Source organism: Bubalus kerabau, chromosome 4 (assembly GCF_029407905.1).
Source record: "Bubalus kerabau isolate K-KA32 ecotype Philippines breed swamp buffalo chromosome 4, PCC_UOA_SB_1v2, whole genome shotgun sequence".
Classification (NCBI taxonomy): Eukaryota; Metazoa; Chordata; class Mammalia; order Artiodactyla; family Bovidae; genus Bubalus; species Bubalus kerabau.
Genome location: NC_073627.1, coordinates 28,413,613 through 28,657,405, shown reverse-complemented (window position 1 = coordinate 28,657,405; position 243,793 = coordinate 28,413,613). Strand labels below are relative to the sequence as shown.

General features: G+C 41.1%; 2 protein-coding genes, 1 long non-coding RNA gene, 1 other non-coding gene and 1 pseudogene across 9 annotated transcripts; 4 read left to right on the top strand and 1 right to left on the bottom strand.

The window, feature by feature from the left end:
- The first annotated feature begins 985 nt into the window (after positions 1-985).
- On the top strand, positions 986-152,030 carry SPAG9 (sperm associated antigen 9). 6 transcript variants are annotated; one of them, XM_055576219.1, is made up of 30 exons: positions 986-1,514; positions 31,414-31,534; positions 60,392-60,462; positions 69,319-69,413; positions 75,256-75,406; positions 95,461-95,668; positions 95,991-96,090; positions 107,530-107,651; positions 114,575-114,632; positions 115,531-115,683; positions 116,137-116,188; positions 118,959-119,089; positions 122,729-122,785; positions 123,908-124,081; positions 124,640-124,769; positions 125,440-125,529; positions 125,775-125,942; positions 126,404-126,575; positions 130,025-130,243; positions 130,562-130,709; positions 131,985-132,110; positions 133,342-133,422; positions 134,089-134,156; positions 136,216-136,364; positions 137,562-137,733; positions 139,681-139,794; positions 141,637-141,675; positions 142,570-142,746; positions 145,579-145,728; positions 148,435-152,030. In XM_055576219.1, the coding sequence occupies exons 1-30, from the start codon at positions 1,212-1,214 to the stop codon at positions 148,548-148,550; spliced, it is 3,915 nt and encodes a 1,304-aa protein (XP_055432194.1). In that variant the 5' UTR covers positions 986-1,211; the 3' UTR covers positions 148,551-152,030. The 6 variants fall into 6 exon arrangements, with proteins under 6 accessions (XP_055432194.1, XP_055432193.1, XP_055432190.1 ...); XM_055576218.1 differs by having other exon boundaries at positions 130,559-130,709; XM_055576215.1 differs by having other exon boundaries at positions 130,514-130,709.
- On the top strand, positions 79,678-79,764 carry LOC129651956 (small nucleolar RNA SNORD86). Its single transcript, XR_008714445.1, has one exon. It is a non-coding gene; the product is annotated as a small nucleolar RNA SNORD86 (small nucleolar RNA).
- Positions 152,031-171,098: 19,068 nt separating the features above from the next.
- On the bottom strand, positions 171,099-171,796 carry LOC129650828 (group XIIA secretory phospholipase A2-like; annotated as a pseudogene).
- Positions 171,797-177,757: 5,961 nt separating this feature from the next.
- LOC129649155 (uncharacterized) lies at positions 177,758-219,008 on the top strand. Its single transcript, XR_008712993.1, has 3 exons — positions 177,758-178,285; positions 183,353-183,427; positions 218,648-219,008. It is a non-coding gene; the product is annotated as an uncharacterized LOC129649155 (long non-coding RNA).
- An 18,671-nt stretch (positions 219,009-237,679) lies between these two features.
- Positions 237,680-241,588, top strand: TOB1 (transducer of ERBB2, 1). The gene is made up of 2 exons (XM_055576214.1): positions 237,680-237,989; positions 239,664-241,588. Exon 2 carries the CDS (start codon positions 239,803-239,805, stop codon positions 240,820-240,822), a length of 1,020 nt encoding a protein of 339 aa, XP_055432189.1. The 5' UTR covers positions 237,680-237,989; positions 239,664-239,802; the 3' UTR covers positions 240,823-241,588.
- Positions 241,589-243,793: the final 2,205 nt, after the last annotated feature.

Below are 243,793 nucleotides of genomic sequence, written 5' to 3'. Positions count from 1 at the left end.
GGAGTTGAGGCGACAGTACTCTTCCGTCACCTGCCCCGAGATAAGGGGCTTTGGGGTGTATTTTCTGCCCTATTTGCAGCGGTCAGAACACGAGGAAGTGATCCTTGACTCAGCCCGCCCGAGGTTTGGGTGTTGTCATTCCCCACACGTGATTTTCTACCAGCTGGCGAGAGACCTCACGTACCATCGGACTTACTCATCCCAGTGACTCCACCTCTTTCCTCCTCTACTCTCCACCCCACATTAGCCTGCCCCGCTTAGAGATTAAAGGAAAGGAGGGTGCTTGGAGCCAGGAAATACCACTCTTCCAAGTAGTCCGTGAGGAGAGAAACTAGTGTTTGGGAAAGTGCAAGATTGTGGAGTTTGTTTTACTCTTCTCCAGGATGCTCTGCACGTCCTCTGTTTAAGGCTATCCTTACTGTCTTAACCTCAAATAATTCTTTCCTATTCAAGACCACCTTATTACTGAGGCGGACCTTGTCCCCGTTAACGTTGCTTTCCTTTTCCCTGTTTTCCACTACTCTGAGTCCGGAATTCTCAAATTCTTAGAACTGCTTTGAGTCCCTGATCGGCCTCCTTCCCGTTCTAGCCGCGTGACCTTGAGTGAACCATTAACTTCTCCAGGCCTACTTTCCGCGTCTGTGAAACGAAGGGCAAAACGTCTACCGTACCAAGCCTGTGACGAGGCCCAAATATGAAAACCCTTTGTGCGCTGTAAAAACTAATAAAATGTTAGCTATTCTGGACTGCTAATCACTCTTTCAGAAACCCTCTGTTTCCTTTGGGGCTCGCCCCGCAAATCGCGCCTGGGGTGGATACTTCTCACCATCCTCCTATCGCAGTCTTTCCCATTGGCTTACACGACGGCCGCGCGGCGCCCAGTATTGACGCAACGCCGCCTCCGCTGGCGCAGGATGCTGCATTGGCCCCGCCCCCGACCGCGCCTGGCCTCCTGCGGGGTCCCGCCCTACGGGCCGACACGGGCGGATCCCGCCCCTTCAGTGACGTGTGGCGCGCGCAGCCCGGCCGCCCCGGCAGTTGGTGCAGCGGCGGTTGGGCTGAATACGCTCGCTTCACCCCTCCCCTCCTCCGGCTCGGGCCCCCACCCCGCTGGGCCCAGCCCCAGCTCCAGCCGCAGCGGCCCCGTCCCGTGCGGGCCCGTGTCGCCCCCTCAGCCGGAGACGCCCCCGGCCGGCGGGCAGCCCGCCACCATGGAGCTGGAGGACGGTGTGGTGTATCAGGAGGAGCCCGGCGGCTCCGGGGCTGTGATGTCGGAGCGGGTGTCCGGCCTGGCCGGCTCCATCTACCGCGAGTTCGAGCGGCTCATCGGGCGCTACGACGAGGAGGTGGTCAAGGAGCTGATGCCACTGGTGGTAGCCGTGTTGGAGAACCTGGACTCGGTGTTCGCGCAGGACCAAGAGCACCAGGTGGAGCTGGAGCTGCTCCGGGACGACAACGAGCAGCTCATCACCCAGTACGAGCGAGAGAAGGCGCTGCGCAAGCACGCAGAGGAGGTGAGGCCGGCCAGAGGGGAGGGTGAGGGCCGGGCCCGAGGGCCGGGGGGTCGCGGTCCGTCTCGGAGGGGAGGCGCGCCGGCCTCCTTGGGGCAGGCCTAAGTCCGAGGCTCGTCGGAATGAGCCTGGCGGCCGAGAGGCCCCAGTACCCCCGGCCAGCATTGGACGCCCAGGGAGATGGGTGAGTGTCCTGGAGAAGAGAGTGAGATGGGGGAACCAAGGCCTGGGGAGGAAGCCACAGCCTGGCCTGAGGGTACCTGGGGTTGGCTGAGAGCGGTATTTTAGGGTATCTGCTTGCCTCTTGTAGTTTAGGGAAGTTTCCGACCACCGTGGGGTAGTCAGACGGCGTTTCAAACTTTTACCTTGGGGTGGTGGGTGGAGCGCCTTTAAACAACTGTCCTGGATATGTTACTTCCGCTGGTTCCAGTACCTTTCCTGGGGGTTGCTGCTTTGGGAAGTTAGATATCTTCCTCTTTCGGTCAGTTTCTTGATATTTTAACCCTACTGAGGAAGTTTTATTTTATGTGTTATGTGCCTTGGTTGGTACTTTGTCGACACTTAGATGTTGTATGGGAATACTCTGTAAATATGGAGAGTATACAATTTTATTTTATTGGTATACCACATCAATGCATTCTTCCTTGTCAGGTGGTAACCTTGGACAGTTCCCTTTAAAAACTATTTATAAAAAGGACGGGGAAGTGGTAGGGGGCGGGTTAAGGAGATGTGGGTGACAGTTGGCAACTCTTTTCAGAGACTGTACTTGGCTAGCTGTAAACTTTATAATACCTCAGCTTTTAACTTTAGTGACCTCGGTGCCCCAACCTTGACTTTGAGTCTTTTGGAGCTCTGGAGTGCAAGTGATGGGTCTTTAACTTCTTGAGGTGGTCAACGATTCTAGCTTTCAGGATGTGTTGGCATTGTTTCTGTGGAATTTATCTGATGCAGGTGAAGTGTCCTGTTCATGTTTGTTTCTTGGGCATCTGGCTAAATATATGGTGATAGAAGGAAGCTAAATAACTAATTATTGAAGGAATGACATACTGTCTTTCAGAAATACTTGAAAAGTTTTAACGATGTGCAGCTCATTTCCTGACACTAAATAGTACCACCGTGTAAACTTATTTTACTTAACACCATTGTATGAGGTCAAATAGTTTTTGTTTTCCTTAAGTTTAACTGCATGATGCTTTTTAGTTCTGATTTTGCGATCCATTTGTCTCAAAGGGATGCTCTTGAATTTGCCAAACAAAACTGACTTTATTTCAAAAGTATTTCCAAGTATGGAAGGAAAGGTTGGAAAAGAAAATCTAAGGATGGAATCACAATTTCCACTAGTTTACTAGTACTCTTTATGGAATGGAGCTTATGTACTACTCCTGAGATGACTTGCCATATCTTCATGCTCAGAGAGGCCCTTGCTATTTTATGGACGTACATGGGAAGACTGTGGAATTAACCGAATATACACACAGGTGAGGAACAGGCCCAGCATGATTTTATTATCGCAGATAAAAGAAATTGTTGGACTTCCCTGGTGGGTCAGTGGTTAAGAGTCTGCCTGGAAATGCAGGGGACAGAGGTTTGATCTGTGTTCTGAAAACATTCCACATGGCATGGGGCAACTAAGCCTGTGCACTTCACAACAAATGAAGCCCACACACCCTAGAGCCTGTGCTCTGCAACAAGAGAAGCCGCTGCAGTGAGAAACCTGCACGCCCCAAGGAAGAGTTGTCCCCCTTACCCAGCTCGTTGCAACTAGAGAAAGCCCACACACAGCAGCAAAGACCCAGTATAGCCATAAGTAAATAAATAATTTTAAAAAGCAAGAAATTACTCCCATCAGCCTTAAACTCCTGTCAGTTCATGTAAACATGGGCAAATGCCAGGGTCGCACGTGCCAGGAAAACCATCTGCTGCAGGTTGCAGAATCAGAAAATACAACTGACTAAGCTGCTAGATTCTGGATTATATATTAATTTCTTAAGTAAATGACATGTAAAAAGTGGATATCCAATGACTTCTTTTGTAATTTATGCTTTATCAAATATGCCAGTAAATTCTGTAATGAAACATGACCTGAGACTAAGAACATTGATGGCTGCTGCTGCTGCTGCTGCTGCTGCTAACTTGCTTCAGTCGTGTCCGACTCTGTGCGACCTTATAGACGGCAGCCCACCAGGCTCCCCCGTCCCTGGGATTCTCAAGATGACCACAAATGTAATATCATCTTGTTACCAGTTTTCATATGAGATCATAGATCAAGTTTTACCCAAGTACTCAGAAATGCAGTCTCTCTTAGGTAAATATGCAGAAATGATTCTGTGTTTAATTTTCTCTAAGTTTTGTGGCCTTTAAATAAGAAATTTAATTTTTATTATAATGATGTTACTTAATTTGAATACTTTCTGTATTTTTCTTTGCTTTAATTTGAATTTCTTGTGAGGAGTTAACCTGCTGGTTTTGAGTCTATAAAAATAGTCTGAAGAAGGGCTGATTTTATATAAATTTATAACCAGCTTCAAATGTTAGTCAAGAAATCTCATTTTATAGCTTACCACTCTCCCCTTTGGGCTCCCTGCTCCAGCCATATATATATATAGTCAAAGCTGTGGTTTTTCCTATAGTGATGTATGGATGTGAGAGCTGGACCATAAGGAAGGCTGAGCGCCGAAGAATTGATGCTTTCAAATTGTGGTGCTGGACTTGTGAGAGTCCCTTGGGCAGCAAGATCAAACCAGTCAGTCCTAAAGGAAATCAACCTTGAATATTCATTGGAAGGACTGATGCTGCGGCTCTAATACTTCGGCCACCTGATGCGAGGAACGGACTCGATAGAAAAGACCCTGATGCTGGGGAAGAATTGAGGGCTTGAGGAGAAGTGGGCAACGGAGGATGCGCGGGTAGGATGGCAGCAATGACTCAATCAACTTGAATTTGAGTGAACTCTAGGAGATAATGAAGGGCTGGAAAACCTGACATTTCTGCGGTCCATGGGGTTGCCAAGAATCGAGTATGACTTAGCGACTGAACAACAACAGTATATATTTAAAATATTTATTTATGTGTGTGCCAGATCTTAGTTGTGGCACACAAGATCTTTGACTTTATTGAGGCATGTGGGATCTAGTTCCCTGACCAGGGATGTAACCCTGGTCCCCTGCATCGGGAGCACGAAGCTTTAGCCACTGGACCACCAGGGAAGTCTCCAACCATATGTTTTTTTTTTTCCAGCTAACCAAGTACTGTCTGATGCCTTCGCCCCCTTGGCCTAGAATACTTTTCGCTCAGAGCTTCATCCTGACTAGCTCCTCACTTTTGACTCAGCTTAAATTTCGCATCTTCAGCTCAACATTTCCTGTCTACTCTATCCAGAGTAAACCTGTGAATCTATGATCTGTTAAATCTGTGTTCTGTTACATCAGTGATTAAAAAAACAATTCACAAGTTGTGTGGCACGGACCAAAAAAAAAAAAAAAAAAAATCTAGAGAAAGATGTTATTCTTGGAAAGAATATGTTAGTGTTTTTTATGTTTTTGTTTGTGTAAGTTCTAATTCTTTTAGAATAGACATGATTTGTTTTGAGTAATTAAAAAAAATTTCCGTGAAATAGACAAATGAATTAAAGGAAACTTTTCTTAAGAAATTCGTTTAAAAAATTTTTTATTGAAATATAGTTGATTTGCAGTGCTGTGTTAGTTTCAGATGTTTAGCAAAGTGATCCAGTTATACATAGGGAATTTAGTTTTGAAGTGAGAGTTTAGCATGATTGACTGGAGGGAGATTGCACATAAAAATGAAGATGTACCCTCTTCATCCTCCTTGAGTAGTAGAAGCATATATGAAGACAGAATATCTTTCCTGGGAAAAAGATGTTGTGATTTTTAGGACTACTTTTCTGTGGGTTTTTGTCTAAAATGAAGTGATTAAATGCATAGGTGAGGGATATTGCTGAGAATTTTCTAATTAACTTTTTTCCAATGAATCAGCACTTAAAGCAGTAACAATTGATGTTTTATATGAAGACTTACGGGTTTCCCTGGTAGCTCAGCTGGTAAAAAATCCGCCTGCAACGGAGACCCCAGTTCGATTCCTGGGTCAGGAAGATCCCCTGGAGAAGGGATAGGCTACCCACTCCAGTATTCGTGGGCTTCCCGGGTGGCTCAGACGGTGAAGAATTCACCTGCAATGCGGGAGACCTGGGTTTGATCCCTGGGTTGGGAAGGTCCCCTAGAGGAGGGAATGGCAATCCACTCCAGTATTCTTGCTTGGAGAATCCCCATGGACCGAGGAGCATGGCAGGCTGCAGTCCATGGGGTTGCAAAGAGTCCAACACGACTGAGCCACTAAGCACAGCACAGCATATGAAGACCTGTAATCAGAAAGAAAACCTGTTTTTCAAAAGAAAACCTTTTTTCAAAAGAAAACCTGTTTTCTTTGGAAGTCTGTGCACATGAGAGTGAATGATAAGATTTGTGGGCAGGAAGGCAGGCGTGGATATTGATGTTGTAGTTCTCACTTTTTCATAAAAATATATTATTTTTAAAAATTAAAATGTATTTATTGAGGCTGTGCCTGGTCTTAGTTGCATCATGCAGGATCTGTAATTGCAGCATGTGGGATCACACTCCCTAACGAGGGGTTGAACCAAGGCTCCCTGCATTAGGAGTGCAGAGCCTCAGCCACTGGACCACCAGGGAAGTCCCCATAAAAATATTTTATTCACAAATGCTAAGGAAATTAATTTTTTGTGTGTGAAATAATTACAGTGAAAGTTAACTTCTTCAGTAAACACTTAGAAAGGAATATTTGAAGTCTTTTCAGTTCAAGACAGGAGTGAAGAGTAATTTTGAATACTTTAGCTTATATTTGTTGAGGACTTAGGATCTTAAAAGTAGAAATTCCATATTTGCTTCAACATTAAGTTTATTTAGTTTCTTTGGCAGAGTTGTTATTTGAATTGATATTTATAATGGTTCTTTAGTTTTAATTCTGTTACTCTGGTATCAAAGGAATTTAATTTTGGGAATCCCCTGGTGGTCCAGTGGTTAGAACTCTGAGCTTCCTCTACAGGGGCAGTTTTAATTCTGTTACTCTGGTATCAAAGGAATTTAATTTTGGGAATCCCCTGGTGGTCCAGTGGTTAGAACTCTGAGCTTCCACTACAGGGGCATGGGTTTGATCCCTGGTTGTGGGGGAGGGAGGGACTAAGAGCCCCCATACTGCACAGTGAGGCAAAATAATAATAATTTAAAAGTAGGTTTTATTTCACTACAGTGGAGCAGTAGTGGAATGGTGGTTTATTTATATGCACAGATGATCTGTTAGTACAGAGCAATTTGCTGGTCCATTGAACATTTGACATGAAGTTTTCAAACCACTTGTTCAGTGTTTTTTTATTTTAATCTTATTTATTTATGTTCAGCTGTGCTGGGTGTTTGTTGTTGCATGGACTTAACTCTCATTGTGGTGAGGCGGGGCGGGGGGCGCTATTCTCTAGTTGTGGTGTGCAGGCCTCTCGTTGTCCTGGCTTCTTTTGTCATGGAGCATGGGCTCTAGGACGTGTGGACTTCAGTAGTTTTGGCTCCTGGGCTCTAGAGCACAGGCTCAGTAGTTGGGGCACACAGGCATAGCTGTTCTGTGGCATGTGGGATCTTCCTGCATCAGGGATCGAACCCATATCTCCTTCATCAGCAGGGAGAATCTTTTCCATGGAGCCACCAAGGAAGGTAAGCTAAGGAATCCAAGAAATCCAGTGGTTTTTAAAACCAGTATCTTGTGGTATCGTTAGGGAACTAAAGATTTTTGGTCCAAGGATAATTGAGGTGTTGACTTCATTTCTCACTTGGTTTAGTTACAGCAAGGGTCAACAGCTTTTTGGACTGTTACATCTTAACTTCTTTAAACCTAAATTTTAGAATGCTCAAAATACACTTTAGTGCTTCATTGATGTCTGTATACGCAAATGAATTTATACATAAAACTAGTACATTTTTAAAATACATATTTTCATATTTTGAAAATACCTTTTTTCTTTTGCTGAACTATTGAAATAAGCTTCACACTGCCCCTTGTCAGAGTGGATAGGTCCTTGCCCCTGTCAGTCCCTACTTCCAGGCACTTTCTGAAATGAACAATCTGTTTGTTCTTCAGGGGATGGTGCTTACGTTGATGAGAGGGTGTGTATATCACCTTTTGAAATGGTAATTAGAGATAATTATTGTTTAGCTATTAAGATAGATCTTACCATTTACCTTCAGGATTTCTTAGTGGCTCAGATGGTAAAGAATCTGCCTGCAGCAGGAGACCCAGGTTTGATCCCTGGGTCAGGAAGATCCCATGGAGAAGGGACTTGCAACCCACTCTAGTATTCTTGCCTGGAAAATTCTGTGGACATAGGAGCCTGGCAGGCTAGTCTATGGGGTCGCAAAGAGTCAGACACAACTGAGCAACCAACAGTTTACCATTTACCTTCCAGAGATTTCTGAATTTAAGTATCTATTATGTGTCCCTGGGATAGTGACATTCACATTTTACTTATTTAAAATCACAAAAGAGACTATGAAAATGTCTAAGGTACCAGGATGGATTCGTTGAGTAAAAACTACTTACTAGATTACTGTGGTATATGCCACAGGTTACTGATCCAATTCTGTGCCTGTGTTTGGTGAGTGAGTTTCTTGGATTCCTTAGTTTAACTACACACTACATACTTAAATACTTTTGGTTCCCAGGAGAACTAGTATTAGAATAATGTAGCCAAATACATTTTCTTTTGTTCCCTTGACTAATGGTTGAGTTATTTTAAAAACACCTTTTTTTTTTTTTGCTGTGCTCAGTGCTTACAATGAATGTAGCTATTACCTAAATTTCTAGGTTGAGATAAGAAATATCAACATAGAAGCAGTTTAATAATGTATGTAATGTGTCTATCAAAAAAGCTGATATTTAAAAATATATGTGTGCAAATTCTATACATTTTGAAATTTTGGCCAGTGATGTTTAGTTATTAGCTTCAGTACAAGGCCGTGGAATTCACTTAAGACTTCTGGAGCCTACATACAGACTGAAAGTGAGGGGATAGGAAAAAGTATCCATGCAAATGGAAATAAAAGAAAGCTGGAGTAGCAGTACTCATATCAGACAAAATAGATTTCAAAATAAAGAATGTTACAAGAGACAAAGAAGGATACTATATAATGATCAAAAAATCAATCCAAGAAGAAGATATAACAATTGTATATATGTATATGTGTGCATGCAACATAGGAATACCTCAGTATCTAAGGCAAATACTACCAGTTGTAAAGGAAAAATCAACAGAAACACAATAATTTGGGGGGATTTTAATAACTCACTCTTATCAAGAAACAGATCATGCACACAGAAAATCAGGAAACACAGGCCTTATATGACACATTAGATCAGATGGACTTTACTGATCTTTAAAGAATATTCCATCTGAAAGCTGCTAAATACACTTTCTTCTCAAGTGCACACGAAACATTCTCCAGGACAGATCATATCTTGGGCCACAAATCAAGCTTCAATAACTTTAAGAAAATTGAAATTATATCAAGCATCTTATCTGACCACAATGCTATGGGATTAGAAATCAATTACAGGGGAAGAAACTAAAAAAAACACACAAACACGTGGAGGCTAAACATATGTCACTGAACAGCTAATGGATCACTAAAGAAATCAAAGAGGAAATAAAAAAAAAAGCTAGAGACAAATGACAACAAAAACATGGTGGTCTGACACTTTTGGGATACAGCAAAAGGAGTTCTAAGAGGGACATTTATAGCAATACCATCTTACCTTAGGAAACAAGAAATATCTCAAATAAACAGACTAACCTTACTCCTAAAGCAACTAGAGAAAGAGGAACAAAGCCCAAAGTTAGTAGAAGGAAAAAAATTACACAAAAATCAGAGCAGAAATAAATAAAGATGAAAACAGTAGCAAAGATCAATGAAATTAAAAGCTGATTCTTTAAGAAGATAAGCAAAATTGATAAACCTGTAGCCAGACTCATCAAGAAAAAAGAGGACTCAAATCAATAAAACTAGAAATGAAAAAGGAGAAGTTACAGCTGACAACACAGAAATACAAAGGATCGTAAGACACTACTGCAAACAACTATATGCCAATAAAATGGACCGCCTAGAAGGAATGGACAGATTCTTAGGTACAGCCTTCCAAGACTGGACCAAGAAGAAATAGAAAATGTCAACAGATGATTCACAAGTACTGAAATTGAAACAGTAGTTAAATTTCCAACAAACAAAAGTTAGAAGGCTTCACAGGTGAATTCTATCAGACATTTAGAGAAGAGTTAACACCTATCCTTCTGAAACTGTTATAAAAAAATTGCAGAGGAAGGAATACTGCCATGCTCATTCTATGAGGCTACCATCAGCCTGATTCCAAAAACAAAGATATTACAAGAAAAGATTATAGGCCAATTATACTGATGGAGAAGGGGATGACAGAGGGTGAGATGGTTGGATGGCATCACTGACTCGATGGACACAAGCTTGAGCAGGCTCTGGAAGTTGTTGATAAACAGGGAAGCCTGATGTGCTGGAGGCCATGAGGGTCGCAAAGAGTTGGACACAACTGAGAAACTGAACTGAACTGATACTGATAAATATAGATGCAAAAATCCTTAGCAAAATACTAGCAAACTGAATTCAACAATACATTAAAAGAGTCATTCACCATGATCAAGTGGGATTTATCCCAGAGATGCAAGGATTCTTCAGTATCCACAAATCAGTGTGATACACCACATTAACAAAGTGAGAATAAAAAGAAAGCATATGATCATTTCAGTAGATGCAGAAAAAGCTTTCGATAAAATCCAACATCCATTTATGATAAGAGCTCTCTAGAAAGTGGGAATAGAGGCCATAATAAAGGCCACATATGACAAACCCATTGCTAACATCATTCTCAGTGGTGAAAAGCTGAATTCATTGCTTCTAAGATTGGGAACAAGGCAAGAATGTCCATTGTCACCATTTTTATTCAACATAGTTTTGGAAGTCCTAGCCACGGCAATCAAAGAAGAAAAAGAAGTAAAAATAATATAAATTGGAAAAGAAGTAGTACAATTGTTACAGTTTGAAGTATACATGGTACTATACACAGAACATCCTAAAGATGCTACCAGAAAAACACTAGGGCTCATCAGTGAATTTTGTAAAGTCGTAGGACTCAAAATTAATATGCACATCTCTTGCATTTCTATATACTAACATCAAAAGATCAGAAAGAAAAAGCAAGGAAGCAATCTCATTTACCATCACATCCAAAAGAATGTAATACCTGGAAATAAACCTACTTAAGGAGTCCAAAGACTTGTATTCTGAAAAGTATAAGACACTGATGAAAGTAGTTGGAGATAGCACAAACAGATGGAAGGATATACTGTGTTTTGGGATTGGAAGAATCAATATTGTCAAAATGACTATACTTCCTAAGGTGATCTTTAGATTTAATGCAATTTATATCAAATTATCACTGACACTTTTCACAGAACTAGAACAAAAAATTCTAAAATTTATATGGAAACACAAAAGACCCCAAATAGCCAAAGCAATCCTGAGAAATAAAAGTGAATCTGGAGAAATCAGGGTCCCGACTTCAGACTTGCCAGGTGGCATCAGTGGTAAAGAACCTGCCTGCCAGTGCAGGAGACATAAGAGATGTGTGTTTGATCCCTGAGTCGGGAAGATTCCGGGAGGAGGGCATGGCAGCTCACTCTAATATTGTTGCCTGGAGAATGGCATGGACAGAGGAGCCTGGCAGCTACAGTCCCTGGAGTCGCAGAGAGTCGGACAAGACTGAAGTGACTCAAAACGACTTCAAACTATACTATAACGGTATAGTAATCAAGAGTATGGTACTGGCACAAAAACAAATATAGACCAGTGAAACAAGATAAAATGCCCAGAAATAAACACACACACACCCATGGTCAGTTCAGTTCAGTCACTCAGTCGTGTCTGACCTTTGTGACCCCATGGGGTGCAGCATGCCAGGCTTCCCTGTCCATCACCAACTCCTGGAGCCTGCTCAAGCACATGTCCATCGAGTTGGTGATGCCATCCAACCATCTCATCCTTTGTCTTGCCCTTTTCCTCCTGCCTTCAGTCTTTTCCAGCATCAGGGTCTTTTCCAGTGAGTCAGTTCTTTGCATCAGGTAGCCAAAGTATTGGCGTTTCAGCTTCAGCATCAGTCCTTCCAATGAATATTCAGGACTGATTTCCTTTAGGATGGACTGGTTGGATCTCCTTGCAGTCCAAGGGACTCTCAAGAGTCTTCTCCAACACCACAGTTCAAAAGCATTAATTCTTTGGCTCTCAGCTTTTTTTATAGTCCAACTTTCACATCCATACATGACTACTGGAAAAACCATAGCTTTGACTAGATGGACCTTTGTTGGTAGAGTAATGTGTCTACTTTTTAATATGCTGTCTAGGTTGGTCATAGCTTTTCTTCCAAGGAGCAAGTATCTTTTAATTTCATGGCTACAGTCACCATCTGTAGTGATTTTGGAGCTCAAAAAATAAAGTCTGTCACTTTCCATTGTTTTCCTGTTTATTTGCCATTAAATGATGGAACTGGATGCCATGATCTTAGTTTTTTGAATGGTGAGTTCTAAGCCAACTTTTTCACTCTCCTCTTTCACTTTCATCAAGAGGTTCTTTAGTAGTTCTTCACTTTCTGCCATAAGGGTGGTGTCATCTGCATATCTGAGGTTATGGATATTTCTCCCAGCAATCTTGATTCCAGCTTGTGCTTCATCCAGCCTGGCATTTTGCATGATGTATTCTGCATATAAGTTAAATAAGCATGGTGACAGTATACAGCCGTGACATACTCCTTTCCCTATTTGGAACCAGTCTGTTGTTCCATGTCTGGTTCTAACTGTTGCTTCTTGACCTGCATACGTATTTCTCAGGAAGCAGGTCAGGTGGTCTGGTAGTCCCATCTCTTGAAGAAATTTCCAGTTTATTGTGATCCACACAGTCAAAAGCTTTGGCGTAGTCAATAAAGCAGAAGTAGATGTTTTTCTGGAACTCTTGCTTTTTTCATGATCCAACGGATGTTGGCAATTTGAACTCTTGTTTCTCTGCCTTTTCTAAATCCAGCTTGAACATCTGGAAGTTCACGGTTCACGTACTGTTGAAGCCTGGATTGGAGAAATTTTGAGCATTATTTTGCTGGTGTGTGAGATGAGTACAACTGTACGATAGTTTGAACATTCTTCAGCACTGCCTTTCTTTGGGATTGGAATGAAAACTGACCTTTTCCAGTCCTGTGGCCACTGCTGAGTTTTCCAAATTTGCTGGCACATTGAGTGCTGCACTCTCACAGCATTATCTTTTAGGATTTGAAATAGCTCAACTCGAATTCCATCACTTCCACTAACTTTGTGGAGTGATGCTTCCTAAGGTCCACTTAACTTCAGACTTCAGGATGCCTGGCTCTAGGTGAGTGACCACACAATCATGGTTATCTGAGTCGTGAAGATCTTTTTTGTATAGTTCTGTGTATTCTTGCCACGTCTTCTCAATTATCCTCAGCTTCTGTTAGGTCCATACCATTTCTGTCCTTTATTGTCCCATCTTTTCATGAAATGTTCTCTTGGTATCTCCAGTTTTCTTGAAGAGATCTTTAGTTTTTCCCATTCTATTGTTTCCCTCTATTTCTTTGTATTGATCACCGAAAAAGGCTTTCTTATCTCTCCTTGCTATTCAGTTAGTGGTCACTTAGTCTATAGACAAAGGAGGCGAGGATATACAGTGGAGAAAAGACAGTCTCTTCAACAAATGGTGGGGGGGGGAACTGGACAGTTACATGTAAAATAATGAGATTAGAGCATTCTCTTAACACCATACACAAAAATAAAATGGATCAAATTCTTAAATGTAAGGAAATCAATTGGAAGGACTGATGCTGAAGCTCCAATACTTTGGCCACCTGATGTGAAGAGCCGACTCAGTGGAGAAGCCCCTGATGTTGGGAAAGATCGAAGGCAAAAGGAGAAGAAGGTGGCAGAGGATGAGATTGTTAGATAGGTCACCGATTCAACAGACATGAGTCTGATCAAGCTCCAGGAGATAGGAAGGACAGGGAAGCCTGTCCTTGAGATCACAAAGAGTTGGACACAACTTAGTGACTGAACAGCAACAACAAATTTTATACACACACACACACATACACACAACATGTATACATACACATATTTTTACATTGTGAACCATTTCAAAGTACATTGCAGATGTTATGACACTTGGCCCTTCAGTACTTAAAGTACTTATCCTAAAAATTAAAGGATTCTACCATATAGTCACAATTTTATTTACATAGGAGAACATTTTCTAATATCTAGTATTCCATTTGAGTTTGTGTTTTGCTTTTTTTTTTCTGTACTGCATAGCATATGGGATGTTAGTTTTCCAACCAGGGATTGAACCCACACCCTCTGCACTGGAAGTGCAGAGTCTTAACCACTGGACTACCAGGGAGGTCTGTGAATTCATTTTTTAGAGCAGAGCATATGTCAGTTATAGAGATGAGCAAGTTAATGTTTTTATAGTGAACTAATGGCACTCATCTGGAAAGGAAGAAATTATTGCAGTTTAACTACTTTTCTATAAATAGAAATTTAAACCTGAGTTCTACAAAGCAGTTAAAATTGTCTCAATTTTTTTAAGATTATAGTATAAAAGTATAATGGATCATTTTTCCCCTTTTAAGCTTTGAAATGCAGAAATTGAGAAACTGCTGCTACTGCTTCTAAAACGCTTCAGTCGTGTCCAACTCTGTGCGACCCCATAGACGGCAGCCCACCAGGCTCCCCCGTCCCTGGGATTCTCCAGGCAAGAACACTGGAGTGGGTTGCCATTTCCTTCTCCAATGCATGAAAGTGAAAAGTGAAAGTGAAGTCGCTCAGTCGTGTCCGACTCTTAGCGACCCCACGGACTGCAGCCCACCAGGCTCCTCTGTCCATGGGACTCTCCAGGCAAGAGTACTGGAGTGGGGTGCCATTGCCTTCTCCAAATTGAGAAACTACCCTCCATTTAATGTTATCTCTGGCAACTTTTTTTTAAGTCTTACATATATTTTAGGATACCTTGTTTCTGATTGCTGACCTGCTCCACTAGGATTATAGAGCCTAAGAAGAATTTTTTCCTTGTAATTTGTGCTTCCGCTGATTAGATCCTCTATAGGGGATGGATTTAGGATTTTTGTGTTTCTCAGTTCTGTTACTATGCTTTAAATAAAATGTTTTTTCTTTTAAAATCTTGGTGTTTTTTTTTGTTTTTGTTTTTTTTAATTTATTTTTTGGCCACACCAGGAAGCACGTGGGATCTTAGTTTCTCGGCCAAGATAGAAGCCATGCCCCCTGCATTGGAAGCACAGAGTCATAATCACTGAACTGCCAGGGAAGTCCCTAAAATGTATTTTTACTTGCTTTTTCTGCAGGTATTTTTTTAAGGGCTGAGAGGAATCTCCATAATCTTTTAGTTCTTCTCTATCCCATTCCCATAGGGAGATAAACAGGACACATGAATGATCAGAAAAAAGAAATATTTATTGAGCCAGGCAGTATTCTAGACTCTGGGAATGTGTCCACAAACAGATCAGACAAGAAAAGTAGCCCTTCCTTTCTTACAGTTTATATTGTAATAACAAACCAGTTAATTACAGATTGTGATAGGTGTTACACAGGAAATAAAGGTGAGGTGATACAGAGTAAAGAGGCAGGCATGTTAGATAGAACAAACAAGTTTATAAAAGGTTAAGCAGTCCATCTCGTTATTTAGATAGGTAGAGTCATTATTTAGATATGAAATGTTAGGCATAATAGAATTTCTCCTCCTTATATTCTTGAAAATTCACAAAAGTGATGGGAATTTCCTGGCACTAAGTGGATAGAACTCCATGTTTTCACTGCAGAGGCACAGGTTTGATCCCTAGTAGGAGGACCAAGTTCTGTGTAGCTCAACCAAAAAACAAAAACCAAAAAGAAGAAAAAAATAAGTAAGAAAATTCACAAAAGTGAAAAACACTCTCAGATGTCTTCTGTTTTCTGTCTTACTCCTCATACTTAGCAACATTTGTCTCTTTTGGTCACTCATTCTGTAAGAAACATTATATTTTGGTTCTCTAATTTTGAAATCTCTTGGTTTTCCTCTTGCTTATCTGTGGATTCTTCTTACTCTCGTTAGCATTATTCTTTGGTGCTTTTTCTAAGATCCCCTTAAGTTCTCACTCTGTATGCTGCCTAGCCCATATGATCCATTCTGAGCAGTTCGGTGACCATTTTGCTGACTATTGCAAAATGTGTATCTCATTCATTCATTTAACAGATATTTACTGAAGGCCAGCTGTGTGCCTAGTACTGTGGCTATTGGGATACAGTGGTGAGTAAAACAAAATTCTTTCTTCATGGAGCTGATAGCTTACTAAGAACAGCCTTTTAAGTCCAGATCTCTCTCTCTCTGGGGTTTCAGATACATATTACTGTTGCTTATTGGACATGAATGTCTCCCAACATGTCCAAAACTGAACTTACCTCACAAGCTTGCTTTGCTCATTCTCTTCCTGAGTGGATACCACTGTCTACCTAGCCAGAAGCCAGGTCATCATTCTTAACTGTTCTCTCTCCTTCATCCCTATTGCTGCCTTCTTTTGTTTTCAACTCCTAAATATATCTGGAATCTCTTTACTTTTCAAAACTATTTTTACTACTCTGAAAGTAATGCTTACTACTCTGAAGAGCCGGAGCTTCTTTCATTCTAACTGGATATGAGGTCTGGCACATAAGAAATACCCTTTGAATATTTCTGAATAAATAAATGGGCAACTCAAACGGTCCCATAAATGATCTATTTGTATCCTGTATTGCCGACCTACACACTGTCCATCACACCATGCCTGGATCTCTCCAAAATGGATATCTGATCCGATCGTTTCCACACTTAAAAGCCTTTAGTGGATATGTCTAAAATCTGTTCTTGAATTGACTAAAGTTCCTAACATACATGGCCTTGTAGTCTGGCTGCTTCTGACTTCACTAGTCTAATCTTTTCCTTTTAGAGCCATACTGAACACCCTTGAGTTTGTTATGTAAAAGGTAGTTTCTTCAGGCCTTCTTAAAAGCTGCCTCTTTGCATGGCACTCTATTTCTCTTTTATTGCCTGGCTACCATTATTCATGTTTCAGGTTTCAATTCTGGAATGCCTTTTATGACACTGAAGTATGGGTTGTACCCATTTCATATCTTCTCATAGCATACTCTCCTCCTTTCATAGTACTTTCAGTGTTGTGTTTGACTAACCTATTGCTTTAATTCTCCCACTAAATTACTGGGGTGCAGTAGGTACTAGATATTTTTTGTTTGGTTGGATGGTGGATAGATAAATATACTAGAGGTCAATTGCTGAGGCTAGCTATTTAAAATTCTCTTTTGTGCATTCAAGTTATTGTCCTTATTTACTGCTGGTACCAAGTTATTCTACAACTTCCAGAAAGTTCTTCAGTGAGTCCTTTGACTTAGGCATATACAGAAAAACTGACTTCTCCTAAGTATAGTTATTACGGACACTTTGGCTACATTGTCCTATACATACTAGATATTCTAGAAATATTTAGGCATTTAAAAAATTGAAATATTAAGATCACTGAAACTGTTGTCAGAATATTGTAGACTACTTAAAAATCATGTTAGCACCATGATTCTCTCTCTCTCTGTCTCTCTCTCTCTTTTTTTTTTAACTGTTCCGCACAGCTTGAAGGATCTTAGTTCCCCAGCGAGGAATTGGACCTGTGCCCCCTGAAGTGGGAACATAGAGTCGTAACCACTGGACCGCCAGGGAATTCCTTCTCTGATTGTTTTTGTGGTTGTTATTTTGTTAGGGTTTTTTTCTTTGTCTAAGTTTTTCCTCACAGTAGGAAGTTTAGAAATAGAGGGTGCTGGCATCAAAGTCCAGGCCAAGACTCTGGACTTCTTACAGTATACCTCATGGTTAAAAATTAATATTCAGAAGTCTGGGCATCGAGGCTGCTTTCAAGAGAAAAAGAGAGAAGAGGCGGTGTCAGCCACTTCTGTTCTCTCTTAGTCTGCTCAGGCTGCTATAACAAAAATACCATAGGTTGAGTGGCTTTAACAACAAATATTTATTTCCACTGTTCTAAAACCTGGGAAGTCCAAGGTCATTATGCTGACAGATTCAGAGTCTGATGAGAACCCTTTGCCTGGTTCGTAGATGGCTGTAGTTTTCTCACTGTATCCTCATAGGAAAGAAGGCTCTGATTGCTTTGTAATTAGTTTTAGCCACAAATATCTATTTCTAAGTTACTGATTGAAAATTTCTTCTAGCTGAATAAAATTTCCACACAAATGATGGTTAAGTGCCAACCCTTAATTTTAACTATCGCTTCAGTTCAGTTCAGTTCAGTCACTCAGTCGTGTCCGACTCTTTGCGACCCCATGAATAGCAGCACTCCAGGCCTCCCTGTCCATCACCAACTCCTGGAGTTCACTTAAACTCATGTCCATTAAGTTGGTGATGCCATCCAGCCATCTCAGGCTTAGAATTTTTTGATGGATATTTCTAATTAGGATATAGCAGTAGTACCCTATAGTAACAAATGAACTGTTTAGTAAAAAAAAATTGATGTGTTTTGAAGAAAAGTTTAGAATCCACCTGCAGTGCAGGAGCTGCGGGCTTGATCTTTGGGTTGGGAAGTTCCCCTGGAGAAGGAAATGGCAACCCACTCCAGTATTCTTCCCTGGAAAATCCTCTGAACAGAGGAGCCTGGCAGACTGTGGTCCATGGGGTCCCAAAAGAGTTGAACATGATTTAGCGACTAAGCATACACTTATACTATGAAGAATAGTGAACTTTTATTTCAGGAGATGGCAAGAGTGAACATAGACATTTTAGCAGTTGGTGAACTAAAATGGATGGGAATGGGGGAATTTAATTCATATGACCATTAAATCTACTTCTGTGGGCAAGAATTCCTTAGAATAAATGGAGTAGTCCTCATAGTCAATAAAAGAGTCCAAAATGCAGTACTTGGATGCAGTCTCAAAAACGACAGAATGAGCTGTGTTTGTTTCCAAGGAAACCATTCAGCATCACACTAGTCCAAGACTGTGCCCCAACCACTAAAGCCAATGAAGTTGAACAGTTCTGTGAAGACCTACAAGACCTACTAGTTGTTGTTGTTCACACACTCAATTGTGTCCCAACTCTTTGTGACCCCACAGACTGCAGCAAGCCAGGCTTGCCTGTCCTTCACTATCTCCTGGAGCTTGCTCAAACTCATGTCCATTGAGTCGCTTATGCCATCTAACCATCTCGTCCTCTATCATCCCCTTCTCCTTCTGCCTTCAATCTTTCCCAACATCAGGGTCTTTTCTAATGAGTTGGCTCTTCACACCAGATGGTCAAAGTATTGGAGTTTCGGCTTCAGCATCGGTCCTTCCAGTGAATACTCAGGGTCACTTTCCTTTAGGATTGCCTGGTTTGATGTCCTTGCAGTCCAAGGGACTCTCAAGAGTCTTTTTCAGAACCACAGTTGGAAAGCTTCAATTCTTCGGTGCTCAGCCTTCATTATGGTCCAGCTTTCACATCCATACATGACTGGGAAAACCATAGCTTTGACTATATGGACTTTTGTTGACAAAGTAGATGTCTCTACTTTTTAATACACTGTCTAGTTTTGTCATAGCTTTTCTTCCAAGGACCAAGCGTCTTTTTTAATTTCATGGCTACAGTCACTGTCCACAGTGATTTTGGAGCCCAAGAAAATAAAGTCTGTTACTGCTTCCACTTTTCCCCCACCTGTTTGCCACTAGGTGAGGAGTCCAGATGCCATACTCTTAGTTTTTTGAATGTTGAGTTTTAAGCCAGCATTTTCACTCTCATTTTTCACCCTCATCAAGAGGCTCTTTGGTTACCCTTCATGTTCTGCCATTAGAGTGATATTATCTGCATATCTGAGGTTGTTGATATTTCCTGATTCCAGCTTGTGATTCATCCATCCTGACATTTCAAATGAAGTACTCTGCATATAAGTTAAATAAGCAGGGTGACAGTATACAGCCTTGCTGTACTCCTTTCCCAAATTTGAACCAGTCAGATGTTCCGTGTCCAGTTCTAGCTGTAGCTTCTTGATCTGTATACAGGTTTCTCAGGAGGCAGGTAAGGAGGTCTGGTATTCCCATCTCTTTCAGAGTTTTCCAGTTTGTTGTGATCCACACAATCAAAGGCTTTAGCGTAGTCAGTGAAGCACAAGTAGATGTTTTTCTGGAATTCCCTTGCTCTCTTTATGATCCATTGAATGTTGGGAATTTGATCTCTGGTTCCTCTGCCTTTTCTAAATCCATCTTGTACCTCTGAAAGTTCTCGATTCACATACTGTTTAAGCCTAGGTTGAAGGATTTTGAGCATCACTTGCTAGCATGTGAAATGAGTGCAGTTGTACAGTAGTTTGAACATTCTTTGGCATTGCCCTTCTTAGGGATTGGAATGAAAACTGACCTTTTTCAGTCCTGTGGCTACTGCTAAGTTTTCTAAATTTGCTGGCATATTGAGTGCAGCACTTTACCAGCATCATCTTTTAGGATTTGAAATAGCTCAGCTGGAATTTCATCACATCCACTGACTTTGTTCGTAGTAGTACTTTCTAAGTACTGTACTTAGAAAGTAGTACTTAGAAAGTACTGGACTTCACACTCCAGGATGTCTGGCTCTAAATGAGTGACCACACCATTGTGGTTATCTGGATCTTCAAGACCTATTTTGTATAGTTCTTTTGTGTATTCTTGCCACCTCTTAATCTCTTCTGCTTTTCTTAGGTCCTTACCATTTCTGTCCTTTATCATGCCCATCCTTGCATGAAATGTTCCCTTGATATTTCCAGTTTTCTTGAAGAGATTTGTAGTCTTTTCCATTCTGTTATTTTCCTCTTTTTATTTGCATTGTTCATTTAAGAAGGCATTCTTATCTCATCTACAATACTGTGGAACTCTGCATTCAGTTGGGTATATCTTTCCCTTTCTCCCTTTCCTTTCTCTATGTCTCTTATGCATCTCATTATCTGTAAGTGCTCACCTCCTACCCCACACCCCCACTTTGTTATTTAGGTTTGAAGAAACTGAGTCATTTGTATTAGAAGTTTTTTCTGCATTTTGGATTGGGGAGGGTTTGGGGAATTACATTCCTCAGGCATTGCTTAATAATATGGTTTATACTTTTATTTCTTAAAAGATACTATATTGAAAAACAGTTATATTTAAATGAACTGAGTTTAACAATAATTATTTAAAATAATGGAAATGTTTCTTTCCCCCACTTTGCAGAGTAAATGAATAATGGTAGATTCTGAGCAGTAAGTCAGCCTTTTATTTGGTGGGTTTTTGTTTCTGTTTTTAAGAAAAATACTATATACAAAGTTACTACTTTAAAGGTTGTAGAGGTTTTTTGCTTATTTTTTGTCTGTTAATATCTTTCGCTGGGGCTTCCCTCATAGCTCAGTTGGTAAAGGATCCACCTGCAATGCAGGAGACCCTGCTTCGATTCCTGGGTCGGGAAGATCTGATGGAGAAGGGATAGGCTACCCACTCCAGCATTCTTGGGTTTCCCTTGTGACTCAGCTGGTAAAGAATCCGCCTGCAATGTGGGAGACGTGGGTTCGATCCCTGGGTTGGGATGATGCCCTGGAGAAGGGAAAGGCTACCCACTCCAGTATTCCGGCCGGGAGTATTCCATGGACTGTATAGTCCTTGGGGTCACAAAGAGTCAGACGCGACTGAATGGCTTTCACTTCACTTCACTATCTTTTTCCAATAAGCAACAGTCTCTAGGGACTTTTTTTTTTTAGCTTAAGGACCATGCCTTTTCAAACCTTTGTTTTTCTCCAGAAAATTGTGGCAGAACAGCTCCTATAAGCCATCTGAACTTGAAACCATTTTGCTTCATCACAAAGATTATTCTTTTTGAATCCTGAGATGAATTTGTATTGTATATTGACTTTTTTTTTAAAACTCTCAAACTCTCATTGCTCCCAGGAGAGTTGGTCTGGAGTCACATTTGTTGTTGGCCAATTAGTTATTGAGAGGAGAAAGGAGTATCTAATGAAGATGTATTTGTAACACAAGATGAAAAAGCCCATTCGTGGGCTTTTATCCCAGTCCCCTAACACTTTTTAAAAAAACTGTGTGTGAGAGTAGCTTAGAAAAACGGATGGACAAACAGGTGGGTTATGGAGAGGTGCGTACCCTATACCAACATAGGGATCCGACAGACTCTCCTGTGTTGGGGGAAAGGAACCAGAATTCTCTAGGGATAGTATTGTTTTGTAGTTTGAGAAACTGCCTCTCTCCTGCCTTGATTTTGATATTGCCCTAACCCTACCATTTGCCAAATGTAATGTGTAGGGTGGCCATTTTTATAAAGTTATGCTGCTGGCAAGAAATTGAATCACATTAAATCAATGATGAATGCTTACAGGTTTCTTATGAGCATTCATTTACTTTTGTTTTTTTTTAAACTGTCTCTGGCTAGGGTACAGCCTCCAAAATCCTATTTACTTTGCCTAAAAAAAAAAAACTGTTACTCTTTTTATTTTGGTGACTGTGATGTAAGGTTGTGGCATCTTAGTTCCCTGACTATGGACTGAACCTATGCCCCCGCAGGGAAAGCGTGGAGTGTTAACCACTGGACCATTAGGGAATTCCCTAAAAGTACTGTTTCATGCAAGTTATAGTAATAATAAGCTTTCTGGAATGGATCCACACTTCGATATTCTAATCCTGAAATACATCACTCTTGTATTTTAGCATTCAACTTCAGCAGGTCTAATACACTGTCATGGTGTATATATAACATGTTCAGTAGTTAAGATGTGTCCAGCTCTTTGTGACCCCATGGACTGTAGCATACCAGGCTCCCCTGTCCTTTACTATCTCCGTAAGTGAGTGAGTGAGTGAAAGTTGCTCAGTTGTGTCTGACTCTTTGTGACCCCATAAACTATATAGTCCGTGGAATTCTCCAGGCCAGAATACTGGAGTGGGTAGCTTTTCCCTTCTCCAGGGGGCCAGTTGTATATAATTAAAAATGAATTATCCCTTCACATTGATTTCCCTCTGTTTCAGTATTCCATTTCAGATTTTTTTGATTAACTGCATTTCAAAAAATGCTCTTGGAAACTTCCCTGATTGTCCAGTGGTTAAGGCTCCACATTCCCAATTCAGTGCACATGGGTTCAATCCCTGATCAGGGAACTAAGATCCTGCATGCTGTAATTAAGACCACATGCAGCCACATTAGGAAAAAAAACAAAAATTTTTGGTCAGATAAATGATAATATTAATGAATGCTTGATATATCAAGCTTTTTCTGAGATGAAATGCAAGTGAATCAAGGTTCATCCTTAGCTCTTGAGCCACCTTTAAAGGGGTATAGGCCTACAGTTTGCATTTCCCCCTTTCCTGTATTAATTTTACATGTTTATTGCAAAAACAAAAAACTCAGCATCTTTAGACTTCTTTTTTTGTCGTTGGCTTCACTAACCCTATATGTGATCTTAGTTCCCTGAACAGGGATAGAACCAGAACCTCCTGCATTGGAAGTGGGAAGTCTTAACCACTGGACTGCCAGGGAAGTCTGAAGACTACTTAAGAATAAGACTATTGAGAAAAGATAAAGTCATCCTAAATCCCATTACTGTTAAACAGCCATTTTAATATAGGCCTCCAAAGCTTTGCTTTTGCCCATCTACTTTTCCTCCAGTTTATAATTGTAGGATCACACTATAGATGAGGTAATATATCAAAGCTCTTAAAGTATGGTAAAAGTAACACTTTTTTCATTCATTCTCTGAGGACTTTGATCCACATTGCTAACTTTGATGTTGGTTGTACCAGTTAGATTCCAAATAATGAGACACCTTTACAAATAAATATTCCATATGGTGCACTTGAATACCTCATAGGTAGTTTAGTTTGCCTTGGTATTTAAAATAAATTCTATTATTCTATTCTTGTTAATGTTGTTCTGGTTCAGATCAGTGGCATGGCCTGGAGCTTTCATCTGGAGATCCAAGAGCAACTGGCCACCAAAGGGACACCAGCCCAGCCAGCCCTCCCAGGTGGGACGGGTGGGAGCTTTGGGGCAAAACATTGTAATTGTCTCCTCCTTGGACAAAGAATCAAACAGCCTTACAACCAAGAGATGGTGTGGACCCCCAGAAGCTGTGGTTTGCAGAACATAGGGAAAGCATCCTAAAAAGGAGATGGGGCTCATCCAGCTATGAGGCTGTGAGAAGTGAGGCCATATGGGTGAACCCCAAGGATGTGCACTCTGAGAAAGCACAGTCTACTTTCTGGTGTATAAAGTTCAGTTTTCCTGGTTCAGCTCTTAGATTTCACACCATTTAAACTTAAATGCCCCAAGAGCAGTTAGCAGTGAAGCCCTATCCACCATGTAAACCTCAGTGTGGATGAGTCTGTCATTTCATTTCCTGCAAGAGCTTCCCTGGCTTCTCTGGTGGCTCAGATGGTAAAGAATCTGTCTGTAATGCAGGAGAGCCGGGTTCAATCCCTGGATGAGGAAGATGCCCTGGAGGAGGAAATGGCAACCCACTCCAGTTTTCCTGCCTGGAGAATTCCATGGACAGAGGAACCTGGTGGGCTATAGACCATGGGGTCACAAAGAGTTGGACATGGCTGAGCAATCAGCGCTTCCTGAGAGAGCACATTTTTCAAGGCAGAAGAGGTGAAAGGATGAAGCTTACTGAATACCAGGGGAAAGGAAGGGTTATCTCCTTCTACCCCTCCTCCATCTTTGAGTTCCTCTTCACTTTCTGCCATAAGGGTGGTGTCATCTGCATATCTGAGGTTATTGATATTTCTCCTGGCAATCTTGATTCTAGCTTGTGCTTCTTCCAGCCCAGTGTTTCTCCTGATTTACTCTGCATATAAGTTAAATAAGCAGGGTGACAATATACAGCCTTGATGTACTCCTTTTCCCTCTATAAAAATAGAATTTATTGGCTAATATAACTGAAAAAATAAAGCAATTGGGAAATGCTGGCTCCAGGAAATATTGAATCTAAGACTCAAATAGTATTTCTAATTAGGGTTCCTTGCTGCCCCTGCCGCATGTTCTTTGTTTTCTTTTACGTTGATTTTGTTTTGAGGCATGCTCTTTCCGTCTGCTGAAAAGGATGTCTCTTCAGCTGAGAAGAGGTATAATTCTTTCCAAAAACTAGCACATGTCCCAGAGAGAGCACTCTGATCAGTCTGGTTCAGGTTGTATGCCCAGACCTAGGGAGGTGGAGTCCTCACTAGGCAAATTGCAGGAGCTGAATAGATTTAGCATGAAACTGGGGAAAAGTTCTTCAAAGGAAGATAGTGTGTGCAGAATGTCTACTACAGTGATTAAAAAGTTTCAGGATAGATGAAGTAGGTAATAGCAAATTTCATATTAAAACTAGAGTGTATTTAGTGATATTTATTTCCTAACAGAATCAACCCTGTACATTCATTGGAAGGACTGATGGTGAAGCTGAATTTTGGCCACCTGATGAGAAGAGCCAACTCATTGGAAAAGACCTAATGCTGGGAAAGATTGAAGGAGAAAGGAGAAGAGGGTGGCAGAGGATGAGATGGTTAGATAGCATCAACAACTCAATGGACATGAATCTCAGCAAACTGGGCGATAGTGAAGGACAAGGAAGTCCATGGGGTTGCAGAATTGGACATAGCAACTGAACTACAACAACAAGTTTATTTGTGAACTATACATTTTTATATATGAGTTTTAGTTTTTTTACTCTGAAAAATTTTTCATTTATTCATTTGTTTAACAAATATTTGAGCACCTGTTATGCACCATGGTCATTCTTTGCACTGGAAATAGAACAGCTTCTGCTGCTGCTGCTAAGTCACTTCAGTCGTGTCCGACTCTGTGCAACCCCATAGACGGCAGCCCACCAGGCTCCCCTGTCCCTGGGATTCTCCAGGCAAGAACACTGGAGTGGGTTGCCATTTCCTTCTCCAATGCATGAAAGTGAAAGGTGAAAGTGAAGTTGCTCAGTCGTGTCCGACTCTTAGCGACCGCATGGACTGCAGCCTACCAGGCTCCTCCGTCCATGGGATTTTCCAGGCAAGGGTACTGGAGTGGGGTGCCATTGCCTTCTCTGAAATACAACAGCAAACAAAACAAATCCCTGCCCTCATGAAACCTACATTCTAGCGAGGCAAGGCAAGTAATAAATAAGATAAATTACTGAAATATATAGGAACCAGAGACCCCACAGAGACTGAGCCAGAACTGTGTTTGAGTGTCTTTTGCAGAGGTACGGGTCAGCAGTGACCTGCTGCAGGGGCAGGGGCTCTGGGTGCAGCAGACCTGGGTATGGCATAAGCCCTCTTGGAGGAGGTTGCCATTAACCCCACCATAGAGCCGCCAGAACTTACACAGGAATGGGGAAATGGGCTTTTGGAGGGTACAAACAAAACCTTGTGTGCACCAGAATCCAGGAAAAAGGAGCAGTGACCTCCACAAGACTGACCCAGACTTGCCCGTGAGTGTCCTGGAGTCTCCAGCAGAGGCATGGGCTGTTGGTGGCCTGGTGCAGGGTCGGCACGGAGTGACTCCTTACATTGGAGGTAATGAAGATAAGGGCATGAAGGAGGCCAAACCATAGTTTGGCCTCAGGTCAAACAATAGGGAGGGAACACAGCCCCGCCCATCAACAGAAAATTGGATTGAAGATTTACTGAGCATGTCCCCGCCCATCAGAACAAGACCCAGTTTCCCCACAGTCAGTCTCTACCATCAGGAAGCTTCCATAAACCTCTTATCCTTATCCATCAGATGGCAGACAGGATGAAAACCACAGTCACAGAAAACTAACCAAACTGATCAGATGGACCACAGCCTTGTCTAATTTCATGAAACCATGAGCCATGCCTTGTAGGGCCACCCAAAACAGATGGGTCATGGTAGAGAGTTCTGACAGAACCTGGTCCACTGGAGAAGGGAATGGCAAACTACTTCAGTTTTCTTGCCTTGAGAACCCCATGAACAGTATCAAAAGGCAAAAAGATAGGACACTGAAAGATGAACTCCCTAGGTCTGTAGGTGCCCAATATGCTGCGGGAGATCAGTAAAGAAGTAACTCCAGAAAGAATGAAGAGATAGAGTTAAAGCAAAAATAGCGCCCAGTTGTGGATGTGACTGGTGATTGAAGTAAAGTCTGATGCTGTAAAGAACAATATTGTATAGGAACCTGAAATGTTAGGTCCATGAATCAGGATAAATTGGAGATGGTCAAACAGGAGATGGCAAGAGTGAACATCAACATTTTAGGAATCAGTGAGTGAAAATGGACTGGAATGGGTGAATTTAACTCAGATGACCATTATATCTACTACTGTGGGCAAAAATCTCTTAGAAGAAATGGAGTAGCTCATAGTCAACAGAAGAGTCTGAAATGCAGTACTTGGGTGCAGTCTCAAAAATGACAGAATGATCGCGATTCATTTCTAGGGCAATGCTGAAGAAGCTAAAGTTGGACGGTTCCATGAAGACCTACAAGACCTTCTAGAACTCACGTCCAAAAACGATGTCCTTTTCATTATAGGGGACTGGAATGCAAAAGTAGAAGGTTAAGAGATATCTGGAGTAACAAGCAAATTTGGCCTTGAAGTACAGAACGAAGCAGGACAAAGGCTAACAGAGTTCTGCCAAGAGAATGCACTGGTCATAGCAATCACCCTCTTCCAACAACACAAGAGACGACTCTACACATGCACATCACCAGATGGTCAATACTGAAATCAGATTGATTATATTCTTTGCAGCCAAAGATGGAGAAGCTCTATATAGTCAGCAAAAACAAGACCAGGAGCTGACTGTGGCTCAGATCATGAACTCCTTATTCCCAAATTCAGACTTAAATTGAAGAAAGTAGGGAAAACCACTAGACCTTTCAGGTATGACCTAAACCAAATCCCTTATGATTATACAGTGAAAGTGATAGAAAGGGATTAGATCTGATAGACAGAGTGCCTGAAGAACTATGGACGGAGGTTCGTGACACTGTACAGGAGACAGTGATCAAGACCATCCCCAAGAAAAAGAAATGCAAAAAGGCAAAATGGTTGTCTGAGGAGGGCTTACAAATAGCTGAGGCAAATAACTAAAGGCAAAGGAGAAAAGGAAAGATATATCCATTTGAATGCAGAGTTCCAAAGAATAGGAAGGAGAGATGAGAAAGCTTTACTAGTTAGTGATCAATGCAAAGAAATAGAGGAAAGCAATAGAATGGGAAAAACTAGAGATCTCTTCAAGAAAATTAGAGATACCAAGGGAACACTTCATGCAAAGATGGGCTCAATAAAGGACAGAAATGGTGTGGACCTAACAGAAGCAGAGGCTATTAAGAAGAGGTGGCAAGAATACAGAGAAGAACTATACAAAAAAGATCTTCATGACCCAGATAACCATGATGGTGTGATCACTCACCTAGAGCCAGACATCCTGGAATGTGAAGTCAAGTGGGCCTTAGGAAGCATCACCACGAATAAAGCTAGAGGAGGTGATGGAATTCCAGTTGAGCTATTTCAAATCTAAAAGATGATGCTGTGGAAGTGCTGCACTCAATATGCAAGCAAATTTGGAAAACTGAGCTGTGGCCACAGGACTGGAAAAGGTCAGTTTTCAGTCTAATCCCAAAGAAAGGCAATGCCAAAGAATCCTCAAAGTACTGCACAATTGCACTCATCTCACACGCTAGCAAAGTAATGCTCAAAATCCTCCAAACCAGGCTTCAACAGTATGTGAACTGTGAACTTCCAGATGTTCAAGCTGGATTTAGAAAAGGCAGAGGAACCAAAGATCAAATTGCCAACATCCGTTGGATCATGAAAAAAGCAAGAGAGTTCCAGAAAAACATCTACTTCTGCTTTATTGACTATGCCAAAGCCTTTGACTGTGTGGATCACAACAAACTGTGGAAAATTCTTGAAGAGATGGGAATACCAGACCAACTGACCTACCTCTTGAGAAATCTGTATGCAGGTCAAGAAGCAACAGTTAGAACCAGACATGGAACTACAGACTGGTTCCAAATAGGGAAAGGAGCACGTCAAGGCTGCATATTGTCACCATGCTTATTTAACTTACGTGCAGAATACATCATGCAAAATTCCGGGCTGGATGAAGCACTAGCTGGAATCAAGATTTCCAGGAGTAATATCTATAACCTCAGATACGCAGATGACACCACCCTTATGGTAGAAAGTGAAGAAAAGCTAAAGAACCTCTTGATGAAAGTGAAAGAGGAGAGTGAAAAAGTTGGCGTAAAACTCCACATTCAAAAAACTAAGATCATGGCATCCAGTTCCATCACTTCATGCCAAATAGATGGGGAAACAATGGAAGCAGTGACAGACTATATTTTGAGCTCCAAAATCACTACAGATGATGACTGCAGCCATAAAATTGCTCTTTGGAAGCAAAGCTATGACCAACCTAGACAGCATATTAAAAAGCAGTGTCATTACTTTGCCAACAAAAGTCTGTCTAGTCAAAACTATGGTTTTTCCAGTAGTTATGTATGAATGTGAGAGTTGGACTATAAAGAAAGCTGAGCGCCAAAGAATTGATGCTTTTGAACTGTGGTGTTGGAGAAGACTCTTGAGAGTCTCTTGGACATCAAGAGATCCAACCAGTCCATCCTAAAGGAAATCAGTCCTGAAAATTCATTGGAAGGACTGATGCTGAAGCTGAAACTCCAATACTTTGGCCACCTGATGCGAAGAACTGATTCATTTGAAAAGACCCTGATGCTGGGAAAGATTGAAGGTGGTAGAAAAGGGGGTGACAGAGGATGAGGTGGTTTGATGGCATCAGCAACTCAATGGACATGAGTTTGAGTAAACTCCAGGAGTTGGTGATGGACCGGGAAGCCTGGCGTGCTGCTGCCCATGGGGTTGCAATGTGTCGGATGTGACTTAGTTACTGAACTGAATTGATAGTGCTTTAGATGAGGATAAGTGCAATAGAAGAAGAAACAAGAGAAGTAGTGAGTGGGTGTTGCAGTTTTAAATATGATGGATAAAGAAAGTCTTAGTAAGAAGCTAACATTTGAACAAAGATATTAAGGAGGTGAGGGCAGAATGAGACATTTAAATATCTGAAGGGAGAGTATTAGAGGATGATGTCAGATAAGTAAGAGGATGATTGATTATGTTGGTCCTGTGGAGGCTATGGTTAAGGACTTGGGAAGAATGAAATCAGAGTATTTTCAGCATAGGTACACTGATGTGATTTTTTTAAAAGGGTCACCCTAACTACTGTGTGGAAAATGCATTGTAAAGGGGCACAGGTGGAAGTAGGAGGCCAGTTTGGAAAATACTGCTGCTGCACTTATCCAGGCAATGGACAACAGTGGCACAGAGCAGGATGGTGGTGAAGATGATAAGTGGTCAAATCTGAAGGTAGATTTGCCAGTGGATTGGATTGAAGTAGAATTTTGAGCCTGAGCAATTGACCATGGTAATTTAGTGAGCTAGGTAAGACCAGGAGGAGCAAGCTTTGACATGTTAAGTTTAAGGTTCCTTTTTTTTTTTTTTTTTCTTTAATTATTTATTTATTTTTGGCTGCATTGGGTCTTCGTTGCTACATGCAGGCTTTCTCCAGTTGTGGAGAGAGGGAGCTATCTGTAGCTGCAGTGAATGAGTTTCTCTCATTGCGGTGGCTTCTCTTGTGAAGCACCAGCTCTAAGGAGCCCTCAGTAGTTGTGGTTTGAGGGCGTTAGGACACTGGGCTTAGTTAACTCTGCAGCATATGAGATCTTCCTGGAGCAGGGCTTGAACCCTGGCATTGGCAGTTGGATTCTTATCCACTAGACCACTAGGGAAGCCCTAAGACTCTTATTAGACATTCAGATAAAGTTGTCCAGTGGGCATTTGAAAATTGCAAATCTAGAATTCAGATCTGGGCTAGAGACTGAGTTAGAAATTTGGAGGTTGTTAGCATTCATTTAGCATTTAACATTATGGTCACTAGGTAATAAGAAGAAACAGCGAAGAAAAAGAGTTGTGCAGGGACTGAGCTTACTGGTGTTAAGAAAGTGGGGACAAGAGGAGGAATGAAGACCAAGAAGGAGCAACCAGCAAAGTGGGAGGAAAACAAGGAAAAGATCAAATTGGGGGAAAATTTTTTTAAGGAGAAATGAGTAGTCAGTTGCCAGATGATGCAGATAAAACAATTCGTAAAACAAGATGAAGAGAGTTTTATTGATAACTCCTTACGGAGAGTGATTTTAGTAAATTTGATTAATTGAGATATTTCTAGCACGTGCTAGCATGTGATTCAGGTAATTTAGAAGACTGTTCATTATTCAGAGAATCATTTAATATATATTGATATTTCATTATTCTATACTTTTCTATTTTACATGTTATAGGCTAAGTTAAAAGATTTATATATTTTCTTTGAAATGCATATTATAATGAAGTAGATACATTTTCATAAACATTATTTTGTCATCTTTTCCCGTCTATATTTAGAGATTTTTAAACCTTAATTAAAAAAATTTTGGGGGCCATGCTGTGAGGCATGTAGGATCTGAGTTCCCCTGACCAGGGATCAAGCCCATGCTCCTTAGTAGATGTACAGAATCTCAACCACTGCACTGTCAGGAAAGTCCCCTAGACCTTCACATGAGACTGTTTTGAGTAGTTAATGCCTAATTGTGATTCTTGATACCAAGAAACATGGGAGTTTATAATGTTAATAAGTTTCATTTATCTAATGAAAATAATATATTTTTTCTTCTTTATTAGAAATTTATTGAATTTGAAGACTCTCAAGAACAAGAAAAAAAAGATTTACAGACCAGAGTGGAATCTTTAGAATCTCAAACAAGACAACTTGAACTCAAGGCCAAAAACTATGCTGACCAGAGTAAGTAAAATATGTTAAAAGAGTGGAATGACTCATCCTGATATTTGACTAGGATTCCAAATATATGCTTGGAATTGTCACCCCAGACTCAAGAGAGAGATCTGAGATCTAGTTTTAGTATTTTTTGTTCACATTTTCATGTTGTACCCATGTCTGCAGGAATGACCCAAGTCAGATACCTATAGGACTCTCTTCTTCACTTTACCGCTTGGGTTTTGTTTGTAGTTTACATTGAATAGTAGTTAACATTATACTGTATCCATTATACAGGATTCTGGAGTGTGTACATGTGGATCATTTCTTCAAATTTTAATCAGCAACACAAAGTTCCATTGGTTTCTGTATTGCTTTGAAATTTAAAAATTAAGAGAAACTCTAGCTTTGGAGTATGTATAAAAAATTACTGAATTCTCTTTCATTCCTCTCTAATGGAAAACTGAGGGCATTTAGGGCTACAGAATGTCATTTTTCAAAATCATTTTATTTTTAATATAATTTCATATATTCTTGATTCAAAAATAATGATTGTTTGTAATTCTATAGACAAGTTCCCCCTTTTGGCTAATGAAAGTGGACCTAATTAAGTCAAAATTCAAAAAAGAAACATCATGGCATATTTTCATGTTTAATTCAGGCAGGTTGCTCTCCAGTTTTTTCTCCCAGAATGGTAGACTTGTAGAATTCTAGGGAACAAGAGATGCCCAGCTGTTACTCTTCCCACATCACCCTTTATGGTCACATAGTGACACTGCTGTAAAAGGACTGGCATTTATGAAGAATAACTTTCATCAGGCTTAGAATGTGTGTAATAACTGCTTCTTTTAGGACTCTGGAAGAGTTCAGTAGAGCTAAACTTAGAATCATTGGGATTTTGCGTTTTTAGCATTTTAGAATTCAAGGAGAACTCACATGGCTATTTAGCAGATGTCATAGAAGGGAGCCAATGGATATTTGGTAATGGAAGACAACCAAAATGAGACAGAGTGAGTGATGTGTCATGTTTTTTAGGCTTGTAGATACCTTGAGTGCTGTACTGTTCCTTTGTTAACTAACTTGATTGTGTTTTCATATCAGAGACATATTTTAGAACAAAACACTAAAGCTACAGTTGCGACAGAACAACCCTCTCACTCTTTTACCTGTACATTTTCCTCTTAACTTCTGAGGAGTATCAGGTTTTGTGTAAGAAAATTTTCTTTTGACTTTGAAAGGAACACCCTATCTAGAATCTTTTGATGCATTAAATAAGCTGCTTCTGTGATAGGAAATTATTAAAGGAAGAATTACCTTATACTTGATAACAGTAGCTTTTACACTTGATCTTAGCCAAAAGGCCAAGAAGCAATAACAGTAGCTTTAAAAATTAATATTTTATCCAGTCTAGTAAGTCATACCTACCTTTTTTGGAATTGTCATATTCTTTGGTATCCATTCCCTCATTTCTCTCTCAAAAGTACTGTACTGGTTACCATGGTTACCATGCGATGGACATGAACTTGGGCAATGGACATGAACTTGGGAGATGGTGAGGGACAGGGAGGCCTGTTGTGCTGCAGTCCATGGGGTCACAAAGAGTCAGACACAATTGGGTGACTGAACAACAATTTTTAAAAATACAGTGTCACTTAAAAATAATTGACAATTCTTTATGAAAGGGATGAGTAAATTATTCACCAAATATTGGATGTGGTCTTGAGCTAAATTTGATCGGAAAACTTTATTTTTGTTATTAATATAATATTCTAAGAATTTCTCCCCCTGGATATCTGTCATCCTCCGCTTTTTTCCTGCTCTTCCAATTAGAAATAAATCTTGTCTAAATAACAGTTAAAGAACTTAAAACTGTGGTTAATCAAAATTAACCATTCAAGTGCAAAACTAATAATCTCTTGGTCCATGAGTTAAGGCTATCATGAGCCTCCTTTTATGAATGCTTTGGAACTTGCTCCCTTCTCCTTTGATACTTCGGAATCTTTTCCATCTACTTGTTTTCCTCTCTCTTCTATTTTTCTCTAAGTGAGTATGATATGAAATCTAAGAATATCTAAAATTTTTCTTTTACCACATTTTAAACATCTGAAAAAAATTGTAGGTAGGGAAGCATAGTTTGACCTTTTTCATTTTACTGCTCTAGTTTTTGCTTCCCCAGGTCTCCAATATGAATCAAAGCCCCTTTGTTTTTTAACAAAGTTGGTGGTAAGAGGTAATTTTTAAGTATCTTCAGTGCTTCATCTTACGGGAAAACTGGGACTGGGAAAATGTTTTGTAAAAAGATGGAAACATGTATAAATGGATGATGTCAGAGTATATAAATTCTTTTTTGTATAATAGGATACATAATATCTGGACTTTAATCTTAATTCTATTTTATATTTTAAGACTGGGTAGTGATTTTTATTAGAGTCAGTGTAACCCAACATCTTTTTTTTAAATGTGTTTTTTAGTGTTCTGAACATCTATATTTAAGCATTTAAGGCCAAAGAAATTACTGATGATGATACCTATAGAGAGGAAGGATGGATCAGTTTTTTCTGTACTATTTTTTGAGTCCATATGATAACAATATCATCCAATTTCCATGCTTGTTTTTATAAATATGTTAGAGTCTTTAACTTTAAAAGACTGTCAGTTTTGATTGATGTGTTTGAGGGCACATACCCCTTGTAAAAAGCAGTCTCAGTGAAAGTCCAAGTTCTGCTTTCAGACTACTACTTACATTAAAAGGGGAAATTTTTATGTAGTTACTTGCTATTTGAGAAGCAAGAAAAAGTCAAGAAATAGGAACTGAATTAAAGGACATACTTGACAACTTTTAATACTATGGAATCTATCAGGTTTTTGTGGTGTGATTTTTAAATTTTTGATGATACAAAAATTTTGTTATAATTTTATGGTCATGTTTGATTTTGGAGATTTCTGGTTGCTCTCTTATAAAAAATTTGAACTACCTAAGAAATATTCTGGCTTTTCAAACATGAATAAAGCATTTTTTAAAAGGACGCATATTGTTTTATTTGAGAATAATAGTAACACTTCTTGGTAGTTAACATCTTGTGAGCCTTAAGGAAGAATTTGAAATATATATGGAGTGGTATAAGGAAGTTGTGGATTAAGGCCTTTTTGGTGCTCTTCAGCTATGAAAGGTGTCTACAGTCAACCTTGCCATTGATAGTGGTAGCAATGAATTATTCATCAGAAAATACTTTTTGTATTATTTCTGTTATATACTGATTATTTCTATTTTTATAAACCAAATACTATCTTGATTAAGTCAAGTAAGTACAGACAGTTTAGTAAGTTAAAAAATATTAAACTACTACTGTCTGCCTAGCATGTAGCCCCTAGGTATGTTTTGGCACAGAACAGCATGATATGGTCATTGCAGTAAAGGAAATCATAATTTTGTGGGGAAAAAAGGTTATGTGTATGACCATCTCACCTTTCCATATGTATCATGCTTTTATATCACTACATAGTGTGTACATAATTTTTTATCTTTAACATTATCATAAGTATTTTCCTTATTGTATAATCTTTAGTCATTATTTTTAAAAATTTATTTTAAATGAAACGAATATTTTTAATGGCAAAAGGTAATATTCACAAAGAAGATAGACATCATAAACCATTAGACACCTTAACAAGAAAGATACATAAAGCAGAAATCAGAAAAAATAATTATAGTGAGACATATTAGCATTTGAGAATATTTTATCAAATGCAGAAAAAATAAGAATAGAGCATATTGAATGATGTTAATAATTTAAGTATAATAGATTTATATTTAATTAATACATATCCTACACAAATATATTTAAAATTTTATATCTCATACATTATTAGACATCCATAGGACACTTAGAAAAACTGACAGAAAGGAAGAACTAGTAAATTTCAAAAAGTAGAATTCTTTTGTGTGTTTGTGTGTGATTCAGTTATATATATACACATATGTTATTTTTGAAATTATTTTCCATTATAGGTTATTACAAAATCTTGACTATAATTCCCAGTGCTATATAGTAAACCTTTGTTGCTTGTTTGTATCTATTTTTTTTTAATTAGAAATCTAACATTCTATTCATACTAAGTCAAACAAGTGGAATCAAAATGTCACAAATTTTTTAGTTAGGCAAAAATTTGTAAGTTTTCTAATATATATATGTATTATGCATATTTTTAAAGATATATGTATACAAAAGCTTTTCTACTACACTAGATAAAGGCTTGAGAAAGAAAATAGAAAGATGGAGAAATTGGAAAACAAACTAAATGAAATGGGAACACTGAATATTAAATAGAAAAAGTGAAACAAACTAGATAAAAATAAAAGATCCTCATATAGTCCAGTTGTTTTTAAATATGGCTGCTCTTGGAGAAGGAAATGGCAACCCACTCCAGTGTTCTTGCCTGGAGAATCCCAGGGACGGGGGAGCCTGGTGAGCTGCCGTCTATGGGGTCGCACAGAGTCGGACACGATTGAAGCGACTTAGCAGCAGCAGCAGCTCATTAAAAACACATCTGGAGCTCTGAAAAAAAAAAAAAAAAAGCAATAACTGGGCATTTGTATTTTTCAAAAAGTTCCAAGATAATTCTGATATATATCTGGACTTTAAAAAGTGATTACAGGGAGAAGGAAATGGCAACCCACTCCAGTACTCTTGCCTGGAAAATCCTATGGACAGAGGAGCCTGATAGGCTACAGTCCATAGGGTTGCAAAGAGTCAGGCACAACTGATCGATTTGTCAATGTCAATGTCAAAAGCTAGGAGGGATGGTGAATATACTTTAAAAATAATCTTGAGACCCATAAATTTTGCTCTTGTCTGACTAGAGAAAGGGCCAAATCCGGTAAGACTGAGCTCTCTGCTCATTGTTGTATCAAGAACTCTAGCATAGTTATCTCGTATATAGATGTAACTTGATTGAATTAATGGAATTGAATAAAATCTTCTTTCAATAAAAAAAAAGTGATTACAGGTTTTTCTATTAAATGGCAGTTTGGGGATATAGAATTCTAATTCTGTTGACCAGTCATGATACAGTGGTATTAAGTGAATAATAGTTACATAATCACAATAGTAAAAGATGTTTATCAATTTTCATAATCAATAACCAGACAAAAAAGAAAGATAATTGCAATTGCAAGTCATAATGGGAACATGATTAACCTAACAATAAAAAATAATTACATACAATTTGGGGGGGGTCAAGCAGAGTGATGTGGGAAGTGGAATTGTGTACATGAACATGTTTTCATCTGTTCAGCCAGTCTGTGTCTTTTGATTGGTGCATTTAATCCATTTACATTTAAGGTAATTATTGATATGTATAATCCTATTACCATTTTCTTAATTGTTCTGGGTTTATTTTCTGTAGGTAGGACTTTTTCTTCTCTTGTTTTCTGCCTAGAGAAGTTCCTTTAGCATTTGTTGTAAAGCTGGTTTGGTGGTGCTGAATTCTGTTAACTTTTGCTTGTCTGGAAAGCTTTTGATTTTTCTCCATCAAATCTGAAGGAGAGTCTTGCTGGGTAGAGTATTCTTGGTTGTAGTTTCTTTCCTTTCATCACTTTAAATAAGTCATGCCATTCCCTTCTGGCTTGTAGAGTTTCTGTTGAGAAATCATCTGATAGCCTGATAGGAGTTCCCTTGTAATTTGTCATTTTTCCCTTGTTGCTTTTAATATTTTATCTTTATATTTAATTTTTGTTAGTTTGATTACTGTGTGTCTCAGTGTGTTCCTTCTTGGGTTTATCCTTTCTGGGACTTCCTGAATTTGGTTGATTATTTCTTTTTCCATGTTAGGGAAGTTTTCAGCTATTATCTCTTCAAATGTTTTCTCAGGTCCTTTCTCTCTCTTTTTACCTTTTGGGACCCCTATAATGTGAATGTTCATGCATTTAATGTTTAATAATTATTTTTTAAATGTGTGCTCACACCCCTCATCCCGAAGCTATACCATCTATTGACAATTATTGTTTTCCCTGAGGAACTTGGCTTTCTCCTTTTCTCTGAGAATTATTTAATGGCTACTTTGGCTTTTTACTTTGGCTACTCAGAAATTCAGAATAAACTTTTGAAGTACAACCATAACAACTGGTTTGGGCCATATTACTTGAATGGTGTGTTTAAATTGTTTTTTCCTTGGTCCAAATTTTATACATATATAGTGAATTGTTAAGATACCTAAAATCCTTTCTGGAAAGAAGGAATACATGAATTGTAGGATGAATTAAAAAAAAAGTAAAAAAATTTCTATTGGTTGGCTGGACATTTTTTCCTAGTGTAGCAACTCATATTATAGTGAATATTTTTGTCACACCTGGATTGCCCTCTTTTGGTAATTTTCTTAGGATATAGTTGGGCTTCCCTGGTGGCTCAGAAGTAGGTCAAAGAACATGAGCAAAGTTACAGAAGTGGGTCAGAGAATATGAACATTTAGTGGGTTTTGGTATTTAGTAGTATTTGGCCATTTTTAATGTGTACAGAATTGGAGAAGTAAGAATTAGTAGCAAACTCCATTTAATTTTTTATAACTTATGAATTTGAATCTTTATTTACAACATATTAGCCCCCAGAGTTGTTACAGAACTGTTTATTATTTATTTGATTTTTTCCTTGGGAAAATTTTGTTGCCCTCAAGTTTAAAAGAGATGCTTTTTTCTTGAATTGTGTAGGAAATGGCAAGATTTAGTGATTTTAAGCAACTTTGATTCTTCCCTTTCTTCCTTTGAATGAAAATCCACTTTTTAAAATTAAATGGAAAAATGCTTTTGACACCTGAAAACATTTTACGGTAGAGTTTTATACTCTGACCTTTCTATCCTTCTATCTCCCGTATTTGCTTTTCAAGTTTGGCATTGATTTTAGTCTAATATAATACCTTCAAGTCTTTACCTGAAACAGTTACTGGAAAGAGAGCTCTTCTTATTGATCATAAGAATTAGCACATCATTAGATGGAACATAGTGGGAAGGCAATAAAATCATTAACATATTTTTAATTTTAAAGGAATAAATGGCTTAAAACATACTTCACATTTGAGAATTATTATTTAAAAGTACGGGCTATCTGTTAATGATATGGTTGATAAATTAGAATTTTCACAACACAGAAGAAAAACAATCTTTTTCAGCTAACAGGTATAATTTCACACCAAAGTTAATAGTTGCTATGCTAAGTCACTTCAGTCGTGTCCAACTCTGTGCGACCCCATAGACGGCAGCCCACCAGGGTCCCCCGTCCCTGGGATTCTCCAGGCAAGAACACTGGAGTGGGCTGTCATTGCCTTCTCCAATGCAGGAAAGTAAAAAGTGAAAGTGAAGTCGCTCAGTCGTGTCTGACTCCTAGCGACCCTGTGGACTGCAGCCTACCAGGCTCCTCCGTCCATGGGATTTGCCAGGCAAGGGTACTGGAGTGGGGTGCCATTGCCTTCTCTGAAGTTAATAGTTGAGAGGACCTAAATATTTTCTGTCACTATTTTTTAAGTTATTAAAAAAAAAAAACAAAAATAGCTTCAGGCCAATACAGAGCTTTATCAGCATTTTTACTGTACTTTGTAATTGACATAGAATGTTAATACTTTCAGAATTTCAATAATACTCTAATAAATTACTTTTGTTTTAATTTTATCTTGTCAGTAGGCAGTCCCTTTCTACATTATTTTTAGAATGATGTAAAGAGATATGATGATTTATATTTTTGTTGAAAGCATATTTGTTAAGGTAGCTTTAAAGTTTCAGATTTATATTTCCTGATTTTAAAAAATTACAAAAATAAAATTTACTATATAGAAAGTTTTTTATAGTTAATTTAACTTGAATCTAGTTCTTTGCAATACTAAGAATATCTGTATATTTAATAGGCCTTATATAACGATTTTTTTTAAAGAGTACATGAGAGGGAAGCAATTTGGCACAAGATATGCGAGATAGTATTTATGCAAATACTAACATTTTATTGCTTCTGCTTCATTAGGTAATACCTATGTGGCCTTCAGATCTGTTTTATGTTTTTTTTATCTGTATTTGGAGTGTTTGATTTCTGTAGACGTGTTGTTGATTGAGAAACTTAAGGTTGAAGTTCATAATTAATATCTAGAATAAAGTTTCATGGAAAATTAATTTTATGAGTAAGAGCTAAAGAATTGATGGTGATTTAGCTTAGAGAACAGAATAAGCATGAATGGTTTGGTTCTTCTTTACTAAAGAAATGAGTAAGGAAGATACCAAGTTGTTTTTTATAAATTTGGAAGATTTTTGCTGTTTTTGGTTGATCCTGAGGAAGTAGTTCTTGATCATGAAGATGATACATAGGAATATGTGCTGAGGGAAAACATGGATTCTCCCTACAAAGAGACTTTAGGTGGTATATAATATCTGTTTGAAAAATCTTTTGTTGAAGGTTAGGGACATGGTGAAGGACTTAATTGGCAGAGCAGAGGTTTTAATTGCTGTTTTGATGTGGTTGTGTCTGATTTGTTTCCTCTCAAGTGAGCATTTGATTCTTGCTTACCTGTTGAGACGTTTAATGCTAAATTGTTCAAGGAAAGCTTCTGAAAGACCAGTGTCCGTCTTCTGAGGCCAAGTAACAGTTGGATTATCTGCCTTCCTTGAATAGTAAGAATTAATGATTCCTTTTGAGAAGGCAAATAATGAGTTGGATATGGAGTTCTAGCAGGTCTGTTTCTCTTTCTTCCCCCCATAGGCCTATCAGCAGTCTGATGGGGCAGAAGACAACAGATGGAAAAGGTGTTCCAAACTTGGCAAAGGCCATCAATCTAAGGAGGTAAGCTCTGATTTTGAGCAGGTAGAGCAGGTGGCTCTTCCTGCCTTAATCATATCCTCTTGCTCTTTGGAAAGATGAATGGAAAGAAAGAGCAATTAAAACGAGGCTAAAGTATCTTCATTAGCTATTCTGAGGAAAACATTTTGAATTAGTCTTTTGATTCTTCTCTTATTTTTCCCCCCTTTTTGTTTTTTTATTTTTTTGATGCCTTGATTTATTTTTATCTCCCATTGAATATTAACAGCTTAAAAATTGGCAGATTAGTTATATGTTGTTTTGGGATAGGAAGGATGAACAGAATCTTGTTTATTTCAAGTTAATCTCAGCTTGTGGCTAGATTGAGTAAAATGATATGATTTTAGGATTTTTTCTGAGATTATTTTGAAGTTTGGATTCACATGAGAACTATTAGACAAGAAACAATCTTTTCTTGTTTAAGATTGTTCTTCATATCTTCAGATATGATACAACAGTATAGGTATAGGTTAGCTTTATGATACTTGAGATTTTGGGGGTTGTCTACCATCTTTGCCCAGATGGGCCTTTCTTTCCCACTTTCCCATCCCTTCTACTTTTCTTTTCATTTCCTTACTGATTACTTAATGGCATTCAGGACTGTGAAGATATGGCTCTTCCCAACATTTAAATGTACTTTTCATTTAAATACTATACCATCTCATGTGACTTAGGCCTTGAGAAAACCAAGTCCATTGACTATGCTGTGGTGTTGATCTAAGTAGTATGTTGAGAAAAGAGTGAAAGATTCTTAATTTGTATATGATCTTGGTGGTTAACTCATATATCTAAAAATATAATATTGATTTTCACAATCATAGTACAGATAAAACATGAAATACAGAAAGCCATAGATAGTTTCTGTCAGGATACTTGCTGGAAATGTTAGGTTGGAGAAAATAATGGCCAAAATAATATTCAGAAAATCATCCAGAATAACAAAGATATAAACTATTCTTTAGCACCATGGGGTGACACACCTTTGATAATTTAGAATGCCTTTTAAGAGATTTTTAATGCATGTTTGTGAGCTAATGTATGAATTAAGGCAACTCTAGTTAGTTTCTGTAGCAAATAAGCCACAAAAGACATATATAATGACTCAGATGTTATATGTTATTTTTTGTTCATGTGAAATTTATTTGCTGTGCCATATTACCCAAACCAGGGGTTAAACTCGGGCCATTTTACTGGAAGTGTTGAGTCCTAACTCTTGGACTGCCAAGGAATTCTTTCCCATGTGAAATTTAAATTGATTGTTTCTAATACATGGGGGGCTCCTTTGGAGACACAGACCCTTTCCAATTTTGCTCCAAGTTTGTCATACCTCCATTGAGTTGGAGGAAGAGGGAAAGAGCATGGAGGATTGTATGTGAAAGGTTTTTATTGGACCAGGCCTAGGAGTAGCACACATAGCTTTTGCTTCTACTGGCTGTATAACTCAGTTAGAAGCTCACTTACAGAGGCTGAAATATGTAGTCTAGCCTTGTATCCTATGAAAAAAGAGAAACTGCATTGGGTAATAATATCTGGCTAATCTTTCCTTTAGCCTAAAAGCCTTAGTAGATGGTACACGATTTTGCTCAAGTATTGAGGCAAGGGAGGGGATGTACCTAAAGCTAAGCAACCATCTGCCTGCCTATTCTTTCTACCGTGAGTAAGTAAGCTGAGGAAGAGAAGGTGAGCAAACTTTAATGAAAATAGAGCATTTATGATTTGTACCCTCATCTGATTTTTTAATAACTTCAGGGTTACTTTGATTTAATTTTTATTATCACTTTAAAACTTTGTAGGATATTCATTCATTCAACAAACTAAGTGTTGAGATTTTCTTTTTTGTTCACTAACTTTTCCTTTTTTAAAAAATAAGTTACTATTAAACTGAGATATAATTTTTTGATACCTATGGCAAAGGATAAACTGAATGACACTCCTTGCCCCTTTAAAAAAATGTAATTTATGTAGCATAAAATCCACCGTTTTAGAGTATAGAATTCAGTGGTTTTAGTATAATCATAAATTGTACAACCATCGTCATATCTAATTCCCCAGAATATTTTCATCATTCTGAAAGGAGCACCATACCTGATAGTACTCATTACTTCTGGCTTTCCCCTAGCCTCTAGTAATGTACTGTGGTATGTATGGTACTGTGATCTCTATGAAGTTGCCTGTTCTGTACATTTCATGTAAATGAAATCATATAATATATGGTCTTTTATGAGTTTCTTTCACTTAGCATAAAATTCATCTATGTTGTAGTGTTATTGTTATTTAATTCCTTTTTCAGGGTGAATAATATTCCATATGGATATATTTTATGACTACCCTCCTACCTTTAATTGTCTGTTTATCATGCTAAACAGACAGTTGGGTTCTCACTCTCAGAACTAGAAGCAATCAAAAGTCTTCCTTGGCTGTCTGAAGTTCTACCTAGCTTTGTATAGTTGAAGGAAGATATTCCTTGAGATTCTCATTGGCATCCTGACTTGTTTAGTTACTAGTTCATAAATGGGGAAGTAGATATCTTATTATTTGCACTGTCTTTTGAATCATATTCTTTTGAATATGGTTGTCTAAGGTAGCAGGTAATAAATTAGTGTTCTTGTTTTGATATACATCTGGTTGTAACTACACAAAAGAAAAAACCTATTTAATTTTAATAGGCTAGAGAAACAATTTAAGTGCCTCAAATAAGTAGACTCTTAAGTAGTTGTACTGGAGTGGAGAGGAGGATGATACTTAGTGGTAGAGAAACTGATTACCATTTCATTAATTTTATTTATTTTGAAGTATAATTGACTTAAAATATTACATTAGTTACAACATAATGATTTGATAATTTTTATATATCACAAAAATCTCTTCCCTCTGGCAAGCAGTAGTTTGTTCTCTGAGTCTATATATTTTGTTATATTTCTTTTTTTAATCTCACAAATAAGTGAGATCATCAGATACTTGTCTTTGTCTGTTTCACTTAGGGTAATACTCTCTCAGGTTCATGCATGTTATCTGAAAGGGCAAGATTTCATTTTTTCTATGGCTGAACAATATTCCACTGTGTGTGTGTGTGTGTATATAAAATCACATCTTTTTAAAAAAAAGTTTTATTTATGGCTGTGCTGCATCTTTATTGCTGTGTGGGCTTTGTTCTAATTGTGGGGAGTAAAGGCTATTCTCTAGTTATGGTGCACAGGCTCCTTTCTGTGGTGACTTCTCTTGTTGTGGAGCACGGACCCTAGGGTGTGTGGGCTTCGGTAATTGTAGCACATAGGCTCAGTAGTTATAGCTCCCGAGCACAGGCTCTGGAGCACAGGCTCAGTAGTTGTGGTGCATGGGCTTAGTTGTTCTTCGGTGTGTGATATCTTTCTGGACCAAGAATTGAATCTGTGTCTCTTGCATTGGCAGGCAGATTCTTTACGATTGAGCCCCCAGGGAAGCCTCCATATCTTCTTTATCCATTAATCTGTCAATGGACACTTAGGTTGCTTCTGTATCTTAGCTATTGTATATAAGGTTGCTGTGGTACATATAGATTTTTGAATTAGTGTTTTTATTTTCTTTGGATAAATACCCAGAAGTGAATTCCTGGATCGTATGGTGGTTCTGTTTTTTATTTTTTAAGGAATCTCCATTCTGTTTTCTATAGTGGCTGTAGCAATTTAACATTCCCACCAATAGTGCACAAGTGTTCTCTTTTCTCCACATTCTTTCCAGTACTTGTTATTTCTTGTCTTTTTGATAAGAGTCATTCTCACGGGTATGAGATGATGTCTCATAGTGGTTTTGACTTGCGTTTCTGTGATAATTGGTGATGATGAGCATCTTTTCATAAGCTTGCTGGCCATCAATATGTCTTCTTTGGAAAAATGTTCGCGTCTTCTGCTCATTTTTTAATCAGATTGTTTATTTTTTTTAATAGTTGTGTTATGTTTTGGATATTAACCCCTATCCAACATATCATTTGCAGATATCTTCTTCCATCTAGTAGCTTACCTTTTTGTTTTGTTGATGGCTTTGTTTGCTCTACATAAGTTTTTTAGTTGGATATATCCTTACTCATTTATTCGTGCTTTTATTGCCTTTGCCTGAAGAGATAGATCAAAAAAAAAAAAAAATTACTAAGACCAATGTCAAAGTGCATATTGCCTATGTTTTCTTCTAGGAGTTTTGTGGTTTCAGGTTTTACATTTTAGTCTTTAGTCTGTTTTGAGTTTATTTTTGTATATGAGGTAAGAAAATGGTCCAGTTTCATTCTTTTACATGTAGCTGTCCAGTTTTCCCAGTGTTATTTATTGAAGAGACTGTCTTTCTCCCAGTGTATATTCTTGCCTCCTTTATCATAAGAGTAATTAACCGTGTAAGTATTGATGCATTTCTTATTCTGTTCCATTGATATATGTGTTTGTTTTTGTGTCAGTACCATACTGTTTTCATTACTGTAGCTTTGTTTTATAGTTTGAAATCAGGGACCATTTTACCTTAGTGTTGTTCTTTGTCAAGATTGCTTTGGTTCTTTGAGATTTTCTGTGGTTCCATAAAAACTTTAGGATTATTTGTTCTAGACTGCTCAACAGGTAAAGAATCTGCCTGCAGTACAGGAGATACAGGAAACTTGGGTTCAATTCCTGGGTTGGGAAGATCTCCTGGAGAGTAGAAAATGGCAACTCACATACGTATTCTTGCCTGGAAAATCCCATGGACAGAGGAGCCTGGCAGGCTACAGTCCATGGGGTCACAAAGAGTCGGACATGACTGAGCATGCATGCATGTGAAAAACACTATGGGTATTTTGATAGAGATTGAATTGAATTTGTAGATGCTTTGGATGGTGTGGAATTTTAACCATACTAATTCTTCTAGCCCATGATAGTGTTTAGAGTACCAGTCTTTCACTTCCTTGGTTATATTTGTCCCTAGATATTTTATTCTTTTTGATAGGATTGTTTCCTGAATTTCTCCTTCTAATAGTTCACTGTTAGTGTATAGAAATGCAACAGATTCCTGTATATTAGTTTTGTGTCATGCAGCTTTACTGAATTCATTTATTCTCATAGTTTTGTGGTAGAGTCTTTTTTCTATGTATAGTATTGTGCCATCTGCAAATAGCTATAGTTTTACTTCTTTTCCAGTTTGAATGCCTTTTATTTCTTGTCTGATTTGTGGCCAGGACTTCCAGTACTATGTTGAATAAAAATGGTGAAAGTAGGGACTGACTTCCTGGCAGTCCAGTGTTTAAGACTCTGCTTCCACTGCAAGGGGCACAGGTTTGATCCCTGATCAGGAAACTAGGATCCTGCATGTTGCACAGCACAGCCCCCCCCCCCCCCCCCAAAAAAAAAAAAAAAAAAAAAGGTAAGAATGGATGTTCTTGTCTTGTTCCTGATCTCAGAGGAAAAGCTTTAGGTTTTTACTGTTGAGTATGATGTTAGCAAGGAGATCCAACCAGTCAATTTTAAGGAAATCAGTCCTGAATATTCATTGGAAGGACTGAAGCTGATACTCCAATACTTTGGCCTCCTGATGTGAAGAACTGACTCATTGAAAAAGACCCTGATGCTAAGAAAGATTGAAGGTGGGAGAAGAAGGGGACGAGAGAGGATGAGATGGTTGGATGGCATCACCTTCTGAATGGACATGAGTTTGAGTAAGCTCTGGGCATTGGTGATAGGCAGGGAAGCCTGGTGTGCTGCAGTCCATGGGGTCACAGAGTCGCACATGACTGAGCAACTGAACTGAACTGATGATGTTAGCTGTGACTTTGTCATATGTGGCCATTGTTTAGTTGAGGTACATTTCCTCTGTTCCCATTTTGTTGAGAGGTTTTCTTTTTATCATAACTGGATGAATTTTGTCAAGCTTTTCCTGCATCTTTTGAATTATGTGATCATGTGTTTTTATTCTTGATTTTTGTTAACATGGTCTGTTGAATGATATACTGCATTCACGCGTATTGAACCATCCTTGTATCCCTGGGAAAAATCCTACTTGAGCATTGTGCACGATTCTTTTGTTGTAGAATTTTGTTCGCTAATATTTTGTTGGGGATTTTTGCGTCTATTGTTCATCAGGGATATTGGCCTGTAATTTTAATATTTTGTGTGTGGTGTCTTTGTCTTGTTTTGGTATTAGAGTAACCCTGGCCTCATGGGTTTAGACACATTCCTTTCTCTTTAATTTTTTATAGTAGTTTGAGAAGGATAGGTATTAACTCTTCTTTAAATGTTTGGTAAAATTCCCCCTGGTAGTCTTCTGTTTCTGACCTTTTGTTTGTTGGAAATTTTTTCTTTTTTTATTTATTACTGATTCAATTTCTCTACTAGTAATCTGTTCAGATTTCCTAATTTTTCTGGATTTAGTCTTGGAAGGTTGTATGTTTCTAGGAATGTATCTGTTTCTTGTAAATTGCCTAATTTGTTGGTGTATAATTGTTTGTAGTAGTCACTTTGGACTGTTTGCCTTTCTGTGAAATCTGTTGTAACTTCTCTTTCATTTCTGATTTTATTTGGACCCTCTTTTTTTTCTTGAGTTCGACTAAAGATTTATTAAGTTTATATTTTTTTTCTGTTTTGTTAAAACTCAATTTCACTTATTGCCACTCTAATCTTGATTATTTCCTTCTTTCTGTTAACATTGGGTTTTGTTATTCTTCTCCTAGCTCCTTCAGGTGTAAGGTTAGATGGTTTATCTGAGATTTTTCTTGTTTCTTGAATTTCCCTCTTGGAACTGCTTTTGATGTGTTCCATAGATTTTGGAACATTGTTTCCATTTTCATTTGTTGCAAGGTATTTTTTTACTTCCTCTTTGATTTCTTCCTTTGACCCATTGCTTGCTTAGTAGCATGTTACTTTCTATATGTCTATTTTTTGTAGTTTTTTCATGTGGTTGATTTCAAGTCTTATAGTGTTGTGGTCTGAAAAGGTGCTTTATATGATTTCAGTATTCTTAAATTTATTGAGACTTGTTTTGTGGCCTAGCATGTGATCTCTTTTGGAGGATGTTTGAGGTGCATTTGAAATGGATCATAACCCCTCCCCCAAAGAGGACTGCACAGTGTTTGCAGCTTTTGGATGGAATGTTCTTAAAAAGCATAGTTACAGATGAGAGACAAAATCAGGATACAATAATGAATGTATCAGACTAATTGGCTGATATAAAAATACAGTCAGTTTACATTTTTAGGTGATTATGTTCTACTTTTCCCCTGGATCTTTTTTCTGCCTTAAGAAATAAAATAGTTGTGTTAAATAGTGTAACAGGTAAAATAGATTTGTACAAAAAGCTGAGTGAGAGGTTTGTTTAAGTGTACTTGTGATTTATTTTGTATTGAAAACAGTGAAAATATGAAAATCATCTGTCAGCGTAAAAGTCTGTAATATGCAGCAGTACTAACTGAAAATATCTTTGTATTTTAAGAAAATTAACTTTTGTGCTTAGGTGAGATGATGAGTATTTAAGGCTTATAATTTTAAGATTGTAGACTTATGAAAATAATAGGAATATACTGTGGTGCATCCATACAGTGGAGTATTATTCAGTGCTGAAAAGCAGTGATATATTAAGCCATGAAAACACATGGAGGAACCACTAATCGATATTACAGAGTAAAAAAAGCCAATCTGAAAAGGCTCCATACTTTAAAATGTTTGACAGATGAAATGGATGGTGGGCGGGAGGAAGGCAGAGATGAATAGAGGATTTTTAAGGCAGTGAAACTACTCTGTATGAACCTGTAATAATGCTGGATGTGCATGTGTGCACGCTCGGTTGCTTAGTCGTGTCTGACTCTTTGTGGCCCCATGGACTGCAGCCTGCCAGGTTCCTTTGTCCATGGGAGTTTACAGAGAAGAATACTAAAGTGGGTTGCCGTTTCCTCCTCCAGGGGATCTTCCCAACCCAGGGATCAAACCTGCATCTCTTATGTCTCCTGCATTGGCAGGTGGATTCTTTACCACTGAGCCACCTGGGAAGCCCCATAATGGTGGATACATGTCATTATGTATTTGTCCAAATTTGTAGAATATTCAGTACCAAGACTTAATCCTAAGGTAAACTTTGGGTTTTTGGTAAACTTTGGTTTGGGTAATTATGATGTGTCAGGTAGGTTCATTGACTGTCATATATGTACCACACTGGTGTGGGATGTAGATAGTAGAGGAAGCTCTGGGTGTATGGGGGTAGGGATATGTGGAAAACTGAACTTTTCTTTTGGTTTTGCTGTGAGCCTAAAACTGCTCTAAAAAATAGAATCTACTAAAAAAATAACAGAGTAAGAGACAAGTCCCTGATAGCTCAGTTGGTAAAGAATCTGCCTGAAATGCAGGAGACCCCAGTTCAGTTCCTGGGTCGGGAAGATCTGCTGAAGAAGGGATAGGCTACCCACTCCAATATTCTTGGGTTTCCCTTGTGGCTCAGCTGGAAAAGAATCTGCCTGCAGTGCAGGAGACCTGGGTTCAATCCCTGGGTTGGAAAGATCCCCTGGAGAAGGGAAATGCTACCCATGCCAGTATTTTGGCCTGGAGAATTCCATGGACTGCACAGTCCATGGAGTCCCAAAGAGTTGGACATGACTGAGCGACTTTCACTTCACTTCACTTCAAGAGGCAAGTCACATGTAACTGTGTGTAGTTTGCATATACTAAATGCCTTGTTTTATGTCATATAGGGTTGCTAAAAAATAATACATATATAGACAATTTCTATGAGATTAGTAAATATAATGTGAAAGGGTTGATAAGAGACTGGGTTGATAGTTTCTGAAATTTATTTTTGAGTCAAAAGTAAGAATATGATGCTAAATGAAAATAAGTGAAATGTAAGTTTAATGACTTAAAAAGCCATGAGTGGAAGGTTAAGTAATTATCAATAGAAACAATTCAAAATGCTTTAATGGGACAGAGTGATTAATAGGAATTTAAGAAATTTTTGTAAATAAGCCTCAGCCATTTTGAATAATGATCATGCTCATTTAGCTAAGTATAGGAAATACCTGGTGATTAGTGGTATTTTGGGGCTTTATGTTTCCATTTCTACATTCTTGCTATTAAGTAGTACATTACGACAAAGCAACCCAAACCAGTATCAGTTAGCAAGCTGCTATAAACAGGACTTGTTTCTATAAGCCGCAAGCCCAGCTCTCTGTCCCAGGTCACTTGATAAACATCTTGTATGAAAGCTCCTCTCCATGATTCTCTTAATGATGTTTAGTTCTTGTATTATTAATCTGCTAGGGCTGCCATAGCAAAATCCCACAGACTAGGTGGCTTAAATTGCAGAATTTTTGTACAGTTTAAAAAATTTTTTTTCTTTCTTCCTTTCTTTGTCTTGACTGTGTCAGGTCTTAGTTGTGGCACACAAGATCTTCAGTCTTCACTGTGGCATGTGAGATAGTTAGTTGGGGCATGCAGGATGTTTAGTTGAGGCACAAGAACTCTTAGTTGCGGCATGTGGGATCCAGTTCTCTGACCAGGGATCAAACCTGGGCCCCCTGTGTTGGAAGCGCAAAGTCTTAGCCACTGGACCACTAAGGAAGTCCCCTCTGACAGTTCTAGAGGCTGGAAAGTGCTGACAAGTTTGGTTTCTTCTGAGACCGCTATCTCTTGCTCATAGATGGTCACCATCTCTGTGTGTGACCTTTTCTCTGTGCGTGTGTAGGGAGAAGGAGCTCTGTTACCTCTTCCTCTTCTTAAGAAAGGACATCAGTCCAGTGCAATTAGGACCCCATCTTTATGATTTCATTTAACCTTAATTACCTTTTTATTTTATTTTTATTTGTTTGTCTGCACTGTGTGGCTTACAGGATCTTAGTTCTACCAGGAATTGAACCCAAGCCCCAGCAGTGAAAGTGCTGAGTCCTAGCCACTGAACCACCAGCATATTCTCCTTAATTGCCTTTTTAAGTCCTGTCAACAAGCATAGTTACATTGATTAGGGGTTCAGCATATGAATTTGGGCAGGACACAATCAGTCTCTAACAGTTGGGTCAGGAGACAATAATTCTCCATGGGAGCAAAAAGTGGTGTGGCTTGATACATCTGATGCTGAAGGGTCTTGCGGGCCATAATACAGGCTCCCTCCCTCTTCTTTACTTTCTTTTGTTCTGTCACAGGAAGTTGTTGAAGGGTTTTGAGCAGTCACTATCTGACTCCGGGTTACAAATTTAAGAATGCAGAGGAGCAAAGACTAGAGCAGAGACAATAGTCAGAAGATAGCAGTAATAATCCAGGTGTGAGATGATGTCTTAAATCAAGGTGGGGGTAATAGTAATGGTAAAAAGTTGTCAGATTCACAATTTGTTCTAGAGGCAAAATGGACAGAATTTGCTGATGGAATGTAATGTGGGAAAAGAGAAGAGCAAAAGTATAGCTGCAAGATTTTTGCCTAAGAAAATTATGGGAAAGAGCAGCTTTGGGAGAGAAAAATCAGTATGTTTTGACTTTGTAGACATCATACTATACATAATTTTTTGTTTCAGATATAGTAATAATATTTAACATCCTTCTTTTAAGTTCTAGGCACTATTCCATGTCAGTGCTTATGGATAATGATGCATTCATTTTAACAGTGGCTTCCCAGGTGTTGCTAGTGGTAAAAAATCTGCTTGCCAATGCAGGAAACACAAGAGAAGAGGGTTTGATCTGTGGGTCGAGGGAAGATTCACTGGAGTAGGAAGTGGCAACCCACTCCAATATTCTTTCCTGGAAAATTCCATGAACAGAAGAGCCAGTGCTTATGAATAATACTGCATTCATTTTAACAGTACCTTTAACTGTTGTATTAAAAACACATATGCCAGAATACTGCAGTGATAAGGGAACAATCTGTATGATTTCAGTACCTTTGGACTGTGAAATTTTTGCACCTAGTTTTATGTCCCTGCATATGTTCCAGTGTCTCCTGCTTTATAGTCTTTGGGGACTTGAATAGAATTTGTGTCCTGCTTTTGTTTGAAAATTGTATACATTTTAATTATGTTGAATTGGTCCATAGTGCTTTTCAGGTCTACTATATCCTTCTACTTTTCTGTCTATTCATTCTATTAATTTTTGAGGGGTTGATATTGAAGATCCAATTTAAAATCTTAATTTATTTACTTAAAAAATAATTCTAATATATGATATAACTATTTGTAATTTTGTTCTGTAATTTTTTTTCTTGTTCTGTAATTTTTAAGTCTCCTGTAAATGTGTTATACTTTCATAATTTAAAAAATAGAAAAGAAAGAGAAAAAGCACATGTGCCAGGTTCTGTTCTATGCCCTTTTCAAATATTAGCTCTTCCTTAATCCTGATAACCAACTCTGATATATTATTATTATTCCTCAACTATAAATAAGGAATAGAGGTCCAGGGAGGTTAATATACCTGATATAACATAACTTGGAATGTAGTTCCAATGTAGCTAACTAATGTAGCTTAGTTACTACATTATAGTCTATCATATACTATCATAATTTACTTTGCCATCCAATTAATGACATTTGGGAAGGGAATTCCAAATTAATTAGATAATCTAAGCTTTTTACTTGGAGCTTCAATGTCAAACTCTCAAAAATTAATAGAATGAATAGACAGAAAAGTAGAAGGATATAGTAGACCTGAAAAGCACTATGGACAAAAGCACATAGAGTATTCATTTTCATATCTTTGGGCATCAAGTGTATTTCCATAGGATAAATAAGAGTAGTAACAGTGGGTCAGATTATACACGTTGCTTATTTTAATACCTATCACCAACATGATGTTCAAAAGTGTAATTCCAATTTATTTTCCAATGATGGCAATCATTTTTTATTTCTTTTTATATTTCCCCAATCTGGTAATATTTTTGCTTATCTCCCTATACATGAGGAATCAGCACAGTTTATTTGTTATGGTTCTGAGTAGTCTGTTTAAATCCTGCGCTATATATAGAATTTATAGGAGTTGTTGGAGAACATAAAGCATGAGTATTTAGCCAAGGAAAGTGTGAAGGAGGTACATGTTATGTTTGGAATCAGATGGGATGGAGCTGTATACACAGTAAATTCATTAGATAATAACTCCTCCCCAAAGGGGACTGCACAGTGTTTGCAGCTTTTGGATGGAATATTCTTAAAAAGCATGGTTATAGATGAAGGACACAATCAGGATAAAAGAGTGAATGCATCAGACTAATAGACTTATGTAAAATAGTCAATTTACATTTATCCTAGCTTAAAGCACATGCTTTGCTAGCGTGTGAGATGAGTGCAATTGTGCGGTAGTTTGAGCATTTTTTGGCATTGCCTTTCTTTGGGATTGGAATGTAAACTGACCCTTTCCAGTCCTTTGGCCACAGCTCAGTTTTCCAAATTTGCTTGCATATTGAGTGCAGCACTTGCACAGCATCGTCTTTTAGGATTTGAAATAGCTCAACTGGAATTCTATCACCTCCACTAGCTTTGTTCGTAGTGGTGCTTCCTAAGACCCATTTGACTTCACATTCCAGGATGTCTGGCTCTAGGTGAGTGATCACACCATCGTGACTATCTGGGTCGTGAAGATCTTTTTTGTACAGTTCTTCTGTGTATTCTTGCCACCTCTTCTTAATATCTTCTGCTTCTGTTAGGTCCATACCATTTCTGTCCTTTATTGTGCCCATCTTTGCATGAAAAGTTCCCTTGGTATCTCTGATTTTCTTGAAGAGATCTCTAGTCTTTCCCATTCTATTGTTTTCCTCTGTTTCTTTGCATTGATCACTAGGAAGGCTTTTTTTTTTAAATCTCTCCTTGCTATTCTTTGGAACTCTGCATTCAAATAGATATATCTTTCCTTTTCTCCTTTGCCTTTAGTTTCTCTTCTTTTCTCAGCTATTTATAAGGCCTCCTCAGACAACCATTTTGCCTTTTTGCATTTCTTTGTCTTGGGAATGGTCTTGATCCCTGCCCCCTTGTACAATGTCACGAACATCCATCCATAGTTCTTCAGGCACTCTGTCTATCAGATCTAATTCCTTGAATCTATTTGTCATTTCCTCAGTATTATCATGAGGGATTTGATTTAGGTCATACCTGAATGGTCTAGTGGTTTTCCCTACTTTCTTCAGTTTAAATCTGAATTTGGCAATAAGGAGTTCATGATCTGAGCCACAGTCAGCTCCCAGTCTTGTTTTTGCTGACTTATAGAGCTTCTCCATCTTTGGCTGCAAAGAATATAATCAGTCTGATTTCAGTATTGACCATCTGGTGATGTCCATGTGTAGAGTCATCTCTTGTGTTGTTGGAAGAGGGTGTTTGCTATGACCAGTGTGTTCTCTTGGCAAAACTCTGTTAGCTTATGTCCTGCTTCATTCTGTACTCCAAGGCTAAATTTGCCTGTTACTCCAGATATCTCTTGACTTCCTACTTTTGCATTCCAGTCCCCTATGATGAAAAGAACATCTTTTTTTTTTCTGGTGTTAGTTCTAGAAGGTCGTGTATGTCTTCTTAGAACTGTTCAACTTCAGCTTCTTTAGCATTAGTGGTCAGGGCATAAACTTGGATTACTGTGATATTGAATGATTTGCCTTGGAAACGAACAGAGATCGTTCTATCGTTTTTGAGATTGCATCCAAGTAATGCATTCAGACCCTTTAGTTGACTATGACGGCTACTCCATCAAAATTCTCCAAGCCAGGCTTTAAGAGTATGTGAACTGTGAACTTCCAGATGTTCAAGTTGGATTTAGAAAAGGCAGAGGAACCAGAGATCAAATTGCCAACATCCACTGGATCATTGAAAAAGCAAGAGAGTTCCAGAAAAACATCTACTGCTTTATTGACTATACCAAAAGCTCTGACTGGGTGGATCACAACAAACTGTGGAAAATTCTGAAAGTGATGGGAATACCAGACCACCTAACCTGCCTCCTGAGAAATCTGTTTGCAGGTCAAGAAGCAATAGTTAGAACTGGACCTGGAACAAAAGACTGGTTCCAAATTGGGAAAGTAGTACGTTAAGGCTGTATATTGCCACCTTGTTTATTTAATTTATATGCAGACTACATCATGTGAAATGCCAGGCTGGATGAAGCACAAGCTGGAATCAAGATTGCTGGGAGAAATATCAATAACCTCAGATATGCAGAGGATACCACTTATGGCAGAAAACGAAGAAGAACTAAAGAGCCTCTTGATGAAAGTAAAAGAGGAGAGTGAAACAGTTGGCTTAAAACTCGACTAAGATCATGGTATCCGGTCCCATCACTTCATGGCAAATAGATGGGGAAACAGTGGAAACAGTGCCAGACTTTATTTTCTGGGGGCTCCAAAATTCACTGCAGATGGTGACTGCAGCCATGAAATTAAAAGATGCTTGCTCCTTGGAAGAAAAGTTATGACCAACCTAGACAGCATAGTAAAAAGCAGAGACCTTTGCCAACAAAAGTCTGTCTAGAGAAAGCTTTGGTTTTTCCAGTAGTTATGTGTAGATGTGAGAGTTGAACTACAAAGAAAGCTGAGCGCCAAAGAATTGATGCTTTTGAACTGTGGTGTTGGAGAAGACTCTTGAGAGTCCCTTAGACTGCAAGGACATCCATCCAGTCCATCCTAAAGGAAATCAGTCCTGAATATTCATTGGAAGGACTGATGCTGGAACTGAAACTCCAATACTTTGGCCACCTGACGTGAAGAACTGATTCATTGCAAATGACCCTGATGCTGGGAAAAATTGAAGGCGGGAGGAGAAGGGGATAACAGAGGATGAGATGGTTGGATGGCATCACCAACTCAATGGGCATGAGTTTGAGCAAACTCTGGGAGTTGGCGATGGACAGGGAGGCCTGGCGTGCTGTAGTCCATGGGGTCACAAAGAGTCGGACACGACTGAATGACTAAACTGAACTGAATTAACACATTAAATTAGTTTTGGATTCGTTTATATGTTCATTTGAAGTCTGTATTCTTTTGCTTCTCTTTGTTTTCCTCAGTATCCTGTTTGTGAGATTCCTCCATGATGTGCACAGCAATAATTCCTTCATTCTCATTATTGTATAGTATTCTAGTGCATGAATATTTATACATTTTGCAGTTGATGGATATTTGGGTTGATTCCATGTTGGAACGCAAATAGTGCTGCCCTGAACATTGTTTTAAAATGCCTTTTGGTGGACACATAGACAAATATCGTAATAAGGAGCTTGTTTTGTCATAGGAGTGGCAAATCAACTTCATTAAATCTTGCCAAACAGTTTTCAAATTGGGTGTATCAGTTTATACTCCCACCATCAGTGTATGAAAGTTGTATTTTTTTTTAATAAAGTCTTTATTGAATTCATTGGATTATTGCTCCTGCTTTCTGATTTTGGGTTTTGGCCAGGAGGCATTTGGGATCTTAGCTCCCCAACTGGGGTTTGAAACCCTGCCACGTGCACCCCCCCAACCCGCCCCTCTGGAAGGCGAACTCCCAACCACCGGACCACCAGGGAAGTCCATGTATGAAAGTTCCTTACCAGAAAGTTCCTTACCAACACTTTTTATTTTAGCTCTTCTGACAGGTATATAGTGGTTTTTTGCATTTTAATTTTCTTTATTTATTTTTGGCTGTGCTGCCCGGCTTGTGGGATCTTTGTTCCCTGACCAGGGTTCAAACTCAGGTGCTTGACAGTGAGAGAGCAGAGTCCTAACCACTGGACTACCAGGGCATTACTGCATTTTGGTTTTGATACATATATATCATCATGATTTATTAAGTTGGTTACATATTTTACATGGCAGTTTGATACTTTTGAATTGTAGTACCTGTGATTAGGTTCTTTCCAGAAGAGAGGGTTTTTTTGTTTCAAGTAATAAAGGAGCACTCTCTATACTTTTTTCCCCCAAAGTGAAAATTTAAAGTAGATTCCAATATATAAAAGAAATTAAAAGAAGTACTTCTTGAGAGGCAGAATGCCATGATAAATAAAAGAAGATTCTGGGCCTAGTGTCATCCATTAGGAGTTGTAATCCTGCGTTTACTAGTTTCGTGAATTTGGGCAAGTTACGTAACCCCTATTTACTTCAGTTTTCTTATTCCTAATATGAAATGTAATGAAGTTTCATCATAAAGTTAATGTCAGGGTCAAGTTAGGTGTTTAATACAAAGTACCTAGGACAGTGCATGGTACATGACAAGTACTGTGTAATTCTGGCTGTTAGTGGTAGACATTGATATAAATTTATTTATGAACTTATACAAAATCGATGAGAATGAAGCTCTGCTGTTGTGCACAAATTTGAAATGAGGGTTATGGATGATCATCAGTTCAGTTGCTCAGTCGTGTCCGACTCTTTGCGATCCCATGGACTGTAGCACGCCAGGCTTCCCTGGCTATCACAAACTCCCAGAGCCTACTCAAACTCATGTCCATCGCATCAGTGATGCCATTCAACCATCTCATCCTCTGTCATCCCCTTCTCCTGTCTTCAATCTTTCCCAGCATCAGGGTCTTTTCCAAGGAATCACTTCTTTTCATCAGGTGGCCAAAGTATTGGGAGTTTCAGTTTCAGCATCAGTCCTTGCAATGAATATTCAGGACTGATTTCCTTTAGGATGGACTGGTTGAATCTCCTCGATGTCCAAGGGACTCTCAAGAGTCTTCTCCAACACCACAGTTCAAAAGCATCAATTCTTTGGCGCTCAGCTTTCTTTGTAGTCCAACTCTCACATCCATACATAACTATTGGAAAAACCATAGCTTTGACTAAATGGACCTTTGTTGGTAAAGTAATGTCTCTGCTTTTTAATATGCTGTCTAGATATGTCATAGTTTTTCTTCCAAGGAGCAAGCATCTTTTAATTTCATGGCTGCAGTCACCATCTGCGGTGATTTTGGAGCCCAAAAATTTAAAGTCTGTCACCGTTTCCACTGTTTCCCCATCTATTTGCCATGAAGTGATGGGACTGGATGCCATAATATTAGTTTTCTGAATGTTGGGTTTTAAGCCAAATTTTTCACTCTGCTCTTTCACTTTCATCAAGAGGCTCTTTAGTTTTTCTTTGCTTTATGCCATAAGGGTGGTGTCATCTGCATATCTGAGGTTGTTGATAATTCTCCTGGCAATCTTGGACTTCCCTGGTGGCTCAGATGGTAATGTGTCTGCCTACAATGTGGGAGACCTGGGTTCGATCCCTAGATCGGGAAGATCCCCTGGTGAAGGAAATGGCAACCTACTCTAGTACTCTTGCCTGGAAAATCCCATGGACAGAGAAGCCTGGTAGGTTACAGTCCAAAGATTTGGACACAACTGAGCGACTTCACTTTGTTTCTTTTCTTTTCCGGCAATCTTGATTCCAGCTTGTGCTTCATCCGGCCTGGCATTTTGCATGATGTTCTCTGCATATAAGTTAAATAAGCAGGGTGACAATATGCAGCCTTGGCATACTCTTTTCCCGATTTGGAACCAGTCTGTTGTTCCATGTCCAGTTCTAACTGTTGCTTCTTGACCTGCATACAGATATCTCCGGAGGCAGGTCAGGTGGTCTGGTATTCCCATCTCTTCAAGAATTTTCTGGTTTGTTGTGATCCACACAGACAAAGGCTTTGGTGTAGTCAATAAAGCAAAAGTAAATGTTTTTCTGGAACTCTCTTGCTTTTTCAATGATCCAGCAGGTGCTGGCAATTTGATCTCTGCTTCATCTGCCTTTTCTAAATCCAGCTTGAACATCTGAAAGTTCACAGTTTACATACTGTTGAAGCCTGGCTTGGAGAATTTTGAGCATTACTTTGCCATCGTGTGAGATGAGTGCCATTGTGCGGTAGTTTTAACATTCTTTGGCATGCCTTTCTTTGAGATTGGAAAGAGAACTGACCTTTTCCAGGCCTGTGGCCACTGGTGAGTTTTCCAAATTTGCTTGCATATTGAATGCAGCAGTTTCACAGCATCATCTTTTAGGATTTGAAATAGCTCAACTGGAATTACATCACCTCCACTAGCTTTGTTGTGGTGATGCTTCCTAATGCCCACTTGACTTCGCCTTCTAGAATTTCTGGCTCTAGGTGAGTGATCACAGGATTGTGGTTATCTGGGTCATGAAGATCTTTTTTGTTTCTCTCAGGTCTATACCATTTCTGTCCTTTATTGTGCTCATCTTTGCATGAAATGTTCGCTTGGTATCTCTGGTTTTCTTAAAGAGATCTCTAGTCTTTCCCATTCTGTTGTTTTCTTCTATTTCTTTGCATTGATCGCTGAGGAAGGCTTTCTTATCTATCCTTGCTATTCCTTGCAATTTTATTTTAGCCTCAGTCTCCAGTTTTTTGTTTTGGTTGCACAATTTGAGGAAAATTTTGATTCATATAGATGAGCAATTAAAAACTTAAGGTTCACCCAGTAATTTTAGGATTATGCTTTTAGAACAATTTAATTGACAAAAAATAGTAGAAAATGTTTATATTGAAATTGTTACTAAATATAATATCTACATTTGGTTGGATTTCTTGTTTTTAAATAAAAATCACAGAAGCTGCACTAAAACTTACTATGGCTTCAGTATCTGTTTTGTTATCACGGAACAGCTGTCGTACAGATTTGCTTTTTATTGCTTTCAGGCACAAGATGAGATGAGCAGCCCATGTCCTCAGGCCTTCCCTGGCCTGATAAGTGTGACTCTATGGCTACTATAGTGTGTGTACTTATTGCTGCAAATTTAATGAGCCAACACATAGGCTTCATGAAAAACAAACTGAAAGTCAGAGCTACACTTTTCCTAATTCATGGCATATTTTCAAGGTACTCAAATAAAGGTGAACAGTAGAGCTACACAAATAAAAAACATGAGTTTACCAGTCAGCACAAGTTATGTGTTACGTGGTGTCTGGCATGTTAGTATTAGGCATATAAAAACATTCATGTATGTGCTGTTATAGTTCATAGTAGTTAACTCTTAGAACCAGCTGACGCAGTCACCAGCTGTCTCTTATAAACAATCTTGCATGTTTGTATCTGTCTGACCCTTATACCAAGAGAACCTTTCCAACTATGCTCATGCTTTCAAACAGACTAACGTGAGTATCTTGACAAACTCCTTTAGCACCAGCTTTACTTCTCACCAGTGGACTGTGTCCCACTGCTCCTTAATCAGCATGAGCTCCTCTAGACTGGCTGGTCTCTCCTCTGCCTCTCCAGCTCCATGGTTTTGTGTTCCCTTCTCTGTAGTAGCAGTTCCTGCCTGCTACAGCCCCATTACTATCTATCTTGAGTACTGTTATTCTTCCTGTTCCTGCTTGGATTCCATTTTCTCTCAGAATCATTCCTATCTGATACCATTCTTTTCTCTGAAATCCTGTCCTGACACTGTGTATCTCAGGATCTAAAATTTATTTTTAAAATATTGAAGTTGTGCTCTATCCCAACTTAGTGCCACTCACAAACTCCATCAGCAGAGGGAGCTAAATACAAGAAGATGAGTCCCTGGAATTAAAACCTGAAGTTAATGAAGGTGCTTATAAAAATTGTAACATGTTCACATACTGCTCAGTAATGAAAAAGAGGTGGAATACTATTAGAAATCAGTGGTTTGGGGTTCAGTTCAGTCGCTCAGTTGTGTCTGACTCTTTGCGACCCCATGGACTGCAGCACGCCAGGCCTCCCTGTCCATCACAAACTCCCGGAGTTTGCCCAAACTCATGTCCATCGAGTCGGTGACGGCATCCAGTCATCTCATCCTCTGTTGTCGCCTTCTCCTCCTGCCCCCAATCCCTCCCAGCATCAGGGTCTTTTCCAGTGAGTCAACTCTTGGGGTTAGGCTCAGGTTAAGACTTCTGTGAGATTTGTATAATCGTTTTCAAAGAGGTAATTCTGTATCATGTTAAAAACCTATTTAGATAAGGATGTTTATTACATAAGCATATTGGGAGAAGCAGTAAGATGTTTTTAGTCTTTTTAAAAATATTCTGTTTATTCTCTCTGCAAAAATTTTATTAAGGACATGAAGCAAGGTCACTAGCCTTGTGAAGGATTTCATATGGAGTAACGAGGCTTGAAGTTACCAAGGATTATGGATAAACCAGTTAAGTTTTAAAGATAGAATTTTCAAGTAAATTTTTAATTTGGTTTTGATTAAGTGTACGTATCTTAATTTCAGTTAGCAGACTTGAAGAAAGAGAAGCGGAACTGAAGAAAGAATATAATGCCTTGCATCAGAGACACACTGAGGTGGGTTTCTAGGTTGTTCCTTACCACACTAACATTAAGATAAAGAAATTAACCCTAGAAAATATGTTTTAATTTTTCTTTGAAAATCAGCCAGTATTATCCTTGGGGGTTATTATTTGTGAAGGCTTTAAATGTCATGTAGCATTTACTTAGTTACCAAATGCTGACTTTAATGTCTTTTATCTGGAGTTAACTTTTCATGTTATGAATAATGTAATTATTAAGGCATTTCCAATAGTTATGTTTTTGACTGGTTGAGTAAAAACCTAACTTGTACATATTAAAAAGTAGACGTGATACTAATATGAGAGAATTGATATAACTTATTTTGATACCTGTTGGGAAATGGTGGATTGCTAAATTGTTGGTCAGAGTCTCTACATTTTTAATACAGTATAAAGTACTTAATTTGCATTAAGCTCATAACAAATGGCAAACAAATTATAATGTCTTAAAATGACTCTAAAACAGGTTTTCTGCATGAAGTTTCAGTGTTTCAGATTAACAACTCTTGCACATAATCTCTTCAAAGCAAGTTAGAAAATGTATTTGAGGGTTTTTTAAATTCCTTTTTATGACTCTGTCAGCCTTTCCTGTGTTGCCTTTGTTTCTTTCTGTCTCCTTCAGGTGAAAATTGTGAACTGGGGTTCACATACTTAAATAGAATTTTCATAGACACATGCACTGTTACATGAAAAAAATAATTGCTCTTTCTCTTTCTAGTCCAAACTTTCCCGTGATACAGATGGTTACAGTCTTTAGCTTCCATTTTCCTTTCAGTATTGGGGGTGATCTCTTATCCTGCCTCCGGTAGGGACCTATATTTTTGCTTTTAAGTAGTATAAAACCCCACTCACTGCAGTCAGTTTCATTTGTTTTTGAGAGTAATGTGCTTTTAACACCTTCCACACCTTGTTGGAATTTCTTCCTGGCATGTGAGGTGTATTACTGTTTTAGCTAACATAGCCATGTACCAAGCATGAAGTGTCACGGAATTGAGTGGTAAAGGAAAAAGATTGGCCACAGAGGGCTGGAACCATAGAGCTCTGGGAAAACAGAACAGCTTACATATGAAAAAATAACCACATTTGAATAAGATGGTATTTGGTACATATTAAGACTATTAAAAAACAATTGGTTGTTAAAGGTTTATTGTTTGTTCTTTTCACACCATTCATTTCATGCCCCAACAGTGCGCTGTACTGGTAGTTCTTATCAATGCTGATCATTACAAACATGTTTGTGGGAATAGGTTTATGTGCCATAAATAATTGATAATGATGAATAATGAATTATGGTTTTTTATTGAAGATTTTAATTAACCTTTGTAATAATTGAGGATTTTTCAATTGAAATATGTCTAAAATATATGCTGTCTTAAAGTCATTGTAAAGTGAAATTACATATTTTCTCTCATATATGTACATAGTTTTTATATTTCTATTCCTTCAGAGAAAGAAAGAAAGTGAAAGTGAAGTCGCTCAGTTGTGTCCCACTGTTTGTGACCCCATGGACTGCAGCCTACCAGGCTCCTCCCTCCATGGGATTCTCCAGGCAAGAGTACTGGAGTGGGTTGCCATTTCCTTCTCCAGGGGATCTTGCCAACCCAGGGGGTCAAACCTGGGTCTCCCTCATTCCAGGCAGACGCTTTAACCTCTGAGCCACCAGGGAAGGATGGAATTCCTTCAGAGAAGAACAGTCTAACAGAAAAAAAGAAGGATCTCAGGAAAATCTTAAATACCAAGGCAGAGAGTTGGGCCTGTCTAATAACTGTGAAAGGTCTTACATGTAGCATTTTCACAAGATCCCCTCCTTTAGTCATAAGTAGCTTCTGTCCTCTGATAGGCTCTCTGTATTTTGCTCTGCCTCAAGCAATGTTTATAAGACACAGATATGGCTTCTTTAAAATGTGTTTGTGTGTTTATACACCTGTACTAGAAATACCATTCAATTAGCAATTATAAATTGCTATCCATGCTAAAGAACTAGGTCCTTTAAAGGTAAATTTTGAAAACCTTCAGGGAAAGGAAGTCTGAAGGGTTTAATCTTTCCACTGTTACTTTTAACTCAGTAACCTTTTTTATAGGTACACAAAAAAGTTGTTTAGACAGCACTTTTATCAAACACATTGTTTGCTGCTTAAGGGAAATCTCGGGCTCATTTCCTAATATGAATAACTGCTCTCTAATCAAATTCAAAATTTTATACACATTATTGAATTTGCGTAAAAGGACAGTGGAGGAAATATACATACTCATTAATCACCAAAAACTTGAACCCTTGTCTTACTCCAGGGAGTGTTTAAATGCATTCTCATCTTATCCTCTGAGCAAACTGTTTATCACCCACCCCCATTTTACAAACTGAAGCTTAAAAGAGAATATGGAGTGATTTGTCCCAAATGCTATGCTAGTATGTGACTGGATTTGAATCTAGGTCTCTCTGATTCCCTTTTCCTGAATTTTCAGTGCTTTTAAGTTATGAAACACATGTTAAATGCACCAGAAGATTTTCTGTCTCTTTGTTTCATGGTGTCTCAACCATTTTAAGAATTGTGGCCTGTGGATATACTTATTGAGCTGCATATGGAAAGATTAAAGGCCAACAGAATTAAAAGGATTCATGCTATTTGTCTCCTAAATCTCTTTTTTGCCTTGTTTTTCTAATTACTGTTGTCTTGCATTTCAGTTTTAGCCAAAGCTAAATCAACCTTTGCTGTGAAAATTTCTCTAGGTGGGAGGGGATTTGGGATGTTCCAAATAATGTGCTTGGGATCCTTCTCCATGACTCCAGCTACTTGTTGCTGAATTGACTCTTGAATATGTGTGAATTAATATGCATACCTGAGAAAATTGAGAGTTGCAGTTCTGAGATCAGGAGGGATGGGTCTGGTGGACCCAAAATAGATTATCTAAAATATATTCTATTTTACTTTCATACCTCTCTTCTACCTTGCAGCATTCATTGTCCAATACTCAGTTGGTTTTGTTTTAATAAAAAACCAGAGCTACTCTGTGAAGCCCTAAATTTAAATTTTTATGTATAATTTATTTTATCTACTTTTTTGTGCTTATATAGAATATACTTCAGACATCAAGAAATGTCTTAGAATGTGGGGTTTTCTCGTGAGTGTGATGAAAAAAGGACAGTGAGCTTATTGCCTGCCTCCAGAATTGACTGAAACGGTACCTGGATACACCACAAGTCTCATAATGCTTAACTGCTCTGATGACTGAGTCAGATGGATCTGAATTCTGGCTGCAAAGCCAGCTAGCTACTGACAGAACGCAGTTAATCATTAACTAGCTGGTCAAACTGGACAAGTTATTTTAACCTCCTTAAAATGGATAGAAAATCATATTATTGTTCTGAGGATTAATTGAAACAGTAGCTCTACATGCATTAGCTGATATGTAGATGGTGATCAATAAATATTAGCAGCCATTTTGTTGTTGTTCTTTTGTCCTACTAAATGCTAGTTTAATTGGGTTAAAACCAGTTTCATTGTGTAGACCATTTTGGAATGTTAGAATACTGTATCTCCAGTTACTTGGGATCACTTTTTTGATTGGGAATTGGTTTGGAATTCAACATCTAAATTAAAAAAATTTTAATTTATTTAAGACAGTAGTCAATCTGTAGAACGGACTGTTTCGGGTAGAACCAATTCTGTATCTTTGCATTTTATTTAATCTTTTAATTTTTTTATATTGAATAAATAGATTATTATAGACTCAATTTAGGAGAGATTTCTATTCATTTCAATCCTTAAAGGAACTTAGTCTTCATTTGAATGAATCAAATTCATATGATTACTTTCCATTATAAAAGAATTCAACTTAGATTTTCTAAAATCTTTTGAAATTTTAAATTGATATATTTGGTCTGACCATCACTTTGTTATGCTAGTCTCATTTAAATTTCTTCCTCACTTGAAGTTTTTCCTGATACTAGAAGGAAGCAACTCAGCATTTCTGCCTCACTGACACAAACACGAAAATTGTATTTCTGCAGAACTGTTGGAAAAGAGAAAACATTTAAACTTAAAATTATGTAAATTTAAAAGCTTTTGAAAATGCTTTCATATACATATCTGTGTGATTATATATTCATCTTTTTTTGCCTGATACACTTCTTATTTGTACTAATTTTAACTTGGGGAACAGCCTGGTTGATTCTTTTATATTTGATTTGGTGGAATTACCCATCTTAATCCACGCATCAGACTTCTTGTTTATCTGAAGTAAATAACACTTTCAAATTGATTTATATATGTCCTAATTTTTGTATATGCTTCCATGCCAAGTATAAATTTCACAACATACTTATTATTTATTTGGCTACACTGTGCAGCTTGTGGGATCTCACTTAGTTCCTCAACCAGGGATTGAATCTGGGCCACAGCAGTGAAAACATGGAATCCTAACCACTAGACCACCAGGGAACTCCTGACAAAAGCATACTTCTTAAAAACAAATTTTTAAAACTTGTTTAAATTTTCTTTCAGTAGCTATCCTTTTAATATTGCTACAATGCATATTTTAAGTTATTTGAGGTTGAAATCTATCTTCATGCTGCTCAAGTTGAGCAACTTACAAAGCTATTCCATGCTGTAATTTTAAGAATTCTAGGAATATTCTCCTTTTCTTGCCTACTCTTGATATTTACATTTCTTTAAATTGTGGGAATGTAAGTTGGTGTAGCCACTGTGGAAAACAGTATGGAGGTGCCTCGAAAACTAAAAATAGAATTATCATATGATCCATCAATCCCACTTCTGGGAATATATTCAGACAAAGCTGTAATTCAAAAAGATACATGCATTCCTGTGTTTATAGCAGCACTAGTCACAATAGCCACAGTATGAACATATGAAAAGGCAAAAAGATAGGACACTGGAAGATGTACTCCCCAGGTTGGTAGGTGCTTACTATGCTACTGAAGAAGAGTGGAGAAATAGCTCCAGAAATATTGAAGAGTCTGAGCCAAAGTAAAAACAAAATCCAGTTGTGGATATGACTGGTGATGGAAGTAAAATCCGATGCTGTAAAGAACAATATTGCATAGGAACCTGGAATGTTAGGTCCATGAATCAAGGTAAATTGGAAGTGGTCACACAGGAGATGGCAAGAGTGAACATCGACATTTAGGAATCAGTGAACTAAAATGGGCTGGAATGGGCAAATTTCATTCAGATGACCATTATATCTACTACTGTGAGCAAGAATCCCTTAGAAGAAATGGAGTAGCTCTCACAGTCAACAAAAGAGTCCAAAATACAGTACTTGGGTGCAGTCTCAAAAATGACAGAATATTCTGTTTGTTTCCAAGGCAAACCATTCAATATCACAGTAATCCAAGTCTTTGCCCCAGCCACTAATGCCAAAGAAGCTGAACGGTTCTATGAAGACCTACAAGACCTTCTAGAACTAACACCATAAAAAGGTGTCCTTTTCATCACTGGGGACTAGAATGCAAAAGTAGGAAGTCTAGAGATACCTGGAGTAACAGGCAAGTTTGGCCTTGGAGTACAAAATGAAGCAGGGCAAAAGCTAACACAGAGTTTTGCCAAGAGAATGCACTGGTCATAGCAAATACCCTCTTGCAACAATACAAAAGATGACTCTACACATAGACATTACCAGATGGTCAATACCAAAATCAGATTGATTATATTATTTGCAGCCAAAGATAGGGAAGCTCTTTACAGTCAGCAAAAACAAGACCAGGAGCTGACTATGGCTCAGATCATGAACTCATTATTGTAAAATTCAGACCTAAATTGAAGAAAGTAGGGAAAAACCACTAGACCTTTCAGGTATGACCTAAATCAAATCGCTTATGATTATACAGTGGAAGTGACAAATAGATTCAAGGGATTAGATTTGACACAGTGCCTGAAGAACTATGGATGTAACATTGTACAGGAAGCAGTGATCAAGACCATCCCCAAGAAAAAGGCAAAATGGATGTCTGAGGAGGCCTTACAAATAGCTGAGAAAAGAAGAGAAACTAAAGGCAAAGGAGAAAAGGAAAGATATACTCATTTGAATGCAGAGAATAGAAAGGAGAGGTAAGAAAGCTTTCCTAAATGATCAATGCAAAGAAATAGGGGAAAACAATAGAATGGGAAAGACTAGAGATCTTTTCAAGAAAATTAGAAATACTAAGGGAACATTTCATGCAAAAAGATGGGCCCAGTTAAGGACAGAAATGATATGGACCTAACAGAAGCAGAAGATATTAAGATGATGTGGAAAGAGTACACAAGAAATATACAAAAAAGAATACACAAGAACTATACAAAGAATATCTTCATGACCCAGATAACCACAATGGTGTGATTATTCACCTAGAGCCAGATATCCTGGAGTGTGAAGTCAAGTAGACCTTAGGAAGCATCACTGCGAACAAAGCTAGTGGAGGTGATGGAATTCCAGTTGAGCTATTTCAAATCCTACAAAATGATGCTGTAAAAGTACTGCGCTCAGTATGCCAGCAAATTTGGAAAACTCAGCAGTGGCCAGTACTAGTAAAGGTCAGTTTTCATTCCATTCCCAAAGAAAGGCAATGTTCAACATAAATGTTCAAAATGTTCAAGCTACCACCCAATTGCACTCATCTCACATGCTAGCAAAGTACTGCTCAAAATTCTCCAAGCTAAGCTTCAACACTGTGTGATCCCAGAACTTCCAAATGTTTAAGCTGTATTTAGAAAAGGCAGAGGAACCAGATATCAAATTGCCAGGATCCACTGGATCATAGAAACAGCAAGAGAATTCCAGAAAAGGATCTACTTCTGCTTCATTGACTACGCTAAAGCCTTTGACTGTGTTGATCACAACAAACTATGGAAAATGTTTCAAGAGATGGGAATACCAGACCACCTTATCTGCCTCCTGAGAAAACCGTATGCAGATCAAGAAGTAGCAGTTAGAACCGGACATGAAACAACGGACTGGTTCCAAATTTAGAAAGGAGTTCGTCAAGGCTGTGTATTGTCACCCTGCTTATTTGACTTATATGCAGAGTACATCATGAGAAATGCCGGACTGGATGAAGCACAGGTTGGAATCAAGATTTCTGGGAGAAATATCAACAACCTCAGTTAAGCAGATGACACCACCCTTATGGCAGAAAGTGAAGAGGAACTGATGAAAGTGAAAGAGGAGAATGACTGAAAATGCTGCCTTAAAACCAACATTCTAAAAACTAAGATCATGTCATCTGGATCCATCATGTCATGGCAAATAGAGAAACAATGGAAACAGTGGCAGACTTTCTTTTCTTGGTATCCAAAATCATTGTGGATATCAACTGCAGCCATGAAAATAAAAGACGCTTGGTCCTTGGGAAAAAAGCTGTGACAAACCTAGACAGCATATGAAAAAGCAGAGACATTACTTTTCTGACAAAGGTCCGTCCAGTCAAAGCTATGTTTTTTCCAGTGGTCATGTATGGATGTTGGACCATAGAGAAAGCTGAACGCTGAAGAATTGATGCTTTTGAACTCTGGTGTTGGAGAAGACTCTTGAGAGTCCCTTGAACAGCAAGGAGATGAAACCAGTCAATCCTAAAGGAAATCAGTCCTGAATATTCATTGGAAAGACTGCTACTGAAGCTGAAGCTCCAATACTTTGTCCACGTGATGCAAAGAACTGACTCATTTGAAAAGACCCTGCCACTGGGAAAGATTGAAGGCAGGAGGAGAAGGGGACGCCAGAGGATGAGATGGCTGGATGGCATCACCAACTCAATGAACATGAGTTTGAGCAAGCTCTGGGAGTTGCTGATGGACAGGGAAGCCTGGCGTGTTTCAGTCCATGGGGTCGCAGAGTCAGACAGGACTGAGCAACTGAACTGAACTGAAATTGCTAACATAACTTTTCGTATTCATTTTTTTCTTATTCAGATCACATCAATATCTAGCAAAGCCTTTTTGATTTTATGATGGAAATTGTTGCATTTTACATATTTTAATACCAGGTTTGGGTCTCTTATAAGTGGAACTATATCAAGAATCAAATCAGGGACTTCCCTGTTGGTCTAGTGACTAAGACTCCATGCTCCCAATGCAGCGGGCCTGAATTTGATCTCTGGTCAAGGAACTAGACCCCACATGCTAAAACTAAGACCCAGTGCAGCCAAAAAAAAAAAAAAAAAGAATCAAATCAGACTGTAGAATTTCTTGACAGAATTTCTTGATATTCTTGAATGGTTCATTGCCGTATTCAGCTTGTGTCTTATGGTTCCTTATTAAAGAGTTAATGTGCTCTGATTTTTCATTTGTTTCAGTTTGCTGCCATTTTTATATGATTATATTAAGTAATGATTCCAGTAAGTTAGCAGGCTAACATAGGAGAGACTATTTTAGCATTCTTTGAACTAAATCTGTAGCAAAAATAAATAAATATCTTGGTATTAAATTGAAAATTATCTTTACTGAAGTTTCAAGTTAATTTCTTTGTTGTTTCCCACTTTAGCAATGGATTTCTCAAGTGTCATCTGTCCCCGTTAATCAGTAATCTCTTGTCAGTTCCTTCCCAATGTCTATATCTAATTTGTGTTATTTATGTCAGACTTATTTAATAGCATTACATATTGTAAAAGAATTTTTTTGCTATGTTAAGCAAAATGTTGGCTACTTTTCCAGACTCTAGCATCCTTAAATGTAAGCATTTGCATATCCCTTTGAGAATAAAATAAAATTTCATCCTTAATATTCTTTTATATAGAATATGGGTAGTCCGATAAATAAGAAATTTATATTAAAAGGTTTCCCTTGTTAAAATGTTATACTTTTTTTCCAGGTATTAGTCTTAAAATTTTGTGTATTCTTTTGTTTCTTCAAAATAGATGATCCATAATTATATGGAACACTTAGAAAGAACAAAACTTCATCAGATCTCAGGGAGTGATCAACTAGAATCCACAGCTCATAGTAGAATTAGGTAAGCTTTTTTATATACACTTTTGCCTTGGGAAAAAGGAAAATAAAATAATCTGTTTCTGTTTCTGTTCTTTAATCCTCAAACAATAGTTAGCTCTCTCCCTGCTGTAATTGGAATGCTATAGGAGGGGGTAGCATAGAAAAACAAAACAACTTTCACTAATGAAAAGGTAAATTGATAGCCATTGTTTTCTGATACTTAACAAAGACTGTATAGGTTTAAAATTTTTGTCAGAATGCTGTAAATTTTTCATTTCTCCTGTATAATTGGTTTAAAAGTCATTTTTGCTACAGAGAGGCATGTTTGAAAGGGTTAGCTAGACTTCTGTTTGATGTAGGAGTGTGAATAAATTATGTAGATCTCCAAGCATTGTAGCCAATGAGCTAAGCCAGGCCTCTTAGTGGGGAGGAAAATAGTTAATAGGCTGGCCTCTGCTCTGGATTGCTGCATAAATGCTAGGAGCAGCAGCTCTATGGTTATGAGGCGGTGAGAGCAGGATGACGTCAGCGCTTCGGAGCTGCAGCAGGATGGAGTGGAAAGCTGCTGCTGATGGCATTGTTTTTGTGGCAGCAGCTGAATGACAGATCCTCACTACAAAGATACCCCTCTGGCCCCCGTGTAGGCCTCCTGGTTCGGGTGTTTCACCATGCCAGCACAGCGCCATGAGTCCTGGATGCATGCTGCTGTTTGTGTTTGGCTTTGTTGGCGGGGCGGTGGTCATTAATTCTGCTATCTTAGTATCTCTCTCCGTTTTGCTGCTTGTGCACTTCTCTATTTCTACCGGAGTGCCAGCTTTGACGCAGAACCTACCAAGGATACTCAGGTACTTCAGTGTCTCTTAGAAGTCCTTTTTTAGTTGGTTTTTCTTTTATTTTTAGCTTTATGGGTCTTCTTTGTAATCATTCATGTTGCAGATTGAAACAATGGAAAATGGCCTGAAGCTAAGACTTCTATTCTTATATATAGTAATTTATAGGCTATCGCTTAGGGATATGCTTTGTGTTTGGAAACCACCCACTTAAGGATTTTCAGATTGTACTTATACACAAATACAAGGTCAGAGTGGTCTTGTTTTAAGCAGAGGGTTCAACCAGTAAAGGGAAAATAGGAGTAGAGCATTGGGTCCAAATTTACACAACCTCTTCACGAGAGCATCTGAGCATTTAGAAGCAAATATCGTTATGGTGGGACTTGTAGTTGATTAGACAGAGGCCATAGGTGTTTATTTTGTTCCAGTGATCCTTTGACTGTTGGAGGTTCAGGCATCCTTTTTACAGTTTTTGATAGCAGTTCATGGGAACTGACAATTTAAATATTTTCCTCCTACAGCAAAATATATTTGAAGTAAAAGGATTTAAACCTTTTAGGGCAAGGAATTCATTTTTTCTCCCAATTATTTGTGCATCAAAGTTGGAAAGCTTTACAAAGCCTATTCACTATTGTTTTGTCAGATGTTGCCTTTTCTTTGTAGACTTGGGTAACAGATATCCATGCCTGCTTGTGGGGATATCATTCATCTCTGTAGCGTTTCTTCTGGTCACTGTACTTGAGTGCTCTAAGAACCATTTTCTATATTTTAGAGGTTTAATGTTGTGGTTTCTTTTGTTTTCTAACTCACCAAGATAAAAATTTGATTTGTTGAGATTTCTGCTTCGTGTGTGGTTTTTAAATGAAGGTTCATAATGTATAGCTTTTATTATGTAAATGTTTACTTAAAACTCAATTCCTAATTGTGGACTTAAAGAGAAATTAAAGTAGTAAATTCCCTCATCCTCATGTTCAACATTAAAGTCCAGAAATTAAATTTCATCTGTGGTCTTAAAACTTGGTCATTTATTTATTTTTTTCCTGATTTTATAAAAACTGGGAGCAATCTTTTTGCTTTGTGTACATTTTAGTACATAAAGGATTTGTGTGTATGTATATATAGGCTTAGGAAATTGAAACTCAAGAACATTAAAGTAAGATTCATTTTAAAGGGCTGTCTAGGTTTCAGTTCCATTTATGAAGCCAGTACTATGCTGTGGATAAGAGGTTCCGAGTTGGACTACCAGGCTGCAAATGCTCTGCCACACATGAGCTATGGGACTTTTGGCAAATTACTTAATCTCTGTACCCGAGTTTCCTCCTTTGAACTTCTTACCCCATTGAGTCATTTTAAAAATTCGTGAGATGATTATTTGTATTTAATCAGTTAAAGATATATTGTTAATTAAACAAGTAAATAATTTTCATAATCATTTATATTTACTCCATTTTTAGTAAAACTATATCAGCTCTAGCTATTTTATTAATAAAATAACATGATTAAATTCAAAGAGTTTCTTGACATAAAAGTTGCTGTTGATCTGACTGAAGGAAGATACCAAAGTCTTGAATATTAAGATTGGCTTCCCAGTGGTGCTAGTGGTAAAGCGCCCACCTGCCGGTGCAGGAGACCTAAAGAGATGGGTTCCATCCCTGGGTCGGAAGTACCCCTGGAGGAGGGTGTGGCAGTCCAGATCTCCAGTGTTTTGGCTGGGGAATCCCATGGACGGAGGACACTGATAGGCTACAGTCCGTAGGGTTGCAAAGACTCAAACATGACTGAAGCGCAGTTGGCAAGAAGCAGTAGTTCTAGGAAATGTGCATGGGTCTTGGAGTCAAAACAGGCCTGACTTCGAATCCCATTTCTTCCAATTACTAGTGCCCAAAGTCTCTAAGCATCACTTTTCCTAATCCGAAAACAGGGAAAATAATTCTTATTTCCTTGTGAGGATTAAATGAGAATATGTAAATAAATCATCCATTTCAGTGCTTGCCACATTGGTGGGTGTTTAACAAATGTAATCTTTTTACTGCACTTTATACATATGTATAGTAGATTTTATTAATGATTATTTGTTTTAAGTGGAAGTAAAAATATTTAAAGACATATTTGCAAAGTTATTTATGCACATAGGTAACATTTAAATAACCAATTTAAAAATGGATGTATGGCAGTTAAAAAAATAGATGTAATAAGGACTCTGATGGCTGATTCTGATAGCTTCGTTTCTTGACAGTAGTATCATTATTGAAACACCTGGTGTTTAAATCTGCCACTTGATATTTTCCCACATGTATTTTCATTCTTTGATTTCTTCTGTGAGTTTTACTGAAACATTTAATATATAGTTAAATATATAGTTAATTTATATTTATATATAAATATATAATATATATTTAATATGTAGAGTATCAAATATACACACCAATATACATAGAGGACCTAATGTTGTCTTTTCAGGGTTGCCTTTTGAAAATAGGACTCTAACTAACACGCATTATTATATGTCCTCCCTCCCTCCAAGTCAGTGAAAAAAAGAGGGAAGAATGGTGTGTACTAATACTATTTTTCCAGAGTTGAAACAGTATGACCTAGAGCATCATTGACCCTCTTGACAGCTATCAGTCTGAAGAAAAGTTCCCCCTCTGTAGAGCAGTTTCTCGAGGAAAATAAAAGCAATGTAAAGGTTTGAATTCTACTCGTATTTTGAACTGTAGATTTTGTAGTTAACAGAAATGGGAAAGTAAAGCTTGGACTCCTAGCTGACTCCTTCCCCCAGTAGTTTTACACTTTTCCAATATTTGAAATGTGTGAAAATGATTGTGTTCTCATTCATAAAGAAATATAACTCTCACGACTGGCCTGTGTTTTTATTTCTGTTGGCAGTGTGATAAATTCGAATGAAGTTTGTATTACTTTTCTATGCATTTGGGGTCAGAGAGCGTTCCATTAAATTCCATCTGATTAAATTCTTGGTCACTTTTTTGCTTAAGTCATCAAGATGTGTTAAAAAGAATAAGTAATCCAGTATGTCTAAGATCCTTAGATTTTCAGTTCCCAAAATATGTTGCCTGTCCCAAATTTCCGGTCATCGTCACCATCGTTTGATGAAATAAAGGGCGTTTTAAAATCAAGCAGAAAAGATAGGGGAAAGGGGTGAGTCATTCTCAAGAAAGAACAGGTTCTACAATAAGTGGAAACATGTATGTGTATAATGTGTTCTGTATTATCCAGTAAGGATATAATAAATAATGCCTCTTTTTGCTGTGGACTTATGAAAGCTTTTTTGCTGAACCAGCAGTTGGGAAAATCTTGTATAAACAGAATAGCTGACTGCTTTGTTATTTGGTGGTTCTGGCAGGTCATAAAGACAAGCTTAGATTTGGTTTTAAAATCTAACCTTTTATTGTGCTGCCTGTGTGTGTTTGAATTTTTCTCCCAAATCAAATAGGAAAAGTATCCCAAGTGTGAAGAAGTGATGAGTAGTTAACTCTGGTAGAGAAAAGTCCTGTTCTGTTTCTCTGTGCATACAACATTGATAGAATACAGTCTCTCAACCCTTTTGCTTCACCTAATCTTTAAGGTGTTTGACAGTTGTATAATTCTTCCTGATTGTTATTAGAAATGAAAGCAATGTATCCTTTGTGTTCAATGAGGGCACATTTCAAAAGTGGCTTAAAGTTTCTTGGTATAAAAATAAGCTTACAGAATATAGATTTATTTAGCAAAACTGAATATTTTCCAACTTTTACATATAACCTCAGTGTTCCTGTTCTTACAGTTTTACCAGAGGCTCCAAACCTTTAGTGTCTGGTTTCTAGCGAATTTCCATTTGAGTTAATGACCTTCAGAACCAGGCTTGCTTCTACTCTTTAAAAACCCTTTGTATTAACAAAGGATGTGTTTCTCGTGCAAGTTCTGTTATTAAAATTGAAACGCTTATTCACTGAAATTTCCCACAAAACACCGGAAACTCTACAGTTTTTGAAAGAATCTTTGGGCATCCTTGTTTGGAAAAACTGACAGTTGAATTGTCATACATACTGTGATGAAAAGGAACTCATACAGAAAAATATGAGTTCCTGTAGAAAAATATAGTTTTCCTACTTTAGGGGATAAAACTCTGGGGGAAAAAAAAGCCCAACCTAAAAGTTGAGATTTATGCTTTACTCAGGGACGTTTTTAAGGATCATAGTCCGTCAGGGCAGCCTCTCAGATAGCTCTGAGGAACTATTCCAAACAAGCAAGGGAGGAACTCGGATACTCAGGAGTTTTTGCTAATTACAAAAGACAAACAAAAGACAAACATCTCAAGTTAATGATTTTAGTGCTTTTCTATGGTTGGGAAGATGGAGGAGTCTGGGCTCACTGATATTATTTCTTTGATATGTATCTTAACTATCCAGGGCCAGTATCCCGTCTTTCTCCATCCTGAATTCCTCTCAGGGCTCTCCATCCAGACTGGCTACAGTGGCTAATGGCTGAATGGCAGACAACATTCTATTCTTTCTTGATTGGAATGGCAGGCAACATTTTTTTGTACATGTTCTTTTGACTATTTAATCAGTAGGCCTGATAAACCATGTATTCATTTTCCTCAAGGCAGAAAAAACACACCGTAAGAGACTTGGGTAAGTATTTAGGGATTAATATGAGAAATTGGAAAGCCTAGAGGAGCAGGAGTGGGGGTTGTTTGCAGTTGCCTAGGGCTGACCTAAACATGGTGAAACTGTAGCAGCTCCCCTTGCTGTGAAACTGCGCCACAGACTGCTTCCTGAGCAAGGAACTCATCAGTAACTTAAGATTTTCTAAACTATTTGTTTACTACCTTTCTTAATTGATTTCTTGGGGCTTAATGTAAGTTCTGAGACTTCGTCCTTTCTCTTAGGTAAGTCTGCTTGTTCATATAGGCACACGATATTATGTAAGAGTGATGACTCTAAAGCAGTGACAGCCCAGGCTTATTACTTACAGTCACGATGGATAAAACTTAAAAATGAATTAATGCTTAGTTCTTCTGCCCTCTCCAAATAGAAAAGAACGTCCTATATCATTAGGGATTTTCCCTTTACCTTCTGGAGACGGATTGCTTACACCTGACGCTCAGAAAGGTGGCGAGACCCCTGGATCAGAACAATGGAAATTTCAGGAATTAAGTCAACCACGTTCTCATACCAGTCTGAAGGTAAGCTTTATCCTATGAAAATCTTCAGTTTGTTTTATAAGCTTTCTTATCCAAATTGAAGTCCTAGACAACCAGAAGAGAAAAAATGAAATAGTATGTGTACATTTTTTTGGTAAAACAAATGCTTTTTTTAAGTTGGAAATAAGTTCTTCCCAGAGTTTGTTTTGTATTACTCATTTTTCAAGTTTTATAGGAAAACGGAGTCAAGCATTGTTACATCTTGATTGTCATACTAATGACCAACATTTCGATTTCATTTAGGCTGTTTCTATTTGATTTACATTATATGAATTTAGGATGGGGTGATCAGTGAACCTATGTTTTTAAGAATTGAAAATCATTGCCACCTAAAATCCTTGGTTCACTGCTGGGAAGCTTCACAATTTAATAGGGCTTTGCTTTAAAAAAAAAAAAGAACAAAAGGAAGTGGCAACCCACTCCAGTATTCTTGCCTGGAAAATTCCATGGATAAAGGAGCCTGGCAGGCTGCAGCCCACGGGGTCGGTAGCAAAGAGTTGGACACGGCTGAGTGACAGCAAAACAACTTCTTCAGCACCTTCATAAAGCAATATCCAAAAGTGAAGTGTGTTTAGCTAAAAAGGCCTGGTGTTATTATATTCTTAACCAAGAACTTGTTACAAAATAAGTTGAAAATATAAATAATAATATATTCTAAGAGTGGAGATATACTAATAAAAAATATTTGAAGTTATAGTCTATATCTTATAAAGTGGAATATTTATAAAGGGAACTGATTATAAAGGAACCTTGTTACATTAGTATATCTACTCTGTCATGAAACAAACAGACCACGTAAATGAATACAGTTGAGTTACTTACATCTCTCTCTCTCTTTTCTGGTCTCTTTCTCCAAATTACTTCTCATGGCTTTAAATACTCAGATAACTCTTTTTTTTTTTTTAATTTGTTTTTAATTTATTTGGCTGCACTGAGTCTTAGTTGTGACACACAGGATATTTAGTTGTGGCATGTGGGTCTAGTTCGCTAAGAATAAACCCAGGCCCCCTGCACTGGAAGCTCAGATTCTTAGCCACTGGAGCATCAGGGAAGTCCCCTTACATAGCTCTTATGATGCCTCTAAAATATGAAGTCATTTACTTATTTATTTTGTTTCTCTCCACTAAGAATGTAAGACCCATGTGGTTTATTTACTGCCGTGTCCCTAGCTCTTAGAAAAGGTGCCTAGCACGTAGTGGTCTCTCAGAACATGTTTGTCAAATGGATTATTTGTTTTAGATGTTAGAAAGATTCTTTTGACATAATGTAAATGGTCTGTTTCTCAGCTCTAGTAGGTAGAGGCATTTAGAATCATTTCATTGATCTTTGAAACGTGCTCAAAACAGTAAGAAGTAAATAAATATTTCATAGCTTTGCTCCCACTGCAAACTATTTTTAACAGTAGGCCTAACTTCACGTTTTTTCCATTCTCTGACTAGTTATAAAGTGATTAACAGATGGATTTGAACAGGGGAGTTGGGTCCTCCCTAGGGATACTAAGGTAGGTATTCCCAAGAGAGGTTTTTAAAATAAAATCCAGTCTGTTTCTACTGTAGACATGAAGCCAGTAAATGAGATAAAGGCTTAACAGGACTTCCCCTGGTGGTCCAGTGGTTAAGAATCCAGCAGCCAATGCAGGGGAAATGGATTAGACTCCTGGTTTGGGGAGATTCCACATGCTATGGGCCAGCTAAGTCTGTGTACCACAACTACTGGAGGTCATGCGCCGCAACTCCTGAAGCCTGTGCGCCCTGGAGTCCATGCTCTGCAACAAGAGAAGCCACCACCATGAGAAACCTGCACACTGCAATTAGGGAGTAGCCCCTGCTTGCTGCACTAGAGAAAGCCCGTGTGTAGCAGCAGACCCAATGCAGCGTCTGCCCCACCCCAAAAGGGATAAGTTTGTGAAATATGTCTCATAATCAGGACATATTTTACTATTTACTTAAGTCTATGTTATTAGTCAGATGTCTTTTTCTAACTTTGCAAAAGCCTGGGAGTCAGGTTTAGAGTTCACATGTAGATTGCATTGAACAAACACACTAGTCTTGGTTTCCATGTCTGACAGAAGTGGGACTAGACCATCTCTATTGTAATGTGTTTTTCAACTTTCATTTTTCTAAGAACTTTCAGGATGACCTAGCTCTATTAAGAGTATGTTCATAATATTAATTTTACTGGCACTTTTTTTGTGTGAAATAAGGTTAAGGTGAAAATGTTGTGTGAGAAAACCAGGGAAACTATGGCAGAAGAATGGCAGTAAAGGAGATTTGGCCATGATTATAGATTTATGGACCTTTTTTGTTGCTTTATTGCAGATTTCTCCCTGTGAGAGAGTTGTAGTCAACGAGGTTATATCTTCAGGTATACTATACCATTTAATGTAAGGAACTTGAGCATCTGTAGATTTTGGTAAACACAGGGAGTTCTGGAACAATCCCCTGCAGATAACAAGGGATAACTGTAATGGAATATCTGCTAAGACTGGTGCACCTAGAAAATATACATGTTGTTCTTAAAAAACTTAAAAAGAAGTATTTGTACATATTTATTCCTTGTTTGTTGTATTTTTGTTGGGAAAATCAACAAAGAAACAAATATGTGGAAGCATGAAGTTTCAAGTAGTGTTAACGTACTGTTTTTATAAAACAAAGTAAGGGGCTAGAGAATAGTAGTAAGAAGGGGTAACTGAGGAATTTCTCTTGAAAGTGGTGACTTGTGCCCTGAAAAGAAGATGTACAGGCATGGAAAGGTCCAGAGGAATATGTGTTTCAGGATGGTCAAATAGCATCTGTAAAGACCTCAAGGTGGGGACAGACTTTAGCATGGTTGAAGAATGTGGTTTTTTTTTTCTGTTCATCCTATTCCTCTGAGACTTTAATTCTACTTACTGCACCAGTGTGCCTTTTTTTACAATTATCCAAAATACCGGTCTTTCTAAACATGAAAAATTCCCATTCCCTTGCTACATTGTAGCAGCATTTGATACATTTGAATACTCTCTGCTTCTTGAAATGCTTTTTTTCACTTTGCTCCCAGGATACTTCTCCCCACCCCCTCCCCACGCCCCCCAACCCCCCAGTCTCTGGTATTCTTCACAGGTCCTTTTCCTTTGCTGATTTTGGACTTGTAAATGTTGGAGTTCTCTAGGGCTTAAAGCTCAGCCCTCTGCTCTACTTAATCTAGGTAACTCAAGTTTCATGTCTGTAAGTACCATCCACCCATCAGCTTTCAGAAATTTTAATCTCTGACCTTTCTCGAACTCCACACGTTTGCATCCAGTTGCTTTTCTTTATAGTTTTCCCACATACGCATTTGTGTCCTGCTTAGGTTAACGGCCAGTAGAAGTACTCTGTCAAGGCCAATCTAAATGCCACAGCTTACATTGAAGCTCCACCTGACACCTTTTTGATGGTCCTTAAATCTAGTTTAGAGATCAGTTTAAAGCTGAAAGCAGGAGAGATCTGAACAGAAATTTTTGACTGGGGGGCTTCTGGTGAAATTGGTAAAAGAAACTTCTTATGTTAAATGACATTTTCTGTTGAAAATGTATTATAAAGATGCTAAGGCTGGGGGCTTCCCTGGTGGCTCAGTGGTTCAGGCCTAATTGGAGATGTGGATGGAGGAGCAGATATACTAGGTATGATAGTTTATCTGAAGTAGTATAATACTGTTTTAAAAATTGATTTTTAAAATGACTTAACCGAACATTTCTTTAAAATGTTCCTGACTGGGACTTCCCTGGTGGCTCAGTGGTAAAGAATCTGCCTGCCAATGCAGGTGACACGGGTCTGATCCCTGATCTGGGGAGACCCCACATGCTGCAGAGCATCGAAGCCTGTGTGCTACAACTGCTGAGAGCCCAGGAACCATAACTGCCGAGCCCACGTGCCACAGCTGCTGATGCCCTTGCTCCCTAGAGTCCGTGCTCTACCACAAGAGATGCCACCACAGTGAGAATCCTGCGCACTGAAACTAGAGGGGAGCCCTTGCTTGCTGCAGCAGGAGCAAAGCCCGGATAGCTCAAGACTCAGCAAAGCCCCCAAATAATAAGTAAATAAATAAAAGTTAAAAAGCTAAGGCTGGAAATGATCAAAAATGTTAAGGTAAGGTTGTTCCTCCAACTGAATTATATTCATGAAAAAAGGAAATAGTATGTAGGTTACTCAAGAAGTAAGTAACTGTGGTTAGAGGAAAGTAAAAGGATATCTTGAGTTGCCAGGGTAAAGGGAAAAGTACTCTTAGAATGGGACATTCATGGTGATGGCTGATCAGGGCTCTCTCACTTAAACAGGCCTCTTGCTGTAGGGTTGATGGCCAGTCCTAGTGTCTGAGTGATTTCCTGGGTCCAGCAAAGGGATCAGATTTCCAGACTCATTTTCCACTCTACCTTCACTGACCAAACAGCTGCCAAGAACAGAGGCCACCTCTCCTAATACCTGGCAAAATAAAGGCAGTATTGCCTCACAATTTGATTGCTTCTCTGAGGTACCCATCAGTGTATTTGGGGAGAAGCTTCGAGAACAAGTTGAGGAGGGACTGTCCATCTGTGTATTAGACTGGAGAGGTTCCACAAAAGAAATCTGCATGTCATGAAGGAGGCAATGATTCAGGCAGATGAAGTAGCTGCAGAGATTACTAGGAAGCTGGAGAAACAGAAGAAACACTTGAATAAGGAAAAGAAAAGGCTGGCTGTGATTGCCCTGGCATCTTCAGAAAACAGTAGTGCCCCGGAGGAATGAGGAGACAAGTAAAAGACCCCAAAAGAAGAAAAAGTAAAAGCCTGAGGAGGCTCCCTGGGAGAATGGAATGGAAGATCCATCTTATTACCTCCAAACCCAAGAAAAAGAAATCTTTTTCCAAGGAGGAGCTAGTTAGTAGCAATATTGAAGAGACAGCTGGCTGTAGAAGTCTTTCCAAGTTTTCCCAAAGAGGAATCAGTTAATGACCCTGAAGAGTCAGGAAACAAGAGGGTCCCCCCAAAAAAAGAGGAAATTCTCTTCCAAGGCGGACCCACTCAGCAGTAGACTTTTAAGAGGCTTCTGCTAGCAATAACAGAAAGTGAAAGTCACTCAGTCCTGTCCGACTCTTTGCAACCCCATGGACTATACAGTCCATCGAATTCTCCAGGCCAGAATACTGGACTGGATAGCCTTTCCCTTCTCTAGGGGATCTTACCAACCCTGGGACTGAACCCAGGTCTCCCGGATTGCAGGCAGATACTTTACTGGCTGAGCCACAAGGGAAGCCCAAGAATACTGGAGTGGGTGGCCTATCCCTTTTCCAGCAGATCTTCCTGACCCAGGAATTGAACCAGGGTCTCCTGCCTTGCAGGTGGATTCTTTACCAACTGAGCTATCAGGGAAGCCCCTTTACAAACTGAGCTATCAGGGAAGCAAGAATGGTGGCTCCAAGAAAAAGGAAAAGCTCCAAAAACTATCCCAGAAAAGTTAGAATGGACATTTTCCTAGTGAGGCATAACTTGCAGAGATATTTCCCTACGCATCCTCCAGAGCCCTATAAAATTAAAAACAAGCCAACAACAACAAAAATGGGACAGACTGGGTTGTTTGTGTGCTTAGAAGGAGAGTCCAATGTAAAAAGAAATTGAAAACAAGGGAATGAAGCAAGATGAATAATACATCAGAATTGCAGAGGAAGGGCCAGGGGAAAGGGATCGCATATACCAACTGCCATTAAAATCTACTTTACTGATAGGATACCTCACTTTGTCCTAAACTCTTGCCATTACAAGCAATGCTGAGTTGAATAAACCTTGTACATAATTTTGTGCTGGTATTTATAGTTCCCATAAGTGGGATTGCTGAATCAAAGCCCATATTTCAGATTTTGCTAGATATCACCAAATTGCCTGCCAAAGGGATGGTAGCCATTTGTTTTCTCACCAGCTGTGTTGTGTAAGTTCTTCATTGCTTTACAAGTTTAGAGTTCAAATATCTCTCCCTTGTGCCCATATATAGAAAGAGAACAAAATGTTTTAAATATTGAAAATATGCTATACATAAAATTGTCACAGTTTTTAGACCTTGGTTGGTATCACTTTGGCACTGATTTCATAGATTCCGTCTGGTTTCACGTGTACGCATATGTATGTGTATATATGCAGCTGGTGCATGGATATGCACCTGCACACGCCTACAGACATGCGAATGTGCAAATATGTATATATATTCCAAGAAGGTTATTCATTTTTCATTTTAAGAGTCTCCTAGGTTGTTGGTTATTCATAGAATGTGACTTTTAAAACGGAGAAAAAACAATTTTAGCTAAAAGCAATTGAGTTGGTACCTACTTACGAAAGTTTTAGAGTTCTTTTAAAACTGCATGACTTGAACTACTTGAGTGGAGCTGCTGTGAGAAGGTCTTGTTAGCAGGGTTTGGTGTATAAAGCCAGCGGTCAATGCATGCTGCATTCTTCAGAGGATGTGCTTAGCATGCAAAACGAAAAATGCCTGAACAGAGCCAGCATTCTTGTTTAGAAGAATTTTCCATCCTCCTCCATTTATGTTTAGTCGTTCCTATTTCTTGAGTTTTCCCAAGCTTGAATCTTTGTAGTAGTTAAACCTTACTCTTGTGTCTTCTGTGATTAAAAATCCTGTCGTAAAATGCATGTATGATTTTACATTTCAAAACAGTTAATGCTCTTGGTTGTTTTTTGTTTTTTTAATATTTCGTTTTTAGACATTTTAGACTTAGAGAAAAGTTGCAAGAACAGTACAGAGGGAACGATACCCATCACCTGCCATCCACCAATATTAACTAACCACGATAAGATGATTAAAACTAAAAAATTAACATTGGTACAATACTATTAGCTGAACTACAGACTTTTATTCAGATTTTGCCAATTTTCCCACCAGTGTTCTTTTTTGGTTCCAGGATCCAGTCCAGGATCCCACATTGCATTGAGTTACGTTGCCTCAGTCCCTTCTAATATGTGAGCTTCTCAGTCTTTGCTTGTCTTTCATGACCTTCAAGCTGAAAGAATACTGGTTGGTTATTTTGTAGACTGTCTCTAAATTTGGGCTTCTCTGATGGTTTCTCATGGTTAGATTGAGGCTATATATTTTTAATAAGGTTGCTACAGAAGCAGCATGCTGTAATGGTGATGTTAACCTTCATTGCTTGGTTCATCTAGTGTATGTTGGATTTCTCCACTGTAAAGTTATTGTTTTTCTCTTTATAATTTGATTAATAAATATCTTGGTGGATGTATTTTGAGACTGTGCTGATATCCTGTTTCTCAAACTTTCATTTACTGATTTTAGTACCCATCAGTGAATCTTAGCTACAATAATCACTATTGTGGTGTTCTAATGCTTATTTTCTGTTTTCTTCATTCTGCATTTATTAGGGAGAGCTACTCATTCCCTCCCTCCTTTCTTTCCTTGTTTGAACTAATAGATATTATTTTATTCTGTAGGTTATCCAACACTGTTATAGTAAGTCCTATACATACGAACAAGTTCCATTTTCAAAGCACGTTCCTAAATCCAATTTGTAAGTCTGACAAAGTTAGCCTAGTTACCCAACTAACACAACCAGTCAAATGGTACTGTGCTGTAACAGGTTTATAATACTTTTCACACAAATAAAAACAAACAGAAAATAAAGAAAACTTTTTAATCTTACAGTACAGTACCCTTAAAAGTACAACAGGCAAGAAGAGTTGCTGACTAGAGGAGGGAGAGAAGATGGGAGATGGTGGAGCTGAAAGATCGTCAGCAGTAGGAGACTCCCAGTTTCACTCATACCTGACATTGATGGAATGCACGTTCTCATTTTTGCAAGTTCGAAACTTGCAGTTTTGTGTGTAGGGTACTTACTATATTTATTTTGTTGCTCAAATGGTTTCAGCTTAGGACATCAGGAGCTCTTTCAGGAGTCATCCTAATACCCTTTATGCCCATACTCTTCTGAGTCCTTCCTTCCTGACACCACCAGATGCTCCAGGCTCTTGTATTTTCCCTGTACCTGCTGTGCAATTGACTGCTTCTCAAAGAAACCCTAGTTCTGTTTATTGGAGAAAATATTTAGGAACCAAGATCTAGGCACTAAATGTGCTTATGGATTGTAACATAAGGATCCTCCTTTGATCCTTATGTTGGGTTTTTCCATTGGTTTATATTATACATTATTTCCTTTGGATTTTTATATTAGTATTTACAGTAGAGTAAAATAAAAATAGAGTTTTAAGAAAAAAGGATTATTTGTTATAATATTTTATGTTTTGCTTGAGATTATTAATCGTAAATAATACTCAAATTAAGACTTATTTATTAATGATTGAGGCTTATTTAATATGTTATTATTTCTTATTAAAACTTATTTAATAAGTCTCTTAATCTGGCAAAGAAACCAGGCAGCCAAGTCCAGAAAGCAGTGAGTCCCAAACAAGATGTCCCAAAGAGACCCACACCAAGCCACAGTTAAAATGTCAGAAGATCCCACATGCCTCATGGCCAAAATCCAGAGTATAAACAACAGAAGCGGGCTTCCTGGTGGCTCAATGGTAAAGGATCTGCCTTCCAATGCAAGAGACACAGTTCGATCCCTGGGCTGAGAAGATCCCACATGCTCTGGAGCAACTAGGCCCACAACCACTGGGCTTGTGCTCTAGAGCCCGGGAGCTGCAACCACTGAAGCCCGTGTGCCCTGAAACCCGTGCGCCCTGAAACCCGTGCCCCACAACAAGGGAGGCCTCTGCAGCGAGAGGTCTGCGCACAGCAACTAGAGGGTGGCCTCCACACGCCGCAACTGGAGACAGCCCATACTGCACTGAAGACCCAGCAGAGCCCCCCAGAAAGAATTGTGATAGAGGGTTATCTTTTTTGCTTTTAGGGTGCTGACAAGATTCTGACTCCTGTTCTAAGCGCAGCTTACTCAGATGTATTCAGTTTGTGAAAACTGAGCTGTACACTTGTGTTATGTGAACTTACTTGTACGTGTATTATGCTTCAGTTTTTTACCAAAAAAATCTCTCCTTTAGTGTCTTTCCCCTCCCTCAAGGCAACTTCTGTAACCAGTTTCTTGTGTCCTTCCTGAGTTATTTTGAGCATATAAAAGCTTACATCTTTTTTTTTCCCTACAAGTACTGTATGAATCACACTTCACTTTACTTTTTTTCTCCCTTTCACTTTATATGTCTTGTGAATTGCTCAATTTCTGCCTTTTTTTTTTTAATTGATCTGGGAGCATCCTCCTAGCTCTGAATTACAAAATTGGAGGTCTAAAAGAGAAGCAGTTCTCAAAGACATCATGCTGAATGATGGAAGTCTTAGATAAAAGAATACATGTTCTGTGGTACCAACTATATGAAGTTTTATATAATGGAAAATGAATGTGTGGTCGGGACAAAATTAGAACAGTAGTTGTCTCTGATGGGATGTGAGTGGGATCGACTAAGAAAGGGCCTGAGGGAAATATCTAGGATGATGGTAATGTACTATATCTTGATAGGGGGTTGGGTTAGACAGATGGGTGCGTTTGTCAACACTCAGCAAAATACAATTTGTGCATTTTATGTAAGTTTAACTCAACAATATGTAAAACAGATACTGAGCTCTAGTTGATGACATGTGCTGAAATGTTTAGGGCTGAAGTGTATTGATGATGACAGTGTCTTTGAAATGCATCTTGGCCTGGTGGAAAGATGGGTAGTTATGTGATAATAGTAAAGAATAGTAAAATGCTAATGGGTAGAAACGAGGTCATGAGTATGTGGGTGTTCACTGAAAAATTCTAAAAGTAAAATGTTGGGAGGAAAGAGAAAGCAAGCAAGCTGGGTATTGCCTGGACAAAACATGACGAACCATGTTAAAGTGTACAGTCAGGTGGCGTTCAGTGCATTCGCAGTGTTGTATAACCACCGCCTCTCTCATTTCAAAGCTGCATCACCATTGAGACTTTGACTAGAGGTTACATTTATTCCTAAGTATTTTATTCTTTTTATGCTATTGTAAATGGAATTATTTTCTTAATTATCTTCTTGGATTGTTCGTTGCAACTGATTTTTGTGTGTTGATTTTGTATCTTGGAACTTTGCTGAATTCATTGATTAGCTTTAATTTTGTGTGTGTAATCTTTAGGGTTTTCTCGATATAAGATCATGTTGTCAGTGAATAGAGATAATTTTACTTCTTTTCTAATTTGAAGGCCTATTTCTTCTTCTTGTCTATTTGCTCTGCCTACAACCTCTAATATAATATTTATTAGAAGTGGCAAAAGTGGACATTGTTCCTAATTCTAAGGGAAAAACTTAGTCTTTTACCACTGAGTATGTTTTTAGCCATGGGTTTTTCATATATGGCTTTAATTATAGTGAGTTTCTTTCTGTTTCTCGTTCATTAAGTGTTTTTATTGTGAAAAGATGTGGAATTTTGTCATTCTATTATTGCATCAGTTGAGATGATTTGGGGTTTTTATCCTTCATTCTATTAAGGTGACATATCACATGGATTAATTTTTGTCTGTTGACCCATTCTAAAATTCCAGGAATAAATCCCATTTGATCATAGTGTATAAACCTTTTAATGTACTGCTTTGGTTTGCTTGTGTTTTGTTCAGTACTTCTATGTCAGTAGTTGTAAAGGATATTTGTAATTTTCTTGTAGTGTCTTTGCCTGTCTTTGGTATCAGTGTAAAAGTTTTCAAAATATATGCTGGGATGCAAAAAAAAAAGGATTATATGTTGTAATTTTTTATGGTTTCCTTGGGACAGAGCATAAGGAATATTATTTAATATTAATATTAAATACTTGTTATTTAATAATTCTCAAATTAAGACTTATTTAATAATTGAGACTTATTTATAAATCTCAAAATACATCCACCAATAATTGAATAATATTAAATAACAATACAAATGTATTACTTGAGCTGCACCGGTCTTGGTTGCTGCGCTGGCTTTCTCGCCATGTGGCGAGCGTGGTAGCGCACAGGCTTCTCATTGCCGTGGCTTCTCCAGTTGCGGATCAGCGGCTGTAGAGCATGGAGGCTCCGTAGTTGCAACACAGGCTCTAGAGTGTGGGCTCAGTGGTTGTGGTACATGGACTTAGTTTCCCCATGGCATGTGGAATCGTCCCAGAGTAGGGATCAAACCCATGGCCCCTGCAGTGGCAGGCAGATTCTTAACTGCTGCACCACCAGGAAAGTCCTATAACTTCAGTTGTTATTTATTAACTTTCCCACCCAGGTATATCCTTATTTGATAACTTCAGGAATCATCCACAGCTGACAATGGGGGTTTAAAGGGAAAACTGAGTTAAGACTTACTCTTCTTAATATTTTGGTACTTTTCCATTCATTCATTCATTCATTTTTATTGAGGTATAACTGATAACATTATAAGATTCATACTTAAAAGGGCCTTCCCTTTTAAACTCTTGCTTAGAAAAGATGCAGTAGATTAGTTCTTTTTTAATGGGTGTTAATGTTAATAAATAAGATTTTCTCCCCCCCTCTTTTTGGCATATTTATTATGTTGTGTGTTGACCCAGATGCTTGTGTATATTGAGAATGGAAACTGGTAAAACTTGGTTGGTGAAAAATAACACTGTTAAAAATTATGGTATTTAAACCTTATATTTCTAATGTGACTTCTTTTGAAGTAATTGGCACATGCATATTTATTACTATTGATATTTAATGTTTAAACAAACTCTTAGGAAAAATAGCTTTAAGTATTTTCTGTTGAAGAAAAATTACTTTGCTTTTTACATTAAAAAACTTTGATACCTACTGGGTCACAAACAATACCAGATGCTAGAAATGTAAAGTTGATCTGAGATCCCATATTTTATAAAGCAGGCTTAATAATTCTTTTAAAAGGTTATATTAATAAGGTTTCACAATCAAATATATAAATATATTGAATCTAGAGTAAAAAATGTAAATTCCATTCCTTCCCCTCAGTTATTGGTGTATCCTCAGTTGGTATATTCTTCATGCTCCTTTCTTCACATCTGCACATGAAAAGTGAAAGTAAAAGTTGCTCAGTCGTGTCCGACTCTTTTTGACCCCATGGATTATACTGGAGTGGGTAGCCTTTCCCTTCTCCAGGGGATCTTCCCAACCCAGGGATCAAACCCAGGTCTCCCACATTGCAATCAGATTCTTTACCAACTGAGCCACAAGGGAAGCCCAAGAATATGGGCGTGAGGAGCCTATCCCTTCTCCAGGGGATCTTCCCAACCCAGGAATTGAACTGGGGTCTCCTGCATTGCAGGTGGATTCTATCAGGGAAGTCTATATTGCACATAGATAATACATACTCATATATGTCTTTGTAAGATAAATGAGTTTATGCTCTTTTAAGTATTTCCTGCAGCTTTTTGTTTTCCATTTTGAAATACATATTCACAATCTTTTCATTTTTATTTAGAGAGTTATTTACCTAGCTTTTGATGAAATGTTATTTGAGAAGAGTTAAAGATGAGAATCCAAAATCAAAGCTCGTGTAAACAGATATTAAAGGAGATGCAGTCTGGTTTGTACAGAGTGAATCATGTGGTGGTATATTAAATGGAATATCATCCAACCTTATTAAAAAATCTTGCCAGTTTTGATAACATGGTTGGACCTAGAGGGTATGTGCCAAGTGAAAAAAAATCAGTCAGTGAAAGACAAATACCATGTGATTTCTCTCATATGTGGAACCTAAAAACACAAAGCAAAATGAACAAACATAAAACAGAAGCGGACTCATAGGTACAGAGGACAAATTGAAGTTGCCGGAAGGGAGTGGGGTGTGAGGAGATGAGTGAAATAGGTGAGGGAGGTACAAAGCTACATTCATAGAATAAAGAAGTCAAAGAGATATAATGTACAGCATAGGGAATACAGTCAATAATATTGCAATAACTTTGTATGGCAACAGTTGTTACTTAGACTTGGTGATCATTTTCTAATGTCTAAAAATACCAAACCACTGCATTATACACATGAAACGAATATAATGTTGTAAGTCAATTATGTTTCATTTAGGAAAAAAGTGAATCTTTTCTTGTTCATCTGTACTTTTTTGGGTGGGAACTAAGAGAGTGCAGCACAGCTATATTTTAGACTTTCAAAAAGACTGATGGATTTCCAGACTAAGAATATTTAAAACTTGAAGTTGTTTTCTGTTTAAGAGAAACACTGTTGTCTCAAAGAGGGCAAATGTACAAGTAGAGAATATGAGTAATAAATGTTTTTTGAGAAAGGATTTGAATCTTGGTCACCCTTTAATTATTAGTGTTCTCTATCAGTTTCAGAAATGATAGGGGGTGAGGCAGGGGGAAGAAGAGTGTGTTTAGCATTTCCAAGTATGCTGCTGCTGCTACTGCTGCTGCTAAGTTGCTTCAGTCGTGTCCAACTCTGTGCGACCCCATAGATGGCAGCCCACCAGGCTCCGCCGTCCCTGGGATTCTCCAGGCAAGAACACTGGAGTGGGTTGCCATTTCCTTCTCCAATGCATGAAAGTGAAAAGTGAAAGTGAAGTCATTTAGTCATATCCAACTCTTCACGACCCCATGGACTGCAGCCTGCCTGGCTCCTCCATCCATGGGATTTTCCAGGCAAGAGTACTGGAGTGGGGTGCCATTGCCTTCTCCGCCAAGTATGCTAAATTGGAATATTTACTATGTTAATTACTCAAGATGATTAGGATAAATTTCAGGAAGATTTCTCTTTTGAGGGGATTCCCTGGTAGCTCAGCTGGTAAAGAATCCACCTGAAGTGCAGGAGACCCTGGTTCGATTCCTGGGTTGGGATGATCTGCTGGAGAAGAGATAGGCTACCCACTCCAGTATTCTTGGGCTTCCCTGGTGGCTCAGATGGTAAAGAATCCGCCTGCAGTGCAGGAGACCTGGGTTCTATCCCTGAGTTGGGAAGATCCCGTGGAGAAGGGAACTTATACCCACTCCACTATTATGGCCGGAAGAATTCCATGGACTGTGTAGTCCATGGGGTCACAAAGAGTCCAACACAACTGAGTGACTTTTGCTTCAGTTCATTTGGGTCTTCGTTGCTGTTTGGGCTTTTCTTTAGTTGCAGCAAGCAGGGGCTAGTTATGTTGTGTGGGCTTCTCGTTGCAATGGCTTCTTTTGTTGCAGAGCATGGACTCTAGAGCAGAGGTTCAATAGTTGTGGCTTGGGCTTAGTTGCTCTGTGGCATGTGGGATCTTTCCGATCAGTCTCTCCTGCATTGGCAGGCGGATTCTTTACCACTGAGCCACCAGGGAAGCCTTTATGAATATAAAAAACGGTTAAGTGATAAACTGCTTATTGACAAAGTATAGGGTAAGATAGGACCCAAGTGGTGGCTTTTGAGTCATGATATGGCTTAAAATAGAGACTTAAAGGAGGTGATTTTAAGTCAAAACAAAACCCCCAAACCCTCATTTGAACAAAGTAGAAAATAGAGATGGACCTTGTTACCCTGAGAGGTAGCACAAGCCAAAGATACTTAGACATATGCTGACACCTAGTAAATATATGAATTTTTTTCTGTTTTATAATATTTCCCTATTCCCAGGTCAGAAGTAGCCCTGAACCTCTGAAGGCTATAGAACAGGAGGTGAGAATGGGCTTTCAAAACATTTTGCAAAAAGTAGATGAAAGTGATTAACTTTTGGTTACTTCCTCAACTGCCACTCTCAAGATATCAAGTGCTCAGTTTGGAAGACTACTGATGTTATTCACTGAGTGAGTGAAAGTCTCTCAGTCATGTCTGATTCTTTGTGACCCCTTGGACTACACAGTCTATGGAATTCTTCAGGTCAGAGTACTGGACTGGGTAGCCTTTCCCTTTTCCAGGGGATCTTCCCAACCCAGGGATCAAACCCAGGTCTCCCACATTGCAGGCGGATTTTTTTTTACCAGCTGAGCCACCAGGGAAGCCCACTGAAATGAAAGAAAATTATTTCTTCTACAGTGGTTGCTAGGGCTTTACTGTAATCTATAGAGGAGAGAATAGAATAAGTAAATCCTATGGAAGTTCAGCTGATTTCTCTTTATACAGCTCTGGGTAAGAAGACTTCTGTGTTTGCACAAATACCGTCCTCGGGGCGGAATGTACACAACTTGAAAGTATCCTGGAGACAGCCTAGTAAGTCATTTCACCATGGGCTGCCTCTCTAGTTAAACGGATTTGTTTAGCGCCTGTCGAGGCACCATTCAGCAAACATCATTTGAGAGCCTACTTCATGTCAGGCTTGATATGCTAGGCACTGGGGATATAAGGACAAAATAAGACTGTATCCTACCCATTAGATCAGGGTTAACCAGGGTAAGGCCATCACCTGGTTCATAACAGTGGAACCAGTATCATTTTCAGAAATATCTTCAGAAGTAGGTCATCTATGCCTCTGTTTCAATAAGCTAAATTTTTTTGAACCTATAGTATAACTTAGAGCTAGACTTATTTCATCTTAGTGGTTCTCAGTGTTTCTTTGGGTCACGGATTCCTCTAGGAATCAGATTAAAGTTATGAAGCTCTCTAGAAAATACATGTATACACAGAATTTTGTGATCTGTTTGTCTTTTACTTAGATTAGGCTTAAAATCTTTGACACTAAAGACAGGTTTATATAGCAGAGTTACTTGCCCTCTGTTTTAGCTTATTTCAGAGGAAATCAGGCAAGCTACTTAAGAAAACACTATATTAGAACATTTCTAAATTGTCCTTAATTGACTAATTTATTTTTATAGTTGTGAACTTACTTTATAGTCTCTCTGAATATAACTAGCAATGGGGCAATGGCAAATAATACGTGACATGTATATTCTATATACAGTACTGGTTATGTGAGGCATTGATGAATGGAACAGTAGAAAGTATTTTGTAAAGGTGTATAGACTTCTAGCCTGATATCTAAAACCAGTAGAAAAATAGCACAAAGACCAGATTGTTTTCACCATGGTATCTCAAGTGAAGCTAAAATTAATGCCACCTATTCTCTCTTTTTTCCCCTCATTCTCTTTTTTGTATTGTGATTTAAGAAAAAAAAGTAAAGTTTACTGTTGTAACCATTTTAACTATACACTTCAGTAGTGTTAAGAATATTCATATTATTGTGAAACAGATTGCTAGAGCTTTTTTATCTTGCACATCTGAAGCTGTATACTCATTAAACTCCTCTTTCAGTCCCTCCCCTCAGCACTGTCAACTACCACTCTACTTAGTGTTTCTATGAATGTGACCACTTTAGATACCTCATGTAAGTGAAATCATGTTGTATTTGTTTTTTTGTGATTAGCTTATTTCATTTAGCATAGTATCCTCAAGATTGATCCATATTGTATCAAGGAAATCACAGGATTTCCTCCCATTTTAAAGCTGAATAATATTCCATTGTGTGTATACATATATATACATACATATATATATATATATATATTTATACACCATATTTTGTTTATACATTTCATCCCTTGTTGGACATTTGGGTCGCTTCCACTTGTTGATTACTATGAATAGTTCTGCGTGAATGTGAGTGTGTAAATATCTCTTTGAATCCCTGTCTCCAAATCTTTTGGTTTTATAAGCAGAAGGGGTAGTGCTGGATCATACAGTGGTTCTATTTTTAATTTTATAAGGAAATGTTATACTGTTTTCCATAGCAGTTGCACCATCATATCACCCCACCAGCAGTACACAGGGGTCCTAATTTCTTCACTCTCATCAGGACTTGTTATCTTGCACAGCACTTGCAGTCACAGCACTGGAACCCCAAGTCAGGTTCCTTAGTTTTGTGGGCATTGTTTAGTGACTTGAAAGCCTGTAATAGAGTTTCTTAAAGATTGAAAGACTTTGAGTGGCGTTACAAAACAAGTACATTTGTTAGAGACTTGACCGCCCAGTAAGTCTCCACTTGGGGCTCCTACACGTGTCATTGAAGAGGACATCTTAATGACGTCAGGTGATTCAAATTGTTAGGCTGGTGGTCTTCAGATAAATAAAGCAGCATTTGTAGTTAAAATTGACATAGAGCAACATAAAATAGGAATTAGAGGTCTCTTGATGTCACAGATTGAATATAAAATAATAGCGTGCAACTCCCCTACACCTTCACATTAAATAATTCATATCAATGCTTCCAGCTTCCATTTGCTGCTTCTGCTGCTGCTGCCGCTAAGTCGCTTCAGTCATGTTTGACTCTGTGCGACCCCACAGACAACAGCCCATCAGGCTCCCCCATCCCTGGGATTCTCTAGGCAAGAATACTGGAATGGGTTGCCATTTCCTTCTCCAATGCATGAAAGTGAAAAGTGAAAGTGAAGTCACTCAGTCATGTCCGACTCTTAGCCACCCCATGGACTGCAGCCTACCAGGCTCCTCCGTCCATGGGATTTTCCAGGCAAGAGTACCAGAGTCGGGTGCCATTGCCTTCTCCAAGCTTCCATTTAGGTCCTAGTAAAAATTTTTCCTTATTTTGTACCTGGAGTCTTAAGGACTTACTGTTGATCAGTGATACATTTTATATTTAACAACAGGCTAATATTTAGGATTGTCTTTCTTCCTTCTATCTTTAGTTGGATGCATTGTTAGTGACAAAATTTCATAATTTCTTCCATAGGAGAAAAAAATATTGTGCCCTCAGTCAAACACTGTGGCAGAGACTTTTCATTCCATTTGTTTATTATTCAGTCCTCAGTCACGCCTGACACTTTGGGACCTCATGGACTGCAGCATGCCACACTTCCCTGTCCTCCCCTATCTCTAGGAGTTTGCTCATGTCTATGCAGTCAGTGATGGCATCCAGCCATCTCATACTCGGATGCCCCTTTCTCTTCCTGCCCTCAATCTTTCCCAGCATCAGGATCTTTTCCAGTGAGTCAGTTCTTTGCATCACATGGCCAAAATATTGGCACTTCAGCTTCTGCATCTTTCCTTCCACTGAATATTCAGTGTTGATTTCCTTTAGGATTGACTGGTTTGATTTCCTTGCAGTCCAAGGGACTCTCAAAAATCTTTTCCAGCACTGCAGTTTGAAAGCGTCAGTTCTTTGGCATCACCCTTCTTTATGGTTCAACTCTCATATCCATACTTGACTGCTGGAAAAACCATAGCTTTGACCATACAGACCTTTGTTGGCAAAGTGATGACTGCGTTTTAATATGCTGTCTAGGTTTGTCATAACTTTTCTTCCAAGGAGCAAGCATCTTTTAATTTCATGGCTGCAGTCTCCATCCCACAGTGATTTTTTGAGCCCAAGAAAATAAAGTCTGTCACTGTTTCCATTTTTTTCCCCATCTATTTGTCATGAAGTGATGGGACCGGATGCCATGAGCTTAGTTTTCTGAATGTTGGGTTGGGTTTTAAGCCAGCTTTTTCACTCTGGTCTTTCACCTTCATTAAGAGGCTCTTTTATTGCTCTTTGTTTCCTGCCATTAGGGTGGTGTCATCTGCATAACTACCACACAACTGGGCTCGTTTCACATACTAGCAAAGTTATGCGCAAAATCTTTAAAGCTAGGCTTCAGTGGTACTTGAACCAAGAACTTCCAAATGTACAAACTGTATTTCCAAGAGGGAGAAGTACCAGAGATCAAATTGCTAATATTTGTTGGATCATGGAGAAAGCAAGGGAGTTCCAGAAAAACATCTACTTCTGCTTCACTGACTATGCTAAAGCTTTTGACTGTGTGGATCACAGCTGTGGAAAATTCTTCTACTGATAGGAGTACCAGACTATATTACCTGCCTCCTGAGAAACCACTATGTGGGTCAAGAAGAAACAGTTAGAACCAGATATGAAACAAGTGACTGGTTCAAAATTGGCAACAATTGACTGTTCAAATATTGTCATTCTGCTTATTTACTTACATGCAGAGTACATCATGTGAAATGCTGGGCAGGAGGAAACAGAAGCTAGAATCAAGAAATATAAACAACTTCAGATATGCAGATAATACCACTCTAATGGCAGAAAGTGAAAAGGAACTAAAGAGCCTCTTGATGAGGATGAAAGAGGAGAGTGAAAAGCTGGATTAAAACTCAACATTCAAAAATCTAAGATCATGGCATCTGGTCCCATCACTTTATGACAAATAGAAGAGGAAGAAGTGGAAGCAGTCACAGATGTTATTTTCTTGGGCTTCAGAATCAGTGTGGACAGTGACTGCAGCCATGAAATTAAAAGACAGTTGCGCTACAAACCTAGACAGTGTATTGAATAGCAGAGACATCACTTTGTGAACAAAGGTCTGAATAGTCAAAGCTATGGTTTTTCTAGTAGTCATGTACGGATGTGACCTTAAAGTTGGACCATAAAGAAGGCTGAACATGAATATGAATTGATGCTTTCCAATTGTGGTTCTAGAGAAGACTCTTCAGAGTCCCTTGGACTGCAAGGAGATCAAACCAGGCAATCTGAAGGAAATGAGCCCTGAATATTCATTGGAAGGACTGATGCTGAAGCTGGAGCTTCAATATGTTAGCCTCCTCATTCTAAGAGCTGACTCATTGGATAAGACCCTGATGCTGGGAAAGATTGAGGGCAGGAGGAGAAGAGGGTGACAGGATGAGATGGTTAGATAGCATCACCAAGTTAATGGACATGAATTTGAGCAAACTCTGGGAGATGGTGAAGGACAGGGAAGCCTGGAGTGCTGCAGTCCATGGGGTCACAAAGAGCTGGACATGACTGAGCTACTGAACAGTAACAACCACCACACAGTACGTCTTCAAGTGTTTGAGACAAGTCTTCATTATCAAATGATTGTGCAAATTAGAACTGCCATTATAAACTCTGATGATGACATTAGTGTGTGCTTTTATTGATAATACTGCCAGCCCTCCTTTATCTATACTTTTTCTATTTAGAAGAATCTCAACGTATGTCTGGAAAAATATTATTATTTAACTATTACTCAGTTACTTGAAAACAAGCTACAGAGATTATTTGTTGATTACCTTTGGTAATAAGTGACTTACTAGTTTTTAACAGAATTTTCTCTCAAGTTTCTTAACCTATTTAAAAGGCCATTTAAATAAATTACTCATCAAAATGTTTTCCCTAATTATATTCGTAGGATGAACTTTCTGATGTTAGCCAGGGAGGATCTAAAGCTACCACTCCAGCATCAACAGCTGCTTCAGATGTGGCAGCAACACCTAGTGATACTCCCTTACATGAGGAGAACGAAGGAATTGTGAAGGTTGCAGATACACCTGATAAGTCAGAGATAAGCAAGCATATCGAAGTACAAGTAGGCCAGGAAACTAGAAACATATCAACAGGTAAGTAACCTTAGTTTTTTCTATACTGGCAAAGTGTTCAGTAAATCCAAATGATGCAAATGTGAGAAGGTACTGAGTTCTGGCCTGGTGTACAGTGCTTTGTGCCCAAAGTAACACAAATGAAAACTTTCGTTGTTTTTTTTTAAATTTCCATATTGACTGTTAATTGAATATATGACCTGTTGTCTGTCTAACCTTGTGCTTCTCAGCTCTCTAAAAATTTTTATGATCAAATGATGTATTTACAACCATAGAAACAATTTTCATATCAGGGGCTGTATGTGTTATATGCGTTATTTTTGTTATGTTGTCCTTTTCTAAGGTTCTGCTGAAAATGAAGAGAAGTCAGAAGTTCAGGCAATCATTGAATCCACTCCTGAGTTGGATATGGACAAAGATCTCAGTGGATATAAAGGCTCAAGGTATTGTTCAAGTCTAATTGGGATATCTTACTTCTTTCCTTTTCCCATCTCCCCTAAGCACATTGCTGTTCCCCGGTCTCTGACCAGATAAAGTGCATTCAGATGTTTTGCTGAAGAAATGTTGATGTTATATTTAAGTTTTCTCTTTTTGAAGCCAGACCTTGTACATAATTTACATGTTCTGTGAACTGTTACCTTTGTAGCATCAGGGACTAGAAGCATGAAGAAGGATGGGGAAAAAAGACAGTGAAGGAGTATTCCATAAAGGAATAGTCCATGGTTTGTGGAACTTGGGAAAACATAAAAGCAAAAGTGGGGAAAGTATAATTTGAAAAAACCTACTCCTTCCTCCAAATCAGGAAGAAGAGAATGTATTGCCTTCAAAACTGTAATGGTTTCATGACTGCAAGAAATTAGTCTTATTTTAGTATCATTTTACATGGGGAGGCTGTTTAGTGATTAGAGGAGAATGGTTGTGTATCATCTTAATGAAGGTCGTCTGAATTGGAGTTCTCCAGGCCAGAATACTGGAGTGGGTAGCTGTTCCCTTCTCCAGGGGCTCTTCCCAACCCAGGGATCACACCCAGGTCTCCCTCATTGCAGGCGGGTTTTTTTTACCATCTGAGCTATCAGGGAAACCCTAGGATAAGACTATATGCATTCTAATCCTGACCTGGATTTGAATCTGAGGTAAGTTTCTACATCCATGAAAGAAAATTATGATAATACCTTACATGATTGTAAGGAGTAAATGAATCAATATATGTTAAATCATTGGCAGAGTGCCCAGTTCAATAAAGGTTAGCTAACATTTATATATGTTACCATCTGAGCAACCAGGGAAGTATTTTGTTATTACCATTTAACCTTAATACCATTTAACCTTAAAAACCATTTAAATTAATACTTAACTTAATGTACCATATATGTTACATTATATATGTTACCATCATATAATTTTATCTTAATTATAACCTTACGAGACGGATGTCCTTCCCTTCACATATAAAGAAGCTCAGAGTTGTATACTATTTTGTCCAGACTAACAAGAGGTGGAACTAGCATTCAATCTAAGACTTTGATTTCAAAGGCTGTGCCCTATTAAAATATTTTTTTATTGTTTATTTATTTAAGAAATTAAACAATGCAGTGTATAAAAAGTGAAATTTGCTTTTCCATCCTCTCCTAAACCTACTTATTAACACTTGTGCCCACTTATCATTTTGAACCTCTTTTTAAAAATCAAAAACATATTTTTATTAGAGTAAAGCATGTATATAGTATTAAGGTTAAATGGTAATAACAAAATACTTCCTTGGTTGCTTAGATGGTAAATAATCTTTCTGCAGCGCAGGAGACCTGGGTTCAGACCCTGAGTTGGGAAGATCCCCCGGAGAAGGGAATGGCTACCCATTCCAGTATTCTTGCCTGGAGAATTCCATGGACAGCGTAGCCTGACAGGCTATAGTCCATTGGATTTCAAAGAATTGAACACTACTAAGCAACTAATACATTTTTTTTTCAATGTATGTATGCATTGAATGGTAATACAAATGGTCAAATGGTAATACAAAATATGAAGAGCCGTAGTAGCCCCTTGCCTCTACTGACTCTTCATTCCCATTCTCAAGAGAATATCTCTTATCACCTCTCATGTCACTTTGCGTATTTATCTTCAGGTATCTAAATCACATCTTCATGTGCTATTCTTTGGTCTCTCTCTTTTTCAATTGGGATTCTGTGAGAAAATCAAGTCCTAATGCCCTACAGCACCCCATTTGTATAGTGAATTAACTATACTCCATGTGTCTAACTAGCTATGTACTTTCTTTGAAAAAATAGAGCAAGTAGTCACTCATCATTTTCTGAATTCTGTGGATCACATTAGGACCACGGGTTTAAAAAATGCTGTATTATTAGCTGTTGACTTTATAGTGAAAGATGACAAGGACATAGCTATTTAAACCATCATCTTTCCTTTCATATTTCAGTTAATTATATTTCAGTTTCATTTAAATTAAGATTCACTGTTTGTATCATTATGATTATATAAATACTAACAACAGCCTACTCACAGATTATGCTATGATTACATTTCCTTTCTTTTACAACTTTGATTTTCTTTAATTTTTAGTAAAGCCTCAGGTTTTTTTTGTTTTTATTTTGTTTCTTTTGCTTAGGTTTCTATACACCTATCACTAATTCGCTGACAGATACCCAACAAATCATAAATGTAAACATTCTCAAATGGCCAAATATAAAACCAGTTTCTTGGCAGCATTATTTCCATTCTCCAAAGGTAGACTTTACTGTGTTTGCTCTGGTCCTGGAATTTGCTCTCATTTTCTTGCTGGGAGTTCTTTTCCTGTCTCTCCTCTGTCCTGTTTCCTGGGCACCACGTCATCTTGTTGCTGCTGCTGTTGTTCAGTTGCTTAGTCATGTCTGACACTCTGCAACCCCATGGACCTGTCCTTCACCATCTCCTGGAACTTGCTTAAACTCGTGCATTGAGTCAGTACGGTCATCCAACCATCTCATCCTTTGTCACCCCCTTCTCCTGCTTTCTGTCTTTCCCAGCATCAGGGTCTTTTTCAATAAATTGGCTCTGTGCATCAGATGGCCAAAGTATTGGAGCTTCAGCTTTCAGCATCAGTCCTTCCAGTGAATATTCAGGGTTGATTTCCTTTAGGATTGACTGATTTGATCTTGCAGTTCACAGGACTCTCAAGAGTCTTCTTTAGCACTACAGTTCGAAAGCATCAGTTCTGTGCTGAGCCTTCTTTATGGTTCAACTCTCACATCCATATATGATTACTGGAAAAACCATAGCTTTGACTAGATGGACCTTTGTCCACAAAGTAATGTCTCTGCTTTTTAATACACTCTCTAGGTTTGTCATGGCTTTTCTTCCAAGGAGCAAACACCTGGCTGCAGTCACCATCCCACATTGATTTTGGGCCCAAGAAAATAAAGTCTTTTTTTTTTTTTTGAAAATAAAGTCTTTTACTGTTTCCATTGTTTCCCTGTCTCTATTTGCCATGAAGTGATGGGACCAGATGCCATGATCTTAGTTTTCTGAATGTTGAGTTTTAAGCCAGCTTTTTCACTCTCTTTCACTTTGATCAAGAGGCTCTTTAGTCCTCTTTGCTTTCTGCCGTAAGGGCGTTGTCATCAGCATATCTGAGATTATTGATATTTCTCCCAGCAGTCTTGATTCTAGTTCATGCTTCATCCAGCCTGGCATTTTGCATGATGTACTCTGCATATAAGTTAAATAAGCAGGGTGACAATATACAGCCTTAACATACTCCTTTCCCAATTTGGAACCAGTCTGTTGTTCATGTCTGGTTCTAACTGTTGCTTCTTGACCTGCATACAGGTTTCTCAGGAGGCAAATAAGGTGGTCTGGTATTCCCATCTCTTGAAGAATTTTCCATAGTTTGTTGTGATTCACACAGTCAAAGGCTTTAGCCTAGTCAGTGAAGCAGAAGTAGATGTTTTTCTGGAATTCTCTTGCTTTTTTGATGATCCAGTAGATGTTGGCAATTTGATCTCTGGTTTCTCTCTAGAAACTCTGTTGCAAACAGCCTTTTCCAGGAAGGCTACTAGGAATATGTTTGGCCAAAACAAAGGCATAAATCCAGCTTTTCTAAATCCAGCTTGTACATCTGGAAGTTCTTGGTTCACATACTGTTCAAGCCTAGCTTGAAGGATTTGGAGCATGACCTTGCTAGCATGTGAAATGAGTGCAATTGTGTGGTAGCTTGAGCATTCTTTGGCATTGCCCTTCTTTGGGATTGGAATGAAAACTGAACTTTTCCAGTCCTGTGGCCATTGCTGAGTTTCCAAATTTGCTGGCATATTGAGTGCAGCACTTTAACAGCATCATCTTGTAGGATTTGAAACAGCTCAACTGAAATTCCTCAACTCCACTAGCCTTGTTTTTAGTGATGCCTCCTAAGGCCCACTTGATTTTGCACTCCAGGATGTCTGGCCCTAGGTGAGTGATCACACCATTGCAGTTATCCAGGACATTAAGATCTTTTTTTGTATGTGTATTTTTTATATGTGTATGTATTTACTTTTTGTGTGTTTATCTTTATTGTATGTGTATCTTCTGTGTGCCAGCTCTTCTGCTTCATGTCCTCTTGCTTCTTGACTTATGCCTTTGTTTTGGCCCAACATATTCCTACTAGCCTTCTGGAGAAGGCTGTTTGCAACTAAGATTTTTGAGAACTTGAATGTGATATATGTCATTTAAAGGGATGATTCATAGTTTGATTGACTACAGAATTCTATATTGGAAAATCTTTGTAAGTTTTCCTTCAGAATTGTGAAGACATTAATTCATTATCATGGTCAGTTTGGAGTGTTGCTATGTGGACTCTTGCTTTTTTATATATATTCTTTGTAAGCTTTAGGATCTTTGTCCCTATTTGTTGTTGCTTTGTTTTTTCCTTTCTAAAAATTCATGATGATGTAGGGGTCTTCTTCTGTATCTGAGGTAACGTGTTTCATCTGCAAATTTTTATTTCCAGTTGAGAACTTTTTTCTTTATTTCTCTTTGTCTTCTCTCTTTCTGGAACTATTAGGTAGATACTGAACATTTTGAACTGACACTCATAAATCCCTTTTCCCTCTTTTTTTCTATCTCTTCTATTTTTGTTGTACTTTCTGGATGATTTCCCCAACTTTATATCTCAACTGTCATCATTTTTTTTCCTTAAAAGCTTTTTCTTGGATGGTCACTTTTTATAACATCCTACAATTCTCTTGTGGATGTAGCTTTATTATGAAAATAAAATTATTGTGATTTTTTTTTCCCCCAAATTTTTGCTGCTGTTTGCATTCATTGTCTCCTTTTATTCTGAGTACCCTTTCACAGTCCATGACTTTGGGGCTTTAATTTTTATAATGGAAGCTTTCTTTGGATGTCTGGTGCTTTTTCTCTGTTTTGCTCATACTTAAGTAAAAGATTAAAAAGAGATGGCATAACTACACAGAAGAATTATATACAGAAAAGGTCTTAATGACCCAGATAACCACGATGGTGTGGTCACTTACCTAGAGCCTGAGATCGTGGAGTGCAAAGTCAAGTGGGCCTTAGGAAACATTACTAAAAATAATGCTAGTGGAGGTGATCAAATTCCAGCTGAGCTGTTAAAATTGCTAAAAGATGGAGCTGATAAAATACTGTACTCAATATATCAGCAAATCTAGACTCACCAGTGGCCACAGGACTGGAAAAGGCCAGTTTTCATTCTAATCCCAAAGAAAGACAGTGCCAAAGAATGTACAAAATACCAAACATTTGTGCTCATTTTGCATGGTGGTAAGGTTACGCTCAAAATCCTTCAAGCTAGGTTTTGGTTGTACATGAACTGAAAACTTCTTTAACTCAATGAAACTACGAGCCATGCCATGTAGGGCCACCCAAGACGGATGGGTCATGGTGGAGAGTGCTGACAAAAAGTGGTCCACTGGAGAAGGGAATGGCAAACCACTTCAGTATTCTTGTATGGAGAACCGCATGAGCAGTATGAAAAGGCAAAAAGAGAGGACACTGAAAGATGAACTCCCCAGATCAGTAGGTGCCCAATATGCTCTGGGAGACCAGTGGAGAAATAACTCCAGAAAGACTGAAGAGATGGAGTCAAAGCATAAACAACACCCAGTTGTGGATGTGACTGGTGATAGAAGTAAAATCTGATGCTGTAAAGAGCAATATTGCCTAGGGAACCTGGAATGTTAGGTCCATGAATCAAGGCAAATTGAAAGTGGTCAGACAGGAGATGGCAAGAGTGAACATCGACATTTTAGGAATCAGTGAACTAAAATGGACTGGAATGGGTGAATTTAACTCAGATGACCATTATATCTACTACTGTGGGCAGGAATCCCTTAGAAGAAATGGAGTGGCCATCATAGTAAACAAAAGAGTCTGAAATGCAGTACTTGGATGCAGTCTCAAAAACAACAGAATGATCTCTGTTCATTTCCGAGGCAAACCATTCAGTACCGCAGTAATCCAAGTCTATGCCCCAACCACTAATGCTGAAGAAGCTGAAGTTGCACAGTTGTAAGAAGACCTACAAGGCCTTCTAGAACTCAAGTCCAGAAACGATGTCCTTTTCATTATAGGAGACTGGAATGCAAAAGTAGGAAGTCAAGAAATACTTGGAGTAACAGGCAAATTTGGCCTTGGAGTACAGAATGAAGCAGGGCAAAGGCTAATAGAGTTTTGCCAAGAGAATGCACTGGTCATAGCAAACACCCTCTTCCAACAACACAAGAGAGGACTGTACACATAGACATCACCAGATGATCCATACTGAAATCAGATTGATTATATTCTTTGCAGCCAAAGATGGAGAAGCTCTATACAGTCAGCAAAAACAAGACCAGGAGCTGACTGTGGCTCAGCTCATGAACTCCTTATTGCCAAATTCAGACTTAAATTGAAGAAAGTAGGTAAAACCACTAGACCATTCAAGTATGACCTAAATCAAATCCCTTATGATTATACAGTGGAAGTGAGAAATAGATTCAAGGGATTAGATCTGATAGACCTAGTGCCTGAAGAACTATGGATGGAGGTTCACGATGTTGTACAGGAGACAGGGATCAAGACCATCCCCAAGAAAAAGAAATGCAAAATGGCAAAATGGCTGAGGAGGCCTTACAAATATCTGAGAAAAGAAGAGAGGCTAAAGGCAAAGTAGATAAGGAAAGATATATCCATCTGAATGCAGAGTTCTAAAGAATAGCAAGGAGCGATAGGAAAGCCTTCCTCAGTAATCAGTGCAAAGAAATAGAAGAAAACAATAGAATGGGAAAGACTAGAGATCTCTTCAAGAAAATCAGAGATACCATGGGAACATTTCATGCAAAGGTGGGCAAAGAAATGGTATGGACCTAACAGAAGCAGAAGATATTAAGAAGAGGTGGCAGGAATACACAGAAGAACTATACAAAAAAGATCTTCACAACCCAGATAATCACAATGGTATGATCACTGACCTAGAGCCAGACATCCTTGAATGTGAAGTAAAGTGGGCCTTAGGAAGCATCACTATGAACAAAGCTATGGAGGTGATGGAAGTCCAGTTGAGCTATTTCAAATCCTAAAAGATGATGCTGTGAAAGTACTGCACTCAGTATGCCAACAATTTTGAAAACTCAGCTGTGGCCACAAGACTGGAAAAGGTCAGTTTTCATTCCAATCCCAAAGAAAGGCAATGCCAAAGAATGTTCAAACTATCACACAATGGCACTCATCTCACACACTAGTAAAGTAATGCTCAAAGTTCTCCAAGCCAGGCTTCAATAGTATGTGAGCCTTAAACTTTGAGATGTTCAAGCTGGATTTAGAAAAGACAGAGGAACCAGAGATCAAATTGCCAACATCCGTTGGATCATCGAAAAAGCAAGAGAGTTCCAGTAAAACATCTGCTTTATTGACTACACCAAATCCTTTGACTGTTTGGATCACAACAAACTGGAAAATTCTGAAAAAGATGGGAATACCAGACCACCTGACCTGCCTCTTGAGAAATCTGTATGCAGGTCAGGAAGCAACAGTTAGAAGTGGACATAGAACAGCAGACTGGTTCCAACATCAAGGCTGTATATTGTCACCCTGCTTATTTAACTTATATGCCGATTACATCATGAGAAACTCCGGGCTGGATGAAGCGCAAGCTGCAATAAAGATTGCTGGGAGAAATATCAATAACCTCAGATATGCAGATGACACCACCTTAATGGCAGAAAGTGAAGAAGAACTAAAGAGCCTCTTGATGAAAATGAAAGAGGAGAGTGAAAAAGTTGGCTTAAAGCTCAACATTCAGAAAACTAAGATCATGGCATCTGGTCCCATCTCTTCATGGCAAATAGATGGGGAAACAGTGACAGCCTTTATTTTTGGGGGCTCCAAAATCACTGCAGATGGTGACTGCAGTCATGAAATAAAAAATGCTCCCTGGAAGAAAAGTTAGGATCAACCTAGACAGCATATTAAAAGGCAGAGACATTATTTTGCCAACAAAGATCCATCTAGTAAAAGCTATGGTTTTCTCAAGTAGTCACGTATGGATGTGAGAGTTGGACTATAAAGAAACCTGAGCACTGAAAAATTGGTGCTTTTGAACTGTGGTGTTGGATAAGACTCTTGAGAATCCCTTGGATATCAAGCACATCCAACCAGTTCATCCTAAAGGAAATCAGTCCTGAGTATTCATTGGAAGGATTGATGCTGAAGCTGAAACTCCAATACTTTGGTCACATGATGTGAAGAACTGACTCATTGGGAAAGACCCTGATGCTGGGAAAGATTGAAGGCAGGAGGACAAGGGGACGACAGAGGATGAGATAGTTGCATGGCATCTCCAGCCCGATGGACGTAAGTTTGAGTAAACTCCAGGAATTGGTAATGGACCAGGAGGCCTGGCATGCTGCAGTCCATGGGTTCGCAAGGAGTTGGACACAACTGAGCAGCTGAACTGAACTGAAAACTTCCAGATGTGCAAACTGGGTTTAGAAAAGGCAGAGGAACCAGAGATCAAAGTGCCAACATTAGCTGGATCATACAGAAAGCAAGGAATCCTAACAGAACATCTATACTCCTGCTTCACTGACTACCCTAAAGCCTTTGACTGTGTGGATCAGAACAAACTGTGGCAAATCTTAAAGAGATGGGAGTGCCAGACCACCATACCTGTCTCCTGAGAAACCTGTAAGTGAGTCAAGAAGCAACAGCTACAACTTTAAATGGAACAACTGACAGGTTCAAAATTAGGAAAGGAGTACTACAGTGCTGTATATTGTCACCCTATTTGACTTACATGCAGAGTACATCATGCGAAATGCTGGTCTGGATGAATCGCAAGCTGGAATCAAGATTGCTGAGAGAAATATCAACAGCAGATATGCAGATTATATCCCTGTAATGGCAGAAAGTGAAGAGTAACTAAAGAGCCTCTTAATGAGGGTGAAAGAGGAGAGTGAAAAAGTTGAGTTGAAACTCAACATCCAACTAAGATCATGGCATGCAGTCCCATCACTTGATGGCAAACAGAAAGGGAAAAAGTGGAAGCGGTGATGGGTTTTATTTTGGGGGGGCTCCAAAATTAGTGTGGATGGTGACTGCAGTCAGAAATTAAAACACTTTTGTTCCTTGGAAGGAAAGCTATGAGAAACCTAGACAACATGTTAAAAAGCAAAGACATCACTTTGCCAACAAAGATCTGTATAGTCAAAGCTCTGGTTTTTCCAGTAGTCATGTATGGATGTGCGAGTTCGGTCATAAAGAAGACTGAGCCCTGGAGAACTGATGTCTTCGAATTTTGGCGCTAGAGTAGACTCTTAAAAGTCTCTTGGACTACTAGCAGATCAAAGAAGTGAATCCTAAAGGAAATCAACCCTGAATATTCACTGGAAGGACTGATGCTGAAGCTCAAGCTCCAATACTTTGGCCACCTGATACAAAGAACTGCTCATTGGAAAAGACCCTGATGCTGGAAAAGATTGAAGGCAAAAGGAGAAGCGGGCAGCAGAGGATAAAATGGTTGGATGGTATCATCAACTCAATGGATATGAGTTTGAGCAAACTCTGAGAGACAGGGAAGGACAGGGAAGCCTCATGTCCTGCAGTCTTATGGAGTTGCAAAGAGTTGGACACAACTGAGCAACTGAACAACAACAGAGTTTTGGCGTTTGTTGTAAAGAATCTGCCTGCCAATGCAGGAGGCCTAAGAGACACGGGTTCTTTACCTCAGCTGGGAAGACCCTCTGGAGTAGGAAATGGCAGCCCACTCTGGTATACTGGCCTGGAAAATCCCATGTCCAGGAGTCTCGTGGGCTACAGTCCTTCGGATCACCAAGAGTTAAACACGACTTTAGCGAGTGAACAACAAGTAAATGATATTGATTCTTCAGTTTTCTGCCTATAACATTTGACCTTGGCTTCGGTTGTTCAGGGAGTAATGCCAGGAAAAGGGAGGTCTTACTACTCTGGAGGGTTGGATTTAGGTTCTTACACTGCTTCTTGTACTTACTTTCATCCCATCCCTCTATCTTAATGTTTCTCTTGCATACTTCTGTCTGCAGATTGCTGGTTACGTCAATTCCTAAGCTTTTCATGAATTTTGGCCGCATACTTTCTCTCTAAACACTGCTGGGTTGAGTTTCAGCTTAGTCTGGTCAGTTAAATCAGTTTCTAGTGTTTACCCACATGTTTTCCATCTTACAGAGTTTTGTTCATGTTGTGTCTGCTGTAGGTTCTTTTTCTGTTCCCTCTGTCCTTGTGGGCAGATACTTTTTACTGTCATTTTAGTTGCATTTTTGAATTATTGTGTGATAAATTACTATCTGCACCATATTTAACTGGAAATCTTGTGCAGACTTTTCTCTGTTAATGTCACATGAATGCTTAGACACTCACGTTTCCCTATTCCCCCATACCGCTTCAAAAAGGGCCTACATGCACTGCATTGCAACTTGCTTTTTAGAAGCACCTCATTATAATGGGTTTCTTTCATTTTTGAAGCTCTATTTTAATGTTTTTAAAGTTAAAATGTTAAACTTTTAGATGTATATGTAACTTATTTCATCTGTGCCCTTTTAATGATCACTTAGGTTGTTTCAACTTTTGCTGCTCTGACCATCCTTTTACATACATAATTGCCTTCTTGTGACAGCTTTTGTAGGATTTTTTATTAAAAAAAAAAATCTTTTTTCCCCATACCACAGTGCTTGCAGGATCTTAGTTCCCTGACCTGGGCCACCACAGTGAAAGTGCCAAGTCCTAACCAGTGGACCACCAGGGAATTCCCTGTAGGAGTATTTTAGACATCAAGTCCTTGGTCGCTGGGTATTTGCATTTCAAATTTTAGTAGATCGTGCCAAGTTGCCCTTAAAAGAGAAATAAAATGGCCGTTGCAGTTTATATCCAGATAACATAGATTATGGTAAAGATCATGGATTCTGAAGCCTGGTTGCCTAGGTTTGAGTTCTGCCTGTTTGACTCATTTGCTGGATGATTTTGGCAAATTCCGTAACCTCTTTAGTTTGCTCTTCTGTAAAGCTGTGATAAGAGCAGTAGCTCTTTTGTAGAGCAGATGTAGTTTTAACAAGGTAATCTAGGAAAGGACTTAGACCACCGCCTGAACAATGCAGAATAGTGCTCTCTCTCAGCTGCTGGTTTTGTTTGTGTCTGCTAGGATCTGACCACAAAAACATTCTGTATTTTCTTCACTAGTTCTCTCCGTGGAATATAATGAAAATTTCTTAGGGAACCTGTGAGAAAGTCTTTTAAATTATATTTTATATTAAATATTACAGGTTAAAAATTCTTATGTAACTTAGCCTTTTGTGTTCATTTTGCACTGTTAAAAACATCTTTGACATATCTGTTGATTTGGTTTTGTTTTTGTTGCCTAGCACTCCCACCAAAGGCATAGAGAACAAAGCTTTTGATCGCAATACAGAATCTCTCTTTGAAGAACTGTCTTCAGCTGGTTCAGGTCTAATTGGAGATGTGGATGAAGGAGCAGATTTACTAGGTATGATAGTTTATCTGAAATAGTATCATACTGTTTTAAAAATAGATTTTTTAAATGATATAATGGAACATTTCTTAAAAATGTCCCTAACTGGGGCTTCCCTGACGACTCAGTGGTAAAGAATCTGCCTGCCAATGCAAGAGACCCTGGTCTGATCTCTGATCTGGGGAGATCCCATGTGCCACAAAGCAGCTAAGCCTGTGCACCACAACTACTGAGCCTGTTCTAGAGCCTGGGGGCCGCAACTACTGAGCCCCCATGCCGCAAGTGCTGAAACCCGTGTGCCTTAGAGCCCGTACTCCACAGCAAGAGAAGCCACCACAGTGAGAAGCTTGTGCACTACAGCTAGAGGATAGCCCTTGCTCGCCCGCAACTAGAGAAAAGCCCGCACATCAAGGACCCAGCACAACCACAAATACACTTAAGAAAAAAAAAAGTCCCTAACTGTCCAGTGGGGCAGGGTTATTGTGCTTTTAAGCAATTAGTAGGAATGTATTCTTTGAAGTCATGAAAGTTTTAAATGAAAATGTCTTTGCATATGGATGCATTTAGAATTGAATTACTTTTTAGTTTGTATTTTGAATTCACATACACAATTTATTGAACTCCTTCCTGCTATGTTCTGAGAACAGTATTACATATAAGAAACTCAGTGATATATGTATACATGTGGTTATATATAGATGTATAGATTTTATGGATTGATGGATAGTTACTTCCTGGCTTAAATAGAGTTCATTAAATTCACTTGACTTTTCTGAGATTTCAGAGTATTCTGTTTTAGCTTCTTGAGAAATATGTTAGAGTTTGTGTTGTTGAAGATTATCTGGTTTGAAAAGGATACTGTATTTGGCTCTTCTACTATTGATCTGGTTTGTTGTTGTTGTTCAGCCGCTAAGTCTTGTCTGACTCTTTGTGACCCCATGGACTATAGCCCGCCAGGCTCCTCTGTCCATGGGATTTCTCAGGCAAGAATACTGGAGTGGATTGCCATTTCCTTCTCCAGGGGATCTTCCTAATGCATAGATTGAACCCTGGTCTCCTGCATTGGCAAGCAGATTCTTTACCGCTGAGCCACCAGGGAGTGAATGACCTTTGCCAAATATCTTAACCTCTCTGGGCATTAGTTTCTTTGTGTATAAAAAGAAAGACTTGAGCTCTAATTCAGGGGTTGGATAGGCTGCAACTCCTGGATTATTTGTGTGTACAAATAAAGTTTTATTGGGACACAGCCACACTTTTTTTTTTTTTTTTTTGAAAAAACGTTTTATCTTTGATTTTGGGCTTCCCAGGTGGTAAGTGGTAAAGAATCTGCCTGGCAATGCAAGAGATGCAGGTTCAGTCCCTGGGTCAGGAGGATCCCCTGGAGGAGGAAATGGCAAACCACTCCAGTATTCTTGCCTGGAAAATCCCATGGATAGAGCAGCCTGGTGGGCTACAGTCCATAGGTCTCAAAGAGTTGGTCAGGATGGAACACACACACATGCACACACACACACACACAGACAGACACCCACACAGACAACCACAAATAGTAGTTGCTTTTGCCCCACAATAGCAGAGTTAAGTTGTCCCTAACAGGGATTATGTGGTTTACAAAGCCTAAAATAATCACCATCTGGGCCTTTACACAAAAAGTTTTCAACTGCTCTAAGTGATCTTTAAAGTTTCTTTGAACAATAATTACATGAATGAGATTTTCCTGAGGGTCCAATGGTTAAGACTCTGTACTTCCACTGCAGGGGACATAGGTTCGGTCCCTAGTCAGTAAACTAAGATCTTGCAAGTTGCACCATGAGGTCAAAAAAAAAAAAAAAAAGTTTACATGAATCTGACTCCTGTCAATTAGCTTTGATGTGCCTTTCTTTATAACTTAAGACCTTATAGACATTTAATACATTATAGTATTAAAAATCTATGCCTTTGGAATGGATTCTGGTCTCCAAACATTTTTGTATCCCTTAGTAATTCGGTATAGATTACATGGTTCTTAAAAGGTGCTTGTTTGTCAATCTTGTGGATACAGAGAGGTGTTGCTTGCATTCATTTATGTCAAATTCATTGATTACCAGTTATGTCCTCAGTAAGTACTTTTTGAAGGAAACACAGTTTCTGTCTACACAGAGCCCATAGGCTTATTTAAGTAAGAGAGATTGAAAGTACATTAATAAACTTAGTTAGGTATAGACTCCCACCACTAAGTAAAACATTGGAAGCTTTGAATGAACTTGCATTTTTCAAGGATATCTTAAGGATTAATTCTTAAGAAGCACTCCATTTTTACATTTAAATTTATGCTCTAACTTTGTTAACATTAAATTGTGCATGAAAAGTTCCTTTTAAGATTTGATATAAGAAACTGATTTCCTGCCAAAATTGAGGAACAGATGTAAAAAAAAGTTAGAAAAAAGAATTTTTAATGTTCAAACACATTCTCAAATTTATATATAGTAAAGCACAGTTTTTTGTTTGAACAAATGCATAGAATTGTAGAGCCACCACCAGAATTAATATATATCACCTCTCAAAAAATTCCTTCATGCTTCCCCTTTGTAATTTGCCAGACTGAAGTACTTTTTACCCTCTGCTTCCTTATAATCCAGTATTGAATAATATCATTATTGAGGTTGGTGGCCCTAAACTTAACTTCCTTGTAAAGATGTAAGAAGCCACATAAAGTTTAGAAATAGTTGTCATCTCTTAAATCAAATATTTTTCCCAAAGTTTCCATTCTTTAAGTCAGAAAATTAAGCATAATAAATGGCTTAAAACAAAATCTGGATTTCCTTTCCACTTTGAAAAAAAGAAATAAACTGTAAAGTACTCTCTTTTCAGCCCTTTTGCAGATATTTATATATTTACCTGGAAAATGTTCCAGATTTGAAGTTTTCATATATTACCTTAAGTGATTTAAGCCTATATGAATACTTTTGGTCAAAAATATTAAATGAAACCTCCAATGCACGTAGTTGTTCCTTGGCTTCTCTTCTGTTTTATTCAGCAATAGTAATTGCATTGTAATACTCACGAACTGGAACATGGTTAAACTGGTAAAATTGATTCCCAAAGTTCCTTAACTTGTCTTCAGTTGATAAATAAGTCCATTTCTATAACTCATTATTCATTTTACAGTTACTGTGTTATTGTAAAACTCTTCCCTGGTCTTTGTAACCATTATGCATGTACTCAGTTTTAGATTACATTCTTCAAATTTTAATAGTTTAAAAAAGATAATCCCCCACAGTTTGTCCTTTATCTTGATTGATATCTCATTCTTTGACTTTATTTCCAGTGATTGTTTTCTCCATTCACTTTTGTCACTTACCCCCCATGGCCACATTCTAGAACTTGTGAATCATACATTAATTCATCCTATTCTTGAGATTTTCTTTAATTTTCTTACTATTGGTTAAATTTTATTTTTTCAGTTTCACTATTTTAACTAACTTCTTCCTGTTATCATTTAAACATGTTCTGGTCTTTACCATTTTAAAATAAAACTACTGCCCTCTTTTGACTCCATATCTTTAGTACCTTTCCACCAGAGGACTCTCCTCCCATTTCCAGCCATGGTTTTTTGCAGCAGTATCAGTGAGGCAGGTGTCTATTATGTGCCTGGCACTATTCTAGATTGATATACCAGTGAATGAAACAGACTTCTTGAAAGTGTGTCTGCTTTTAACAGGCAGGATTTCCCTAGCCTCACTTGCGCCTCGTGTGACTGCAGTCTGTCATTCTGCCCCACACTAACCTTCCCAGAAATAGCCTTCTTGTTTGCTATCTCCAGCAGTTCCTTCTCAGTTATTTCACATGACTTCTCAAATAACATTTGTCTTTAAACAGTCTTTGCTTTGGGTTCTGTCTTATCTGAGTTCTCTGTATTCTTTCCTGCCTCTGATGATTTCTTTTCAGTCTTTGCAGGATCCTTTCTCTGCCCAGCTTTCAGATGTTCCTAGTCCAGGCTTGCTTCCATGTTTGGGATGTCTTATTTGCTCTTGTTTTTTCTGGGTTTTCATGGCTCATTGCTCCAAACTTTTTCTTTCCATCTAAGATTTTTCTATAGCACCAAACTGTTACTTCCAAATAGCACTCTAGACCACTTCTAAGATGATTTGTAGAGCTTTGTAGTTAAAACTCAGTTCATCAACGTATTTCTTTATGTCCCCCAAGGCTGTTCTTATATCAGCATGTATTAACTCAATGAATGACCTCACCATCAACTCATTTCTCCATCCTAAATCTCTCTCACTTCCCTCAAAACTAGTCATGAGGATTTTTTGCCTCCTTCCTTAAAAAAAAAAAAAATTCATGTATCTGTTTCTATATCTCCTTCTTGCCTCTAACTAACTGGCATACCCTCCTCTATGAGTTCTGCCTCAATCTCCTAGTTAAAGCTCAGTTGTCTGGAAGCATTCCCATAGCACTACATTTATTACGCAACTCTTCATAATACTTGATTATAGTTTTTTAATGTGCCTCCCTCCGTGACTAGACTATAAGCTCAGTATGGCCTAGACAATTATATCTTTTGCTCACTGTTGAGTCTTTGGCACATGGCACAACAACTGAGTGAGTGGACTGTTAAATAGTTCTAACAGTTTTGTTTCACCTCTAAATCTGTACTTTAACTTTTGAAATTAAAACTCCTTTACAGGAGAATTTGTAAGAGAGGAGTGTACTTTTGGGAAAATGCACATACAGAAATAGATAAAATTGTGCATACTTCCTCAAGGAAGCAACAGATAATCTGGAATCCCATCTATAAACCTAACTTGCAAATCAGTGCTAAAATACAAATGAGATGTGTTTTATTTTTAAAATTGTCAGGCAGTTTTTTCCTTATTTTAATAGGGTAAGTTTTCCAAATATGTTACACCTAAGTTTATGCTTAGTTGAAGACATTTATAGAAGTGTGGCCACTTCAAGTTACATTTTTCTTACAGTCATCATTTTTATCAATACATTTCAAAGTGAAAATTTTGGACAATGGTATTGGTTATGCCTTAAATTTATATGCTAGATTTTAGAAGAACTCTTCACTGAAAATGTGTAAACTCTAGAAACTATAAGATGATTTCCATAGAACACATATTTCAAAAATATTCCTGTTTATGATATTTATACTTTACTATGTTTGGTTTCTCTACATCTTTTCAATTTTATTGACTCCTTTCTCTCATTTTGAAATAAATGAGTATGGATCTTGCTTTCTGAAAACAATCTAATTGAGATTCTCATTCATTTTTCTGCTTGGGCTGCTTCCCCAGGGGAATATTCTGGTGTGTATGCTTTTAAATACTTTAATGTTACAGCTTCTTAAGCTAGGTGGTCTTGGCTGCTTTTCTCATTAATGCTTTCTCATTTTTTTTCTGCTCAACTATATTTTCCCCGCATATATTTTTCAGCTTTTATGCTTATCTCCCTATGTGCTTGAGAATTTAGCAGACAGTCATTGTAAAACCTTTTTCACCCAACCTCAATGCCATTTCTTTTGACTCTATAGCTTTATTAACGTTAGTATTTAAAGCAAATATTTCAACATATCTTGTCAAATTCATTTTAAAATTGGAATTTGGAAACTGTTTTAGTTTGTGTTTAGTTTCAGCTTTTCGATGATATGTAGATGATTAAATAAGCTACTATTTCTGGTACTTATTCTTCATGGTGGAAGTACTTTGTTCTTTGAGAATATCTGAGATAATTATTATACAGACAATATAGGAGTCCATAAGTGAGCAGAGAACTTCTAGCATTCCCAGGTTGGTTGAGTTTTAAATTATCTTTTAGTTATTTGAAATATTACCTCTTTTTTAAAATAAAGAGACATGTTAGCTCTTTTAATTTTTTGTTGTTTTCTTTAGAAATATTTCCTTTTTTAGGTGGGTTATGAATATTATTTCTTCCACTGTATGTAATTTTCCAATATTAGCTTATGAAACATGGAATGGTTGGTGTTTTGTTTTGCTTTGTTTTTGTAACTTTTTGAGGTATGTTCCCTAGTGTGTGGTTTAATTTCTTCAGTTCCTTACAAGTCGCAAACTGAATAGCTTTCTTCTCCCTGACGATCACTATGTTGGATCTTGCATTGAATATTCTACCACCCACCTTACAGTACCCATTAAGTTATTAAGCAAGATTGTGTAAATTGACAAGTAAACATTGTTTCAAAGAGGGTACTTTGAAGGAACCTTTATATTATTGATCTGGAATTTTCATTCTAATTATATTCAAGTTTATTTTATAAAAGAATTAGTAACATATCAGAGCATCCTTATGAATGAAGGAAATCATCTTAATTTCTGTCTTTTCCACATCATTATGCATTAAATCATAACATTGTGCTTTCAAATGTCTTTCATGTCGTGCATAAAACTTGTTGGATTAAGTATCTATTTTCATGCTGTTTCTCACATGAAACATCTCTTGTTCTTTGTTTTCGCTTTACATGGAATGCATGGGCTTTAAGACCATAATTTCTTTGGTAAGGTTTCATCTGTGTTGGGGTTCTGTTTCTTGTTTCTGCCTGTTCTGTATTAATAAGACCTAATTTTTAGGCAAAAGCCTACAATATCAAGTGTGATTTAGAAATGATTTTTCATCCATATTAATGCTATTCTTTTTTCCCCACTAAATACTGTTACTTTTTAAAATATTTGGCAGAAAAGTCTTCACTGTTTTGGAATACTATCTAGGAGAAGCAAAATACAGACTTAAGAAAAGCTTTAGCTTTGTTCTGTGGTTGATAATTATAATTTTATAATGTATGCAAGTAAACATATAAAAATGAAATTATAGACAAAATGAGATTATTGAGGGACAGATACAATGTTAAAATAAAATTTGTGACTATAGCTTGTTTTAAGTCTACATATATAGTTTTAATCAATTAATTTTCAAAGTTTTTATCTTTTTTTCCTTGATAGGAATGGGTCGTGAAGTTGAAAATCTCATATTGGAAAATACACAACTATTGGAAACCAAGTAAGTATATACAGAATTTAACAGGTAACAAGAGATACTGAATTTTCTTCTCATCCATATCAATGTCACATCTTTAATTTAACACAGTACAAATGCAGAGTTACTACCCTATCTCCTCCCCTTCTCTGTGTATGGCCTTGTGCATACACATGTACACAAGCAGATAGTTGCTGTTGCTGCTAAGTCGCTTCACTCGTGTCCGCTCTGCGCGACCCCATAGACGGCAGCCCACCAGGCTCCCCCGTCCCTGGGATTCTCCAGGCAAGAACACTGGAGTGGGTTGCCATTTCCTTCTCCAGTGCATGAAAGTGAAAAGTGAAAGTGAAGTCACTCGTGTCTGACTCAGCGACCCCACGGACTGCAGCCTACCAGGCTCCTCTGTCCATGGCATTTTCCAGGCAAGAGTGCTGGAGTGGGTCGTCAGTGCCTTCTTCAAGCAGATAGTTAATGGGACCTAATTTCACTAATAGATAGGTTTCATTGCTCTGGGTTTTTTTTTTTTTTTCCATAAACAGATTCTGATCTCCTTTTACCCTACAAGTGTCCATGCCTTTCTCTTAATCTTCTGAATGTGTCCTGTGTAGTATTGTTTCAGAAGTTATTAAGAATAATACCTTTATGGCTGCTATAAATTTAATCTTAATTCTGACTTTTAATAATTTGGTGGTCTGCCTTGCCTTATCTATTTATTCTTTGGTTAAGTGGGAAAAGTAAAAACAGGCTGTTACTTTGTGGGCTTTTTTTTTTTTAAACCTGCAGACAACATCAGATAGAGTATCTCTGAAGCATTCAATTATTATTTAGCTTTTTGATTGTAGTTACTTTAGTCTACAAGAGAAATAAGCTTAAAGATAGAATATTTATTTGTAATGGTGCTTTTTAAATATGTGTTTCTTAGAAATGCCTTGAATGTAGTGAAGAATGACTTGATAGCAAAAGTAGATGAACTTACCTGTGAGAAAGATGTGCTGCAAGGGGAGCTGGAGGCTGTGAAACAAGCCAAGCTGAAGCTGGAGGAAAAGAACAAAGAATTGGAAGAAGAGCTTAGGAAGTAAGTTTTTACAATGTTGTTCTAAACCAAACAAGCATTGCCAGTGTACCACCAGGATTATAACAAGACTGCTACCTCTAGTCCTCTCAAGTCACAAAAGACACAGAACTGCCTGGGATAGGGTTAAGTGCCTGGCTGATTGCGTCTACTCTGAACAGACCCTCCCATTTATTGACTATTACAATTTTTTGTGTATGTCATGATTGTGAAAGAAGTTAGACTGTTCAGATATTGCTAATCAGGAAACTGTAAACATTCATTATTTTTCTTTAATACCTGGTTTTCTGACAACAGTGCTATAATAATGTTCCCTTAAATGAAAGCAGATAAATACTCTGTTTGAAAAAAGAAAAATAATCATTTAACGGTAGTTAAAATTTTTGACCTATTCTCTATTCTTTACAAAGTTGAAGTCAACTTGAATAACGTTTTGTTTTTTCCCCCCTCTACTAGAGCTCGTGCAGAAGTTGAAGATGCAAAGCAAAAAGCAAAAGATGATGATGATGTAGGTTTATAATTTTGAACTTGTTTTTCTTACCTTGCCACATTCTGGTATTTTGGGCTTATCTTGTTAATTAAGCTTTGGATATATCACTTTAAAGATGAAAGTTCAGTTCAGTCACTCAGTTGTGTCCAACTCTTTGCTACCCCATGGACTGCAGCACGCCAGGCCTGCCTGTTCATCACCAACACTCGGAGTTTACTCACACTCATGTCTATTGAGTCGGCAGCGCCATCCAACCATCTCATCCTCTGTCATCCCCTTCTCCTCCTGCCTTCAATCTTTCCCAGCATCAGGGTCTCTACCAGTGAGTCAGTTCTTCACATCAGGTGGCCAAAGTATTGGAGCTTCAGCTTCAGCATCAGTCCTTCCAATGAATATTCAGGACTGATTTCCTTTAGGATGGACTGATGGGATCTCCTTGCAGGCCAAGGGACTCTCAAGAGTCTTCTCCAACACCACACTTCAAAAGCATCAATTATTCGGGGCTCAGCCTTCTTCACAGTCCAACTTTCACATCCATACATGACTACTGGAAAAACCATAGCTTTGACTAGACAGGCCTTTGTTGGCAAAATAATGTCTCTGCTTTTTAATATACCGTCTAGGTTGGTCATAACTTTTCTTCCAAGGAGTAAGCGTCTTTTAATTTCATGGCTGCAGTCACCATCTGCAGTGATTTTGGAGCCGCCCCCCTCCCCCCCCCCAAAATAAAGTCTGTCTCTGTTTCCTTTGTTTCCCCATCTATTTGCCATGAAGTGATGGGACCAGGTACTATGATCTTAGTTTTCTAAATGTTGAGTTTTAAGCCAACTTTGTCATTCTCCTCTTTCACTTTCATCAAGAGGCTCTTTAGTTCTTCGTTTTCTGCCATAAGGGTGGTGTCAAAAAGTCATAATCACGTTTGTGATCATGAATAGGATAGATCATGCTCCTGTGTACTATCCAGGTGGTAAGCTTTCTAGCTCTGCATGTTCTCAGTTTTCCTCTGTGGCTTTGTACTCTCACTTGTGTTTGCATGTTCAAGCTCAAGAGCTAGCTGGAGCATTTTGGAGTTTTTTTTGTTTGTTGTTTGTTTTGTTTGCAATTTTAACTTAGAAATATATGAAAGCTTTAGTAATAAAAAATTTAATGGTATTAAAAAGATGTCTATCAACTTTATAAGCAATTAGCCCATATTGTTTTCAACATATAAATACAAAAGAATAAATATGAACTTCTTGCCAGTGTTAGCATACTAGTTATTCTGTTGTTAACTAGGTTATCATCCCTATAATAGGTGTTTGCTGCTTAAGTATCAGACTTGAGACATATGGATGTCCTGATCAGAATGATTGTTTGGTGCCCCCTTCAATCTCTTATTTGTGCTTTTATATGATATTTGATAGATTTAAAATATATGCTGTATATGTAGGTTATGTAATAACATTAACATAATAAATTAACATTATGAACCCACTGTTTAAGAACTAAGACGTTATCAAACATTGAAGCTATGCTATGCTCTTCCCTCTGGAGGATACTACTATCCTATATTTACCATTTTATTAACTTGAAAGAAAAATAATTTTATTGTATCACACACGTATGTATCTCTATTAGCTATGGTTTGATTTTCATTGTTTTTGTGTTTTATATGTATTTAGTCTTGAAGACTTGCTTTTTTTTCAATATTATGTTTTTTATATTTACCCTAGTTGTATAGTGGTATATAATTCATTCATGTTCACTGCTTTATAATATCCCATTATATCAACGTACTATAATTTATGTATTTGTTTTTCTGTAAATGAATATTTTGGTTATTTTCAGCTTTTTAGTACTGCAAACAGTGCTGTAATGAACATTGCAGTGAGAGTCTCCTAATTTTTCCAGAGTATATAGCTAGTAGTGGGGTTGCTGTGTTGCAAACTCAAAATCCTTTACTCATATGCTGTTTGACTTTTTTTTTTTTAAAGGAGAGGTCAGGTTCTATGGCCAGAGGATGAAGGAGGAAACTGAAGGCTAAGCTCAGCTCTTATCTTACTGTCCCATGCCTTTCAGCTTTGATTCAAAATGTGCATACTCCACTTAGCAAAACAAAAGCCCAGTAGTTAAACCAACCTTCCTTTCTAGGAGAGCCTTTGGAAAGAAATCAGCAGTAGAAGGAAGTTTGAACAACTCCCTTTGGGATCTGACCATACTCATATTCCTTACCTTCCCTAATAATAGTTCTAGTTAATACAGTTATCTCCATCTTACATTTATTTTATATTTCTTTTCGTGTTTTAGTGACTCCCAGCATTGGGTACCTTGATAACTAGCCAACAGGTGTTCATACTTTTTGGTGGCGTTGAGTATGTGTATAGATTGGTTGTTTGAGATAAATGTACGCCTTTTGGAACTTACTTGTAACTAATTTTTGAATAACTAGCATTTGTTATATAGAACATGAATTTAAGATACTGTTGTGATAACAGCATTTCCAGGTGAGCATATTAAATCTATAGAGATAACAGCTTTTTTTAGTTTCCTTCAAAATCTGCACTATTCTTTGTATTTATTTCCTTTATAATATATTCAGATACTTGTATTTGTTTAGAAATTTTATCATCTACTTTTCAGTCATAAGTAATTGTTTCTCTTTATTGATTTTATTTTTGTAAGACCAGTTTTCTGTAAGTTAATATATTAAAATTAAGGAGTCAAATTAAAATTTTTACCTAAGTCTGAGCTATAAGACCAAAACAGATACAGGCTCCCAGAGTGATCTGCAGTCTTCTTTTCGTTATAGAGTGATATTCCCACAGCCCAAAGGAAGCGGTTTACTAGAGTAGAAATGGCCCGAGTTCTAATGGAGAGAAACCAATATAAAGAGAGATTGATGGAGCTTCAGGAAGCTGTTCGATGGACAGAGATGATTCGGTTTGTATGAGAAGTACCTCTGGTGTTTTTCTACTTATTGTTTATTAGGTTTCTGATTGTTTACTAATATTCATTTCTTCGTTCACAACTGGAGTCTTCCCTTGGGGATCCAAGCCCTTGCTCTGTTTACTAGGAAAGGTCTAAAGAAACACTGGCAATTAGAAACAGAATGTGATGGAAGTGGGTGCCTTTTGGGCCAGTAGAGCCTCTTGGAGGATATTCCCACAACCTCTCAAAGGCAGTTGAGTAGTCTGTCCACGAAAATAATCAGTAGACAATCTGTAATTGAAATGGAAGAGTTTTTTTGGTGCCAAATGGAGGACTGTAACCTGGGAGAGAGCCTCTCTGATAACTGACAGATGTGTGGTTTTCAGCTCACTTTTATATCTTGTCAGAACAAGCAAAATCAACCAAGTCAGGGAAACATTGCTTCAGGGTTTCTAAAACACCAGATCAGCGTGTACACGGTAAGGCAGTATGGCCTTGCCACCTGGAAAGGGAGTCTTACCATCAAAAGACTGAGTATCAGCATTGGTGTCCCAGGAAGGAAGGCATTTCATCTTTTATTTTTTTAACATAGACATTCTTTACTTCTGGTCAGTGCACCCTTTTCTTTAATAGTTAAAGCATATGTATAATATATGTTTGATAGTCCACAAATAGGCATTTAAGTTAGCATAACATTTCAGTTAAAGGATGTATAAGCCAGAATACTTCTCCATACCTCAATATGTGAACATTTCTTTCATCAGTCATTTTTTAAAAGAATATAGAAACTGACACTACTTTTGCAATAATGTCAGGAAGAGATAAAATTTTCATTTTCAACATAAGAAACAAAATCATTCTTACTCGATGTCTTCCTGTAAAATAGTCCTGATTTTTTTTTTTCTTTCTGACTAGTCCTGTATAAAAGCAACCTTCCATTGACACCTTTGTCAGTTGGATCTTACTTATTAATGCTGCCCTCTAATGGTCATATCCTCAGTAACAGTGTTTGTTACTTCCATTTTAAAGAGTTCATGAAAAGTTTGTAAACTAATTGCCCCCTAATTTGCCCATATTTTTCAGTTTGGATAGTCACATCAGGTTTACCAGTAACAGTACATACTGACCCATTGTTTTAAACTTTATGAAAGTATTTTCTAACCACCACTTGTACTTCCTTATGATTATATCCTTTACTTAATAGTAACAAATGAAACATTTTATATAGCACATTCACAGTTTTCAAAAGTTGCAATTGCCTATAACTGCTAAGAAGGAAGAAGATAAGTGTGTCTTGTTGTTTTTGTCACTAAGTCATACCTGACTCTCTTGCAGTCCAATGGGGCTGTAGCCCACTAGGCTCCTCTGTCCATGGGATTTCCCAGGCAAGAATACTGGAGTGGGTTGCCATGCCCTCCTCCAGGGGATCTTCCCTAACCTAGGGATCGAACCCACGTCTCCTGCATTGGCAAGTGGATTCTTTACCACTGAGCCACCAGGGAAGCCTGATTAGTATCTTATCTTTATTTATTGGACAAAGAAACCAATATACTAACAAATATGTTCTTAAAAACCTTCTTTTAATAAAGAGACTTTAAATAAATAATAAGTAAATAGTTTAACAACTGAGACATATAGTCAGGCTCCACTTTTTATTACTATTTTTAATTTTCACAGCCAAATGGTAGTCAACAAGTGAAAAAAAAATGGTAACTTTCTCCATTGAATTAAAAGATGTTTTAAAATTAGTAAAAAAAAAAAAAAAAACCAGAAAAGGGAGCTCTGACAGTGATGGCAAAATCCTTACAGCCATACTAAAGCAGTTTGCAGTGCCCTTTAAAAAAAAAAAAAAAATTTGCCTAATTACCTAATCAGTCCAGTTTATTTTCTTTCCTGGTCAGCTTTTCAGCAGTGAAAAAGTTAGTCCTATGAAAAGTGACCCATTAGAACAATAAAGTTACAAGCTAGTTTTTGAGAACTGGAAATAAAAGACAAATAATATCTTTATAGAGACAGAGATTTACAATGCAGTATTTTAATATTAGGTTGATGCAAATGTAATTACAGTTTCAGACTGTGACTTTTAAATCATTATAACTAAGCTCAAACACATCTTTATTAATCAAAATAGGAACCATTACAGTCAACACATTTTTGCCAATGAAAAATAAGTTTGTTTATTCCTGTAGTGTAAAAATCTGTGCTTCAGGATTCAGCGTACTCTTGGAAAGCATTTTCTGCATCCTGCTGGTTGTGGAAGCACTTTTCCTGCAAAAAGTTGTCAAGATGAGTGAAGTGGTAGTCAGTTTGCCAGAGGTCAGGTGAATATGGCGGATGATACTAAACTTCAGTTTGTTCAACTTTTGAGGCATTGGTTGTGTGACATGCCGTCAGGTGTTGTCATGGAGAAGAATCGGGCCCTTTCTGTTGACCAATACTGGCTGCAGGCGTTGCAGTATTTGGTGCATCTCATTGATTTGCTGAGCATACTTCTGAGATGTAATGGTTTCGCCAGGATTCAGAAAGCTGTAATGGATCACACTGGCAGCAAACCACCAAATAGTGGCCATGACTTTTTCTCTTGGTGCAAGTTTGGTTTCGGGAAGTGATTTGGAGCTTCTTTTCAGTCCAGTCACTGAACTGGTCTGTCGCCAGTTGTCATATAAAATCTACTTTTCGTTGCATGTCAATCCCATCGAGAAATAGTTCATCGTTGTTGCACAGAATGAGAGGAGGCAACACTTAAAAATGACCATGTTTTTGATTTTTGGCCAGCTCATGTTACACCTACTTACCGAGCTTTTTCACCTTTCCAGTTTGTGTCAAATGCCAAATGACCATAGAATGGTTGACGTTGAATTCCTCGGCAACTTCTCATGTGCTTGTAAGAGAATCAGCTCAGTGATTGCTCTGTGTTGGTCGTTGTCAGCTTCCGATGGCCAGCCACTATGCTCCTCATCTTCAAGGCTCTTGTCTCCTTTGCAAAACTTCTTGAACCACCACTGCACTGTGTTCATTAGCAGTTCCTGGGCCAAATACATTGTTGATGTTACGAGTTGTCTCCGCTGCTTTACGACCCATTTTGAACTCGAATAAAAAAGTCACTCGAATTTGCTTTTTGTCTAATATCATTTCCCTAGTCCAAAATAAATATAAGATAAACAGTAAAAAGTCATTAACAAAAAAGCATAAAGCAAGAAATGCACATTAAAATAATGTATAACATGACCACATTTATTTAAGAATGTATTCCAATATCAAACAGCAAGTTTCAACAATGCAACCCTGCTATTACTTTTGTACCAACCTAATAAGAAGGAAAGTTGGAGGATATCTCATCAATAAAAATTTAAACATTAACATTCAGGCTTGTTGGTTGTCTGTCCTGCACAGATAGCAATTTTTTCTCTATAAGTAGTCTGAGCTCTTGAGGAAGGAATGGGATTTCAGTATTATTAGTTGTGTTGGCCTTAACAGACTGACTGACACATATAGGTCAGAGTAAGTTTTTATTAAACTTGTTGATTCTCCATGTATTTCATGAGCTTCTTGGGTCCCTGGTTGTTTAGATAGAAAGCTAGACCGTCTCACTGATGACACATTCATTTCATCTCTCTCCCTCCTTCTCTTTCCTTTTCCCTTTCCATGTAGTGCGTCAAGAGAAAATCCAGCCATGCAGGAGAAGAAAAGGTCAAGCATTTGGCAGTTGTAAGTATCTAAAGTCACATGAAGACATTAGATAGCAGCACTCTGAGACAAAGAAGATTAGAATCAATCTGTTTTCACAAATGATTTCTTTCTTCTTACTTTCCTTTTTAAATTAGAGTATATAGCTAAACTACTTTTTTTTTATGCAGTTTCTTTTTTTTTTCTTTAAATTTAATTTAATTTTATTTTTTAACTTTACATTATTGTATTGGTTTTGCCATATATCAAAGATTCATTTTGATAAACTGTACTTTTTCTTTTTGGTATGTAGTATGCCAGCTCGGTAAGGCTGTTCTTGAGGACAAAAAAATTAGTGTTATCGTAAGCTGCATCATGTTGGTTGTGCATTTGGTGGCATCCTCTGCTCAATTAAATAGAATAATGGGGAATTATTTTTAGAGTTGATGATTTCCTAGATCCCCATTAAATAACTTACTGATTCATTGGTTGTGTGATTGTAAGAAAATTTGGAGAGCGAAGATAGTGTTCGTGGGGGTTGAGTAGTGTGTGTATGTTTGTGCTTTGGACTTGAACTGTGTTTGTGCCAGAAGTACTATGCTTTTATTGTGTTTAAAACTTAATCCCTTTTTGAGGAATCTGCTATTTAATAGAAATAAGGTTTTTTTTTTTCTTTTTGAGTGAATGTGAAAAAATAGTTACTTAAATTGAGGTTAGTAAAGAAATGTATAAGATGTGTGGTAAAATGGTAATATGTGTTCTAGTACTTTATTATGACTATTTTTAGAGGTTGCTTACTAAGCTTCTGTTCAAACCACACAGCTGTACCTTGCTGTTTAACAACCACTGGCTGGCTAAAGGAACTGTCTTTCTTCATTATGAGAAGGTCTCTGTTCTCAAGAGCTTCTTCCTTTCATTATGAGAGTTACTAATTAAAGAACAGGGATTTGCCATTGTAGGCAATGGTTTCTCTTTCCTGAATGTCTGAGTTTGGCTGTGAATTATTGCTAAGGCTCCAATGTGTTACTACAAAAAGTCTTTTTGCTAGTTTCTAACTCATTGCATTGTAAAAACTCTGGAAATTGTGAAGAATTATGGCTTGTTCTTAAGCATGCGTGTGATACATACCCACACCGCACACACACATTCTCTCTTTCCTTTTAGTTTCAGCCGACTTTTCAGCTCCTCAAGTAACACTACTAAGAAGCCCGAACCACCAGTTAATCTGAAGTACAATGCACCAACCTCTCACGTTACGCCTTCCGTCAAGAAAAGAAGCAGCACCTTATCTCAACTCCCTGGGGATAAGTCCAGAGCCTTTGATTTCCTTAGCGAAGAGTAAGTATTTTCCAGACTAATGGTTATGCTCTAAATAACAGTTGAGAATATTCTTACCTCTTATCAGATCAGCTGTAAGAGTTTGGATGGAACTATAAAGGGCTTCCCTAGTGGCTCAGAGGATTAAGAATCTGCCTACCATGCAGGAGACCTGGGTTTGATCCCTGGGTTGGGAAGGTCCCCTGGAGAAGGGAATGGCTACCCACTCCAGTATTCTTGCCTGGGGAATTCCATGGAAAGAGTAGCCTGGCAGGCTATAGTCCATGGGTTGCAAAGAGTCTGACATGACTGAGCAACTAAAACTTTTTGTTGCAAGAGGAAGTTGGCTTACTATCCTCACTCTGTTCCTCATTAGGTACATAAACCTGGGAAAGTTAACCTCTCATGCCTATAAATGAGCATGATAGCCTACCTCGCAGGTGTTAGGATTCAATTATATATTATCTGTAAACTGACACAAAGGTAATTTTTTCTTTTTATTTCTATTTTAGCAGAAGAAGGGAGATAAGCTATTGTTATATTCACTTAATTAAAAAAGGAAATTTCTTTTTCTTTTAGAACTGAAGCTAGTTTAGCCTCACGTAGAGAACAAAAGAGAGAACAGTATCGTCAGGTAAAGGCCCATGTTCAGAAGGAAGATGGTAGAGTGCAGGCTTTTGGCTGGAGTCTGCCTCAGAAATACAAACAGGTAATGTTTGAATATGGTAAGGACGTCTAGTGGGAAATGCAGAGAGAGGAGTAGGCCTGGGCATGAAAGATTCTAAATACACATCCCAAACCTGCTGGTTTCAAGCAGCATGAATTTGGCACATGTTTAGAGAAGCATTAAGGATTGTGGTTTTGTTTTCAGGCTGTTTTCTGAAGCCCTACAGTTCAAAAGAAATGCCTCCGAGTTCTGTGAAGAGGGAGAGGGGTCAACATAGGAGGTGGTTGAGTATGGGACTTTGAGATAATGTACTCTGTTTTAATATTGAAGATTTCATTTAAAAGAAAAATAGTATCGTTTAAACATTAAAAGAAGCCTTCCTCATGGAGCCTTTCAAACTGTTAAAACTCAATTCACGTCTTTTAAGAACATACTCCCTACCCCTAAAACACACACACAACACACACAGTCACACCCACATGTGTGTACTAACAGGTCTGTGAATTAGTGTATTTTTTCTGAGCTCCCTTATTTTCTCTAATTACCACTTGATTTTCTGCTCATTTTTCAAGTAAGAAAGACAAAGTTAACTTGAACTTGACTTCATAGAGTAAATATGTTATAGCAATGCTTGCCCATCTCTCTGGTTCTGTAAGTTCACTTTTGATGAGACTTACGCCATGTGTCCTTCTCTCGCCTTCCCAATTATTAGGTAACCAACGGACAAGGGGAAAATAAGATGAAAAATTTACCTGTGCCTGTCTATCTCAGACCTCTAGATGAAAAAGATGCATCAATGAAGGTAAAGTAATCTTGAAATTAAACGTAATATTACTTTAAGTCTTGATGGATTTTTTCTAAAACAGAAGGAGTTTAAATTCTACTTTTGTGGGCAGAGTTACTCATTTTGTCGTTTTAGACTGAAATAGTTTAAATATTAGAGCCCTGTCTTTGTAATCATTACATCTGTTAAGGGAATGTGAAGAGTTCTAAACATTTTTAGAGAGAAAATGACTTAATACCATCTTTTTTTTTAACCCAAAAAAGCTGTGGTGTGCTGTTGGAGTCAATTTGTCTGGTGGGAAGACCAGAGATGGTGGTTCTGTTGTTGGAGCAAGTGTATTTTACAAGGATGTTGCTGGTTTGGAAGCAGAAGGCAGTAAACAGCGAAGTGCATCTCAGAATAGCTTAGACAAGTTAGACCAGGAACTTAAGGTAAGTGCTTGCATTGGCATTTGCCCCTGTTTCTGAGACTAATAGTTTTAGCTCTTTGGTCTCAGACTTACTTCTAGGTCCAACTTCTAATTGGGGTTACTATGCCCTTGATTACTCCTCATCCCCGCCCTCACTCTTAGGTCAGTTTTACTAGAGTATATTTTACATTCAATAAAGTATACACTCGAAATCAGTACAGTTCAAAGGGTTTTGACAGATGTGTGAACCTGTGAGACCACTGTCACAGTCAAGGTGGAGAACAGTTTTCATCACTGATCTGCTTTAGCGACTAGTTTTTTGTCTGCTAATTATTGTTGAAAGGTGATTATACTCTCAGCCTTCTAACTAATCTGGGAGTGAACTTTAAATAGTAGTGTCCTTTAGTGTAATAGCACAGCCATATAAATATTTATGCACACATCTCATTTTAAACATTCATTTGCTTTGCTTTGCCTATGCAGGAACAACAGAAGGAGTTAAAAAATCAAGAAGAATTATCCAGTCTAGTCTGGATCTGTACCAGCACTCATTCAGCTACAAAAGTTATCATTATTGATGCTGTTCAACCAGGCAACATCCTAGACAGCTTCACTGTTTGTAACTCTCATGTTCTGTGTATATCAAGCGTACCAGGTAAGAGTAGTTCCTCTCTTTGCACCATCCACAGCTCCTCACTGGTAGAAACTGATTGGTTACTAGAGATACAGTTATGCATCTCTTCTAGTTTGTGAAGGCAAAAAAGAAACTGAGTTCAAATGACTAAGGAGGATATTTTCAGATACTGTGGAAAAAATAAAACAATGGAAATTTGAGAAGGGTGGAAATCAGAGGGCAAGGGGCTATTAGTATGGATTAGGCCTTTTAGAATTCCATATTAAATACTATGTGATATTAAAACATTGGTTTAAAAATTAAAGGAAATTCCTGAAAGTCCAGTGGTTAAGCCTTTGTGCTTCCACTGCAGGGGTATGGGTTCAGTCCCTGGTTGGGGAACTAAGATCCCACATGGCACCCAGCACAGCAAAAAAAAAAAAAAAAAAAAAAAAGTTGATGTATAGTGTGAAATATTATTCAGCCATATAAAGGAATGAGACTCTGATACGTTCCATAACATAAATTAACCTTAGAAACAACTCAGACACAAATATTGTGTGATTCTACTTATCTGAGTTGTCTATCTGAGCTGGCAAATTCATAAACAGAATTAAATTAGAGATTCCTAGGGTAAGGGTATGGCGATCAGAGAGTTATTTACTTGGTATAGGTATCCTATATGGAGTGACAGAAAAATGTTGGATGTAGATAGCTGTGATGGCTGCACAATGTTGTGAATATAATTAATACCTCGGAATTATACACTTAAAATGGTTAATATGGCCGACTTTATGTAGTGGCTCAGATCGTGAACTCCTTATTGCAAAATTTAGACTTAAAGAAAGTAGGGCAAAGCACTAGGCCATTCACGTATGATGTAAACCAAATCCCTTATGATTGTACAGTGGAGGTGACAAATGGATTCAAGGGATTAGATCCGATAGAGTGTCAGAAGAACTATGGATGGAGGCACGTAACACTGTACAGGAGGCAGTGATCAGAACCAAACCATCCCCAAGAAAAAGAAATGCAAAAAGGCAAAATGGTTGTCTGAGAGGGCCTTACAAATAGCTGAGAAAAGAAGAGATGTGAGAGGCAAAGGAGAAAAGGAAATATACCCATCTGAATGCAGAGTTCCAGAGAATAGCAAGGAGAGACAAGAAAGCCTTTTAAGTGAACAATGCAAAAAAATAGAGGAAAAAACAATAGAATGGGAAAGACTAGAGATCTCTGCAAGAAAATCAGAGATACCAAGGGAACATTTCATGCAAAGATGGACACAATAAAGGGGAGGAAAATGGTAAGGACCTAACAGAAGCAGAAGATAAGAAGAGGTGGCAGGAATACACAGAAGAACTATACAAAAAAGGTCTTAATGATCCAGATAACCATGATGGTGTGATCACTCACCTAGAGCCAGACATCCTGGAATGCAAAGTCAAGTGGGCCTTAGAAAGTATTACTCTGAACAAAGCTAGAGGAGGTGATGGAATTCCAGCTGAGCTATTTCAAATCCTAAAAGATGATGCTGTGAAAGTACTGCACTCAATATGTCAGCAAATCTGGAAAACTCAGCAGTGGCCACAGGACTGGAAAAAGTCAGTTTTCATTCCAATCCCAGAGAAGGACAATGCCAAAAAATGTTCAAACTACCATACAATCGCCTTCATCTCACATGTTAGCAAGATAACGCTCAAAATCCTTCAAGTTATGCTTCAACAGTATGTGAACGGAGAAATTCCAGATGTACAAGCTGGATTTAGAAAAGGCAGAGGAACCAGAGATCAAATTGCCAACATCCATTGGATCATAGAAAAAGCAAGAGAATTCCAGAAAAACATCTACTTCTTCATTGACTACGCTAAAGCCTTTGACTGTGTGGATCACAACAAACTGGAAAATCCTTCAAGAGATGGGAATATCAGACCACCTTACCTGCCTCCTAAGAAATCTGTATGCAAGTCAAGAAGCAACAGTTAGAACCAGACACGGAACCACAGACTGGTTAAAAAATGGGCAAGAAGTATGTCAAGGCTGTATATTGTCACCCTGCTTATTTAACTTACATTCAGAGTATATCATGTGAAATACCCGCTGGATGAAGCTCAAACTGGAATGAAGATTGTGGGGAGAAATATTGATAACCTTAGATATGCAGATGACACCATCCTAATGGCAGAAAACGAAAAGGAACTAAAGAGCCTTTTGATGAAGGTGAAAGACCAGAGTGAAAAAGCTGGCTTAAAACTCAACATTCAAGAAACTAAGATCATGGCATCTGGTCCCATCACTTCATGGCAAATAGACGGGGAAAAAAGTGGAAACAGTGACGTCTTACTTTCTTGGACTCCAAAATCACTATGGACAGTGACTACAGCCATGAAATTAAAAGACGCCTGCTCCTTGGAAGGAAAGCCATGACAAATCTAAACGGTGTTTTAAAAAGCAGAGCCATCACTTTGCAAACAAAAGTCCATCTAGTCAAAGCTGTCGTTTTTCCAGTAGTCATGTATGGATGTGAGAGTTGGACCATAAAGAAGGCTAAGTGCCAAAGAATTGATGCTGTCAAACTGTGGTGTTGGAGAAGACTCTTGAGAGTCCCTTGGACATCAGGGAGATCAAACCAGTCAATCCTAAAGGAAATCACCTGAATATTCACTGGTAGAACTGATGCTGAAGCTGAAGCTCCAGTACTTTGGCCACTTGATGTAAAGAGCCGACTCATTGGAAAAGACCCTGTTGCTGGGAAAGATTGAAGGCAGGAGGAGAAGGGGATGACAAAGAATGAAATGTTTTGGTGGCATCACTGATTCAATGGACAGGAGTTTGAGCAGACTCTGGGAGTTAGTGAAGGTCAGGGAAACCTGGTGAGCTGCAGTCATGGGATAACAAAGAATCGGATCCAACGGAGTGACTGAGCAACAACATATGTATATTTTACTATAATAAAATTTTTTAATGTGATATGGGTAAGAATAGCTTTCTAAATAAAGAGAACTGAAAAGATTTTTTAAATGTTAAATGCTTAGTTTTTAAGTGTGTTAATATCTTAATGCACTATATATACCTAGGCTGTATTAATTTTTAATAGTGGCAGAAATTCATATTTGAAATAGAAATAGTGATAATTTAAAAAATTTTTGCTGACTTGTCAGAATTATATTTTGTTGTTTTTAATCTCATTAGTTGGCTGCTTTCAGAACTCATATTAAGAACAGAAATACATTTCGGACTTTTTTTGTTTACTTGTGCTTGCATTAATTATTATTTTTGTTGCATTTAATATCTTAATTTTTAAACCACTTTCTCAATTTGTGAATTGAGTTTAAATTAGTTTAAATAAAACTTACTTACTATCTTGGCAGTGTATTTGCATAGATATTTGTCTCACCTTTACCCTTATTTCAAACCTATAGTTACCTTAATAGAGAAATGCTACTTATAGAAGTTTACTGAGCTATTTAAAGAAGGTTTATCTTGTACTTCAGGAGCCCGAGAAACAGACTACCCTGCAGGAGAAGAGCTTTCAGAATCTGGACAAGTAGACAAAGCATCTTTATGTGGAAGCATGACAAGCAATAGCTCAGCAGAGACAGACAGCCTGTTGGGAGGCATCACAGTAGTTGGTTGTTCTGCAGAAGGTGTGACAGCAGCTGCCACTTGCCCTAATACCAGTGAACCTTCTCCAGTGATGGAAAAGCCGCCGGGTATGTTTGTCCTCTTTAGGTACCATCTGTATAGTGTCTGAGCCTGTCCCAGGTGACTCATTGTGGACTTAACTTAGATTTTAAGTAACAGGGATGAAAGAGCTTGAAAGAGGATGCTGTGATGATTGTTAAATGAAATCAAGAATCCTTAATTTTATTACATGGAGAAGAGGGTAAGAGTGTAATTCTATAGAGGGGGTTTTGGTGGGGGAAGTGATTGGAAGAAAAGCTCAAACTTGGAATGGTTAGCATGCTTTATTTATTTTTTAGAAAAGGAAACAGAAAATAGTGAGACTGATGAAAATGTTCCAACAGCAGAAGAAGCAACGGAAGCTACAGAAGGCAATGCAGGATCAGCTGAAGAGACGGTGGATGTCTCCCAAACTGGCGTGTACACAGAGCATGTGTTTACAGATCCTTTAGGAGTTCAAATCCCAGAAGACCTGTCACCGGTATATCAGTCAAGGTATAAAAATGGGTAAACAACTTAGGAAACCAGAGTGCACATGTAAAAGGAACCAAAATGATCTCAAGCAGCCAAAATATTCCTACTAATTGACATTGTTGTGGCAGATTTAGATGTTATTACTTATTCCACTATGTCTTCATCTGTTCCTTACATTGCATTCTCTCTAGACATATTTTTCCCCCATTTGCTCTCTATTCCTTGCAACTTAAAAAAATCTTGCTTATAAAGTATATTAGTCAAAATCCTTACCAGTCAGTGGGGATTAAAATAATGAGTTATTAACAGAATAGAAGACAGTGAGTACAGTTTTTTTAAAAAGCCATACCAAATATCTATGGGTTTTTAAAAAATTGTACTCACTGTCTTCTATTCTGTTAATAACTCATTATTTTAATCCCCACTCCTACACCCACTCTATCCATAAAACTGGCCATTTAAATTTCCCATGTGGGTTTTAATGACCTTTTGAATTTAGATTTCTGGCAAGTGTTTTATTAGAAAACAATTTGTTTCAAACTTTTCCTTCAAAAGAAAGAGTTGTTTAATTTCCTTTCTTGTCTTCTCTAGGCCTTATAGAAAGCTGATAGGGGTCTAAAGTCATCTTTTTAGACTTACTGATTCATTTGTCTGTTTTGAATTTGATAGCCCAGTTATGCTTTTTTTTAAAACTAAATGTCCTCTGACAGTCCAAAGAAATAATGTGTGGGGGTAGAATAAAAGCATGTTTCAGCTTACTTATTTTAGAACATTGTTTATAATTAACCCTCCTGTGTTTGTCTGTGTGTGTGTGTGTGTGTGTGTGTGCGTGTATGTGTATGTATGTGTAGTTTTAAAACAAACCATCTCTCCTCCTCCTATCCCCACAGAAGAAACTCATAAAATTCAAGATAACTATGAGGGAGAACTTTAACTTTAGTCTGGATATTAACTGCTATATTTCGTTACTGTGTCTTATTTCCCTTATCTATACCTTGAGCCTCCTAGTATGTCAGTGTTACTTCTGGTACAATTGCTGCAATATATGTATTTATATACCTTTCTTTCTTTCTTATTCTCCCTCCCCTCCGCCTCCCATTGCCTTGCCTGCCTGCCTTCCCTCCACCCTCTCTCCCTTCCTTTCTCACTGTCTCTGAAATGTTTAATATAATCATTTAACTTTGGCTTTACTGGAATTTATTTTTTAACAATACACTAAAATGTAGAAATTATCAATTCCTGAAAACTGTAGCTAAACACAATAAGATTTTTTTCCTTTTGTCCCACCTTTTCCAGTAATGACTCAGATGCATATAAAGATCAAATATCAGTATTGCCAAATGAACAAGACCTGGTGAGAGAGGAAGCCCAGAAAATGAGTAGCCTTTTACCAACTATGTGGCTTGGAGCTCAAAATGGGTGGTAGGTATCAACTCTTTAAATATTAGAAATCTTTAGTCTTTCACTTTTGCTTTAGAAATCTTAAGATAACTAAAATGTGCTACATACAGATACAAACAAAAAGTGCCTATCAAAGTGAAGAATTTTATATACACACAGTTTTGAAGTTATATTGCAACTACCTCATAAATTGGACTTGGACTTGCATTGGTTCTGAACGGTAAACCGTATGTTTGTCATAGGATAATCCCTTCATGTAATATTCTTGGGAAAAAAGTAAACTTTAAAATCTGGGTGATCTAAAAATAGGAGATCCTGAACAACAGAAGTTGTTCAAGAAATAAAAGGGATTAAAAAAATCTCTGGCCGCAGAAAGGCCCAATTTTAAACATAACTTCTGGGAAAACAAGGACAAATCACAGTCCAAAAGCGTAGGAGTTGATAAACACTACAGGACTTCTCCACTCTGTAGTAGTGTCAAGAGTCTCACAGACTTGTGCTTTTCCTAAGGTTAAACAAGATCACTAGTGCATCTTTCCCATACAGGACTAATACTACAAAATGAAGGTTTGACATACATTTTCTCTATGAAGGGTCAGACAAGAAATATATCAGGTTTTGTTGCCTTATGATCTTTGTAGCAACTTCTTAACTATGCTGTTGTGCAAAAGCAGCCACTGCATTGACAATACCTAAGTGAACTGGTGTGGATATGTTCTAATAATAATAAAACTCACGAACACTGAATTTCATATAAGTCTTGTATGTCATGAAATACTCTCCTTTTGTTTTTTTTTGTTTTTTTTTTTTGTTTTTCCAATCATTTAAAAACTGTAAAGAGCATTTTTAGCTTGCAAACTGTGCTAAGACAGGTAGATGGCTGGATTTGGCCTGTGGGCCTTGGTTTGCCACTCCCTGATGTAAATAAACCACTCTGGTGTCAGAAATTTTTAGCTCAGTGTAGTAGAAAAGTAAGAAGACTGTTTTTTTTTAAAAGATTGATAGCCAAGGATTCTGAAGAATGTGGTAATCTGAAACCAACCATGCATTAGTTCTGGCTTTTCCTTCTTTTTATGTTTCTGTTTGCTTAAGCAGCTTATTTCTCTGCCTTAGGCCTATCCTTCCCTTGTTTTGTCCTGAAATTTTTATGTTACTCTTCTTTTCTTTTGAAGAAACTTTGTGTCATTATTAGATATAAGCAACTACTTGATGTGTTCTCTATGCCTTACCAGTCTTGATTTTGTTCTTGCAGTTTGTATGTCCATTCATCTGTAGCCCAGTGGAGGAAATGTCTCCATTCTATTAAACTTAAAGATTCGATTCTCAGTATTGTGTAAGTTTTATTTTAGAAATTCTTCCTTTGAAAAATATGTATTTTGGTATAAACTAGATTCTAAGACTATTAAAGTTAACATGCACTTCATGACTAAATCAGTATCCATGTCTTTTTTAACCCTCTTTATGAATGAGATTGAAACTAGGAAATAAACCAGATAATTTTAAGTAGAAGAGAAAACTTGCCAGGTTGATTCCTCACTGTACTGAGAGTTCTTTAGTCTGTTGGCGAGAAAACCAATTAAAACCCGTGATATTTGTTTTAGAATATTCTTTATACTTTGTGAATATGTTGATTGGGTGATTGATTTACTAGTCCTTTTCTGTATGTTGACTGTGAAAAGTCAGTTTGTCGCTTAGATCCACAGAGCTGACTCTTTCTACTCAAGGTGTGTGCCCCTGGTCTGTGGACCTTTTGTCTGCAATGAGAGGAGGTTAGAAAGTGAAACAGCTGAGTCACCACACATGCTTCCTATTTAGTCCAGCCAACATTTTCATAACGAGACTTTCTTCAGTGAAGAAAAGAATCTGTTCCTTTAGATTCTCCTGTAAGCTCCTGACAGCACAGATTGGTCTTCTGAGGACCTCTGAACTAGTTCAGTAGCATGTGGTGTCTTCTGTATTCCCAAATGGAGAGTTCTGAAATCCCCTTTCCTGTTTGCAGACACGTGAAAGGAATTGTGTTAGTGGCCCTAGCTGATGGGACCCTTGCCATCTTTCACAGAGGAGTTGGTGAGTTTCTATGAATATATAACATGTGCCCTGATTTGTTGCTTTGCAAGAGCATTTTCAAACAGATTGACCTCTATGTTTTAAAGAAATGATATTTCATAGGAGAAAGAATAAAGGTTTAAACTGAATACTAACCGTGTATGAAATGAGTAAATATGTGGGTGCTTGACTGGAGGCATACATTAATCATACACCTCAGTGAAAATTTGTTTACCATACTGAGCAAATAGTCCTTAAGGTCCTCTTAAATAATGTGCAATGGAAGTATTTATTTGTTTTCTAGTCATAGACCTAATTTAGTGAGAGGATATGGTTTCTTTTGTCCAGTATTTTAAAAGTAATTTGCATTCACTTACATTTGGAATGTTCTTGAAAAGAATTTTTAATTAGGTAAAGTTTAATCATTTTCTTGTCACGTTTTTTATAGTCTTCCCCTTTAAAGCAGTGTTTCTACCATATGCAGACAGAAGGTGTCAGAAAACTGCATTGAGTGAATTAAAGAAATTGAGCATGTAATTCCGTAGTACATGTATCATCCAAAAGTGATGTTTCCTTCCTACTAGATTGGTGGATCGGGGAAATATAAAAATATAGATCCGACATGAGACTTTGGAAAAGCCTTGCAAAAATTAATTTTTTATTTTATTAATTAATTTTTGCAAGTCTTTTCCAGCGTCTCATATCTTTTGGCAACCTCAAGAAATGTGAGGTAGATGATACTTAGGTGCCTAGAGATTTTTGGTTAGTGACTCCATAACGAAAAGAGAGGCCTCTGTTTTATGTTGTTCAGGGCCTTTATAGACAGTATCTGAGTTTAATCCTCACAGCAACTTATGAAGAAAATTCTATTGTCATCCTCATTTTGTAGCTGAGGAAACTGAGGCACAGTATTTTAGTTACTTGTTCATGGTCACTCAACTAGTGAGTAGGAGAACCTAGAAAAATGGAATAATAAATATTTTGGTAAACTGAATGCAAAACTGAGCAAGACAAAATACATTTAATAAGGATAAATGTAAAGTCCTGCATTTGGGTTGCAAAGAGTAGATGGAGATTTGTGTGAAGAGTGACAGTTACCTAAAGGGTGACATTAAACTCAGTACAAGTTAGTTAACATGCTAAACCTCATAGAAATTAGTGTCCAGAGCAGGGCTGATGATCCTGCTCCACTCTGGTAGAAAGATAACATGAAATGGATCTGGACAAAATGGAGTTAGGATGAAAGTTCCATAAACTGATGTGTCCAGAACACATGCCAGAGATGCTTGGTTTTGAAAGGAGAAGACAGGGCTGTAGCAATGAAGTGAGACTATAGATTTATTCTGTGTTTCCATTAGGCAAAACTATAGATTAAAGAATGATTATGTACAAGAAGGCAGACTTTAGCTGAGTATGGGGAATATTTTTAAGATAATTACAGTTTTCTTAAAATGAAACAGCTGCTTTGTGAGGAAGTATGTTTTCCTTCACTGAAATTATCAAGCAAAGCGAGCTTACAGTGGTTGGTTCTCATTTGTAATGATTTTCTTGTCATCACTAAAGTTATGCATAATTCCTAAAGCCTTAGCAGTGAGTTGCCTTTGACTTCTATCTAAGAAGATACATCAAAAATGCAAGTGAGCCAGAGCAATATTATGCCCAAAATAACCTTAAATTCATTCTCATACTTAAAATACTTTTGTAAACAGGTAACTTAAAAATAACTTATCACATCACCTCTGTTGAGAGCAAGGGGGTCCAGGTAATGGGTGGCAGGTTGGACCATATGATCTTTGAGGTCTCGTCCAACTCTGTTTGATTTATATCTGATTTACAGATTTAATTTATAGATTAATATCTGTAATATATGCACTGTATATAATTACACTGTGTGTATATATATATGTGTAATATATACAGCTTGCCTGGGATTAATATCTGTAAATATATACTGAAATACATGATATTTGGGGATACTTTATTAATAAATTTAATTACACACCCAAATAAAATATTTCTTGAGTTAAAATTGAGTAAAAGATGGTATACATAAACTAATAATCTACTTCTTATTTTAAAGATGGACAGTGGGATTTGTCAAACTATCACCTGTTAGATCTTGGACGACCTCACCATTCCATCCGATGCATGACTGTGGTACATGACAAAGTTTGGTGTGGCTATAGGAACAAAATTTATGTGGTTCAGCCAAAGGCCATGAAAATAGAGGCAAGTTAACCCATGTTTTCTGTACTTACTGAATTTATATTACCTGAAATCCCTAAGATTTAATTATTTTCAGCTTTTTTAGAAGTTGTTTTCTGAATCTTGTGTATTTTGAGGTACCTCAGTGATATACTGGATGAATTCTCAGCTTTCTATGGTACTTTATCTCTCTTGCTGCTTTTGACTATGAGTATGGGAAGTGATTTTTTTTAAAGGAAGGAAGATTCACACATGAATGTCTAAATGTATGTCTGAGTATCTGTAGACCCATACGTGTATTGCTTGAATATGTGGTTCTTGAAATGTTTACTCATGTAGAGGTGGTTTGGGAGGAGAACTCTCAAGTCTCCCCCACTACTCAGTGTGTATTCAGGCAAATCCATATATACGTCACAGACTGAGGAATAATACTGCAGTGGGAATTCGTTGTAAAAATAAAAACCTCTTAGCATGGTTGTCTTTATTTATTTATTTATTTTTTATTTTTAAACCTCAAACACTGTATTAGTTTTGCCAAACATCAAAACGAATCCGCCACAGGTATACATGTGCTCCCCATCCTGAACCCTCCTCCCTCCTCCCTCCCCACACCATCCCTCTAGGTCGTCCCAGTGCACCAGCCCCAAGCATCCAGTATCGCGCATCGAACCTGGGCATTGTTGTCTTTAAAAAGTTTTGCCACAGTATATAAATTTATTCTAATTGTTTAAAGAAAGAAAAATAGTAGGAAATTTTTAAGGTGGAAGTTCTCTTTTTATCCCAAATCCTGTTTACAAACCTAGAAGTTCCATTTGGTGTTTATTTTTTAGATATATTCTTTACATGCAGGTATATGCTTACATATACAGCACAGTAGGTTCATTTTTGTTTAACTATAAATAGGATCTTATTTTGTGTATCGCTCTGGAACAATGCAAAATCTTGAGGTCCAATTCAGTCTTTTTGTTGAATGCTGTTACATAGAATGAATGTGTCAAGATTGCTTTCATAAGTTGATAGTCTACACAACATCCTTTAGTTCTTTTTTCTTTCTTTTTTTTTGCAGTATGGGATAATAGCAATTGTGTATATAAGAGTAAACAATATTTAGGCTCCTCTTTTATTAGGTAGTCTGTCAAATTATTGTGCACATTAGCACAATTTTTAAACACTAACTCCTAGATAATTAAAGTAACATTGTGATTGAACAATCTTTTCTAGAAATCATTTGATGCACACCCCAGGAAGGAGAGCCAAGTGCGGCAGCTTGCCTGGGTGGGTGATGGCGTGTGGGTCTCCATTCGTTTGGATTCCACACTCCGTCTCTATCATGCACACACTTATCAACATCTGCAGGATGTGGACATTGAGCCTTATGTAAGCAAAATGCTAGGTAAGCGTCCAAAGCATTTTATCTTTGTCAATCAAAGAAAATGGTTTATTTTTAAATGATTTCAAATGCTAAGTAGAACCAATGAGTAAGTTGCCTCAGGAATAGTAATCTCTTATCACTGAAACTGTTGGCAAATGATCCATCTACCCTATGATTCTTGACAAAAACTTAAGATCATTTTTGACTCTTTCTCTGTTGTTCCCACATCTAATCCATCAGCAGGAACTGTCGAGTCTTACCCCCAGAATATCTTAAACCAGTAATGCCTTTTTTTGGCCACACCACAAGACTTTTGGGATCTTAGTTCTCCAGTCTGGGATTGAATCCATGGCCCACAGTGAAATTGCCAAGGCCTAACCACTGAACCACTAGGGAATTCCCTTAAATGAGTTATGTCTTTATCTCTACCACTAGTCCCATAGGCCAGGTCACCATCCTTTGCTCCTCAGATGACCAACAACCTCTATCTTTCTGTCTCTACTCCAGTCAGTTTTCTACATAGTAACCAGTGTGCAAATATCACCATGCCATACCTCCATTTATGTAATGCCAGCCATGCAGAATATTCTTTAGGTGAGATTTTTTTTGTGAGATTATTAGAAGACCTTAAATGGTATGGACAGCTCTCCTTGCTCACTCTGGTCTGTCCACACTGACCTAAAGTCAACAGGTTCCTTCCCATTTCAAGGCCTTCACATGGTGCTGTATCTTCTGTCTGAGAAGTTTTTCTTAGTCCCTTTGTACTTGGCTTTCAGGTCATGTCTTATATGTCACATCCACAAAAGACCTTTCCTCATCTTTATTTCAGCTTTATTTAGGCCTTCTTATACTTTTTCTTCATGGACTTATCATTACTGTGATTATACGAGTATCATACTGTCTCTCCCCCTCAGAACTAAAGCCCATGAAAAGGGGGCTTTAGACTATCTCTGCTTATTCCTTGCAGTATACTTAGCACCAAATCCAGTGCTGTTAGGAACATCGTAGATGATTTCTTTATGAAGAAAGGTTGAACTACATCAGTGGTTTTTAACTTTTTTTGGAATCGTTGCCCTCAGAAAACCTGATGATTGCTGTGTGCCCTCTTCCTAGAATCACACATACATAAACATAGATACAAATCAACTTCAGGAATATATTTTGACCATTGGTTAAAGATCTCTAGCTTAGACTGTTTAAGATTCCTTCAAACACTGCAATTCTGTGGTCATACTCTGATTTCTAGTAAGTAGAACTTATGACTAAATGTTATCTGTCTTAAATATATTAATATTACCTGTTTAATAATTTTGCTTCTCAAATCCCTGAAAATAGGATCAGTTTGAAATTTCCTTGAAATTAAAAAGTGCATTAATTCTGCCTAAATTGTATGCATATGGTACCCTAAAATTTCTAAGTTACTTTAGACCCAAATATATAAAAAGGAAAGAGTATAGGTTTTGTTAGCAAAGATCATTTCTTAACCTATGCAAAGAAATTTAAGGCAAGCAAGAACTCTCTAAGCTTATAAAACGGAAGAACATTTAATTTCCCCAATCTAGTAAATTGTTTTTGTTGAGCTTTTTTTTGGTTTTGTTTTGTGTTCTGGTTTATTTGGCTTGGTTTTGCAGGTCCTTAAGTAAATTCTGCATTACATTTCCTAATCCACATCATCTTCCTTCTGAATGATGATATAATGCTAGCCACTTTTACAGTTTTCTTTTTCTATTAGCCATGAATTGTCAGATGATATTGATTGATAGATGATAGCCATGAATTGTCAGATGAATTGATAGATAATAAAGTCAAATGAGAGTTGATCTTGATTGATGTGACTTCTGGAAATATCCAACCAGCTCTGGTCACAATCCTCTCTATTACATTAGTCCAGCTGCTCTGAGGGACTTGGAACCTAAAACATCATCTGCTCTGTCTTTTCAATAAAATGTTTTCCCTCCTTCCAAACAGGTACTGGAAAACTGGGCTTCTCTTTTGTGAGGATCACAGCGCTTATGGTGTCTTGTAACCGTTTGTGGGTGGGAACAGGAAATGGTGTCATTATCTCCATCCCATTGACAGAAAGTAAGTACTTTTTAGGTAACCGTCACAGAAGAGTTGTGGGGAATAGCCTTGTCTGAAATCCAAGTGGAAGGAATTGAGCTAAATAATAGAACTAAATTGGCAAACCTGTGGTAATTCAGAAAGTCAAACTGATGGCAAAGATCTAACTATTGTTCCTTCACTTTTTCTGTGAAACTTAGAAACTCTAGCAAATGTATCAGGACTAACATTTACAGTTAAAAGTTTTTCATTTTGAAAAACTGTTTTTCTCATTTTGGGAATCACTGTATTATCTATTTCCTTAAATAATGGTCATAGTCCGTTTTTCTTTCAACCTTATTATACTAGTATTCAGAAACATTTCTACCAAATATCCTAGTTTTTTCATACCTCTGTGGCAATTAGTTTAGAATATCCCATTTAGCTTATGAGTTGTGGGAGACATTTCTTACTTAGGACATCATCAAACACTGACTTTAAGAGATAAGCTATCTTGTATTTGAAAAGAATGTGAACAAAATGTACTTCGTATGTTTTTCATACTGTGTTCCATTACATTGATCACTCATTATGTAAGTGATTTTGTGTTGCAGAATTCATGGGCAGGATTTGAGAAAATTGCCATAAAGTAATTTAATAAATACATCAGAATTTAAAACGATTTGAAAACACTACCATAAAATAACGTAATAAACACACCAGAATTTTTAGGAGAAAGGAGGAAGACTGGATGGTGTTACATTTTGAGCCTTTAAAGAACCTAAACTTTTGTTTTCCTCCCTGACACTGCATGGCTTGCAGGATCTTAGTTCCCCAGCTGGGGATAGAACCTGGGTCCCCAGCAGTGGAAGCATAGAATCCTAACCATTGGACTGCCAGGGAATTCCCTAAAGAACCTAAATTCTTAATCCCAGCTGTATTTTCTTTAAAATTTTTAAAATTTAATTAATTTATATATTTTGGGGGCCTCCGCTGGGTCTTGGTTGCAGCGTGTGGGCTTTTTTATTTGTGACAAACTACTCTCTAGCTGCAGTGCTCCGGCTTCTCACGGCAGTGACTTCTCCTGTTGCAGAGCACAGGCTTTAGAGTATCCGGGCTTCAGTAGTTCCAGGAATGGGCTCAGTGGTTGTGGCACAGGGCTTAGTTGCCCCATGGCATGTGGAATCTTCTCAACTTGGAATCAAACCCATGTTCCCTGCATTGGCAGACATATTCTTAACCAGTGGACCACCAAGGGAGTCCCCTCCCCCCCTCCTTTTTTTTTTTAATTAAAAAAAATTTTTTTTTTGGCTGTGCGAGGTCTTCATTGCAGCATGCAGGCTTCTTTAGTTGCCCCACAGAATGTGGTATCTTAGTTCACTGACCAAAGATTGAACCTGTGTCCCTGCATTGAAAGGCAGATTCTTAACCACTGGACAGCTATTTATAAATCTATGTGTTTAGACCACTTCTTATATCTTAAGAGATTCCAGGATCCCCAGAGTTCATTTCAGTTCTTTATAGATGAGAGTTCCATTTTGGCATAGTCATTTGCACAGGATTTCTTCAAGAAAAGGGGGGAATATTTGCAATTAGGAAATGCACCCCAGTAAGTTCTTATTCATTAAAATTGCTTTATAATTAAGAAAAGCAAAATCACAGTAAACAAAATTGTCCTTTCTGAGCAGCGATGTTCTTCAGAGGCTTTGGTAAGAACTTTGTATGTTTCTTGGTATTATACCAAGTTGGATTTTGTTTATTTAATTAGGAGCTTTGAGCTCCTGAGTTGCCAGATAGAATATGCAAAGAGTGGCAGCTCATAGTAATCCTTCTCCTCCCTGTCATGCACCTCTCCATGTCCCCTTTCCTCCTTTCTCACTTTAGCCGTAATCCTCCACCAGGGACGTTTACTGGGGCTGAGGGGTAAGTTCAGATCCTGAACCACACTCTTCTTCCTGGCTTCTCATGGCCACCGTGAGGCCATTCTCACGTCTCTAGATACCCTCTTGAATGTTCCTAAATGTCATCCACTTGCAGTCACTGCATTGCAGCAGGTGTTCTTTTGTTTTTTAATATTTGTTACATGGCCACCAAACTACTGCTCAGCAGCTTAGTCTATTTATCATCTTTTGTTGCAGCTGAAATTTCTGTCAGACTTTGTTTTCCCTCCAATAAAAAACACGAAACCTCTCTGAAAACTGTCATTAATCTACATTGTTTACTCTTGTTACCAATCATGTTTCTTTCATTCACTTACTGGCACATGGAATGGGGTGTTTTGTGAGTCTGGTCATTCTAAAATAATTTAACCAGCCATCAGTCTGGTGTAAATAAAAGCTATTTTATTGTACTGGATGGATCCTTTTAAGCTCAGCTTTTTACTATCACACAAGGGAAGTATACTTAACACAGGGGAAAAAATGAAAAGATAAAGTATAAAAATTCTGCTTAAAAATATACCTGTTTACTTTAAGCTATATAACTGGTTAGTTGTCTAAAATGAGGATTAAAAAACAAAATGGATATACCTGAGAAAGCTGTTTTAACTAAAATGATTTTTTAATTAATAGATGTGTTTAGAAAGTAAACTTAGTGCTAGACCGGCAAAATCCCCTACTCCATTTACTAAGATACTTAAAAATAACTAGCATGCTATGTATCTCTTTTTTTTCCAGCTTTGTCTTGAATTGGTATTGCTGCTCTTGTTTTATCTCAACTGGCTGTAGCTTTTAGATAATATAAGGATTAACCAGTAACCTCTTGCATCATTACTATTTTCTAGGGGAAAATATTTGGTGTTTGGTTTTTCTGTTGCAGCGAATAAAACATCAGGAGCATCGGGAAATCGTCCTGGAAGTGTCATTCGAGTATATGGTGATGAAAACAGTGATAAAGTGACGCCAGGGACATTTATACCCTATTGTTCAATGGCACATGCACAGCTTTGCTTCCATGGGCACAGGGATGCTGTGAAATTTTTTGTGGCTGTCCCAGGTGAGTTAGAGTACTCTGTTGAGAAACTGCATGTCCAGTTGACTGTTGAACAATGTGCATTTGAACTGCATGGGTTTATTTATACAGATTCTTTTCAGTAGTGAACACCACAGTACTGCATCATTCCATGGCTGGTTGAATCTTTGGATACAGATTGTGGTCATGTAAGAACCGTGACTATGGAAAGCTGACTATTAATTTTACTCAGATTTTTGACTACACAGAGAGTCAGTGCCCCAACTCCTGCATGGTTCAAGGACCAACTATAATTGTCTGTCCCTCTATCTAGTCTAATACTAAGTACTGGAATTACAGATAATTCCAGCATAATCCTTGAAATGGTCTATAATGGAGATATGAATAAAGTGCTATAGAGATACTTGATAGAAGCTATTTTAGAATCTCTCTTCCACCCCAAAAACAAACTTGATTTTATTTAAGAGACTTCTTTCATTTTGAAAAGCAGTAGTATTGTTTTGTCACTGCAGAATACCAAGAGTAGTTTTGACCTCATAAAGGAGATTTCTAAGAAGCCCTGTCGTCAAGGCTCTATTTCGTAAGAGATGGAAAATGTGCTCTAATACCTTTATCAGTGTTGTGGCAAAGAACAGAAATAGTCTGGGGGTCTGGGCCTTTGCCACTTGGTTGGTGTGTCAAGCAAGTTGCTTAACCTCTGATACTCATTTCTTTATTTCCTAAGTGGGTGTGATTAATAGCTGTTAACCAACCTTATTTGTTGTAAAGATAAATGAAAGGGCTCTGGGAACTATAAAGCACCATCCAGATGAAAAGTGGCAGTTATGATGTCCAATGGAAAATGTCCCTCGAGAATAGTAAATGATGTTACTGATCATCTGTAAGCAGGACTTGTGTTTTGGATTTTTTTTTTTTCCCCTGTAAGACGCAAGTTTAGGAGTTAGACAAAGTTTAAATCTGGCTTTGCCACAGCAACTATGTGATGTTGGACATGGTGTTATCTCAGTGTATTAGTCAGGGTTCTGCAGAGGAACAGAACCAAAAGGGTGTGGGGTAGGGAGGGAAAGAGGAAGAAAAAGAAGGAAGGTGTGGGGAGAGAGATTGATTTAATTTAAGGAGTTGGTTCATGTAATTATGGGGGCTGGTTAGACTGAAATCTACAGGGCAGGCTGAAGACCTAGGAAAGAGTTAAGTGTTTGCAGTTTAAGTCTAAAGGAGGCAGAATTCCCTTCTCCTTGGGAGACATATCTTTTTCTCTTAAGGCCTTCAAATGATTGACCCACCCACATCTGATAATTGATCTACTCTACTCAAAAGTCCACTGATTTAAATGTTCATTATATCTAAAAAATACCTTCACAGTAGTATCTACACTGGAGTTTGACCAAAATGTATGGAGCCTAGCCAAGTAGACACACATAAGATTAGCCACCATACTTTTTCCCGAGGATATTCCAAAGATTAAATGATTAAGTGTACCTAGCTGGCACATGGTACCCTAACCAGTTATTCACTATTCCTAACAACATAGTAATGAGCTTCCTGAAGTATATGTGTAATATTTTTGTATAGTTATTTCCTCAAAATAAACTTTTAGAAGTGGTATTGCTGGTTACAGGCTTTTCTTGCTTTAAAAAAAAAAAATGCCATAGAGACTCATTTGAGGCTCCTTTATATTCTTCTAATCTTACTCCCTTCCCTCTTTTCTGTTCATCTATAACCACTATCCTGAAGTTGACATGTATTCTTCTGCCCATGTTTTTGTATTTTTACCACATTGGGACATATCTATAAATAATACAGTATTTTTTATATTTTTGAACTTAAGTCTTATGTTGTACATATATTATTCTGCAACTTGCTTCTCATTTTTGAGATTTGTTAATATTTATACATAAAAATGTAGTTCATTAAAACTATCCTGTCCATGTCCAACATAAAGTAATTTTTTATAAAGTGTATCACATTGTGGGACTATGTCCTGGTAGCACCTTGAGGGATGGTCTGTGTAGTTTGACCAAAAGATAGCAGATCTGTCAAGAAATCACTCCATGCTCATAAAGATTATAGTGTGAATAATATTTCAAGATTTCTGTCATTTAATACTTAAAGATTCTATCTTAAAACGTAAATGTTAGAATTATATATTAACCAGTCATTTTATTTGCATCATCTAAATTTAAAATAATATGTACTATTTTTAAGTATGAGAAAACCTTTGGATTTGAGTTTTCACGTGGTGGCTCAGATGGTAAAGCATCTCCCTGCAATGCAGGAGACATGAGTTCAATCCCTGGGTCAGGAAGATCCCCTGGAGGAGGAAATAGCTACCCACTCCAGTCTTCCTGCCTGAAGAATCCCATGGACAGAGGAGCCTGGCAGGCTACAGTCCATGGGGTTGGAAAGAGTCAGACATGACTGAGCAGCAAATAACTTATGGATTTGAAATTAATTCAGTTATTAATTATGAATATCCACATTCATAAGGCTTAAGTTGAAGACTTTTCTCAATCTCTTACGTAAACGCATATGTACCCTGCCAGAGGAGAGCGCTTTTCACTACCCCTCAGATAAAATGATGTAGGTTATAATCTGAAGCAGACAGCCAAGACCAGCTGAGCAATATACAGTTCTCATATTGGATTCTGGACATGTTTGTGCTTTGGGACAAAATAGCTTTACTTTGATTTCAGATTGGGCTTCCATGGCCTTATAGCTGTTTTCTCATCATGCAGAGGCTTTTATCAGAATGTACTTATTATGTTGTTCAGTTTTCTGAAAATACTCAGGAGATAATGAGTCTCTCCCACTGTAATCCTTGATAAATAATATTTGCTTGCATTCCTATATAAACAGGTCAAGTCATCAGCCCACAAAGTGGCAGCAGTGGTACAGATCTGACAGTTGACAAAGCAGGGCCATCTGCACAGGAGCCTGGCGTCCACACACCCTTGAAGTCTGTGCTTGTCATTAGTGGAGGAGAGGGCTACATTGACTTCCGAATGGGTAGGTCATTGGTTCTGTGGGCTCCATTTCTACTGTTTTGTGATGTGGATTTTCACTCACGTAAACAAGAAACTCAGATACGTGATTTCTAAGGTTTTCTTTGAACCCTTTACTTGGATTTTATATTTCTTCTTTTTTTTTTTTTTGCTACTTTCATAATTTTTTTTCTTTTTATACCAAGATGTGTGTGTTTGAAGGAGCATTAGAAAATAGCAGGGTTTGGTCATATATTGAGGTGTATGTGAAGAGCTTATGGAATCAGAAGGCCTTAGGGAAATCATTCAATCTCCCAGAACCTCAGTTTCCTCACCTGCAAAGTGGAGAAATAACAGTATCTCATAAAGGGTTGTTTATAACCAAATTCATTTCATTTGTTCATTCTCTCATCTTACAAACATTAATTATCTGCTGTGTGCATGAGATACAAAAACAAAGTCTCCCTCCAGTAAATTATAGAACATGTCAATAAATTACAGTGTTACAGATGCCCTGATAGAGAGCAGTCAGTTCTTTCTAGGAGTAGGGGAAGAGGGAAATAAAGAAATGATGCTTGAGATGACTCAGCACTGAAGGGCATGAGTCTAAAGAATTGGGTTGGGGATGATATGGGGAAGGCTGGGGAGACTGGCATTTCAAGGTAAGAGATAGCTTGAAATGTGAAACTGCCTTAATTAAAGAAAAATTATTTTAAAATGACTAGAGCATGGAGTAGAAGCAAATATAAATCTGACCACCAATCAATCCAGAAAGGGAAGGGAGGGTCTGGATTATGAAAGGCCTTTTATATACCTAATTAAGGAGTTTATACTTTAAAGCAAAGGAAAATTATTGGAGAACTTTAGAGGAGCAATATGATTATATTTGGGTATAAATGGATTGGAGATATAAGACTAGAGGTAGGAAAATGGATTAGGAAAAAATAAGTGAAGAAGGTAGTAACAGTAGGAGTAGACCAGCACAGTGATGGGGAATTGGTAACTGACGGTGTGGAGAAAGAGGGAGTGATCTATTTACTTAGCAGTAAGGACTCTCAGAACAAAAGCAGCAGATCTGGTGGAGAGAGAGGAATGAGGACAGTGTTAGACATGTTGACCTTGGAGCACACGGAAGCTGGGAGTTGCCTAGGTGGAAGAAGTCCATGGGGGCTTTTAGGTATAAGAGTTTTATATCTCAGGAGGGAGGAATATGGGGACTCTTGGCATACAGTGGTGCTAAAAATCGCAGGGGTTGATTAGTTCATCCAAGAATGTGTAGGGGCCAGAAGAAAAGATTCTAAGATAGAACCCTGTTTTAATACTCCACTCAAAGAATCATTAGAGTTTATGAAGGGATCTAAGAAGAAATGGCCAGAGAAGTTTAAAAGAAAATACAGAGAATTGATGGTTATGAAAGTGTTGTGCTTTGTAAACTATAAAGCACTGATATATATTTATTTGCTATAAATAAAGAAACCCTTTGGACTGGCCTAAAATCACAGTGATTGAAAAAGTTTCTAAACATAAGGCTTTAGGGAATATAATGTTGTAGAGTTCAGTTATACTTCAGTTATAAATTCTGTTAAAAAAAGGAATATTAAAATTTAAGGTCACATTAGGACTTCCCTTGTGGTCCAGTGGCTAATAATCCACCTTGCAATGCAGGGGATGCAGGTCAGTCCCTGGTGGGAGAACTAAGATCCCACATGCTAAGGAGCAACTTCTGAGCCTGCAAGCCACAGCTGGAGAGTTGATGTAAAAGGCTTATTGACACATTTTAAAGGCAGGATTTTTAATGTTATGTTTAGCAACAATGATGACAGTAGGAATGGAGAATACCTTTATAGAGACGGGCTTCATTTGGCTGGATGATTTTTGGAACTTTTTCTTCCATTGCAACATGGTAGTTGGAATGTAAAAATTGCTTTACTGTGTATGTCAATATCTCTAGGCAATCCAGCCTGAAAAGCAGAATTTGTTTTAAAGCATGTGAAGTGTGTGTGTGTATCTGATTCTTTGTGATGCTATAGGCTGTAACCTGCCAGACTTCTCTGTCCCTGGGATTCTCCAGGCAAGAATACTTGAGTGAGTTGCCACTGCCTCCTCCAGGGGATCTTCCCCACCCAGGGATTGAACCCACGACTCCTGCATTGGCAAGCGGATTCTTTACCACTGAGCCACCTGGGAAGCCTATCTTAAAGCATAGGTCAATTTTAATAGTAAATATGCTTTTTAAAGAGTTTCCCAGGTGGTGCTAGTGGTAAAGGACCAGATGCCAATGCAGGAGACATAAGAACTGTGGGTTTGACCTGGGTTGGGAAGATCCCCTGGAGGAGGGCCTGGCAACTCACTCCAGTATTCTTGTCTGGAGAACCCCATGGACAGAGGAACCTGGCGGGCTACAGTCCATGGGGTCACAAAGTTTTCGGATATGATTGAAGCAACTTAGCACATGCACGGACATGGTTTTTTAAAATTGAATTTGATATTTTTTGTTCCATTTCTTTTTTCATATCCTGTAATATTTTAACAATGAGAAATTGATCTCAGTAGTCTTCTGCAGAAGATAGACAGTGAAGATTCTGACTCGTGGCATTTCTTTTACTGTGTTCTCTGAAACGGGCAGCAGGCAAGTTTTATGTGTGCTGCAAATGTGCTCACCATAAGTCTATGTGCATCAGCCTACACCTTCGATCTTGTCCTTAATCTGAGTCTCCTTATCATCCACCAGGTGATGAAGGTGGAGAATCAGAGCTTCTTGGAGAGGATCTTCCACTTGAACCTTCTGTCGCCAAAGCAGAAAGGAGTCACTTGATAGTGTGGCAAGTGATGTATGGTAGTGAGTGAACCCATAGGACACAGATGGCAACAGGGAAGCCATCTCTTCTGCATGGTTTATTTTCCCTTTATTTAATGGTCTCTTTGTGAAATAAGTTTCACCACATAATGTGTGAGCATTTGTTTCTGTTAACTTTATGCTATAAACTCTGTCCTGCTGTAGCAGTACAGGAGCTAGCTGTTTTACTGCCCCAGTGTTATAGGCAATTTCAGTATATGATGATCAGATCAAAGAATGTTTACTTTCTGCAAACTGGCGAATTTTAGAAAGCAATCCAGATGTGGTTTACTCTTGCACAGTTAATGTCACTTACTTCATTTGATGGGGTCACTTTTTAGCTGTCACTAATAATGGAATTAATGGAAATACTTGATATATGAAACTGTACCATTAAGTACAATAGTAAAGTTTCTCCCAATGTATTATAAAATTGACACAAACTAATGTTAGGTGGATTATCAGGATTTATCTAAATGTCCCTAGAGGGCTAAAAGCTAACTGTAAATTACTCTAACTTTCACTTTCAAATCTGACAAATCTTGTTTATATGGTATATAAAACTTTGTTTTCATCAGATTTTGCGGGGGGTGGGGTTTTATATTAAAGAAATTAAGACTACACTATTTAAATAAAAATTTCTTGTTTCTGACTTATTAGAGCTCTAAAGTTTATGAGGCCTGCTTTTCTGAATATTCTACTTGATTTTTTGTTTTTGAGACTGGTGTCACTCATTTTCATACTGACATATTTGAAACGTTTATTATTTAAAAGGCTTAGAAGATGCACTTCAGCAATGGAGGATTTTTTTTTTTTAAAGGAAATTGTGGTTTGGATTTCTTACACCAATGGATGGTGGTGGTTGGATGAGTTTTTTTCCATGTAGAAATTTCACTTGTTTACCAGTTGTTCTTTGACTGCTCTTACCAGTTAATAAGAGTAAAGCCTTAGTGGTGATGGAGTATGGCCTAATGAACTGAATGAGTGATTTGATTAGCAGTGGTTTTTTCTGTTCTGTATAAAACTATATAACTGCCCATACTTGATATTCTGTACATAAATGACATTTAAGCTTTTATGCCCTTTTGAGATTAAAATGCCATTTTCAAAGAAAACTGAAAGAGAAGCCAAAATAGCATAAAGTAAAAGTTGACATTACATCTTTTCACTCACAATAGAGTGAAAAATAAGAGTCTGGGTTTAACTGACTTTCTTGTTTAATAAGTTTTAAAAACCATTAAGCTATAGTTTTTCTTCCCCTCTCAGACTTCTTGAAAATGTATGATTTACCATTATTAATCCATCAGTTTAAGCAAAATTAAACATAAGTTTAAGTACTAATTTAAAATATAAACTTATAGGACAAAGGCGCCGCCCCCGCCCCGCCCCGCATCCGAAGGACTGCTTCAGGAAAAGGAAGCAGCAAAGGTCTCAGATTGTCTCAGCACCCTAAAGGACCAAGTACTTTACTTCTGAACTGTGGTGGAAAGATATTTGTAAAAAGTACCACCAGTGTGTTTTAAACATATAGATGATTAGCCTAGATTATAAAGTACATAGGATTTAATACATCAGAGGGGGCCTTTGGATACATTTGGTCACATGTCTAGAAGCACATTTTATACACAGTACAATTTTCCCACTTTAGATGACTAGGAGGAAAAAAATTCTTGGTAAAAGCTTTAGGAAAAGGATAATTTTTTAACTTGAACTACTTAGTCACTTTTTTCAAGCCACCAAAACTTAGGTCACTTTTCCATAGCTTATAAGTTATGTTTTTACTGATACTTTATTTTAAATCTGAGCCATTGTTGGCAGTACCTTAAAATAAAAAATCACATCATTAAATATTTTGGGAGAATGTTGTATAAAATTCACAAAAAAAGAGACAGCCAAATGTTTGAGAATTTTAATCCCAAGAAGTAAACATCCTAGAGTCAGACCCCACATGCTGTTCAGTCTTTTACATGTTTCTATGACTGAATGTAATTTAGGAAATCAGGAGTTAAAAATGAAAAATGCAAACATGTTACAGTGGTTGTTTATTATTGCTCTTTATAAACTTATTGGCTTTAACTTAAGGAATATAGGTGTGTAGTTATTTTATCTAAAGCTGTCAGATGTCTGTGGCCCTGTTAAACTTCAGGGACTAGAGAGAGTCCAAAAATGCCTATACAATTTGTTTTAAGAGCTTGTCTTTATATTTGTAATTTCAGTTCTATATTTTCTACAGATTGCTTTACTTCCACCTTTTCTCCAACAATAGGTTTATATTCTTGTAGTGTTCACTTTGGTCAAGGTGGTAACCTTTGGTAGAAAATGCCCAAATCTAAGTTTCTGCAAGCAGCGAGCAGTTGGTTTAAACTGCCTATAGCTACTACATCAATGGTAGAGAAGAGGCTTGAGTACCTTGGGTTGGTCTCTCCATGTAAGAAGAAATTACCCCCATTGGAAGAAATAAGGAATACTGAGGATTTTCTCATTTTGTTACATTTGGCTTACGTATGTCATTGAACCATGTAAAATTGCCGATATTCAACCATTGCCGATCTACAAAAATGACAGTATCATATGCATCAACCTAACACTTACTGCTCGATGCAGGTTAAAATCCCTGTGAGGCAAGGGGAGAAGATTCTTTAGGAACTCAGTTTTGAATGTTTTTTTTTTCTCTTAACTCATGTGGATCTAAAATTTAAAAATAGGAATGAATGTCTTAATAACTACAGCTTGTTGAGAGTGTGAAACATTTTGAGCACAAAATATGCAGCACATAACTTTTCACATGAAGTGTGTTGCATAGAAAAGGTTAAAATACATTCTCTGAGTTGCTGTGTTGTTCATTTCTTGTAAAGGTCTTCCTTCATTTGAGATTAGAACCTTTAAATGGCTGCCTTAGTGACAAAACAAAGCAAAACATTGTCACATAATCAGTAACTGTCCTAAAGAACGTGTGTCTTGCAAATGATGTAGAACTGAATATTTATTTCCTTGTGAGTATTATGACCATTACCAAAGGATTCAGTCAGATTTAGGGCTCTTCTTAATGGATCATGTTGAGACAGGGACTCATTTTGGTCCCAGTTTGTAAAGGGAAGAGAAGAGAGAATTAAATGTGGAAATCATAAGTGCTTTTCTAACAGGGTTATGCTATTTTGTAACACTAAATGTCTTTTCCTTTTTAAAAAAAAAATAAGTTTTTATTATTAATTTTGTCATATATTTCTCAACATTATTTTAACTGTTTTATGGTCTGAATTTGTCTTTTGTCCTAGACATTTTATTTGGAATTTTATTTGCCTCTATAATCTTAAAAATGGGTTCTAGAGTATCCCACTTGCTATTTCTTTAGAGGCTGATGCTTCATTTCTATGAGCAAAAAGCTCATTTGGCAATGTAGTTATTTCAATATTTATTTCTATTATGGAATCCCTGGGGTTCGGAATGTAACTTTGTATATGAAATATATATATAAATATGTATATGAAACATGTATGAGGAGTGTGTTTTGTTTTGTTTTTGCTTTTCCCAGGGGTCTGACCTTGATTTATATTTGAAATGCCCAATCATCCCCCATCAAACATGTCATTCCAAGGGTCAGGATTGTCGCCATTTGGCATCGGCTGAAAGTGAGCAGTGAGGAATACATGAAGAGCATGTTTGCCTAGCTCATGTGTTTAAGTGACAATGTGAATAATAGACAGTAAGGCTTTCTAGAAGTGTGGGTATGCTGAGTAACAACCCACACATGATACTGAGGCATTTGCCAGATGACTCAGTAATAAGAGGAAGGCTATAACGTAGATGTTAATACAGTGTGCTTATTGTGATCCGTTTGCTTGAGAGAGACTCTGGAACGAAGGGTGATTATAAAACTAATCATGTGGTAGCACAATGTGAACCCAGTGCAGTGGTATGTAGTCTAATGCCGTGTTCTTTGTTTATAAGAATGTGGGGTTCTAACAGGATAGTAAAAACTAGTCCTGATTGCCACGTTAATAGAACAGTTCATAGTCGGTGGCACATCCATCTAGCCAGTGAGGTTGGATGCTCTAGAATATAACGAACAGCCTGTCTCATTCCTACTTTACAGGACCTTACCTAACTGCCCCTTGGTACTTTGGGGCCTGCCCAGTCATTGTTTTGGAAGCTGATTTTTTTGAGCCTCATTTAGTCATATTCCTTATTCAGCCAGTCTCTAGTGAGAGACTGGAGTAGCTCAGTGCAGGACAGCAAATGTTCATAAGAATTTTGTTGGAGGAACAGGACGGAGCCTGGAACTGTAGCCTTCAGTCCCACACAGTGCTGAGATTGTCTTTCAAAACTTAATGAAAAGATACTGCCTAAACGTCCAAGCTCTACCTCACTAGCCCCGAGGCCTCTCACACTCAGTGTGGGCAGGAGAGCCTTGGTGACTACAGAAGCATGAACTTCATCCTCAGCTCTCAAGAAGGTCCCGGGTTTCGGCCAAACATGCACCTCATTGGGCTTCACTGGCTCAGCTGGTAAAACATCCGCCTGCAGTGAGAGAGACCTGGGTTTGATCCCTAAGTTGGGAAGATCCCCTGGAGAAGGGAACAGCTACCCACTCCAGTATTCTGGCCTGGAGACTAACATCCATGGGGTAGAAAGGAGTTGGACACGAGTGATCAACTTTCACTTTCATCTTCAGTTGTAGCCGGTATGTTAGGAAAGAGAGAGAGCTTCTCAGAATGCCTTAAATATTTGGTAATTAATACAGTTCACGTTTACAACTCATTTCCTTTAGAGACAGTGGTATAATGGGAAAGAAGGCAGTAGACCTGAACAGGCCCTACCCCTACTGTGACCCTTAGCCTCTCACTTCAACACAGTACTCCACAGCCATCCACAAAGTCATGAAACTACTCCAGATCCGAGGAATTGACTGTCTTATGGGGTCTGGGCCCAGGCATCTACTGCTTTAACATCTTTGGTTTGGACCTTAGTTCTCATGTGTTAAAAGAGGGTTGGTTTGTCCAGGTGATCGTAAAAAAATCCTAGCTCTAACCTTTCTGGCTCTGTGACCCTGGCTCTAATTTGTCTTGGTATGTTATGTAGAGATACTAACCATACCGACTTGCAGGTCCAAGGTTGCCCAATCTCAGTAGAATTCAATTATTTTGAAAATCAAATTCATTAGAACATCACTATACAAAAGGAGGCAGTTTAGCTCCTTGCTTTTATGTCCAAGCAGAACATTGGCTCCCACCCACAGACAGAAGGTAATTATGGTTTGGTTTGAGGCCTCAAGGCAGAAGGTAGACCAGCTCTGCAGGCAGCAACTTCACAGAAAAGCTGCAATTCACAACCAGGCCAGGAGAGGGAGGTATGGCCAGAATCATCCAGAAGCTAGTTAGTTCCAGAAGTGAATTAGTGAGTATTTCCTTCTTCCTCTAATCTCCAGAGTATCAGAGTACTGATGTGTTTGGTAAAACAGTTACCCGGGTGATTCTGATCCTTTTAATTGGGATTAGCTGCTTGAGAGGAACTCAAGCAGCCCAGCTAGATTCACAAACAGCTTCTTCATTCTCAGCACATGGTGACTTGCTGCAGGCTCACCCCAGACTCAACGCAATGCTCTTTTCCTTTTTGATTTATGGATAACTGAAGTTAAGGGCACTTTGCTACATTAAAAGCATAAAGGGAATAATATTTCACTCCATTAATTTGGTAAGGCTATTCTTTTTTTATAGGAAAAAAAGCTATAACCCTTTAGTTGTTATGGCTAGCTTACATAAGCATAACATCTAATCGTTTTCTGAAGGTGTTTACTCCATAAATTCGCAGGTGAACCACAGAGCCACCCTTTGGAGTGTTATACTTTGTCCTCAGGTGATCCAGAGGCCTGGCCAAAGGAGACAACTGACCCATTGGTAAACGGGTCTAAACTGAGATGAGTAAAGGCCTAGGGTCCTCATAGGGAGGTATACAAACCAGATTAAACTCTGCACTGGGGGCTGCCACAGTGTGTTGGGTAAGTACTAGATCTCAGATCGGGAGATTCGGGTTTGAATCCTGAGTCGATTGTTCCCTAATTTTGCAACCCTTCCGTCACTAGCTCCTTTGCTATAAAAGGAGATAATACCTCAAAGGGTTCTCGTGACGGCTTAATGAAGTCATGATGTGATGGCAGTTGACACATTATATGCCCCCACTAGGCACTCGGCAGCAGGCTTTGGTGCGGTCCCTAGGTGTCAGGTGTGTGAAGATAAGGAAGACACCCTTGAGAAGATCAGGGTAAAAGAGGAAAATAGAACGAAATGGTGAAGTGGAGTCAAGTATTAAATGACTGTCCATTGGGGCATTATCTGAAAAATGACACTGGTATGGTGTCTGGTTTGGCTGTTTATTTTCTAATGTGGTAAGAAGAAGAGAAAAACTGTCTTCAGTGCTTACATAGTACAGAATATTCTTATTTACAGTCTTTTTATCAGTGTTCTAGACCTTGGCTGTCCTAAGAGAACTGTGTTAGGAAACCTTGGGCCTATTGAACCTTTCAAGGAATGCCTTTTTCTCTTGCCCCCACACCCCACAATTTAAGGAAAAGGAGTGTTCCATAAAAACTAAACATGGGAGGAGACCTGTATTCTCTTTTTCATGGAAGAGTTGATTTCATTCCCTTGCAGGCACACTGAGGAACATGTTGAAGTATGAAAACAGTGGTAAGTTTGACATTTTTAGATGCTATTAGAATGTATTTTTTCAGTATCTGTTGCTCATATGTTTTATTAAACTCCTAGTCACTGCATATAAACAGGTAGAAGACATACAGAACTAAATAAAATATTAACATCTGATGCGCAATAGGGCGTGGTATAGTGGCAAGAATGCTTGTGTGCTTTCTACATGATTAAGAAGGTTAGCATTACTCTGCCCAAGCAAGAACGCAAACCCCCATCTATTAAGATTTTTGCAGGCCATCTCCAGTGCAAAAACCTCCAAAAAGAGTGGAGCAGTCTTTCAAAAACTTGAATTTGGTCATCAGGAGTATTGTACTAATGATTCAAAGGATGACTGGAAAGATTAAAGGAGATAATCTACTACTCAACAGCAAACAGGCCTTGTGTCCTCAACCCCCACTGAGGCTTCAGTTTCCTTTCCTACTGACCTTTCTCATTAAGCTTACTTTTTTTTAAACTTTAGGCTAGCCCAGACAAAGCGACAAATCCTAGAGTGGATTTTTAGCTGCTGGCCTTTTGATACATTTTGGCCTGTTTTGCTTCTGTTGAAACAAGCTTTTATTCTGTAGAAAATCTACATTTCTATCTTGGAGAGTATGCTTGGGGCAGTAAATAAGGAACTGGAAGCAGAAGTTTGGCATGTTCTTCACCGGAAAAGATTCCAATTTTGATTCTTACAGTCATCTCACACATTCTTCCCTCCCAAAGGACCCTGACGGAGATGAGCGGAAACTGGGCAGATGCCTCAAGGCAAACCTTGGCTGACTTAGAGACCCATTCCTCAGCTTCTACCCAGCTGAAGGTTTATCCGACTATTCTGCCCCATATTCAGTTCGGTTCAGTCACTCAGACTTGTCCGACTCTTTGCAACCGCATGGAGTGCAGCACGCCAGGCTTCCCTGTCCATCACCAACCCCCGGAGCCTGATCGAACTCATGTCCATTGAGTCAGTGATGCCATCCAACCATCTCATCTTCTGTCGTCCCCTTTTCCTCCTGCCTTCAATCTTTCCCAGCATCAAGGTCTTTTCCAATGAGTCAGTTCTTCACATCAGGCGGCCAATATTGGAGCTTCAGTGTCAGCATCAGTCCTTCCAATGACTATTCAGGACTGGTTTCCTTTAGGACGGACTGGTTGGATCTCCTTGCAGTCCAAGGGACTCTCAAGAGTCTTCTCTGACACCACAGTTCAAAAGCATCAGTTCTTCAGTGCTCAGCTTTTTTTATAGTTCAACTATCACATCCATATATGACTACTGGAAAAACCATAGTTTTTAGTCAAAGGACCACTGTCAGCAAAGTAATGTCTCAGCTTTTTAATATGCTATCTAGGTATTAGGGCTTCCCTTGTGGCTCAGCTGGTAAAGAATCCACCTGCCATGTGGGAGACCTGGGTTTGATCCCTGGGTTGGGAAGATCCCCTGGAGCAGAGGAAGGTTACCCACTCCAGTATTTTGGCCTGGAGAGTTCCATGGACTATAGTCCATGGGGTTGCAAAGAAGGGCTTACCTGATAGCTCAGTTGGTAAAGAACCACCTGCAGTACAGGAGACCCCGGTTTGATTACTGGGTTGGGAAGATCTGCTGGAGCAGGGAAAGGCTACCCACTCCAGTATTCTGGCCTGGAGAACTCCATGGACTCTATAGTCCATAAAGAACGTTTCCCTGCCACTGGTCCATCAGAAGTCATCAGCTTTCCTTATCTTGAAAAGTTGGGACTTGGCTCACATGAGCTCTAAAGCTTCTTCTAAGGTGACATTCTTTGAGGCTTGGTCATCTGTGCCGTGTATAGTTTGAGTTGTGTGGACTGGGCCTTCATGCCAGCAGGTCCTTAATGGAAGGAATTCATGTAGTTTACGCCAACTGCTTTGATACACCAGTTTGTCCCTGAGGCATCAAAGAATGGAAGAAATGTCTTAATTAGGTCTTTTTTAAAAAAAAAAAGTTGCTTATTTTTAATTGGAGAATAGTCTGTTTACAATATTGTGTTGATTTCTGCCATACATCAGCATGAATCAGCCATAGATATACGTTTATCTTAAATGGGTCTTGCTCTTCCCTTGGGTGTCAATCTTTCCCTTCCTGAACCTGGGAACAGGTCTCCAAAAGGCTACTTTAGAATGTCATCTGAGCCTTCACGTTTTCTTCCTAGTGCCCTTCTGTGTCATCACTAGAGGGAAAAAGAGAAGGGCTAAACAATGAAGCCGAATTAGGGAGGACCCTCGGTTTCTCAGTACCGCCTCCTCACACAGCAGAAAAGGCTTTGGGGGAACAGGAAATGAACTCGTTTGGGAAAGTGGCCTTGCTCCAGAGAGGCTGGGCACTGCTCCCTTTTGAACGCGTGGTGATGCTGTGGTGGTATTAGCCTTCCAAAGACAGTCTGCCCTTCATCCCTCCTGTTCATCCTCACCAGGCTGTCCACCCTAACGAGGGCAGGCCAGACCAGATCAAGGAGGGTGCCTGTTGAAGGTCAAACTACAGATTCGGTAAACTAGTTCACTTTACTGCTGGGCTTCCCTGGTGGCTCAGATAGTAAAAAAAATCTGTCTGCAATGAGGGAGACCCGGGTTCGATTCCTGGATCAGAAAGATTCCCTGGAGAAGGGATTGGCAACCACTCCAGTGTTCTTACCTGCAAGGACAGAGGAGCCTGGTGGGCTCCAGTCTGCAGGGTCACAAAGAGTCATCTAACAAGCAAGCAGAGGCCCAGAGTGGCTGTTATCCAGCAGCAGAGATGGACTCTTTCAGCTTGACTGCCTCTAGATTCTCATAGCCCAGAGTTCTCACTCCTTTCATTCACCAGGGACGGGGAAGACACCTTTTCTGAGCCTCCCCAGCCAAGGCTGCCTATAACCCAGGAACCCAAAGGGAAGGCAGGTGGTCTAGAGCCTGGAACCCTGCTAAGGTGAGCAGGGGTTGCCATGGGTAAGAGCGAAACATTGACCCAAAGGATTAAATAAGGGAATTTTTGAAAGTGTCCACACCACCAATTTCTGGTCTTTGAAGTTGCAAAGGAATTTCTGCTACTGCCACCTCTGAACGAGGTTAAAAGAAATGTCACTGAATCAGCTTAGTGAGTTGCTTCAATAGAAACTTCATCCAAGGCCGATAATAAATAGGAGTTACATAATTCAGTAGGTCAGGGCACTAACTAAGCCCTTTATAGGCCATCAATCCACATTTATTTCCTGGGTTTTATAACCACTGCTGAAAAGGGAGAAGGGGGAGGGGGTAAGGATTAGAGGGAGAGAATCTGTGACTGGAATAAATCTCCAAGCTCACCCTCCAGTCTCCTCTCCTGCAGATGAGGCAGATGAGGGCCCCAAGGAGGGAGATAAGGCCAGCCAGCCCTGGGGCAGGGAATGCACAGGAATTCACAGGGAATGCCTCCCCCTTGGTCTTCAAGTGCTGTAGACCAGTCAAAACACTGCACACACACACACGCACACACACACACACACACACACACACACACACACACACGTGAAATGGGAACAGGGGCACAGACACAAACCTAGGGAATAGGGATTTTTGCCACTCATACCTGGGGGGTTCAATGCCTGAGAGGGGTCCGGGCTGCTCCAGGGCCCTCAGGTGGCTGTGACGGGTGGAGAGGCCCCCTACACAGCTTTCTGTCGCTCACCACCACTATTTCTCTGGTGTCAGAGAGACAGCTCCTATGATCCACATGATACTCGGAGCTTGTCCATCCTTGCCCAGCCACCTGTGCAAAGCTACAGGCCAGATCCCACTGTCTGGGAGCATGCAGTATAAAAGCCAGTTGAGGAAGGGGAAAGCTTGGTTTGGGAGGGGAGGATGTCAGAAAGTTTGTGGCCATTAAAAAGTGACAGGAAAGCTGGGAGTTGGAGCAGCCAGATGGTTGAGGGTCCTTGGAAGGAACTTTTGGTGAGCAGTCTGGGCCCAGAACTTTCATGATGGGATCACTCCTTGGACAGGAAGCCCATAAATGTTCCCCAAAGGGAATTCCCTGGCAGTCCAGTGGTTAGGACTCCATACTTTCATTGTCTTGGGCCCGAGGTTCAGTCCCTGGTCAGGGAACTAAAGACCCCATAAGCCACACTGCGAGGCCAAAAAAAAAAAAACCATTATTTCCCCAGAAAAGGGATCCCAGTGGCGGGAGGCAGCTCCAACCTGAAGATTCAGAACAGATCCTTTTATTAGGCCGTTTCAGTGGTACTCAATGAGTCTCAAGTCCTTGGGTCTCCTCTTTCCCCCCTCTTGGTGCCTTGCCCTTCTCTCACGGCAGGTGCTTCCTTTTTGAGAACAGCCGTGTGTCTGAGTTTGTCATGGAGTCTGGCTTTCCAGACTCAGAAACCCCACCCCGTCTTGTCTCACGCCATCAGTGAGGTTTGGAAGGTGGCAGTGTCCCCATTGAACGGGTGGTGCCTTAAACTGAGATGCAGAGAGAGGGTATGATTTTAATCCCCCAGGTCCCCAGACCACACAGATGAGCAATGTTAGAAAGGTTCTCAGGGCCCCATCTTTATCAGCCGGCCTGACCCTTCCTGTCTTCTGTCAGGGTCATAGTCCAATAATCTATTATATTAATACTTGCTGGGTAGACCAGCAAAGCAGAGCTCAGAGACCAGGGTATGGGGATTCTGATCTGGGTTCACCAGTCCCATCCCAGAGGAGAAGGTAGTCACTTATTTGGGACTGATTTTTGTAGAGAAGACACTCGACCCCACGGCTGCTGAGGCTGAAGGAGAGCCTGGTGCCAACTGAGGTGAGTGTCAGGGAGGGCTTGCTCAATCCTTGGCTTGGCTTCACACCAGCCTTTGTTGCAGGGCTTCTTCTAATCACGTCTTCCTCCTGGGCTGTCTCCTAGGTCTGAGGACAGCTTGGAGGAGGTGGGGTTTTCTTTGGGGATTTTTTGCCTCCTATCCTTTCCCCACTCTTTGTCTCACAGTCTCAAGGGAAAGGGGTAGGTCAGTGGGTCATAGGGAGACCTCATGAGCCCGCAAGTGGAGTGGCGAGTGCCCGTTTCCCAAGAACTCACCTGCTGAGACAGTAGGCTTCTGCCAGAGCCTGCGTTTTCCTTGTTGAAAGGGTTTGCAAGTAAGCACCAGACTGTCCAGAAAGTTCTCATGTGAGGGGCAGAATATGTGCCTTTCTACCTCCGCCCACCAGCAGGTATATCCCAGGCCAAGAAAAGGCCTCAGCAAAGAAAGGTTCCTTGCAAACATGCACGAACTAGGCCCAGTCCTGGGATCTTCAAATGCATCGCTTCCCTCAATATTTAGGGCAGCTCAGAGGCAAGGGTTCCCCTCTTTGGACAAAGGCTCTTTGTCCAGGGTTTCTGTCAACCTGGGCACTGGTGACTTTGGGTTGAATAATTCTCTGTTGTGTGGTCTGTTCTGTGCATTGTGGGATATTTAGTAGCAATCCTTGGCCTCTACCCACTAAATGCCAGGAGAAGATGCACACGCCCCTCCCAAGTTATAACAACCAAAACTGTCTCTGGGCATTGCCAGATGTCCCTGGGAAAAAAACTATCCCTATTCCAGAGCCACTGTCTTAGACAGTAAGTGTCCAGGGATAAGCCTACGTTTGAACCTGGATTATCTGCTTTTCTCACTGCTGCTTTGTGCAGAAAAGTCCCTTTTAAAACTTCCCAGAACAAGGCTCTCTCACCTTTCATTTCAATGAGGTTGTGGACTTCGGGTGCTCATTTGTGCCTTAATGGGAAGCCAGCTGAATTAGCCTGCCCCCCTCCCTCTGACGCCCAAGGGGACTGGAGGTGGGGTGAGTGTGAGTTGGGAGAGGGATATGAGGGCAGGGTTGCAAGAGGAAGAGCCTGCCCTCCTTGGGCCTCTGTGTGTGCCTAGCAGCCCCAAGGAGGCAGCTGTGCCAGGCCAACCTGACCAGCCTTCCTCAGCTACTGGACGTGACATGTAGTTGTCTCATCCCAGAGAATATTTGCTGTGGCTGCATGACCTCAACACTTACCAGGAATACCTGCCCCTAAAGAAGGTGAACTCAGAAGGTGGCCTTTGGTTCTGGGTTTAGAACATGGTGATGGGTGCAGTGGAAGAACTTCAAGACTCCAGGAACTTCTACTCACCCTGCACTGTAGCAAGCTGTGAAGACACCTGGAACTCAATTCCAGACCTTAGCTCTCATTCCAGCCTCTGACCTCAGTTTACTTGTTTACCCTGGAGAAGCTGGACTGGATGGATGATCTCTAATAATTCACATGCATTGAGCATTTCCTATGTGACAGATTCTTTATGTACATTCTGTCATTTAATTTCTGCAATGCTCTTTGAGGTGCAAACTGTAATTATTATCCTCATTTCACAACTGAGGAAGCTGAGCTCAGAGAAGATAAATAACTTGCTCAAGATCACACAGCGAGTAAGTGGAGGGCCAGTCATGTACCCAGGTCTGACCCAGAGGCATGTTGAGTATGGTGGTTGCTCAGGAGAGAGGCCCACTAAGTGGGGCAGTGGCTGTAAGTACCAGGGAGAGGGTTGTTAGAGTGACCTGCGGAGCAAGGAGGGGCAGACCAGGTGTCCAGCCCAGTGCGGGGAGCCGTGCAAGATGACTGGGAGGTTTGAGGTACAGAGCCTGCAGGACTGGGAGGGTGATGATGTTTTTAATAGAAACAGGGAAATCAGGAGGAGGAACAGGTTCAGGGCTAGCAGATGAGTGCATTCTTAGACATGTTGGAGCTAATTTGCCAACAGTAGGACCTTTTAGGCCGAGATCCAGCTACAGTTCAATCAGGAAAAATCAGCACATCCAAAAATACTTCCAAATGCCCACAGCCGTCTTGCCAAAATCAAATCCCTCAGCCTTGCACAGCCTGGCGCTCCCCAGCCGCTGCTCGGGGCTGAGCCCAGCGTTGGCGCTGCAGTCGCCCGAGCCCCACACTGGCCACTGGGCGTCACCGCTGGCGCACAGACCACAGCGCAGTTGCCCAGGGCTTGCCTGCTGTAGGGGCGACTTTGGGCGGCAGACAGCGGGTGTTAGGGAGCCAGCCCCCTGGTAGGGAGGGCAGAGTTCTCTTCCTTCTTTTTAGGCGTGGGAAGGAGAGGGGCTCACAAGACACTGAGCTGCTGCTTCTCCCCAGTTCCCCAGGCATTGGCAATGCCATGTCACAGAAATTTCTGATTAACCTCCAACCAGATACAGTTCATCTTAGAACCGGGAAGAGGGAGAGGCAGTGGATCCCCTTCCCTGAGCGCACACCGAGCTCTTGGAGCCTGGCCCGGAAGACGCCAGGTCCAGGGTGCCAGGGTGGCAGAGCCCAGGGAACAGGATCCCAGCTGATCCAAAGTGCCTGTCTCCCCTGACATTTGCGTCAGCAGCTCTGCCCTTTGACTTTTAATTCCTGGGAGTGAAGGGTGGAGGCAACCTTGGCGATCAGGACTAATTATATGCAGTCTGATTGAACCAGTAGTTTATTGGGGTTTGGCCTGGTTACCTGTACTCTTCTTTGCCTCCAACCCCCAGGTTTATGGCCTTGGTCTCCTTCAGAAGCTGGGAAGAAAGGAAGGCAAGAGTGCTTCGCCTGGGAGGCACCTAATTCCCCTGTCTCCTGAATCTCCTGATCTCAGCGCAACTTGTGGGAAGTGACGCCTATAAAACCACTGAGAGACCCCCAGATGGAGGCGGTGTCCACATGCTCACACCCAGCCCAGGCCCTGCACCCCCTTAGTCCGCCTCCAGCTCTAATCAGGACTTGTTAAGACATGTTCCAGGGCCATGGCCAGGCCAGGAGGCACTGCCTCCCAGCTGCTCTGGGGTTCGGGGCTCAGAAGAGGTGGGGGTAGGGTAGGCATCTTGAAGCTGACATGGTTCCTCAAGCCCCAAGCCCCCTCTGGTGTCCTGTGTCCCTCTATATTTGGCCTTGGCATTACCAACGTGCCCTCTCTGAGGGGCAGGCAGCCAGCCTAACCCATGACGTCTCCTCCAGGGCCTGGGCTATTTTGGAACCAGCCTTGAGAGGGCTGGGGAAGGCAGGGGTAAGGTTTAAGGGAATATTTGCACCTGTCTCTGGATCACAGAAGAGGCTGAGGGTGTGTGGCATAGAGAATTGGCCCTGAGGCCTTTCTCAGAATCCCCTGTACAGTTATTCAAATACTCCTTTTGCTCAAGTTTCCTGGGGATGCCTAGGCTGTGGGGCTGAATCTGGGCAGCAACCACACCCATTCCCTTTTTCCCCTGAGTTTTTCCAGCTGTTCAGATATTATTCCTCAATTAAAAAACAACTTCTATGTCTGATCCCACCAAGAACTAAGAGCTTGCTCAGTGGTTCCCAGTCTTCAGATTTCTCAGGTCAGTAATATTTCCAAAACAACAATTTAGGATCTGACATGGTCACCAGTTTTTCATTTTGCTGAGTTAAGGACATTAAAAGGAAATGTCAAAGGAAAAGTCCTTTTAGACACACACATACACACAGGAAAATACACAACTCAGGTAAGAGGACAGTCCTTCAGATTGGTGAAAATCTTTATGAAAACCTCATTAGATTGTCCTTATTTTTCTCATTTTTCCACAGGCAGATGAGAACACGGCAACAGCTGGCATTGGGCTCACGTTCCAGGAACTTCTGCTCTCTTCCACTCCTCTGCTCGGCCCAATGCCAAGGGCAGCAGGGACCCCTCCCAGCACCCCTCTCCAGCACTCTCCAGCAGCCCTTTTGCTTCTTTACATCTCCCCCCCACCCCCCCACCCAGCCCCAATATTTGCAGGAGGGGAGGATGGGCAACAGTCTTCACTCAGCTCCAGGTGAAGAGAACAGATTGCCTGGTCTCACTGTGGGGAATGATAGAGGCTTGCCTCTAGAGAAAACGGATGATCACCATGCTCCTCTGCAAAGAGCTGCTGCTGTGGAAGCAGGTCTGAGGGAGGGTCAGGAAGGCTGGGTGGCTGCCAGTTCCTGGTCATGAGATCTGAGACTAGTTCCAGAACCTCCCTCGTGCACTTCAGCTTCTGGTTTCATAAAATGGGTATATTAACTCCTCCTCACAGGGCAGGTGTAAGGATTAAATGAGAATGTTTGTGAAAGTATTTTGTGAACTATAAAACTTAGGCAGGGGTAGTTATTATTATGAGAAACTAGTAAATGGCTGAAGAAACAATATGAAAAGGTGATCTCAGCTTCTGGATGTAAAGACGGTACTCACATGCACCACTGGGTTTGTGATCTTGGGGCCCCTCTAATCCCACAAAGGAGCAGTGAAAGCCTGATCCCTGTGAGTCAAGGCAGCCTGGACTGGACCAAGGCTTTGTGTTCAGAATAGGGCCCAGCCTCTGGATTGTGCTTAGAGTAAGGCTTCTGATAACTTGTGGTGGCCGCATTGCATGGTCAGGGATGTCTACTGATATGAGAGTTGGACCATAAGAAGGCTGAGCACCGAAGAATTGGTGCTTTCAAACTGTGGTGCTGGCGAAGACTCTAGAGAGTCCCTTGGACAGCAAGGAGAGCAAACCAGACAATCCTAAAGGAAATCATCCCTGAATATTCATTAGAAGGACTGATGCTGAAGCTCTAATACTTTGGCTACTCACTAGAAAAGACCCTGACGCTAGGAAAGATTGAGGGCAGGAGGATAAAGGAGCAACAGAGGATGAGATGGCTGGATGGCATCACTGACGCAATGGACATGAGTTTGAACAAACTCCAGGAGATAGTGAAAGACAGGGAGGCCTGGTGTGCAGCAGTCCTTGGAGTCACAAAGAGTGGACACAACTTACTGAACAACAACAACAGTTGCGCCCAGGTCTGAGGATTCAGAGAAGGTCCAACACCTAAACTTCAAGATCTTCGCAGAGGAGCCACTATCCCATTGTCATAGGGGATGGAGCAGGAGACACATCAACCCACATTTCTGGGCCAGTTCTACCACTTACTCCAGCTGCATAGTTTCAAACACTTTCATTCCTTTGCCTCCCAGAACCTGTTTGCTCATCTGCAAAACAGAAATGGGTCCTTACCTCATAGGGTTGCTTTGAACTCATGGGATGGCTTGTGAAAGCCCCTGGAGGGTGCTTGGTGCTCCAGAGCACTCCTCCTCACCTTCCTGGGAGACCCTGGCATAACCATGGCCCCCACAAAAGGAACCAAGGGGTCCCCAAGAAGCGTGAGCCTGGGGCTGCTCCCACTCAGAGTGGGTCTCTGGGCCTTGCTCCAAATAGGGGCCAAAGGGCCAGGACTCCTCATTCCAGCCAGGCCCAGCTTCCTACCCCCTCCCCAGCAGCCAGTTGTCATGAAGTCATTGCCACTTTCCCCAGCCTGCATTCCCACCCCTGCCTCTATGCTGACATCTCATTTGGCAAAGAGGTTGGAAAAGCCGCTGACTCTTCCAGACCTTGAGTTCATTGACTGGTCAGGGCCCATCGGCCACAGGCTGACCATGTGGGCAGAGGGGGTTTGCAGAGTGAGGGAGCGCCCTCCTGGCTTTTATCCTATGCCTTAAGCTAAGCCCAGCCAAGACCCTTCTCCAACACACATCAGCCTCCATATCTGGACCTACACGTGACCCCACACACTCCACACTTGGCACACACACTATCTCCTGTCCACCCCCATGTGAACAGTCCTACACACACGCCAGGACATACACATCCTTCTGTGCACATTTTTATACAGCCACCGGCCCGCCAGGTACACTCCTACACACGCAGCTGCAGACATATCCTGCATGCTCACAGGCAATGTGCGCATGGCACTTCCATACACATGGCCCGCATGTCTGGCCAGCACTGGCTACCCATGGCCACTCAGCCTTGCCCGACTCCACCAGCCTCTACTCTGGGTTTCATGGGGCAAGGTGACACTCTCAGGCTGAGCCCAACTCAGCGTGGAGGATCTCTGAGTCCCTAGAACAGGAACCCAGGTAGCCAGACCCCTTCATTTTCACTTGTGAAAATTGTGATCCAGAAAGGGCAAGGAGAGAGAGAAGTCACACAGCCAGATTTCTTCCAGGTGCTTCCATGTGTGTGAGCATAGCAGCAAAGGAAGGAGGCATCCAAAACCTGCTTGGGATGTTACACTCACTTGGCCTTGGTCACCTGCAGCAAATGCTCAGCCTCAGGCCACAGTCCCCTAGCACCCTCAGCCTGGCGCTCTCACTCCCTGACTCAGTCACCCTCTCTGAGACTCAAGACCCTCAGCAGTTGCCTGGACTATGGCCCCATCAAGGGGCTCCAGGCTCCAGGGAGTCAGTGACTGTTTCCTAGAGTACTGCTCCCAAAGGGGTAAGGGTTTCTGCCTGGAATGGTGCCTGGCACCTAACAAGTGCTCAGCCAACACGTGTTGAATGCAAAGGCCAGTCTCCCCATGCCCAGCCTCCTTTTCCAGTGGCTCCTCAGGATCAAAATTAGGAGGTCTGACATCCAGGTGCTTCCCTGTCTGCCAAGAGCAGGGAATCTGCCATGAATGGCTGTGTGACTGGAATCCCTCTGAGCTTCAGCTGCCATCTAGGAAGGAGAGGCCCCTGCTAAGGAAAATGCTGTTTGTCTTGTGTGATTCCAGAAACCATTTGGGGGGGAGGGGATCCTATCACCAGTGCTGCCTCCTTCCCACTGACTTTGAAGAGGGCACTCCTGTGGGCAGATCCAAGCCCGCAAAAGGGAGCCCTACAATACAGGAGAGTCCTATATTGTAAATAAAACTACCACCCAGAAGAGACCAACATTTTCAACCTTGGAAGCAAGGGAACAGGCGTCGTTGAGCCTTTCCCCCACCTTGCCCTCAATTCATGCCTGGCTGGGTCTACCCAAGAGAGCCTGGGGCTCCTAACTCAGGGCCAACATCCTGCTTCCTGCAGCCCCAAGGTGAGGCCTGGGCACAGAGAAGGTATTTGTTCATAGTGCAAGGTGAGGAGATACTAATCGCTGGATCGCTGGGCTCCAGCTGGCGGTCAGGAGGTAAGGCAACCCGTGGTTATAAATAACCTCACTGGCCAGCTGCGGAGGGCCAGGCTGGACCCGCACCTCTCCCCAACCTGCCACAGGGCTATGATTGATTACTGTCCTCCCCATCCCGGCTGTGGTGATCTGAGCCCCTAGAGCCTGGTGCAGTGACCTCTGGGGGCTAAGTACAAGGTCACTGAGGCCCCTAGGCTTCCCTTGACCTTGAGTGAAGGCCAAGCACATGTCCTGCTCCTTGTCCTCTGCTGGAAGTTGGGACGCAGGTAGTGAAGTGTGACAGACCCACCTGCTAGGCTGCCCTCTACAGGAATGGGAGGGTGCCAAGAGGCTGCCAGACAGGATTCAGGGACCCAGTGGCCTGTGCTGCTGAGCTCTGCCCTCCTCCCCACAGCCCTCAGTCCCAGCCCTGCTTCATAGCTGGTGGCTGGTAGCAGGGAGGCCCAGAGTAACCCAGCCAAGGGGGAACATCCTATAGCCCCCCAGACTCCTGCTTCTAGGCCCTATATTGTGATGATCAGATTTACTCTGGGAATTGACTCCAGAGCTCTGGGCATTCTCTAGGCTTGATGGAAACAGAATCTCCAAGTCTGGGGGTTGAGTGTCTCCAAGACTGGGGAAGAACTCTGGACCTCACGAGGGACCCCAGACACTTGTACTCCAACCTCCCTTTGGACAGAAAGGAGAGATGGATTCAACTCACTCCAGGATGCATGCCTTTTCCCCTGACCCCTTAACATTTTTATTGGAGGTAAACATACACACAGAAAACTGTAAAATTCGAAAGTGTACAACTGGTTAAATTTGCACAAGCTGAGCATGCCTATGGAACCAGCACTGAGGTCAAAAAATAGCCTCTCACCAGAAGCCCCTTCTGGACAACTTCACTTACTACCCCCAGTTAGACTAACCCCCTAGCTCCGCTTCTAAACTGTACACGTTGTCTGTAAATGGAGCCATATAGCATGTGCTCTCTTGTGTCTAGTTTCTTTTGCCTGATATTATCTTTTATTTAAGTCTAAGTCCTTGTGGGTGGTAGCATGACACCACCAAGTGACTCTATCGTATGTTTTCACCCATTCTATGGTTGGTGAACAGTTAGGTTCCAGCTTCTGGCTGCCATGAACACTCTAGTCTTGATCTGTTGTGACTACAGGGCCGCATCTCCTGTTGGCTGTGTGTCCACAGCTGAGACTGCGGGCGAAGGGATGTGTGTCTCCTCAGCTTTGGAAGACACAGAAAGTGTTACTTTTTATTTAGCAATTTAATAATGATTTTTCAAGGTTAGTCTGGTTTTCATTTTAAATATAGAGGGATATACCTTATATTTTAAAATTGGAAAATACAGAAATGTAGAAAAGAAAATATCATTCAGAGCTACTACTTAGAGTCGACCATTCAGCCAATAGTCAGTGTATGTTCCCTAAGAACATCTTCTCTGTCAGGCCCTAAAGCAGAGACCTAGGTCTTCTCAATGGAGCTTAGGGTCTGGGACCAGGTCAGCAGGAGTGCTGCCAGGGGATAGACCAGGGGCCTCAGTATGCTCATTGGTCTCCTCTTTCCATGGTCTCCCTCCTCCACAACCATCCTTCACCCATCACGGCCACTCTTGGTTATCATCCCAACAGACCAGCCAGCTTGCTGTGCAAACAGGACTCCAGATGGAACCCTGAGAGCTCATAGTGGGAAGGCAGGATGGCAGTTATGCAATTAATTGTAGTCATGCAAGAAGAGAAGAAGAGGGCTGTGGAGAGACGCGGGGGATGTGAGGGCATCGTGGGGCTGACTCGCCCAGGATCTCAAAGAAAGGAGAGCCTTGGGGGACCCTGGAGAGGAAGTGGGGCCAGAGGAGACACATCCAGACTTTGGACTTGATCCCGAGGACCACAGAAAGAACTTAAACAGGGGCGGGGAGCAGGCCTGGTGCGCTTGTTAGCAACCACTCTGGATTCCTGTGGAAGTTTTGAGGCTTTGAGCTGATGAGCAGACAGTTGAGCCGGACAAGAAGGGGACTGAGAAGCTGTTTCCGAGGTGACCTGAAGGGTCTGAGGCCTGGCTGGCTCAAAGGCTTGGGGGAGGAGGAGGTTTCAGCTTCAAGGTGGAATTTTACATTTGCAGGAGGGTGTGACTGGCTCTTTTGAAATTTTGATCAATTTCCCATCTTTAGCAGGTTCTACTTAGGTCTAAGAACTTCTGAGAGCCAAGTGGTTGAACCTGATGAGGAAGACGGCCTGAGCCAGCTTAAGGGACTCTGAGGTGAGAGATCACTATTAGTTTATTTGACAAATATTACAAAGTACCTACCAGTCTGGAAATTGTTGTAGATGCTGGGGATACATTGGAGGCAAAATAATTCTCATGGGAAAGTCTTAAATTTAAATATATATATGAACCAGTAAAAAGTATTAAGAAAAACTAAGCTGGGTAAGGGGGTAGTGAGTGGTGGGGGTAGAGGGCGACTGGGGAAGGCCTGTCTGAGGTGACATCCTAACTGAGACCTGAGGAGAATGAGGGGTGTGGTGCAGGAAAGTGGTGGGCAGGTGGAGGCCACGGCAGACGCGGAGGCCCGAGGCAGTCATAACCTGCTGTGTCGGGGAGCACTGAGGAGGCCAGTGAGAGTGGCCCAGAGGGAGGATGAGAGCAGGGAGGCAGGTTGAGCAGGCCTGAGGGAAGGCCTTTCCGTTCTAGGATTTGTGAAGGGATGGCCTGACTTCTTTTAGAAGCACTGATCTGGCTATTCTGAGGAGAACAGACAGTAGAAGCAAAAGTAGGAGGAAGTGACGGCCTGGACCAGGGGGAGACGGTCAGGGTAGGGGGAAGGGTGGTCCGTGTGTCCATCATGAGGGAGAATGGGCCCCAGCGTTTGCTGACGGGCAGGAGAGTGGGAGAGAGGAAGCGGGGAGGCAAGGCAGGCTCCTGGCGGCTGCCCACTCACCAAGCTGCAGAGTCTGGAGAGGGCTGCTGTGTCCCCTCTCCTCTCCTCCCCCCATGCCTCCCCTGTGTCTTGACCCTCCTCACCTCGTCTCCCCTTGTCTCCTATCCCCTCACCTCTTCCCTCTTCTAGTGCCTTTTCTGCCCCCTCTCCTCCACCTCTCCTCTTTCAGGAGTCCAGTGACCTCCGGGCCACAGGCCAGAGATACTGCCCTGCAGAATACGTCCTTCATTCACTCCGCAGATCTGATGACCAGCTCAGGGCCCAGAGGCTGAGAGTTGAGGAAAAAGTAAATATGGCTCCCAAGTCCCACCCGGGGGGCACCCCACAAACTAGCATGTCCAAAAGGTGAGCTCCTGCACTCCACCAATCCTGTGGCTCTTCCAGTCTTCCCACAATAGGGCTAGTTACATCAGCTCCTTCCATATGATCAGGCTGCCGGCTCTCACCCAACATCCAGTCTATCAGAAAATGCCATCAGCTCTGCCTCAGAATCTCAGCCCCTCAGCCCATTGCTTCAGCCCAATCTAAGCCAAAGTCATTGCTCTTTGGATTTTTATAATGGTATCTACTCATCCCCTTCATTCTATTCCTGATACAATGATTGTTTGTGGAGGGGCATAAATATGTATTTTAAATTTTACAGTAAACAAACCTACTTCTTAAGTGAAGATTTCCCCATATTTCCAAGTAAGGTAATGTTGAACATACCTGATAACGAATTTTACATTTGGCTTCATTTTTTGGTAAATACAGTTGTGAAAATTGAGTCAGACTCTTTCTTTTAAAAATTTCTCCCTTTAACATGCACCCCTTGCTCAAGACAAAATTGAACACTAAGGCATCAATATCCAGGAAGATAACCTGCATTTGTTTCTTTCGTTTGAAGTTCTAATGTCAAGATAAGGTCTTAAAATAATCCTTTCACAAGAATAAGGCAGCTTTATGCTGTAAAAGTGTGAGCTATTTGTCAAAGGTTATGTTCTTCTGTCTTCATCTGCTGTGACCACCTGTCAGCATCTTCTTTAAAGATCATTTTTTTCCTCCTAGCAACACCTCCATGCGGCTCACTGGCTGTCCAGTACAGCTTACAGCCCAAATGTAAGCTTACATTGTCGAGCAAGAGCTCCGCGGTGGTTTCACATGCCTGCACCTGCTGAGCTGGCCCTAGTGTTTCTGCACGTCTCTGCAAATCTTGGAGGGGCAACACTGAAACTCCTCACAGCGTTTTTGTGTTTACCGCAGGTCTCGCAGCACCCACCAGGTTGGCTGCAGCACTTTTTCAAGGACGGGATGCTGAGGTTAACATGAGCACCGAACAGCGGGAGGCAGAGGGGAGGGTTTATATGCATAACATGGAGAAAGCTTAGATCCATCATTGCACCTATACTGGCAGAGCCTGCCCTTGCCTCCCAGGAAGTTGAATGCCCTTCCAGATGGCCTTCAGGGTGACCCTTCAGTTGGCGGTCTGGGCCTGCTCCTGGTGCCTGAAAGTGGCAGTCAAGCGGAGGAGGAGGAGGAGGAAGAGGGCATGCACGGCTGCGCTGGGCGGACCCCCACGAGCCACCGTGGGTGCCCTAGGCAGTCTCTCGGGCCGGCTCCGTGCTGGCCCACTCCAAGCCCAGACACACACACACCTCCCCAACTCCCCACCCTCCCCACTCTGGGCTGATGGCTGATTCCAGAACTGGGGCAGGAAGTACACAAGATGAGTCTGGAGCATCTTGTACCAGAGAGAAAGGCAGTGCTAAAAAAAAAAAAAAATTGATGGGGATATGTCAAAGGGCCACAGGAGTCAGTGAGAGAGCTCCCAATTTTAGCAACAAAATAAAATATTATTGGATTATAACCCAAATGTAAAATAAATATCTGTTACTCCATTATAAATGTGTTGAGTAAATCAATAAATGGGGGGGGGGGAATCAATCTCTCATGAAGAAGAATTCCAAATAATGTTGATACTTCACCCTAAATGGGGGAGGGGGAGCATCACTTTCACCCAAATGTGGGCAGCACGCACTTCAAGAAGGGAAGTGAGAGTAGCTTTCCAGTAGAGAAACCTGACAAATACTGCCTTGGCCAGGCGATCAAGATCAACATCAAGAGCCATAAATCATGCTAATAAAATGTACCCTTGAGATGATCTGTGATGAAAATGGCACTTTACCTCTGTGATCTTGCTCCTGAAAACCCATAGCTCCAGTCTGATCATGAGAAAATATTAGGCAAATTCCAACCCAATATACCTGACCAGGACCTCCTAGTTTTGTAAAGGTCATCAAAAACAGAGAAAATCTAAGAAACTGTCACAGCCAAGAGAAGCCTAAGGAGAGAAGCATAAATGTGGCATCCTGGATGGGATCCTGGAGCAGAAAGTGAAACTTAGGTAAACTAAGGAAATCTGAATAAACAGTAGACTTCAGTTAATAATAATATTGGTTCATTAATTAAGGGTTGCAAATGCACCATTCTAATCTAAGACATCAAATCTAACCACGATGGTATGATCACTCATCTAGAGCCAGACATCCTGGAGTGCGAAGTCAAGTGGGCCTTAGGAAGCATAACTAAAAACAAAGCTAGTGAAGGTAATAGAATTCCAGCTGGGCTATTTAAAATCCTAAAAAATGATGCTGTTAAAGTGCTGCTTTCAATATGCCAACAAATTTGAAAAACTCAGCAGTGGCCACAGGACTGAAAAGTCAGTTTTCATTCCAATCTCAAAGGCAATGCCAAAGAATGTTCAAACTACCACACAATTGTACTCATCTCATATGCTAGCAGAGTAATGTTCAAAATTCTCCAAGGTGGGCTTGAATAGTACATGAACCGAGAACTTCCAGATGTTCAAGCTAGATTTAGAAAAGACAGAGGAACCAGAGATCAAATTGCCAACATCCATTGGATCATAGAAAAAGCAAGAGAATTCCAGAAAAACATCTACTTCATTGACTATGCTAAAGCCTTTGACTGTGTGGATTACAACAATCTGTGCAAAGTTCTTAAAGAGATGGGAATACCAGACCACCTTACCTGCCTCCTGAGAAATCTGTATGCAGGTCAAGAAGCAACAGTTAGAACTGGACATGGAAGAACAGACTGATTCCAAATTGGGAAAGGAGTACGTTAAGGCTGTATATGGTCACCTTGTTTATTTAACTTCTATGTGGAATACATCATGAGAAATGCTGGGCTGGATGAAGCACAAGCTGGAATCAACATTGCTGGGAGAAACATCAATAACCTCAGATATGCAGATGACATCACCCTTACGGTAGAAAGTGAAGAAGAACTAAAGAGCCTCTTGATGAAAGTGAAAGAGGAGAGTGAAAAAGCTGGCTTAAAACTCAACATTCAAAAAACTAAGATTATGGCATCTGGTCCCATCACTTCGTGGTGAATAGATAGGCGTGCTGCAGTCCACGGGGTTGCAAAGAGTCAGACATGACTGAGTGACTGAACTGAACTGAATCTAAGACATCAGTAACAGGAGAAATTGTGTACGGGGTGGGGCGTGGGATTTGGGGGAACTCACTGTACTATTTTAATTTTTCTATAAATCTAAAACTGCTCTAAAAATAAAATCTATTAATAATTACAGCTCCTGGGACTTCCCTGGTAGTCCAGTGGTTAAGACTTTGCCTTCCAATGTAGGAGATGTGGGTTCAATTCCTTGGCAGGGAGCAAAGATCCCATATGCCTCATGGCCAAAACTCCCAAAAAGATAAAACAGAATTGTAACAAATTCAAAAAGATTTAAAAAATGGTCCACATCCAAAAAAAAAAAAAAAATTACAGCTCTCCAGTGCCCTGTATCTCTTCTTGCCCTCTTCCCATCACACTTATCAACGTTTAACATGCTACAAGTTGAGCTTGCTGCTGCTGCTGCTGCTAAGTCGCTTCAGCTGTGTCCGACTCTGTGCGACCCCGTAGACGGCAGCCCACCAGGCTCCCCCGTCCCTGGGATTCTCCAGGCAAGAACACTGGAGTGGGTTGCCATTTCCTCCTCCAATGCACGAAAGTGGAAAGTGAAAGTGAAGTCGCTCAGTCGTGTCCGACTCTTAGCGACTCCATGGACTGCAGCCCACCAGGCTTCTCCGTCCATGGGATTTTCCAGGCAAGAGTACTGGAGTGGGCTGCCACTGCCTTCTCCGCAAGTTCAGCTTAGGTGTTTGTTATTGTCTGTTAATTCTCCAGAATCTAAGATCCCTACGGGTTTTGTCACTTCACTATTATAACCCCAGCACCTCGAGCAATCTAACAAATAAAAATACTAGGTGTTCAACAAGTATTTGCTGAATGATAAATTTCTAAATATAATCACTGTTAGTTTTTCCAGTTTTTTCTCTGCCTAAATACACTTAGTATTGTTTAAACACAAGGTCATAATGGTTTGCTCGTCTGCTACCTTCACTTGATAGCTCCTGATTACTTTTCCTGCTATTTTTCTTTTACAGCATCATTTTTTAGAAGGTGCTGATGTTTGCAGGCCTAGCGTGAAGCAAATGGCTGTGATTCACGAGGCAAGTTTTTGGGGCTCCTCTTTCTGTCGGCTCCACCATGCTCATGTGGGCAGGAAGGATGGAGCTGTGCCAGGGCCGCCCTCTGACATCAGATCCGTGGGCACTAGATGCTGCTTGATGGTAAACTGGGCACATCAGAACCCAAGGATTAAACAGCTTCCAAAATCCACTGGCTTGTCTGCGACCAACCAGAGGGCTGGGGCACATGCCCAGAACTTTTGCCAGCTCAGGAATAGTGGAAAACACTATCCATGCATACATTTGGGAGAGCTGGAGCCAAGCCTCCCACAATCAGCCACAGCCCACACCCAGGGCTGATGGTTACGGCCTCAAGTGCTGTGGAGAGCTGAGCTCCTGAGGGGTGGGCATGGGACTGGCAGACCTGCTCTCCAGGCACCTGGGTGGGAGCTGGGGAACCTGCCCCGCTGGCTGTTTCCCTAGTGGGAAGAGGGCAGTCTGGGCACGCTTCTGGGGAACCCAGTCGGTTGGGGGAGGAAACACTATGGTGTGTGTTGGGGGGGGTGGGAGGGTGACAAGGAACAAGGGGTATCCTTTCTCTGCACCTAGAGGCCATATGCCACTTGTCCTCCTTCCTGGCAGCAATAGTGAGCCACCCAGACTTTGCTAGACATATAAGAGTGCTAAAGATAAAAATACTCAAGGACATATGCCTCTGTGAACTGCTTTGCTAAATGTGTTTTAGGAGTCCTTCAGTTTCCCTCTAAACCACAATTTCACTCCATCCCCACTGGCTCCACTTACAAGAAGAAGAAGGGAGACTGTTGTGGCCTTAAAACCACCGCGTGATGAGGGTGTGTGGATGCAAGTGTCCTCAGAGTTTGCCTGCCTGAGCGGCTCCAGCGGGCCAGCGCCCACTGTGTTCACCTGCATGTGTGTGTACGTGCATGGCTGCTAGCGTGTGTGTGGACCCGTGTGCCCCTATTTGTGCTTTGGTGTCTTGCGTGCTTGCCTTCTTCCGCGTGAGCACCAGTGGGTTTGCCTGGGCACAAGGGTTTGTGTGGGTGTGTACTTGAATGTGCATGGATCTGTGTTCTTCTTCTCATGAGTGGTGTGCCTCTCGTGTGAGGGCGTACGTGGGAGTGTGCACGAGTGGATGTGCTCACATTGTGAGGAGCTGAGCGCTGCATGCCTCCTGTTTGAGTTCATGCTTGTGATGTCATGTGCAGGGGGCAAGCATTGAGGAAAAGAGATTCACCTTGGTCCCCCGCACCTGCCCTGGCAGCCATTAGCGGGACTGTTTGTTTTTCTCTCTCACAGATGAGGCGCCCCTTTCTCCCCCCGACATCTTCATCTGAAGTTTCTCCAAACCGTGCCAGTTCCATTCACCTCCCATCCATCTCTTGCCTTCACTAGCTCACCGGTTTGTAGCACTCTGGAGCCCTGAGAGGCTCAGGAAGGGAGGGCCCCTGAGTCACCTATTTTTGGTAAAAGCTGCATTCATCATGGAGAGTGTCCATGTGCCCGAGCGATTAAAGGCCTCAAGAAGTCATGAAGTAAAAACACCTAAGTCAGTCCCACAGCGGGCTTCCTGGTTTGGAATGATGAGTGCCACCGGGGGTGTGTGCAGCATGCTGTAGGGAGGCCCTGTTTTGTGTGGGCAGCTGCCTCGCTTCTTCTCCAATGACAGTGTAGATGCCTCCACCGTCCGACTGATTGGTGCTGTGTGGACGCAGACTGGGCCTGTCATAGACTTGGGAAGCACGTCCTGCCCTCTGCATCTGGGGCCTCAGGGAGTCCTGGTCTTGACCCAAGAAGTGGCTGAGGTCTCACATTAGGCCTCAGGCCTCAGAGCTGGTGGCCAGGTCGCCACACCTTCTCACCCAGCCCTGGTCTGGCCATCAGGGCAGAGGATGCTAAAGCAGCGGGCAGAAGGGAGACCGGCCCTCAACCCAGTCCTCCAGGACTAGAAGCCGAGTTTCTGATTCCAGGTCCAGTGCTCTGCCCCTCAGCATTTGCCCTGCCAGGCCAGGTGCCCATCCAGTCCTCAACTCCATGAAGTCTGGCAGCAAGACCTCAAAGCACAGTGGTCCTGCATTCTTGACACCCAGCCAGGAGCGGGTAGAGAGCAGATACCTTCCTGCCAGTCCCACTCCTGATCTGACCACTGGTTCCAGAGACTGGGACAGAGTCAGGGAAGCTCCCTGCTCTTCTCTCCACCTCCCCTGTAACACTGAAAGCAAAGTATGCAAATAATATGCAAATATAATCTTTGTATGTTTCAAAAAAAAAAAAAAAAATTGCAGAAGTAGGATAAAACCCCAGACTCTTTCACCCTCCCCCGACCCCCAATCTCAGTCTGCAGACCAGAAGTGACCCCCTACAGTTCAGTGTCGCCTTCCGAGTTCACACTGATGGTTTTTTTGAAAAACAGAATTCTACTCTATTTTCTGTGATTTGCGCTTTTTAAAATTTTAATTTAATCAAATCCACGCCAAGCCATCTTGATCAACCCATTATTTGTTATCAGCTGCACTGACCCCAGAGTGTTAAAGTTCCCCTCATTTACTAGATGGATCCCCACTGATAGAAGTGCTGTCTCCAATTTTTCGCTATTTCAGAGTCAAGAATGGTGCTGTAAATACCTTTCCACAAATCTCTGGGTGAGGGCACACGCGGAAAAGATGAATTCCTGTGCCTGGCACAGAGGAATCAGAGCAGGAGAATAAAAGAAAAGGAAGGAGGGTGAGGTTCTGAGAGGACCCCAGGTGCCGGAGACCAGAACGTCCCCCCTCCAGCTCCCCCCGGCGCCGCGCGTCTGCCGCCACCCGAGACTGGCCCTGGCGGAGATGCACTCTTTCCTCCCGGAGCCCCGGCCCTCCGCGTTCCCGAGGTCCGGCGGCCTCTAGCCCTTGCGGCCCCCACCCGCACAGAGCTGCTTGAGCCTCGGAGGAACCAAAAAAAGCCGGCGCGTGGTGTGCGCGCGAGCAGCGTGGGGCCCTGGCGCTGCCGTTTTTAGCGTGCCTGGAGCCCAGAATACAGACTTAGTCACCCCCAGGAAACGCGGCCATAATATTTTTGGTTGCATAAGCAAACTAAATTAGAAATCTGGAGCATGTTCAAGACCCTTAGATGCCAGCGCTCGGCGAGTGTGGGGGACCAGGGGAGAGACAGATGGGGATTAGGCGAATTGAGCATCCGGAGAATAATTTCCTCTTTTAATTTGGGTTCTACCGACCATGAAAGCAGCATTAGCCATCCAGTTACATAACCACACCAGAACTCAGCTGGAGAGCGCAGCAGCCCGCGGACCGGCCTTCCTGCCTCTGCGCCTGCCTGCCTGCCTGCCTGGAGGAGGTGGGGGCTGTTTTCCACTGGCTCCTCTGCCAGTTCTCAGAGAACCTAAGTGAGGCGTCCCAGGCCACACAGTTCCGGACTTGCATTCAGAATTTGAACTGGGTTTGCCTGGAGCGAGCTTCTCCATATCACTGGACAGAGATGCACTGTGGTGCAGCCTTCCAAGCCTGGGGGGCTCTGAACACAGCTTGGGAACGTCCACGATTGCATGGAATAATGGAAAACTGGAAATCTACCCATGTTTGTCAGTAAGGAGAATGGGCAAATGAACCACGTGGAGTGTTCGGTGCTGTGGCATATCCTAGAAGACAACAAAAGTCTTGGGGGTGATCCCTATTCAGACATGTTAGAGATACAGCATTAAGTGAAGAAGGGTAAGTTGCAGAACAACGTGAACAGTATGGTCTCATTTATGTTAAAAGAAAAAGAAAACCACAAATCCCCAGCAAAGCTACCCCTGCATCTACAATGTTCAGAAAAGCAGATGCTATTAAAGGGGCCACGAGGGTGGCCTCATGGGGCTGGTCTCCTTTGAAAAGAGGCAGAGGCTAAAGAGAGGTCAGAGGGAAGTTCATGTTTTACTCTGTACACTTCTGAACTGTTTGAATTTCTCACACCAGAATGTACTATGTGTGCTTGTGTTATTTAGAAGCAAATCCTCAAAGACATAAAGGCTGGGAGCAGCCTTGCAGATGGAGGTTGGACTCCACCTCCAGCCACCTTCTCAGAAAGCAAGAAGGGAGGTCTGAATGTACTCAAAGTTGGAGGAGAGGGTGTCTTAAAGAGATGTGGCCTAGCACTTTGTTATCTGAACAGGGAAACTGAAGCCCAGGACTTGACAGGGACTGGCCCCACCATTTCCCAGCAGCCGACAGCAGGCTGTGGGTTGTTAGCCTGTTGGCTCTTCCACCACCAGCCGCTCTGCCTCGCCAGTTCTCAAACAGCTGGGGTCACGGTGGGGCAGGAGAAGGAAGCAGGAAAGAAGAACTAAGTGCCCACAGGGCAGATTAGGCGGGGAGCAATTTCCATCCACCCAACCATCCATCCAACCAATGTGTTGAGGGTGATGGAGGATTTAAAGCATGTCTGCAAATTCTTCAAAACTCTTCTCTTTAGTTAGTAGATCCCTGTCTCTTCCCCTTGATTCTAGGCTTTCCTCAGTGACTCACTTATAGCCCATAGAATACAGTGGAAGGGACACTGCCTGACTCCAAGACTGGATCAGGAAAGGTCACACAGCTCTCTTCTGGCTCTCTTAGGATGCTTGCTCTGGGGAATTAAGCTATGTAAGCTGTTGACTGGGCTTCCCTGGTGGTTCAGATGGTAAAGAATCTGCCTGCAATGCAGGAGACACCCGGGTTCAATCCCTGGGTCGGGAAGATCCGCTGGAGAAGGGAATGGCTACCCACTCCAGTATTCTTGCCTGGAGAATCCCATGGACAGAGCCTGGCGGGCTACAGTCCAGAGTGTTGCAAAGAGTCAGACACGACTGAGTGACTAACACTGCAAGGTGTTGACTTTGACTACCCAGAGACTGCCATGCTGGAGAAGCTACACTGTAGCATTTTAATCAAAAGCCCGTCCAGCCCCCAGCCAAGTGCCAGCATCAGCTGCAGCATGAACATACACTGTCTTTTGCATCCAGCCCGGGGAACCTCTGCATGACTGCAGCCCATGGCAGACCCCAAGTGAGAACTACTTGGCTGAGACCTTCCCAAATTCCAGATCCAAAAAATCATGAGCAAAATAAGTCACTAAATTGTGGGGTGACTTGTTACGAACTGATAGGATGTGAAAAGGGGGTTACTCTGTACACAGAGGAGTAGAATGATGAATAAGCATGGTCTCTGCCCCCAACATAATAGTAATTTAATGGCAAAGCTGAACACACAGGCAGATAATTACAAAATAATGTGGTAAGCACACCGGTGGAGTCATGCACTGGTAATATGGGAACAGAGCAGGAGTCTGTAATCTAAGCTGGGTGGGGTCTGAAAAGCTTTCCTGGAGGAGGTGACATTGAACTGGCTCTGAAAAGTGAGTAAGGGTTGTCTGGGTAAGGGATGAGGTAAGAAAGGAAACAGTCCATGCAGAAGAAGTAAGCATGAGCAAGCCCCAGAAGTGAGAGACAGAATAAAGTCAGCCAGCAGGGAAGTCCCTTATGAAATAGGAGACAGGGAGGGAGCAAGATGAGGCTGGGTAGGTGGCAGGGACCCCAGATCATGGGAGCCTTGGACAGGAGAGCAGCTGGGAGAAGAATGAGGCTGGGTAAGTGGCAGGAACCCCAGATCACGGGAGCCTTGGACAGGAGAGCAGCTGGGAGGGGAATGAGGCTGGGTAAGTGGCAGGGACCCCAGATCACGGGAGCCTTGAAGGACAGGAGAGCAGCTGGGAGGGGAATGAGGCTGGGTAGGTGGCAGGGACCCCAGATCATGGGAGCCTTGAAGGACAGGAGAGCAGTTGGGAGGGGAATGAGGCTGGGTAAGTGGCAGGGACCCCATATCATGGGAGCCCTGAAGGACAGGAGAGCAACTGGGAGGTGAGGGCAGGAGGTGGAGCCTCTGGGGCAGCAGGCAGGAAGGTGGAGAAGAGGCGAGGGAGCAGGGGAGTGGAGACAGACCGCTGAGGAGGCAAAAACCTAGGAACAGAAAAGAGAACATGAGGATCTCAAAGCTAGAAAAGGCCAGGGTGCATGAGGTGTAAGAAATATTTGGGAAATAAATAGTCAGGCCTGGGTGTCTGGCTGGGAGTGTCAGGGGCAGCTCCTGGGTTTCTGTCTTGGGGACTCAATGGGCAGTGGCACCAGCAGCTGGGAGAGCCCTGGAGGAGAAGTGAGTGTGATCTGGCCTTTTTGCTGCATTTTGGCAGGTTCAAGGTGGGATGTTCAACAACTCATTAGATGTTGAATCCAAAATTTGGGGGAGAGATTTGGGGAGGTGTGGTGACCACAGACTCTCCATAAAGTGAGTGAATGATGAATGAGTGAATGAATAAATGTGTACCAGGAGGAAGGTGGGTGCAGTGGGTTAGATGAGGTATTGAGAGGGTGTGGGACTGGCCCTGCATACTGACTTTACTGCTGAAACTGCCTGAGAGGGTATACAGGTGGGAAGATGTGATCCTGGATGAGCCCACTCCCCTTCTGACTTCCCAGGTGGCACTAGAGGTAAATAACCCACCTGCCTTTGCAGGAGACATAAGAGATGCAGCAGGTTTGATCCCTAGATTGGGGTCCCCTGGAGGAGGGCATGCAATCCACTCCAGTGTTCTTGCCTGGAGAATCCCACGGACAGAGGAGCCTGGAGGGCTGCAGTCCATAGGGTCACACGGAGTTGGACATGACTGAAGCAACTTAGCAGCGGCAGATATGATAACAATGGCCTGGTGATCCATGGCCAAATTTCCTGGAATGTGTCCCCATGGGTAGGCCACAAGAAAAGACAGGGAAGAAAATACAGAAGTCCAAGGAGTCAGGAGACTCAGATCCAAGAAACATTAATTCAGCAACTGTTGTGTGCCTGGTACTATGTTCCATGTATATTATTCAGTTTAATCCTTAAGTCAATCCATTTATGGATTCAACAAATGTTTGTTGAGTACCTACTATGTGCCAGGCACTGGACTAGGTGCTGGGTATATACTAGTGAATAAAACACTGTCCCAGCTCTCGTGGAGCTTAGGGTATATACAGGGGAGGTTATTATTCCCATTTGACAAAGCTCAGAGAGATCCAAGGTCACACAGCTGGGAGAGGTGGGCTGTCCGGCTCCATGTCCGGAAAGCTTCAGGGCACCAAGGCATGGCATCTGGCAGAGGATGTCTGCCCAGCCCACAGCCAGGGCCCTGTTGTCTCTCCTCCCTAGGCCACCTCCTCCACTCCCTGTTGGCTCATGGCTGTAGGACTTGGGCTCTCTTCTCTCAGCTCCTAGAATGGGAAGGACCCAGCGGGTTGACAGGTTTCACGCTCTCATCTTTCAAGTGAGGAAACTGAGGCATAGGGAGAGGTTGTAAGGTCACCCTGCAAATTGGTGACAGAGCTGGGATTAAAACCTGGATCTCGAACCCCCCCCCTACCGTGACTTCCCAGGCTAAGCGCAGAACCTAGCCTCACTCTCCGACACCCAACACATACCCAACACGCACTCGGCACGCGCACACACATACTGCCACAGTCCTTGCCCCAGGTCACCTGTCTTCAGTTGAAGGTACCACTTTGGATTCCCGCAGCTAGATCACCTGTCCACTCATACCTATGCACTGAATGGGGAGGGAGGCAACTGGCTCTAAGGAGCTAAGATTAATGGGTGTCTCAGGCCCAGGGAAGCTAATACACTGGGAAGTGATGGGAACTGTGGCAAGCCGGCAAGTTGTGCCTATCTGAAAAGGTGGCCATCCTCAGCTCCAGCCAGACACTGCACGTGCCCAAATGCTTGCTGAGAGGAACGAGAAGGCTTGGTTTTATGACATCACCTGGTTTACACATGAGTAATAGAATTACAGGGCTTCCCTGGTGGCTCAGTGGTAAAGAATCCACCTGCCAATGCAGGGGACAAAGGTTTGATCCTGAGGTCGGGAAGATCCCCTGGAGAAGGAAACAGAATCCACTCCAGTATTCTTGCCTGAGATCCCGTGGACAGAGGAGCCTGGTGGGCTACAGTCCCTGGGGTCACAAAAGAGCTGAACACGACTGAGCAGCTAAACAGCAACAACATTAGGCTTACACATTTTTTCCAGCGTTGCCAAACGGTTTTGTTTTTTTTTTTTTTACTTCAAAGAAATAGGTATGGAAGTATGGCTTGCAATGAGAAACTTCCCTTTGACCCTCAGAGGCCCTGCCAATCTAGGAAAACTGAGCAGTTTGTCCATGAAATCTAAGGAGCCCTCCAGGTCTGAGGAAACTGAATCGTGTCTGGTGGCTTTTGTCATAAACCCCGGTGGCTCTCAATCTTGTCAGCGCACTAGAATCATGGGGGACCTTTGCTAATCCTGCTCCCCAGGCTGTACCCAGCATCCTCGGAGAGGGCCCAGGCACCAGCTATTGGAAAAGCTCCTCAGGTCATCCTCAGGCAGCCCCAGCATCATGGGTAGCTTGTTAGAAATGCAAAGTCTCAAGCCTCACCCTAGACCAACTGACTCAGCACCTCTGAGCTGGAGCCTAGCAATTTGTGGTTTAACCTACCCTCCAGGTGATCCTGATTCTCAATAAACTTTGAGGCTCATCATTTAAGACTGAGGTGAGAGGTACAGGTGGTGGTTGCCCATAACTTGACATCTGAAAGCAGGCAGCTTCATAAGACACCTTCAATGTAAAGATGCTTTAAAAAAAAATTTACTCTGGTTTATTAATCCCAAGGGTCAGGGGACACTACAGGTTGAGCTACTCTCCCTTGGAAACCTTCCCCACCCTGACCTTGAAATTGTTAAACACCTTTTCTTTACAGTCTGAGGCCAGAAGCCGTCCTCATTCCTGAAATTCCCCAACACAAGGCTGGCACAAAATAGGTATGCCCCTAAAGGTCAGTTTCTTTCCTTTCTGTTTCCTCTTAGAATTTATAAGCAGTGGCTTACATATGTCCTACCGCTGTTTTGGTTTGTACTGAAGTTAGTCACATTACCAGAGTGCTCTGTGTGGCCAGCCAGGGATTATGAAATACTGGGTCTCATCCAGTAGGGGCTGCTTGACTTTTGCTGATGCAGAGAGCTCTACAGAGAAGTGGAGATGAGGGCAAGTCACACTGATGGTCTTATATCTCCACAAAAAGACCTATCCTATTTCTTTGATTCTATGCCACAAGAGATTTACCAAGAGCTTTTCTGGGGCAAAAAAACAAAAACACAGGCACATTATGTGTGTATATCAATTATAAAGTGCATTTATATTTATATTTTAGAAAAGTGAAAAACTCATATCTCAGAGGCAATGAAATAGGATTTTCCTGTGAATAATGGTTGGAAGGAAATATGTGGAAATACAGCAAATGTTGGTTACAGATTATCTTTTGGTCTTTCGAGGTTCTTGTCATGGGTATTAACATGGGGGTTGTGTAATGATTACAAAATAAAATTGACAAAGAAAAAGAAATCCCACTAACCACAGTCTCCTCGGAAAGATATGACAGCAAAAAGCATTTGGGAAATCTGCTGTAACATGGTCCTAGTTCTTAGGGCTTGAATTTTATCCCTGCACAACCTCTCATAAATTACCCTTTGGGCCTCAATTTCTTCCCTTGCAATGGGAATCATGGTCTTGTTCATGGTTGGTTAGAGAATCAAATGCAGGGATTACTGAAGGAAGAGCAGATACAAATCCTTATATACTTAGTGTGGGAAGCGGGTATTTCTGGGACCCACCGCAAGAATCCCAAGCCCAGCCTTGCAGTGGACCTCCTCTCAGCAAATGTAGGGAACAGTTCATATCCTCTACTTCCACAGAGGCCCCCACCTTATTTTCTGGGAAACTTCAATGCCTTGGACGGTCGCCAAAATCTCAGATCCACCGGAGCCTGAAAACCCATTGTGTTGAGACGGCACACGGATGCCTGGTATGACCCAGGGACAGTCAAACGGCCTGTGATTCCCTCACTGTGGTCTCTTTTTTTGGAGGAAAGGCCCTGATAAAATACAAAGGTGCTATTTCAGCAAGATTAACACTGAGATTTAGAACATGGATTGTAACCTACAGATGAACTTTTTTTGGCCTTCATGGGGTTTTACAATATTTGAATTTCCCACAAGACAGTCATAACCCCTTTCATTCCTGTGTTGCTGCTTGGGGTGTGCTGGAGCTGGGTGTGGCAGACCTGATGGGGTCATCTGGACCCCAAGGCATTGGGGAACTTCCAGAGAGCCGGACACCAAGGCATCATCAGCCTTGGGCTTTCTGCTGCAGCCTGTGCTCAAGAATGTGAGGAGTAGGAAGGGCTTCTCACCCAGATTATAAAAGTTTTATAACTTCGAGGTCAAAGTGGGGAGGTTCAATCCAATAAGGGAGAACAGCCAGCCTGTGGTTCTTCCACTCACTCAGCAGGAGCCCCCTCAGTGCCCATGAGCCAGTTATCACATTGAGTCCCCCCAACAGTGCAAGGGGTGTTTTCCTCATTTACAGATGACTAAACAGACTGGGAGAGGCCAAGTCTCACTGGTGCCTCTCCCCTTCAGGAAAGCTGTACCTGCCTCTCTCCCCTCTGTTCCCCAAGGCTGGCAGGCCTAGGGAGGAGGTTAAGAGGACTGTGGGAGGAGTTTTCCTCTGTGCCTTGATTGTTCTGTGCTCTCTGCTTGGGATGGGGGTCTCCAGGGCCCTGTGGCCAGATCTCTCAGCCCCAGGAGCCTCACCATCCCGGTAGAGGTGGGGCTGGAAAAACTTACCAACTTGTCTGGGCATGGGAAAGGGAATGGCTAACCTCACCTCTGACTTGTCCTCCAGGCCCAGAGGCTGTAAATAGTGAGTTCTTTTTTTTTTTTTTAAAGATCTTTTCAAAAATTTATTTTACTTTTGGCTGTGCTGGATCTTTGTTGCTGTGTGGGCTTTTCTTTCCCTGTGGCAGGTGGGAGCTACTCTCTAGTTAAGGTGAGCAGGCTTCTCATCGCAGAGCACGGGCTCTAGGGCCTGAGGGGCTCCAGTAGTTGCAGTGTGTGGACTCAGTTGTTGCAATTCCCGGGCTCTAGAGCACAGGCTCGATAGTTGTGGCATAGGGACTTAGTTGCTCCACGGCATGTGGGATCTTTCTGGACCAGGGATCAAACCCGTGTCTCCTGCATTAGCAGGCAGATTTTTTACCACTGAGCCACCAGGCAAGCCCCTGGTATATTCTCAATAAGATTGCAAGGAACACTTGTGTTTACTAGGGCAGCTCTTCTTATGTAACATATCTTACAGCGTTCAGAAAACATGGCAAAGGCGTTAAACGTCCCCCACGATGCAACCAGCTAAAGATGACCATTTGGAGTATTTGGAGGTATCTTTTCTTTTTGTCCAAAGTGATATTAAACATTCTTCTACAGGGGCAGGGATCACAGGTATTTAGTTGTTTGGAGTTTTTTATCCACTTCATTTTTTTTTTTTTGGCTTTTTGGGAAGCTTTTTTTTTTTTAATCCTTCCTATGAGCACAGAGAATGCATAGCACAGTCTTCAGGAAATACTTGTTCGATGAAAGAAGACAAGCAGAGCCAGGTAATGGTTGGAGCCAGAATGCTGACTGACTTTGACGCGCCCAGCACAGGGCTGAGAGTCCCATCACCATTCACCATCCAACACTTTTTGGCATCCCTGCTGTGTGTTCAGCCCTCATCCAACATCACTGATGTTTGTTGACCTTTAATGTGAGAGATGCATGTGGGGAGGAAGAGTCCCAACCCAGTAGCCCTGGAGTCAGCCAGGGTCTCAGCCTCCCCCCACAGTTACCAGCAGAATAGAACCCCAGGACTGAAGTCCCTTTGAACACCCTGAAGGGTTGTTAAGAAAGAAGGAGACAGAGGAGGAGGCTAGAGGAGCCAATATTCAAAGAAAGCAGGAGGGGTGAAGCTGGACAAAGGAAGGCTGTGGGCTATCAGCACAGAGGCGAATGTCACAGAGTTTCTCTTCCTGGAGACTTCCAAGAAGGTGGTATCTCTGTGGACTGGGTCAGTAGCCACCCACCCCAGGTCAGGCAGAGGGACCAGGGACTTCAGGAGACCTTCAAGAAAGCAAGGATGCTGGGACAGACCGGCAGAGGGAGGTGTTGTGGGACTTAGTGGGGACAATGGTTTTTCTCACCAGGTGGAGCGGGCTACAGACGTGGGCAGGGAGGCACAGGCTTTGTAGTTCTCTGTTGGCTCAAGGTCCTTTTAGATCTGGGAGCATGTGGGAGGCTCAGGACAGAGCTGGCCCACTCTACAAAGGTACTTAAGGATTCTTCCTGGAAAACCAACAGGAGGAAGCCAGGCTTCCTGGCCCATGCCATTGGCCCTGGCCAGTGGACAGGCTGCAGGGCAAGGCTTTGAACCCCTGGGTTTGAATCCACACTCTGCCACTTTCAAGCTGGGTGACAGTAGGCAGGAAAGAGATTTGAGCTCTCTGAGTTTTACTGTCTTCCACTATGAAATGGGGATTAGAAAGACCCACCAAAAACCTAGTTCCTCCGTTCACCTTCTCCTCTCAGTGTTGGGAAGAGGACTATGCAAGATAAACTGGGCCAAGGGCCCAACACATCTAGGTGCTCAGTAAATCTAATCTCCCATAAACGGTGGTTCTCAGAATAGACTATTCTTGGGGACAAGGTTAAACTGAGGTTCTTCCTCACCCCATGATGAGCAGTGACCTCGGGATTTGCCTTTATCACAAGACTCTGGTCCAGGTGATTCTGAGATGGAAAGACCCCAAGGGAGCATTAAATATGCCAAAAGGTTATTGCCAGGCTGGGGCTCTGACCAGGGTCTCCCCCAAAACCTTCATGGCCTTGGCCACTAGCCCAAGGCCCTAGACCACGGCCCCTCCCTCCAGAGAGCAATGGACTCTCCCATCACGTGGGCCGTGTTGCTGGGATGCAGTGTGAGTTTATCTGCCTTCTCCACCCCATGCCAACCTGCCCAGCAGGCCCCACTGCCTTGGCAACGCATTGCAAAGTCCACACAAAGGAAAACTGCACGAGGAAGGTTGGTCCTGCCCAATGCCAGGGGAAGGGTTTCCATGGCAATGCTGACATCACAAGGCTCAGCTGGCGGCGGAGCCAAGCCCTGAGTGGAGGCACCTGGGTGTTTGCACTACAGCCCCACAGAGGAAGGTGACCCACCGGCCCTGTTGGGCCCAGGTGTGGGCCCCATACAGATCTGGGTTCAAAAGCGAGCCCTGCTCCTGACTTGCTTGGTGGTTTTGAGCAAAACTACTAGGCCTGAGACTTGGTCATCTCATTGTTAGTAAAATAGAACTAACAATATTTACCTTGCAATGAAGGTAAAAGGAAATAATGAATAATAGACAGGTGCGTGGTAAATTGTGAAAACCTAGTCCAAGGGTGAGTGGCAGATTCAGGTGTTTGCAAAGGGGCCCCTGACTGTTGGGCCCCTTGATGTGCAGTCCAGGAGAAATGCCTCACTGTTGAGGAGGAGAAGGCACAGTTATTTGCCAGCTCTCCGGGGATGAGTGGGCAGGAGAAGGATGGTACTGGTGAGGAAAGGCATGGGATGGGAGGCTGTAGGGTCTGGATGGCAGCTCAAGGGTGTTCTGGTCTCACGCCCTCAGTCAGCAGATAAGGGTTTAGAGGTCCGGGAAGCGGGTGTGCCTGCCCCAATCATACCCTGCGTTATGAAGGAGCCAGGTTGTCAGCTAGGGTCTCCTGTGCCTAGTGAGCAGGCCCTGGGGGAGGAGCCATCTTTGCTCTTCACACTGTGGGAGTAACAGACTGCTCTGCAGGAAATCAGCAGAAAGTCGGGAGCACAAAGCAGGAGAGGATGTGGCCTCTGAGCTCGGTGGAGTTGTGGGTTGGAGTTCACCCCCAAGGAGGCTGGCAACAGGGAAGCCAGGCAGCAGAAGGCTGACAGAGGCCACTCGGGTTTCCTCTTTGCCACCTCCTTCTCCTCAGAGGAAGAGGCCAGGCAGCACATTCAGAAGGTGTCCTTGGCCATTTTCGTCCCTAAGCTCTGGCCAGGGAGCCCAATCTGTATCTAGCAGTGCCCTGCCCTTTACCCCACACCCACCCTGGCCTGCTCTGCACACATGGTGAGGGCCTCCCGGGCCTCAGCACATGGCTGAGGGCGATTCCAGGAAGAAGCCTTGGGCTGCCTGTCCAGCAGCCCCCACCAGCTTTTCCATCCCAGATTGGAATGTACACTGTACGAGCCCTGTCAGGCTCTCCGTTTGTGAGGAAATTGCTAGGGCCTGTTCCCCTAAGGTGGCTCAGCCTGTGCTCCGGCTCCTGTTCTGCCAGGCTCTGCTCAACGTCCACCCAAATGCCTGTGCTGGGGCTATCCTCTGATCCATGAGACTTCTAAGGGCCCTCAGCTCCCTTGGAGGGGGCGGGGACAGACCTCCCGTGGAGACTTGTCAACCTCTCAGGATGTTTCTGTAAGTTCTAGATCGCAGACTGGACCTAAATGCTCCTCTCTCATGTTAGGAAGGCCACAGCCCCTCAATCTGTTCCCTCTCCTTTGCCGCCCAGGGTGAGGGATCGGGCCTGCTGCTGAGGAGAGGAAGGCATGTGCTGCCCAGAAGCCCTGATAGGGTCCCAAGGAAGAGAAGGGACCATCGGGTTACTTTGCAAGGCCATGTAGTCACTGCCGATCAGAGGAGAAAAGAGTCAGGGGGGAGTGTTCTGTGAGTGTTGACTGCCATACCACTTGTTACTAAGATTAGTTGAAACTGTACTCTCAGATATCTTCCCAGCAGGAAGAGCCAAGCAGCCTATTTCTTTCAGAAAACTCAAAAACTAGACCAAAGCTGTTGTTGTAATGAAGAGAAAATGAACCAGTGTGTTTTGCTGTGGTATACCTTTGGGCTCCTATGGATCTTTTGCCTTTCTTGGCCTTGAACTGACTTGTGCTCACCCCACTGTAGCCTCCTGCTCAGTTGAACTGGGATATGTCACTGTTTGGCTTCAAACTGGTTCTGTAAGGGCGGCCACACTCTATTGTCCTAGGGGTGGGAGAGTCACTCACTGGGGTGCCCTGGAGGAAGCAAGTGTGTGGCAGCAGGAGGTGCAAAGGTACAGGGAAAAGCAGCGCCCTTTCTGAGATAGAGGGCCCAGCGCCTTGGAAGCAAAACTGGGTGAGTTGAGACACACTCTCTCAGCAGATGGGAGCTGCCTGACTCACCCTTTCCCTGTGTCTCTCCTCCCTGAAGGAGGGAGAAATTGGATCAAAGTTTGAAAGTACCTGGCCAGAGGGTCCCTCTTCCCAAACCAGGTGATGGGCTTTTCAAGGCTGCATCCTTCAGCCTCCTCGCTGGAGGAGGATGGGCCCAGCATGAGGGCTGGAGGCCTAGTGTACCCTCCCAGGACACACTGAGGAGGAGCCCAGATCCTTGAGCCACTCACTTTGACCTTAGAGGGGCTAAGCGATGATTCAGCCTGGGCCAGGCCTTTAAACACACTGGGGGTTCAGTTCTCAACTTCAGCTTGTGTGTGTTCAACCCAGCACTAACATAAGATGGTTCGGCAGGAGGAAACAAGCCAGCATTCAGCTTGGGGAGAGCCCCAGCTGTGGCCTGCCATGGGGAGCTGTCCTTAGCCCCCTGCCCTGTGACCCTGGCTCCTCACTCCCACTGACCTCTACAGATTCCTCAGCAAAAACATCTGGCCCCTGCTTGGCAGCAGGTGGCCTCAATGAAGCAAGAGCCAGCTGCTGAGGATAAGGTCACCATGCTCCCTCCTGGTGAAACCCTGGGGCTTCCCACTCCTCTGAGGCTGAAATCACAGCAGAGATGCCTGGGGAGCCATGGGGGATGAGGCTGCTGGGCCCACATTTTGTGCTAGCCCCTTCCTGGGACCCTCCACACACATTATGTCATTGTACCTTCACAAGAGCTGCTGAAGAAGGTAGTATCTTTTCCAGGGAACCAAGGAGGAAATTCAGGAGTCACAGCTCATGCCCCAAGAAGCCCGGATGACCCAGGCCTGTCCTGTATTGCACATAATCTTTGACTGGGAGAAAGTGGGTGGGTGCCTGTCTCCCCAGGGTCTCCAAAAGCTGGACAGAACTCCCTTTGCCCACTTGGAATTGTGGGCCAGGAGTCAGGGGGTGCTTCTTCTTCCTTCTTCTCACTACAATGCTGACACCAGGTGAGCATTCAGTGACAGGTGGGACCCTACTCGAGAAATGGCCAAACTAATGCCAGTAAGCATGGCACTGATACTCTGGGAGTGAGCTGACAGACTCTCAAGGCTAAGACAGGCTAACCCAGCAGAAGGGTGAAAACGGAGGGCTGGTCTGAAGCCTCGCTCTCAAATTGACTGTCCACTCCAAGATGGACCCCTGTACATCCCCAACCCTTATCCTTCCCGCATTCAGACCAGAAACATTGCGTTCTGGGGTCCTTCCTCTGGAAACAGAGGCAGGTCTGGCATAAGCCTGGGAGCCTCAGACAAGCCCGCATCCCAAGCTGGTGCCTGGAGGCCTGGTTTCCTTCGGGCTGATCAGCAGCAATACTCTGAACAAGGGCCCTAATCTCTCTGACCCTAGATTCTCTCTAGTCTGCAAAAGCAGCCCTGCCTGAAAAGGCTGTTGTGGAAGCAGATGAGATCCGTGTGTCCAGCTCTATAATCAGGCAGGTGCTAAACAAAGGGAGGGTGGTGACCCTACCCCCAACCACACAATGGAGGGTTAAAAACCAGGAGGGACAGTCTGTGGGCAGAAGCAGAGGCCCCACCCCCACCGAGACTGCTCACCCTCTTGGCCCCGGAATGTTGAGCCAGGAAGGCTAGTGACTCACAGTGACCTCCCTCGAATTGGCCTTTGTTGTTCTTGCTGTCAAATGGACACAGGGCTCTTGATTAAGCATGAAGGGTCCCCATGAAGGGTCTTGGGTGACTGTGGAACTCTGTTAATACCATCACCTCTCCTCCTTGCTCTTACTCATCTAGGAAGTCATGTGAAGGAGGGAGATCCCAGAAAAGAGTAAGAAACAAACAAAATAAGCTTCACTTCCAGTCCAGCACCTGGAGCTAGCTGGACCTCACCCCGCTCCTCATCAGAGCTGGTGGCTCCTTCTCTGTCACTTTTCTGCCAACAACCAAAGGCAAGTTACCATTTAACCAGCCCCTGGGAACTGGGGCCGAACTCTCCAAATGGCAAACCAGCAGGACCTGTTTTCTGGAATGAAATAAACCGACCAGACATAATTCATGGCTGCTGTCAAACAACCCTCCACCTCCCCTTGCCCAGACCAGAAAAATGATCTTTCTGAGCTTCCAGGACTCAAGAGCCAAGGGGAGAGAAGAGGCTACTGGGAGGAGCCAGAACCAGTCCTCAGGGGAGAAGACACAGATAGTCGAATGAGTGAGCAGGCTAGACGAGTCCAGAGCAATCCATAGTGCACTGGAGAGGCAGGCTGGGATTGGAGGAGGTTCCCCAAAATCTACAGACTGGGAGCCCTGGGAGCCAGGGAGATAGCAGAGCCCAGCCTCCCACTCCAGCACCGGAGGCCAGTGGCCAGAGGTCTCTTCTCTTAAGCTCTTCTTGAACCAGGTTAGCTCTTAATCACGCGAGGGGCGTGCACATGTCTGGTAGCCATAGATGCAATCAATGCTTATTGAAGAGCTACTTGACTCTAGTCCTTTTCTCCAGGACCCTAAGCCTTGGTCAGTTGAGCCTCTGGATTCCTGGGTTGTCAGAACAGGAAGGGTGGAAGGCATCTTAGGGATAATGTGGGGGTGGGGGATTGTAGTTGGGATGGGAGGGGGCTTACATTTTACTTTACTATTAAAATTTTTTTTGCTTTAGGTGACATCAGGTTATATATTTTTACCCTTATTAAAGTTTTACATAAATTTTACATTATAAAATATTTCAATCGTACAGAGAAGTACAGAGTAATATTTTAGATAGCCACATACCCACCTCTAAGCTTGAACAAATGTTAACATTTTGCTCATTTTCTTTAGTCTCCTTTGATTGGAAAGTTAAATGTTGGCCGTAGAATGGAAGTGCCGTCCCTAACCCATCCTTCTTCCTCCCTCTTCAGAGGCCACTAACTTGAGACAGATGCATTTCCCATGTGTGTTTTCATGCTTTTACTGTATGTATGGGTTCATAAGCAACGTGAGAAATGTGAGTTGCAGACTAATGCTTGGTGCAGGATTTTCCTCCTTGGTACTCTGGAACCTGGCTAGTCAGTTACCTCCAGTGTAGGGCCTGGAGGAAGCAGGGCCCATGACTGTCATCTTTTTCAAATAAATAGCAGCAACTCTTTCCTCTGAGGTATGCATGGGGCTTCTGCATAAGAGCTCATTTGAAAAACAGGTTCCATTGCTTGAAAGTTACAAGTCTAATGGGAATCCCTTGTCTGGCAGAGAGGAGAGGTGACAGCTTCCCCATGGGCCTCCTTGCTCAACAAAAGAAAGAGAGATAGGCACCCAGACCCAAAGGCTGGCTTGCTTCTGGATCAGAGAAAGGCAAAAGCCTGGGGTCTCTGAGGATGCCAAAGGATGGGCCCTTTGAGGAGTGGCGGGGCACAGGGAAAGCCCTTTGTGTGGCATCCACGAGCCCCCCGTGGCTATTGAGCCCTGGAATAGAGCTAGCTCAAGCTGAGAGGTGCTGCAAGAGTGAACATCACACCTGATTCTGAAGATTTAGTCCAAAAAAAGAATACATAAGATCTCATAAATTTTTATATTGATTACATAGTAGAATGATAATATTTTGGATATTTTGGATATAAGCAAAAATATATTCCTAAAATTAATTGCACTTATTTCTTTCATACTTTAAAAATGTGGCCATAGAAAATCTTCAGTTATATATGTGCCGGCGTGTTTCTGCTGAACAGAGTTGCCCTGGGCCTTATGCTCAGGCCAAAGGCAAAGCAGCCAGACCACAAGAGTGAGACCAGGGCTGGAGGAAGATGGTCTCCAGGAGCCCTGAGCTGGAGGCTTCTTTCATGGGCCACATCTGGGCACTGGATTCGGATGAGGACAGGGTGAAACCAGTAAGTACCTCCTGCACCTCACTGTGAGGGCTCCTCTCTCTGAGGCCCTCCCACCCTAGTCCTCCAGGATCCCAATTTGCCCTTGTCTCAGGCCTTGAGAGCTGAGTTGGAATCAGAGTAAGCATCTTCATCTGATATTTCATCCTCCCCCTGCAGGCCCCTATGTGCATAGATCCCAGGGAATCAGAACAGCAGGACAGTACCCTCTCCTGGATCTCTGGCCTCCCTTTCTGTAATAAAGTCAGGGGGTTGCTGACCCACCCCATCTTCCCCCCTGCATTGGACTTGAGTGCTGGCGCTGGGCTCTTCATCCTGAACCCCCCCACCACATACATACAACTGGACCTTGGGAAAAGGGTCCTTGGAGTCTGTTGTGGGCTTCAGAGACTCTTCCCGTATGTCAACAGCACATACCAGGCTCCCTGGAGGTGAGAGGGGCTGCTGAAGGGCCTGAGCCCCTGGACACAGTGCCTCTAGTCTGGCATCATGGAAGATGCCCAGTCTCTGGGGGACCCTCCCCCAACCAGTTCTGTCTTCTCATGTGCCCAGGTCTGTGATTCCAGCCAATTACTCTATCTTCCCCAGAGCTGACCAAGCATGACACTTCCCTGTTGAAAATTCTCAGCTATCACCCTGTGTAGAGGGGAGCTGTGCAGAACAGTGCTCTTCTCTGTTAAGGTAGCGGTGAGGAGAAGGGTGAGGGGGCTGTACTGCCTATCAGAAAATGAGGAAAATGTCAGGTGCTTAAGCTCCTATGACAGAGAGCAATCTTTCCACCCAGGGGGAAATAGAATCCAGAATGTAACAACTTTTGAGTTTCTAACATATCTGGAAAAAAATAGCATCCTCCACTACCTACAAAATAATACAAATACATATAGTAAAATAGTCAAATAATATAAAAGTCACCCCCCCCCCCAGATTTTAAAAACATTGACACATAATTCACCTTTCATCATTGGCCTTTGCAAATTTCAAGGTGGACACTGACAAAAGTTCTGAGACTTTCCCTCCGCCCTTTTCCACTTCACTTTGGGAAAAATCAAAATAACTGAATTTTACAAGTCTCTTGCCTGAAAATATGCCTTCTAATGTAGAAAAAGCTGTCAGCAGAGGACTGTGCTCCAGAAACTACAGACCATAAAGAATGAGTGTATATGTTGAGAGTTCACTGTTTTAATCAGATAAAGCCTACAATAAAGTTAATCTGACACATAGTTAATGAGATAATCATTGTTGCACTTCATGGGAATTAGGCATTAATGGAAAGTAGTTTTATAAATGATAGTAATTATACTGTTGCCTTTACTCAGCCAAATTTTTGAAGTTTTTTCTTCTTGTTTTGTTCCTTCCCTTGCACATGCTGTCAGTCTCTGTAATGAAGTTTCCTGTGGTTTTCTGTGCCATTTCATCACCATCCCCTCCTCACCCTGCCTCCACTCAGGTGACTGCCAGTCAGAAAAGTTTTCTTGGGCATCATTGTGCCAAGGGCCATTGTGCCAAGAAGTTGGCTTGAACTCTCTTATTTAATCCTCAGAAGAATCCCCAGAAATAGATTCACAAAAGTGAAAACTGAGGTTCAGGTTGGTCATAAAAGTAGGAATGAGCCAACCCAGGCAGTCTGCCTCTGCCCTGGAGTGAAGCCACAGTGCTGGGGAGTCCCTCTCCCTTGTTCCTGGCTGGCCTCTGCTCCCTGGGAACATCAATGTTGGGCAGTTCAGGGCAGCAGAAGCGTCAGGCTCTGTGCTTGCCCAGGGGAACAGAGCCGTATCTCCAGGCTACAGTAGGTGGAAAGGGGGTCAAAGTGGATTGGCTTTGTAGCCACCTGGGCCAAAGTTCAAATCCCAGCAGCTTGTCAAATCCTTTTGAGCCTGGGCGCTTCATCCATCAAATGGGATGGAGCATTCAGGGCTCTAATGATGATCAAGTGAGCTGATGTCTGAAGGCTGAATGCAGGCCTGACACCCAGAAGGGTTAAGCATGAGTAGGTCAGGTGTGTTGTGGGGCAGGGGCACAGGGGTAGCAGCAGGAACAGGAGACTGTGCAGGCCCCGTATCTGGGGTCCTTGGCACAGGCACTTGGATCCAGCGAGGGAAACAAAAGTGAGAGCGTACCTCCCCATTGAGCTTTGTAACTAGGGGCCACTCCGTTCAGTTCAGTTCAGTTGCTTAGTCGTGTCCGAGTCTTTGTGACCCCGTGGACTGCAGCACGCCAGGCTTTCCTGTCCATCACCAACTCCTGGAGCTTGCTCAAATTCATGTCCATCAAGTTGGTGCCATCCAACCATCTCATCCTCTGTTGTCCCCTTCTCCTCCCTTCAATCTTTCCCAGCATTGGAGTCTTTTCCAGTGAGTCAGTTCTTCGCATCAGGTGGCCAAAGTATTGGAGTTTCAGCTTCAGCATCAGTCCTTCCAATGAATATTCAGGACTGATTTCCTTTAGGATGGACTGGTTGGATCTCCTTGTAGTCCAAGGGACTCTCAAGAGTCTTATCCAACACCACAGTTCAAAAGCATCAATTCTTCAGTGTTCAGATTTCTTTATAGTCCAACTCTCACATCCATTTTAGGAATCAATGAACTAAAATGGACTGGAATGGGCAAATTTATTTCAGATGACCATTATATCTACTACTGTGGGCAAGAATCCCTTAGACGAAATGGAGTAGCCATCATAGTCAACAGAAGAGTCTGAAATGCAGTACTTGGGTGCAATCTCAAAAATGACAGAATGACTTCTGTTTGTTTCCAAGGCAAACCATTCAATATCACAGTAATCTAAGTCTATGCCCCAACCAGTAATGCTGAAAATCTGAAATTTAACAGTTCTATGAAGACCTACAAGACCTTCTAGAACTAACACCCAAAAAAGATGTCCTTTTCATCATAGGAGACTGGAATGCAAACATAGGAAGTCAAGAGATACCTGTAGTAACAGGCAAATTTGGCCTTGGAGTACAAAATGAAGCAGGACAAAGGCTAACCGAGTTCTGCCAAGAGAACGCACTGGTCATAGCAAACACCCTCTTCCAATAACACAGAGAAGACTCTACACGTGGACGTCACCAGATGGTCAATACTGAAGTCCAATCGATTATATTCTTTGCAGCCAAAGATGGAGGAGCTCTATACAGTCAGCAAAAACAAGACTAGGAGCTGACTGTGGCTCAGATCATGAACTCCTTGTTGCCAAATTCAGACTTAAATTGAAGAAAGTAGGGAAAAACCACTAGACTATTCAGGTGTGACCTAAATCAAATCTCTTATGATTATACAGTGGAAGTGAGGAATAGATTCAAGGGATTAAATCTGATAGAATGCCTGAAGAACTATGGATGGAGGTTCGTGACATTGTACAGGAGGCAGTGATCAAGACCATCCCCAAAAAAAGAAATGCAAAAAGGCAAAATGGTTGTCTGAGGAGGCCTTACAAATAGCCGAGAAAAGAAGAGACGCTAAAGGGGCCACTCAAGGGCAGAACAATCACAGGCTTTCTTTGGGACTAGCTGTAGGTTGGTTCAAGTTCCACGAAGGAGGAGAAAGCACCCCCTACCCCCTTCATCGTAAATCTCCTCCAAAGCCTTAGGTTCCCTCAGCAGTCTTTTCATAGCACTCTGGGTTATAAACAGGTTAAACCTCAGCATGCAATCTGCAGCAAGGGGAGGGGGCAGCCAGCAGGAAACCCCAAGCAGGAAGAGAACAGAACAGAAAGGCTGTAAACACCATCCAAGACAAACTTCTGCCGCCTTACCTTTTTGCCCTTAGGCTTGCCCTATTTGCCATCACCAACAAAGAAAGGTTGTGTGCAAAGGTACTTTGTGTTCCTGTTGCGTGGGGCCAATGGGGAACTCTTGTCACCCTGCTGGGCTGAGGATTCTAGGACGGGATCTAAACCACCAGGGCCATCTACAAAGCAGGCCTGAGTGGAGACTCTGTCACCATAGCTGGAAAGGCCATCTGGGGCCCACAAAGTCCTTGGGCCCTCACCAGCTTCCCACCTGGCCCAGGTGTATTGTCATCTGGGCTGCAGACAAAGCACAGAGATCAAGAATCACAGGACTACATCTAGGCTTTAAAATCAGCTCCCCTTGGGGTTGAGTTCAATTCTGCTGCCTTCTAGCATAAGACCCAGGACAAGTGACTTGTTTCCTCTGAGTCTTAGTCTTCCCACCTGTGAAATGGGTGCTAATCATTGTGAAGACACCTGTGCTCTGACTTACATGCTGAGTCCAGTGACTTTTTCAAAAAAGGACTCTGCCAACGCCAGCCATTTATAATGACAATACAAATATACTGATAATTCATTCTAGAAATACTTGTTGAATACCTATGATAGGCCAGGCACTGTGCAGGGTGCTCTTGGAGATATGAAGGTAAAATGAGTCCCACCCCTCCTAGGGTACATGCACAGGAATGATTCTAACCTAAATCTGAGAGTGTTGAGTGATGTGGAGAGAGGTGTGCCATGACAGGCATGAGGGAAAGCTTCCTGGAGGAGGCAGAATTTCAGCTAAGCTTGGGCAGCTGGCTAACTGTAGGTAGGGGAAGAGAGGAAGGACATTGCTGCATGAAGAAGAAAGCAGAGGTGTGAACGAGTGTGCAAGAATAGGGTACATGAAATCTCTAGTATCCAGTGGGTGATGGGGGTGGGGAAGGGTAGTCAGTTCTCCTGGTGAGAGAGTGTGACTGTCCCCCAAAAATGCCACTCTACCTCTGCCTTGCTGGGTGACCTTGAGCCAGGCACTGAGTCTGATGAATGGTTCCCCATCTTGTCCTCCAAGAACCTCAGTTATTCCTTTCATTTCTCCCCATTCTGCCTTCTGCACATATGCTGAATCTTTGTACAATGAAGTCTCTCAAGGTTTTGACCAAGGTTGTGAGTGACCAGTCAGAGGTGAAGAAAACAAATCATAGGAGTGGGTGGGAGGCTGGGAGGACCACCACTGTGGTCTAGGAGAGCTAGGAAGGGTTGAGAGGAGTGAAGGGCAGCTGGTGGTGGGTTCCCTGGGTCAGAAGGCAGAGCCTGGGTGATTGGTGGCTGGGTGCAAAGCTGTGAAACCCAGCCAGAGAGGCAACTTCTCCACCAAAGAGGGAAAGTGGGTTGGTATGAGCACCAACTGAGGCACCTCTAAGATATCATGTGGAGTGTCTAGTAGACCATGGAGTTAGGAGCAGGGGCTGCAGACCTGTGAACCACTAGATGGGGACCAGGCCAGAAACCCAATTAACCCATCCAGCTCAGCACCCTTGACCTATTCCTGGGACGCAGGGGTAGGAGGGACAAAGCAAAAAAGAAAATGGCAAGGAAGTGACACTCCTGGCCTCAGTTTCCCCACCTGTGCAATGAGAGGAGATGTTGACAGCAGGTGGACAGGGGAGAGGGGTGCCAAGGGGACCAGTTCTTCTTTCACCTTTGCTTTAAGGCCCTCAAGATGGTCTGGGGAACAGCCCCTGTTCCCAAGTGTGGTCTCCTTGCCAATGCACCTGGCCTCTTTCCCTTAGGAGAATCCTGAGGCACTTCTGACAACCGTGGTTTCTTCTTGCTTCCCATGTCTCTAGCTCTGGATTCTGGGGTTACTTAGGTGTTAGGTTGGCAGGGAAGGAGCAAAAGGGCTTGTGCCGGTAGGGGGCGGTGGTGGTGGTGTGTGTGTCTTAGTACCCAGGCCCTAGCCTGCTGGCCCTTTTCTTCGTTATCTGATGCGAGGCCAGGCATTGGTGGGCATGATCATTGATATTGGTGCCTAGTGAGTGACCAATATGATAGCTAGTGAGATACACTGGCCTACTACTCCAGCAATACACAGGGTCTTAACGATCACCTATCCTTGGCTCTCCACTTCACACCTCAGATCAGAAAACAGGAGGGAAGAGGAGACCTGGAGCTCATTTCTGTCTTTCCAGAAGCCTAGCAGGAATAGAGCATTTATCTGTGTGAAGTCTTTGCAGGCTTAACTAGAATGTCAAGTTTCTTTGTTGAAGAACATGATAATGTACATTTATTCAGTAATTACTAATATGAAACAAAACTATGGCATGCTCAGAAGCTTTGGTTGGTTTTATTTCATACAAAATTGCTTCCTGAATTAATAATTACTGAAAAATGTAGTTTGATAGCACAAGGTTCATTTATTTTAAAGCACGAAGCATGTGTTTGCTGGGGGCTAGTGCAGAGCTGCGATAGTAAAAAGCTAAGATGCTCTCATTTTACAGATGGTAAAACTGAGGTGCAGGGGCAAGGGCCCAGCTCATGGCACATGATGAGAGTGGGGTCACGCCGCAAGGAAGACCAGACCCCAATCTTCCTGAGCTCTAACCCTGGGCTGCCCTTGAGGCTCTGCTGCTGATAGTTCTCTGGAAATACAGTGGATGGGAGGAGAGAGAGTTAACCAATTCTGTACCTCTGGGCCAAGGCCATCTGCTGCCAGGAAGATAAGGAAAGGAGACCCCTGGGAATGAACAGTCCATTGATTGGAGAGACTGAGCAAGGCAGGAAAAACTGTAGGTGACAGCAGAGAGTGGGGGAGGGGAGGCTAAGACAGAGGCAACCAGAGCAACAGAGACAAAGACATGGAGCCAGACGGAGCAGAGGAGGCGGGGCTCCTGGGACCCCTGAGAATCGGGTGGCGCAGAAGGCCAGATCCCATGGTGAGCAGAATCTGGTCTGGGCCCACCCTCTCTATAATACCACGGAGGATTAGGCCCGCAAGGGCCCTGAACTGCAGAAACGGAAGAATCTGAAGGCAGCACCTCGGCCTAAGCCACTGTGCAGAGGCAATGTGCCCACCTGGGGACCATCTGCCCTTTGACAAACCAGCAGCCACAGCCCCCACTCCCCAAAGGCCACTAGCGACTGCCGGAGACAGTCCCTTTGTTTCATGGGCCTTGCTCTGGAGAACTCTTAACCCCCATGAAAAACTCACCCCCAGAAAGTAACTGGGAGCCCAGTCTGAGGCAGGGGAAAGGGCACCGGGCTAAGAGTTCAGAGTCCATGGCTTCAGGCCCTGTCCTGTCACCGACTCCCTGGCTCTCTGAGGGCTGTTAAAGCCACCTGCGCTCAGAGTAAAGGTCTGGGTGACTCTGGGCTCCCTGGCCTAGAACTTGTTTGGGGAAGCAGGGTGAGTGCTGAGACCTTGCTTCCTTCCCCTGGCAGCTTGCTCTCTGGGCAGAAGCCCTACCACCGTGTGTGGGTGGCTGGTGGGCAGGAAGGGGCAGAGGATGGGCTGCGCATTAAGCGGCCTCCCTCCTCTGCCCCCTGGGGGACCTGCCAGGGCCCTTGGGCACTGTGTTTGAACAGCAAGCCAGCACCTGCATGAGGAGTGTCTGGGCATCCTGCCTGAAGCCGAAGAGAAGTTGCCCGGGGACTGGGTCCAGGCCTTCTTGTTCACCCAGAAATTCCAGCCTTTTAAGGATCAAGGGCCAGAGAGGAGCCTTTTCCAGGGCACCAGGGAGCTGTTTTTCCAGCTTGGCAGTATCACCAAGCCTGGAGGGAGACTTCCCTGATCTTTGCTTGGGCATTCTGGGAAGACATTTGTCTGCTTGTGGTAGGATTCTTGTAGGACAAGCTGGCAGGCTTGGGGTCACTCTGATGAGATGGAGGCTCCAGGCCCTCATCAAGGCTCTTGGGAAGGAATTATTTTCCTAATCAACTTTATTTGAGGTCAATTTACACACAATAAAGTGTACCTTACGTACAATAAGATGGACTCATTTTAGATGTACCAGGCAATGAGTTGATGAATGCATGTGCTTAGGTAACTACAACAATAATCAGCGTACACATGCCTCCATTACTCATTCAGTCATGGCCATCTCTTTGCGACCCCGTGGACTGTAGCCCACCAGGCTCCTCTGTCCAGGGAATTCTCCAGGCAAGAATACTGGAGTGGGTTGCCATTCCCTTCTCCAATCAAGGTATAGAACATCTCTTGATTAGGAAAATAATTCCTTCCCAAGAGCCATGATGAGGGGCTGGAGCCTCCATCTTATCAGAGTGACCTTGCCAAGCCTGCCTGCTTGTCCTACAACAATCTTACCACAATGACTAATAAAGATTCCCTCCAGCCCCCTTCCCAGTTAATCACCACCCCCTACTCTGGCCCCAGGTGCCCACTGACCCGCTTTCTGTCCCTATACATTATTATTATTATTATCATTATTTTTTGTTGCACCATATGGCATGTGGGATCTTAGTTTCCCGACCAAGGATTGAACCTGCGCCCCCTGCTTTGGAAGCATGGAATCTTAACCACTGGATCACCAGGGAAGTCCCCTGGCCCTATAGATTAGACTTCCCTGTTTCATGTGTATTACCATATTGCTTGTACTCTTGTGTCTGACTTTTTTCACTCAGCATAATAATTTTGAAATTCATCCATCTCATTGTGTCTATTGATGGCTCTTTCCTTTATATTGGTGACTAATATTCCATTATATGGATATATCATAGGTTGTTTATGCCCTGGTTTTTGGACATTCGCGTTGCTTTCAGATTGCAGCTTTTATGAATAAAGGGGATGTGAACATGTGTACATATGTCTTTATGTGTGTGTATGTTTTCATTTCTCTTGCATTAGTACCTAGAAGTGGGATCACTGGGTCGTATGATAAGCATATGTTTAACTCTTTACAAAACCACCAAACTGTTTCCCAAAATGATTGGATCTTTTTACAGTGTATGAGTGGGGGGAGTTTTTTAATGCAGCCCTTCCCTGCTGTACCTTTTGGCCTTTTCTCCTCCCCAGGGACCGAACTGGTTTTATAAGGTGGTTTGGTGCTTCAGGGTGGGAAGAGAGCCCCTTTGCCTAGCCAAAAAACATTCCCCTGCTCCCCTCAGAGAGGCCGCTCAAGGTTGAGATTAATGAACTGTGCCGAGTAGGGGAGGCTTAAGGATCTATTTATACCTGAGTTTAAGCAGATGCATTGTTAGCTAAAAAGCTGTAATTATTTTCCTTTTGCTAGTTCTTACCATCCCATGAGAGTGTTTTTAAACAGAGGTATTGCCACGTTGGCAGTCTCACCCTGGTTTCTCTGCCTGCCTTCCCCCAAGGTAAAACCATTTCCTCCCAAGGCTGGGGGCGGCGGGTGCTTCTGTTCCCAAGCCCTTCCTCTTCGCTAGCGTGGGCTGATAGCTGAAGCAGGCAGCCTGTAGCCAGAGAACTTCACTTTTTTTTTTGCTGTCAGGCCCACCCCAGTTCTCACCTCCCTATCACATTGTTCTACTTTGCCATCAGTCACCAGAGAGCTTTGGACACCCCTAACTCCAAATGGTGCAGCTGTCCAAAGAGAAAGGATGAAGCTTTCTTTTTGAGTTCAGACACTTTGCTAATTGCCAAGAGGTGGGGAAAGTAAAAGAAGATCTTCCATTGGAGCAAGAGTTTAAAGAAACCTATAAGCCTGGCACTGCACAGCTGCTGGGCTGGTCTAATTCTCCCCCTGTTGTAATGTTTTTAGGCCCTGGTCACTAACTGGCTCCTTCAGGATAAATTAAGATCTTCTTTATAAGACTCTCTGGGCTTTCCAGGTGGTGCATTTGGTAAAGAATTCACCCGCTAATGCAGGAGACACCAAATGATGAGGGTTCGATCTCTGGGTCGGGAAGATCCCCAGGATTAGGAAATGGCAACCCATTCCAGTAATCTTGCCTGGAAAATTTCAGGACAGAGGAGCCTAGCGGGCTGCAGTCTATGGGGTCCCAAGAGTTGGACACGGCTGAGCATACATGCATAAGACTCTCAGGCTGTAATATCTCTCAGACTTCAGGATACTATCCTAAGAAACCTTTCTCCCTGCTTGAAAGCACATTGCTACCCATTTTAGGAGTCACTCACTTAGCTGCTTTCAAGCTCTGACTCTTTAGAAGACACTTGCAAGATCCTGCCAGTCCCTGTACGTTTTAATCAGATCCACAGATGATATGGCCCAAGACTCTCAAAAGTTTGACTGGGAAGATGATTGTGATATCACCCCAGATTAAGCTATCAAAATACCATTCAAGGACTTCCTTGGTGGTAAGTGGTCAACAATCCACCTGCCAATGCAGGGGACACAAGTTTGATCCCTGGACTTGGAAGATCCCATATGTCGCAAGGCAACTAAGCCTGTGCTCCACACTGAACCCACATGCCCTTGAGCCTGTATTCTGCAACAAGAGAAGCCACTGCAATGAGAAACCCGTGTACCACACCTAGAGAGCAGCCCCTACTTCCCACAACTTGAGAAAGCCTGAAAGCAGCAATGAAGATCCAGTGCAGCCAAAAAAAAAAAACCAAAAACCGACCCCTTATTATTATTACTATTAGCATTTATTTTATTCTAAGGTTACAATATAACTATTAATATGAAGTGCTGAATCCAATACAGGTAGGTGCCTCTTTAGGCTAACTTTTATTCTAAATTGTTGTTGTTCAGTCGCTCAGTTGTGTCTGACTCTTTGTGACCCCACAGACTGCAGCACACCAGGCTTCCCTGTCCTTCACCATCTTCACCAATTTATTCTGAATGAGCTTAATCCAAGTCTGTACTTAATCCAAGAGAGTTCCAGAAAAACATCTACTTCTGCTTTATTGACTATGCCAAAGCCTTTGACTGTGTGGACCACAACAAATTCTGGAAAATTCTTCAAGAGTTGGGAATACCAGACCACCTGACCTGCCTCTTGAGAAATCTGTATGCAAGTCAGGAAGCAACACTTAGAACTGGACATGGAACAACAGACTGGTTCCAAATAGGGAAAGGATTACGTCAAGGCTGTATATTGTCACCCTGCTTATTTAACTTATATCCAGAGTACATCATGAGAAACGCTGGGCTGGAAGAAACACAAGTTGGAATCAAGACTGCCGGGAGATAACCTCAGATATGCAGATAACACCACCCCATGGCAGAAAACGAAGAACTAAAGAGCCTCTTGATGAAAATGAAAGAGGAGAGTGAAAAAGTTGGCTTAAAATTCAACATTCAGAAAACTAAGATGATGGCCTCTGGTCCCATCACTTCATGGCAAATAGATGAGGAAACAGTGGAAACAGTGGCAGACTTTATTTTGGGGGCTCCAAAATCACTGCAGATGGTGACTGCAGCCATGAAATTAAAAGACGCTTGCTCCTTGGAAGAAAAGTTATGACCAATCTAGACAGCATACTCAGAGAAGGCAATGGCACCCCACTCCAGTACTCTTGCCTGGAAAATCCCATGGACAGAGGAGCCTGGTAGGCTGCAGTCCATGGGGTTGCGAAGAGTCGGACATGACTGAGCGACTTCACTTTCACTTTTCAGTTTCATGCATTGGAGGAGGAAATGGCAACCCACTCCAGTGTTCTTGCCTGGAGAATCCCAGGGACGGGGGAGCCTGGTGGGCTGCCGTCTATGGGGTCGCACAGAGTCAGACACGACTGAAGCGACTTAGCAGCAGCAGCAGCGGACAGCATACTAAAAAACAGAGACATTACTTTGCCAAAAAAGGTCTGTCTAGTCAAAGCTATGGTTTTTCCAAGTCATGTATGGATGTGAGAGTTGGACTATAAAGAAAGTTGAGCACTGAAGAATTGATGCTTTTAAACTGTGGTGTTGGAGAAGACTCTTGAGAGTCCCTTGGATTGCAAGGAGATCCAACCAGTCCATCCTCAAAGAAATTAATCCTGAATATTCATTGGAAGGACTGATGCTGAAGCTGAAACTCCAGTACTTTGGCTACCCGATGTGAAGAACTGACTCATTTGAACAGACCCTGATGCTAGGAAAGATTGAAGGGAGGAGGAGAAGGGGACAACAGAGGATGCAATAGTTGGATGGCATCACCAAATCAATGGACATGAGTTTGAGTAAACTCTGGGAGTTGGTGATGGACAGGGAGGCCTGGTGTGCTACAGTCCATGGGGTCACAAAGAGTTGGACGTGACTGAGCGACTGAACTGAAGTCTGTACTATCTACTATGGTAGCCACTAGCCACATGTGGCTGTTTAAATTTAAATTACTTAAGGTAAATTAAATAAAATTAAGTTTTTATTTCCTTGACTGTATCAATCATGTTTCAAGTGTTCAATAGACATAAGTGGTTTAGTAGCTAACATGTTGGAGAATGTAGTTGTAGGACATTTGCAACATCACCAAAAATTCTAGTGGACAGCAGTGGTTTAAACACTTAGCCATATATGCAGGACCAGCTTTATCACATAGAACATTCCTGTATCATCTACCAGGATGCTTATGGGCAGGGCCTTAAAGAAAAAAAAAGACCTCAAAGGTACAATCCTTGCCCAAAATGCACCTGCATTTCCAGAATGATACAATGACACACAAGATTTAAGATGTTATAGGACAAACATTAGACCAAGCATGATGGATATATACAAGAAAGAGAGAGAGCGCTGAGAAGTGAATTTAAAGTCCTGTGGAAGCTCCAAGGAAGGATATCTTTTGGAAGGAGTTCAACAAGACTCATTTTGAGGAGAAGGTATTTGGACCGGGCCTTGAAGGGTAGATAGAAGTTTTCCATATGAAGGAGGCAGAAGGATATTCAAAGAAAAGGTATTACATGTGCAAAGGTCCAAGGGTGTGAGGGGTGCTTGTGTTTGGGATTGTCTTAGAGAGGTAAGGCAGAAATGTGGGGGTCAGACAGGCCAGATTATGAAAGGCTCTGTACGCTGCTAAGGGGAATCTAGTTTATCATGGGAGGCAGGGCAAGACGGAGAAATTTGCATTTTGGGAAGATTACCTTAGAGAAAGTGAGATGCATAATATGGAGAGACCAGCCAGGAGGACTGTGGAACAATCTAGGTACAAAAGACTTGTCCTGAACAATAGGCATGGAGAAAAGGGGATTGATCTGAGGGACAGCTGGTCTACCTGGGTGAGGCAGGTGGGAAGGGAATTTTCATGCAGTGCCCAGGGAGGTTTCATGTAGGAGATGTGACTTCTGGAATTGATTTCCTGCTATGGCCTCTAAATTCAAAAGGCTGCTACAATAAATACACAAGCTAACTGGTCTGTGGAACATCAACCTTGATTCCTTCCAAACAGTGAAGCGTGAGGCTTCTCTGAGACCTCAGCTTTCCATTTGAGCCATCGAAGCAACAAATCCATTGTTGGAAAATGAGTTCTCTGAGGCGGGGGTGGGGGTAGGAGGGGGCCCCCAGGCTCATTACAACACAGAATGCATAGCTGTTGGTCGTCCAAACTCTCCATTTGGCTTTATTTATAATCCTAATTATACCCTCCAGGAAGAACAACTGCTGATCAACCCAGTTAGGAATTAAAGTTAATAAAATGAAGAGACGGCAACAAATAATCAATTCAAATGCTGCCAAAAGCCATGGTCAATGGCAGAGAAGCCTGCGGTGATCGTGCGCCCCTGGTCTTCATCACGCCCTTCCCCTCTCCTGTTTCCCGCCCTGCCATGACTCAGTCGACCTGCTATCATCTCCTGTTGGGGGCTGTCAGGCTTCAAGGGCCCCGTCGGTTCCCTGGTCAGTCTGGCTCTCTCTCCACATGCCCTCTGCCCCCCTCCCTTGCTAAAGGGCCATGTAGTGTGGAATGAGGCCTCTGTATGCAGACCTCCAAGAATCAGACAGGAAACAGGACCTTGGTGGCTATCTTCCTTCCCAAATCTCCTGTGTTCTCCTTTGCTGCTCCCTTACCTGACCTCCCTACCTCCCTTTCCTCTCATTTCCCACTATCTTCTTCTCTACCTGCCTCCATAATGCCCTGAATGTTCTGAGCAGGGCCTGGATTCTTGGGACATCCCAAATGGGTGAGCGGGCACTCCTGGCTTTCCTCAGCAACACTGGCAGCTCAAACACAGCCTCCAGCTTCTGCAGACCTCGTTTGAGGGAACTGGAGAGGGAAACAAGTCTTCTCACAGGCGCTGTTGTCGAATCAGTGGGCTCCTGACTCTGCTTCCTTTGGTCCCAGGCAGCCTGCCCTCTGCTCACCAGTCTACAGCAGGCCCAGAGGAATCAGCATGGGTTACCTGGGAGGCCAACAGCAGGTGGGGACTGGGACATTCTCTGCAGTAGGTAGGAAGGGCACACTGGTTGGGGTCCTACCTCTGACCCTTTTGCCAACTCCCAGAACCCGTGTACCATGTGCTTACCAGCCCCCTAGGGGAAACAACAAATCTCCCCAGGGTTTGTGGTAGTCATCCCAGGGGTTCTGGCTTCTTCTGGCCTGGTGTTTGCCCAACTCCAAACTCTTGGCTCTGCCTCCCCACTCCTGGCCCTTTGGACTTCGGGTTTCTATCTAGTCTTCTTGGCATTCTGAGATGGGCATTGACTCGGCTCACACGTTGGGATGCCCAGTTTATGCACTGCCTTAGTAGGAGCTATGCCCCAAATATCTACACCAGATTCTTGGCCTTTGCCCCAGGGAAGCCAGGCTGGACAACTCGAGTGACAGGGAAGTAGAGCGCCCAGCAAAGGAACAGAGAAGAAATTAGTGCTGCCTCCAGGGTGGGTCATGCAAGTGAGGGCTGATGGAAAGACTTCATCATCAGACTTCAAGGACTCAGCTCCATGGGTGGCTCACTCATCCCTCTTATTGTAATCAGTGTTTACTTGTCTGCCTCGCCCACTAAACTGTGGGCTCTGCAAGGGTGGATTTATGTCTGATTGGCTTCTGGATCTCCACTTCCTGGTGTAGGTCCTGGCTCTCTGATCAAGTGTGTACTGAATGAAAAAAGCAGACAAATGAGTGAGTTCTTTCTCCTTTATTCCTGCCATAGTTAATGTCATCCTATCCACATAAGGCCCAAGCAAGAAGCATAAGGTCATCAGGTTCTGTTGATTCTACTTAAAATACTTTTCCAACCAATGCCTTCTTTGGGGGACTCTGTGTTTCTTGTATGGGTAATTCCAGTCAAGAATTGGTGGACTAATTTCCTGGCTTCTTCTTCTTTTGTTTTTTTTTGACTCTTCCACTTGTCCACCTTCCCTATTGCTTACAGGTATAACACAAATATAATCATGCCATTCTTTTGTTAAAATACCTTCCACAAATCTTCATTTCTCACAAAATAAAGTACAGTGTCTCTAGACTCTCCATGATTTTGGTTCAACCTACTCTTCTAGCTCGTTTCTCATCTAATTTCCCTGTGGATCCTGCGAGCCACCCCCACGGAACTTCTTACTATCTTCAGGAATGTTATTCTTCCATCTCCACTCTTTGTTGCCTCTATCTCCACTGCAAAGTTTGTTCTCTGCAACAATCCCCAGCCTTCCCGATCTCCTTAACTCATATTAGTCCTTTAAAACTCAGTTGAAATGTCACCTCCTCTGTGGCTCCTCTGATGTCATCAACTAGCCACCAAACATCCCTTTCTTATGCTTCTTTTCATCTCGCACATGGATCACAGAGTATTGCAGCTATAGGCTTCATATCTTCTATGCATGAACACATAAGTTCCTTGACGGCAGAGCCTCACACTCACCTCCATGTACCCAAAGACAGCAGAGAACATTGTGTGTGGCAGGAGAGGCGTATACCATAGGCTGTGTGGCCTTGGACAAGTTACTTAGCCTGTCTCTCATTTTGTTCACTTATAAAACTATCAAAATAATAGTTCCTGCCTGAGGGGATCTTCCACCAATGAGAATTAAATGAGTTACTACATGTGAAGGGCATGGAGCACATATTCAGTCCTCAGTAATGCATATTAAGCCCTCAATAAATGTCAGCTGGGGCTTTCCAGGTGGTGGGGTGGAAAAGAATCCGCCTGCCAATGCAGGAGACGCAGCTTCAATCCCTGAGTTGGGAAGATCTTCTGGAGGAGGAAATAGAAAACCACTCCAGTATTCTTGCCTTGAAAATTCCATGGACAGGGGAACCTGATGGGCTACAGTTCTAAGGGGTCACAAAGGGTCAGACAAGACTAAGCGACTGAATACACACACACACAAATGTTAGCTACTGTTATTAACTGTGATTATTAGGCCCTTTGTAAATGTTTTTCGAATGAATGAGAGTCTACAGAGTCTAACAAGACCCTTTTCTACCCATAAGGAATACTCATTATCAGAATCCTTCTATTCAGATCTTAAAGGCAGGTCAAAGTACCATCTATGTCACCTATATTGGTGGTAATTCATTGGTGAGTAACCATTTGCCGCTTCTTTACGTGGAGCTGAAAATGTCGGTTTAAAGAAAGATGACTGAAAAAAGTTTTACCATACTTATGAGAAGAAGGACAGGAAGGGACAGGGTTTGAGCAACTTGATGATGGTGGTGATACTGAAAGCGCCAGAGTCACCCATCAATCCATGAGTTAGCCACAAATTCCTTCACCGCCTTTCAGACTAAATTACAAAGAACCAGATGAGGAAGGAAATGTCTATATCCAAAAAAACCTTAATTGAATATCAATCATTTCTTCAGAGGATGATGATTATTTTGATGTTAGTTCAAATTCTGATTCTTCTTACTATTTGTAAGATGTTGATATATCCCTGAGTCTTGCTGATCTATAACATGGAAATAATTATTATCTCATGTGGTTTTTGTGAGGTTAAAATAACATTAAATGAGATAATTTACATATAACATAAAGCATTGTGATCATAGGTGTGTACAAATTAGAGTCTGAAATAATTTTGAAATGTATGCTGTACCTGGATCCAAAAAAAATGCTTACTTCCTAAGCAAGAGTAACATTGGGCAGTTATAGGTATATTTCTCATTCTTATATTCTAGTAAGAAAAAAAAAATTGAACTGTGGCCCAAACATTTTGTTAATGACTAGAAAAAACAGTTTTAAAAAACACAGTCCTTGCCCTCATTAATTCATGATCTAGTGAGGGAGATAAATAAGACAGCAGATCTTCAGTCGTGAGTCAAGTCCCACAGGAAATGTGGTGTGTCCTCACAGAGAGGAAGCACTGAACTGAGATGGGACAAGACGGGAGGGGAGGTGGTTAGAGAAGGCTTCTGGAGGAGATGATACTTGAACTAGGTCTTAAAGAAATCATCCAGAGGAGGGGGAAGGGAAGCTCATTCAAGGCAGAGAGAGCAGTGAATACAAAGATCCTGGAGCACAAAATGCCATCCCACTCTAGGAAGAGCAAACTGCCTGACAAGGGCAGAACCAGTGCCTTAGTGGGGAGGCAAGTGAAGCAACAGGAAAAGCAAGCCAGCCTCATGTCATGAGAAGCCACTGATTCTAGGCTAAGGAGTCCTGATTCCATCCTGAAGAAGATGGAAAGCCGCTGAAAGCTGCAAACAGAAGGACTTGGCGGCATTAGTGTCTTGGTTGGCTCACTTCGGAGATCTTGTGGGGGACAGGCCAAAAGACAGGAGACCAGGAGTCCAGGAGGAGGTTATTGCAGAAATGCAGACAAGATATTCCCACCTGGAGCTGTTCCCAGACAATGAGGAAGCTGACTCCACAATTTCAATCCGTGTATAAGTTGACAAATATATCCTATCCTGCAGTAGATGCTTGTGAAGAAATGGCATCTGTATGCTTTCAGGACACAGGCTGGGGGACCAATCAGAGGTGCCCCTACAAGGAATGGCACAGAGGCAATTTTGTGGGGAGATAGGTCTAAGAGGAAATTGGAAATATCAAGGGAACATTTCACCCAAAGATGGGCACAATAAAGGACAGAAAAGGTAGAGACCTCGTAGATGCAGAAGAGACCAAGAAGAGATGGAAAGAATACGTGGAAGAACTGTACAAAAAAGATCTTCATGAACCAGGTTAATACAATGGTGTGCTCAGTCACCCAGAGCCAGACATTCTAGAGTATGAAGTCAAGTGGGCCTTAGGAAGTACTGCTGTTAATAAAGCTAGTGGATACAATGGAATAGAGCTATTCAAAACTCTAAAGGATGATGCTATCAAAGTGTTGGAATCAATATGTCAGCAATCTGGAAGACTCAGCAGTAGCCACAGGACTGGAAAAGGTCAATCCTCATCCCAATTCCCAAGAACGCTAGTACTAAAGAATGTTCTAGCCAACAGACAATTGCACTCATCTTCCATGCTAGTAAGGTCATGCTGAAAATCTTGCATGCTAGGCTTCAGCATTACACAAACCAAGAACTTTCAGATATCCAAACTAGGTTTAGAAAAGGCAGAGGAATCTGAGATCAGATTGCCAACATTCGCTGGATCATAGAGAAACCTAAGGAATTCCAGAAAAACATCTACCTCTGTTTCATTGATGTTAAAGCCTTTGACTATGTGGATCATAACAAACTGTGGAAAGCTCTTAGAGAGATGGGAATATCAGACCATTTTACCTATCTCCTGAGAAACCTGTATGCGCATCAAGAAGAAACAATTAGAACACTGTGTGGAACAACTGATTCGTTCAGGATTGAGAAAGGAGTACGAAAGGGCTGTCTGCTGTCACCCTATTTATTTAATTTATATGCTGAGCACATCATGAGAAATGCCGGGCTGGATGAATTACAAACTGGAATCAAGATAGGCAGGAGAAACATCAACAACCTCAGATACTGCTCTAATGGCAGAAAGCAAAGAGAAACTTAAAAGACTCTTGATGAGGGTGAAGGAGGACAGTGAAAGAGCCGGCTTAAGACTAAATATTAAAAAACTAAGATAATGCATCCAACCCCATTACTGCATGGCAAATAGAAGAGGAAAAGTTGGAAGTAGCGACAGATTTCCTCTCCTTGGGCTCCAAAATCACTGCAGACAATGACTGTAGCCATGAAATTAAAGGATGCTTGCTCTTTGGAAGAAAAGCTATGACAAACCTAGACAGTGTGTTGAAAAGCAGAGACATTACTCTGCCAACGAAGAACTGTATAGTCAAGGCTGTGGTCTTCCCAGTGGTCACTTACAATTGTGAGAGCTGGACTGTAAAGAAGGCAGAGTGCCAAAGAATTGATGCCTTCGAACTGTGGTGCTGGAAAAGACTCCTGAGAGTCCCTTGGACAGCAAGGAGATCAAACCCGTCAATCTTAAAGGAAATCAACCCTATGTACTCGTTGGAAGAACTGACACTGAAACTGAAACTCCAGTTCTTTGGTCACCTGATGCGAATAGCCGACTCATTGGAAAAGTCCCTGATGCTGGGAAAGATTGAGGGCAGAAGGTGAAGAGGGCATCAGAGGATGAGGTGGCTGGATGGCATCACCAATGCAAGGGACATGAACTTGGGCAAACTTCGGGAGATGGTGAGGGACAGAGGCACCTGACGTGCTGCAGTCCGTGGGGTCGCAAAGAGTTGGACACAACTGGGCAAGTGAACAACAAAGGTCTAAAAGGATCTACTCCCCGAAATATTTATAGAGGTTATTTCTAGGTGGCAGAATGATGGGAGATTTGTATTATTCTTTTTTCCTACAATAAACATGAGGTATTTACATATTTTTAAAAAGAATTAAATAATTTAAATACATCAACCCTAGATCCAGGACATTCATTAGGCACTAGAAGGTGGATACTTCAGAAGCCTACATGCAGTTTGGAGTCTATGAAGGAGAGAAGATTTAGGAGGGAAAGAACAAAATCTGCTCAAGCAGGAGAATAAGCATCTCCACTGTAGAGGGATCCTAGTGAGCAGAGTCAAGCTCAGCAAGAAGGCAGTGAGCTACCCATCAAAGGCAGGATGACACACCAGTCAGTCATCTGGTAGAGGACTGGGGAGCACGCACGCTCAGCACAGGCAGATTTTTAGTAGGAGGCTGAAAGACACGAGGGGAGAGATTGTGTAACTGAGTTGTGGGGAAGAATAGTGGCTTATTGTTGGAGACCCGATAAACAAATCAAGAATGTTCATCCTGGGGGTGTGGGCCTGAAATAAGTTCCAAGACAACTTAATGATCCATCACAGGTCTTCTTCCAGGATGAGTCACTGGAGAATTATATTAACCTGTTCAGTCTTCATTGCCCCAGCACCTGCAACAAAGTCACTGAGATATGGCAGCTGAGCTGCTCTCAGGACAGAGCCTCCACCCAGTACAATAGGAGAGATGACACCAGCCAGCCCTGGGCAGGCCACAATCTCAACTTCATCGCGAATGTTCAGCCCCTGATGGAGGTAAATGCTCCTCCCCTCTGACTGCCAGCACTCTGGTGACAAAGTGTAGGAGGACAGCTGCTGAATCGGCCCAGGTCTGCTCTGAACAGTAGCGATGTCCTTTTGCAGGAGCTGATTAATGAGATAGAAACTGGTGGCTTAGGAATCAGGGCCAATTGCAGTCATATCAGAAATGAAAATAAGAAACTACTGGAAGAAATGAAGGAACTCACAAGTCTTCCACCAGAGGCTCTGAACTTCTATTCTGGGTCCACCTCACAAAAGCCGTGTGATATTGTGCATTTCATTCAACTCCTTGGAGTCTCAGTTTCCTTAAATGTGAAGTGGTGGTAACAACCCAGTTCTCTTAGCCTAGAGGCTAATAGCAGTGCACGCTCATGTCGAGCTTGTTGTGTGTCCAGCACTATCCTAAGGGCTTTACACATAGATAAGTGATAGATAGATAGCAGCAACCCTACGTGTGCTCATGTTTAGTCACTCAGTCATGTCCGGCTCTTTGCAACCCCACCCACCAGGCTCCTCTGTCCATAGGGTTTTCAGACAAGATACTGAAGTGGATATCCTCCTACAGGGGAACTTCCCAACAGGGATCGAATCCACATCTCCTGTGTCTCTTACTGCAGGTGGATTCTTTACCTGCTGAGCCATCAGGTATTATTATGATTGTCATTCTAACTGAAGCTTGGAGAAAAGTGCCCAAAGTCAGACATTATTATGGAATCCGGACTTAAACCTGGGCAGCCAGACTCCAGAGTCCATGCTTCAAATCTCCATTCATCTGCATCAGCCGCAAAACGCTTTACAATAGATGCAGAGTTGGGCAGCAGGTGGCTCTTCTTCCAGCATTGGAGCTCAGTATTCAGAGAGTCTGACAGTGTCTGGTAGGAGCCCAACCACAGTCAGGATATGGCCAGGATTTGGCAGCAGGGAGTAGAGACACAACCATTGGCTAGGCTAGGAATTTTGAGAAAGAGGTTTACTCTCTAGGTGGCCAGGGGTCAGGGGAAAGATTGTGAAGCCTATAGTAGGGAAGCCATCAGAACTGGGGTTCAGTTGACAGTGGCTTGGTCACAGTAGGGAGAAAGTGAAATCGCTCAGTCATGTCCGACTCTTTGCAACCCCATGGACTGTAGCCTACCGGGCTCCTCCATCCATGGGATTTTCCGGGCAAAGGTACTGGAGTGGGTTGCCATTTCCTTCTCCAGAAGATCTTCCTGACCCAGGGATCGAACCCAGGTCTACCTGCACTGCAGGCAGACTCTTTACCCTCTGAGCCACTAGAGAAGCTCACACAGTAGGGAGAGCCATATACAAATATGAGGCCTGTGAGCATGATGTCAAAACAAGGGAAGGAGTTAACTAGCATATGCAAAGGTTTAGGACAGTGCTTCACACAGGTGGTGGTGGTGGTGGTGATGGTGATGATGATGGTAATGGTATTTTGGTAGCCAGGATCTGGGGTTCAGGAACAGGATTTCAGTTCCTTAAAGCAGAAGTAATCAGAGTGGGCTTTGATGCTTTATAATATTTTTCCCCCATAAGGCTGGGACCAGTATCGTCAACTTTTAAATTTACCCAAGTGAGGCCATTCAAACAACCAAAAACTTACCACCCACCATCACTCTGGTTTCATAAAAGAAAGGCTTTTTACCAAAAGTAAGACAGATGTAATTTCAAAATAGCCATTTAAATTGGAAACAAAAATTAACTTAAGAAAGTGCTTGTTTACATTATCTTTTTCTCAGAGGGCAGCTGATAGAGCCCAGAGCATGGGTGATGGGCAGGGGAGAGTTTAGAATATACTCATGTCCAGGGCTCCCCTACCTAGGGCCAGGACTATCTTGGGGGCGTGGTTACAAGGAACATGACAAAGACTCTATGGCCACGAGCAAGTTGTCTGTGCTGGCCCTGAGCTGTCACGCTGACTGAAGCCATCCACATCTTCACCTGGCATCTCTGAAGTCCTGTGCAGACACTCCAGGACACTTACTTCCTGCCCAGCCTGCTCCCACTCCATTCCAGAGCCACCTGGGTCCCTTCCCACTTACAACCTTCCTCTTGCCCTTTGGAACTGACTCCTGAGTTCTCGTTCTTCAGTTTGACCTTTGGAACTCTCTAAGGGCCTTGGCTGGAACCTACCTCCTGGCTCCTCCTGCTCCCACTGGTCTTTGAGTAAATACCCTGCCCCATCCCTACCCGTGGACCTCAGCCTTGGCCCTTGTCCTCAATTGCTGAGGACCTTCATGGAATATTGGAGCTCAGATCAGCCTTTGCATCCACTGATCCAGCACTTCTTCCACCACATTCTTCTGTTCCCCTGTGTTTGGTCTGGAGAGGCCCTATTGGCATGAGGAACAGAGAAGACTGAGTCTCAAGTTTGGTCACAATCTGTAGAAACTAATAGGCTCCAGAGCAAGAAGCTAAATGAGTAATTAACCCACATCCGTGTCGAAGACTGTCTCTTGGATTTGTCTGGAAACTCTGAAGCAGGGACAGATCCTGATCACCTTTTATTTAATATTTTATTTTCTACTGACCCCCCCAACCCCCCACGCCCAATACTTCCCCCAAAACTAACTAGCCAAGTCCATTCGCAATATATTTGTTGCCTTGAATTTGATTCTTTCATTTAACATACATTTACTGATCACTTGCCAAGAATGAGCTACTCTGATAGGCACTTGGAGAGACACTAAGAACAAAGACATGGACACTGCCCACAAGGATCCAATAGGAAGGAGGGTGCACACCCACAGAACTAAAAATGAAGTAGGAAATACATAATGTTTCCAAAGACCAGGAAGGCTGAGCTGAACTGGTTTTACCTCCAAGTGCTTGGATGGTTTGGCCCCTCTGCATCAGCCCAGCCAGGAAAAAGAAATCTCCCTACTGGGGCTCCAACCACATCCCAGTGGCACATGAATGCAGCTCTGAGCTGAGAGCCTGCATCGCAGTGATTTGTTTTGTTTCCAGAGAGGTTTTTCCCCTTTAGCTCCTCATTTGCCTGGGTCAGCTAGCACTCCTTCTCCCTGACCTTACTCCCACACTCATCCTAAATAAGACAAGACCTTTTCTTAAAAGCAATTGCAAGATAAGGGTGCCCTTTATGTGTTATTTTCATTAATTTATTGGTGCTTATTTTTTGTACTGCATTTGATTGGCCTTGTACTTACTTTGTTGAAGCCCGAAGCTTGTTTAAGCAAATGAGCATGAAAAAGGGGGAAACAAATCAAAGAAACACTAAACTCTCCAAAAAAAAAAAAAAAAAAAAAAAATCAGCTGATTTAGTACCAGTGATGAGGTTTCCCAAGAAGAGAATCCAAAGCAGTTTGGGTAGGAGTTATCTTTCAGGCCAATGATACCGATCAGGGATTTCCATAACTTGCTGTATACCTCACTGTTAAATGACGCTAGCAGTGAGTCAGCTTCCTGTGGGGCCACAGGCTATGTCCATCCCCAGGGGGGTTTGTGCTGTTGGCCTTTGGTGGTCTGCCAGGCCGGAAGCTACTCCTAGTGGTCTACCTTCCAAGCTGCGCGCAGTCTTTCAGGGTAAAGCTCTTCAAACTTCCACACCCTTTTGGTGGTAGCATGATCACTTTCTTCCTCATTTATAGCTGTATTGAGTGGGGACACTCTGGGCTGAAAGAAAGAATTGAATTCCCAAGTCAGAAGACCTGGGTTCTAATCTTAACCATGACAAATACCCTAACTTCTCTGGGATGATGTTTCCCTGAATCAAAGTTCAATGATACTATGCATGCTTATTTAATTGTAACTATTTAATTATAAATTAATGCAATTCATTGTAAAAAAAAGTGAAGACGGTACCGAAATATATCAAGATAGGTCCCTCACCTCCACCCACCATCACCTCCACTCTAGTTGCATGAGCAGCCTTCCAGAAATTGTCTATGCCCATACAAAGGTTATCACTAGGTATGTTTTGATCTCATCTATTATAGTTTCCAAGGTTGCTATTGTTGTCTTAGTCACTCAGTCGTGTATAGCTCTTTGCTACCCCATGGACTGTAGCCTGCGAGGCTCCTCTGTCCATGGAATTTTCCAGGCAAGAATACAGGAGTGGGTTGCCATTACAGACTGCTAATAGCTGTGTAATTTCTCAGTTTCCAAGATAAGACGCTGTCTTCTTAACACATTTTATTATTTTGGCATCAAGAAAGGTTTATGCTTTTTGGTTTTCTGTGGTTTTTAAAATTTCATTTTTCTCTAGAAAATTCCAGAGATAAGGAACAGTATACAGCTGGCTTGTACAGAGCTGACAATTAATTATGCATATCTTTTCCAAACTCTTCACTTAGTAATGTCACATTAGCAGCTTGAAATCAGCCCTGGTAGGAGTATTTAAACCACAGAAACTGGCGTACGTGCTAGTCAGGTGGCCTGCGTGCTCAGTTGCTTCAGTCATTTCAAACTCTTTGTGACCCTATGGACTGTAGCCCGCCAGACTGCTCTGTCCATGGGATTCTCCAGGCAAGAATACTGGAGTGGTTGCCATTTCCTCCTCCAGGGGATCTTCCCCACCCAGGACTGAACCTACGTCTCCAGCACCTCCTGCATTGCAGGCGGATTCTTTACCACTGAGCCACTAGAGAAGCCCAGAAACTGGCAAATACTGCAAATCAGGACTCCCCCACCCCATCCAGTTTACCAGCATGTTGCTGGGCAATGTGAAGAACATGCTTTAGCAACCCAAGAGGGTCAAATAGTGCTGTGTAGTTTGACAGGCTTTGTGGAGTCAAGAGAACTGGCTTTGTAGGCTATGTTCTTGCTGGCAAAAGATAATAGAATCTTAGACAAGATGATGGAAAGAAAAGAATAGAAGACTTTACAACTCCTCTACCCTGCTGTCCTGAAGGGAACATTTCACATCTTTTCGGCCTCTGTGATAGAGGTTAGAACAACGGCCTTCATGAATCATACCCCATATGTCTATTCCCTTGTGCAGTGTGATGTTGCTGCTCCCCCACCAAGAGTTCAAGTCTATATTTTTGAATTTACTTTTATTGAAGTATAGTTGAATTACAATGTTGTGTTAATTACTGCTGCACAGCAAAATGACTCAGTTATACATACATTCTTTTTTGTGTTCTTTTCCATTAAGGCTTATCACAGAATATTGGATATAGCTCCCTGTGCCACACAGCAGGGCCTTGTTGTTTATCTATGTCAAGTCTGCTTTTACATCTCCTTGAATATGAACTGGCTTCATGACTTTTTTGGACCAATAGAAGATGGCAGAAATGATGTACAAATTCTGGATCTTAGCTCTAAAGGGGTCTTCTAGTTTCTATTGTCACCTTCTCATACCCTCGCAACCACCACACCCTGAGGAAGTTCAGTCGGTCTCTGAAGGATGAGGGGCCATTTGGAGGACTGACAACCAGCATCAACTGCCAGAGAGGTGAATAAGGCCATGTTGAACCCTCCAGCCCAAGTCAGATGTCTGAAGCCATATGAATGATCACAGGTGAGACTAGGAGAACCACCCAAGTAGCCAATTCATAGAATGTGAGATGCAATGAACCATTGTTTTAAGCCAAGTTTTGCTGTGGTTTGTTAGCTACCTGAAACAATCTCAAAATCTAGAGAATGCAGAGAGCCTGGAAAGTTGAATGCCTCTCTCTGCTGTGGATACATCCCCTCTGCTGCTGCTGCTACTGCTAAGTCACTTCAGTTGTGTCCAACTCTGTGCGACCCCATAGACGGCAGCCCACCAGGCTCCCCCGTCCCTGGGCTTCTCCAGGCAAGAACACTGGAGTGGGTTGCCATTTCCTTCTCCAATGCATGAAAGTGAAAAGTGAAAGTGAAGTTGCTCAGTCGTGTCCGACTCTTCACGACCCCATGGACTGCAGCCTACCAGGCTCCTCTGTCCATGGGATTTTCCAGGCAAGAGTACTGGAGTGGGTTGCCATTGCCTTCTCCAACATCCCCTCTAGCATTGATAAATCCTAGGGGCTTCCCAGGTGGCTCAGTGGGTAAAGAATCCACCTGCAATGCAAGAGACTTAGGAGACTTGGGTTCGATCCCTGGGATGGGAAGATCCCTTGGAAGAGGGCATGGCAACCCACTCTAGTAACCTTGCCTGGAGAATCCCATGGACAGAGGAGCCTGGTGGGCTATAGTCCATAATGCTGCAAAGAGTTGGACACAACTCTAGTGACTGAGCATGCACGCACAGTCAAGACTTATTTAAGGCATCATTCCTCCCAGATCTCTTCCATCTTCAAAGGAATAAAGTTCTAAAAGTGAAAATTTAGGGCATTATCAAGTCATATTTATGGCCAGGACCCTTCTGCCTGCTTTTCTTCTTCTTTTTTTAATTTAAGTATAGTTGATTTACAGTTTTGTGTTGATTTCTGCTGTACAGCAAACTAATTTATATACATCTATATATAGCTATTGGAGTCAGAAATGGCAACCCACTCCAGGGTTCTTGCCTGGAAAATTCCATGGACAGAGAAACCTGGTAGGTTATAGTCCATGGGGTTGCAAAGAGTCAGACGTGACTGAGCATGAGCACAATGTATAGATATAGATATATATCCTGGAGGAGGAAAGGGCAGCCCACTCCAGTATTCTCGCCTGGAGAATCCGCATGGACAGAGGAGCCATATACATATGTATGTATGTATAATATATGTATATGTATACATGTATGTATATTCTCTTTCATATATTCCTTTCCAATATGGTTTATCACAGGATATTTAATGTAGTTCCTTATGCTATCCAGTAGGACCGTGTTGTTCATCCATTCTTATATTATAGTTTGCATCTGCTAAGCCCAAACTCCCAATCTATCCCCCCCACCCCCACTCACCTTGTCCTGCCTGATCTTCAGAGGCAGCTACTTCCTCAAGCAGCATCCACCCTGCCTGTTAAAGGCCTGCCTTTCTCAGGTGAGAAGCGGATGGGGCACCCCCTGACTCACAGGAGACTGACCTGGTCAATGATGCGGAGGAAATTTTGAGGAGACGCTAGGACATATCTAATATTCTTTGTAGTGAAACAAAGCAAAATGACCTCAAGCCACAAATGAGGTACTGGAGGGGAAATAAATAAAAATTGCAAAGATGATAAAATGTTGGGTCATAACTTTGGGTCATGCATTATATATGGCAGTTACGTAAAGATAGTAAAAAGTCATGTGGATTCCATAGTGTTTGACCTCTTTTGAGGTCTTTATGTTGTTCTGAAGGTTTCTGTTTCCCTCATAGACTGGAAGCCTCTTGAGAGCAAGGATCATGAGTTATTCATCTTCATGACTGGGAGCCTAGCACAGGGCTTTGCACAGAACAGGCATTCAATTAACGCTGTTGAAAAATTCAAGCCCAGAGCAGGGTGGAGGACACTGAAGCCAATAGGTCTCACTGTTTTAAAATATCAAAGGGTTTGAAATGTCTGCAGAGGTGCCAGGAGAGCATGGATCTGAACCTCTCAAAGAGACTGCAGACTTGGCCCTCTGGGCACTTGTCTCCCCAGCCCCACCTCAGGCAGGAGCTCATGTCCTCACCTGGGATGCTGGTAACTTCAAGGTGAGACTACAAATCCTCAGAGAGTGGTAACACCTTGAGCTCCCTTACTCACCAACCCTATTCAGAGAAGAACTTGTTTGTGCCCCAGAGCCAGAGCCCGGAGCTGTGGCTTTCAACCCCTCAGCTGTCTTGAGGCAAAGTCGATGGTGCAGGAGAGACACTGAACGGTGGCACGTCCTCGGGGACCTCCCCACACTTGGCAGTGGTCTCATCGATTTGTCACCCTCACCGATGGGCACCTGCCCTCTCAACTCCTCCCTCTAGCCTCCACTTCTGGGGCTCAGGGCCCTGGGTGCTTCAGAGGCTCCTAGGCACCTCTCTGTGTGAATATGGTTGCCCTGCGAAATGACTTTCCCTTTTTCTACTACTCTAGTTCTGCTTTGCACATCTGGAGATAGGGCCAAAACAAGTGGTCCATTGAGCCAAGTTGCTTGACAACCCCTTGTCACTTTATCCTCATCAAAAGGCTTACTATCTGGCACTTGGAGGTGCCCTGTCTCCAGAAAGAAGAGCAGGAAAGGAGGGGTGTGAAAAGAAAGGGAGTAGGGGAAACACTGCCTACCAACCTTCCCAGATCCTCATTACCTGCAGAATAAAGGCCAAGTCCTTTTTTGGCATGCGAAGCCCTCCCCAGGCTGAGCTCACCCATATTTTCAGCCTTATCTCTGCCTCTCCCCTCTCTGACTTGACAACCACAGTGGAATCCACATCAGGCTTCTGCAGCTTATAAGTTGAACTATCCTTTTCCCTTCCCTACCCATAAAGTGATATCTACCCTTCAAGGCCTTCCTCTTCTCTGTGATACCTTCCCCTCCTCCCAAGCAAAGACAGCCTAGCCAAGCGCCAACAGCCCCACAATCTGTCTGGTAAGGGAGCAAAATCACTCATTTGCTCATTCATTCATTCATTCACTCAAGTCAGGTTTTGTGCTTGTTTCCAGGGATACCAGAGGGAACAAAATAGACACAGTTCCTACCCTTACAGACCTTACAGACAGCAGTTGAGTAATTAGCTACACAGGAGTTATGAGGGTAAAGAGGAGGGCTTTGCTCTAATAGTGAGGGCTGGGACAGCTTCCCTGGAAGAAGAGAAATAACAGTTGGAAGCTAAGTAGAGGTTAATGAGGTAGGGAAAGCAGCAGAGGCAAGTGTGGTGGTATGGTGAGAGACCTCAGGCAGAAGGACTAGTACTGAGCAAAGTGGGAGGGAACCTGGCATATTTGAGGAAGTAAAAGAGGGTGTAGGAAGGTTGTGCAAGCTCTGGGCTATGGCTGGACGTGGAGGCTGGGGCCTCCAAGGGCCTTGTAGACTGTAGTGAAAGTTTTGGTCCTCTTCCTGAGAGAAATGGAAAACACTGCTGGATTTACTCTGCTGTGGGTGGGAGGTGGGAACATGTCCTCTTTGCTTTTGATGAAGATCTCTCAGCTGTGCAGTGGAGAATGGGTTAACACTGGGGACAGGAGTGAAGGCAGGAGGGTCAGCAAGATGCTGAAATAGTTCAGGGAAGGGGTGTTCAGTGGCCTGAAAAGTGATAGGTGGGCTAGATTGGCTCAGCAGCAGGTTGGAAATAAAAGACAAGGCAAGCAAAACTGGTGCCTCAGTTTCTAGCCTGGGAAGTATCTGCAGCTCCTACTAGCCTGGGGCTTGCTCAGTCCTATGGCCCCTGTACCCAGCATGACATCTGACAAAGAACTTGTGGAAGGGAAATATAGATGCGAGGAACAAAAAGGCAAGCTCTCTTCAGGAGGATGTTAAATTTTAGCCAGACCATTTACAAAATTCTTGTAACAAATAGATATTTAAAAGTGCACAAAACCAAATCTCTTCCAAAGTGATAAATTAATGCTTTTGGAATGTAGGCAGATAGATGAGGCGTGGACATTCGGTTCTCATTTTTAAGATAAGAGTTTGACTGAAGGAAGCTTCTGGAAACAAGCACAATATAAACAAAGAAGTAAGCCACAAATGTAAAAATAATTCAAATATAAATCATATATAATATATAAAATAAATATTAAAATATGTTTAATGTATATTTTAATTGCAAAAGTAACTGCTCACTGTAAAAAATGCAAGCAATATGTAAAGAATGAAATTAAAGTGAAGTGTTCCTTCACCCAACTCCAAATTTAACCACTTTTCCCTCTGCACCAAAATGTTTTCCACTTTTAATAGAGGTGAAATTATTCAATATTCTTCCATGCTTGCTTATCTTCTCAGGCATAGTCATATGAAAACATGATTTAGGGTCAAGGTCAATCCACAGGCTCTGGGGCCAAATTACAAGGGTTCAAATCCAGCTCTACCACTTACCAGCTATTTGATGTTGGTGGTTAGTTGCTAAGTTGTGTCCAACTCTCGAGACCCCATGGACTGTAGCCCGCCAGGCTCCTCTGGGATTCTCCAGGCAAGAATACTGGAGTGGGTTGCCATTTCCTTCTCCAGAGGATCTTCCCGACCCAGGGATTGAACCTGGGTATCCTGCATTGTAGGCAGATTCTTTACCCACTGAGCTACGAGTTTGATCTTAGATGATTTATCCCACTGCGGCCTCAGCCTCCTTATCTGTGAAACAGCACAAACTATGGTATCTTCCTCAGAGGATTCTGTGAGAATTAAATGGATGTAAAGCACAGAGACCAATGCTTAGTACACACTATCTTTTCCCCATCTGTACGATTCCATCTCATCGACAGCTTCAAAGCACAAGATTTATCAACATTGTTCAACTACCCTTTATTGATGTTCATTTAAGCTGCTTCCATTTTCTTTGCAATTCTTAATGGTAAGTATCTTTAAAGATATACCTTTCTGCACACACGTGGGCATTTTTGTTCTCACTACAAAATGGCATCAATCTTCACCCCGACTCTCGTATTGAATTTGAATTTCCATTAGAATGCCCTTTCCTCACTTCTTTGGCCAACAATTAGCAATTTTTCGTAAGTTCTATTAAACCAATGGACAAGATAAAATATCTCACTGTTTTCATTTTTGTTTTCCATTTATTAGTGAGAGTGAATGCCATTTTGTGTGTTTATTAACAAGCTGTATTTTTTTCTTCAGTGAATTGGTTCTATTTTACTGTGGTCAATTTCCACTGCGTTTATATATCTTTCTATTGTTGATTTGTAGAAGTTCTTTACATATTATAAATATTAATCTTTTGTTCTCTGATTAAGGTGCAAGCAATTTCTCCCAGTTGGCCATCTGTCTTTTAGCATTGTTTATCAAAATTAGTTATACCAAAGATTTAAGTGCTTATTGGTTAATCTTTTTGTTAAGAGATAAATCTGTTTATCCATAGTCTCTCTACTAATCTTTCCTTTGTGGTTTTTAAGATCTGCACCTTCCTTAGGCATACCCAAACTGAGATTTTCAAAAAGTTTGTATGTTTATGTCTTATTGAGTTTTAGGCTTTAAAAATATTTTAATCTTTAAACTAACTGGAATTTTTGTGTATGATGTGTTATAACTTCTTCCCCCTAAATTTGATAGCTGGTTGTCCTAACACTATTTTCCCCCAGAAATTATTATATTTATAAATATATTATCATATTTATTATTATACTAAATCATTATTATAAACCAAGTCCCTATTTAGATAGGATATATATTTCAGAACTCTGTTTTGTTCTCATCCATTTGGTTTTTCCTTCATCAATATCACAGCTTTTATTATTAGATTTTTTATATCTTTGTTGTATGTCTTGATATATAACAGGAGGTGCTCCTCTCATCATTCTTCTATTTCAAAGTGTTCTTGGCAATTCTTGTGTATTTCTCTTCCACATGAATGTTGGAATCGGTATATCCATAAAAAGTCCTGGCAGTGTGTCAATAGGGATTAATTTGAAGAAGAATTAATGTCTTTTAAAAATACTGAACTTTTCATTCAGGAATATAAACTGTTTCTCCATATTCGATACTTGATGTCCTTCAATAAAGTTTCATAGTTTTCTTCATTATAGGCTGTGTATGTGCTCAGGCGCTAAGTCATATCCCACTCTTTGGGACCCTGTGGACTCTAGCCAACCAAATTCCTGTTGTATACTATAATATTTGATCATTTATTCCTAACTGCCTTATACATTTTTTATTAATGTAAATTACATCCTTTTTCTATCATATTTCCTAATTTATTATTGCTTTTGTACAGAATAGCTATCGAATTTTTCATATATTTATGGGGTTGCAAAGAGTCCAACATGACTGAGCGACTGAACGACAGTATTTTCTAATTACCATATTTATCTTTCATAAGCCACAATCATATTTTAAGGTGTCCGTATTAGATGTTTTGGATAAATATTCATATCACTGGTAATTAATGCCATTTATCCCTTAACATGTGGATGTACACCTCTTATTTCCTTCTCTTTATTTTTTTCTGAATTATCTTTTTTCTTTCTTTGTATTTGGCTACGCTGGGTTGTCGATGCTTTGTTTGGGCTTTCTCTAGCGGCGGTGAGCAAGGGCTACTGTTCATTGAGGTGTGCAGGTTTTTCACTGTGTGGCTCCTTTCCTTGTGGACCACGGGCTCTAGGCACGGGGTTTCAGTAGTTGGGGCACATGGGCTTAGTTGCTCCCAAGGCATGTGGAATCTTCTGGGACCAAGGATTGAACCCATGTCCCCTGCACTGGCAGGTGAACTCTCATCCACTACGCCACCAGGGTAGTCCTCCTTTTCTTTCTTATGATAGTGACTGGGTAGAACAGGCTTGTTTAATGATAACAATAGTATCAACTCGATTTATCTCAATCCTAACTTTAAAGAAAATGTTTTTAATACTTCAATGTTAAGTAATACTTAACTAATACTGCTGTAGGTTTCTGATGGAGACTTTATCAAGTTAAGTATGTTTCCTTCTCTACTTCACTTAAAAGAAATAGTTGTTGCTGTCTCCAGTCATGAAAATGCATTGGATTTTATCAAAGGCTTTTTTTTTTTTTTTAGTATCCATTGAAATGATCATTTCCCTCTTTGGTGTATCAGTGTGATGAATTACATCAACAAATATCCTTGCATTACTGATATTTGAATCATCTTTGTATCACTTTTAATACACTGATTCAATTTGCTAATATTTCATTTAGAATTTTAAAAATTTATGTTTATTAGCAAATTTAGCCTTTGGTTTTCTTTTCTCTGTTATTGTCCTATGCTTGTTTACTATAGTATCAGCATTATGTCAGCTTCATGGCACGAGTTTCTTCAGTTCAGTTCAGTTCAGTCGCTCAGTCGTGTCCGACTCTTTGCGACCCCATGAATTGCAGCACGCCAGGCCTCCCTGTCCATCACCAACTCCCGGAGTTCACCCAGACTCACGTCCATCGAGTCGGTGATGCCATCCAGCCATCTCATCCTCTGTCGTCCCCTTCTCCTCCTGCCCCCAATCCCTCCCAGCATCAGAGTCTTTTCCAATGAGTCAACTCTTCGCATGAGGTGGCCAAAGTACTGGAGTTTCAGCTTTAGCATCATTCCTTCCAAAGAAATCCCAGGGCTGAACTCCTTCAAAATGGACTGGTTGGATCTCCTTGCAGTCCAAGGGACTCTCAAGAGTCTTCTCCAACACCACAGTTCAAAAGCATCAATTCTTCGGCGCTCAGCCTTCTTCACAGTCCAGCTCTCACATCCATACATGACCACTGGGAAAGTTTGTTAGATCTTACCATAAAACCACCCTGGTCTCTTTTCTGCAGGTAGATCTTAAGCTACTTTTTCTCCAACTTTTTTTCATGGCTGGTGGTCTATTTAGGTTTGATACTATTTTTAAGTCAATTAAGATAATTTATATACTCCCTGAAAATCCTAAATTTAATCCAGATTTAATCCAGTTGTACATAATATTATCTTAATTCTTTAATAACCTCTGGTTTTATTCTTTCTAATATTGTCAGTTTGAGCCCTCTTCCCTTGAATAGACTGTAAAATTTTTATCTTATAGGTCAATCATCAGCGTTTGATTTTGGACATCTTGACGTTTATTTTTTATTTTATCAATTTCTGTTGTATCTATAAAGAATGAGTTACAATTCTTATATTCTATTTAGGTCTATTTTGCGTCTCTTTTTCTAGCATCCTTAGTTTTGCGCTCCAATAACTTCAGTTTCAGTTTTTCTTATTTTCTAATAAATGTGATTAAGTTAATAAATTTCCCTCCACTTATCATTTTTTTGCACATATAGAATTTGGTATGTAGCATCCACATCATCATTACTCTAAAATAACCTGTGGTTTCAGTTTTACTTTCCCTTTTGTTGTTGTTCAGTCGCCAAGTCGAGTCCGACTCTTCAGGACCTTGTGGAAAGCAGCATGCCAGGCTTCCCTGTCCCTCACCGTATCCTGGAGTTTGCCCAAGTTCATGTCCATTGAATCCGCGATGCCCTTGATTATTTTCCTATTTAAATACAAACTAAATTTGTATTTATTTTGTATTCAAATTTCAGGTTTGACTTCCTCTTTAATGTAAAAGCTATTTCAAAAAGTGTTTTTAAATTACTTTTAAAGTGAATAGAATTTTTTACTATATTTGTTGTTAATTTCTAGGGGTAATGTTCTACAGACAATTCTGGTCATAAAATTTCTACTTTGGTGTATTTGTGAAAATTTCTTTACAATACAGAACCCAGGCAATTTAAAATTATTCCATGGACATTTGAAAAGAATGTCTATTCTTGGAAAATCCTGTAAGAACACAGATATTTAATCAATATATAAAGTAAATAAATATTATACATTTTCTATAATTCAGTTATCCCCTTCTGGTTTTTCTCTCCATTCATAACTTCTGGAATTCCTACTTAGGTCAACATCAAAATTAATAGAGTTATTTTACATGTCATTTAGTATTTTTTCATATTAACCACCTTGAGAACAGAAGCACAGATTTAACTTTAGAATCCAGATGCTACTGAGCATGTGAACTCATTTGTGATTTATTGTGCAAGTACTGACCAAATGATAAAATTTAATAGGTTAAAAGAATAGCATATATTGGGATGCAAATTACCAAATAGCAGAATACTGAATTTTATGAACTTGTAAAGTCAGCTTAGCCAAATATTTATTAAGCACCCTGTGAATGACAAAGGCGCAGATAGTAGAAGCTATTTCCCTGCTCTCATGGCAACACAGATCTCTTATAGAGATAGGACACACACCAATGCAAGATAGCTAAGTAACAAAAAAAGGCAGCACAACTTTCATGCCAAAATAAATGGCCTAGACAATAAGCACTACTGCAGTCCAGGGAGTGGGCAGATGGGGGTTGTGGACACAAGACTGCTTATGTAGAAACCTAACTCCAACTGGTTTTAGCCAAAAAGGAACTTATTATTAGTTCATGAGTATTTGATACCTCTTAGGCACAACCTCAGGTTCTCTTAGCCTCACCTGCTCTCCTTCCAGCTGTCACTGCTGTGACTAGATCTGCACAGGCTCTGATTAACATCACACAGATACAATCTGACATCTCACCTCACACCGTGTCCCTTGCCTCCTGCCTAGGGACCTCCCAGTTGCCACTGAAGTGCATGGCTTCCAATGTCTAAGACCAGAAATACGGGAGAGTTAATGTGCCATGATACGAATCTTGATCAGTGGGAGATAGGAAGTAGTGTATAAATGCTTCACCCTTTCTTTCCTCAAATAGATTGTCCTGGAATGCAATTTATGTAGCTTCTTGGAGGACTGGCTGGCTCAGCAATGCAAAATTTTATTTGTTCTCCCTCCTCCCCTGATTTCCGTTGTCCCTCATTCCTGCTCCTTGAGCTTTCATTCCCAATTAAAGTGGTAACACAAAGCTTTTTAGCTCTGCTCTTTGGGACAACCCTGCTTTGACATCCTGAAGCTGAACGTCCAGATAGAGGTGATTCAGGGCGAAAAAGCTTGTTTCCAGGACTTGGTTTTTCTCCATGTTTTGCCTAGGTTGCTGGCATCCTCTGACAGCTCTCTCCTAATGGCAGTAAGATGGCCTCAGGAACCTCAGACATGAACCTTCTAGGCTCACATTTCACGGGAAAGAGTCCTTATCCCTCATACCTCAGATAGAAATCACAGAACTGAAGGTTATTGGTTTCGATTGGCCTAATAGGTCAGTGGCCATCCCTGAACCCATCACAGTGGCCAGGAGAATGCCATATCCTACTTTTAAACTAAATAGTGGGTCTACAAGGAGAGGGATGGATGTTCAAACAAAAGTCAGGGCTATTGCAGGAGGAATCGGAATGAATGTTGTTTAAAGTAAAACAAACATGCAGCACAGACAGGAAAGGTAGAGACAAAGGAAATGAGCCTTCCTGAAGCCCCAGTAGAATTCTCCACAGAGAGTTTTTAGGTTTCTCCAAAACCAAAAGATTTTGGCTTATACCATGCCATAGAACTCTTGTTTCAAGGTGGCTAGAAATACTGGTCTACAGGCAGGGCCTATTATTTCTTTCCTAAAAGACAAAGTATTTCATCTTCAGAATAACCAAACAATTGAGGAGCATCCTGCTCTGTGGAGTGATCAAAGCAACTGCATATCTACTGACAAGACAGTCCTGTGACAAGCACTGTACGGGGCTCCGGGGTTCAGGGCTTAGTAAGACAGGTTCCAAACAGATTTCCCAGCTGAAAAAGTAATCAATATCTTCCCAGCCATTAAAGCAAAATCTCAACTTTCTAACCCAAGGCCCTCAGTTATCAGTCTTCTGCCCACCCAGCCTTCTCTCTAGATTCTCACCTGCTGAACTTAAACACCAGCCACTCTGAACCACTTATCCTTTCTCTAATATTCTTTGTTCTTTCGGATTAGGCGACTGCAGAGCAAAGCCATCAATCAGTCTATGTCAACTGACTATAAGGCACTATAGAGCTTAGGTGCCAAGATACAAAAAAAATGTAAGACATGGTACCTGCCCTAAAAAAATAAAAAACTTGGAATTAATCTAACATAGGAGACAGGACATAAATCATGGGAAGTTACATAACCTAAGAATTAAGTAACACCAAGGTGTGAGATTTGAGAGATATTTTGAAGGTGGGAATGACAGGTAGGGGTGACTGTATCTGAGAGAAGAGTGTGTTAATAATATTTGTTTATAGTTTAAAAGTAGTTTCACATATTTTCTTACTTGAGCTGAATCAAATTTTTATCAGCTGTAAGAATCAAAGTAAGAGGAGGAGGAGAGGTGAAAGGTCAGGAAAGGAGGGGAAAGGAGAGAGGAAAGGAAGAAGCAAGACAATGTGAACATCTATGTATGGTGTTTTCACCACACCGATGAGGCATCATTTCATTTGATTCTCACACAGGTCGGAGGGTAATTATTGCATCTATTTATTACATGAAGGCTAAGACTCAGCACAGCCATGCTCAGCTATTAATAATACCTGGCAGAACAGGATGCAAATACAAATCCTCTGGTCTCAAGTTCATAATTTTTTACTACACTCAACTACAGCTGAGATAGGCAGTTGAGCACTTTTTATGTCAATGAAGGACCATTAAAAGTCAAAAGGGAATATTCCAAGTAGCAGAAAACAATGTGAAAAGTGACAGATCAAGGAGGAGGAAAGCACTGAGGAAAGATGGTTAGAACTGTTTTGCTTTGCCTTTTGTTTTTTAAGCATTTGAGTCAGACTTAAATGTTAAAAAATTAAGCAATAGATTGGAAATCAAAGTTGTAGGCATCAAAATAAATCACATGTTTAAAATATTTGGGCAATTTCTAGACTCAAATTTAAGATAGAATCATGATCAGCCATGTATTTGGCACTCAGTATGTGAGATGCTCATACAAATTGAAGAGAAAAACAAAGACCTCTAATGGAAACACAGAGCAAAGGCATGAATAGAAAATTCACTGAAAGAGTAATACAGGCTCTGATAAAATGTGAAAATGTTCATCCTACATATGTTCAAAGAAATGCAAATTAGAACAAAGAGATGCCATTTTATTTATCAAATTATCCAAGAATAGGAAAAAAATGTATGAAACAGGCAAAATTATACATTGAGAGTATTAAGTAATATAATCTTACATGAAAGTGGAGAATTATGTATTAAGAGCCTTAAAAAAAAAATCCCTTCTCTCTGACTCAGCAAATTCACTTGTAGAACTATCCCAAGGAAATAATCAGGGATGTAGTTAAAGACATATATAAAAATGTTTGATTAAATATAATTATTAATACAGAAAAATTCTTAACATCCTACATTCTGAGCAATGACTAAATTATCCTAAATCATAGAATGCAGTCATTAACAATGATAACCATAATGATGCTTAATGTCAGGGGAAATTAGAAACAATGTAATGCTAAATGAACTGCAGATATGAAACTGCAGATGCAGTAGAAACTCATTCAGAAAGAAATGGAGCAGAATGCTTACAATGGCTATCACTGTATGGTGAGATTAAAGAGGATTACTATTTTCTTATTTCTATTTTCCAAATTTTCTACAATGAGCATTTCAAGGTTTTATAATGAGAAAGAAACCCTGATATTTTAGACTTGAAAACATTTGGTTTTTTAAGAATCAAGTTCAGGTTTCCTTAAAAGATGTTAAATTGGTATTTTTGTTGAGAATATGCTCAGCTGTAAATCATGGAGCATTTAATGTGGATTAAAAAGTAAACCTAACCCAGGCAGTTACTAGGTTTGGTTGGAGCCTTTATCTTTGTGATTATCTTGCATTCTCTTCACAGTTTTATAAGAAGGCTGTTGCAGTGCCTTGACATCAGACTTAACATCAGACTCATGTTAAGGTAGGGAGAAGAAGGCAGACAGTGTCCCAGCGGTGATTTAAAAAAAGATCCCAAATTATTTGTCATTTCCCTCTTGAAAGGTAAGGGTCTATGTGCTTTCTTCTTGGATCTAGGCAGGCTTATGATTACTTCAACCAATCAGATCAGATCAGTCGCTCAGTCGTGTCCGACTCTTTGCGACCCCATGAATCGCAGCATGCCAGGCCTCACTGTCCATCACCAACTCCCGGAGTTCACCCAAACTCACGTCCATCGAGTCGGTGATGCCATCCAGCTATCTCATCCTCTGTCGTCCCTATAGCAAAAGTGGTACTTTATGACTTCTGAGGTTGGTTGATAAAAGGCCTTGCAGCTTCCAACAGGCTCTCTTAGAATGTTCATTGTCCAGAAACTCCCTCTTAGGATACTTTCTCTCACAATCGGCTGCCAGGCTGTGAGAAGCCCAAGCCACAGGGAGAATTTAGAGGCCATGTGTACATGCTCGAATCCACAGTGCCAACTGAGCCTAGGCTTTGGGTCATCCCAGCCCAAATGCTAGACATGTAAGTGAAGAAGCCTCCAGATCCGTACTGTCCAATTCGGGAGCTACTGGTCACACGTGGTTATTTATATTTACATTTAATTAAAACTAAATAAAATAAAACTTCAGTTCCTCAGTCACACTGAACACATTTCAATTGCTCAACAGCTTCATGGGAATAGGGGCTACCATACTGCACAGCACAGATACAGCAACTTTCCATCATTGGAGAAGGCTTCCCAGGTGGTGCTAGTGGTTAAAAACAACACCACCACACACACACACACACACACACACACACACACACACGCCAATGCAGGAGACATAAGAGACATGGATTCAATCCCTGAGTAGGGAAGATACCTTGGAGGTGGGGACGGCAACCTACTCCAGTATTCTTGCCTGGAGAATCCCATGGATGGGGGAGCCTGGTGGGCTATGGTTCATAGCATCACAAAGAGTCAGACAAGACTAAAGTGACCTAGCAGGTACACATGCACCGTTGGAGAAAGTTCTATTAGACTCTCTCTCTCCAAATGATTCCTGATTAAGTTTTCCCAGGTGATGCCTGTTTATGTCTCATTGGCAGAACGGTGTCACCCTTACTGCAGTGAAGGCTGGGAAGATAACATATTTAGCTCTTATAGCCTCTGTAGTCAGGCAGACAAGAGGAAGAAGGGGAGAGGGCATGGGAAATGGGTGACATAGCCACAATGTCTGCTACCACTGCGTATGTGTGTGTGTGTGTGAGTGTGTGTGCTTAGTCGTTCAGTAGTGTCCGACTCTTTGGGACCCCATGGACTGAAGTCCACCAAGCTCCTCTGTGCATGGGGATTCTCCAGGCAAGAATACTGGAGTGGGTAGCCTTTCCCTTCTCCAGATATATATATATATATATATATATATATATATACACCTCCAGAATTGTAGGGTCATGTTATCTATTTCGTAAAATAGAATTATGTATATATTTCTATTTTAAGCAGCACTGCATAACTGTAGATGCAATCTATGCTTTAAATTTATGTTATTATAATAGCGCATTTTCAATTTTCCTTAACCTAGTGTGCCATGGATGAAATCTATAATTCATAAAGTAATAACATTGGCTTATGGAGACTTTAAATAAATGTGCTTTTTACTTAGAAATGTTGTGAACACTGTATCACTCCTAAAATTTGCAACTATAATCTCTTGCTAAGATCAAAATCCTCATTCTTGGCTAATAAAAAGAAATTTCAAAATTTTGTTTGGGTTTTTGTTCATCAAGATAATAGGACGAAAGCAAGTTGTAAGAAGACATTCTCCTATCAGACCAAGTTGCCTGTTCCAAAGATAAATGGGTTTGTTCAATGTTATCTAGTTATTTATAATTATAAACGTGTGTGTTCCCATCTCTTGGAGAATGTATGGCCCTCCTCTACTAATCCATATGAGAAATCATAGGAAACCACACCGAGGTTCCCTAAGTCATAAGTCCATACCTTCCTTTGGGAAATGTTCAGGAAAGAATTGGTATACTTGGCTTTTAATAACACAATGATTAGCTTAAAAGTGTTCCTTATTAACAGTTTTTTAAAATGTGCATGCTATGGTTTATGTTGCATGACTAAAAGAAATGAATAACCATAATGATATGAACACCGTTACATTTGCATATTGCCTAATTTTCAAGAAAACATAAAAGTTGATTCCCTAGACTCAAAAATGAGCCTTAGTAAATACAGATCATGTGATGGTGATTTGTCCATAATCTTGTCTCAGTTTGCACTGAAGCACAACGAGAATTAGAAAGTTTAGGACACATCTCTCTCAGAAATCAGGTAAGGTGTGTGTATGTGTGTTTATATGTGTGAATGAGATAATAATTCAGGGCACTTTCAAGAACCATTGGAACTTTGTCTGTCTGTCTCTCTCTCTTTTTTTTTTTTGCTGCACCAGGGGCCTTGCTGAATCTTAGTTCCCCCAGAAGGGATTGAACCCAGGCCTGGTAGTGAAAGCACCAAGTCCTAATCACTGGACCACCAGGTAATTCCTTGGAATTTGCCAATCACTTTATTGTAAGGCATTACTTCAGGAATTGTGTGGAATGCAGTGATGTGAAAGGGAAGCGCTGTGATTTTCAGTGACTATCACTTGCCCAGAAACAGGAATACCTGTTAGTTGTGATACCACCTGAAGGTTAATAATATCAAATTCCTTTTTTCTCCATAAATTTAAATACCTATTTAGCAGTCTACTCCCCTATACAATTCCAAAGTAAGTGTTGCTGATCCTGCTGCTGCTAAGTCGCTTCAGTCATGTCCGACTCTGTGCAACCCCATAGACGGCAGCCCACCAGGCTCCCCCGTCCCTGGGATTCTCCAGGCAAGAACACTGGAGTGGGTTGCCATTTCCTTCTCCAATGCACGAAGGTGAAAAGTGAAAGTGAAGTCGCTCAGTCATGTCCGACTCTTTGCGACCCCATGGACTGCAGCCCACCAGGCTCCTCTGTCCACGGGATTGTCCAGGCAGGAGTACTGGAGTGGGGTGCCATTGCCTTCTCCTAAAGTAAATGTTAAATAGCAATAAGGATCCTTTAAAGGGCAAAACTTGAAAAAAGGGAATTTTATACCTTGTGACTGGCAATATTGGAAGGATATGAATCTGGTTTTCTTTGTATTTGCAATCTATATTTGGAAAAGAACTACATTAAATACTTTAGGGGCATTGAGTTTTAAATGTGGATTTTTTTAATTGAAAGAGTTAAGAGATTAGTTAGTCCAATTAATATGTATAGATGAGAGAACTAAAGGTTGATAAAAATGGGTGAAATTCAGATTTCCCAGTATCTGCTCTTCGGTACTTTTTCTTGTGTGCCATTGGTATTTATTTATGTGTGTTTTTATGTTTGGTTTGAAACATTCTCAAACCCTTGAGCAGCAATAACATGTTGTAAATCTAAATTTCTGATTTAAAAATTCTATTTACCACTAGTAATATTTAATTAATACCTATCAGATGCCTGCTCTCAAATTTTAAACCTGGGATTATAGATTGGAAGCATTCAGAAAAGAGAATCTGTGTCTTCCCTTTAGAGAATTCTTGAAAAGTATAAATAAACTTGAACAAAATTACAATTCATCTATCTCTAATTAGGTATATTAATCTCAGCCAAGCATAATATGCTCCTCTAATATAGTGATGTATTTCCAAATTACAAATCAACATGCATGGCTAATTCATAGTCCTGCAATTCTGGATATTTGGTACAATATTACTGGCCTAATGGTAAGGGAAATTAGGCTCTGGAGAACACGAAAAATCAACTGTTTCTCTGGATAAACTGTTTCCCAGATATCCTATATTCTTGCAATTTCTGTGCTCAATTAAATATAAAATTAAAATAACATTTTAAAAAACAAATGGAATTAATATTCACTATAGAAAAAAATACAAGTGAGCAAAAGGAAGACAACACTGAACGAATAATATAAAATTTTTTTGATGCAGAGGATGTTTTAATTTAAAATGCTTTCATACTGTCACAACCAAATCTCTTCCTCGTTAACGACTGAAAAACCCAAACTAAAACAGAACTTGAGTAAAACTTCTATTTTTAAAAAATGTTCCCCAAGTTTTAGAAATCCATACAATAAACAATAAATCGGTCACCGGACCACTCCCACCCTCAGCCTATTTCACAAACCCATCTTCCCTCCTCCTCTTACACACTTTGAGGCTTTAGAAATACCCTTTTTCAATTCTGTTCCTTCTAAAAGGTGAGCAGAGCGGGGCAGTAAAGTCAGGTTGGAGGGGGAAAGCCACGACGAGATTTTGCGTCCATAAAGCGAGTTTGTGCCCGAACAGCGCAGCTGGACTACATAGCTGGTTGAGCCAACACCCCCCTGTTCGGTGAACTGCGATTTAACTTCCTTATGGTAGTTTCAGAGTGCCGGCCTCTCCGTTTTGAGGGGAAGGCGGAGACCCAGTTGTTTTCCCAGGAAACACTTCTTGAAGTGCACAGGAATGGGGCGAGGGGAAGGCCAGGTGACCGGCGTTTCATTCCTTGCTTCTCTTTCTCCTATCCTTCTCTCCGCGTAGACTTTCTCTCCGCCTTTCCCTGTGCAAATTTGACGTCGGTCTCCTGGATACCAGACAGCCAATAGCCTGGTTGCTAAGGGATAAGGGTGGCCAATCAGGCGTCGTTGCTACCCGTGAGTAATATTTTTAGCCGGAGAGGGACTCTCGGTTCCACGCCCAGTGTAACTTCGTGTATTTCTCTGCGGCAGGTTGTGGAAAAGAGAGCTTGCCCGCCCCCTTTGAGGCCCTCTCTTTCCCCGCTCCCTATGTACTCGCCCATATTTCAACTGAAAATTATCTTAAACGCAAAACACAAGAAGGCACCGTGTTTATTATGTGTATTTACGTTAAGGTAGGCACTAGAAATACACGCATGCGTATATATACACATATACGTACACAATTTGGCATGGAGGCCTGGATTGGGACATTCGGAATAAAATGTGGTTCTTCTTAGTCGCAAGCCACCCCCACATCCGAGTTGCTGCCGAGTCGCACGGGGAGGTCTGATGTGGGATGCGAAGACAGTTAAACTGTCACCTAGGCGTGAGGTGTGGCCAGGTGGTCTCCCTTCCCCACCCCCAGCCTGGCACAGCAACTTTGGGTTCAGCAGTTGCCCCTCTGTGAATGGCAGTTGGCCTCGGCTCTTGAGGTGATTAATATTCAATCAGTACAAGAGTCCCTCTCACAGTTCCCCCTTTTTCTGGACTCTCCTGGGTGCACGGGAGGCCGATACTTGTTAGCTCATCAACGAGTGGGCTTTTCCTTGGCCGCAATCCCACATTCTTTGTCCATTCTCCCCTCCCTCTCGGGGTCTTGGGCTCTTCTCCCTGTTCACCTCGCCGCTACGCCCCCAGCTTCGCTCCCCTCCCCCCTTCTCCACAGTTCACCGCCTAGACCTAGAGTCGGTCACCCCAAACCACTTCTGTCGCCCTCTCTGGCATGTCTCTCCCCCAATCCCTTTCCAAATTTTCTCTTAATCCCGCCCACAGTGTCTGGAAGATCATCGGTTCATTGGCCACCCTGGAGACCAAGAGGTGTGGCCTTGCCCACCCGGCCCTCCGCGGCCTGTCAGGACTTGGGCAGGCGGGACTTGACCAATGGCGTCCGGGGGCAGGGCAGGGGCGGAGCCAGCGGCCTGGGTCTAGGGTACCCGGTGGAAGGGCGGGGAATGGTGACGCCACCCGGAGCTGTGTGACGCGGGGCGGGCGCGCGCATCCCTACGGGAGGGGATGGGGGTGGGGAGGAGAATATAAAACGAGAGGCGGGGCGCGCGCCGCAGCAGAAAGAGTGAAGCTCTGGCCCGGCGCGGAGTGGGCGCTCTAAGGGGACACTGGACCGGGCATCCTGGGCCGGGCACCGGGCTGTGTGGAGAAGTGAGCGGGCTCGCCTGACCCCGTCCTTGCCACCCCGAGCCAGAAGGGGCGAATTCCTGAGGCCCCGGTCCTCCGCAGCCTCCTCCCGGCGGCGTCGGCGTGCAGTCTGCCCGGTCAGCTCGTCGCCGCCGACCCTTCCTTGCCCCCGCCCCGCCTCCCCTTCTCCGCCCAGCGGCCGGGTCTGTGGTGGAAGCAGCCCGTAAGTATCTAGGGGCGGCGGGCGGGGTTAAGAGGAGGAGGGGCTGCAGCGGCTTCGAGCCCCGGGCCCTCGGGGCTTGGGATGGCGGCGTCGCGGCCCGGGCGCGGTGGGGACCGGCTCCCGACACCCGGTCGGAGGCGGCTCCTAGGGTCTCCGGCGCGCCCCGGAGGCGGGGCTGGCCGGCGAGTCGGGCTCGGCCGGGCCGGGTCACCGGGGAAGGGCTGTCCGGGGCGAGCTGAAGGGAATCGGGTGTTGCGGCGCCCGGGAGCAGCGGCGAGCTCGAGGGGAAAGCTGGAGTCGGCGGGGCCGCCGGGCCTGAAAATGGTGCCGAGGAGCTGGTGCTCCCCGGACTCTGGCTGGGTCCCAGGAACCTCGGAGTGGGGGGCAGGGAGCGGCGGGTCGGGTTACGGCGGGGGGAGGGGAGCGGCTGACCTGGTGCGACCGGCGCCGCGACCCGCCGGGTGTCCAGCCCCCGGCCCCAGTGGTCCCTTTTCCATTTCTCGTGGCTTTCCTCCACCACCTCCTCCTCTAGCTGCTGCTGCTGTAGCGCTTGGCTCCGAAGGCTGTGAGCAGAAATCTAATGAGACCCAACTGGCTGTTTATGTAATTCTTCATGCTCCCGTCTTTAAGGCGTTGCTTTGAAACTACCTTTCACCGAGCCTGAATTTCGCTCGACTGCACCTTCACGCAATTTGGCTTAATCAGCTGCCTTTGCCAGCACACGAGCTTGGAAAGTGTTTGTGGTTTCGGGGCAGCCTGGGATTCTTTTCCCTTTATCACCACGAGTATGGAAAATGAAACAGATGGGTTAATACCAACTTGATTTTTTTTAATGTCCTTTTAAATCAACCTAAGTGTACAGATAGATCCCTTTTGCAAATATCTTGTTTGCCCTTGATCTTTTCTTATCCCCACCCAGTGCTGATCCAGCAAACGTTTAAAGGTCGACCTTATCGTACATGCCTCTTCGGCTGTTCTCTTATCGTGAGAGAGGGAGTTGTTTTTGAAAATCAGAATAAAACTCAGAACCCCTACCCTTTAAACAGAAAAATCAGTAGAGTTTGAAGTTAGTTGTTTCTTTTGTTATACTTGATGAACAAGAAGTATTTTCAGATTTAGAAAAATACACATTAAATAGTATAGAGAAAAGGTTGTATCATGTACTTTGAAAATTTTCCTTACGTCTCACATTTTGGGATTGTTTGATAATAAAGCAGATTTAAGCAGTATATGTCCAAAATTAACTGAAATACAGAATTCATTTCTAAGCTAGTGAATAGGAGTATGACCAATGTTTAAAACAAGCATATACAGGTATATAGACAGATGTGCTTAGTATGGTTTCCAATAAATATTCTTTGAGAACTGCAAGAAGAAAAAGAAGGAATATGCTGTATATTCTGAAAGTGTTTTTCCTCTTAGAACTCTATTCAGAAACAAAGTAAATAATAGGGTTTTGTTTTGCACATTTTAAACTGTAGATCTTGTTTTCCCGAGATTTTGGTCTTCAGTAGACAATTTTCTATTGGTAAGTGTTGATTAGATTTTTCAGACTTTCTAGCTTATTAGACTTTTTCGAAACTGAAATTACTCTGGGGGTAAAAAAAAGGTTGTGGAACTTAACATTTATCTTACGTGGACATGTTTTCTTTTGTTTTCTATGTTTTCTTTAAGGAACAAGACTGCTTGAGGTGAAGGATATCTACTAATACCAGCACTTTGAATGAAAATTTGTTTTTCTGCCACAAACTGAACTTTTTTGTGTGTGTCTAGGGGGGAGTTGAAACAAACCTAATTTTGTGGCATAGCAGCTATGCAGCTTGAAATCCAAGTAGCACTAAATTTTATTATTTCATATCTGTATAATAAGCTTCCCAGAAGACGTGTCAACATTTTTGGTGAAGAGCTTGAAAGACTTCTTAAGAAGAAATATGAAGGGCACTGGTATCCTGAAAAGCCATACAAAGGATCAGGGTTTAGATGTATACATGTAGGGGAGAAAGTGGACCCAGTGATTGAACAAGCATCCAAAGAGAGCGGTTTGGACATTGATGATGTGCGTGGCAATCTGCCACAGGATCTTAGTGTTTGGATCGACCCGTTTGAGGTTTCCTACCAAATTGGTGAAAAGGGACCAGTGAAGGTGCTTTATGTGGATGATAATAATGAAAATGGATGCGAGTTGGATAAGGAGATCAAAAACAGCTTTAACCCAGAGGCCCAGGTTTTTATGCCCGTAAGTGACCCAGCCTCATCAGTGTCCAGCTCTCCATCGCCTCCCTTTGGTCACTCTGCTGCTGTAAGCCCTACCTTCATGCCCCGGTCCACTCAGCCTTTAACCTTTACTACTGCCACTTTCGCTGCCACCAAGTTTGGCTCTACCAAAATGAAGAATAGTGGCCGCAGCAACAAGGTTGCACGTACTTCTCCTATTAACCTCGGCTTGAATGTGAATGACCTCTTGAAGCAGAAAGCCATCTCTTCCTCAATGCACTCTCTGTATGGGCTTGGCCTGGGTAACCAGCAGCAGCCGCCGCAACAGCAGCAGCCATCTCAGCCACCACCACCACCGCAGCAGCAGCAAAAAACCTCTGCTCTCTCTCCTAATGCCAAGGAATTTATCTTTCCTAATATGCAGGGTCAAGGTAGTACCAATGGAATGTTCCCAGGTGACAGCCCCCTTAACCTCAGTCCTCTCCAGTACAGTAATGCCTTTGATGTATTTGCGGCCTATGGAGGCCTCAACGAGAAGTCTTTTGTAGATGGCTTGAATTTTAGCTTAAATAACATGCAGTATTCTAACCAGCAATTCCAGCCTGTTATGGCTAACTAAAAAAAGAAAAAAATGTACAAGTTAAAATGGTTGGGCCCAAGGGGGATTTTTTTTTAATAACCTCCTTGAGTTTTTTTTTTTTTTTTTTTTTTTTTTTTTTTAAAGCTTATAGTAAGGATACATTCAAGCTTGGTTACAAAAATAAAACATGCATCATTTTTCATTGCCAACCAAGCACAAAGTTATTTTATACTGACTGTATATTTTAAAGTATACTCTCAGATATGGCCTCTTACAGTATTTAAGATATAGCAAGGACATGGCTGATTTTTTTTTTTATAAAAAATTGGCACTAATAAGTGGGTTTATTGGTCTTTTCTAATTGTATAATTTAATTTAGTACAAAGTTTGTAAAATATCAGAGGATATATATATTGTTTCTACGACATGGTATTGCATTTATATCTTTTTACTACAGTGATCTGTGACAGCAGCTTCATGTTGTATTTTTTTTACTGAAATTGTAAAATATCCATCTCAAAGACATCACCTATTCTAAAAATTGTGTACAGGAGACTCCTTTAGTGGTGGAATTAAAATGTACGAATATTTGCTTTTTCAAAAAAAAGTATTTTCTGTTAAAGGTTTAAAAATTTTTGCTATATATTATGGAAGAAAATGTAATCGTAAATATTAATTTTGTACCTATATTGTGCAATACTTGAAAAAATGGTATAAAAGTATTTTGAGTCAGTGTCTTACATGTTAAGAGGGACTGAAATAGTTTATATTAAGTTTGTATTAAAATTCTTTAAAATTAAAAACATTTATTGTGGTCTTTGTTTTTAAGTCTTTGCCAAAGATCTAATTCTGGAATTATGTTGTAAATGCTGATACAGCAGAAAGATCTGACTCATTGGATCACAAAGTTATAATGGAAAGCAGTCGCTCTACTAGGGCACAGATAGTAGCTTACCTTATAAAAAGTTGTGCTTAACCTGAGCAACGCTTGGGACAGCTTTTTTTTTTTAGCAACAAGGGTGGTATGCTTAAGGCAAGTCAACCTTATTAAAATTGTGTCACACTAACATCTAAGATGGAGTCAGGTGATAAATGAAATTCTCTCATGTAAACTGAGAGGATTTATTTGAAATGTATATGGAGAAAGAAAGCATTGGATCAATTTTCTTTTTCTGCATGGGAGATAAATAGCTCAGAAAACTTGCTTGACAAAGCAGCTCACCTGACTGCTTAAAAAAGATGATTTAGGTCTGTTTTTACTGATCCTTACACTTAAAGACTAGACATTGTAACTGAAGAATTTATGATTAACATCTATTCAAAATTGGACAGGTTGTTAAATATTAGTATTTCTGTGCATTTTCCTATCAAAGTTTACACACAGGTTTTGGGTTGGTTTTTTCCTGGTTTGGTACTTCAAAGTCATAATGTGTCAAATTGTAGTGGCTCCTTAAGGAGGGAGGTGGTTTTTTTTTTTTTTTTTAGCCCATGAGTTGCAAGGGTGAGACACATTGTTAAAGTAAAATAATGAGTCATTTCACTGAATGTCCATTGATACAGTGTTGACATTAGAAAATTGTCTTGAATTGGAATAACTTTCTCTGCTTTTTTAGTGAGAAACCAGCACTGTCCAGGTTACTTGTGAAATAAATTTGGTCTCAAATGAGTTTTTTTTTAGGCACCAGTCTACAGAAGCCTTTTGTCTGTTACCCTTGTAATTTAGAGGAATAAAAAGTTTTAAGGAAACAAGCCCTGAAAATAACAAGAGCTAAGCTGTTCTGTCAGCTCTATGGTGAGGCCTTTGTCCATTAGTGGACAGAATGAGGTTATGAAGAAGTATTGAGATAGTGACTGGAAATGGGAGAGATTTTTCTTCGTATGCTATCTATTATGTGCTTTTGTGATAGAGTTTGAAAAGCTGTAAAAGAACGATCAGATTAACAGTTTTAAATACTAGTTTCTGCTAGAAGCTTTTGGATAAAGTTATAGGCTTAACTTGGAAGAAAACTGGTCTTTTTATAAATGAAGAAAGGCTCAAGTTAACTTTTCTAAAAGCAACTGGCCAAGAGACACAAAATAGTTTGTAACAATCAAGAACACTAATACACATATTCAGGGCTTCTTCCCTGGTAGTTCAGATGGTAAGGAATCTGCTTGCAATGCAGGAGACCAGGGTTTGATCCCTGGGCAACCCACTCCAGTATTTCTGCCTGAATTCCATGGACAGAGGAGCCTGGTGGGCTACAGGTCATGGGGTCGCAAAGTCAGATGCGACTAACACACACATAATACGTATGTATTCATATCTTAAATAATTGAACTTAATGTATGACTATCTTTCAGATCTTAGGTATGCGTGCACTGACAAAAAATCTGAGGGAAATTTCATATTGGTGCATACATTGGTTTGGTGCTGAAAACATTAACTCAATTTTATCATGATTGGGTTCAAGAAAATTAGTTGATTTGAAATTGATTTGAGCTTGGTATCCTTGAGGTCTTTTTTTTTTTTAAAAGAATGAACAAAGGCTCTCTGTTTTCATGCCCTTTTTGTTCATGAGGAATGGAAATTTTTAAAGGTGCTTTTGTTTAGCACAACTTAGAAAACCTCAGAAAAGTTTACATCTTAGTCTTTTTTCCCCCACTGCCATCACACTTTTTGACCTTATGTGTGGAGACTTTTAGCTGACAGTTTTGCTGAGTTAATTACATTAATAGATTTGTCACTTTTTTTTGAGGGGGGTGGCTCTTCAATAAGTATACTGTGGCAGCCTCTGAATAGCCCTATCGTGGTGTCTAAAATGCTGCTTTACAAAGTACATAGATCATTGATGAGTCAAGATGATGATTCCAAAAAGTAGTTCTCTGATTTTAGAATATTCCTTTATTGTCCATTTTCTAAAATCAGGTGTATTGTTAAATCTCCTTTGGATAACTTTAACCTATCTTAGATGGCAAAATGAAGCCTTCAGTCAAAATGCCTCCTTAAGGATAATAATCTTGGACTTGC

What these genes read in the sequence shown, in the direction of transcription:
- SPAG9 (XM_055576215.1), top strand. Translation starts at nt 1,212, where the DNA reads ATGGAGCTGGAGGACGGTGTGGTGTATCAGGAGGAGCCCGGCGGCTCC. An exon ending in TTTGATTTCCTTAGCGAAGA is followed by an intron (nt 124,082 to 124,639) that starts GTAAGTATTTTC and finishes TTTTTCTTTTAG; the next exon opens with AACTGAAGCTAGTTTAGCCT. An exon ending in TCACCGGTATATCAGTCAAG is followed by an intron (nt 130,710 to 131,984) that starts GTATAAAAATGG and finishes CACCTTTTCCAG; the next exon opens with TAATGACTCAGATGCATATA.
- TOB1 (XM_055576214.1), top strand. Translation starts at nt 239,803, where the DNA reads ATGCAGCTTGAAATCCAAGTAGCACTAAATTTTATTATTTCATATCTG.